At 44.4% G+C, this 232,706-nt stretch overlaps 4 protein-coding genes and 2 pseudogenes across 5 annotated transcripts; 4 read left to right on the top strand and 2 right to left on the bottom strand.

Annotated features, from left to right (window-relative positions):
- Positions 1–28,260: 28,260 nt before the first annotated feature.
- On the top strand, positions 28,261–34,786 carry CCR4 (C-C motif chemokine receptor 4). The gene is made up of 2 exons (XM_008009384.3): positions 28,261–28,373; positions 30,087–34,786. The coding sequence occupies exon 2, from the start codon at positions 30,138–30,140 to the stop codon at positions 31,218–31,220; it is 1,083 nt and encodes a 360-aa protein (XP_008007575.1). The 5' UTR covers positions 28,261–28,373; positions 30,087–30,137; the 3' UTR covers positions 31,221–34,786.
- A 39,853-nt stretch (positions 34,787–74,639) lies between these two features.
- On the bottom strand, positions 74,640–186,567 carry GLB1 (galactosidase beta 1). 2 transcript variants are annotated; one of them, XM_008009389.3, is made up of 16 exons: positions 186,417–186,567; positions 160,983–161,152; positions 157,315–157,465; positions 156,727–156,787; positions 153,933–154,027; positions 146,594–146,774; positions 141,660–141,718; positions 139,487–139,608; positions 139,362–139,402; positions 133,742–133,854; positions 102,816–102,890; positions 100,124–100,213; positions 96,959–97,072; positions 95,231–95,362; positions 92,586–92,840; positions 74,640–75,257 (listed from the first exon to the last, which is right to left on the bottom strand). In XM_008009389.3, the coding sequence occupies exons 1-16, from the start codon at positions 186,489–186,491 to the stop codon at positions 74,943–74,945; spliced, it is 2,049 nt and encodes a 682-aa protein (XP_008007580.3). In that variant the 5' UTR covers positions 186,492–186,567; the 3' UTR covers positions 74,640–74,942. The 2 variants fall into 2 exon arrangements, with proteins under 2 accessions (XP_008007580.3, XP_072879783.1); XM_073023682.1 differs by lacking the exon at positions 186,417–186,567 and adding an exon at positions 186,125–186,292.
- On the top strand, positions 120,219–123,541 carry LOC140713506 (protein SEC13 homolog pseudogene; annotated as a pseudogene).
- On the top strand, positions 165,645–166,085 carry LOC119625798 (small ubiquitin-related modifier 2 pseudogene; annotated as a pseudogene).
- TMPPE (transmembrane protein with metallophosphoesterase domain) lies at positions 182,125–183,691 on the bottom strand. The gene has a single exon (XM_073023683.1). It carries the CDS (start codon positions 183,590–183,592, stop codon positions 182,231–182,233), a length of 1,362 nt encoding a protein of 453 aa, XP_072879784.1. The 5' UTR covers positions 183,593–183,691; the 3' UTR covers positions 182,125–182,230.
- A 16,510-nt stretch (positions 186,568–203,077) lies between the features above and the next one.
- Positions 203,078–231,489, top strand: CRTAP (cartilage associated protein). Its single transcript, XM_008009390.3, has 7 exons — positions 203,078–203,684; positions 209,479–209,628; positions 212,553–212,724; positions 218,295–218,423; positions 220,850–220,995; positions 222,481–222,564; positions 230,707–231,489. Exons 1-7 carry the CDS (start codon positions 203,214–203,216, stop codon positions 230,758–230,760), a joined length of 1,206 nt encoding a protein of 401 aa, XP_008007581.2. The 5' UTR covers positions 203,078–203,213; the 3' UTR covers positions 230,761–231,489.
- The last annotated feature ends 1,217 nt before the right edge of the window (positions 231,490–232,706 follow it).

Genomic DNA, 232,706 nt, shown 5'->3' on the forward strand with positions numbered 1-232,706 from the left:
TAAAAGAAATGTTTAGGCTGGGTGCAGTGGCTCACGCCTATAATCCCAGCACTTTGGGAGGCCAAGGCTGGCGGATCACTTGAGGTCAGGAATTCAAGACCAGCCTTACCAACATGGAGAAACCCCGTCTCTCCTAACAATATAAAATTAGCTGGGCATGATGGCGCATGCCTGTAATCCCAGCTACTTGGGAGGCTGAGGCTTGAACCGGGGAGGCGGATGTTGCAGTGAGCCAAGATCGCGCCACTGCACTCCAGCCTGGGCAACAAGAGCGAAACTCCGTCAAAAAAAAAAAAAAAAGTGTTTAATAAAATTTATTTATTGAAGCCTCATTTTGTCTGTTCATTGAGATATTGTTTCCCAGAGCTCTTTTCTGGACTACTCTCACTGAGGAGTCTCCTCAGTAGTTCTGCCTTTGATGCTATTGTCCTTTTCATATAAATCTATGGGCTTAATTTTCTCGTTATTTGATATGATTTCATAGTGTCCTCTCAACAACCAACATTTCTTGCATTCAGGGTGAAAGGTGAATATTAGATGGTGTTGGAGGTAAACTATGTTGATAGACATAAGCAAAGCCAAATGGTCCATTTGGAGACTGAACTTGTGGCTGACCTCTAGCAGTTTCACATACAAGCTGGGGTCATGTTCCTACTTGCAAAATGATTTGTGGTATATTGGCTCATTCCTTCTAAATCTTCATATTTAGGAAGAGTGGTAATTTAGTTTGGGCATTATCTAGGACATTCTGATAATTAGATTTTCCAGTAATGGAAGATGGGGAAAAAAGTTCACTAGAGTCCATTTTGCTAAGTCTCTTTCTGACAATTTAAAACAAATACTGTCTTATCAGTTAACTTACCATTTCCAGTGTATCTTTATTTTTCTCTCAACAAGACTCTTTTTTTTTTTTTTTAACATTTTTATACCTTAAAGAAAGGATGAGATACAGTCTTGCTATGTTGCCCAGGCTGGTCTCAAACTCTTGACCTCAAGCAATTTTCCTACCTCAGCCTCCCAAAGTGCTGAGATTATAAGTGTGACCCACTGCACCCAGCCTTTTTTCTTTTCTCTTTTCTTTCTTTCTTTCTTTTTTTTTTTTTTTTTTTTTTTTTTTTTTTTTTTTTTTTTTTTTGAGACGGGGTCTCATTCGGTTGCCCAGGCTGGAGTGCAGTGGCACAATCATGGCTCGACTGCAGCCTTGGCCTCCTGAGCTCAAGCAAGCCTCCCACCTCAGCCTCCCAAGTAGCTGGGACTACAGGCATGTGCCACTATGCCCGAATATTTTCTTTTTTAAATTTTTGTATATGTGCTACCAAGGTAAGCACTCTTTTTAAAATTTTTCTAGATACAGGGTCTTGCTATGTTTGCCCAGGCTGGTCTTGAATTCCTGGCCTCAAGTAATCCTCCTGCCTTAGCCTCCCAAAGTGCTGAAATCACAAGTACGAGCCATCATGTCCAGCAGTTTTGTTTTTTGAAAGCAGGGTTATGGCTTATATTTATTCTTGATTCTCTATACTTAGCCTAGTGACAGAAATGAAGGCTCTCCTGGAAGAAGTGAGGAGGTTGGGAAAGGAACTCTTTTGTAGGGAGGAAGAAGACATATGGAGTGGAGTTTGGGGCTGGGTTTGGAACCTAATACTTTCTGCAATATTAACAAATGTGACTATGACCTTTTTAGTCAAAAGTCATATAGACACATAGTTTGGCTGGGTAGTCACATGCTTTGCCTGTTGAGTTTTGTGATGTGAATGTATTTTCTGCTGAACCAACCCTTTGGGGCCTGCTAAAACAGGTGGCTCAAAAACAACTTTGTTTTCTTGGGTGGAGTAATTTCCTGGTGTTTTTCTCAAAAGATGTCAACTTTTATTTTAGTGATGAAGGCTAATCTTGACAACTTTTATGGTCAAGCATTCTCAGTATGATTTAAAATGGGTTTCAGGCAAGGTGTGGTGGCTCATGCATATAATCTCAGCACTTTGGGAGGCTGAGGTGGGAGCATCGCTTGAGGCCAGGATTTTGAGACCAGCATGGGTAACATGGCAAGACCCCATCTCTTCAAATAAATGAAAAAATTAGCTGGGTGTGGTGGAACAAGCCTCTAGTTCTAGCTACTCAGGGAGCTGAGATGGGAAGATTGCCTGTGCCAGGAAGTCAAGGATACAGTGAGCTGTGATAGTGCCACTGTAGTCCAGCTGGGTGACAGTGAGATCCTGCTTATAAAAAATTTAAAAACAATTTTTTTTTTTTTTTTTTTAGATGGAATCTGGCTCTGTCACCCAGTCTGCAGTGCAGTGGATCAATCTCGGATCACTGCAACCTCCGCCTCCCAGGTTCAAACAGTTCTCCTGTGTCAGCTGCCCACGTAACCGGGACTACAGGCACGCACCACCGCACCCACCTATTTTTGTATTTTTAGTAGAGAAGGGTTTCACCATACTGACCAGGCTGGTCTCAAACTCCTGACCTCATGATCCACCTGTCTTGGCCTCCCAAAGTGCTGGGATTATAGGTGTGAGCCACCATGCCTGGCCAAAACAATTTTTAAATTTAAAAAATGAGGCCGGGGCCGGGCGCGGTGGCTCAAGCCTGTAATCCCAGCACTTTGGGAGGCCGAGACGGGTGGATCACGAGGTCAGGAGATCGAGACCATCCTGGCTAACCCGGTGAAACCCCGTCTCTACTAAAAAATACAAAAAACTAGCCGGGCGAGGTGGCGGGCGCCTGTAGTCCCAGCTACTCGGGAGGCTGAGGCAGGAGAATGGCGTAAACCCGGGAGGCGGAGCTTGCAGTGAGCTGAGATCCGGCCACTGCACTCCAGCCTGGGCGACAGAGCGAGACTCCGTCTCAAAAAAAAAAAAAAAAAAAAAAAAAAAAAAAAAAAAAAAAATGAGGCCGGGCGCGGTGGCTCACGCCTGTAATCCCAGCACTTTGGGAGGCCGTGGCGGATGGATCACCGGAGGTCAGGAGATTGAGACCAGCCTGACCAACATGGAGAAACCCCGTCTCTACTAAAAATACAAAAATTAGCCAGGCGTGGTGGCACATGCCTGTAATCCCAGCTACTCAGGAGGCTGAGGTAGGAGAATCGCTTGAACCTGGAAGGCGGAGGTTGTAGTGAGCCTAGATCGTGCCACTGGACTCCAGCCTGAGTGACAGAGTGAGACTCCGTCTCAAAAAAAAAAAAAAAAAACGCTAAAGACAGTATTTTCTCTGGACTGAATTAACTGGCACTAATCTGAAAATTACAACTTTTTACGCTATGTCCTAGCTACAGGGAGATCCTATTGTACAGGGAGATTTCAACTGCAGCATGGACCACGTTCTGCCAGATGAGGCACTGGTTATCTGTGTGAGGCTGGCACTGGGATGAGTGCTTAGTGAGAATGGGGTAGGGTGGGGTAGAGACTGAAACACGGCCTCCAATCGGGACTCAGCAATCTCCTTTTGAGGTTTGGCAACTCGGTTTAGGAATGTGCCCACAACTTTAAGGTTTGTGATGGGAATGAGAAGAGAAGGGATGAAGGACCCACCCAGAACACACTGTTCCATGTCCCTCATGCAAAGAAGGGCTGGGCAGGTGCCAGCATGTCAAGGTTCCCAGCCAATTCTGGCAGATTCTCTGAGAAACAAGCTCTGTCGTGATTCCAGCACCACCCATTATTGCTACATCTTCCACACAACATGTTTCCTGAAAAGATCTCCCTCCAGGACATTGTTCCAAAAGCAAGGCCAAGACGCAGGCAGAAGTCCACTTCTGAGGAATGAGAATGTGTGCTGGAGACAGAGCAATACCCCGGTGTGTGCCTTTTGTGAGTGGGGCAATTTGCCCAGTTGAGAAACAGGCCAATTAACCACCCTTGGTATTTGAAGAGCCACTCCTTACTCATCTGGGTTCTTTTCTGCTTTAAGTATTTTTATTCTTGATCGTGCCAGACAGGCGTGTGTGTTTGCACCTAAAAGGTCATTTTTATATTTGTCAGTTCTCCAGGAAACTTCTGCCACTACCAAATTCAGCATGCTGTCAAACTGAACCCATCTCCTCTCTTCCCGCCACTGACTTCCCTTAGAAACCTCCTCATTCCTTCCAGGGAGGGCTTCCTTCACTGTTTCACTCTCAGACTAGAGGCTTTGGCAATGCCCCTGTACTTATTCATGAGTTTATTCGATATTCAAATACATATTCAAATACTTATTGAACATTTCTTTTTTTTTTTTTTTTTTGAGACAGAATGTCACGTTGTCACCCAGGCTGGAGTGCAGTGGTGCCATCTTGGTTCACTGCAACCTCTGCCTCCAGGTTCAAGCAATTCTTCTGCCTCAGCCTCCCAAGTAGCTAGAACAACAGGCATGTGCCACCACGCCCGGCTAATTTTTGTAATTTTTTTTTTTTTTTTTTGAGACGGAGTCTCGCTCTGTCGCCCAGGCTAGAGTGCAGTGGCCGGATCTCAGCTCACTGCAAGCTCCGCCTCCCGGGTTTACGCCATTCTCCTGCCTCAGCCTCCTGAGTAGCTGGGACTACGGGCACCCGCCACTTCGCCCGGCTAGTTTTTTGTATTTTTTAGAAGAGACGAGGTTTCACCGTGTTAGCCAGGATGGTCTTGATCTCCTGACCTCGTGATTCGCCCGTCTCGGCCTCCCAAAGTGCTGGGATTACAGGCTTGAGCACCGTGCGCGGCCAATTTTTGTATTTTTAGTAGAGATGGGGTTTCACCATATTGGCCAGGTTGGTCTCGAACTCCTGACCTCATGATCTGCCTGCCTCAGCCTCCCAAAGTGCTGGGATTACAGGCATGAGCCACTGCACCCAGCAAACGTTTCTTTTTCTTTCTCTCTCTCTTTTTTTTTTTTTATTGAAATGGAGTTTCACTCTGTTGCCCAGGCTGGAGTGCAATGATGGGATCTCGGCTCACCACAGCCTCTACCTCCCCAGTTCAAGCGATTCTCCTTCCTCAGCCTCTCGAGTAGCTGGGATTACAGGCGTGTGCCACCATGCCTGGCTAATTTTGTATTTTTAGTCAAGACGGGGTTCCTCCATGTTGGTTAGGCTGGTCTCCAACTCCCGACCTCAGGTGACTTGCCCACCTTGGCCTCCCAAAGTGCTGGGATTACAGGCGTAGGCCACTGTGCCTGGCCTCTTTCTCATTTTTATTAGCAGTTATCACTAGCTTGAATTATCTTACTTATTATCTTTTTTTTTTTTTTTTTTTTTTTGAGACAGAGTCTCACTCTGTGCAGGCCGAAGTGCAGTGGTGCAATCTCAGCTCACTGTAACCTCTGCTTCCTGGGTTCAAGTGATTCTCCTGCCTCAGCCTCCCGAGTAGCTTGGACTACAGACACTTGCTGCCACGCCTGGCTAATTTTGTATTTTTAGTAGAGACAGGGTTTCACCATGTACCAGGCTGGTCTTGAACTCCTGACCTCAAGTGATCCACGCACCTCGGCCGCCCAAAGTGCTGGGGTTACAGGTGGGAGCCACCTCACCTGGCTTATCGTTTTTTTACCTCTTCCTCATTGAGCTCATTCACTGCTATACTCACATTGCCTAATACAGTGTCCAGTATGGAATGAACGCTCAACACATATTTGAAGAATAAATGAACAAATCTATGGAAGATATTTGTAATTTAGTAAGCAATACAAATTTAATGAATTCTGCTTTTATTTATTTTATTTTTAAATTTCATTTATGTATGTATGCATTTATTTATTTATTTATTTATTTATTTATTTATTTTTTGAGACAGAGTTTTGTTCTTGTTGCCCAGGCTGGAGTGCAATGGTGTAGTCTTGGCTCACTGCAACCTGCACCTCCCGGGTTCAAGCAATTCTCCTGCCTCAGTCTGCCAAGTAGTTGGGATTACAGGCATGTGCCACCATGCCGGGCTAATTTTGTATTTTTAGTAGAGACAGGGTTTCTCCATGTTGGTCAGGCTGGTCTTGAACTCCCGACCTCAGGTGATCTGCCCGCCTTGGCCTCCCAAAGTGCTGGGATTACCATGCCCGGTCTATTTATTTTTTTTGAGATGGAGTCTCGTTCTGTTGTCCAGGCTGGAGTGCAGTGGTGTGATCTCAGCTTGCTGCAACCTCTGCCTCCTGGATTCAAGCGATTCTCCTGTCTCAGCCTCCTGAGTAGCTGAGATTACAGGTGCCCACCACCATGCCTAGCTAATTTTTGAATTTTTTTAGTAGCAATGGGGTTTTGCCGTGTTGGCCAGGCTGGTCTCGAACTCCTGACCTCAGGAGATCTGCCCTTCTTGGCCTCCCAAAATGCTGGGATTATAGATGTGAGCCACCGTGCCCATTCTTTTTTTCTTTTTTTTTTAGAGACAGGGTCTTACTGCTCACTGTGTTGCCCAGGCTGGAGTGCAGTGGCTCTTCACAGGCATCATCATTACGCAGCACGTCTCAAACTCCCAGGCTCCAGACTGCCTCCTGCTTCAGCCTCCTGAGTAGCTGAGACTAGGTGTGTAGTCTCACACACCCCGCTACACCCCACTGTATTATGATTTTTGTTTCATCTTTCATCACGTCACCTTGTCTGCTCTGGAACAAACACATTTTTTGAATGCCTTTATGTGCCAGGCATTATTCAAAGTGCTAAGGATACTACAGTGAACACCACCAATAAAACTCTGTCCTCATGGAGCTCACATACTGTATTCCCTGTTTCCAGTCTCTCACCAGATCATTTGATTTGTCTTCCTCAAACGACCCCATCATTGGCTCTTTCCTCTTTTTTTTTTTTTTTTTTTTTTTTTTGAGACGGAGTCTCGCTCTGTCGCCCAGGCTGGAGTGCAGTGGCCGGATCTCAGCTCACTGCACGCTCTGCCTCCCGGGTTCACGCCATTCTCCTGCCTCGGCCTCCCGAGTAGCTGGGACTACAGGCGTTCCCCACCTCGCCCGGCTAGTTTTTTGTGTTTTTTTGGTAGATACGGGGTTTCACCGCATTAGTCAGGATGGTCTCGATCTCCTGACCTCGTGATTCGCCCGTCTCGGCCTCCCAAAGTGCTGGGATTACAGGCTTGAGCCACCGTGCCCGGCCTTTTTTTTTTTTTCTTTTAAGATGGAGTCTTGCTGTGTCACCAGGCTGGAGTGCAGCGGTGTAATCTCGGCTCACTGCAACCTCTGCCTCCCAGGGTCAAGCGATTCTCCTACCTCAGCCTTCCAAGTAGCTGGGATTACAGGCGCCCGCCACCATGCCTGGCTAATTTTCTTGTATTTTTAGTAGAGATGGGGTTTCACCATGTTGGCCAAGCTGGTCTCGAACTCCTGACCTCGTGATCCACGTTCCTCAGCCTCCCAAAGTGTTGGGATTACAGGCGTGAGCCACCACGTCTGGCCTTAAAAGTGTTTCTATCAGGAAGTGTTCCCAGAAAAACTCTTTAAGGAAGTAGTGACATAAGAAAAGGAGAGGCCAGACACCGTGACTTACACCTGTAATCCCAGCATGTTGGGAGGCTGAGGCTGGGTTAATATGAACCCAGGAGTTCAATACTAGCTTGGGCAACATACTGAGACCCCATCTCTACAAAAAATTTTTTAAAAATTAGCTGGTCATGGTGGCACATGCCTGTAGTCCCAGCATTTGAGAGACTAAGTGGGGAGGATCACTGGAGCCCAGGGGGGAGGCTGCAGTGACCAGTGATTGCACCACTACACTCCAACCTGGGTGACAAAGCTAGACCCTGTCTCAAAAAAAAAAAAAAAAAAAAAGAAGAAAGAAAAGTTACTTTCATATAAATTTCTCATTTTTCCCTTAACATCCACCTTTCAAGATAAATTACCACAGCTAAGCAAAGGCAGAGAAAATCTAGGCCTAAGACTCCAATTCTCCAGACCCAGGGTTGGGGTTGCAAAGGAAAAATGGCTCTGGATTGGGAGAGACTCTGGAATAAGTGGGATGAGCTTATTACATGGGGGAGGTGTGGGTGAGGAGGAACCCAGTTCACTTGGGCCCAGATTCCTGCAAAGACAAACGGGTTCTAAAAGAAGGGAAGGGGCCCTGGAGCTCATTTCGGTGGTTTTGTTTTATGGGGCGGGATAATAACGGGGTCGGGATGAGTGAAGTGTTGGAAGACTGGTTCTATTATTATTATTATTTACTATATATATAATATATAGTAAATATATATAATATATACTATATATTATACTATATATTATTACTATATAATATAATGATATATTTTATAATGTATTGTTATATTCTAGGGTACATGTGCACAACGTGCAGGTTTGTTACATATGTATACATATGCCATGTTGGTGTGCTGCACCCATTAACTCATCATTTACATTAGGTATATCTCCTAATGCTATCCCTCCCCCAGTCCCCCACAGGCCCCGGTGTGTGATGTTCCCCACCCTGTGTCCAAGTGATCTCATTGTTCAATTCCCACCTATGAGTGAGAACATGCAGTGTTTGGTTTTCTGTTCTTGTGATAGTTTGCTGAGAATGATGGCTTCCAGCTTCATCCATGTCCCTACAAAGGACATGAATTCATCCTTTTTTATGACTGCATAGTATTCCATGATGTATATGTGCCACATTTTCTTAATCCAGTCTATCATTGATGGACATTTGGGTTGTTCCAAGTCTTTGCTATTGGGAATAGTGCCACAGTAAACATATGTGTGCATGTGTCTTTATAGCAGCATGATTTATAATCCTTTGGATATATGCCCAGTAATGGGATAGCTGGGTCAAATGGTATTTCTAAGTTCTAGATCCTTGAGGAATTGCCACACTGGGAAGACTGGTTCTATTGCAGGTGCAGGAGGCCAAGGTGAGGGTTGAAAAGCCAGAGACAGGTCCAGAGGGGAGAGTGGGAATAAGTGGGAAGATTGCCAACTAAGAAAATCTGAGTGAGGGCTGGGCGTGCTGACTCATGCCTGTAATCCTAGCACTTTGGGAGGCCAAGGCGAGCGGATCACCTGAGGTCAGGAGTTCGAGACCAGCCTGGCCAACATGGTGAAACCCCGTCTCTACTAAAAATGCAAAAATTAACTGGGCATGGTGGTGCGCACCTGTAGTCCCAGTTACTGTACTCGAGGGCTGAGGCGGAAGAATTGCTTGAACCCAAGAGGTGGAGATTGCAGTGAGCCAAGATTGTGCCACTGCAGCAGTCCATCCTGGGCAACAGAGTGAGACTTTGTCTCACAAAAAAAAAGAAAAGAAAAGGAAAATCTGAGTGAGGATGTTAGTGGGGATCTGGAAGGCTTAGAGACACAGGTGGAGTTGGAAGTGGGAGAACAGAGCGATTCTGCCTCTAGTTCAGTATCTTGCCCAAGGTCAGAGAGGAGTCCGAGAACAGGAGGGTCTGGTTCCAGCCTGTGCTGTGATCTTTCTGTATTTTGGTCCGGGTCCATCAACGGGGAGTTTTTGTCTTTTCTTGCCCAGCTTTTGTCATCCATCCCGCAGGAAAAGACCCCTGTGGGTCATGGCCCAGAAATCCCAGCCTTCAGAGGACTCTAATTCAGATCCTGCTGCCTCCTCCCGAAGTCTGGATTTGTCTTAATTTTTGGCTCACATTTCTCATCTTCCAAGCAAACCAAGAACCTTTGTGCAAATCACCAAACCCTTCCCCGTCTTGCTCCACAGAACTGTGGTGGAGTCCAGACAATTCACTGTGTGGGGAATGTCCTAAAAATGGCCTCAGGCTGGGAATCAAGTGTTGCTGTCAATCTGCTGCAAAGCAAATGATATCAGTGAGAAGGGAAGGAGAAGCTCAGTTCAGCAATGATTTCAAAATCATCACTTACTAGCAGGGTGATCTTGGGCAGGTCACCTCTCAATCTCAATTCCCTCACCTATAAAAATGGAGATTATTAGCTGTTGTACAGGGTCATGGCGAGAAGTAAGTAAAATAATGGATGGAAAGGGCCTCACTGAGTATCTGGCTCAGTGTAAACCCTTGGTGAATGGGAGCCAGCGTGATGATGGCGGCTGCCTGTGTTAGGAAAGGCATTGTCTAGTGCAAGGTGTTGGTAAAGGCATAACACACCAGTGTAGGTCCGAAATTCGCTTCACATAGGAAGAATCTTTTAAGATGGTGTTTCTTCTTTTGTTTTGTTTTTGTTTTTTTTTTTTTGAGACGGAGTGTTGCTCTGTTGCCAGGCTGCAGGGAAGTGGCACAATCTCAGCTCACTGCAACCTCTGTCTCCTGGGTTCAAGCGATTCCCCTGCCTCAGGCTCCCTGGTAGCTGGGACTACAGGCATGCACCACCACGCCTGGCTAATTTTTTGTATTTTTAGTAGAGATGGAGTTTCACCATGTTGGCCAGGATGGTCTCGATCTCCTGACCTCATGATCCACCCACCTTGGCCTCTCAAGTGCTGGGATTACAGGCATGAGCCACTGCACCCTGCCTTTTTGGAGACAGGGTCCCACTCTGTGATTCAGGCAGGTCACCCAGGCTGGAGTATAGTGGTACGATCGTAGCTCACTGCAGCCTAAAACTCTTGGGCTCAAGTGATCCTCCTGCCTCAGCCTCCGGAGTAGCCGGGAATACAGGCACCCACCACCACACCTGGCTAATTTTTAATTTTTTTGTAGAGTTGGAGTCTCACTATGTTGACCAGGCTGACCTCAATCTTCTGGGCTCAAAGGATCCTCCTGCCTTGGGTTTCCTAAGTGCTGGGATTACAGGCATGAGCCACTGCACCCAGCTAGGATGGTGTTGGATTGATAGACTGGGGATCTGTTTCTCCACTGACACCGGGTGGCTGCATCACAACTGATGAGGGTCATTCACCGGTCACTTTTGTGGTGAAAATAATCAGACTCCTAGAGTCCTAGAGTTGGGAACATCTGGTCACCAAAGAAGATACACAGATAGCAAATACCTGTATGAAAATATGTTCAACACTGGCCGAGCGCAGTGGCTCATGCCTGTAATCCCAGCACTTTGGGAGGCCGAGGCGGGCAGACCACCTGAGGTCGGGAGTTTGAGACCAGCCTGACCAACATAGAGAAACCCTGTTTCTACTAAAAATACAAAATTAGCTGGGCATGGTGGTGCATGCCTGTAATCCCAGCTACTCAGGAGGCTGAGGCAAGAGAATAGCTTGAAACCTGGAGGTGGAGGTTGCAGTGAGCCAAGATGGCGCCATTGCACTCCAGTGTGGGCAACAAGACTGAAACTCTGTCTCAAAAAAAAAAAAAAAAAAAGATGCCAGATGTGGTGGCTCATGCCTGTAATCCCAGCACTTTGGTAGGCTGAGGTGAGAGGATCACTTGAGCCCAGGAGGTCGAGGCTGTAGTGAGCTGTGATCGTGCCACTGCACTCCAGACTGGGGGGACAGTGAGACCCTCAGTAAAGAAAATAAAAAATAAAAAAGATGGACTTTATTAAACTGTATACAATATTTTTTTGGATAAATGCTTTAATATTTATTTTTACTTTTTTTTGAGATGGAGTCTTGTTCTGTCACCCAGGCTGGAGTGCAGTGGCGTGATATTGGCCCATTGCAACCTCTACCTCCCAGGTTCAAGTGATTCTCTTACCTCAGCCTCCTGAGTAGCTGGGATTACAGGCACATGCCACCACACCCAGGTAATTCTTGTATTTTTAGTAGAGATAGGATTTCACTATGTTGGCCAGGTTGGTCTCGAACTCCTGATCTCGAGTGGTCCACCCATCTCGGGCCTCCCAAAGTGCTGGGATTACAGGCATGAGCCACCAAGCCTGGCCAAATGCTTTAATTTAATAGTAATTCCAGTTGGTAGAACATTTAAATTTTTTCAGCTTAAAAATATGACAGAATTGCTATACCAAGGCTGTTGCTGTTCTTAGTATTCTGGATGACAAAATGGGAAGTTATTTTGGGCTACAGCACTTCTGCATACAGTGTGGTCCCTCAGTATCCGGTAGGGGATTAGTTCCAGGACCCCCCGTTGTTACCAAAATTCGAGGAGGCTCAGGTTCCTTATATAAAATGGTTAGTGTGGGCATATAACCTATGCACATCCTCCAAAATACATAAATCATCTCTAGATTACTTATTTTACCGAATACAATGCAAGTGCTATTTTAATAGTTGTTACACAGAGTTGTTTTTATTTGTATTATTTTTATTGTTGTATTGTTATTTATTATTTATTTGTTTTTATTTCAATAACTTTTGGGGTACAATTGGTTTTTGGTTACATGGATGAATTCTACAGTGGTGAATTTTGAGATTTTAGGGCACCCATCACCCAAACAGTATACATGGTACCCAATATGTAGTATTTTATCCCTCACCCGCCTCCCAGCCTCCCCAACCCGAGTCCTCAAACTCCATGATATCACTCTATGTCTTTGCATCCTCATAGCCTAGCTCTTACTTATAAGTTAAAATATATGGTATTTAGTTTTTCATTCTTGAGTTGCTTCACTTAGAATAATGGCCTCTAGCTCCATCCAAGTTGGCTCAAAAGACATTATTTTATTCCTTTCTGTGGCTGAGTAGTATTCCATGGTGTATACATACCACATTTTCTTTATCCACTCTTTAGTCGATGGATACCTAGGTTGGTTATCTTTGCATTTGCAAATTGTGCTGCTATAAATGTGTGTGTGCACGTGTCTTTTTCATAGAATGACTTTTTTTTCCTTTGGGTAGATCCCCAGTAGTGGAATTGCTGGATCAAATGGTAGATCCTACTTTTAGTTTTTTAAAGGAATCTCCATACTATTTTCCTCTGAGGTTGTACTAATTTACATTCTTACTAGCAGTGTAAATGTGTTCCTTCTTCACCACCTCCATGCCAACATCTATTGTTTTTTGGCTTTTAATTATGGTCATTCTTGTAGGAGTAAGGTGGTATCTCATTACGGTTTTAATTTGCATTTTCCTAATGATTAGTGATGTTGGGCATTTTTTCATGTTTGTTGGCTGTATGTCTTCTTTTAAGAAATGTCTATTCATGGCCTTTGCCCACTTTTTGATGGGATTATTTGGTTTTTTTCTTGCTAATTTGTTTGAGTTCCTTGTAGATTCTGGATACCAGTCCTTTGTCAGATACATAGTTTGCAAATATTTTCTCCCACTCTGTGGGTTGTCTGTTTACTCTGCTAATTATTTCTTTTGTTGTGTAGAAGCTCTTTAGTTTAATTAGGTCCTGATATGGTTTGGCTATGTTCCCACCCAAATCTCATCTTGAATTCCCACATGTTGTGGGAGGGACCCAGTGGGAGATAATTGAATCACAGGGGCAAGTCTTTCCCATGCTGTTCTCAGGATAGTGAATAAGTCTCATGAGATCTGATGTTTTTTTTTTTTTTTTTTTTTTTTTTTTTTTTTTTTTTTTACAGAATCTTACTCTGTTGCCAGACTGGGGTGCAGTGGCATGATCTCGGCTCACTGCAACCTCCACCTCCTGGTTTCAAGTGATTCTTCTGCCTCAAGTAGCTGGGACTACAGGCACGCACCAACCCCCCCAGCTAATTTTTGTATTTTTAGTAGAGATGGGGTTTCACCATGTTGGCTAGTATGGTCTTGATCTCTTGACCTCATGATCCACTCGCCTTGGCCTCCCAAAGTGCTAGGATTACAGGTGTGAGCCACCGCACATGGTGAGATCTGATAGTTTTAAAAAGAGGAGTTCCCCTGCACAGCTCTCTCTCTCTTATCCCGGCTACCCATCCATGTAAGACATGACTTGCTCCTCCTTGCCTTCTGTCATGATTGTGAGGCTTCCCCAGCCATGTGGAACTATAAGTCCAATTAAGCCTCTTCTTTTTTTTTTTTTTTTTAGACAGAGTCTCACTCTGTCACCCAGGCTGGAGTGCAGTGGCATGATCTTGGCTCACTGCAAACTCCGCCTCCCGGGTTCACGCTATTCTCCTGCCTCAGCCTGCCGAGTAGCCGGGACTACAGGTGCCATCCACCATGTCTGGCTAATTTTTTTTTTTTTTTGTATTTTTAGTAGAGACGGGGTTTCACTGTGTTAACCAGGATGGTCTCGATCTCCTGACCTTGTGATCCACCTGCCTCGGCCTCCCAAAGTGCTGGGATTACAGGTGTGAGCCACCGTGCCCAGTTACCTCTTTCTTTTGTAAATTGCCCAGTCTCAGGTATGTCTTTATAAGTAGCGTGATAATTGGTACCAGTAGAGTGGGGTGTTGCTGAATAGATACCCAAAAATGTGGAAATGACTTTGGACCTGGGTAACAGGCAGAGGTTGGAAAAGTTTGGAGGACTCAGAAGACAGGAAAATGTGGGAACATTTGGAACTCCCTAGAGACTTGCTGAACGACTTTGACCAAAATGCTTATAATGATATGGACAATGAAATCCAGGCTGAGGTGGTCTCAGATGGAGATGAGGAAGTTTTGGGAACTGGAGCAAAGGTGACTCTTGTTATGTTTTAGCAAAGAGACTGGCAGTGTTTTGCCTCTGCCCTAGAGATTTGTGGAACTGTATTTTTTTTTATTTTTTTATTTTTTGGAGACGGAATCTGGCTCTGTTGCCCAGGCTGGAGTACAGTGGCGGGATCTCAGCTCACTGCAAGCTCCACCTCCCGGGTTCACGCCATTCTCCTGCCTCAGCTTCTGGAATAGCTGGGACTACAGGCGCCTGCCACCACGCCCAGCTAATTTTTTGTATTTTTAGTAGAGATGGGGTTTCACTGTGTTAGCCAGGATGGTCTTGATCTCCTGACCTCGTGATCTGCCCACCTCGGCCTCCCAAAGTGCTGGGATTACAGGCGTGAGCCACCGCACCCAACCAAGATTCGTGGAACTTTAAACTTGAGATAGATGATTGAGGGTACTGGCAGAAGAAATTTCTAAGCAGCAAGGCATTCAAGAAGTGACTTGGGTGCTGTTAAGGCATTCAGTTTTATAAGGGAAACAGAGCATAAAAGTTCAGAAAATTTGCAGCCTGACAATGTGATAGAAAAGAAAGCCCCATATTCTGGGAAGAAACTCAAGGCTGCAGAAATTTGCATAAGTAACGAGGAGCCAAATGTTAATCCCCAAGACAATGGAGAAAATGTCTCCAGGGCATGTCAGAGGTCTTCATGGCAGTCCCTCCCATCACAAGCCCAGAGGCCTAGGAGGAAAGGATGGTTTTGTGGGCTGGGCCTAAGGTCCCTGTGCTGTGCACAGCCTTGGTGCCCTGTGTCCCAGACATTCCAGCTGTGGCTGAAAGGGGCCAATGTAGATCTTGGGCCATGGCTTTAGAGGGTGCAAGCCCCACCCTTGGCAGCTTCCAAGTGGTGTTGAGTGCACAAAAGTCAAGAATTGGGGTTTGGGAACCTCTGCCTAGATTTCAGAAAATGTATGTCAATGCCTGGATGTCCAGGCAGAAGTTTGCTGCAGGGGTGGGCCTCTCATGGAGAACCTCTGCTAGGGCAGTGCGGAAGGGAAATTTGGGGTCAGAGCCCCCACACAGAATCCCTACTGGGGCACCACCTAGTGGAGCTGTGAAAAGAGGGCCACCAGATGCCAGGGTCCTCCAGACTCCAGAATGGTAGATTCACTGACAGCTTGCACTGTGCGCCTAGAAAAGCCACAGACACTCAACGCCAGCCCATGAAAGCAGCTGGGAGGTAGGCTGTATCCCACAGAGTCACAGGGGCAGAGCTGCCCAAGACCATGGGAGTCCACATCTTGCATCACCATGACCTGGATGTGAGACATGGTGACAAGGGAGATCATTTTGGAGATTTAAGATTTGACCGCCCCACTGGATTTTGGACTTGCATGGGAATCGTAGCCCCCTTGTTTTGCCCAATTTCTCACATTTGGAATGGCTGTATTTACCCAATGCCTGTACCCTGACTGTATCTAGGAAGTAACTAACCTGCTTTTGATTTTACAAGCTCATAGGTGGAAGGGACTTGCCTTGTCTCAGATGAGACTTTGGACTGTGGATTTTTGAGTTAATGCTGAAATGAGTTAAGACTTGGGGGACTATTGGGAAGGCATGATTGGTTTTGAAATGTGAGGACATGAGATTTGGGAGGGGTCAGGGGCAGGATGATATGGTTTGGCTGTGTTCGCACCCAAATCTCATCTTGAATTATCATGTGTTGTGGGAAGGACCTGGTGGGACATAATTGAATCATGCGGGCAAGTCTTTCCTGTGCTGTTCTCATGATAGTGAATAAGTCTCATGAGATCTGATGGTTTTAAAAAGAGGAGTTCCCATGCACAAGGTCTCTCTCTTTGCCTACTGCCATTCATGTAAGACGTGACTTGTTCCTCCTTGCTTTCCACCATGATTGTTAGACTTCCCCAGCCATGTGGAACTGTAAGTCCAATTAAACCTCTTTCTTTTGTAAATTGCTCTATCTCAGGTATGTCTTTATCAGCAGCATGAAAACAGATTAATATAGGTCCCATTTATTTATTTTTGGTTTTGTTGAATTTGCTTTTGGGGTGTTAGTCATGAATTCTTTGCCTTGGCCAATGTCCAGAAAAGTTTTCCAGTGTTATATTCTAGAATTTTTATGGTTTCAGATCTTAGATTTAAGTCTTTTTTTTTTTTTTTTTTTTTTTTTTTTAGACAGAGTCTTGCTCTGTCGCCCTGGCTGGAGTGCAGTGGCCGGATCTCAGCTCACTGCAAGCTCCACCTCCTGGGTTTACGCCATTCTCCTGCCTCAGCCTTCCGAATAGCTGGGACTACAGGCACCCGCCACCTCGCCTGGCTAGTTTTTTGTATTTTTTTAGTAGAGACGGGGTTTCACCATGTTAGCCAGGATGGTCTCGATCTCCTAACCTTGTGATCCGCCCGCCTCGGCCTCCCAGAGTGCTGGGATTACAGGCTTGAGCCACCGCGCCCGGCCAGATTTAAGTCTTTATACATCTTGAGTTGATTTTTGTATAAGGTGAGAGATGGAGATCCAGTTTCACTCTTTTATATGTGGCTTGTCAGTTTTCCCAACACCATCATTTATTTATTTATTTATATTTATATTTTTATTTATTTATTTTTTTGAGAAGGAGTCTTTCTCTGTCACCCAGGCTAGAGTGCAGTGGCATGATCTTGGTTCACTGCAACCTCTGCCTCCTGGGTTCAAGCAATTCTCCTGCCTCAGCCTCCCAAGTAGCTGGGATTACAGGTGCCCACCACCATACCTGGCTAATATTTGTATTTTTAGTACAGATGGGGTTTCACCACGTTGGCTAGGCTGGTCTCAAACTCCTGACCTTGTGATCTGCCCTCCTCGGCCTGTAATCAAAGTGCTGGGATTACAGGCATGAGCCACCACGCTTGGCCTTTCAGCACCGTTTATTGAATAGGGTATCCTTTCTCCAATTTATGTTTTTGTATGGTTTGTTGAAGATCAGTTGGCTGTAAGTATTTGGTTTTATTTCTGGGTTTTCTATTCTGTTCCATTGATCTAAGTGCCTATTTTTATACTAGTACTATGCTGTTTTGGTAACTGTAGCCTTGTAGTATAATTTGAAGTCCGGTAATGTGATGCCTCCACATTTGTTCTTTTTGCTTAGGATTGCTTTGGCTATGCAGGCTCTTCCTTGGTTTCATGTGAACTTTAGGATGTTTTTCTAGTTCTTTGAGAAATGATAATGGTATTTTGTTAGGAATATCATAAAATCTGTAGTTTGCTTTGGGCAGTATGGTCATTTTCACAATATTACCTTCCCATCCATGAGCATGGTATATGTTTCCATCTTTTTTGTGTTATCTATGATTTCTTTCAGCAGTGTTTTGTGGTTTTCCTTGTAGATATCTTTCACCTCCCTTGGTTAAGTACATTCCTAGATTTTTTTTTTTTTTTTGCAGTTGTTATAAAGGGGATTGAATTCTTGATTTGATTCTCAGTTTGGTCATCACTGGTGTACAGCAGTGCTACTGATTTGTGTACACTGATTGTGTAAACTGAGACTTTATTGAATTTATTAGATCTAGGAGCCTTTTGGATAAGTCTTTAGGGATTTCTAGGTATACAGTCCTATCATCATCAAGCAATCCTCCCACCTCAGCCTCCCAAAAACAATCCTCATATTTCAGCCTCCCAAAGTGTTGGGATTATAAGTGTGAGCTACTGCACCTAGTCTATTTTTAATTTTTTTTTTTTTTTAATTTTTTTTTTTTTTGAGATGGAGTCTCACTCTGTTGCCCAGGCTGGAGTGCAGTGGCTGGATCTCAGCTCACTGCAAGCTCTGCCTCCCGGGTTGACACCATTCTCCTGCCTCAGCCTCCTGAGTAGCTGGGACTACAGGCGCCCGCCATCTCGCCTCACTAGTTTTTTGTATTTTTTAGTAGAGACGGGGTTTCACCGTGTTAGCCAGGATGGTCTTGATCTCCTGACCTCGTGATCCGCCCGTCTTGGCCTCCCAAAGTGCTGGGATTACAGGCTTGAGCCACCGTGCCCAGCGCCTATTTTTAATTTTTAAATTTTTTCCTCAAATATTTTCCATTCTTTCTTGGTTGAATTTGAGGATGCAGAACCTGCAGCTATGATGTCCTGACTGTACTGAAATATGATGGTTGCCTCAAGAAAGAGTTATTGGGGCCTGGTGCAGTGGCTCATGCCTGTAATCTCACCACTTTGGGAGGACAAAGAGTGGGAGGATTGCTTGAGGCCAAGAGTGTCAGACCAGCCTGGGCAACTTAGTGAGACCCTAACTTTACAAAAAGTAAAATAAATTAGCTGTGCATGGTGGCACATGCCTGTAATCCCAGCTACTTGGGAGTCAAAGGTGGGAGAATTGCTTGAGCCTGGGAGGTCAAGGCTGCAATAAGCCATGAAAGAAAGCACCAGTACATTCCAGCCTAGGTGACAGAGCAAGACTCTGAAAAAAAAAGAAAGAAAGAAAAGAAAAAAAAAAGAAAAAAGAAAGAAGGAAGGAAGGAAGGAATGAAGGAAGGAAGAAAGGGAGAAAGAAACAGTTATTGGATAAGCTGGGTGTGGTGGCTCATGCCTGTAATCCCAGCACTTTGGGAGGCCAAGGCAGGTGGATCACAAGGTCAAGAGTTTGAGACCAGCCTGACCAACATAATGAAACCCCGTCACTACTAAAAATACAAAAATTAGCTGGGTGTAGTGATGTGCGTCTGTAATCCCAGCTACTTGGAAGGCTGGAGTAGGAGAATCGCTTGAACTCGGGAGGCGGAGGTTGCAGTGAGCTGAGATCACACCACTGCATTCCAGTCTGGGCGACAGGGCGAGACTCCGTTTCAAAAAAAAAAAAAAAAGAAAAGAAAGAAAAAGTTCTTGGATAATTTAAGTTGTGAGCTGAAGTAGCATTTATTTTGTGGAATTCTTTTATATAGCTAAAAATATTTTCTGAAATGAAATGCTGTCTGTGAGTTTTAAAGGCAAAACTGTAAATTTATCATGAAATCGATTTTCTGAATAATGGCCAATATAAATTGGAAAATGCTGCTGTACCTGCTGCCATCTGGTGGCAGCTTTCATTTCCTTAAAATAGCAATTTTCAAAGTGTGGTCTCTGGATCCTGTGGGGAATGCGGGGAAAGAGGTCCCTGAGATCCTTTCCTGAGTATCCATGATATCAAAACTGTATTCCTGATAATACTATAACTTTATCTTTTTCACTCTGTTGATATTTGCTCTGATGGTGGGCAAAACCATTGCGGATCTTTGGACAAATTAAGGCATAACCACCAAACTGAACTGAAAAATATACTTTCTTCATTGCTGTGCTCTCCCAGAACCAGTTTCACTTAATAATGTCCTTGCAGGGCCAGGCGCGGTGGCTCACACCTATAATACCAGCACTTTGGGAGGCCGAGGCAGGAGCATCACTTGAGACCAGGAGTTCAAGACCAGTCTGGTCAACCTAGCAAGACCCCATCTCTATAAAAAATAAATTTAAAAAATTAGCTGGGTGTGGTGGCACGCTCCCATAGTCCTTAGCTATTTGGGAGGTTGAGGCAGGAGGATCGTTTGAGCCCAGGAGTTCAAGGTTACAGTGAGCTATGATTGTGCCACTGCACTTCAGCCTGGGTGACACAGCAAGACTTTGTCTGTAATAATAATAATGATAATAGGTTGGGCGCAGTGGCTCACACCTGTAATCCCAGCACTTTGGGAGGCCGAGGTGAGTGGATCACAAGGTCAGGAGATCGAGACCGTCCTGGCTAACACGGTGAAACACCGTCTCTACCAAAAAATATAAAACATTAGCCAGGCATGGTGGCGGGTGCCTGTAGTCCCAGCTACTCAGGAGGCTGAGGCAGGAGAATGGCATGAACTTAGGAGGCAGAGCTTGCAGTGAGCTGAGATCATGCCACTGCACTCCAGGGACAGAGCAAGACTCCATCTCAAAAAAAAAAAAAAAAAAAAAAAAAAAAAATGATAATAATCTCTTTGATAAAGTAGGAAAAAGTAATTTTGTTATCTCTACCCTTGAATTCACATGGAACGCCATTTTTCTTGAAAGAATGACAAACCGTGTATGATTTTTTTTTTTTTTAATATAGGGTCTGGCTCTGTCACCCAGGCTGGAGCACAGTGGTGGGATCTTGGCTTACTGCAACCTCTGCCTCCAGGGCTCAAGTGATCCTCCTTCTTCAGTCTCCTGAGTAGCTGGGACTACAGGTATGCACCACGATGCCTGGCTAATTTTTGTATTTTTTGTAGAGATGGAGTTTTCCCATGTTGTCCAGGCTGGCCTTGAACTCCTGGGCTCAAGCAATCCACCTGCCTTGGCCTCTCAAAGTGCTGGGATTACAGGCATGAGCCACTGTACCAGGCCCCTTTATGATTCCTTTTTTTTTTTTTTTTTTTTTTTGAGACGGAGTCTCGCTCTGTCGCCCAGGCTGGAGTGCAGTGGCCAGATCTTGGCTCACTGCAAGCTTCGCCTTCCGGGTTTACGCCATTCTCCTGCCTCAGCCTCCCGAGTAGCTGGGACTACAGGCGCCCGCCACCTCGCCTGGTTAGTTTTTTGTATTTTTTTTAGTAGAGACGGGGTTTCACCATGTTAGCCAGGCTGGTCTCGATCTCCTGACCTTGTGATCCGCCCGTCTCGGCCTCCCAAAGTGCTAGGATTACAGGCTTGAGCCACCGCGCCCGGCCTTATGATTCTTTAAACAAGGTATTTGGTAGATATTTTATTGAAAATAAATAAAATAAGCTTGTCATTTCAAGTGAAACAACTGATAATGTTTGTCACCAATGATAAAATTTGAATTTTCAAGCAAAAATTATAATCTAAGAAAATTTGTATTTGTTACCATGAATATGACAACTTGCCAGGAAGAATTTTCTGATGAGATCAGTGTGACATTACTGAATCCCATATGGTAGGCAGAATAATGGCCCCCAAGGATATCCATGTTCTAATCCTCAGAACCAGTGAATGTGTTTCTCTACATTCCAAAGGAACCTGGGCTAGATGTAATAACAAGCGTCCTTGTAAAAAAAAAGGCATGAGTTAAGAGAGGAGAGAAGATGCTACACTGCTGGCTTTAAAGATGGAGGAAGAGGCCATGAACCAAGGAATGTAGGTGGCCACTGGAAGCTGGAAAAGACAAGGAAATAGATTCTTCCCTAGAACCTCTAGAAGGAACCAGCTCTACTAACACCCAGAGAAACTGATTTCTGATTTTTGCCTGCCAGACTGTAAGGTGGTAAATTCACGTTTTTTAAGCCGCTGAATTTCATAGTGGTAGTTTGTTACAATAGTAACAAAAAACTCTTACACTGAGATTTTGATATTGCTTAATGAAATGTGAACAGTTTCACATTTTTCTTAAATCTCACAATTCAACTTGACTGAACCTTAACCAAATTGATCCCACTTCTCAATTATATGCAAGAAGGATCATTTACCAGCACTCAGTAATTAATTACATATCTCTTTTCCTTTTTAAGTAAGCCAGGGGACTCAAAGAAATACATCTTGGAATTTTTAACCACGTGTTCATGTTTCATACAGGAAATAAGCCTGGATCCTAAAACGATGATAGATGACGGGTTTTATAATTGAGATATACTGTTGTGCCATGGATGTATTTTATTACATGAACTGATTACATCTGCTGTTGTGTGTTATAATTATTGTTCACATAAGTGATTTTGGTTCTCAAAGATATGTGTATACTTAGGCACACACATAGAAACACACTGTGGTTTGATAAGATGTTCCCGTTATCATTTTCGTGATATTTTGTTATATAAAATTATAAATATTTTCAGAGAAAGAAAAAGTTATTTTGTTTAAGTACCATTAATATTACATGAAAAAAATTATATATATATATTTTGAGATGGAGTCTTGCTCTGTTGCCTAGGCTGGAGTGCAATGGCACAATCTCGGTTCACTGCAACCTCTGCCTCCTGGGTTCAAGTGATTCTCCTGCCTTAGCCTCCCAAGTAGCTGGGATTACAGTCATGTGCCACCATGACTGGCTAATTTTTTAATTTTTAGTAGAGATGAGGTTTTACCATGTTGGCCAGGCTAGTCTCCGGCCCCTGATCTCAGGTGATCCACCCACCTTGGCCTCCCAAAGTACGGGGATTACAGGCATGAGCCACTGCGCCTGGCCTTTGAAAATATTTTGAATCAAAATAAATTAAGTTTCAACCAGGCACATGGCTCATTACTGTAATTCCAGAACTTTGGAAGGCCGAGGCGGGAAGATTACTTGAGCCCAGGAAGTTTGAGTGTGCAGTGAGTACAGTGCACTGTACTCCAGCCTGGGTGACAGAGATACTGTCTCTCTAAAAAAGCTTTTTAAAAACTAAATTTCGCATTAAGTATCACTTATCTTGGAATGTTCTTTGGAATGTCCAAATGTCCAAATGCAGTGAGAGAACCACAGTGACGATGTTCAGCCATTCATATTTCATTTCCCTCTCCACATTGACATCTGGCACTTAGGAAGGCTTAGTACTTCCCAGCCCTTAACCCTGTGGTGCTAATATTTAAGCAGGGTCAGTGGCTGAGTGTTGATGTGGGAGTGTCCAAGAAATGACAGGGGCTAAAGGAGACTGAGGGAGAGGGATGAGGGGAGGAAAAGGATCTCTACTCCCAAGGGATGGGAGAGACAGTATTTGACAGTATTTGACACCCAAGGACTCTGAGGAAGGAGTAACCCTAAGGGGCTGGCCCTGGGTTTCTTCTACTATTTCTGAACAGGTTCACTTTTCTTTGTTGAAAGCCTGGGTTTTGCAGTTCATGGCCCCACTATTTGGCTCAACATGTTGCTATTATTTTCTTTTTCTTTCTTTTTTTTTTCTTTTTTGAGACAGGGTCTCACTCTGTCACATAGGCTGGAGTGCAGTGGCACGATCTTGGCTCACTGCAACCTCCGCCTCCTGAATCCAAGCGATTCTTATACCTCAGCCTCCTGAGTAGCTAGGACTACAGGCATGCCACCACGCCCAGCTAATTTTTTGTATTTTTAGTAGAGATGGGATTTCACCATGTTGGCCAGGCTGGTCTCATACTCCTGATCTCAAATGATCCGGCCGCCTCAGCCTCCCAAAGTGCTGGGATTACAGGCGTCTATTTCTATGGCCCAATTTAGCTACCCACCACAACACTGATGAGTGATATTTTATTTTTATTCACTTATAAGTGTTTTCTGTTTTCCATTGTATCTTCTTTGAAATTCGGGTCACATGAACGTGAAAATGTCTAATTTCCAAATGTGTAGGAATTTTTAGTTATCTTTAAAAAAATTGACTAGTAATTTAGTCATTTGCAGCCTTCTATTTCCTTACCAAAGGTTTGTCTGTTTATTCAGACCTCCTTTGTAATATAGTTGTTGTTGGTTTTTAAATGCTGTCTTGACCCAGTTTTAAGGTGCTGGCTAGAGGCCAGTCAGTTTCCCTTTTTGAACAGCTAAGTTTACACCCCAATCACTTCCCTTATCAGGCCCTCATACTCAGGGGCCACTGTGCATTAGCTCTAATTGCCCTGAGGCCAGGTACCAGTCACTAGGGACAGCCCCATTGCTCTGAACACACAAAATTATTCAAAATAGCCAATGGACAGAAAGCCCTTGAAATCCAAGTAACCTCACATGCTTGCCATACATGAACTGCCCGTACAGCTCTGGCTCATTGTTACCTTGTCCTTGTTACTCCTGGTGTGGCCCTGCCTGGCAGCCTTCTCTCATTTTGAGCTGTAAATAACAGGTTTGAAGGCTTAATCACCATAGCTCTGCAGCTGAGTCCTGTGGCGCTCCTTTTGAAGGCACAATTTCAGATATGCTGGTCCCTGTGGGTTGGTATCGTGCCCAGAGCCTGGGCAATGTACCTTGATGTCTTTGACCCTGAAATAAGGCTTGGTGCACCAGGGGGCGCTGTAGTCTCATGTTCCAGCTTTCCTTCGTGTTGGAAGCATGCGCTGTACTGTGTACCACCATGGTTTGGGGTAGGCTTTGCAGTCTTTTTTGTTGGCCTGCTCCTCTCTGCTTAGGTTTCAGAAATTAAGCCTAATGGAACATGTGTCCATGAAAATGTCAGGAGTGTGAGTGTTGCCCTGAGAGTGTCGCTGACTGGCTGGGTTGCCTTGAGCATACCACCTCCCCTCTCTGTGTTCCTACTTCTCCATCTATGAAATGAAATGGGCATTAATTAAAAAATGATTCTGGCTGGGCGCGGTGGCTCAAGGCTGTAACCTCAGCACTTTGGGAGGCCAATGCAGTTGGATCACCTGAGGTCAGGATTTTGAGACCAGGCTGACCAAAATGGTGAAACCCCATCTCTACTAAAAATACAAAAAAATTAGCCGGGTGTGGTGACGGGCGCCTGTAATCCCAGCTACTCGGGAGGCTGAGGCAGGAGAATCCCTTGAACTGGGGAGGCAGACATTGCAGGGAGCCGAGATTGCACCACTGCACTCCAGCCTGGGCAATAAGAGCGAAACTCCGTCTCGGGGGGGGGCGGGGGGCGGGGAAAGATTCTTTTTTGGGGGCTGAGGTCCTTTTTTTTTGGATGTTTAATTTTGAAACCCTTACTGAAGGGACACCTACTTAGTATTTCTCCAGGACAGTAATGTTGTTACTTGCCAACCTGAAGACTGACTATCGCCGGGGCATAACCTCTGCAACTTGGAAACCTGAAACCTGCTTTTTACCTGAACCCTGACTTGGAAATTGAATGTGGCCCAAAAAGTCTAAATCCAAATATTTCCTGGGATCCCAGCAATGGCCAAGGGCACGCTCTGGGCTCAGCTATTTCTAGAGAGGAAGCTATTCCTGTGTATCATATTTATCCTACTAATTTCTTGTTTTTTCTTTTTTTTTTTTTTTGAGACGGAATCTAGCTCTGTCTCCCAGGCTGGAGTGCAGTGGCGAGATCTCGGCTCGCTGCAAGCTCCGCCTCCCCATGGGTTCACGCCATTCTCCTGCCTCAGCCTCCCACGTAGCTGGGACTACGGGCACCCACCACTATGCCCGGCTAATTTTTCATATTTTTAGTAGAGACGGGGTTTCACCTGTGTTGGCCAGGATGATCTCGATCTCCTAACCTCATGATCTGCCCACCTTGGTCTCCCAAAGTGTTGGGATTACAGGCGTGAGCCACAACACCTGGCCTATCCTACTAATTTCTAATCACTGCTAGTGCATTGTTGAACACGTGTATGTACCAGGCACTATGCTAAGTGCTTTACAAACATCAGCTCATTTAATTCCCTCACAATCCTCAAGTATTATCATCCCTTTTTACAGATAAGAAAATTTAGGTTTACACAGCTAGTGACTGGTGGTACTGAAATCCAAACTCAGACTCAAAGCAAGTCCTCTCAACCAATGAGGCCACTGGAGCTCACACTCTGCCTCACTCATGGGACCAGGATGTGTGTCACATGGCCAGGTTCAGTCAAGGGAGGACTAACTGGCTCTCCAGGGATCATCTATAGACCCACATGAATCAATGCTCATTTATGATGATTTGGACCTCTAGATAGCATATGTTCTAGAACCTTAACATTGCCCCCACCCAGGCAGAGCTCATGGAGATGCAGGCGGTGTGCTCAGATGAACTTGCCCAGGCCCCTGCCTAGGCACGTGCTTTCCTGTCCTTCACACTTTGCCCCTGGCCAGCTCTCTAACTTGTATCTCAAAGTCTGTAATTTAATGGCAGAATATTCTTCAGGCCCCATGTTTCTGGAAATACGTTCATTTTATAAATTACTGTATATAATGGGCATAGATTAGCTGGTCAAATACACGTGGGACACTTTTATTGCAAATTCTCCTTCCAGAGGCTCAACATGATATCAGCGTTGGAAGGCCCCCAGGGAGCACTGCAGGATGGAACTGTGTTTAACTTGAACCCAAGCCCAGCGTTCCCCAGACCTACCTGAGCACCTGTCCCCATTTCTCTTTTGCAGGCTATCTATGAATCTGGTTCCACAGTTCATACTCTGGGGAACACTGCTTTAGTTCAGGGTTCCTCAACCTCAGCACCACTGATCTTCTTGGTCAGATCACTCTTTGCTGTGGAGGGCTGTCCTGTGCATTGTAGGACTTTAGCAGTGTTCCTGGACTCTACTCATTAGAAGCCAATAGCAGGCCAGCCGTGGTGGCTCATGCCTGTAATCCCAGCACTTTGGGAGGCTAAGGCAGGCAGATCACCTGAGGTCAGGAATTCAAGACCATCCTGGCCAACATGGTGAAACCCCATCTCTACTGAAATACAAAAAATTAGCTGGATGTGGTGGCGTGCACCTGTAGTCCTGGCTATTCGGGAGGGTGAGGCAGGGGAATTGCTTGAACCTGGGAGGTGCAGGTTGCAGTGAGCTGAGATCACGCTACTGTATTCAAGCCTGGTGACAGAGCAAGACTCCGTCTCAAAAAAAAAAAAAAGAAAAAAAAAAAAAAACAGCCAGTAGTAACTCCCTCCCACCCCAAGCTAAAATGTCTCCAGATATTGCAGACATTGCTATATGCCTCATGGGGGCACAGAGCCTGAGTTGAGTGCCTCTACTCTCTACTCTAACTCGTGCATTCTCAGTAGAGGCGATATTGCCCCCGAGGTAAAACTTAGCTCTTGGAGGGAGAAAAATTTCTTACTCATTTTATGTATAAAGCACAGATACATATACACTGTATAAATAGATATACAGTATGTCTGTAGCATTAAAATTTTATGAGGGAATGTTAGGGAAAAAAGTCTCAAAAGACTCCTTGGGGGAAGTGATAATGAAAAAAAAAGGGGTTCCCTAACACCATTCTAGCTCAGTGTTTTAGTTCCTATTTATGCCAATTCCTCAGAAAGAATGATATTTATGGCTCTTTTAAGTTGAACCAAAGAGCTAAGCAACTGTTGAAACACAGGGAAAGCATCTGGAAGTTGCCAAAAGCTGAGGCTATGAGAGACTTAGGGCTCATGTCAGCTCCTTGGCTATGACTGCTACCCACATCCAAAGTGAAGATCAAGACCTCAGCCAAGACCACGGCCAGCGAAGCTCCGCAATCTCCAAGCAGAAGGCGCTTGGGTGAGGGTCTTCCTGTTGCAAAAGGACTTAAAGCTATTTTGCCAGGTCACTTCACACCGGTTTGAGGCCGTGTCAACTACTGAATCAAACAATGTGGTTGGCTAATGCCCTCCAAGTCACTCACAGACACATACATTTGGACAAGTTTTTCTCTTCTCTCTTCTTGAATATCCTTTTTCTTGACTATCTCTGGCCTTCCTTCTCACTCTGACCTCTCAGATCCCAGTTGTCAGGAGAACATGGCACATCTTGATTGCTGGTCCCTGCATATCCATGATGAGAAACTAACAAACAGTTTGCTGATCCAAAATGTAGAGATCGTTGCTACAGCATATGGCCAGTTAAATGGAATTTTTTTTTTTTAAACTAAAAAGCCAAAAAGCAGTGGCTGATGCCTGTAATCCCAGTGCTTTAGGAAGCTGAGGTGGGAGGATTACTTGAGGCCAGGAGTTCAAGATCAGCCTGGGCAATGTAGCAAGACCCCTATCTCCACAAAAAATAAAATTAGTCAGCCACGGTGGCTTGCACCTCTAGTCTCAGCTACTTGGGAGACTGAGGCAGGAGGATCACTTGAGCCTAGGAGTTCGAGGTTACAGTGAGCTGTGATTGCACCACTGAACACTGGTCTGGGTGACCCTATTTCTTTAAAAACATCTCTTTTTTAAAAGCCAACAAATACATTTTTAAAAACTAAAGATTTTCTTTTTTAAAAAGAAACTGACTTCATTTTTTTCCTTGATCTTTTCTTAGCACATCTTCTTGGCCTTCAGTCTTGGGAAATGACTAAGAATCATTTTCTGCTTCCCACTTCTATCAAAAAACCCCACTTGAACTCAGTACAATTGGGTGAGGGAGAGAACTCGTGCTCACAGGAAGCCACGTACCCTTGAAAGGCACCGGTCCTTCTTAGCATCGTGCTTCCTGAGCAAGCCTGGCATTGCCTCACAGACCCTCACAGACCTTCCTCAGAGCCGCTTTCAGAAAAGCAAGGTAAGTGGGGATGGGGACATTCTCAGGGTCTTGGGTCGCACACTGCTTTCTGGACCTGGCTCAGACACTCAGGCCCCTCACGAGTCTAGGGTTTATACTTGGCACCTACCTTGCAGCCCACACACCTTCTACCTGTCCCCACACCCTCCGAGCCCTCATCTGATGGGCATCCATTTATGCGGGACTCTCCTCCTGCACACATCTGGCCTGAGTCCACATGCCCAAAATAAATAGATCATTTTCATTAAAAATATACACTTGTCTGCTTCTTGCTTCTAGCAAGACTCCCAGGCAAGAAATACCACACACACAAGACCTACAGAATAATTCCAGACCCTTACCAGCTCTGTCTCCTGGTTTTTTGTTCTCCTGATAATTTCCTAACTCCTCAGCCTTGTTTATGCCTTTCATTTTCACTGGTAAAATGGTGGAGAAAGACTAGAATTGTTAGTCATTCAACAAACTTTTTTGGAGACTCTGAGATGCAACAGGTGTTCAGTGTCTATTTGCATGAGTAAACCAAAATCTTTTTCTTTCTTTTTTTCTTTTTCTTTTTCTTCTCTTTTCTTTTCTTTCCTTTTTTTTTTTTGTTTTTTGTTTTTTTTGAGACAGGGTTTCACTCTGCTGCCCAGGTTGAAGTACAGTGGTGCCATCATAGCCCACTGCAGCCTTGAACTCCTGGGCTCAAGGGATCCTCCCACCTCAGCCTCCTGAGTAGCTGGTACTATCAACACATACCATCACACCCAGCTAACTTTTAAAACAATTTTTTGTAGAGACAGGGTCTCCCTATGTTGCTCATGCTGGTGTGGAGCTCCTTGGCTCAAGCGATCCTCCCTCCTCGGCCTCCCAAAGTGCTGGGATTATAGGCATGGGTCACCGCACACCTGGTTTCAGAAGCTCTTTCTTGAGAAACACAGTTTGGGCATTGGGTGTGTGGTGGTGAGGGTGTGGGGAGAGATCGAATGTGAATTTACTGACGAATGTGAAAAGGATTTTAACAAGGAATGTGAGGGTCCCACAAAAGCCTCAAGAAGGAGCAAGGGAGTGGCCTTGAGTCGGAAAGTCCTTCAGCCCTGAGTCCCTCTGATAGGCATATCAGCATATGATAAATTTTAAGAAGATTTCAACCTCTTTATCTACCAGTTTAGATAGGAGTGAAGGTGGTTGGGGAGATAGAGGTTTTACTTCTGCCTGCAATGTGTGTTTTCTAGATCCATCAGGCAAATTCCCATTCTAATAGGATTCTGTGCATAAAAATGATTTTTATATGCAGTTTGACGATGATCATGATCATGATCATGCATATAAAATACACCCAATTGAGAATTGTTCAACTGATTTTGTCATCCCTGAAAGTGATTTCAGTAACCCCAGACTATGAAATATCTTTTTAAAATACATCCTTGAAGAACACCTGCTTGAAAAGGAGGTTTTACGATCCTCACTTACAAATGAGAGAACTGAAGCTCCTAGCAGAGAGGTAAGAAAATTAGTGAGTGCCCAAACTGGAATCTGAAACAAACCTGTCTGCCTCCAAAGCCCAAAATTATTTCATCTGGCTGCAGGGCCCTGTGAGTAATCGAGCCCTTCATCTTGGGAAAGGCATATACAGACCTGGAGCAAAACAGTACGCAGTTATGCTCTGCATTTAGCAACACTTTGGTTTATTTTTGTTCTCACAAAAATCTCCTTTGCTCTTCCCCTCATTAGCTTCTTCTGGTTGGGCCCAGACCTGCCTTGAGGAACCTGTAGAGTTAAAAAATGAACCCCACGGATATAGCAGACACCACCCTTGATGAAAGCATATACAGCAATTACTATCTGTATGAAAGTATCCCCAAGCCTTGCACCAAAGAAGGCATCAAGGCATTTGGGGAGCTCTTCCTGCCCCCGCTGTACTCCTTGGTTTTTGTATTTGGTCTGCTTGGAAATTCTGTGGTGGTTCTGGTCCTGTTCAAATACAAGCGGCTTAGGTCCATGACTGATGTGTACCTGCTCAACCTTGCCATCTCGGATCTGCTCTTCGTGTTTTCCCTCCCGTTTTGGGGCTACTATGCAGCAGACCAGTGGGTTTTTGGGCTAGGTCTGTGCAAGATGATTTCCTGGATTTACTTGGTGGGCTTTTATAGCGGCATATTCTTCGTCATGCTTATGAGCATTGATAGATACCTGGCAATTGTGCATGCGGTGTTTTCCTTGAGGGCAAGGACCTTGACTTATGGGGTCATCACCAGTTTAGCTACATGGTCAGTGGCTGTGTTCGCCTCCCTTCCTGGCTTTCTGTTCAGCACTTGTTATACTGAGCGCAACCATACTTACTGCAAAACCAAGTACTCGCTCAACTCCACGACCTGGAAGGTTATCAGCTCCCTGGAAATCAACATTCTCGGATTGGTGATCCCCTTTGGGATCATGCTGTTTTGCTACTCCATGATCATCAGAACCTTGCAGCATTGTAAAAACGAGAAGAAGAACAAGGCGGTGAAGATGATCTTTGCCGTGGTGGTCCTCTTCCTTGGGTTCTGGACACCTTACAACATAGTGCTCTTCCTAGAGACCCTGGTGGATCTAGAAGTCCTTCAGGACTGCACTTTTGAAAGATACTTGGACTATGCCATCCAGGCCACAGAAACTCTGGCTTTTGTTCACTGCTGCCTTAATCCCATCATCTACTTTTTTCTGGGGGAGAAATTTCGCAAGTACATCCTACAGCTCTTCAAAACCTGCAGGGGCCTTTTTGTGCTCTGCCAATACTGTGGATTCCTCCAAATATATTCTGCTGACACCCCCAGCTCATCTTATACGCAGTCCACCATGGATCATGATCTCCATGATGCTCTGTAGAAAAATGAAAAGCTGAAATGCAGAATCAATGAACTTTCCACATTCAGAACTTACTTAAAATTGTATTTTAGTAAGAGATTCCTGAGCCAGTGTCAGGAGGAAGGCCTACACCCATAGTGGAAAGATGGCTTCTCACCCTGCAGGCAACTTTTTCTCTCCCACTAGACAAGTCCAGCCTGGCAAGGGTTCACCTGGGCTGAGGCATCCTTCCTCACACCAGGCTTGCCTGCAGGCGTGAGTCAGTCTGATGAGAACTCTGAGCAGTGTTTGAATGAAGTTGTAGGTAATATTGCAAGGCAAAGACTTTCCCTTCCAGCCTGAACTGATGGGTTTCTCCAGAGGGAATTGCAGAGCATTGGCTGATGGAGTAAATCCCCACCTTTTGCTGTGGCCAATGGGCCCTCTAATTAATTTCTTGCTTTTGTGGAACAATATAGAAAACTGTTTTTCTAATAATATATCTCAGGCATAGTATATTCCATTGAGCCAGATGTATGAAGAAACAATTAGCGAAGTGATGAAACCAGATCTCAATTCTTTATTGTAAAGGATTATCTGTTAATTGAAGCCAGACTTTTTATACTGATATAGGGTGAGGATATGAAGACATTAGAATGGTCTGATTTCCAAACATGAACTACAGGGCATTTAAAATCCAAACATATTTTTGAAAATTCAAACACAGTTTCTCACTTGTTTGTGGACATGTTTTGTTCTAAATATAACAGAAGAATATTAAAAAGTTTTAAATAGGCTGGGCACAGTGGCCTGTAATCCCAGCACTTTGGGAGGCCGAGGCGGGTGGATCACCTGAGGTCAGGAGTTTGAGACCAGCCTGGCCAACGTGGAGAAAATCCTGTCTCTACTAAAAGATACAAAATTAGCCAGGCATGGTGGCACATGCCTGTAATCCCAGCTACTCGGGAGGCTGAGGCAGGAGAATCGCTTGAACCCGGGAGGTGGAGGTTGCGGTGAGCCAAGATCACGCCATTGCACTCCAGCCTGGGCAACAAGAGTGAAACACCGTCTAAAAAAAAAAAAAAAAATTAAATAATACATAGGCCAGGAATACATTTATTTGAGGTCATTTACTTGTTTATATTTTATCTTATTTTATTTTATTTTTGAGATGGAGTCTCACTCTGTCACCCAAGCTGGAATGCAGTGGTACTAGGTTCACTGCAACCTCTGCCTCCCGGGTTCAAGCGATTCTCTTGCCTCAGCTTCTCAAGCAACTGGGATTACAGGCAAGCACCACACAACCACCACGCCAGGCTAATTTTTTGTATTTTTAGTAGAGACAGGGTTTCACCATATTGGCCAGGCTGGTCTTGAACTCCTGACCTCAGGTGATCTGCCTGCCTTAGCCTCCCAAAGTGCTGGGCTTACAGGCATGAGCCACCTCGCCCAGCCAAGTTCTTTTACTTGTTTATAAACAATGCCTTCGTAATTAAAATTAAGGATTAATAAAGCGTGACAATACCTCCTTAATCATTTTGAAGCGCCTGCTATCAATTGAAATAAAAATAATCAACTAAAAGTTATTATTGACATTGTACAAATATGGTTGTTAAAAAATTATGAAATTTGAAAAGTATCATCCTCTCTTAAAATATTGGCCCTAGTTTTTTATTTTTGTTTTTGAGACAGAGTTTTGCTCTTACTGCCCAGGCTGGAGTGCAATGGCATGATCTCAGCTCACCGCAACCTCCGCCTCCTGGCTTCAACCAGTTCTCCTGCTTCAGCCTCCCAAGTAGCTGGGATTACAGGCGCCCACCACCACTCCCAGCTAATTTTTTTTGTATTTTTAGTAGAGAGAGAGTTTCACCATGTTGGCCAGGCTGATCTTGAACTCCTGAGCTCAGACGATCCACCTACCTCGGCCTCCCAAAGTGCTGGGATTACAGGTGTGAGCCACTGGGCCCAGCCATTGGCCCTAGTTTTTAACTTTTGGGTGACTCAAAAGTTTGGTTAGTCATTTCTTTTTTTTTTTTTTTTTTTTTTTTTTGAGATGGAGTCTTGCTTTGTCGCCCAGGCTGGAGTGCAGTGGTGCGATCTCAGCTCACTGCAAGCTCTGCCTCCCGGGTTCACTCCATTCTCCTGCCTCAGCCTCCCGAGTAGCTGGGACTACAGGCACCCGCCACCACGCCCGGCTAGTTTTTTGTATTTTTTAGTAGAGACGGGGTTTCACTGTGTTAGCCAGGATGGTCTCGGTCTCCTGACCTGGTGATCCGCCCGCCTCGGCCTCCCAAAGTGCTGGGATTACAGGCGTGACCGCGCCCGGACTGGTTAGTCATTTCTTTTTTTTTTTTTTTAATTTTTAATTTTTAATTTTTTGAGACGGAGTCTTGCTCTGTCGCCCAGGCTGGAGTGCAGTGGCCAGATCTCAGCTCACTGCAAGCTCCACCTCCCGGATTTGTGCCATTCTCCTGCCTCAGCCTCGCGAGTAGCTGGGACTACAGGCGCCCGCCACCTCGCCCGGCTAGTTTTTTGTATTTTTAGTAGAGACGGGGTTTCACCATGTTAGCCAGGATGGTCTCGATCTCCTGACCTCGTGATCCGCCCGCCTCGGCCTCCCAAAGTGCTGGGATTACAGGCGTGAGCCACCGCGCCCGGCCGGTTAGTCATTTCTTACAAGTCATTTAAATCATTTAATTAATCCTTTCATACTCTTAAGATAAATTGCTATCTCTGTCCTTACAGCCTTAAGCAAATACTCCAACAAAATCTGGGAGACCTCCAATTCCTCCCAAAACAAAAACTTATCTTGCAAGCTATTAATTGAGTTAACCAGTTACAAATGCTTCTGTTATGTTTATACATTCTTGCACGCTTTACATTTATAAAGAATGCATTTCCAGAAAATTTATTTTCAGTAATGTGATTTTAAAGAGGGAAAGTTGATGCTGTCTTCATAGAAAATAAAATAAAATAAACTCGTTTAAAGCCCCAAGGAGCATTTTTTTCCTGATCGTGTTTGTGTTAAATCTCCTGACGTGGATGAGAATCAGAGCTGCTGATGAGCCATTGCTTCACCACATGCTGTAGATGTGAACTCACCCAAGGGGAGGAATCAAAGCGTTCACTGTTGCCATCTCCACTTCAGGCTGTGTGTTGCTGTCTTGCTGTAGGGGACTTGGAGACGAGAGCGAATAAGTTAGGGGGTGCGCGTGGCGGCTCATGCCTGCAATCCCAGCACTTTGGGAGGCCGAGGTGGGCCGATAACTTAAAGTCAGGAGTTTGAGACCTGCCTGGCCAACATAGTGAAACCCCATCTCTACTAAAAGCACAAAAAGTAGCCAGTGTGCTTGCAATCCCAGATACTTTGGAGGCTGAGGCATGACAATCACTTGAACCTGGGAGGCAGAGGTTGCAGTGAGCAGAGATCACGCCACTGCACTTCAGCCTGGGTGCAGAGTGAGTGAGACTCTGTCTCAAAAAAAAAAAAAAAAGATGTTAGGGATGGGCCAGTTCCTAGGCAGTGTTTCCTTAGACAGCCTCTGTGAGGTGGGCTGTGATCTGCCAAATCCTAGCTCTGCATTCCTGTGTTAGTCTGAGCATGTTACTTTTCTCTGTTAGCCTCAGTTTTCTCTTCTGTAAAACATACTTCAGAGGGATTAAAAAAAAAAAAAAAAGATGATGAATGCAAAGCACCTATGTTCCTAGGTCATAGACAAAGGAAAGTTTTGGATATGCGCAATCAGAGGCTGCCTCTCTTTTCCTAGTAGAGCTGTTAATTTTATTCATTTAATCATAGCAAGACATAAACTTTAGGGCACCAAAATACAAAAGCTGGTCAAAGGGGCTTTACTGCCCCTTCATTTCCATCACAGGCTGTACCAAGTCTGTGAGGTGCGATCCAAGTGGCTTCCATATCTCTGCCTGAGAATGGGTCTTTCATTTTCTCAAAGTCAGTCAGAGCTCCTCTTATTCCAAAGTTGGAGAGAATATTTCCCTCAGGACAGGAATGTAGAACCTCTGGTGACATCCAAACATAACCCTCTTAGAACACCCAAAATAAAGTTTTTCTTCCCATTAAGCAAAAGAATCATAGAAAGAAGGCCAGCATGATTTCTAGTGTGGGTTTTTTTTTTTGTTTGTTTGTTTTTTTTTTGAGATGGAGTCTCGCTCTGTTGCTCAGGCTGGAATGTCGGGGTACGATCTTGGCTCACTGCAACCTCTGCCTTTCAGGTTCAAGTGATTCTCCTGCCTTAGCCTCCCGAGTTGTTGGGATTACAGGCATGTACCACCACGCCTGGCTCATTTTTGTATTTTCAGTAGAGACAGGCTTTCACCGTGTTGGCCAGGCTGGTCTGGAACTACTGACCTCAGGTGATCCGCCTGCCTCGGCCTCCCAAAGTACTGGGATTATAGGTGTGAGACACCGCACCCGACCAGCCAGCATGATTTCTAAACAAAGATGGGTTTAACTATAAATTTTCAGACATTAGATTCATGTCTTTCTTGTTGCAACACACCTAGCCTAGGTGTAATTTGCTCAGGAACAATAGAAGTGGGTTTGCTTTTGGGGTGATGTAAATGTTTTGGATCTAGATAGAAGGGTGGGTTGTACAATGTTGTGAATATACTAAATGCTACTGAATTGTGCATTTAAAAATGGTTCATTTTATATTATGTGACTTTTACCTCAACAACAGTAACAATAAGAGTGACAGGAACTAGTCCAGCCAATATCTGTGTCCCATAGTAGGCTCTCAAATTCTATTGAATAAGTAAATTAATTTCATCTGCTTCTCATGAGAAGGAATAATACAGGGTGAAGCCAAAGGGTCTTTAGACCTTTAGGGAGATTATTTGCAAGAAACTCTTATAACAATTTGGAACGATTTCTGTTGAAATAGTTGCCTATTTTGTGCCAAGCAGAATGCTAGTTTATGGAACTAATAAAGGAATAAAGAAGTAAGTTCTGCCACTCATGGAATTAACAATCTGATAAAGGAAACACAAACGCAGGATTAACTATACTGCAAGCAAGACAAGTGTGATCATCGAGCCACAAGAAAGATACTTTGGGACTCTAGAGAAAGGAGAAGTTGATTACATTTCAAATCTCATAATATGATTAACTTTTGAAGTAGACCTTGTAGGAGAGGCATGATTTTGATGAAGGGTAGGAAGAAAGGTCTCCCCAAGCTGATGAAATAGCATCTGAGAAGGCAGAGTGGTGTTAAGAGGGCACTGTGTGGTCAGGGGGTAGTTGTAGGGTTTTCTTGTAGTTAAAGTGCATGGGAGTGGGGCAGTGGAGCAAAGTAGGGAAAGGTGAGACCAAAGGAAAGTACAGAGCCAAGAGGCAGCAGCCTTGAGTCATGAACTGAGTCAGCTGCCGTCCTGCTCTGCGCTTGAGACTGTCAGGGTGTTAAGGGGTGCTGTCCACACACCCACCAGTTCAGGACTGAAGCACTCACTCTACTAGTCATCGGGAATGTTGGCCCTGATAGCTCTCAGCTCGTCTCCCTTCAGGACTCATCCTCCCTGGGGGCAGCTCATATTCAGTGACTGGATAATGAGGAGATGCAAGCACTTGCCCCTTGCCTAGATTTGGGATAACTCTCAAGGGCCATTGCTACTCCAGAGCTCCAATAAGATTAGCTGAGGCCTCTGTTGCAACTGTGTTGCAGTTCCACTTTTTCCACTTTCCAAACTGCTTTCTTCCTTTCTTCCTTTTTTTTTTTTTTTGAGATGGAGTTTTGCTCTTGTTGCCCAGGCTGGAGTGCAGTGGTGTGATCTTGGCTCACTGCAACCGCTGCCTCCTGGGTTCAAGTGATTCTCCTGTATCAGCCTCTTGAGTAGCTGGGATTACAGGTGCCCGCCCCTAAGCCTGGCTAATTTTTTTGGTATTTTTTAGTAGAGATGGAGTTTCACCATGTTGGCCAGGCTGGTCTCAAACTTCTGACCTCAGGTGGCCCGCCCGCCATGGCCTCCCAAAGTGCTGGGATTACAGGTGTGGGCCACCACGTCCAGCCCCAGTCTGCTTTGTTTACGCCCTTACAGGTGTGGTTTCCAAGAGGACTCCCTACTAAATCTCCTGCATGCTAATCTCAGAGCCTCAGAGCATGCTTCCAGAATCCCAGCCTAAAACAAGGACTTTCTGATCACACTGGGGACAAGTGAGCACCTAACATAAATGGAAACTGACCTAGGAGTGGGAAAATGAGGAGACATAATCTTTGCATCAGGGATGTGTTTCATTCATTGTCTTCTAACCATCAACCTCACTTAACTGTTGGCTCCTGTTTTCCTTTGGCCCCAAAATTTGCCTGTCTCAAGCCTTCAGGCATCTTTTTCCTACACACCTTTTTTTTTTTTTTTTTTTTTTTTGAGACGGAGTCTCGCTCTGTCGCCCAGGCTGGAGTGCAGTGGCCGGATCTCAGCTCACTGCAAGCCCCGCCTCCCGGGTTCACGCCATTCTCCTGCCTCAGCCTCCCGAGTAGTTGGGACTACAGGCGTCCGCCACCTCGCCCGGCTAGTTTTTTGTATTTTTTTAATAGAGACGGGGTTTCACCGCATTAGCCAGGATGGTCTCGATCTCCTGACTTCGTGATCCGCCCGTCTCGGCCTCCCAAAGTGCTGGGATTACAGGCGTGAGCCACCGCGCCCGGCCTTTCCTACACATCTTATTCCTGTTCTCGTTACAGCCCATCTCTACCCTCGGTCATGCCACAACCATCTGTCATGCTGTATCCTGTACCCTATATCCGGTCAGAGACTGTCCACTCCATCTCCAGCCTTTCTTGACTCAAATGAACTAGACCTAAACTCCACCTATTTTTTGTGGTCATAATACTTTACCCCTTGAAAGCTTACAATAGCTGTAAATTCCCCTTTCAGAAAATCAGAAATCCAAGTGCTTTTATATATTGACACTCATTTTACCCTCTTCTTAAAGTAGATAAGGTTGATTTTATTACTCCAAGAAATTGAGGTTCAGGAGAAACAATATTTTAATCATGAATTAGACTCACTCCACCAAAAATACCCACCACCTAACTGACTAGTAAAATGGCTAGCACAAAGCTCAATTATTTTTTACTGAATGAGTGGATTTCCTTATCTCTTAATCAAGTACTCTACACTGGCAATTCAAGTTTCTGTTTAACTACACAAAGTTCGCTAGTCCTATCTCCAAAATCCCCATTGTATTTCTAATAAGACTTTATGTGACCAAGTTCAAAGATTGACTGAATTGTTCCAGAAATACTGATGGGCTTTAGGTCAAAAATTACTTTGTTAAGACTTTTCATATTGAATGTAACTGCAAAAGTCTGCATTTTCACCTTTTCTGAGAAACTGTGAACCAGCAGTAAGAAGAATGAATTTTAAAACCCCCAAACTGCATTTGCACCAGACTTGGAGACAGAGATCCTTTTCAGACTCCAAAATACCTGGATGGTCTGCCCAAAGCAGCTGAGATCAGGCGAAACCTGTGTGGGAAAGGGTGAAGTGCAGGGCGGTGAAAGATGCAGCAGGCACAGACGTCAGCAACACACCAAAGGCATTTCCTGAGCAGAGCGTGCACGGTGCGCTGTAGGAAGAGAGGTGATCAGCACTTGGGTCAGAAGTCCTCCTGGCCCCAGTTTGGTTCAGAGAAGCAGAGGAGGCAGGTTGGCCAAATTTCAAATTTGCAGGAGGCAGACAGTCCGTCTCTGTGGCAGCAGAACAGAAGAGAGCCATCGGGTTGTGAGGCCAGCTAGCCTGGAAAACTGCTGCCATTCATTTCCTCCTAGGCAGAAACACAAACATAAGCACATTAAACCATGCAAAGACAAATACTAAGAAAAATGACACCATTGACTGTAATCTGGAGAGGAATACTAGAGAAATATAGGAAAATACAGAAAAGATTTCATTATCTTGATAAAATATGTCTATCTCAGCTGAGAAGGCGTCATAGGCCACTCCAGAGGCATTCCAGCTAGCTAAAAATAGGAAGGAATGCCTGTGATCACCACTTCTATATAACACTGCCCTGGAAGTACCAGCTCCACAAGATAAGGGGAATAAGGTAGAGGTATAGAAATTGTCAGTGGCTCATGCCTCTAATCCCAGTAAATTGTCAGTGGCTCATGCCTCTAATCCCAGTACTTTGGGAGGCCTAGGCAGGCGGATCACTGGAGGTCAGGGGTTTGAGACCAGCTTGGCCAACATGGTGAAACCCTGTCTACTAAAAATACAAAAATTAGCTGGGCGTGGTGATGCATGCAGCTAGTCCCAGCTACTCAGGAGCCGAGGTAGGAGAATCACTTAAACCCGGGAGGCGGAGGTTGCAGTGCGCTGAGACTACATCTCAAAAAAAAAAAAAAAAAAAAAAAAAAAAAAGCGAGTCTGAGAAGCTGTCACGGCCAAGAGGAGCCTAAGGAGACAACTACACGTCATTAGTTCTGGATCAGAAAGAGGATATTAGCTAAACATTAAAGAAGCATGAATAAAGAATGAACATTAGTTAATAATAATGTATCAATATTGGTTCAGCAAGTGTAACAAATGTAGCATTCTAATGTATGGTGTTAACAATAGGGGAAATGTGATGTGCAGTAAATGGGAACTTTCTGTGCCATCTTCACCAGTTTTCTGGAAATCTAAAACTGTTCTAAAATACAAAGTTTATTTAAAAAATTGGAAAGGGGAAGGGAAAATATCTCTCGCTCCAATGATACTGTTGAATAACTGGAACACCCAAGAGAATTACTTGAAAAACTATTATTAACAATAAGATAATTATGTAAGTTAATGAGGGAAGATGTTAATACATCAAACTCAATTACTTTTATATTTACAAATAACAATCAGAAGATGTGGGATAACAGACCCACGTTATGAAAGAGAATAGAAATAAATAATAATTAAAATATATATTATCTATACATAGTATGAAATAGATAGAAAATATATGGGAACAACTTACACTAAAACACTATTATAGCACTAGGCCAGAACAGGCCTTATACAAGCAGGCTCAATGGTATAAAAAACGCAAATTATTTTCAGTTAAATTATTAAATACAGTGTTATTCTTCAAGAAATATTAATAGCCTTTTTAAAATTACATACACCAATTTAAAAGTTTACATAAGAATGAACAACAACAAAAAATAGCCCGGACCACTCTGAAAAAGAAGAGCAATGAGGATATGCATATTATAAATTTATATATATGTTAAATTAATTAGCTAATTAAAATATACAGCAATGTTGCAGAAAGTCAAGTGAAACAGAATGGGAAATCTAGTTTAGTACGAGATCGAAATACACGTGAGAATTTAGTGCATATTAAAGATGGCAACTTAAATCAAAGGAGGACTACAATAAACTATTTATTCAGAAGTGGGCCAAATGTATTGGCATCTGGAAAAAAAATTAAGCTTGATTCATATGTCACACTATACATGGCTTAATTCCAAACAGAAAAAATATTTAAATGTAAAAATTGGAAAAACAAAAGTTTTAAAAGAAAACATGGGACAATTTCTTCACAATTTGTGCAGCAGGCAAAGCCTTTCTAAAAATAACTCAAAATTCAGAAGCCATAAGGGAAATTCAGAAGCTATAAAGGAAAAGATTAATAAATTCAACTCTGTGAATTAAAAATATGCATGACAAAAACATCCCCAAAGAAAAACTCAAAAGACAAATGACAAACAGGGTCATTTGATTGCAGTTAAATGCAATTGAACTTTTTTCAAATTAGCAAGTGGCACATGGATATTTGTTACATTATTCTTGGTACTTTTCTATATGGTTGAAATGCTTAATAATAAGTAAATTAACATATACTCATACAATGAAATATGGTGCCATTAAAAAGAATAACTTTCAGCTATATACCTATACAATTCACAAATGTCCATAATATCTTAAGTGCATTTTGAAAACCTGGAAGTATAAACCCCAAACAGCCATTTTATAGAGGAAAAAATTATGCTTTGTATGTTCTAGGCTTCTTTATTTCTTTAAGCAAACATACATTACTTTCATAATCTGCCAAAGCAGTAGCAATATTTCCATTTTAGGAAAAAAAAGGAGAACTTTATGATGATGGAGAACTGACTAAAATAAACCACACAGAGATATTCTAGAATATAGGGCTCCCAGGTGACTTGAGCATGTGGATGTCATCCTGATATAACACCTGCCCACAGAGATATGCAGTGCTTTGAAGAAGATGCTGACATCAGTCCTGAGGATGGATAGCTGAGTTTGTGGTATGAGATAGGTACCAGATAGCATGCTGAAGCCTGCAGAATGTTTGAATTCTTTTGATCATACTTGATATAAACAGATGATCATTGGGAGGGCAGCAGGCAGGAAAAAGATCTGCGTCGAGACTAGACTGTACAACCACCATGGTTACCTTGGTTAGGGAGATTCCTCCTAATTGTTTTGATGTCACTAGAAAAATGTCAGACGCAAATAAAGTGAACGATGGTTCACATGGAGCATTGTGTGATCTAGTTGGGCTCCTCTTCATGGAATGACCAGGGAAGAATTTGAGGGAGTTCGTGCAGTGGACAGAGGATAAATATATGAGGGAATGAATTTGAGTTGTAAATACAAGAATTGTTTCTAATCTGAGTCCTTAAGAACTTCTTGAGGGTTACAGATCTGTTCATTCTATTACTAGAAAGACTTCCAATTAAGGTGCAGTAAAAAGTTCACAGTTTGGGGATCTTCCTGTTTTCTAAAACTAATTGAAATGTGATAGACAATATACAACAACAGAAGCCTGACTGATGTCTGGGTACAAATGCCACTTTGAAAAACTGTTAGACAACTCTGTGTAAAGTTGAATATATACCTATTTTATGATCCAATAATTCTATACCTAGGTATTGATCCAAGAGAAATGAAAACTTTGGTCCATAAAATGACTCATTCAAGAGTGTTGGTAACATCATACTTGATATGATTTTGCTGTGTCCCCACCCAAATCTCATCTTGAATTGTAGCTCCCACAATCCCCACATGTCATGGGAGGGACCCAGTGGGAGGTAATTTGAATCATGAGGTTAGGTTTTTCCCAGGCAGTTCTTGTGATAGTGAATAAGTCTTATGAGATCTGATGGTCTTATAAAGGGCAGTTCCCCATACACACTGTCTTGCCTGCTGTCATGTAAGATGTGCCTTTGCTCCTTTTTCACCTTCCACCATGATTGTGAGGCCTCTCCAGCCATGTGGAACTCTGAGTCTGTGAAACCTCTTTCCTGTATAAATTACCCAGTCTCAGATATATCCTTATTAGCAGCATGAGAACAGACTAATACAGTAAATTGGCACCAGGTAGTAGAGCACTGCTGTAAAAACACCTGAAAATGTGGAAGGGACTTTGGAACTGGGTAACAGGCAGAGGTTAGACCAGTTTGGAGGGCTCAGAAGAAGACAGAAAGATGTGGGAAAGTTTGGAACTTCCTGGAGACTTGTTGAATGGCTTAGACCAAAATGCTGATAGTGATATGGGCGATAAAGCCCAGATTTAGGTGGTCTCAGATGGAAATGAGGAAGTTCTTGGGGACTGGAGCAAAGCTGACTCTTGTTATACTTTAGCAAAGAGACTGGTGGCATTTTGCTCCTGGCCTAGAGATCTATGGAATATTGAACTTGAGAGAGATGATTTAGGGTATCTGGTGGAAGAAATTTCTGAGTGGTAAAGTGTTCAAGAGGAAGCAGAGAATAAAAATTTGGAAAATTTGCAGACTGATGATGTAATAGAAAAGAAAAAAAAATTTCTGGGAAGAAATCCAAGCCTACTGCAGAAATTTGCTAAGTAACAGGAAGCTGAATGTTATTCACTAAGATAATGTGGAAAATATCTTCAGGGTATATCAGAGTCCTTTGTGTCAGCCCTGGTCATTACAGGCCTGGAGGCCTAGGAGGGAAAAATGGTTTCCTGGGCCAGGTCCAGGGCCCCCCTGCAGTGACAGCTTAGGGACTTGGTGCCCTGCATCCCAGCCACTCCAACCATGGCTAAAAGTGGCCAAGGTATAGCTCAGGCTGTGGCTTCAGAGAGTGCAAGCCCCAATCCTTGGCAGGTTCCATGTTGTGTTGAGACTGCAGGTGCACAGAAGTCAAGAATTGAGGTTTGGGAACCTTGCCTAGATTTCAGAGGATGTATGGAAACTCTGGGATGTCCAGGCAGAAGTTTGCTGCAGTGGTGGGGCCCTCATGGAGAATCTCTGCAGTGCAGAAGGGAATGTGGGGTTGAAGTCCCCACACAAAGTCCCCATTGGTGTATTGCCTAATGGAGCTGTGAGAAGAGGGCCACCGTCCTCCAGACCCTAGAATGGTAGATCCACCAACAGCTTGCACTGTGTATGTGAAAAAGCTGCAGACTCTCAATGCCAGTCTGTTAAACCAGCTGGGAGGGGGCTATACCCTGCCAAACCACAGGGGCAGAGCTTCCCAAGACTGTAGGAGCCCACCTCTGGCATCACCATGACCTGGATGTGAGACATGGAGTTAAAGGAGATCACTTTGGAACTTTAAGGTTTAATGACTGCTCTGTTGGGTTTTGGACTTGCATGGAGCCTGTAGCCCCTTTGTTTTGGCCAATTTCTCCCATTTGGAACAGCTGTATTTACCCAATGCCTATACCCCCATTGTATCTAGGAAGTAACTAACTTGCTTTTGATTTTACAGGCTCATAGGTAAGAAGGGAGTTGCCTTGCTTCAGATGAGACTTTGGACTTGGACTTTTGCATTAATGCTGGAATGAGTTAAGACTTTAGGGGACTGTTGAAAAGGCATGATTGGCTTTGAAATGGAAGAACATGAGATTTGGGAGGGGCTGGGGCAGAATGATATGGTTTGGCTGTGTTCCCACCCAAATCTCATCTTGAATTGTAGCTCCCATAATCTCCATGTGTCTTGGGAGGGACCTGGTGGGAGGTAATTGAATCATGGTGGTGGGTTTTCCCATGCTGTTCTCATGATAGTGAATAAGTCTTGCAAGATCTCATGGTTTTATAAAGGACAGTTCCCCTGCATATGCTCTGTTGCCTGCTGCCATGTAAGATGTGCCTTTGCTCTTCCTTGCCTTCTGCCATGATGGCCTCCCCAGCCATGTGGAACTGTGAGTCCATTAGACTTCTCTCCTTTATAAATTACCCAGTCTCTGGTATGTCCTTATTAGCAGCATGAGAATGAACTAATACAATACTTAATGGTGCAAGATGGACTGCTTTCTCCCTAGGATCAGTAACAAGACTAGGATGTCTGCTCTTCCATTTCTATTCCTATTGTATCGGAAGTTCTCATCAGGAAAAAATCACCAAGAAAAAGAAATAAAAGGGATCTAGATTGGAAAGGAAGAAGTAAAATTATCTCTTTTTGTAGATGATGTGATCTTATATGTAGAAAATTCTAAGAAATCCACTATAAAACTATTAGTGAGTTTTATAAATGAGTTCAGCAGGTTGCGGGATACAAGATCAATATACAAAAAACAATTGTATCTACTTTGGGAGGCCAAGGCAGGCAGATCACCTGAGATCAGGAGTTAGAGACCAGCCTGGCCAACGTGGCGAAACCTCATCTCTACTAAAAATACAAAAATTATCCAGGCATGGTGGTGCACGCCTATAATCCCAGCTACTTGGGAGGCTGAGGCAGGAGAATTGCTTGAACCCAGGAGGTGGAGGTTCAAGTTGGCATGTGAATTATATATCTTCCCCTACCCACAAACTGCTTAAAAGGTAACTTTTAAGTTACCTTTTGTTTGGGGCTCAGTCCTTTGGATGTTAATCCAACTGGGCCGGTGCACCTAAATAATTAATAAATATCCTCTGAACCCCATCAGTCTCTCTGATTCCTTAAAATCCTGTTATATTTCTGGGAACTCACCCATGATTGGAGACAACAGATTTACTGTCTCCTTTGTCTGTGGGACTAGAGTCCCAGGGTCGGTGAAGACCTGGCATCCAAGGTGTGCCATGGGGGAGCTTCACCTGGATGGAAACAAGCTCTCCCTGTGTCCTAGCACCCTGCCTGGTAGTGCAATGGAACCAGGGATGGGGCTGCAGGACAATACCAGCACTTTGGGAACCACGGTAAGGAGCAAGGGCCCAAGGCAGAGAAGCCCGTCCCATAAGGACAAAGGGGAGCTTTATCACCTCCTGGGGAATGACCACTAATCCAACACCCCCAGCCGCGGCAGGAGTGGCTTTCCAATTTGGATGAACCTCGTGTCCCCACTAACAAAGTGAAAGTGGCTACCAAGGTGTACATTAACCGAGACCAGGAGGCAAAGAAGGAGGCTGATTGGAAGCTTAAGAAAGGCTAATTTAGGCCGGGCGTGGTGGCTCACGCCTGTAATCCCAGCACTTTGGGAGGCCGAGGCGGGCGGATCACGAGGTCAGAAGATCGAGACCATCCTGGCTAACACAGTGAAACCCTGTCTTTACTAAAAATACAAAAAATTAGCCAGGTGTGGTGGCGGGCGTCTGTAGTCCCAGCTACTCGGGAGGCTGAGGCAGGAGAATGGCCTGAACCCAGGAGGCAGAGCTTGCAGTGAGCCGAGATCACGTCACTGCACTCCAGCCTGGGCGACAGAGCAAGACTGCGTCTCAAAAAAGAAAAAAAAAAAGAAAGGCTAACTTACTAGCAGCAGCCCTTACGGGAAGAGAAGCTGGCTTTGCAAGGAGGCATGGACATGGGCGTGAACGCAGTCATGGAAAAGGCTAGTCTGGACAGGAGTTTAAAAGCTGGCCGAGTCTAGAGAGAGATTAATGTGCATGGTGCAAAAGGAAAGGACATTGGAAGAATAAATGTCAAAAGAATAAGGAGAATGGTCAAGGCCATGGTATGAAAAAAACACTGGCCAAGGGCTACTGCACCCAGGAGAAACCCAAGACCCCCTGCACCTGCTGTGGAAGGCAGGGTATAAAGTGTCAAGAAAAAAAGCTCAAATCTGCTCTAAAAATGTCCAACATTTAAGCTTTTATATAAGCCAAGAGAAAAGATGGCTTAGTAATGAACAAAAGCAGGCTGTTTGTGCACTTCCTACTCCAACCACCTGGCGTCAAATAAGAGAGTTCCTAAGGTCAGCAAGGTTCTGCTGGATTTAGATCCCAAATTTCTTGCTCATGGCTAAGCCATTACACAAAGCCACAAAGAAGAGGAAAGAAGGAGCCCCTCCTGTAGGAGGCCAACCAGGAGAAGGCTTTTAAAGAAATCAAAGAAGCCTTGACTCAGGCCCCAGCTTTAGGACTGTCAGATCTAACTAACTAAGCTTTTCTTCTTGTATGTCCACAAATGAAAGGGAGGCCAAAGAGGTTCTAACTCAGGCCATAAAGTCATGGCATTGCCCAGTGACATACTTATCCAGGCAATTAGATTCTATGGCACCTGGATGGCCTCCTGGTTTTAAAGCACTAGTTGACACTGCCCTACTGGCACAGGAAGCTAATAAACTGACTTTAAAAACTGTGAATAGCCTAAACCCGGCTACTTAGTTCCTCATTGAGTCAGTCTCAGGAGGCCCCCTTCATTGCTGTGTGGATGTGGTAAAGTGTTCTCAAGCCATTTGACAGATTGGCCCCTTAGGGACCCGAACATTGACTATTTTACTGATGGAAGCAGTTTCATGCTAAAGGGAGTCCGTCGAACTGGGTATGCATTGGTAACTTTGCACTCAGTATAGCGGTGCAGTCTTTGCCTACAGAAACTTCTGCTTAGAAAGCAGAGCTAATAGCTCTGACAAGAACTCTCTGGCTAGCAAAAGGCCAAAAAAACAAATATTTACACAGATTCCAAATATGCTTCTGCCACTTTGTATGTTCATGAGGTTACTTTTTTTTGTTTTGTTTTTTTGAGACCGAGTCTTGCTCTGTCACCCAGGCTGGAGTGCAGTGGCCAGATCTCAGTTCACTGCAAGCTCCGCCTCCCGGGTTCACGCCATTCTCCTGCCTCAGCCTCCTGAGTAGCTGGGACTACAGGCACCCGCCACTTCGCCCGGCTGGTTTTTTGTATTTTTTAGTAGAGATGGGGTTTCACCGTGTTAGCCAGGATGGTCTCGATCTCCTGACCTTGTGATCTGCCCGTCTCGGCCTCCCAAAGTGCTGGGATTACAGGCTTGAGCCATCGCGCCTGGCCCATGAGGTTACTTATAAAGAAAAAAAGACTTTTAACTGCTGGAAGTAAAGAAATAAAGTAACAAGGAAGAAATTCTACAGCTCTTAAATGTTGCATGGGCCCCAAAAGAGGTGGCAGTGATGCACTGCAAGGGGCACCAAAAAAAGCAAGAACACTAAAGGCTAAAGAAAATAGAAGGGCGGACGAAGAGGCAAAGTAGGCTGCAATGACAACTCCACCTTCTAAAGAAGCCTTAGCTATGCCTCTCCTCCTGGAGATTCCCCTCCTGGAGATCCCAAGCTACACTCCAAATGAAAAGGCTTGGCTTGCCCAGGAAAAGAAGAACTACACTGAAGGAGGATGGTAAAAATTCTCCAATGGGAGGCTAGCCATACCTGAAATAGTGGTCCCCAGATTTGTAAAAGAGTTCCACCAAGGAACTCACATGGGAAAAACAGCACTAAAGACATTATTAAAGGCATCATTTCTATGTGCCACAACTCACTGCTATTACTTGAGCCATTTGTAAACAAACCGTGTTTAACTTGCACTCAGAACAGTCCACCAAAAGGGCCTACTTGGCTCCCGGGAGTTCAGGAAACAGGAGCCATGCACTGTGAAAAACTGCTTATGGACTTCACCAAATTGCCCTGAGAGGGAGGCTCTCAGTACATGTTGGTGTTCATTTGCACCTTTTCAGGATAGGTTGAGGCCTTCCCCACTTCGACAGAGAAGGCACTAGAGGTGGACCAAGGTGTTAAGAGACATTATTCCCAGATTTGGACTGCCTCTAACTCTAAAATCAGACAATGAACCAACATTTGTGGCTGAAACAGTTCAGGACTTAGCTCGACTATTAAAAATAAAGTAGAAATTACATATAGCCTACAGGCTGCAGATCTCAGGTAAACTGGAGTGCATGAACCGAACACTCAAACAGATGCTGAAGAAATTTTGTCAAGAAAACTCATGGTGGGATCAAGGTCTTGCCCATGGTCCTCCTCCGAGTCAGGTGCATGCCCACCTAACAAACTGGGTATTCGCCCTATAAGATTTTGTTCAGCGGCCACCCCCCATTATAAGTCAGCTTAAAGGTAATCTCTGTAAACTAGAAAAACTAACTTTAAAAAGGCAAACGCAGGCTTTAAGTATGGCCACGCAAAAGTGCATGGCTAAGGTGTGGAAAAGAACGCCTGTAAGTCTAACAGACCCATACACCCTTTCAAACTTAGGGACTTTGTTTAGGTTGAAAAACAGAATCCAACCACTCTAGGACCCATATAGGACAGGTCCCACATTGTGATCATGTCTACTCCCACTGCTGTTAAAGTTGCAGGTGTCACACCTTGGATTCACCATAGCTGGCTGAAACCAGCGGCAGCAGTGACTCCTGACGATGACCAGTGGATTAGCCAACAAGACCCAAATCGCCCCACCCGAATAGTCCTATGGTGAAACCTAACCACCAGTAAGAAGGACAACTGCCCTGCTCTGGCCACACCGGAGGCTGGTCAGTCTATGCACGACTGAAGCTTGAGGATCCTGCAAGCTCTGCTCTAGTCACATCCAGGAAGCTGACTAGTCTATGCACAGCCAAAGCTAAAAGAACCCTCTCCAGATGTATAGTTTATAAGCCTAGCTATAATTCTGTCAATACTGATTGTTCTGTTGTTATGTGATTACTGCAAATGCTGCAAATGTCTATGCCCGGAAGAAGGTTTGCTGTGCCCATGTGTAGTGTAAGCATGTTTCTATTACATACACTAATGTTGTTACCATTTCTGCCTATACTAAAAGGGGAGAAATCTCTAGAAGGATGCCCACACTGTGTACACACTACCTGGGTAAGGAGGAATACCATAGTTAAAACTCTGCTGTACCATACCTACTATGAATGTACAGGAACCAAGTTAAGAACCTGCACATACAACCAGACCACCTACTCAGTCTGTGACCCAGGAAGTAATCAGCTATGTGTATGTTATGACTCTAAGCTCTCACCCTGTGAATTCTGGTTTGAGTTACATATTAAATCAGAGGGAGAAAAAGAAAGAAAGCTTATAGCTCAAACCAAAGAAGTCCCTCCCTCCTATAGAGAGCCTATTTCCTTATACTCTGATGCCTACCATGTCACGTATGTTCATAATCATAAAAAACCAGAAACAGTCTGCAATGGTTTGACGCAAGAGAGGCTTAGCAGCAACAGTCCTAAACATCTGTGTGGAGAACCACAAATCAGATGCCCAGACTGTAAAGTGGTCTACGCTAACACAGCTCCAACATTTATATTCAGGAAGGACTGCTCTACTAAGTAGTAGGTCAACCAAACCAGATTGTAAGACAAGGACATGCAATCCTTTAAATTTTACTATCTTAAAGCCAGAGCTACCTTTTGGTCTACAGGACAGACAGCACTATTACGAGTTGATAAAGGAGCAGGCCTTGCAGTTCCACTACTAATTGTCAAAAAGACTAGAAGGACTCAAATGCATCCAACCCCACAATTCTGGGTCTATAAGTCATTCTATAAGCATTTTAATCAGCCAGTGCCCGAGCTTCCTCCATCAACCAAAAACTTATTTGCTCAGCTAGCTGAAAACATAGCTGGCAGCTTAGGAATTTCCTCATGCTATGTATATGGAAGAACTAATATGGGCAACCAGTGGCCATGGGAGGCAAAGGAATTAATGCCACAAGATAACTTCACTTCGCCTAACCCTGCCAGTAAATCAACAGCCTCAGCCCGTGTTTGGTTGTTAAAAGCCTCCATAATTGGAAAGTACTGTATCTCCTGATGGGGAAAGGCTTTCACAGAGGCAGTAGGAGAAACAACCTGCCTAAGGTACAGCATTATGATGAGACTAAAAACAAAACTCTATGGAGACACACCCAGAATGACTCCTACTTACCAGATCCAAACCTTTCTCTTGGTTCTCTACTCTAAGCCACTCTTGGCATCAGCTAGAGGCTCCAAAGGCTTGAAAGGCACCCTCTGGCCTATATTGGATCTGTGGAGCACGGGCATATCGGCAACTGCTGGCTAAATGGCCAGGAGCATATGTGTTAAAAACAATCAAGCCATCCTTCTTTCTAATTTCTCTAAAGCAAGTGGAACTCTTAAGATATCCAGTTTATGATAAAAATACAATAAAAACTAGAAGAAGCATAATCACAAAAATAGACACAAATATCAAAAAGAATATGGACATAGGAAACTAGAAAGATAATGAATGGCCTCCTGAAAGAATCATTAAATACCATGGGCCAGCTACCTGGGTGCAAGACAGGTCATGGGGGTACCATACCCCCATTTATATGTTCAACTGCATCATAAGGTTGCAAGCAGTCCTTGAAATCATAACCAATGAAACATCAAAGGCACTAGATTTATTGGCAATCTAAGCAACACAAATGAGGAATGCTATATACAAAATAGGCTGGCTTTAGACTACCTGTTAGCCTCGAAAGGAGGAGTATGTGGAAAATTTAATTTAACCAACTGTTGCCTAGAAATCAATGATAATGGCTGAGTTGTCATGGAAATCACAATTAGAATGCTCAAGTTAGCCCATGTTCCAGTTCAGACTTGGTCCGGGTGGTCCCCAGATTCCTTGTTTGAAGGATGGTTCTCAGCCTTTGGAGGATTCAAAACCATCATTAGTGGGTTCTTGCTTATTCTGGGCATCTGCCTCATCCTCCCTTGCCTTTTACCCCTGTTTATTGGTAGTATTCAGTCAACTATGGAGGCGACAGTAGTCTGACACACTACCGCGCAGTTGATGACATTAACCAGATATCAGCCGCTGCCGTTAGAAGAAGCAGCTCAGCTCCACGAGGAGGTGGCAAATAGTGGTGCTTTCTGTTAACACCTCTGTTATAAAAAAGCACCACAGGGAGGAATGGAACAGGAATTAAGAGAAATTAAAGAGTGTGTAAGCAGAAACTCAGTTGTATGTGAGAAAACCCAACTCCACCTGCGAAAGAGAAAGCGCTGGAGTCCTTATTTAAAAACTGCCTGTTTTTCTGTGGCTAGTGAGCCTTATCTCTCCTCCCTTCCCAGGCATTGTGAAGACCCTGTTTCCCTAGTTGTGCAGCTGCAAGGTCACTAGACAGATAAACTCAAGTCGCAAAACATGTTTTTCCTTGAAACGTAAGAAATGATGTAATGCATGTCTCAACTGAATAACCGTCTTTGTTTCTCGCTTCTGTAGTATGCTTCCCCCTGCACAGATCTCCCTCCACCCAAGAAATGCTTAAAAGGTAACTTAACTCTTTGTTCGGGGCTCAGTCCTTTGGATGTTAATCCGACTGGGCCGGTGCACATAAATAATTAATAAATATCCTCCTGAACCCCATCGGTCTCTCTGATTCCTTTTTTTTTTTTTTTTTTTTTTTTTTTTTGAGACGGAGTCTTGCTCTGTTGCCCGGGCTGGAGTGCAATGGCCGGATCTCAGCTCACTGCAACCTCTGCCTCCCGGGTTTACGCCATTCTCCTGCCTCAGCCTCCTAAGTGACTGGGACTACAGGCGCCCGCCACCACGCCCGGCTAATTTTTTGTATTTTTTAGTAGAGACAGGGTTTCACCGTGTTAGCCAGGTTGGTCTCGATCTCCTGACCTCGTGATCCGCCCGTCTCGGCCTCCCAAAGTGCTGGGATTACAGGCTTGAGCCACCGCGCCCGGCCCATTCTCTGATTCCTTAAAATCCCACTACAATGGAGTGCAAGGGAACACTTTGGATGATGGAAATTCTCTATCTTTTGGATGTGGGTGACCTGTGTGTGTGTATATATATATATTTGGTTGGTGCAAACATAATTGCATTTTTTTTTGAGATGGAGTCTCACTTTGTTGCCCAGGCTGGTGTACAGTGGAGCGATCTTGGCTCACTGCAACCTCCACCTCTTGGGTTCAAGTGACTCTCAGTAGCTAGGATTACAGGTGCATGCTACCATGTCCAGTTAATTTTTGTATTTTTTAGTGGAGATGGGGTTTTGCCACGTTCGAGACCAGGCTGGTCTCGAACTCCCAACCTCAAGTGATCTGCCCGCCTCAGCCTCCCAAAGTGCTGGGATTACAGGCATGAGCCACCACACCTGTCCTAACTGCGGTTTTGGCCATTACTTTCAATGACCAAAACCACAATTATGTTTGCACCAACCTAATATAAATTTATCAAAACTCATTGTACCATACACTTAAAGGTCTATATGTTTTATGGCATGTAAATTATACACCAATAAAAAATAAACACTATTTCAAACAAACAAACAAACAAACAAATAGGATTAAGCATCTTTGAGGTTAAGAACTAGGGAATAGAAGCAAAGTGTTGAGCAAAGCTGAGATTGTAAGTCCTCTGGGGCTTGGCACCCGAAGCAGATAGCAGCTGCCAGGAGCTCAGATCCTGTAGGGTAACTCCGCTTCATCTAATATGGAGAGGGGGGCTGCAGTCAGAGGTTAGGGCAAGGCAGAGCTATTCCTCATCTGCAAGGAGACAAAGAAACTGCTGGTTGGCAGCTGTAGGCTTGTTAGGCTGGAGGATAAACACAAACTCATGACTAAGATTCGAAGCAACCCCTGAGCTCACTGCTCAGCAACTAGAACTGTGGTATGCCCAGACCCTTACAGGATGCGAGATTCAAACCACCAACAGAAGACCTGATTTTGGATTGCAACTCTAGGCTGCTAACTGGAAGGAGTCTTAGACTGGGTTCCTGAGAAGCAGAACCTGAGGCAGGGATTCTAATGCAAGTAATTTATGGGGGGCGCTTCCTGGAGAGGGGGAGGGAGGGAAAGAAATAAGACCAGGAAAGGGAAGAAGCTAAGTAAGAATGTGCTCTGTATTAGGGTTCTCCAGAGAATCAGAATATAGGATATATATCTACATCCATATCTATATCTATATCATCGATCTATCTGTATCTAGAGCCATATCTATATCTGTGTCTATATTATCTATATCTATAAATTTATAAATATCATAAAAAATGTGCTCACATGATTATGGAATCTGAAATGTCCCAATGCCTGCAGTTGCCAAGCTGGAGATCCAGGAGAACTGAGGATGTGGTTCCAGCCTCAGTCCAAAGGCCTAAGAACCAGGAGAGCCTATGATGTAAGTCCAAAACCTGGCCATCTTGAGACCCAGGAAGACTTGATGTTTCCACTAAGAGTCTGAAGGCAGGAAAAGACTGATGTCCCAGCTCAAGTCAGTCAGGCAAGAGGAGTCCCCTCTTACTCATGAAAGGATCTATTCAGACCCTCAATTAATTGGATGAGACCCACCCACATTAGGGTGGGCGATCTGCTTCACTCAATTTACTGATTCAAATGTTAGTGCCATCCAGATACACCGACACAGACACACCCAGAATGCTGTTTGACCAAGTGTCTGGGCACCCAGTAACCTAGTCAAGTTGGCACATAAAATTAACCGTCACAAGTTCCTTGCTGGAGTCTAGCCTCAGCCTGATCTCATGGAGGTTCTGGAGCATGAATTACATGACACAATGAATTCCACTTTGAGGCAGTGTGTCACCTCTTTATTTTTATTTTTAAGACAGAGTCTCACTCTGTCACTCAGGCTGGAGTGCAGTGGCATCATCATGGCTCACTGCAGCCTCAACCTCCCAAGCTCTAGTGATCCTCCCACCTCAGCCTCCTGAGTAGCTGGGACTACAGCCATATACCACCATGCCCAACTAATTTTTAAATTTTAATTTGCAGAGAGAGGGTCTCACTATGTTGCCCAGGCTGGTTTTAAACTCCTGGGCTCAAATGATCCTCCCACCTTGACCTCCCAAAGTGCTGGGATTACAGGGGCATGAGATACCGCCTCTGGCTGGGTCTGGCCTTTTTTATCCATGTGTCAGTGAGGCATCTTCCCATTAAACAAAGAGTAGTTCTCTGGGGGAAGGGAGCAACCAACCCTCACAGCAGGTAGGGGAGTCACGTACAAGCAGCTATAGGTTTTTTGGTAGGACATCAACAATACCCAGTACAGGGGCAACTTCAAAATTCCTATACAAAGATGGATTAGTAGAAAAGGAGAGAAAGAGGGAAAGAGAGAGAGAGACTGTGAGAGAAAGAGCAACAAATATTTACAAACAAATAGAAAATCTCCCACTTAAAATGAGTGTGCACACCACAGTTCCATAGCCTAAGAAAGAAATATAATTCTAAAACAATGAACGAGATCAACAATCCAAACAGCAGCTCTCTTGAGATGAAATCACCATAACCGGATAGTGTGGAAAACACTTTTAAATAAATACGCCGATCTATCTGGGGGAGAATAAAGTAACACCCACTAAGAAAGAACAAAAGATTGTAAAACATTTGCTGACACCAGGGAGGTGGCTCCTGACCAAGGGTGTTAGGAGAGAGAAACATGGTTGTCAACGGTAAACTTCCTTCTAGAACTGAACTTCATTTTTATTTTCAGACCTCATTTCCCCCCAGAAGGCAGGGGCTTCATCTCAGCCAATTCAGCATTTCACTCATCCCCCCTTTCCTCAGTAACATCTGGTGTTGCAATTTTGCGAGTGTGACTCTGGTCTTTGTGATTTGCTGATGTCAGCTCCTGCCTGTAACTGCATCCTGTCTGGGTCTCAACCATCCATCCATGAAGTCACCTGCTAAGTTGATCCATTCCCACATACTGGACCATGTCTCACTCAGATCCCGTGGCACTCCTTTTGGGACATGGGAAATGCTCCATTCTCTCTTGCTCTTCTCCGTGGCCTCAGAAGACTTACTGGAGCTATCTAGGGCTTTTTCTGCTTCCTGCTGCTCAGGTTGGTGTGGGAAACCATCCTACTCTCTCCCCTCCATGGCTGGTTCATGGGAACTCTTGCAGGCTGCCTTGGTCCACATGCAGATACAACCTGCACTGTGTTGCATCTGCCCTTGCACTGTGATGGGGAACTCAGGGATCTTGCTTCCGCCCCAAGCTTGACATTGGGAACGTGGCCCAAAAGTCCTATTTTCTCACATCCCAAAATCTGAGTGGGGATTTTATTGTGCTTCCTTATCCCAAGGGCTTGGCCATGGGAGGCAGCAGTGCCCGGACTCTTTTCTGGGAGGCTCCCAAGCCTTCTGCTTTGTTTCTGACTCCTCTCTCCCTCCCGCCTTAGCCCGTGGAAGCCTCATGCTTCTTAGGGCCCCTTCCTCAGAAGCTGGACCTGGAGAAGAAAGGCGAGGATGTGTCATTTCAGAAATACAGATGGGACAGCTTTAATTTTAAAATTATTTGAAATTCGGAGGTGGGGTTGGACAAAGAAGAGAAGAGTGAAGACAAAAGGATGATCAAGAAAATGGATGGTGGTAGAATATCTTTTACAAACTGGGATATTTGACAGTCAATACTATTGAGTTTGTGCTGTGACAGTGTAGACGGCACCTCCTCCTCCATCTCTTTAACGCTTCTGTAAAGTTTTTACACATTAAAGGGGCCTGATGTGGATAAGCTTTTTGTGAAATTCAAGGGACTCTGTTCCACATTTGAGTCAAGATACTGCAAAATAATGTGTAGGATGGTGAGATCATTCATGAACTGAATGGATTTAGTGGAAGCAGAGGCAGAATGTCTAGACCGAGGAAACCATGAGAAAGTGAGTGCTCCAGGGGTTCACAGAAATTGTGGGAAAGTTTTTAAGACAAACCTTATCTAGATTTTTTTTTTTTTTTTTTTTTTTTGAGACGGAGTCTTGCTCTGTGGCCCAGGCTGGAGTGCAGTGGCATGATCTCAGCTCACTGCAACCCCCATCTCAGTTTGGTTCAGGTGATTCTCTTGCCTCAGCTTCCCGAGTAGCTGGGATTACAGGTGCCCACCACCACACCTGGCTAATTTCTTTTTTTTTTTTTTTTTTGTATTTTTAGTAGAGACAAGATTTCTTTCTTTCTTTCTTTTTTTTTTTTTTTTTTTTTTCCTGAGACGGAGTTTCTCTCTTGTAGCCCAGGCTGGAGGGCAATGGCGTGATCTCGGCTCACCACAACCTCCGCCTCCTGGGTTCAAGCAATTCTCCTGCCTCAGCCTCCCGAGTAGCTGGGATTATAGGCATGCGCCACCATGCCTGGCTAATTTTGTATTTTTAGTAGAGACGGGGTTTCTCCACGTTGGTCAGACTGGTCTTGAACTCCCAACCTCAGGTGATCCACCCGCCTTGGTCTCCCAAAGTGCTGGGATTACAGGCGTGAGCCACCATAGCCAGCCTAGAGATGGGATTTCGATGTGTTGGTCAGGCTGGTCTCGAACTCCTGACTTCAAGTGATCTGCCTGCCTCGGCCTTTCAAAGTGCTGGGATCACAGGAGTGAATCACCGTACCTGGCTCTGCCTAGGTTTCTGTATGCTGCTGACTGGCTGTATGATTTGAGCCTCTGTTTCCCTTCTCTGGAACTCTGCCTTCATGATATAGATTGAGAAGTTGAGTTCCCTTATAGTTCTGTCCTTCTGAAACCCAATAAAGTCACATTCATTGTTTTAGAGGGTGGATCCAGACTTTCCTAATAAAGAAAGATTTCTTTAGCTCTTAGGCTAAAACACTTAGAGGTGAGGAAACACTTTTCATCCCTGAATTTATCAACTTATGAGTCTGAAAATAAAAAACTGTTGACTTTGTTGATGTTCTCTATTGAATATATATTTTTCTATTTCATTATTTTCTGCTTTTACGTGTATTACATGTATTTCTTTCTTTCACATTAAAAAATTCTTCTTTTTTTTTTTTTGGTAAGAAATGATAGATTTTTATTGTCAAAACGGCATGCTTGGCCGGGAGTGGTGGCTCACACCTGTAATCCCAGCACTTTGGGAGGTCAAGATGGGAGGATTTCTTGAGAATAGGACTTTGAGAACAGCCTGGGCAACATAGTGAGACATTGTCTCTACAAAAAATAAAAAATTAGCTGGGCATGGTGGCATGTGCCTGTTGTCCCAGCTACTTAGGAGGCTGAAGTGGGAGGATGGCTGGAGCTCGGGGGTCAAGTTTGCAGTGAGTTGTGATGGTGCCACTGCACTCCAGCCTGGGTGATGTAGTGAGACTCTGTCTCAAAAAAAAAAAAAAAAAGAAAAGAAAAAAGAAAAGGAAAAAAAAGAAAAGGAAGCTTTTAAGAGATTAATTTTTTTCTCTGAAAGAATTTAATTAAAAATTGTAATTGACACATAATAATTGTACATATTTATGGGTACAACGTGATGTTTCAATACATGCATACTTTGTGTAATGATCAAATCAGTATAATTAGCATATCCATCACCTCAACATTTGTCTTTTTTTTAGTGAAAACACTCAAAATCCTTTCTTCTAGCTATTTTGAAATATTCAATACATTATTGTTAACTATAGTCATCCTATTGTGCAATAAGGACATCAGCACTTATTCCTCATAATATAACTTTGAACCCGTTGATCAGCCTCTTTCCATTCCCGGCTTACTTACATTTTTTAAAAATACAAGATCTTGCTATGTTGTTCAGGCTGGTCTGGAATTCCTGGCCTCAAGTGATCCTTGCACCTTGGCTTCCTAAGTAGCTGGAATTACAGGCATGAGACACCACACTTGGCCCTCCTTACTTCTTGAAGATGTTTTGCTCATTAAATTTCAGACTTTCTTCTCTAATAAAAACATTTAAGGCTATAACTTTTCCTCTAAATATAGCGTTAGCTGTATCTCACAAGTTTTGATATGTAATGCTTTCTATATTCTTCAGCTCAAACTGTATCCTAAAATCCTTAATTTAAAACCATCAGCCTTGGGAGGCTGAGGTCAGTGGATCACAAGGTCAGGAGTTTGAGACCAGCCTGGCCAGCATGGTGAACCCTTGTCTCTACTAAAAATACAAAATTTAGCCAGGCATGGTGGTGCACGCCTATAATCCCAGCTACTTGGGAGGCTGAGGTAGGAGAATTGCTTGAACCCGGGAGGTGGAGGTTGTAGTGAGCCAAGATCATGCCACTGCACTCCAGACTGGGCAACAGAGTGAGATTCCCTCTCAAAACAAACAAACAAACAAAAACAACAACAAGAAAACAACCAACCACCCAAACAAACAAAAAACAAAAAAAATCAGGGTCAGGTGCAGTGGCTCACGCCCCTAATCCCAGCACTTTGGGAGGCTGAGGCAAGTGGATCACTTGAGGTCAGGAGTTCGAGACCAGCCTGGGCAACATGGTGAAATCCCATCTCTACTGAAAATACAAAAATTAGGTGGGAATGGTGGTGCACACCTGTAATCCTAGCTACCTGGGAGGCTGAGGAAGGAGAATTATATGAACCCAGAAGGCAGAGGTTGCAGTGAGCCGAGATCACGCCACTGCACTCCAGCCTGGGCAAAAGAGTGAGACACCATCTCAAAAACAAACAAACAAACAATCAAACAAAAAACAACAACAACAAAAAAATCTTCTAGGCCAGGCATGGTGGCTCACGACTGTAATCCAACACTTTGGGAGGCGGAGGTGGGTGGATCATGAGGTCAGGAGGACACCAGCCTAGCCAACATAGTGAAACCCCATCTCTACTAAAAATTCAAAAATTAGTTGAGTGTAGTGGCATACACCTGTAGTCCCAGCTACTCGGGAGGCTGAGGCAGAATCCCCTGAACCCAGGAGGTGGAGGTTGCAGTGAGCCAAGACCACACCACTGCACTCCAACCTGGGTGACAGAGTGAGACTCCATTTCAAAAAAAAAGAAAAAGAAGAAAAGAAAAGATCTTCTGTATCTCTTTTTACATTAGATATTTTGCCTGATACTGACCAGGCACGGTGACTCCCATCTGTAATCCCAGCACTTTGGGAGGCCAATGTGGGTGGATCAGTTGAGACCAGGAGTTCAAGACCAGCCTGGCCAACATGAGGAAACCCTGTTTCTACTAAAAATACAAAAATTAGCCAGGCATCATGGCACATGCCTGTAATCCCCGGTACTCAGGAAGCTGAGGCAGAGAATCATTTGAACCTGGGGGGCAGAGGCTGCAGTGAGCTGAGATTATGCCACTGCACTCCAGCCTGGGAGACAGAGTGAGACTTCATCTCAAAAAAAAAAAAAAAAAAAAAAAAGGATATTTTGCCTGATACTAACAAAGTTACATCAGTTTGTTTTTTGATTTGATTTTGCATGGTATACTTGTTTCCATCTTTTTACTTTCAACCTCTTGGTATTCATATGTTTTCAACTTTGATTTCTAGTAGACAACACATAGTTTATTAAGGACACAATCTGACAATCTTGGTCTTTTCACAGTTGCATATACTCTATTTTATATTAATGCAACTTCTGATAGTTCTGTATAAATCTTATTTCCTTCGGGTGTGGTGGCTCATGCCTGTAATCCCAGCACTTTGGGAGGTCGAGGCAGGTGGATTAACTGAGGTCAGGAGTTTGAGACCAGCCTGACTAACATGGAGAAACCCCGTCTCTACTAAAAATACAAAATTAGCCAGGCATGGTGGTGCATGCCTGTAATGACAGCTCCTCGGGCAGCTGAGGCAGGAGAATCGCTTGAACCTGGGAGGTGGAGGTTGCAGTGAGCTGAGAGGGCACCATTGCACTCCAGCCTGGGCAACAAGAGTGAAACTCAGTCTCAAAACAAAAAAAATCTTGTTTCATAGATTATATTTGTACCACTTGTTACAGGTTTCTTTTTCTCTCATTCCTTACCTTTTTGGGGGAATATATTTAATTTTCAAAGTTTAAAATTAACCAATTACCTTTGCCCTTATTACAGACATTTAAAAAAAGAAAAAAAAAAAAAAAACCCAAAGACAAACAACAAAAGTAGAAGTTTTAACTCTACTTCTATTGTTCCTGTCTTATAATTCTTGTTTTTACAAGTTGTAATTTACACAATTACAATGGTATATTGTAATTCAATCTTATGAGGTCCACTAACCATTATTATTGCATGTCATGAATTTAATATTTATTTACATTTATACACAGGTTTACCACTCTATTTGCTTTTCAGTCTTTTTTACATCCTAGAACTTTCTAGAATCATCTTCCTTCTGACTGAGGTACATACTTTAGTATACCCTTCAGTGAGAGTCTCTGTTTATGTTTATCATAAAACGTCTTCATTTTGCTAACATTCTTGAGGGAGAATTTCATTGGATATAGAATTCTAGGTCCTCATTTGTTTCCTTTCAGTATATCGAATATATCATTGTATTATCTTTGGTCTTCTGCTTTTACTTTTGAGAAATCTTCTTTGAGTCTACTGCCACTCCCTTGAAGTGGCAGTAGACTATCCTCTGCTGCTTTTAAGATGCTTCTATTTGTTGCTGGTGCTCTTCAATTTTACTTTGACATGTCTAGGTGTGAACTGCAGTTTAAATGTTTGGTATTTGTTGGGTTTCTTGAATCTAGGGACTGGTGTCTTAAACACTGATTCTAGAAAATCCTCATCTATTATTTCTTCAAATACTACCTCTACTTCATCTTATCTTCTACTTCTGGAATTTGGATTAAACACATGTTTAATCATTTCACTTTATCCTCCGTGTCTCTAAACGTTTCTCTCATGTTTTCCTTTTTGTTTGCTTTCTATGCTACATTCTGCATCATTTCTTCTGATCTACATTCCACTTACTGATTCTCTCTTCTACTGTGTCTAACCAGTTCCCAAACCCATATGTTGTGTTTTAAAATTTGGTTATTTTATTTTGCAGTTCCAAAAGTGCTATTTTGTTCTTTTGCAAATCTATGATGCTTCCTTGTAGTTTTCTCTTCCTGTAGATATTTTCAAAGTTGTTTTATTTAAGTATTGTAGGCATGTTTATTTTAAAATATGTCTCATAATTTCAGTGTCTGAGGCCTATGTGGATTTGTTTCTGTGGTCCTTATGTTACTTTGTTCCATTGTGCCTTTGATTATATTTGGCTGGGGCTACTCTTTGACCTTGAAAATAATAATAATAATAATAATAATAATAATGATAATAATAATTCTTATTGTTTTCGAGATAGGGTCTCACTCTGTTGCCCAGGCTGGAATGCAGTGGTGCAATCATGGCTCACTACAACCTTGATCCCCTGAGTTCAAGTAATCCTCCCACCTCAGCCCCCTGAATAGCTGGGACAATAGATGCACCACCACTAAGTCCAGCTAATTTTTAAATTTTTTTTTGTAGAGACAGGGTCTCCCTATGTTGCCCAGGCTGGTCTTGAACTCCATGGCTGAAGTAATCTTCCCACCTCAGCCTCCCGAAGTGCTGGGATTACAGGCCTGAGTTGCCACTCCTAGCCTGACCTTGAATATTATTTGAGAGGATTTCCCAAGTTTAGGATAAATATACCCTTATTCCAAGATGATTTTGAGTTTGCTTCTGTCAGACACGTAGCAGCAATATTAGTTCTGTATAATGCTCTAATTAATCACCTTAAGTTTATTGGACTAATCCTGTGACACAAATTTAGAACATAAATCCACACTAAGGCTAGCCTGTGCTTAGAACCAATCAGAGATGGGTTGTTAGTTATTCCTGCCTTGCTCAGCATCAAGGTACTTGTCCCTACACCCCCTGAGAATTCAGAGGGGTTCCTCTGAGGGGAATTCAAGGGCGTAGCTCAGGGGAGAATTCAAGGGGTTTTCTTTCCATCTGTTATACTCCTACCCTGACAAGTGCATCCCCCAGCTAGAGCCACTCAGTTTAATGTGGGTCAGTTTCCTATTAGACTTCTCAACTTTGGTAAACTCTTCCAAACAGAGTTTTTAGTTTCATACTTACTTTACTTTGGATAATAAAATGCAAACATGGCTGGGTGTGGTGGGTCATGCCTATAATACCAGCACTTCGTGAGGCTGAGGCAGGAGGATCACCTGAACCCAGAAATTTGAGACCAGCCTGGGCAACATAGCGAGACCAAGTTTCTATTAAAAAATTTAAAAATTAGCCTGGTGTTGCCAGGTGCGGTGGCTCAGGCCTGTAATCTCAGCACTTTGGGAGGGGAGGCCCAGGCAGGTGGATCATGAGGTCAGAAGTTCGAGACCATCCTGGCTAACATGGTGAAACCTTGTCTCTACTAAAAATACAAAAATTAGCTGAGCGTGGTGGCACGTGCCTGTAGTCCCAGATACTCAGGAGGCTGACGCAGGAGAATCACTTGAACCCAGGAGGCAGAGGTTGTGGTGAGCCGAGATCGCGCTACTGCACTCCAGCCTGGGTGACAGAGTGAGATTCCATCTCAAAAAAAAAAAAAAAAAAAAAAAAAATTTGCCTGGTGTAGTGGCCTGCATCTGTGGTCCCAGCTATTTGGGAGGCTGAGGCAGGAGAACTGCTGGAGCCCAGGAGGTTGAGGCTGCAGTGAGCTGTGTTCATGCCACTGCACTCCAGCTTGGGTAACAGGGTGAAACTCTGTCTCAAAAAAAAAAAAAAGCAAAAATGTCTCTGAATGATTTCTTGATCTCTTTTTTACTATTCCATCAGCTTTTTAATGCCATACAATGGAGGATTTGTCAGTTTTTTTGTGGTTATATAGATTTTCTTCACATATTTTGTTTTATGCATCTGCATGTTTAGAAGTGATGTATCTTTATATTTTTAATTTTTTTTTTTTTTGAGATGGAGTCTCCCTCTGTTGCCTAGGCTGGAGTGTAGTGGTGCAATCTCAACTCAGTGCAACCTCTGCCTCCCGGGTTCAAGTGATTCTTCTGCCTCTGCCTCCCAAGTAGCTGGGATTACAGGTGTCTGTCACCACTCCCGGCTAATTTTTTGGATTTTAAGTACAGACAGGGTGTCACCATGTGGGTCAGGCTGGTCTCAAACTTCTGACCTCAAGTGATCTGCCTGCTTTGGCCTCCCAAAGGGCTAGGATTAAGGTGTGAGCCACCATGCCCGGCCTATATTTTTAATTTTATGATGTATTTTTATATATATTTTATTTTATGCATATGCGTGTTTAGTATTGATGTGTCTTCTTGATAATTGGAATTATATCACTTTTGTGATAACTCTCTCTATGTATATTTTTTGAGATGGAGTCTCACTCTGTTACCCAGATTTCAGTTCAGTGGCATGATCTCAGCTCACTGCAACCTCCATCTCCCGAGTTCAAGCGATTGTTATACCTCAGCCTCCCGAGTAGCTGGGACTACAGGCATGCACCATCATGTCTGGCTAATTTTTATATTTTTTATTAGAGACAGGGCTTCCCCATGTTGGCCAGGCTGGTCTTGAACTCCTGACCTCAGGTGATCCAGCTGCCTTTTCCTCCCGAAGTGCTAGGATTACAGGTGTGAGCCACCGTTCCTGGACAACTCTCTATTTTTAATGATGCTTTAAAAATTAAAATGTGTTTGTTTTTCTGTTATCACTTGCAAGTGGAGCTTTAAGTCAGTGTGTGATTTTCCATGTTCCCTTTTGCCTGCTTTGGCAATTATGGAAGCAGTGCTTGAGGCGGTAGCTGCTCTGTCAGCTGTTCCTATTCATTGTTCAGGTCTTAGTTTGGAGACCCATAGCAGACGCTGCTGATGCCTGTCCAGATTTCCTTTATGGAGTGGGTCCCAGAATCAAAACACTGGGCAAAAGAGAGCCCAACTGATTGGCAAAGGACATGTAGCAAGGATAAGAAATAAATCTTTTTGTTTTAAGCTACTAAGGTTTGAGTGCTGCTTGTTATGTAACGTAACTTAACCTATATTGACTAATACAAAAATATTGGGCAAATACTTCAAAAATATTTTCCTTCTTACACAATCATACAAGACCCTTCACATTGAGCTCCCTGATGTTATTACAGCCCCATGTGTTCTCAACACTGCCCATCCCCATCACCTATGTTGCTGTGAATGGTCTTGCTCTCTCTTAGTTCTGGCCATCTGCATAGACTGTTTCTCTTTTTTTTTGAGATGGAGTCTTGCTGTGTCTCCCAGGCTGGAGTGCAGTGGCATGATCTCAGCTCACTGTAACCTCTGCCTCCCGGGTTCAAGTGACACTCCTGTGCCAACCTCCCAAGTAGCTGGGATTACAGGTGTGCACCACCACATCCAGCTAATTTTTGTATTTTTCGTAGAGGTGGGGTTTCACCATGTTGGTCAGGCTGGTCACGAACTCCTGACCTCAGATGATCTGCTCGCCTCGGCCTCCCAAACTGCTGGGATTACGGCCATGAACTGCTGCTGTAATAGACTGTTTCTTTAACCTGGAATTCTCTTCCCTTGCTGGTCACCTGACCAACTATTGCTCATCACTCAAGTCAGCTTGGAGGCCAATCCGATAGCAGATGCTGATCATGCTCACCCAACTGCCCTTTATGGACTGGTGTACTCAGTCCCCAGCTACTGTGAGCGTTGGCTGCTAACAGCTCACAGATGCCCTCTTCTCTTTTTTTATGGCCAACTCCCTACTACCTTCCCACAGTACAACTAGTCCTCCCCTCCCATCAGTGGCAGCCTGCAGCCAGTGGCTGGCTGACATGGATGGAAGGTTAAAAGACTGGCCCCCTTGACTCAGGGTGCATCCAACTTTGTGGTGAAATTAATATGTGTGAGTTTCTCTGGAACTAGCAGCCTGATCTGACCTAGCCTAGATACATGAGGGAGCCAAGCCAACATCAGTGGAGCCTGTTCCAGACCAGAAGAACCACACAGCACAGTCATGAACTAAACAGTTGGTTTAAGCTGAAAGTAGTCTCCTTGCTTACCTTTATTCTCTTGCCCTGCACCCTTCCCTCACTCCCTTTCTCCTTAGAGCATCCCTTCCATAAACCACGTGCACAAAAAGCCCTGTCTTTGGCTCTGCAGTAAGCCAGAATGCCTGGCTGCCCAGGCCTGGATTGTGAACCCCTCTTGTGCTGCTCTACCATTCTGTACTGTCTCTCACTATGGTGCCCATGAGACTGCACTGACTGTCTATTTACTTATCTCTCCTACTAACTAAACCTTTTGAAGGCATGGGTCATGTTTTTATTATTATTGCTATTGGTAGTATCTCAATACTCTTTAAAAAAGAGACTGAGCGATAGAGTGATTAAGTGGTTATCATTTTAATCTCAATGCTTAGCATGTATTAGGTACACCCTAATAGTTGAATGAATTAATGAATGAATCAAAGTTGTCCTGGATTTAACAAAGAGATGCAGGCTACAGGCATTTTTGTAGAGAATATTGGAGCTTAATAACATTTCCATAAAGAATGGATCTTAGAGGCTGGGCATGGTGGCTCACGCCTGTAATCCCAGGACTTTGTGAGGCTGAGGCAGGCAAATCATTTGAGGTCAGGAGTTCAAGACCACCTGACTGACATGGTGAAACCCCATCTTACTAAAAAATACAACACAATTAGGTGGGTGTGGTGGAGCATGCCTGTAGTCCCAGCTACTTGAGAGGCTGAGGCAGGAGAATCACTTGAACCCAGGAGGTGGAGGTTGCAGTGAGCCAAGATCACCTCATTGCACTACAGCCTGGGTGACAGAGCAAGACTCCAACTCCAAAAAAAAAAAAAAAAAAAAAAAAAAAGAATGGATCTTAGAGACTTTTAAGGTGCAAAGACCAAGGACTTAAGTGATAGGCTCACTGAAATGAAGAAGGGGAAATTTCAGTGTATAAGAACATGGAGTGGGTGGGGACGGGCGTGGTGGTTCACGCCTGTAATCCCAGCACTTTGGGAGACCAAGGTGGGCGGATCACGAGGTCAGGAGATGGAGACCATCCTGGCTAACACGGTGAAACCCCGTCTCTACTAAAAATACAAAAAATTAGCTGGGCGCGGTGGCAGGCGTCTGTAGTCCCAGCTCCTCGGGAGACTGAGGCAGGAGAATGGCATGAACTGGGAGGCGGAGCTTGCAGTGAGCCAAGATCTCGCCACTGCACTCCAGCTTGGGCGACAGAGTGAGACTCCGTCTCAAAAAAAAAAAAAAAAAGAACATGGGAGCAGCAAATGGCAAAATTGGGTCACTAAGAGAAAGAAACAGTTGGGACCAATGTATTGTTGAAGTGTCCTGCTCAGTGAGGAGGAACTGAAAGTTCAGTTCACATCTGCTGTATGGTATTCACATTCTACATATGTTGTTACTATTCAGATAACATGGGCACTGAGGTTTTATATCAGAGTGAAGAGTTGGCTGCTCTCAAGAGCATTGCTCTATCTGAATTCTTGAGATGGGTGGCTCCTTCCTAGCTATTAAGAGGCAAAATTCTGGTGCCCAGAGTGGAAAGAAAACCAGACAGTTATCTCAGTCTCTTTCCTCTATCCTCCACTTCTGTCTCCTGAGCAATCAGAATTCCATCTTTTACCAGGTTGGCTTCTGCAGAGTTTGCAATGAACTGAGATGAATCTGCAGTGACTTCAGGACAGGACTCTGTAATACGTATTTCAATAATACCTTCCTGTTATCAGCCTATCAGGCAATCACAGAAGCTTTTAATAGAAAGCTAGATAAAACTAGTCCTCCACCTAACAACTGTCTCCAATCTAGCTCTTTTTTCTCGTAGATATTTAGTACTGCAAAAATCCCATCTAGTGGAAGGCTTTGGCATGGTAAGGTTTGGTTCCAGGTAATCACAATTTTGGAGTACAAAACCATGAAAGACTTATCAAGATCACTGGGGTAGGGGTGGGGTGCTGGCAGCAGCACAGTGACCTCTGGTCCACTACAAATAAACTCTTTGGTGAGTTTCTTGAATATTTTACCATATTTGTTCTTTGGACTTTGCAAGTGGTTTGTTGATATCTGCTGATCATGGCAGACAATGGACAGATGAACCCAGTTGCCCACCAGGGAAGCTGTGATGTTCTTAGCATCAGAAGGCCTCAGGTTGATGTCAGTCTGTGGTGCTTCTCTGCCCTCTCTTGTGTCTCCTCAGCCCCTGTTTCACGTCAAGGAAGAGCTCCCCTTCAGAGAAAAACTGAGAGTTATCATTTGCCTGCTCAACTATGAATAAAGTTCTGTGTACGTTCTCTCTGCTCACTTCTTTCAGAGGCACTTCCAGCTCACGAAACTCTTCAGCTAAGTTGTTGGGGAATTTGCTGAGTGTCAAAACATGAATTAAACCAGAAGAGATATGATAGTGGGTTTTGTCTGAGAGGGATGCCCAGCCTTGTGAACAAGCCATCTTCCAGTGTGGAGGATTGCTTGCTCCCTGACCTGTGTCCACTGGGGACCCACATATCCTGGGCATTCTGCTCACCAAAGACACATACAAGACTCATGGGTCAATCACCAAAACCTGGGGCCACAGCTTAGACCTGATCTGTCAGGGCTACTAAACCCACCTACTAAAATAGTTAAATGCTGACAACAAGGCTGAAATATTGTTCTTCTGTGTTGTGAGTTTTCTCAAATACAGAACAAAACTTTCTCCTTGCAGCTTAATCAAGGCAATCTGCATAGTGAGAAGAGAGTGGGATTTGGAGGCAAGAGACTTGGGTCCAAGTTTCAGGCCCCTGATTTTGTGTAAATCACAATTCTTCCGACTACTTGATTTTCCTAAACTGTAAATTGAGCTGCATGTCACCTACCCTATTTCTTCAAAAGGTTCTTATAGAGATTGATTGAGATACTGTATGCCAAATAACATATTGAAGCCACTTTATGAATGTTATTATTCTTATTAAGCACCATCAAAGTTGAAGACATGAACCTAGAAACTTCAGAGGACAAAAGATGTGTGAAGATAACCAATTTTTCAGGATACTACAATCTGGTTGGAGATAGCTCTGATCCCTGCATCTCTCCTGCCTCATCTCTGTTCATTCCAACCCCAGCCAGATTGAGGTGCATGTCACAAATTTCTGGAATTCTCCATTGTCTTTCCAGACCCTGGATCTTTGCAGATGCTGCTTCCCTCTGAGAAGCACTTTCTGCTGTACTCACGCCTATCTTTTCTCCTTCTTCTCTTATTCTTCACCTGGCTCAACTCTAGAAAGGCTGCCGTGACCAGTCTCTGCTCCACATCAAGTCTAAGACTGGATTCAGCATGCTGACAGCCCTCCGATCTCATCCCTGTCGTCTACCCCTCACAATACTGCATCGTTCATTAATAGATCTGTGTGCTCCCTGAGGGGCAAGAAATGTGTCCTACACAGGTGGCATGGGGTGTAGAGTAAGTATTGAATGAATGTCTATTGGGTAAACGAAAAAACAAAAACAAAACAAAACCCACCTACTAAAATAGTTAAATGCTGAGGGGCTTATCCATCACACTAGAAGGGATACGACCTGAAACCCTGGGGACTCCTCACTGGGCACTTCTTGGGACACTTTCTGATTTCAAAGGTCCCAGAAAAGAGCGCAGATGGTCCACAACAGCCAAAGCACTCTGGTAAAAAGATCCTATTGCGGCCGGGTGCGGTGGCTCACACCTGTAATCCCAGCAGTTTGAAAGGCCGAGGCGGGTGGATCACGAGGTCAGGAAATCGAAAACATCCTGGCTAACACGGTGAAACCCTGTCTTTACTAAAAAATACAAAAAAATTAGCCAGGCGTGCTGGCGGGCACCTGTAGTCCCAGCTACTCAGGAGGCTGAGGCAGGAGAATGGCATGAACCTGGGAGGCGCGGCTTGCAGTGAGCCAAGATCGTGCCACTGCACTCCAGCCTGGGCGACAGAGTGAGACTGTCTCAAAAAAAAAAAAAAAAAAGATCCTATTGCTTAGTCAAAAATGAAAGAAAGTTGAAGTACATTGGACAGACTGTACCTCTTGATCAGAAATCAAATCAAAAGATTTCACCCAAAGATAAGAAACAAAGAAACCACACTGAGCTTTGTGTGCAGTGCCCAGCATCTCATACCTCCATAGACTCTGACTGTTCGGGAGTTCACACAGTGGATTTCCTGCTGGTGTCAGTTCCCCTCAGTTAATATCTGGTGAGACCACCAGGGACCTGGCAATGTGCAAAAGAGACAAAGGGATCCAATTCACTAAACACAGGCTAAAAGAACCACTTAGCCAATGGCCTCCTTTTCCTTACCAGTGGGGCCTTGGACCTCAACTCATGCTTTCTGGGCTTTCAGACCTTTAGTGGAGTGGACAGAAATACACAAATTGGAGTGTGCTACAACACAGCACTGGGTACACGTGTGATGATGTCTTAAAAATGGCCACAAATTCTTTGTCATTTCTCCCATCAAAGAATGGGGGTCTGTGTTTCCTCCCCTTGAATCTGGGATATGACTGTTTTGACCAGTAGAGTACAGCGGACTGATGCTATGTGACTTCTGCATCTAGGCCTTAAAGGGCCATGCAGCTTCCACCTGCTTCTGTTGCAGTGTTCACTCTCTGGAAACTCCCTTCTGGAACATGCCATCAGAACCCAGCTACTGTGTTATAAGAAGTCTGAGTCACATGGAAAGATCACTTGTAGATGCTCTGTTGACTATCCTAAGTGACTTTAAACTTCAAGTCATCCCGGCCCAAACACCAGGCAAGTGAGTGAAGGAATTGCCAGATGGTTCTGGTACCCAGCAGAAGCCCCAACGTCACAGAAAAGACAAGCCGTCCTTGCTGGGCTATCCAAATTCCTGATCCATAGAATCATGGGCATAACAAAAGAGTTGCTTCTATGCCATTTAAGCAGACTTACTGGTTTATTATGCAGCAACAGACAACAGCACACACTGCAGCACACAATGATGAGAAATGTCCTGTGGGCAAGGAATTCAATATGCTGGCACTGGAAAGTTGCTTACGTTTGGAGAACAAGCCAACAGAATCTTTAGGAAGTGGAGCACTGAAGAAGTCCACACTGGGGACTTTAAGTCCAAACCCTGGATCTCGAGTCTTTTCCGTAGGCTCACGCTGCCCTCCAGCAGTCTCTGGTTAATGCTGGAGAGGCTTGGTGAATGATGCCCCTTCACCTTTTCTACAGCACCTCTTCCTCCCTTTCGGGTCTGGTCTGTGTCATGTTTTATAATAGACTGTCTCCTTCACCTTTGTGTCCTCAGCTAAGCACCGTGGCTGGTCAGGGGAGAACCAAACTGTCAAACTGAACACAAAGGGATGCAGGGAAAGGATGGAGCATCCTCGGTGTCATTTCTTCCCTCTTGTCCCCCAGGTTCCCAGATGATCAGTTACCTGCTTCTGTGGCAGAAGATGATAGGAAAGACTCAAACTAGCATTTAGTCAGCAGCTACTACATGGCAAATGCTATACAAGGTACTTTTATGGTGACCTCATTTAATTTTAAAACCCCACAAGGTGGGCACCACATTTAGGAGAATAAGAAATTTAGACTTACACGATTCCCTTGCCCGAGACCATGCTGATGGAAAGTGATGGAGCAGAAATGTGACCCTGGGTTTCTCGCCCCAAAGCCTGTCCTGTTGTATCTTAGGAGACAGTGCTGCTGGTTTGGGAGTTTGGAGGAATTAAGCTGGTAGGAGGCCTGCTCACATGTGGGAAAGCCCCTTGCAGTGCAAGTAGAGCAACTGTCTGGTGAGGAATCAGTTCAGAATCTTCACCAGGCGTTTGCAGACAACCAGAAAGCTGTTGGGCATCCACTTCTAACAAAGGTCAGGGCCAGTGGGCTGAAGGGCAAGGGACACCTGGGGAAGTATTGCTCCGTCAGACCAAGAGAAGGGGCTAGGCCAAAACCCAGAAACCACCTGGCCGCACTGTCTGGACATCAGGGCAACTTTCCTTGCAGCCCATGTGCTGACGGTCCACACTGACTGTGTGTGCTACCACAGACCAGTCAGGATCCCTCAGACTGACTCAAACGGTGATTTCAGAAAATGACTTCTTTTTCATAAAGGAGAGAAATAAAGACCACATGAGATCATTTCCTATTTGTGTCATTTGACAGAAGACATATTTCTTGTTGGGGAAACAATGAAAAAAAACCCCACCTCGGATTAGCACTAAACAATTTCATTCTGAATAAACTGGATTTACTGAGAAACAAAGATAAACAGACTGACAATGACAGATAAAGAAAGTAGGTAGCCTAAGGTGGAGAAGGGAAGAGAGAGAGGACAGGAGAGATAAGTCTGCAAATTCTAAGTGTAATTCTTCTTTTGTTTGAGACAGGTCTGGCCCTGCCACCCAGGTTGGAACGCAGTGGTGTGATTTCAGCTCACTGCAACCTCTGCCTCCCGGGCTCAAGCGATCCTCCTACCTCAGCCTCTCGAGTAGCTAGGACTACAGGCATGCACCACCACATCCAGCTAAATTTTGTTTTGTTTGTTTGTTTTGAGACGGAGTGTCACTCTTGTCACCCAGGCTGGAGTGCAGTGGCGCAATCTTGGCTCCCTGCAGCCTCTGCCTCCCGCTTTCAGGCGATTCCCCAGCCTCGGCCTCCTGAGTAACTGGGATTACAGGTGCCTGCCACCATGCCCGGCTAAGTTTTGTAGTTTTTAGTAGAGATGGGGTTTCACCATGTTGGCCAGGCTGGTCTCGAACTCCTGACCTCAGGTGATCCACTTGCCTCAGCCCAAAGTGCTTGGATTGCAGGTGTGAGTCACTGCGCCTGGCCTAATTTTAGTATTTTTAGTGGAGATGAGGTCTTGCCATATTGCCCATCCTAGTCTCGAATTCCTGGGCTCAAGCAATCCACCCACTCGGCCTCCCAAAGTGCTGGGGTTACAGGTCTAAGGGTAATTCTGTCTCTTCTTCATTATTCACTGTCTTCAAAAAAGATACTCTGAAATTGTTTAATCGTTCCTTAAACAGTTCAATATAAATTACTGTATGACTAAACAATCCCACTCATGGGTATCTATCCAAGGGAAATGAAAACGGATGACTACACAAAGAACTGTATATGGATGTTCATATCAGCAGTCTTCATAATAGTCAAAACTGGAAACCATTCAAATGCCCATCAGCTAGCAAATGGATAAACAAAATATGGCACATTCACACAATGGCATGCGACTCAGCAACACACAGGAACACATTCCTGAACACGCTACAACATGGAACAAACCTCATGGTATGCTAAATGAGAGAGATCAGACACAAATGACTGTATATTGTGAGGCCGGGCACGGTGGCTGAAAGATAAATTTCATATAAAAGGTTTAGATAGTAGGTAATAAAGGTACTCCCCTTATTATTTTCCAAAGGAAGCATCCATAGAGAGAGTTACATTTTCAATCAATTCGTGGACAGATCTGAAATAAGGTCATTCAGAGAAATCAGGAATGGCTGAAGGTACATCTTATTTTAGGAAGAACACTGTAGCAGGCAAAATGTGTGCCCATGAGAGGTAGCATAGAGTTGGAAGGGTTGAGTAGAGTCCAGAGTCCAGGTGGCACTATCTATGTATTAAGATTCTGTTTTCCGGCCGGGCGCAGTGGCTCATGCCTGTAATCCCAGCAATTTGGGAGGCCCAGGTGGGCAGATAACCTGAGGTCAGGAGTTTGAGACCAGCCTGGCCAATACGGCAAAACCCCGTCTCTGCTAAAAATACAAACATTAGCTGGGCATGGTGATGCACGCCTGTAATCCCAGCTACTCTGGAGGCTGACGCAGGAGAATTGCTTGAACCTGGGAGACAAAGGTTGCAGTGAGCTGAGATCACATCACTGCACTCCAGCCTCGGCAACAGAGTGAGACTCTGTTTCCAAAAAAAAAAAAAAAAAAAGATTCTATTTTCCAAAAACTTCCTGGGTAAGGGGTGGCAGAGTGCTGTAGGTGGGAAAACCCATCCAAATTCCCTCACACTGATAAGACAAAACACTCTGGCTTTGGAGGGAGGTGAGCCAGGTTTGAAATCAACTCTGCCTCTTGCCAAAGTTTTAAATATTTTCAATGGTAAAATGGATTTATTGCTACTTGACCTGACAGTGTAGTTCTGAAGACTGAATGAGAGACATACAAGGCAAGTGTATACGTTGATGAGGCGACCACACTCCACTGCTCATGCCTTCTGGAGATTCTCTGCTTGTCTCTGGAGCAGGGGAACTGCAATTCACCAATGTACATATGCACGCACTCCTTTAAAGGAGTCATTTCACATTTCTTTCCGAAGTTTATCACTGTTTGGCCATGGTTCTTGAGTATCATTTTGTGTTTTTGGTAACTGTGCAGTGGAGGAGTAATGAAATGATGGTAATGGTCCATGTAGAACCTCCTTCGCCCTGTGATCTGCCCGAACATCAAATGGTGCAGAACATCAAGAAAAAGGTACTACAGAAAAACGTCCTCAATGTCCTCAACTAAGTTCCAGTGTTTGTTTCAGCTCATCTATGCCACCTGCAGCTCAACCAGCGTTTAAAGACTCACTGTTCAATCTCAGATATTTATTATTGGTGCCTATGAGAGAGGGACAAATATACCACCAAGAAAACATTACAGATTGACATAAAAAAACTTTCCTTTCTCCCTCCTTAAAAACAAAACAAAACAAAACAAAAAAAACCCTACAGGGCTGGGTGCAGAGGTTCATAACTGTAATCCCAGAACTTTGGGAGGTCAAGGCAGGAGGATCACTTGACGCCAGGAATTCAAGGCTGCAATGAGCTACGATCATGCCACTGCACTTCAGCCTGGGCAACAGAGCAAGACCCAGCCTCAAAAAAAAAAAAAAAAAAAATTACATATTCTTGGTATATAATTAAAAATACAGATAAGAAAAAGCAAGCAATCTCTCAAATACTTACCATCCAGATATAATTATATGAACATTTTAAAGTTGTTCCTAACCTTTCTTGTGCAACACAAGCATGTATTAATATTCTGTGTAGGCAATATATGCCCAGACACTAGAGCCAGACTACCTGGGCTCAAACCCTGTCTTGCCACGTACATCTGTGAGATCTGGTAAACTGGCAGGATGACAGTATATTCCTCAGTGTTCTTGTGAGGGGCAAGTGAGTTAAACACACCCTCAGAACTGTGCATGGCATAGAACAAGTCCTTGACAAATGGGAGCTACTGTTCCATGTCAGGACAGGAATATCAGAAACACCACGTCCTTTCCTATCTGTGCACATACACAGCACACACACGTGCATGCCTAACTACTGATATGTGTATAGGCCTGTACTGTGTGAATATGCGAAGTTCTTATGTTGAAACACACAAAATGGGATCCAATGTAAGGTAATCTGTTTTTTCATGTACCAGGACATTTGCATATAAATATAGATCTCTCACCATTTTAGTGGCTAAAATACTGTGCTTCTATATAGATACACCATACTACGTACACTGTGCAACTATTAATCACTTAGATTGTTTGCATAATTGTTTTGAGCTGTATTTGTCGGTTATCTAATCCAAAAGCAAGCCAAATAACGATCAGAAAAGCAGCAGTCCGCAGATCAAACACAGACTATTTTCCATCCTTTTGAACTTCAAGTTAGTGAAGTGGTTTATTCAGCCCACTCAAGTCTAGTTATGATTTAAGTCAGACCATATAATTTAATACCTGCACATTAAAAACAGTGACATTATCATTTGAGTACAGATTTTATTTAACAAAAAGGCAACATGATTCTTCCAAAATACAAATCACTACCACCTTTAAAGCTCCCATTCCAACCCTGCAGATATGTATGCACGTTACTGTGCTGTTAGCCCCTCACACGTTCCAGGTGGTCCCTGAAGTGGGGCTTTGGCACTGCAGGGATGCAGGGAAACCTCAGGTGAAAATCCACATCCGAAATTCCTTTTCCAATTCCACACTCCAATCAGTGCAATGTGGCATGACAGGGAGGATCTGGGAGGCACGTTCAGGGTAGAATCCCTCCAAGTCACAGGCTTTCATCATCATACACGCTCCAGCCATGAATCTTTGTTTTTTGGGGGGGCGGGGCCATGAGTCTTTGCTCAACAGGTTTGGAGAGATGATCGTAGATCTGAGATGAGCCAATAACTGGCCTGTCCACGAACTCCACAGCACACAGTTCTGGACCATCACTGCTGCAGGGTGCCCGCTCCAGTTCCAGCACAGTGACGGTGTTTGGGGCTGAGGTCATCAGGATGTGCTGGGGCACAAACAAGGTCAACTGAGGGCCCCGGGCTGGCCAATAGCGGCCAAGGTTAAAACCATTAATCCAGACCTGGCCCTGGAGAGAGAGAGAGAAGACAAAACCATCAACCCCAGATGCAGCGAAAGCCCTGAGGAAGGTAGGGGCCCTGATGTAGGGCAGGTCAGCAGCAATGGAGGAAAGAAATGCCCCCAGAAAGGCGGGGCTGACAGCCAGGCCCACGCCAGCCTCGGTTTCAGCTTCCTGCTGAGATAACTGGCCAAGGTGGGAACAAGGTGGATGGGGGACAACAAAAACTTGCCCCAAAGACCCACCCCTGCTTCAGGAAAATACAGGTTTGGTCCCTCTGACAGACTTCAGTGGCCACAGATGTCAGTACCAGAGAACAGTGTGGAAGTTTCTGAATTTCATCCCGGTTCCAGGGTGCTGCCTGTCCCCACAGACCAGCCTCTCCCTGACTTTTCTGTACACAGAAGACAACTGCTGAACTGCTTCCTTAAATAGATCTTTTCCTTCTTCATTCTCTTTTCCTAGAGGCAGGTCTTGACCTCACTATCTGCTGCACACCCAGTGAACACAGGGCACATAGGACTCCAGGGCCCGCATCCTGAGGTCAGACAGGTACCAGGAGTGGTCCCCAAAACAACCCCTCAAGAGGGATACAGGGTTTGGGTGAGGGAGAGGAAGAGGCTCATCCAGTTGGGTATCTACATTACTGCCATGTTTTAATGACTCTTACAGGCACCCTCAGAGTTAGGGTGTGGATTCCATGTTTGGTTCAGGAGCAGAGGTGATGCTATAGGCTGCATAACCAATTTCTGTGAGTAGGGGCAGCTGCTTCCCATAACAAAACTGAAAGTGGAGGATAAACTCCTAAAAAACAGGGACCCTGTTTAGCTTTGTCTACACAGCCTCTCTGTATGTGCTAAAATTTGCTCAAAGGGGCTGAGTGCAGTCATTCATGCCTGTAATCCCAGCACTTTGGGAAGCCAAGGCGGGCAGATCACCTGAGGTCAGGAGTTTGAGACCAGCCTGGCCAACATGCTAAAAACCCGTCTCTACTAAAAATAACAAAAATTAGCCGGGTGTGGTGGCACATGCCTGTAAACCCAGTTACTCAGGAGGCTGGGGCAAGAGAATCACTTGAACCCGGGGAGGCAGACGTTGCAGCGGGCTGAGATTGCGCCACTGCACTCTAGCCTGGGTGGTGACAGAGCAAGACTGCGACTCAAGAAAAAAAAAAAAATTGCTCAAAGCTAAAGGCAAGGATCAACAGTTGGCTAAATAGATGGAATATTCTATTACAAAGAAAGAAAGTAAAGAAGGGGAGATCACATATATGCAAAAGAAAGAGAAAATCTGGGAGAGGAAAAGAAAACATAAAGGGAGAAGGAAGAGGAAAGAGGAATGGAAGAAGGGAGGGAGGCAGGAAAGAAACTGCAACCCGCAATGGCCCAGATATCCTAGGAGACAGCCTGGAGGAGGCCCAGCCATGGCTGACACCTGCTGAGCCCTAATCCTCATCACGTTCTGCAACACTACTGCTGCTGCTCACCCCAGGGATCCTCAGTCTTCTTATGTTTGGGTATTTTTCAGCCTCCAAGTATCCCCTTTATTTTAGATCCTTCTGAATTTCCTACCTGGGTTCATATCTGTGTCCTGCCACTTACTAGCTGTCTGACCTTGGACAGGTCTCAACTGAATTTTTCATACCAGTCATTGGGGACAATGATGATGAAGGAACAGTGCGTGGCCTGTAAGTGGTAGCACTCCTTACATGATTAAAGTGAAAAGATATTGGTGTTCACATGCCTACAAAAGAAGGGGGTCCGTGATTAAAAACCACCTGTCTGTTGGATTAAGTCATTTAGAAAGAGGACGACAGTTTCACAGTTCTCAGAACTATTTCACTCTTGTTTTTACGCTGGGATATGTTATCTCATTCCATCCTAAAAGGTATATACAATGACAGCTTTACCAGGTTTTTATCAGCTTAAAATCTGCCGGTGCCTTGTTTTTGCAGTATTAGAGAACAGTAGCACTTTACTTTTGCGGTCAAGGGGGAAGACAGAGAAGTGGGAGGTCTTCGTGAGCAGCACCCGAGGAATGGCACGCATGACTACAGGCTTCATGCTATGCTCAGGACACAGGCCAAGTCAACTCCTGACCAAATAGCAGGTGATCAGAGTGGAGGTTTGGTCCTTTCTCAAACCTCAAGTTCCATTTCATAAGCATCCAAGAGATGGGCCCTCATACGCTGGGTGGACTGTGCTCCTGGTAGGTAAGCTGGGAATTGTTTTCCCTGGATCCCCTTCCCTGGATGGTTCTGGGTAAGTGTTGGTCAGAAGGGGCCCTTGCTTGAGATCGGGAAGGTGGAGGGAAGCAGCAACCATTGCTCTGGGTGCAGTGGTGCAGTCCTGGCTCACTGCAGCCTCCACCTCCCAAGTTCAAGAACTTCTTGTTCCTCCACCTCCTGAGTAGCTGGGAATACAGGCATGCACCACCATGCCCAGCTAATTTTTGTATTTTTGGTAGAGATGGGTTTTTGCCATGTTGCCCAGGCTGGTCTCCGACTCTTGGCCTCAAGAGATCTGCCCACCTCGGCCTCCCAAAGTATTGGGATTACAGGCATGAGCCACCAAGCCTGGCTTTTTTCTTCTTCTTCTCTTTTTTTTTTTTTTTTTTTTTTTTTTTTGAGACGGAGTCTTGCTCTGTAGCCCGGACTGGAGTGCAGTGGCCGGATCTCAGCTCACTGCAAGCTCCGCCTCCCGGGTTCCCGCCATTCTCCTGCCTCAGCCTCCCGAGTAGCTGGGACTACAGGCGCCCGCCACCTCGCCCGGCTATTTTTTTTTTTTGTATTTTTAGTAGAGACGGGGTTTCACCGTGTTGGCCAGGATGGTCTCGATCTCCTGACCTCGTGATCCGCCCGTCTCGGCCTCCCAAAGTGCTGGGATTACAGGCTTGAGCCACCGCGCCCGGCCCTCTTTTTTTTCCTTTTTGAGGCAAGGTCTCACTCCAGACACCCAGGTTAGAATGCAGTGGCACCATCAAGGCTCACTAGTGTCAACCTCCCACCTTAACCTCCCACATAGCTGGGACTATGGGCATGCCCCACCGTGCCTGGCTCATTTTTGTATTTTTTTTAGAGATGGCGTTTCGCCATGTTGCCCAGGCTAGTCTCAAACTCCTGGTCTCAAGTGATCCTCCCACCTCAGCCTCCCAAAGTGCTGGGAAATCCCTGGTGGTCTAGTGGCTAGGATTCGGCGCTTTCCAAAGTGCTGGGATTACAGGCGTGAGCCACCACGCCTGGCCATGCACATGTTTCTTACAGGAGGGGAATGCTAGGAATGGAATTGCTGGGTCATGGGATATGCCTGTGTCCAATTTTAGTGATACTGTAAAGAGTAGCTATTTTTTAAAAAGGTGTGAAGGAGGAATTGAATTTTCACATGTGGTTAAAAATGAACATTCTTTTTTTTGAGACAAAGTCTGGCTCTGTCGCCCAGGCTGGAGTGCGGTGGCGCCATCTCGGCTCACTGCAACCTCCGCCTCCCGGGTTCACACCATTCTCCTGCCTCAGCCTCCTGAGTAGCTGGGACTACAGGCGCCCGCCACCACGCCCGGCTAATTGTTTGTATTTTTAGTAGAGACAGGGTTTCACCGTGTTCGCCAGGATGGTCTCGATCTCCTGACTTTGTGATCCTCCCGCCTCGGCCTCCCAAAGTGCTGGGATTACAGGCGTGAGCCACTGTGCCCAGCAAAAATGAACATTCTTATAAAGAATATTATACAAGGCCAGGCGTGGTGGCTCATGTCTGTAATCCCAGTACTTTGGGAAGCCAAGGTGGGCAAAACACTTGGGGTCAGGAGTTTGAGACCAGCCTGGCCAACATGGTGAAACCCTGTCTCTACTAAAAGTACAAAAATTAGCCAGGCATGGTGGCGGGTGCCTGTAATCCTAGCTACTCAGGAGGCTGAGGCAGGGGAATTGCTTGAACCTGGAAGGTGGAGGTTGCAGTGAGCTGAGATCGCACCACTGCACTCCAGTCTGGTGATAGAGCAAGACTCAGTTTGAAAAAAACAAAACAAAACAAAACAAAACAAAAACAATGTTACACAAGAAGCTACTGCACTGGACTACAGCGCTAAGGTATGGTGAGATCCTAGTGACTTCATCATTAGACCATGATCTCTCCATTTCTCTCCATCCTCACAGCCTGACTTCCAGAGCAAGTCATAAATCAATGTTGTCTTAGACTGCTGCCGCTTCCTCATAGTCTCCTGACTCTATTAACTCTAGAATCTAGGCTCTGCATAGCTGCCAAAGTGAAAATAGGATGCTTTTCACACATTTCTGTTTCTAACCTCCTTCCTGTGGTCCACAGCTCATACCTTCATCCTTTCCTCCTTGTCTCTGCCGCACTCCCCCTTGCTCACTCCACTCTCCACTACTTTTCTTTCTTTCCTTTCTTCTCTCTCTCTCTCTCTCCGGCTACGTTGGAGTCCAGTCGCTATTACAGGCACAATTCTAGCATAATACGGCCTCCTGCCTCAGCTTCCCAAGAAGCTGGGTCTTCAGATGTGCGCCACCACACACAGCTCCCCAATGACTTTAAGTTAGTCTCACTTAGGCATCAGCTCGTCACCATGCGCGAACACTATTCACCTTGACCTGAAGCCTTCTCATCACTCAGGCAGGGCCACGATCCTCCTCCTTAATGCTGGGTTTTCCATTCCAAGTCACTCACTATCCTTTCATTTTTTCTTTTTCTTCTAGTTATTATCATGATTTGAAATTCGTATCTTCTGTCTGATGACTAGTTTAGGAGCTATTTCCAGCTATAACACAGGCTTTAGGAAAGGAAAGGCTTTGTCCATTTTGTTTGAGGCGAGATTCTCCGCATGCAAGAGAGTGATACTCAATACACACTTAGTAGCACTCATGGCTGCTGATACTTGTTGATAATTCTGCCAAGAAAAGATTCACTGAAGAGGTGACGTGAAGCCCTTCTGAAAGAATTCTTCACGTTCCTCTGCTCCCGGTTTAAGAGTTTTAAAGAATATTGTTCACTCAAAGAAAAACATTTGCCTTCCCTCCTTGATTAGAACCAATGAAAAACACATTAATATAATTTAACTTTAAAAATTCTATTTAAAAAATATATACATTGATCTTTATTTCTCTTTAAAAAGTTATGCTTTTGCAATTATTTTTGGTGGGGAGGTATGCACGTGTTGCTGAATATGATCTAAAAGTTGATACACTCTTAATGAAGTTAGCCCCGTGGGGACCAAGCATTTGTACAGCGAACACCAGTGGTTTCCGGGGCTGCCTAAGGCAGTCTCAGTTAAAACAGTTCCATGACAAAGTGACTTTCTCTGACCATGGCTTGACCCTGGCAGACTCCCCACCCTTTGCTGTAATCACCAAGGCAATAATAACAGTTTCATAAATGTGAGGTTCCTGGAAATGCCTGACCTACTTTTTGGTTGATCAGACAGATTCATGTGTTTGTCTGTCTGTTTTAAACTATCTGGGCCGGGCGCGGTGGCTCAAGCCTGTAATCCCAGCACTTTGGGAGGCCGAGACGGGTGGATCACAAGGTCAGGAGATCGAGACCATCCTGGCTAGCATGGTGAAACCCCGTCTCTACTAAAAAAATACAAAAAACTAGCCGGGCGCCGTGGCGGGCGCCTGTAGTCCCAGCTACTCGGGAGTCTTGAGGCAGGAGAATGGCGTGAACCCGGGAGGCGGAGCTTGCAGTGAGCTGAGATCCGGCCACAGCACTCCAACCTGGGCGACAGAGCGAGACTCCGTCTCAAAAAAAAAAAAAAAAAAAAAAAAAAAAAAACTATCTGGATAAATGGAATTTAAAACAAAAGTTTTGTTTCCTTCCTTCCCCTCCCTCCCTCCCTCCCTCCCTCCCTTCTGAGACAGGGTCTCACTCTATCATTCAGACTGGACTGCAGCCACACTATCATAGCTCACTGCAGCCTCGAATTCTTGGACTCAAGCGATCCTCCTGTGTCAGCCTCCCGAGTCGCTGGGACTACAGGTGTGAAACTATTTGTCGGGGGGAGGCCAGCACGTGTTGTTGTCAGCCATCATGGCCAGCTAACTTAAAAACCATTTTTAAAAATAGACATAGAATCTCACTATGTTGCCCAGGCTTGTCTCCAACTCCTGGCCTCAAGTGATCCTCCTGCTTTCACCTCCCAAAGTGCTGGGATTACAGGTGTGAGCCTCTGTGCCTGGTCTCACTATTGTTTTAAGTTGTAGTTTAAAAATTTCCAAAAATTTTTGGGAGCTCCTTTAAAAGCAACAATAAGCTTAGGGTGGATGCTGCCTTTGTCACTCTCTGAAAGAAAACATGTACACACTTGCAGGACTTAAAATGGAAAAGACAAAGGTCCAGTTAGTTCCCAAAGTTAAAGGCTCTCACACACACAGCTCAGGGATCACTGTGATGCTCACCTGGGAGAAAGAGAAGAAAAAGAGGAGAATTGAAAAGAAAAAAGGTAAAAGCCTCTCACAGGGCTTGCTTAGAAATAAGATGTTAAATAGATCTCACTGAAATACACAGGAGAAGATTAACTCTCCCCTTCCTTCAGAACCCCAAAGGGCTCTGCAGCTTCCTCCTCAGTCTGAGAGTAATAAAGTTAAATAACTTTATGGTTTCCCTATATTTTGGGACAGATCCAAATAGAACTGAAGCCATCAAATGCATACAATAATAGCATAAAACATAGATCACTTCTCATCAAATCCCAAATAAAAATTCTTTTTCCTTCTCAACTCCCAACAGTTCCACCATTGCTAGACCTTTTTAATATAATGCTCACCTAACAACAGTCGTCAAACCACCTCACATATCTGGAACCAAGCTAGGAACTGATAAGCAAAAACTACTGCCTTATGTCATACTTTTTATAAAGTTCACAACCTAAAAATTGTAGGAGACCTTCTTTCACTTCTAGCCTATTTACTCATTTACAAAAGTTCTAAGAAGTTTTGTTACTAAATTAATATAATATTTGTTGAGAGAAGTCTGATGGTCTAGTTTCAAAGTTCACGGGGCTTGTGACTGGAAACAGTGAATTAGAGGGAAATAGTGGGTCTTGTAGGATGTAAGCGTAATTACAAATTAGATAAAAAAGAAGTTTAACAAGCATATCAAATTTAGGATGAAAGTAGGGTCCAATAGTGTTAAGACCTGTGGCATATTGAAAAGATGGCCCCAATTCGTAGTGGTTCCGTCTATCAAGAAGTAGAATCTGTCTGGGTACGGTGGCTCCCTCCTGTAATCCCAGCACTTTGGGAGGCCAAGGTGGGTGGATCACCTGAGGTCACAAGTTCCAGACTAGCCTGGCCTACATGGTGAAACCCCAACTCTACTAAAAATATAAAAATCAGCCAGGTGTGGTGGCATACACCTGTAATCCCAGCTACTCAGGAGGCTGAGGCAGGAGGATCGCTTGAACCCAGGAGGTAGAGGTTGCAATGAGCTGAGATTGTGTCACTGCACTCCAGCTTGGGTGACACAGTGAGACGCCATTTCAAAAAAAACAAAAAAAAAGGAGTAGAATATGTTTCTCCATTCCTGGATCTGGCTGGTCTAGTGACATATTTTAGCCAAACAACATGGAAGAAGTGACATGTGAATCCTGACTTGGGCCTTAAGATGCCTTGAGCATTTGCATTCTTTCTTTGAACACTGCTCAATCGCCATGTGAACAAGCCCAGGCTAGCTTGCTGGATGATCAAAGAGACACGGTCTCATCTTCTCTGTTGCCTCAGCTGACAGATGGCTAACACCCAGGTGGTCATGCCCAGCTGAGACCAGCAAAACCACCACTTGGTCTGCCAATACTTAAAATAGTGAACTAAATAAACTGCTGCTATTTTAATCCACTAAGTTTTGGGTGACTCGTTATGCAGCAGAAGCTAACTGATACACATCTCCATGGTCAGAAGGTGCCTAAGCATGCTACTTTTCAGGAAAGTGAGTGACGTTTAAAAACTCAATATAAAAATAGTAGAGCCATCCACTACTTAGTTCTGTTTTCACTGATCAATAACCAAATCCCATCGGGGCTTCCTCAGCCATATCTGTGCCTTTCTCAGGACGGCTGAGAACAGTTGGCTGAGAAGACACCTGTGAGCACTCAGTACAGTGGCCAGCACAGCAGATGTGGCTGGTACTATTATTATTTCCTGAATCTGGACTGCCCTCCCTCCCTACTGCCACACTCAAGTCCGGCTCTCTTCCTTCTCCCTGGACCACTTCTCCAGCAGAAGAGCAGCTTTCAGGGGTAACAGGGAGAGAGTTCTGTTTTATACCTATCAGGCTGGAGGTGCCTATGAGACCCCCAAAGGTGGGCTCCAGAGTCTTGTAAGAGGGGAGCTGGAAAAGGAAACGTGAGCATGTCCAGCACCATCTGTGAGGACGACATCCCCCAAAAGTGTAAGAAGAGAGCCCAGGACCAAGTCCTGAGGACTGCAACATAGAAGCTGAGAGAGAAGCCTGAGAAGGAACAAAGAGAGGGAGGAAAACCAGGAGAAGTTTGGGCACGCAAGTCAGGAGAAGCGATCCTCCCACCTCTCACCGGGTAGCTGGGACTGCAGGTGCCACCATGCCCCTATAACTATCCTAGAGTTATCTGGGGTGCCATCCTAAATCACCTCATTAGCATAAACCCAGGTGTGACTGAAAGGGGCTAATTACAAATAACAAAAGACACTCCTACCACTCAGAAAATGCCAAGGGTTTTAGGACCCTGGAACCAGGGACGAAGACCAAATATATTTCTTATTATACTATTCCCTTGAAAAATGTCAGTCCCTCTGCACAAAATGTCCTTCCCACTAGGTAGACCAGACCTTTCCCAGCAATCTTAGGCACTTACAATTTCCTCCTCTCTAAGGCCCAACTGCATGGTTTCCATATCTCTTACAGACTCTTATAACTCTCTTGGGCTCTGCCTATACCTCTATCTCTCCAAATGGATTGAGACCAAGTGACTACCATGGATAAGGTTTTAAAAGATTTACATACTCTTTTGTGGCATCATCGTGTCTCACTGCAGCCTAGACTTTCTCGGCTCAACCAATCCTCCCATCTCCCACCAGGTAGCTGGGACTACAGGTGCATGCCACCAGGCCCAGCTAATTAAAAATAAATTTTTGTAGAGATGAGGTCTCATTAAGTTGCCCAGGCTGGTCTCAAACCCCCGAGCTCAAGTGATCCTACCACCTTGGTCTCCCAAAGGGCTAGGATTACAGGTGTGAGCCATCACGTCAGCCAGGAAATTTCAAAAGCAAGATGTAACAAATAGTTAAAAAAAGGAATTTCTTTCAGCTGTTTATTGTACATTGTTTTATTTCATAATTATTTTACATCTTGAAGGTGGGATAATTTATCTTTAAAATACAGAATTACTTTTGATCAGTATTCTATTTTGATTCTTGGCTCTTCAAAGCATAATTTTGGTTGAGGAAAAATGGGACACTATCCCACTCACTACCATGCTCTGTCATGCACCTAAACCTACCACAAAATGTTAAAGGCTGGAAGGCTGCATAGGATATTGACATGAGACTTATCTGCACCCATCTGAAAGAGAGGTAAATAGCAGAAGCACTGCTGTGCTGGCAGGACATGACATTTCAGGTTTGGCATATAGCAGGGGTCCCCAAACCCCAGGCCACAGACTGGCCATGGCCTGTTAGGAACTAGGCCACACAGTGAGAGGTGAGCTAGCATTACTGCCTGAGCACCACCTCCTGTCAGATTGACAGCAGCATTAGATTCTCATAGGAGCAGGAACCCTATTGTGAACTGTGCACGTGAGAGATGTAGGCTGTGCCCTCTTTATGAGAATCTAACTAATGCTTGATGATCTGAGGTGGAACAGTTTCATCCCAAAACCATTCCCGTCCCCCCTTCCCCCCCACAGCCCACGGAAAAAGTGGCTTCCACGAAACTAGTCCCTGATAACAACAAGGTTGGGGACCACTAGCATACAGGACACATCGCGGAAAGCACTGGAGGAGAACGCTTCCTATCTAAGGGACTTTCTTGTCAGATAAGAACTCAGTGAGGTCAAAGCGTTGCCCTGTGTCTCCTGGACAGAGCAGAACATGCCTGACCCCTTTCTACTGAAGTCCCAGTTGATATTCATTCACATTTGGCATTAACCAGAAAGCCACATCTGACTCAAGTAAAGTCAGTGTAAACAAAAGTGATTTTTTAATCTCAGGAATCGCCCTTATCAGTGACTTTGCCCTCTAAATCAAGGTAGTTTCTTTACAGTGAAATGAACAGGAAAAGCATAGAGTCCTGTGCCAGGGGCTTTGACAAGGGCCTCTCCTGATGAAGGATGTGGGGGTTAGTGCACAGCCTTAGAAACAGCTGGGGCTTCAGGGATCATTTTGTCCACCCCCCACCACAACGGCCAGCTCCCTGCATTCAAACGATGTGCTAATGTGTTCATCCTTTCAAATGTCAGAGCTTAGCACTCAGTGTGGGAGTGCGATCTGCCTGTTCTGAGGTGGTTGATTATTTAGAAGCCCCAGAGCTGGCCTGGGACTGTCCTGGGCACCAGGGACCTCTGTACACCGAAAGCAGAAACCACATCGGTCCTGTGTTAGGTAGGACGTGTGCGTACCCTTGGACCTTCACACCCATTCACTCCAAAGTCCACAAACTTCTTGGATGGGCCTTTGTGTGTGTGTGTGTGACTTTATTGACCTAGAATTCATATACCATACAATTGAGCAGTCTTTAGTATACTACAGAGCTGCACAACCATTACCACGGTCAATTTTAGAACATTTCATCACTCCATTAAGAAGCCCTGTACCCTTTAACATTCTCTTCCCATCCGACCAACACTCTCTTTTCCCTGCTCTAGGCAGTCACAGATCTTCCTGTCTACATGAATTTGCCTGTTCTGGACATTTCATGTAAATGGAATCATGCAACATACAGTCCTTTGTGACTGGTGTCTTTCATTAGCCCAATGTTTTCAAAATTCTTCCATGCTGTAACATGTATCAATACTTCATTTCTTTTTATTGCCGAATCATATTGCATTGTATGGATGTAGTACATTTTGTTTATTGATTCCTCAGTTGATGCACATTTGGGCTGTTTCCGCCTTATGGAAATTATGGATAATGGTGCAATGAATACTTGTGTACAAGTTTTTGAGTGGACATATGGATTAGATGGGCTTTCGGGGGTCTGAACCCTTTGACACATTCACAAATACTGTGTGGAGATGTACTTTCAAGCCTGGAGATGCAGAGCATTCATCAGACTGATCAAATAAGTAAAGAGCCCCAGCCTCGATAATGAGTACGAGTTTCTCACTGGTTCTCAATACCACCTGCTTTTTCACATGGGGCTCAGGTACCTGTGCCACTGAGCACTTCTGTACCTCCTACAAGTTACTTAGCTCTCTAAGCCTCCAGCTACTCATCTGCAAACTGGAGATAATGATCCATCTACCACAGGAGCCTCTTTTGATGGCTATGGAGATAGTGTCTATAAAGTGTTGAGCAGAACTCCTGGGTCAGTAACTCTTGCATGTGACACCTTTATGATTTGATCAAGATGAACCTCCCTCTGACCTCCAACATGTCCTACACTTTTCCATTTGTCTCTACTGCATTAGGAGGGGAGAAAAAGAGGGATCGAGGGATCGAGGGAACAAGAACATGCTTGCTAGCTAAAGGGGGAAGATCCAGGGAGGTCTTTGTTTTTAGGTCCTAGAGCTCCTAGTTACCACTTTTTGGCTGAAAAATGGGACTTGGCAGAAAGATGGAAAGGCTGACAAAATGCAGGTAGGGGAAATATGAGAACAGGGTCTTAGCCTGGAGGAAGACAGTGGGGAGGGGATTCAGAACTCAGACTTCCTCCTAGATACCACTGGGCAGGAAATGAGGGTGGAGGCAGAGAGATAAGTCTGACAGGAAGCTGAGGGAACAAAGGAGTTACACCTGATAGCAGTCAAGGAGGATGAGGTCTTCGGTGGAGAGGGTTGGGGAGAGAGTCAGGTGGCTTTAGGAGGGTGGTGAAGGTTGAAAAGGCCAGTGGGGCAAAGGAGCAGAGAGAGACCAAGGACTGCTGAGCAAATATGAGGGCTTCTGGAGGCTGGCAACAATGAGGGGATGGTAGCCACGATGAATGCATTAAGAAGCCCCTCAGCTGTGCTCAGTGACTGGTGAACCAGCAGAGATGCCAGCAGTGGATCTACATGGAGGAGGAATGAAGGAGGCAGAGTAGAAAGGCAAAGGGGCAAGGGGGGAGGCGGACTGATGGCTCTCAAAAAAAGATCACGGTGGCCGGGCGCAGTGGCTTATGCCTGTAATCCCAGCACTATGGGAGGCTGAGGTGGGTGGATCACCTGACATTGGGAGTTTGAGACCGGCCTGACCAACATGGAGAAACCCCGTCACTGCTAAAAACACAAAATTAGCTGGGCGTGGTGGCGCATGCCTGTAATCCCAGCTACTCGGGAGGCTAGGCAGGAGAATAGCTTGAACCTGGGAGACGGAGGTTGCAGTGAGCCGCGATTGCGCCATTGTACTCCAGTCTGGGCAACAAGAACGAAACTCAGTCTTAACAACAACAACAAAAAAGATTGTGGTAAGGCCTAGGCTTGGTAGAGGAAGAACTGCGGCCTTAATGGTGGAATGTTTCAGGTCATTAATAAGATTTAAGGCTGGGTGCAGTGGTTCACGCCTGTAATCCCAGCACTCTGGGAGGCTGAGTTGGGTGGATCACAAGGTCAGGAGTTCAAGACCAGCCTGGCCAACACGGTGAAACCCCTTCTCTACTAAAAACACAAAAATCAGCCAGGTGTGGTGGCGGGTGCCTGTAATCCCAGCTACTCGAGAGGTTGAGGCAGGAGGATCACTTGAACCCGGGAGGCGGAGGTTGCAGTGAACTGAGATCGTGCCATTGCACTCCAGCCTGGGTGACAAGAGCAAGACTCCGTCTCAAAAAAAAAAAAAAAAGATTTAAGAGTGAGGTTGGTAGGCATGAGAGTTTGGTGCATAGAAACAAGCAGCCAGAGAGAGGATATTAAAGCCTAAAATTCCAAAGGTATGTTCACCAAGATATATGCCTGTGCTGGGCCATAAAATAAGTCTAAATACATTTAAGAAGACTGTGCAGCCATCATTCAAGTTAGTTTCAGAACATGTCCATCAGCTCCAAGAGAAACCTTATGCCCACTTAACAGTCACTTTCCATTCCCACCCTCAGCCCTAGGCAACCAGTAACCTACTGTCTGTATGGATTTGCTTTTTCTGAACATTTCATAGAAATGGAGTCATACAATATGTAGCCTTTTACTTTTGGCTTCTTTTACTTAGCATAATAGTTTTCCGATTCATCTGGGTTGTGGCATGTTATCAGTACTCCATTCCTTTTTACTGAGGAATCGTATGGATATACATGCTTTCTCCACTTGTCAGGTGATAGACATCTGAATTAATTCTAATTTATAGTTATTATAATACTGCTGTAAACACTTGCATGTAAGTTTTTATGTGAACATGTTTTCCTTTCTCTTGTGTATATATCTAGGAGTGGAATTGCTAGGTTCCATGGTAATCAACGTTTAGCCCTTGAAGAAATTGCCAAACTATGCTCTCAAATGTACCATATTATCTTTCTACCAGCAATGTGGGAAGATTCCCTTTCCCCCACATGTCCTTTCCTACATTGCCTATTGCCTCTCTTACTATTATAGCCATCCTGGTGAGTGTGAAGTAGTATTTCATTTTGGTTTTGACTTGCATTTCCCAGATGATTAATAATGTTGAGCATTAATCAGCCACTAATTTTAGTTGATAATAGACATTTTACCAAAGAAGGTATACAAATGCAAATGTACTTAGCCATCTTATACCTTCTTTGGTAAAATGTCTATTCAAGTCCTTTGCTCATTTTGTGACTAGGCTGTTTGTCTATTATTGAATTGTAAGAATTCTTTATATATTCTAGATACAAGTCCTTTGTTAGATATATGATTTGAAAATTATTTTCTCCCAGTTTGTGGCCTGGATTCTCATTTTCCTAATAACGCTTTTTGAAGAACAAACATTTTTAATTCTGACAAAGTCCAATTTATCAATTTTTGTTCTTTAAGGAAGGATAATGCCTCAGGTGCCAATTCTAAGAGGTCTTTGCCTAACCCAAGATCATGGAGATTTCTCTCCCTAGAGAGAAATGTTAGAAGTTTTAATAGAGGAATTCAGTTACAAATTAATAATTACAAGATATTTTTACAAACCCAAAATCTGTGGAAATTAAACAGCATACTCTTTTTGTTTGTTTGTTTTTGAGACAGAGTCTCGTTTTGTCACCTAGGCTGGAGTGCAGTGGCATGATCTTGGCTCACTGCAGCCTCTGCCTTCCAGGTTCAAGAGATTCTCCCACCTCAGTCTCCCAAGTAGCTGAGATTACAGGCACTCACCACCATGCCTGGCTAATTTTTGTATTTTTAGTAGAGATGGGGTTCTGCCACGTTGGCCAGACTGGTCTTGAACTCCTGGCCTCAGGTGATCCACCCACCTCAGCCTCCCAAAGTGCTGGGATTTACAGGCGTGAGCCACGATGCATAGTAAAACATACTTTTTAATAATCTATGGGTCAAAGAAGAAATCACAAGAGAAACTAGAAAATATTTCTAACGGCTGGCTGTGGTGGCTCACGCTTGTAATCCTAGCACTTTTCGAGGCCAAGGTGGGCGGATCACTTGAGTGAGGTGGGCGGATCACTTGAGTGAGGTGGGCGGATCACTTGAGGTCAGGAGTTCGAGATCAGCCTGGTGAACATGATGAAACCCTGTCTCTACTAAAAATATATTTAAAAAAGTGGCCAGGCGTGGTGGCGCATGACTGTAGAATCGCTTGAGCTGGGAGGTGCAGGTTGCAGTGAGCAGAGATCACACCACTGCACTCCAGCCTGGGTGACAGCATCCATTTCAAAAAAAAAAAAAAAAAAAGAAAATATTTCAAACAGAATAATAAAAATACATTTCAATAAATTTTAAACAAGCAATACATAAATAAATAAAAGGTCTTTTTATTAAACACACACCATGTATATCTTTTGCCCTCTCCTCCTCCAGCTATTAACATAATTTTCTCCTCTTCTTCAGAGTTAAATTTCTCAGAAAGAATGTTTATATTCAAGTACTCATGTTCCTATTCCTTACCCTGCTCTTCCCTATAGAATGCAATCTGGAGATGCTTCACTCCACTGGAACAAGGCTTATTGATTCCCAAGGGCCTCCTTGCTTCTAAATCCACCGAATTGCTTCTGTCTTTATCTTATTTGTACTCCTGGCAGCATAAATGTTGGTTTTCTACTTGTTTGGTCTCTCCTCTCCACTCTTCATCATGTTTTTGTCCCTCAAAGATCAGCCTTAGGTCCTCTTTTCTTCCCTCTGCATCCTCTCTCCTTAAGGGACCTCATCCAGCCCATGTTTTTAACAATCATCTATACAACAATGATCTTCTACATACATTCCCAGCCCAGATCCCTGCTCTGAATTCCCAGTCTGTAGATCCAACAACCCTTCCCTCATACTGCCTTTCACAGCCATTCTCCAAGGCCTCTGCTATGGTCTGAATGTTTGTGTCCACCCAAAACTCATCTGTTAAAATTCTAGCCCCCATGGTGATGGGTTAGGAGGCGGGGCCCCCTTTGGGAGGTGATTAGGTCATGAAGGTGGAGCCCTCATGAATGAAATTAATGTCCTTACGAAAGAGACCCAAGAAAGCTCCTTTGCCCCTTCAGCCATGTAAGGACATAGAGGGTGCCGTCTATCAGGAAGTAGACTCTCACCAGACAGCACATCTACTGGTGCCCTGACGTTGGAGACTTCCTAGCCTCCAGAACTGTGAGAAAGAAATGTCTGTTGTTTATAAGCCACCCAGCTTATGGTATTTTGTTATAGCAGCCCAAATGGACTAAGGCAGCTTTTCAAACACAATTTGTCTAAATTCAAACTCATGACCCCCGTCTCTAAGCCCAAGTCCCCTTCTGAACCTGCTTCTTTCAGCAAATGGTACCATTCTGCCTAGCTGCAAGCTTGAGACCTGAGTCATCCAAGACATATCCCTCTTCCCAAACCCTCATGTCCAGTCCATCGTTACAATTTATTGATCCAACTTCAGACATCTCTCAAATAGTTGATGTCATCTCCATCTTAGATACCACCATCCCAGTTTCTCAATGAGACTATGGTCCAGCCTCCTAGATGGTTTCCTTGAATCCGTAAGTGTCCTTACCCAAACCATTCTGCACAATGGGGTCAGAGGAGCTTGTCAGATCACAGCCTTATGATGTCAGTCTCCTGCTTCAATGGCTCTCAACACAAAGACAAAGCTTTAACGTGGCCTATAAGACCTGTCCCAATCTAGTCTCTACCTACTTTCCACACTTGATATTTCCCCCTCCAACCCCATGGCCTTTGCACATGCTGTTCTCTCTCCCAGGAACATGCTTTATTCCCTTCTTGCCATGTTAATTCTTACTCATCCTTCATATCCTGACAAGCATCACTATCTTAGGGAAGGCTTCCCTGACCTCCTTGACAAGGCCAAATGCCCCAATAATTATCAACTCCATAGCCCTTCTTCGCATCCATCACAGCTAAGGTTTTACTGTTTAATATAGGTCTGCCTCCCCCACTAGACTGAAAGTTCCATGAGGGAAAGGACCATGTCTGGTTTTATTCACGACTGTATCCTTAGTGCCTGGCACACACCTTGGGCACACAGTGGCCACAGAATGAGAAGTGTGTTGAATGAGGGATGGTAAGACGATCTAGGATGAAAATAGGATGTAAGGGAGAGGAGAAGGCGGTGAAGGAAGATATGCCAGTGTCTTCAAACAACAAGGGGCAGTGACTGGGAAGTGAAATGGATGAGGAAGGGAGGAGGAGCAGACAGACCGTGGCAGGAGCCTCAGGGGTGGGGGGCTGGATGCAGGCGGGGGTATTCTGGGAGCACTGGGCTTGGCATAAATGAAAAACAGACAGACTCTCCCGGAGGGATCCACCCCTTTGTCCAGACTGGATTTTCCTCAAGATAAAGAGAAAGCACCCCTATAATCAGTATCAAAGGGCGTCATGATTCTTCTTGGAGGAGGCAGGATGGTGTCATTCACTACAGGAAACCAATAACAAGGGGGCAGATGGCGCCACCTCTGAACACTGAATCCCCGAAGATCCGCCACAATCCGCCTCCTGAAGAATGTCCAAAACGCCACACTCAAAACCGTCACAGGGTATCTTGCTAACGGCTCTTTGTGATTCTTTCTCAGACACTAACAACCAAAAGTCTGAGGCCTGAATTCAAACCCTTCCCATGAAGACACGTACCTTGGTCCATCCAGGAAACTGGATAAAGGTGTCCTGGGGCAAGTCTGGGATCCCACTGGGAATGGAGAAGTTCCCCACATAAAAGGCCGGGAGTGTGTAGTTGGATGAGCTGTGGGCCCAGGCTTCATCATGGCGGCCACTGTCATGGTGTTCCCAGCCCCCGAGGTGGCTGCGCACAGCATCCTCAGTGTCCAGTGGGAAGATCGTCCAGCCGGTGAGGATATTGGAATCGAGGGTCAGGTTAGAAATCAAACCCTGCAAAGCAGCAACAGAGCACAGTGAGCTGGGGAGGGAAGGAAAAAGGCTGTACGTCTCTCTGCATTCCATGGAAATGGGAAAAGCAAACCGGGATACTAAACATCAACAGGAAATGAACCTCAAAATATTTGTACATCAAAGTAACACAGATCTAACTGGAGGTTGAATTACAAATCCTTGGGAAGAGATATATTCCCCAAACTATAACTTTCTCCTCTGCAGGTCATGATGTCTCCACAGAAGGCCCAGAGTTTCTGCTTCTACAGAAAGGGCATTGAGCTGCTAGAGTGATTGATCCCAACTTCCCAAATTTTCAGAGTTTAGCTGAGAGTCACTGCTAGAATAGACAAAGATGGGCACCAAAAAAGATGGGCCAGGTGCAGTGGCTCATGCCGGTAATCCCAGCACTTTGAGAGGTCAAGGCAGGCAGATCACTTGAGGTCAGGAATTCAAGACCAACCTGGTCAACATGGCGAAACCCCATCTTTACTAAAAATACAAAAGTTAGCTGGGTGTGGTGGCAGGTGCCTGTAATCCCAGCTACTCAGGAGGCTGAGGCATGAGAATCACTTGAACCTGGGAGGTAGAGGTTGCAGTAGCTGAGATCATGCCACTGCACTCCAGTCTGGGTGTCAGAGTGACACTCCGTCTCAAAACAAAAAGGGATCCAGTCTCCACAAGACATACAGAAATTGGCCTATGCACCTATAGTCCCAACTACTTGGGAGGCGGAGGAGGGAGGATTGCTTGAGTCCAGGAGACAGAGGTTGCAGTAAGCCGAGATTGTGCCACTGCACTCCAGGCTGGGTGACAGTGAGATCCTGTCTCAAGATGGAATCTGGGGACAAAAGGAATGAGTGAGTGGGGGATACAAAGGAACAGTCACCCCACTGCGGATGCAGCACGCACGATGGATGCAGCCAGGAGAAATATTGGCCTTCAGCACCTCAGCTGTCATCACAGGGAGGACCACACCCGAGTCACTCACCTGTTATGAGGGCCAAGTGAGATAACATACATGAGAATACTGTGACACCTTAGGAAGATAGGAAGGGTAATGATGATGATGGCAAATCTCAGACCTGAATTCAGAAGCTGCTCTATTTGTTCCACACAGGCCAGGGCTGGGCTGTCAAGGCTCAGCTAACTTCCCCTTCCCCGGCTTGTATGTAGGGAACTTCCCCATTCCCAGTGGAATCCCAGATACCAAGTCTCGATTGCTCATTTAGTAATTTGATAAATATTAACCAGGTGGCTGTGTGTCAGGCTCTTTGACAGGTACTGGGGACCCAGAGACTACACTACAGAGTCGAGTCACTCTCATGGGTCAGTGTGGCCTCTGAGAGCCAGGCAGGAGGCCACGAAGTCCACCCTGAGCACAGGAACTATGAGAGAGACATTTACACTGGAGGCAAAGGTGGCCTGCACACAGCTATTCCCTGAGTTCCCTAAGATGTAATTGCCTGATCCCAAGAGGGTCAGGAAATAGCCTAGACACTTGTCCTGTCCTAGCCTGGGTGGCGCCATTGTTTCCTTGATGAGGTGTTCTCTCCTCTTGTGGAGGGTGAGCTCCCTGAGAGGAGCCTGTCTCTTGACACCTTTGCATTCCCCAAAGCACCTGGTGGGGCATCTCGCGGAGTGGAGCTTAACAAATGCTTGCTGAATAATGCTCTAAAAATATGTGTTAGAAAAACTTATTTGGGCTATACATCTGGACACAGGAGTAATCAACAGAGGTGACAGCCAGTGCCCCAAGGGAAGAGGCTTCCTACAAGTGAAGAGTTTGCCACGGACTAACCATCCAAACCCATAAAACAGGGCAGAACAGAGGCTCAGCTAGCTTTGCTGGCAAAGGAGTGCCTTCAGTGAGCTGGGCGGTCTTTTTAAGCAGAGGAAGAGCATGGTGGAGGGGCTTCCTCTTTCTGTTTCTTTCTATAGGATGACCAAACTCAAATACAGGGGAAAGGTTCTGTTTGCAAAGCTCCACTTTCTCATCACCTACAGAGGAAAACAGCTCTTCAAAATAGCTCAACTACTACTTCTTTTTTTTTTTTTTTGAGACAAGGTCTCACTTTGTCACCCAGACTAGAGTGCAGTGGCATGATCATAGGTCATTTTAATCTCCAGCTTCTGGGCTCAAGCAATCCTCCTGCCTCAGCCTCCTGAGTAGCTGAGACCACAGGTGCACGTCACTACACTTGGCTAAGTTTTTTTTCGTAGAGGTCTCACTATTTCACCCAGGCTGGTCTTGAACTCCTGGCCTCAAGTGATCCTCCTGCCCTGGCTTTCCAAAGTGCTGAGATTACAGGTGTGAGCCACTGTACTGAGTTTCAACTTCTAAGCTGTCACCCCTTGAACCTTAGTCTTGACAGTGTGGTTTGTCCTACCTTAAAATCGTTGATATATGCGCCATAGTTCACACGTCCCATATTCTCTACCAGAAGGTCCAGAGTGGCTCCAGCTTTCCCTGTTATGTTCAGAGTGATCACCCTGTTTCGCTCAAGGACTCCCTGGGGGATCTGTGGGGTTCAAGACCAAATGACAATTGAATTGAGGGTAAGAAGGTCAGCAAGGAGAGGCAGCATGCTCAGTTAATTTAGCACTCATTTTCTTGCCTTGAAGTATCACCAGACTTGGAAAGAAATGGTTTGATAACATCTTAGCCCAAATTACTGGCCAGGTCGGGAAGTTCCCCCAATCACTGCTTCCTGTTTAGGAAAATTGCCAGACACAGCTGAGAGCATGGAACGGTCTAAGCTGGTTTTCTTTGCCCTGGAATGTTTTACTGCCATCTACTTTTAGTGGAAACAAGAGGGAGACAAATTCCAGGGGAGGATTCTTATTAGAGGAGCTGCTTCGTGTTCTGACAGCACAAAAGTCACTTACAAAAAATTGCTTCTGAATAACATGGAGAGATAAGACAAAATCAGATAAACGAGATAAAATCAGAGAGTTAGGTGGAGTATTCTCACCTCAAAATACTTAACATGATGCATTAACCACGAAAATTATATAATAGAATGAGGAAAAACAACAGGTATTTTATCAGCAACATATTCCTAACTTTTTTAAAGGTTCAACTTTTTAAATTGACCGTACAATGATCGTAATTCACTAAGACAACACTCAAGTTAGAAGCGAAGAAACAGTCACCATCAAAAGAGTAGAATGTCTTAGTAATCTGCTCCCACTGAAAAGAAAGTTGTTGATTATAAGAGAATGGGAAATATTTTAAAATCTTCTGAACGAATTTTCTTGGTGAGGAAACTCTTTTCCTGTGTTCCTTCCTGTGACCCTTTCAGTGAGAGGACTGGAAGTCCTGAACTGCATCTGCTTTTGTTATGAAACACGGTTCTTTGTGCATTTCAGTAATAATTGTCACGAGCAGTCCTTCAGAATATAATTTCTCATGTAGGATAAAGGCACGAAGTTCAACAAACTTTGTACAGTGGCAGGTACAAAACTGAATTGGAAATGGACCCCACCCTTAAGGAGCAAAGAAGGCACAGGCAACATCAGTCAGAGAAGGGCGACCTTGGTTGGGGGGACCCAGAAGGCTTCTGAGAGGGTGGGGTGTCAAGCACAGCCCTCTGGGTTAAGATGGTGGGTAGGGTGGATTCCAGCAAATGGCACATGCATGAGGCCTCACAGCAAGCAAGAGGCACAGCTAAGGGTCACCAAGAAGAAGGGTGGAGCCCAGTGTGGCGGCTCATTCCTGTAATCCTCGCAATTTGGGAGGCTGAGGCAGGAGGATCACTTGAGCTCAGGAGTTCAAGACCAGCCTGGGCAACATAGTGGGATCCTGTCTCTACAAAAATATCAAAACATTAGCCAGGCATGGTGGTGCACCCCTGTAGTCTCAGCTACTTGGGAGGCCGAGGTAGGAGGATCACTTGGGCCTGGGAGGTTGAGGCTGCAGTGAGCTGTGATCACACCACTATACTCCAGGCTGGGCAACAGCAAAAACCTGTCTTAAAAAAAAAAAAAAAAAAGGTGATGGGTGGAGCCTGAGGTTGAAGAGGTGAGTAAAGACCCCAAATACTGTGTTAACAAGTGCAGGCTGCTCATCCCCACCCTCACCGGGACAAAACACACAGTTCAGAGACGATTCTTACCCCATCCACAGCAACATAGGCTCGATCGTGGACTCCATTGAAGGGTGAAGAGAGAGGTGTTGAGTTGCTGCAATCTTGAGGAAGTGTGGTCCGGTATAGCACAAACCCATAATACTGGTTAGAAAAGGATTTAAGAAAAATACATCACTATTGCCATTCGTTTAGAGAACTTGGTTACCCTAGTCCTGTATGAAAGCGATGTTTTGGAAACCATAAGGAATGAAAATCTTCCCCCACCTCCAGAAAAACATACATTTGAAAAAGGAAACTAGCTTACATTTTTAGCTCATCAAAGATCTATCATAATAGTAAACTGCAAGGAACCGTGAACAGTGTCTTATCAAGCATCCCTTTCCCATAAGAGGAACCTGGACCCTGAATGGATTAAGTCACTTGCCCAGGGTCATACATGGGATTGTATCATACATAGCAAAAGTTATGGATGTTAGCTCTAAAAACAAAACTAAGTAAAACCAACAGCAACAACAACAACAAAAAAAAAAACAAACAGCAAAGCCAAGAGATGAAGTTCTGCTCAGCAAAACTGTCTCCAGGTTCTTGGGCTAAATCTGCTTGAACATACAAAACCAAAGGCAATAAGCTGGGTGCCGTGGCATTCACCTGTAGTCTCAGCTACTTGAGGGACTGAACTGGGAGGATCTCTTGAGCCCAGGAGTTCGAGGCTAGTCTGGGTAACATAGCAAGACCCCATCTCTAATAATAACAACAACAACAAAGTCCATCAGAACCGTTTTAAGTGGAGGAACAGGGGAAAGAAATAGTTAAGAGACTAGATTGTAACCGACCACTAAATCAGAAAATATCTTTAGATGCTGATATCCATGGTCCAAAAGAAAAGCCTTAAACAATCAGCCTCAGCAGGAACGGAATTATTCACAGATTATAGTTACTGACATAATAATCCACAGAATTACAGTTATTGACTTTGTTTATTTACTTCCTGCTGTGGACATTATTAGCGAGGCTGAGCTGGGACAAAATCCTGAGTTATGGAAGAGAATGCAAATAGAGATCCAGCATGGAACAGAGAAAAAGTTCCCTACTTCTAGGGCCCAGAAAGAAAGAAAGTAAACTTCAGGCAAGTGGAAAGGTGACTGGGAGGAGCTGAGGAAAGCATTAATCCACCTTCCTGTGTTGTAGGAATGAGCTGAGCACAAGAAATGCTAAGACCACACAAACCTAGCACAAGAACACCTCCCGCCCAGACTCCACACCTCCATCTCCTTTTTGTTTATTTATTTACTTATTTTGAAAACTAGCTAAAGTGGTAAGTTTCCTCAAGGGCTCAGGAAAGCTTTGTCAAGGGCTTCCAGAAGGAGGGGTAGAAGCTGTGATGCTCTCCAGGCAGGTGTGGCTGAGGCTCAGGGGGTCCCTGCAGAGACAGTAGGCTGAGCCCCACTCCCTGAAGTCTGTGCCCTTTGGGGTTTTTTGCTGGAAATAGATATTCTGTGGACTTGCCCCAGATCTGAAATAGCCAGGGCCCAGGAAGCCCCACCCAATCTGAGACCACTGCCTTGGCCAAAGATCAGAAAGCAGAAGGGGTCTGAGAAAGAACAATGGCTGCACGTGTTCATATATAACCTGAAACTCCCTCCCCAGGCTCCACGTGCCCTTGGATCATTGTCTGAAGTGCTCAACAGCCCTACGAAGTGCAGGTAAGTTCCATTTATAGATGTGGGTGCTAGGACTGCAGCGTACCCTATACAATGTTCATAAAACAGTGAATGTGTGTGTGTGGGGGGGACTTAATTATTCATTTTATTACAAAATAGAATTGTTGGAATAAAATCACAGGTGTAAAAATAGCAACTGATGGCAAACTTCACTAAACTAAGATTAGATATGCTGTTATTATTTTGCCTTACTGTTCAGACTCCTTCCAGAAGGTGATCGCCACAGAAAATCAGAAAGGAGGATGTAGATAACCTTCTATTTCAAAACATGGGGCTGAGATCCTAAGTGATGAAGCTTAACATTGCAGTGAAGGGACAAGCTGGTTTCACGGGCATCCTGCTATTATTCCCTAAGAAGGACACATCACCTTCGTTGTGTTCATGCCCAAAATGTTTTACTGAATCTAATTAGCAAGGCAAAGTCTGCAAACACCTTGACCTTTTCAAAAATGTCCACGTCATGAGAGAGAGACTTAGGAACAGTTTCAGACAGAAGACGACTAAGGAGAATATAACTAATGGCAATGTGTGATTACGGATTGGAAACTGGATTGAGAAAAGATTAAGCTGTAAAGGACATTATTGCAATGACCAGGGACACTTGACTATAGAATTTATATTAGATTATAGGATTGCATCAATATTAAATTTCTTATGTGTGATCATTGTATTGTGGTCCTGCAGGATAATGTTCTTTTTCTTAAAACACGTATGCTGTAGTATTTAAATGTGGAGTGACATGGTGCTGACAATTCAAATGGTTAGAAAAAGAAAAGCAGTTGACTACATACGCAAGGAGAGAAAAAGGCAAGTAAAGCACTGTTAACAATTGGTGAATCTAGGTAAAAAGTGTATGGGTGTTTATTGCACTATTCTTGCAACTTTTATTGGATTTAAAATTTTCCAAAACAAAATGCTGGGAAAAATTAAAAAAAAAAAAAAAAAGACAAGGCAGTGTCTGGAGATCAAACACACACATATACAAACACTAAAAAAAAAAAAAAAAAAGATGTGCTCTGTTCTCTTTAAAAGCAGGAAAAAGAATCTCAAAGAACCCAGTCTACCAAAAAACACAGTCCTTATGCTATTGAGCTAAGAACAGACAAATAATTAAACTGTCTGTTTTGAGTATTAAAACAGTGATCTTCCACTGATGCCTAGTAATAAAGATTAATTAGATTGGTCAGTGAACTCAATTTATAACTTGTACAGAATTATGGTGAAGCAGGTTAGGCTACCTCCTGCATGAGTGAGAAGTGGGGCAAAAAACATAGGCATGATCAGCCCACCGTGCAGCCCTTCAAGCTAAAGAGAGCCTGGAAATTCATGGTTCATTTACCTGGGATCTGATGCATTTGCTTACCATTTTGGGCCCTGAACTCAGAATGGGCACTGCAAGGCAGTGCAGAAAGCACATTTTTGCAAATTTTCTCGCCAGAAAACTGGCGAGCCATTACCTTTGAAGGCCTACCTGTTTCACCTGGATAAATGTCAAGGGATAAAGGCTTTTGATGGGCCCAGAGGGGCACAGAATGTCCAGAGCTGCTCCCACTGTCTTTAACTGAAAAGAAACAAAAGTAGCATTGAGACACTGCACCCCTCACTGGTCATCAGGGTAGAGAGCAGCGCCATTTCCTAATTAGCAAAGATATCAGTGGGTTTGACCAAACCCCTAAATAAACCTAAATCATTCAGATTACACTCAATATTGCTTCCCAGTCTCCTTCAGTCCTCTCCATCTACTCCCTAACTCCTGAAGAAAACTATGATGATGGTAGTCTTAAAAAAGGTTTCAAACATACCTATTCAGAAATTCAACCTGCTCAGAGACCTATAAAAGGCTCTTAAAATGAATGAAAACCAAGGCTCAGATGCGGCCTCCTTATAAACCCTCTCTGAACACCCCTAAGTGAAATAACTAAGAAGTAAAAGTAGTAACCAGAGGCCAATTACATTCAACTAAGATTAGATACACTATTATTATATCACCTTAATAATTAATACTTCCTAGTTACTTTACCCTCCTCTGAACTTGTGTGTGGCATATTTTCCATGCCTGTATCATTTTTCAGTTGTTCATCTTTGTCTTCCTCACCATACTGTCAGCTCCTTAAGGATAAGATATGTTCCATACTCAGTCCCAATGCCTAGAACATAGTAGACGCCTGGCAACTATTTATTATATTCAATCCAAAGGACTGGTTATTTTGGAACCCAGGATACTTATTCCGATGCGATAACAACAATGATAATAACAGCTACCAGTCATTGCCTGTCTACACACTCCAGACGAGATACAGCGTTTACAAGCACTAGCTCACTGACTACTCACAACTACCCTGTGGGGCAGGCGCTACTGTCCTCCCTGTGTTGTGGAGACTCACAGAAGTCCACTTGAGAAGTCTCACAGAAGAGCCAGGATTTGTAGTTAGATTTGGCTCCAAATCCCAGGATTTTCCATGACATAATACTGGTTAGGATTTTTTTTTCCTTTTTTTGAGAGAGTCTCACTCTGTCACCCAGGCTGGCAGGCTGGAGTGCAGTGGCGTAATCTTGGCTCAATGCAACCTCCTCCTCCCAGGTTCAAGCGATTCTCCTGCCTCAGCCTCCTGAGCAGGCACGTGCCACCATGCCTGGCTAATTTTTGTATTTTTAGTAGAGATGGGGTTTCACCATGTTGGCCAGGTTGGTCTTGAACTCCTGACTTCAGGTGATCCTCCCGCCTCGGCCTCCCAAAGTGCTGGGATTACAGGTGTGAGCCACCACGCCCAGCCCATTTAGGAATTTTATAAACACTTCCCACGGTTACCTTGCTGATGTGCAGCATTAAGGAAAAAAATCTGATTTATAATTTCATCAAGCTAGCTACTCATATGGGTGTTTTCCCGCCTGGACACTAAGCAATTCAACTCACGGTAAAAACCTGTTTTCCATATAACTGTGTTCTACATAAAGTTAATTCAGTTGTATGCTGATTTGCTATCTTCAATTGTATATATTTATTTAAAAATAAAAAGTCATTTCTGCTCACACGATTTTCTTTCACGGTAAACAGAATGTACTTTTGGTACTAAGCTAGCTTTGTTTTAGCAATGTTGTTGTTTTGAACATTTGGAGCTATTTTCTGTTGCATAAAAATAGATTTGTCACGGCTCTGAAACAAACAAACCAAAGTTTTCCTTAAGTAGCTATAGCAATGAACAGGTAGAAGGTGCTCCCTTTACAAGAGTGACTGAAGTCTGATTAAACTAAAGAAAGATCCCTATCAGAGAGAAAGACCACATTCTTTGTAGAATGTAGCACATGCATCTGACACTAGGTGGAAAATGTTACAAGAACTCAACCAACCAACCATGTCAAAGGGCTTCTTGGATGGAAAAATTACATAATCATGTTTGGCATTTTGCTTGAAGATAAAAACTTACGATACTATTTTAGGATATCGAGATTCTTAAGAAATAGGTAATGGTTCTTTTTTTTTTTTTTTCTTGTGAGTTAATACATGTAGGAGTTAGGGATTATAAAAGGGGAAAACCTGAAGACACAGATGGTCAAAACAAATTGACTTCGGCTATGTCTCTCCTCTGACTATTAAATAAAACCTTTCTTCTTTTTCGCTTTTCCTAGAATACACTGCCCTTAACTCCTATTTATGATTGATTTCTAGCTTTTTCTCCAGTGTCCACATTTAACATATAAACCACAGAACATAAAAATTAGGACACAACTTTGAGCTGGAGGGAAGTGTATAATTTAGGGCAGAGATCTATCAAAATGCCTGTGATTTTGCGGAACTCCTAAAAAAAGTAAATGACGACAAAGAGCCTTGACAGCCAGAACAATGAGGTGGCATGTTATTTCCACAAAGGCGCTTGACACTGTTTATACCACTGATAAAGGAACCAAGATGACCCAAATGATCCAAGAATGCCTACTACTCCCACCTGTGTCCCATCTGCTCATCCTGTCAATAAGCATAAGTATGTTCTCACCGCTCTCTCCCCCTTTTCCCAGAAACATCATTTACCCCATTAGGCTTGCAGAAAACAAATTCTCAGAAAAATAACGAACCAATTCCTCCAGCACAGCACTTTCACTCACTGCTACTAAATTCCACTTTCTCACTCCCATCTCTCACTTTCAAAGTTTCTATTTTTTCTTACCTTTTCCAGAGAGACCTTTCCATATGCAAACTTTGGTGTAGATGGAGGGATAGGACCTTCTGGTACTTTTTCAAACTATAAACCAGAGTAGAAAAAGAGAGAAAAGAAAAAAAGCTGTTAAACCTTCAGAAACATATTCAAAAATTTATTTTTTGAAAGGAAGGTCAAAGACTCAACAGTGCCAGTGCTTTTTTTGAAAATCAAAGGAACTAGAGACTTCTTCCAAAGCAGGATCTGGTAAATTTTTTACCTCAAAGTGTGTGTCTGTGTTTTAAGCTTCAGGAATATCCAAATAATTATAAACCGAAAGACCTCAAGACAAAAGAGCAAAAACAAGTAGAGAGAATGAGGGTAAACAGCAGAAGGCTAGGGAGTGGGAGGAAAAAAGGAAACAGGTACATGACAAACAGACTCTGAAGGGAGATAGCCTATCATAGGAAAAATATTAATCTTATTGCTAAAGTGCTGTATCAATGTTAAATTTACTGTGGTTATGAGAGAGAATACTTCTCCATATTATTATGAAACATATAATAAAGTATTTAAAGGTAAAGGCCACGATGTATGAAATCCTCCAATGATTTAGAAAACACACACATACACACACACACACACACACACACAGAGAGAAAGAGAGAGAAGAAACAAGCCTACGCACAAGTGATGAAGCAAGTAAAATGTTGATGCAGATGAGTCCGGGTGGAGAATATACAAATGCTTTTTTTTTTTTTTTTTGAGCCGGAGTTTCGCTCTTGTTGCCCAGGCTGGAGTGCAATGGTGCGATCTTGGCTTGCTGCAACCTCTGCCTCCCGGGTTCAAGCGATTCTCCTGCTTCAGCCTCCCGAGTAGCTGGGACTACAAGCATGCACCACCACACCTGGCTAATTTTGTATTTTTAGTAGAGACGGCGTTTCTCCATGTTGGTCAGGCTGGTCTCGAACTCCTGATCTCAGCTGATCTGCCAACCTTGGCCTCCCAAAGTGCTGGGATTATAGGTATGAGCCAGCGCACCTGACCACAAATGCTCTTTTTTTAAACTACTTTTACTCTTGTAACTTTTCTGAAAGTCTGAAACTATTTTTAAAAATAAATCCTTATTAAATGTTAAATATTATATATGGACATATACACATGCACACACATATATGTGCATGTATGTATATAATTATGGAGTAAGAGGATCTGGGAGAAAGTCTCATGTCTTAGAAATGTCTGTGGCCATCTGCCTTTTCAAGTAGAGTGTACTGTGAACTCTCAGGATCCTTCTATTTCTTTCTTTCCTTCTTTTTTTTTTTGTTTTCCCTTTCTAAAAGACACAATGCTGGCAGCATCGCCTCTTTATGGCCCGGAGCAGCTGCTGCCATCATGCTGGCTGTGGCGGAAGGAGGTCGTGGGCAGTGGCGGTGGGAGCAGCTGCAGGGCCAGTAGGGGCAGCGGGGAGGACCCTTGTGCCCCATATCCCCAAGGCAGCTGACTGTGCAGTCCCGAGCCTCACAGGGCCAGGCAGGATCTACTCCCAGGCCTGGAGCCTCTGTCGCTACTGACCCTGGCCCCGCGTCGCTGCTCTTGCCTGCTGCTGCTGTGGAAAGGGTGCAGCAGGGGGGAAGTGGACAGTCCCTGAAGCCCGCCACGATGGGATTGGGCCAAGTCACCTGCTGGTGGGGTAGCAGCGTGGTTGGGCACGGAGGGGCGGACAGAGAAGGTCCCTGAGGTAGAACTGTGCCCGGGGCAGTGCCACGATCCACGGGGCCAAGCAGGAGCTGGGCGTGGCTACAGCTACCAAGCTGCAGGGGCAGACGGAGGCATCTCTGCCCTCTTGGTGCCCGGGAAGGCCCCCGTCCCCCGAAAGGCTAAGAGGTGTCTGCTCCCACTGCCTAGCCTCTCTCTTCTCCCAGTGCCACTCTGATCTCGAAGCAAGGATGGGGCTGAGTGGCCCACGTGCTGTCGCATGCTGGCTGGGAGTGCAAATGCTCAGGGTAGCACTGATACGCCACCTCCTGCCACCTCAGCCCCCTCTGGACTTTGGGCACCAATAAGCACAGGAGGGAGGCCGAGGGGGTGCTGAGGGCAGCTCAGTACTGGCCTGTAGGTGCCCCTTGGCACAAACAGCCTGGGTGCCATGAATGGTGGCAGGAGGTAGGCAGGCTCCTGGGTGGAAGTGGGTGGGTGATGAAGCCCCACCTTCAAGCGGGGGAGGGCTCGAAGCCTGGGGTTCAAGCCACTAGTCTCACAGACCAGAGGGGTAACTGGTGGTGCTTTTCCCTGGACCCGCCAATGGCCGTCCATGGTCCAAGCCGCACTTCCTCCCCACTGAGGCCTGTAACATCCACAAGCTCAGCAAGACTAGAAAATGGAGACACAATGGGAGACAATCAGCTACAGAGAAAAGCTATTCTCTCTGCTGAGAGGATGGAGAGAGGATGGGACAATCTACCCACAGAGAGGCACTACCCTCTTTGCTGAGAGCTGAACACTCGTTGGGACACCCTGGCTATAGAGAGGAGCTACCCACTGTGGGTCTCCTCTGAGCTGTTCTATCACTCAGTAAAGCTACTCTTCATCTTGCTCACCCTCCACTTATCTGTGTACCTCATTCTTCCTGGATGTAGGACAAGAACTCAAGATCCGCTGAATGGCGAAGCTAAAAGAGCTGTTTAACACAAATAGGGCTGAAACATGCACCTTGCTCACCACGTTGTGGGGGAAGAGGAGAGAAGAGCTGTGCAGACCTGGGAGTTCCCAGAGCTGGGGCTGTGACTCCCTCTTTGGGGCCCTGTGGTTCCTGGCATCTCCAAGCTTCCGGGCACTACTGCATACCCTGATGCCAGCCAGAGAAGCTGTCTGCAGTGCGCCTGGTCCAGCTGCAGCCTTGCAGAGGGCAGGCGCCTGTGCGGGTACCTGGAGCTGCTCACCCTGCAGCAGCAGCCAGTGTGTCTGACCGTGCACAGTGGCTCAACCACATGCTTGCTCACACACCCCTTGCAGTTCTATGCCTGACTTGTCCTTGGCAGGTATGGGATCCAGGCAGGAAGCATGAGCCAAGTGCAGCCTGTCGGGCCAAGCGAGCAGAACGAGCCCAGTGGGACCAAGCAAAACTCAGGCAAAGGCGCCACAGGCCACAGAGGTTTCCAGCCAGAAAAGCGACACCCCAAAGATCCTGTAACAATAATAAAAACTAATAATTTTTAAAAGGAGGAGGATAAGGCCTGGCACGGTGGCTCACGCCTGTAATTCCAGCACTTTGGGAGGTGCAGGCAGGCAGATCGCTTGAGGTCAGGAGTTCGAGACCAGCCTGGCCAACATAGTGAAACCCCATCTCTACTAAAAATACAAAATTAGCCAGGCATGGTGGCACACACCTGTAGTCTCAGCTACTTGGGAGGCTGAAACATGAGAATTGCTTGAACCTGGGAGGCAGAGGTTGCAGTGAGCTGAGATTGCACCACTGCACTCCAGTCTGGATGACAGAGTGAGACTCTATCTCAAAAAAAAAAAAATAATAAAAAAATAAAATAGGAGGACAAAAGACTATTATGGTGAAAAGCAAGAGTCCCCTGCCTCACTTTTTTCTTAGTTCTGTCTTTCAGAGGAAGCCATTTAAAAATTATCATTTTTTATTATTTTATTTTGAGATAGGCTGTTGCCCAGGCTGGAGTACAGTGGCACAATCATGGCTCACTGCAGACTCAACCTCCTGAGTTCCAGCGATCCTCCTGTCTCAGCCTCCTGAGTAGCTGGGATTATAGGCATGCACCACCATGACCTGCTAATTTTTATTTTTATTTTTGTAGAAATGGGGTCTCATTATGTTGCCTAGGCTGGTCTCGAACCCATGAACTCAAGCGATCCTCCCATCTTGGCCTCCCAAAGTGCTGGGATTACAGGTGTGAGCCACCACGCCCAGCACATTTTAAAATTATTTAATTGTTCCTATTTTTGCTTCTTCTGGTCTCTAAGTAATATATGTGTACTGCTTTTTCTTATCATTGATTTCTTTAACACATGAGAGTACAGCTCAGTAGATAAAGTTTACCTTCCTTTCTTGCTATTATGGTTGTATCAACATTTTCAGCTTCTCTCCTAGTTACCTTTAAAATAATATCCTTATATCTTTATTTCTTAGTTCCATCAATTAGCATATTACCCTATGTCGCCTCTTTTTGTTTTGTTTTGTTTTGTTTTTTTGAGATGGAGTCTTGCTCTCTCACCCAGGTTGAAGTACAGTGGCGTGATCTCCACCGCCTACAACCTCCACCTCCTGGGTTCAAGTGATTCTTATGCCTCAGCCTCTTGAATAGCTGGGATTACAGGCTCACGTCACCATGCCTGGCTAATTATTGTATTTCAGTAGAGACAGGGTTTCACCATGTTGGCCAGGCTGGTCTCGAACTCCTGGCCTCAAGTGATCTGCCCACCTCAGCTTCCCAAAGTGCTGGGATTATAGGCATGAGCCACAACACCCAGTCCTGTCACCTCTTTATTCTCAATGTCCTAAAATTTCCCCGAAATACATCTGACTATGCACCTTCTTTGCATTCATTATGTTCGACAACTCAGAGATCCCTTTCAATTTTGAAAAAATTCTGTATTATTTCTTTGACATTTTTTCTCCAATTTTTTCTTTCTTATCAGTAACAAGTTGGACATCCTAGATTGTTCCTCATTATCTCGTATCTTTTCTGATTTCCATCTCTGTATTCTGGTTCTAGTTTCTAGGAGATTCTTCTTAATATCCAAGAACTCTTGTTCTTTAGTAGCTTCTTTTTCAAAGTATCCCATTCTTACCTTATGGATGTAATATACCTCTGAAAGATATTAACTTGATGGATTTTGTTTTTTGTACTTAAGATCTCTCCTGTTCCCTGAATTCTTTGTTGCCTCTACAGTCACTTTTCTGTTTATTTCATCTTGATCTTTCTCTTTCCTGTTGCAGGTTTTATGGTTGTCCTCAGTGTCTGGCCATGCTTGGTTGTTCATTCCTATTTAATGGTAATGCAAATAAATGCCCCAGCATCTGCGTAACTGTCCTCTCTCTAACAGTGCTTCCTGCTCTGTGTACAGGAGCAAGGCTTGTCCTCTGGGTTTTTAAAAATTTTTTTATTTTTTTTTGAGACCGAGTTTTGGTCTTGTCGCCCAGGCTGGAGTGCAGTGACACGATCTCAGCTCACTGCAACCTCTGTCTCCGGGTTCAAGTGATTCTGCTGCCTCAGCTTCCTGAGTAGCTGGGAATACAGGTGCCCACCACCATGTCCAGCTAATTTTTTTTGTAATTTTACTAGAGACAGGGTTTCACCATGTTGGCCAGGCTGGTCTCGAACTCCTGACTTAAGGTGACCTGCCTGCCTCAGCCTCCCAAAGTGCTGGGATTACAGGCGTGAACCACCACGCCCAGGTCTGGGGGTTTTGTTTTAGGGTGCTTTGACAGAATCAGATGTAATGGGGAGGGTCTTTAATCTGGGGCTTACTTTTTTTAATGTTTTAAGGAAAATCCCCTGTGATTTTCTGACTGGTAGAAAGATGCCTCCCTGATGGACGGTCTGTGTTTGAGACTGAGAGGAAAGAGCGGAGGACCTAACAGAAAATATGTAAGGTTTAATTAACCTTCTCACTATCAGCTCCATTTCATTCCTATCTTTTGCCACTCATGTATTTCCAGGACCTGGTCTCCGTGGTTCTTTGAGACCAGTCTACTCCCTGCTCTCTGTTCCTGTAACTCTATTCCACACTCACTAGGGACTGAGATTTCCTTATCCTACATCCTTAGCCACCACAGATCTTTTGAAATCTGTTATGCATGAACAACTCCCCTTTTACTGTCTCCATTTTTAAAAAGATGCCCATGTTTTGAAAGAAGTAACATTTTGGAAGGGAGAAGAGATAAGGAGGTGGTCAGTTGGCCATCTTGCTCTGGAAAGTGCTTTGTACCCACAAGATGAATCTATTATCTCTATGAAACTTTAAAAACATAATATTAAAAGAAATAAATGTGGGATCAAAGAGTTACTATTTATCTTGGAAAGTGAAAAATGTTGTAAGATCTCTTTTCCCACTTTCCCTGAAGTCTAGACCACACTCCTCCGCTAGCCGTTTACCCATCCCTTCTTACTCCCCATTCTGGCCAAAAAAAGCAGAAAACACAAATTCACAAAGAGAGACCTGAGAACAGTATGATCGGTTTCCTGAGGTTCCCTACTTACCCGCACATATTAGTGACCATGTCATTTATCTCTTAAAGTTCAAGGCGGATTCCAATTTAACTAGGACTGCAATCTTTTCTACCACACTGGAAGAAAAAGTCATTGTATGGACATACTTGTTCAACCTACACTCAGCTCACTCTGATGCAGTGCTTAGGTGCCTGTACTGTCATCTCATGTACTACTTCCAAAGGCTCTCATACCTAGTTATTATATTTCCTCTTTAGAGAGAAGACTGAGAAACTAGCTCGAGACTATGAAGAGAACAAGGGAGGGAGTTGGTACTGTGGCTCCAAGTCTAGCGCTGTTCCCACTGCTCCGCCCTGCCTCCTTATTGTTGTAACAATAGCATAGAAAGTATTAGGCCCAGCGCGGTGGCTCATGCCTGTAATCCCAGCACTTTGGGAGGCTGAGGTGGGTGGATCACCTGAGGTCAGGAGTTTGAGACTAGCCTGGCCAACATGGCAGAACCCCATCTCTACTAAAAATACAAACAAATTAGCCAAGCACAGTGGCGCGCTCCTGTAGTCCCAGCTATTCAGGAGGCTGATGCAGGTGAATGGCTTGAACTCAGGAGGCGGAGGTTGCAGTGAGCTGAGATCGTGCTACTGCACTCCAGCCTGGGCGACAGAGCAAGACTTCGTCTCAAAAGAAAAAAAAAAAGAAAGTTTTTTTCACCCACAATTCCAAAAACAAAACAAAACAACCCCCAAAGCCACCACAAAACCTTCTCTTCCAGTTTCCCTCCTAGACCCTCCCTTTATGCATACATATAACATAAACTTAAGAGATAATTTTGTAATTTGCTACTGCCACTTACTAAAAGTACTTTTGACATGGTTAAATATTGAAAACAATTTTACTTATTGCATATTATAGTGTTTTGTGTGGATATGACAGAATTTACATAATCCTTCCTATGTTAGGGGTTGAATTATTTCCAATTTTGATATCATAAATATCAAAATTCATAAGTTGCAACAAACAACTTCATGTCTATAGCATTATCCTTCTTTTAAATTTTTATTTTTTAAAAGTAACGCCCCGAGTGTGGGGTGACTAGGTCAAAGGATATGAGTATTTTATATGACTCTTAAAATAGTATATGCCGACATTTTCACCAAGTATCCATACTTGTTTATGTCATTTACCCATTTTTTTTTTTTTTTTTTTTTTGATACGTTGTTTTGCTCTTGCTGCCCAGGCTGGAGTGCAATGGCACAATCTTGGCTCAGTGCAACCTCCGCCTCCTGGGTTCAAGTGATTCTCCTGCCTCAGCCTCCCGAGTAGCTGGGATTACAGGGATGCGCCACCACGCCTGGCTAATTTTTTGTATTTTTAGTAGGAACGAGGTTTCTCCATGTTGGTCAGGCTGGTCTCAAACTCCTGACCTCAGGTGATCCGCCCACCTCGGCCTAAGTGCTGGGATTACAGGCGTGAGCCACTGCGCCTGGCCGTCATTTACCCAATTTTCTATGTAGATCTTGATATTCTGATCAGTGGTATTAGCTCATTATAATATAGATATTAAGCTTTTATCTGTCTATCCCATTTATTACAATTTTCTAACTTTTCATTTTAATATTGATTTTTCATGGATACTAGTTTGATTATCATATAGCAAAATCCTCATCTTTACCTTAGCTAATTAATGTTTCAGAAAAGAAATGAACAAATATACCAAAATGTTATACTTCTAAACCATTATTTTTCCATAATAATTTGTGCTTTAATAATACTATTCAGAGCAATTGCAAATGCTGCTTCTCATACTTAACTGGACAAATTCAATACAGAAAGCTGCTCTTTCCCCTGTGGAATCCACTAGATTCAATGGTGACCAGCTTTTCCTTCACCAGGACCACTAATGTTTTCATACATTCATTCAACAAACTCTTATTAAGAAAATACTGTGTGTCAGGTCCTATGCTTGGTACTAGACTTATAAACAGCTCCTATTCCAGAGAGTGAGAAATGTGTATAAAACAGTTATATTAACATACCATGAAAAGTAGTATTTTCAGTAGCGAAGACATGGAATCAACCTAAATGACCATCAGTGGTAGACTGGATAAAGAAAATGTGGTTTATATACACCATGGAATACTGTGCAGCCATAAAAAAAGAACAAGATCATGTCCTTTGCAGCAACACGGATGGACCTGGAGGCCATTACCCTAAGCAAACTAATGCAGGAACAGAAAACCAAATACTGCATGTTCTCACTTATAAGTGGGAGCTAAATGATAAGAACATATGGACACAAAAAGGGGAACAGAATCAGGTCCTGTTAGAGGGTGGCATGTGGGAGGAGGGAGAGGATCAAAGAATGACCTATCAGGTACTCTGCTTATTACCTGCGTGACAAAATAATCTGTATACCAAACCCCTGTGACACACAGTTTACCTACACAACAACCTTGCATGTGTACCCATGAACCTAAAAGAAAGAAAAAAGTTTTTAAAAGATTTCTACAATATAAGTGATAGAAAGCAAAATGTGACTAACTCAGCTGACAAGTGGATCAAAGAAGACTCTGCAGATAAGGTAAGTGAGGTGTGTCTTCATTTCCAGGTGAATAAAGGCAGAGGGTGCAGAGACCAGGAAGTATAAACAGCACTGTGTCATTCATGGAATTGTATATAGCTCCATCTTAAGGCCAGGGAGTCACATCTAAGAACGGAGAATGGAAAGATGAGGCTGGAAAAATATAGGGGCCAAGTCATGGAAGGTATCCCGACCACATTAGTGTTTTAGATACTACACTTGATCTTAGCCAAAAGACTGATAAGTGATCACATCAGTGTTTCAGAGAAATCACTCTGGAAGATGGACTAGAAAAGCCAACTCTACAGGAAATGAAGAGACCAGTACTACAAGAGAGCAGGTGGCACTTTAAAAGACTATTTAACAGTTGCTAAGTAATATTCCTTTTCTCCTCTGTAACCATTAGACATAAAACATTGGTTTTCACCAGCACTACATGTCAGGCCTCTGAGCCCAAGCCAAGCCATCGCATCCCCTGTGACTTGCACGTAACTGAAGAATCACAAAAGAAGTGAAAATGCCCTGCCCCGCCTTAACTGATGACATTCCACCACAAAAGAAGTGAAAACTTTGTGAAAGTTCTTTTCCTGGCACATCCTGGCTCAAAAAGCTCCCCTACTGAGCACCTTGTGACCCCCACTTCTGCCCATCAGAGAACAACCCCCCTTTGACTGTAATTTTCCTTTACCTACCCAAATCCTATAAAACGCCCCACCCTTATCTCCCTTCACTGACTCTCTTTTTGGACTCGGCCCGCCTGCACCCAGGTGATTAAAAAGCTTCATTGCTCACACAAAGCCTGTTTGGTGGTCTCTTCACATGGGCATGCATGTCATTTTGGTGCTGTGACTCGGATCAGGGGACCTCCCTTGGGAGATCAATCCCTTGTCCTCCTGCTCTTTGCTCCATGAGAAAGATCCACCTACGACCTCTGGTCCTCAGACCAACCAGCCCAAGGAACATCTCACCAATTTTAAATCAGGTAAGTGGCCTCTCTTTTTACTCTCTTCTCCAACCTCTCTCACCTCTTTCTCTTTTCAATCTTGGTGCCACCCTTCAATCTCTCCCTTCTCTTAATTTCAATTCCTTTCATTTTCTGGTAGAGACAAAGGAGACACGTTTTATCCATGGACCCAAAACGCTAGCACTGGTCACGGACTGGGGAAGGCAGCCTTTCCTTGGTGTGACCTCATTGTGTCCCATTGCAGGGACGCCTCTCTGATTACTCACCCACGTGTCAGCAGTGTCTGACCATGCTGCGGGGATGCCTGCCTTGGTCCTTCACCCTTAGCGGCAAGTCCCGCTTTTCTGGGGGAGGGGCAAGCACCCCGACCCCTTCTCTCCCTGTCTCTATTCTCTGCTTTTCTGGGGGAGGGACAAGTACCCTGACCCCTTCTCTCCCTGTCTTTACCCCTTCTCTGCTTTTCTGGGCGAGGGGCAAGCACCCCAACCCCTTCTCTCCCTGTTTCTACCCCTTCTCTGCTTTTCTGGGGGATGGGCAAGAACCCTGACCTCTTATTTTTGTGCCCAGAACTCTTATTTTTGCACCCCAACTTATTTTTGCACCCCAATCCTTTATTTCCGCACCCCGACCCCTTTCCCGCTTTTCTGGAGGGCAAGAACCCCCAAACTCCTTCTCTCCCTGTCTCTACTCTCTCTTTTCTCTGGGCTTGCCTCCTTCACTATAGGCAACCTTCCACCCTCCATTCCTCCTTCTTCTCCCTTAGCCTGTGTTCTCAAGAACTTAAAACCTCTTCAACTCACACCAGACCTAAAACCTAAATGCCTTCTTTTCTTCTACAATGCCGCTTGACCCCAATACAAACTCGACAGTAGTTCCAAATAGCCAGAAAACGGCACTTTCGATTTTTCCATCCTACAAGATCTAAATAATTCTTGTTGTAAAATGGGCAAATGGTCTGAGGTGCCTGACATCCAGGCATTCTTTTACACATCGGTCCCTCCCTAGTCTCTGTTCCCAATGCAACTTGTCCCAAGTCTTCCTTCTTTCCCTCCCGCCTGTCCCCTCAGTCCCAACCCCAAGCGCTGCTGAGTCTTTCCAGTCTTCCTTTTCTACAGACACGTCTGACCTCTCCCCTCTTCGCCAGGCCGAGCTAGGTCCCAATTTTTCCTCAGCCTCCGCTCCCCCACCCTATAATCCTTTTATCACCTCCCCTCCTCACACCCGGTCTGGCTCATAGTTTCATTCCGCGACTAGCCCTCCCCAACCTGCCCAGCATTTCCTCTTAAAAAAGTTGCTAGAGCTAAAGGCATAGTCAAGGTTAATGTTCCTTTTCCTTTATCTGACCTCTCCCAAATCAGTTAGCGTTTAGGCTCTTTTTCATCAAATATGAAAAACCCAGCTCAGTTCATGGCTCGTTTGGCAGCAACCCTGAGACGCTTTTCAGCCCTAGACCCTGAAAGGTCAGAAGGCCATCTTATTCTTAATATGCATTTTATTTTATTACCTAATCTGCTCCCGACATTAAATAAAGCTCCAAAAATTAAATTCTGGCCCTCAAACCCCACAAGAGGACTTAATGAACGTTGCCTTCAAGGTGTACAATAATAGAGTAAAGGCAGCCAAGTAGCAACTTATTTCTGAGTTGCAATTCCTTGCCTCCACTGTGAGACAAACCCCAGCCACATCTCCAGCACACAACTCCAAACACCTAAACCGCAGCTGCCAGGGGTTCCTCCAGAACCTCCTCCCCCAGGAGTTTGCTACAAGTGCCGGAAATCTGGCCACTGGGCCAAGGAATGCCCGCAGCCCGGGATTCCTCCTAAGTCGTGTCCCATCTGTGCGGGACCCCACTGGAAATCGGACTGTCCAACTCGCCCAGCAGCCACTCCCAGAGCCCCTGGAGCTCTGGCCCAAGGCTCTCTGACTCCTTCCCACACCTTCTTGGCTTAGTGGCTGAAGATTGACGCTGTCCCATTACCTCGGAAGCCTCCTGGACCATCACAGACTCTAGATAACTCTTACAGTGGAGGGTAAGTCTGTCCCCTTCTTAATCACTATGGAGGCTACCCACTCCACATTATCTTCTTTTCAAAGGCCTGTTTCCCTTGCCTCCATAACTGTTGTGGGTATTGACGGCCAGGCTTCTAAACCTCTTAAAACTCCCCAACTCTGGTGCCAACTTGGACAACATTCTTTTATACACTCCTTTTTAGTTATCCACACCTGCCCACCTCCCTTATTAGGTCAAGACATTTTAACTAAATTATCTTCTTCCCTGACTATTCCTGGGCTACAGCCATGCCTCATTTCTGCGTTTTTCGCCAGTTCAAAGCCTCGTTCGCATCCTCCCCTTGTATCCCCCCACCTTAACCCACAAGTATAAGATACCTCTACTCCCTCCTTGGTGACTGATCATGCACCACTTACCATCTCATTAAAACCTAATTACCCTTACCCCACTCAATGCCAATATCCCATCCCACAGCATGCTTTAAAAGGATTAAAGCCTGTTATCACTCGCCTGCTACAGCATGGCCTTTTAAAGCCTGTAAACTCTCCTTACAATTCCCCCATTTTACCTGTCCTAAAACCAGACAAGGCTTACAGGTTAGTTCAAGATCTGAGCCTTATTAATCAAATTGTTTTGCCTATCCACCCTGTGGTGCCCAACCCGTATACTCTTTTGTCCTCAATACCTCCCTCCACAACCCATTATTCTGTTCTGGATCTCAAACATACTTTCTTTACTATTCCTTTACACCCTTCATCCCAGCCTCTCTTCGCTTTCACTTGGACTGACCCTGACACCCAACAGGCTCAGCAAATTACCTGGGCTCTACTGCCGCAAGGCTTCACAGACAGCCCCATTACTTCAGTCAAGCCCACATTTCTTCCTCATCTGTTACCTATCTCGGCATAATTCTCATAAATACACACTTACTCTCCCTGCTGATCGTGTCCGACTAATCTCCCAAACCCCAATCCCTTCTACAAAACAACTCCTTTCCTTCCTAGGCATGGTTAGTGCAGCCAGAATTCTTACACAAGAGCCGTAGCCTTTCTGTCCAAACAACTTGACCTTACTGTTTTAGCCCAGCCCTCAATTCTGCATACAGCAGCTGCCACTGCTTTAATACTGTTAGAGACCCTAAAAATCACAAACTATGCTCAACTCTCTACAGTTCTCATAACTTCCAAAATCTATTTTCTTCCCCCAACCATCGCTCAGGACAATGCTTATGCTGATAAGTTAACTAAAAAAGCAGCTAGTGTTTCAACTTCTATCAGTTTTTCTTCTTCACATTGGCCACTCCCACCTACTCCCCCACTGAAACTTCTACCTATCAATCTCTTCCCACACAAGGCAAATGGTTCTTAGACCAAGGGAAATATCTCCTTCCAGCCTCACAGGCCCATTCTATTCTGTCGTCATTTCATAACCTCTTTCATGTAGGTTACAAGCCGCTAGCCCACCTCTTAGAACCTCTCATTTTCTTTCCATCATGGAAATCTATCCTCAAGGAGATCACTTCTCAGTGTTCCATCTGCTATTCTACTGCCCCTCAGAGATTGTTCAGGCCCCCTCCCTTTCCTACACATCAAGCTGGAGGTTTTGCCCCCGCCCAGGACAAATAGACTTTACTCACATGCTTACAGTCAGGAAACTAAAATACTTCTTGGTCTAGGTAGACACTTTCACTGGATAAGTAGAGGACTTTCCCACAGGGTCTGAGAAGACCACCGCGGTCATTCCTTCCCTTCTGTCAGACATAATTCCTCAGTTTGGCCTTCCTACCTCTATACAGTCTGATAATGGACCAGCCTTTATTAGTTAAATCACCCAAGCAGTTTCTCAGGCTCTTGGTATTCAGTGAAACCTTTTTTTTTTTTTTTTTTTTTTGAGACGGAGTCTCGCTCTGTCGCCTGGGCTGGAGTGCAGTGGCCGGATCTCAGCTCACTGCAAGCTCCGCCTCCCGGGTTTACGCCATTCTCCTGCCTCAGCCTCCCGAATAGCTGGGACTACAGGCGCCCGCCACCTCGCCCGGCTAGTTTTTTGTATTTTTTAGTAGAGACGGGGTTTCACTGTGTTAGCCAGGATGGTCTCGATCTCCTGACCTCGTGATCCGCTCGTCTCGGCCTCCCAAAGTGCTGGGATTACAGGCTTGAGCCACCGCGCCCGGCCTCAGTGGAACCTTTATATCCTTTACCGTCCTCAATCTTCAGGAAGGGTAAAATGGACTAATGGTCTTTTAAAAACACACCTCACCAAGCTCAGTCACCAACTTAGAAAGGACTAGACAATACTTTTACCACTTTCCTTTCTCAAAATTCAGGCCTGTCCTCGGAATGCTACAGATTACAGCCCATTTGAGCTCCTATGCGGACACCCCTTTTTATTAAGCCCTAGTCTCATTCCAGACACCAGAACAACTTGAACTGCACCTCAAAAACTTAGAGCCTAAAAACTCACCAACCAAGCAAGTAATTATGCTGAACCCCCTTAGGCTCTCTCTAATTAGATGTCCTAGGACCTCCCAATTCTTAGTCCTTTAATACCTATTTTTTCTTATTCTTTTATTCGTACCTTGTATCTTCCGCTTAGTTTCTCAATTCATCCAAAACCATATCCAGGCCATCACCAATCATTCTATGAGACAGATGCTCCTTCTAACATCCTCACAACATCGTCTCTTACCACAAGATCTCCCTTCAGTTTAATCTCTCCCACTCCAGGTTCCCACGCTGCCCCTAATCTCCCTTCAGTTTAATCTCTCCCACTCCAGGTTCCCACGCTGCCCCTAATCTCCCTTCAGTTTAATCTCTCCCACTCCAGGTTCCCACGCGGCCCCTAATCTCCCTTCAGTTTAATCTCTCCCACTCCAGGTTCCCACGCTGCCCCTAATCTCCCTTCAGTTTAATCTCTCCCACTCCAGGTTCCCACGCGGCCCCTAATCTCCCTTCAGTTTAATCTCTCCCACTCCAGGTTCCCACGCGGCCCCTAATCTCCCTTCAGTTTAATCTCTCCCACTCCAGGTTCCCACGCGGCCCCTAATCTCCCTTCAGTTTAATCTCTCCCACTCCAGGTTCCCACGCGGCCCCTAATCTCCCTTCAGTTTAATCTCTCCCACTCCAGGTTCCCACGCGGCCCCTAATCTCCCTTCAGTTTAATCTCTCCCACTCCAGGTCCCCACGCGGCCCCTAATCTCCCTTCAGTTTAATCTCTCCCACTCCAGGTTCCCACGCTGCCCCTAATCTCCCTTCAGTTTAATCTCTCCCACTCTAGGTTCCCACGCCGCCCCTAATCTCGCTTGAAGCAGCCCTGAGAAACATTGCCCATTCTCTCTCCATACCACCCCCCAAAAATTTTCGCCGCCCCAACACTTCAACACTATTTTGTTTTATTTTTCTTATTAATATAAGGCAGGAATGTCAGACCTCTGAGCCCAAGCCAAGCCATCGCATCCCCTGTGACTTGCACATAACTGAAGAATCACAAAAGAAGTGAAAATGCCCTGCCCCGCCTTAACTGATGACATTCCACCACCAAAGAAGTGAAAATGGCTGGTCTTTGCCTTAAGTGATGACATTACCTTGTGAAAGTTCTTTTCCTGGCACATCCTGCTCAAAAAGCTCCCCCACTGAGCACCCTGTGACCCCCACTCCTGCCCACCAGAGAACCCCCCTTTGACTGTAATTTTCCTTTACCTACCCAAATCCTATAAAACGGCCCCACCCTTATCTCCCTTCGCTGACTCTCTTTTTGGACTCAGCCCGCCTGCACTCAGGTGATTAAAAAACTTTATTGCTCACACAAAGCCTGTTTGGTGGTCTCTTCACACGGATGCACGTCACTATACATCAGCAAGAGACAGCTGTGTCCGCGTATCAAGGCAATGGCATTCCAGTCATGAACAGAGCAGGATGATCAATCAGCCAGTGTAGACAAATCCTGGATCAAATTTCAAACTTCATTAAGCTTTTGAAGTACAGAAAAATCACTGTGGCTCTTCTCCCATCCCCTCTTCACCACTCAGCCCAGTTACTACCTTTGGGAATCCCAGAATCCACTCCAATTATCAAGATCCTCAACTACCACTTGATTAATTTTTACAGTGACCCATTTCCAAAAACTCAGTGGAACTCTTACTTTGATAGAATCCCTATAAAGAACAGAAACAAAACTCTTAAAATGGGTCTTCAGTTGATTTGACAGCATACAAAAATAAACTCACCACTGCCCCTCTCAGGAATCAGTAGGGAAGAGGAGGTCGCTGCCCTATATTTTTATGGTTCATCCTCGAGGTCAAAGTGTTAACCATGTTTGGTTGAGTTTTACCCACACCAAAGCAAATGCCTTTTAAAATGCAAATGTCATGAGCTTTGCCATGCCTTGAAGATTCTTATGAAGAGAGCCGCCTGGGGGCCTTCACCACTGAGCATAGGCTCATGCAACCTGCTGGGAGATTATCCCCAGGAGTCCATGTCAGTGAAATATATTGCCCATCACCACCTAATGTGCTCTTGAAATGGATTAAAGAGGAGACATATTCCACTTTTTGAGTCTTTGATGAAGGAAGGAGGCAGGTAGAGCTATACATAGGGGATATTTACCATCCAATTCCCTTACTTGATGCAAGCAAATATTTTGAAGATCCTTTAACAAATCAGCTAATGGAATATCTACAAAGTCTCATAAGAAAGAGCCCACTGGCTGGGTGTGGTGGCTCACACCTGTAATCCCAGCACTTTGGGAGGCCGAGGCGGGTGGATCACTTGAGGTCAGGAGTTTGAGACCAGTCTGGCCAACATGGTGAAACTCCGTCTCTACTAAAAATACAAAAATTAGCCATGTGCATTGGTGTATGTTTCTAATCCCATCTACTTGGGAGGCTGTGGCAAGAGAATCACTTGAACCAGGGAGATGGAAGTTGTCTGGGTGACAGAGCAAGACTCTGTCTCAAAAACAAACAAAAAAACAAAAACAAAACAAAAAAATACATATATCTCTACTAAATCTTATGGTTAATTTCTCTTTCAAACCAGAAATGTCAAAAAGAGGGAAAATATGACATGTTAAGCTGCAATCTATCATAAGCTGTTAAGTTACATTCATTTCTTTTTTTGTTTTGTTTTTGAGACAGAGTTTTGCTCGTCACCCAGGCTGCAGTGCAACGGCATGATCTCGGCTCACTGCAACCTCCACCTCCTGGGTTCAAGCGATTCTCCTGCCTCAGCCTCCAGAGTACCTGGGACTACAGGAGTGCGCCATGTCCGGCTAATTTTTTTATTTTTAGTAGAGACGGAGTTTCACCATGTTGGCCAGGCTGGTCTCGAACTCCTGACCTCAGGTGATCCACCCACCGCAGCCTCCCAAAGTGCTGGGATTACACGCATGAGCCACTGAGCCTGGCAATTTCTAAAGACTCTGTCTCCTTTGTGGGTTCTCTTACTCTGCCCAGTGGTTAAAGCTTTGGATTCCCTGGGTTTGTCTTTTGCTCGGCCCATCGTCCTCCTCAGTCAGTTCCCCATGTGCAGTCTCAACCTCTCCCTGGACTTCGGTTTCCATTTGCACTGATGGCCCCAGAATCTGCGCCAGCCTTTCAGACTTCTCCCTGGAGTGTCTTACTATTAAGTGTTGGTGCTTATGGAGAAATCTCTCTACCTGGATGTTCCCAGAAACACTGAGCTGAACAAGCCCAAAATTGAACTTGCTTCCCCTTTCCCTGCCAGGGCCTCCTCTGCAATCCTCTATCTCAGGTGCCAATCCCAGTACCCACCTAGTTATCTAACTAAGGTTGTAATCTGGACAAATCAACAATTCCTCATTCTTTCTCACATCTGTGTTCAGTCAATCACCAAAATCCTATCAATTTTACCCCCTGAACACTTTTCTCTCCTAATTTAAATGTTTTAATTTTCTTGTGGAGACAGAGTGTCACTATGTTGCCCAAGCTGGTCTTGATTTCCTGGCCTCAGGCGAACCTCCCACTTTGGCCTCCCAAAGTGCTGGGATTACAGGCAAGAGCCACTGTGCCCAGCCCTAAATGTTTTTCAAATTGATTGCTTCCTCTCCACTCCCTGATGACTCTGCCATCGTCTCATTCCTAGGCTACCGTGGCAGCTGCATCCAGAAGTGCCCCAAGGGAGGAATCCCACCAGCATGTTCACACTGTCATATGTTTCTGTAAAACTTGTAAAAGTAATATAATTTGACCATAACAAGCTAACATCCTTGTCTCTTTCTGCTCCAGCTTCCCTGTGTCAAATGTCCTCTTCCTTTGGGAGGTTTTACAGTTGCTATAGGCATTTTGGCGACCCAACTAAAAAGCAGTTAAAGTAGGGATTTACTTTACATGGGTACAGTAGGATATACTGATATGATTCCTGGTTACTTCCATGAGTAGGTAAGTTATGATTAATGGATCATCCCTCCACTCAATGTGCTGACTCACTTAGCATCGTAGTGCAATATAATCATGCCTGAAGGCACCCAGTCCCGGAACTACATGGGTTGCGGAGAAGCAAGGTTTGAACTGTATGGGGCCAGAACCTGTCTGTGAAAATTTCTTCCAAAAATTACAGCTCATATATGAATGAACTGGAGAGACAGTTCCCCAATTTTGATTACAACCTTAAACATTTATATAATATTATCAGTAATAAAATGTGAAGCTTTTTTGTTTTTCTAAACTATCAATACTAAATAAATTTCAATCAGTCAGGCTAAAAAGAAAGATTTCTATTCTCTCCAGAGGAAAAGATTACAAAACCACTGTTGCCATCTGAAGAGGCAAACACTGTTGCTTAAAAAAAGGTGATAAGAGGCCAGGAGGGGTGGCTCACGCCTGTAATTCCAACACTTTAGGAGGCCAGGCAGGTGGATCACTTGAGGTCAGGAGATCGAGACCAGCCTGGTCAACATGGTGAAACCCCATCTCTACTAAAAATACAAAATTAGCTAGGTATGGTGGCACCTGTAATCCCAGTTACTCAGGAGGCTGAGGCAGGAGATTCGCTTGAACCTGGGAGGCAGAGGTTGCAGTGAGCCAAGATTGTGCCACTGCACTCCAGCCTGGGTGACAGAGTGAGACTGTCTCAAAAAAAAAAAGGTGGTAAGGAATGGGGAGGCACCACCAGGAGCTGCCATGTCCCTAGAGCAGCCACGCTGCAATCATGGTGTCAGTAATTAACACTGTGGATACCTCCCATAAGGACATGATTCATGATGCCCAGATGGACTACTATGGCACCCGCCTGAGCAAAACTCCGTCAAAATCTTCAAAGTGCACAATGGAGGACAGATCCTCATTGCCAACCTCAGAAGTCATGAGAGTCCTTGTGGCATATGGCCTGGGCTCACCCCACATATGGCAATATCCTGGCATTGTGCTCCTACGATTGGAAAGTCATTATCTGGAAAGAGGAAAATGGCACCTGGGAGAAGACCCACGACCCCTCAGGATATGACTCCTCAGTGAACTCTGTGCTGGGCCCCCCATGACTACTGCCTAATCCTGGCCTGTGGGAGTTCAGATGGGGCCATCTTCCTGCTGACTTATACAGGGGAAGGCCAATGGGAAGTGAAGAATATCAACAATGCTCACACCATTGGCTGCAATGCTGTCAGCTGGGCCCCTGCTGTTATACCTGGAAGCCTCACAGACCAGCTCTACAGGCAGAAACCCAATTATGTAAAGAAGTTTGCATCAGGTAGCGGTGACAATCTCTTCAAGGATGGCCAGTGGAAGGAGAGGCAGAAGCTGGAAGCACACAGTGACTGGGTTTGAGATGTGGCCTGGGCCCCCTCCATCAGCCTGTCCACCAGCACCGTGGCCAGCTGCTCCCGGGATGGTCGTGTGTTCATTTGGACCTGTGATGATGCCTTGGGAAATATATGGCCTCCCATATTGCTGCACAAGTTCAATGATGTCATGTGGCATGTGGGCAGGTCCATCACAGCCAACATTTGGCCATCTCTGGTGGAGACAATAAGGTGACCCTGTGGAAGCAGTCGGTTGACGGGCAGTGGGTGTGTATCAGTGATGTCAACAAGGGCCAGGGCTCTGTGTCAGCTGCAGTCATAGAGGGCCAGCAGAACGAGCAGTGACAAGACAGGCGGAGCCTCCCACCTGCCAGCTCCAGGACTGCCCCATCCTGGACCAACTGACTGAGCAACTGTGAAGAGCTCCCAACTCCAACAAGATTCTTTTCCTAGGGGTAGTTACAAATGCAACCACAGATTGATTACCTAATCTGTCTAAACATGATCAGAGATGGTTTGTAATCTACTGTCCAGCTGAAAGCATTCATATTATGAGGCAGAAACTACAAATGATGTTCAAATCTATTATTTTAAAATATTTTAAGCCATTTTTATGTAACTTTGGGTTCAGGCATTATTTGGGAGGTTTTGTTTCCAAAGTCACTAAATAAAGACATATTGCTTATTAAAAAAAACAAAAGGTAAGGAATGAAGAATGGTAGAGGTTTCAAGCAGTTAATAAAATCAAATGATGTTTTTTTTTTTTTTTTTTTTTGAGACGGAGTCTCGCTCTGTCTCCCAGGCTGGAGTGCAGTGGCCGGATCTCAGCTCACTGCAAGCTCCGCCTCCCGGGTTTACGCCATTCTCCTGCCTCAGCCTCCCGAGTAGCTGGGACTACAGGCGCCCGCCACCTCGCCTGGCTAATTTTTTGTATTTTTAGTAGAGACGGGGTTTCACCGTGTTCGCCAGGATGGTCTCGATCTCCTGACCTCGTGATCCGCCCGTCTCGGCCTCCCAAAGTGCTGGGATTACAGGCTTGAGCCACCGCGCCCGGCTCAAATGATGTTTTTTAAAAAAAGTTGTAGGCTGGGCACAATGGCCCATGCCTGTAATGCCAGCACTCTGGGAGGCCAAGGCAGGAGGATTGTTTGAGGTCAGGAGTTCGAGAGTAGCCCAGGCAACATAGGGAGACTCCGTTGCTACAAAAAAATTTTTAAAAAGTCAGGTGTGGTGGTGCACACCTGTAGCCCTAGCTGCTCAGGAGGCTGAGGCAGGAGGACCGCTTGAGTCCAGGGGTTTGAAGCTGCAGTGAGCTATGATTGCACCACCGCACTCCAGCCTGGGCAACAGAACAAGACACTGTCTCAAGAAAAAAAAAAAAAAGTGGTATTTGTGGATTATTTTAATCATTTAATCTTTTTGTTATGGACTGAACATTTGTGTCCTCTCACAACTCATATGTTGAAATTCTAACTCTTAAGGTGATCGTATTATGTGGTAGGGACTTTGAGATGGGATTAGTACCTTAAATGAGATCCCAGAGAGCTCTTTGGCCCCCTTTTCATAACTAAGGATCCATTTAGAAGTCAGTGCTCTGCGGTGTGGAAGAGGGCCCTCACCAGAACCTAACCATGCTGGCATTTTCACCCTCCAGAACCATGAGAAATAAGTACCACCCAGTCTGTGGTACTTTGTTATTGCAGCTCAAACTGACGAAGACACTTGGAATTTGTAATGATTTCTTGATTCATTCTAACTACACATTCCTTTTTGTTGCCTCATCCAATAGCCATTTTGAAATGCATAGCCGATGACATCATTTTCTTCTTTAAACCAATTCAAAGGCACCATTACCTATAATTCAAGCTCCTTAATTTGGTGTATTCAATAGCATTTATTTTCTTGGTGAAGTAGGAGACAGTGTCTCCTGCACATTAGGATAAAGTGTAAGGGTGATGGTTTATACTAGACAGTGAGAAGAAGAAATGACAAAGGGCATAAAGAGAACTAGAGATCATGAAAGATCCAAATCAGACTGGAAGTAAGATCCCTTCCCGGCCAGTCAATATTAAAGTTTAAAATTCTTCTGCCTGGCTCTGGTTCCAGAGTGGGACAGTCAGAATGGTCCCAGCAGTGGTTCATAGAGCAGGGCCTCTTAAACAGCCACATACAGACGGATTGAGGGTGATAGTGTAAGACTATCCGCCAGCGATCAGAAGAGCAAGGGAAGGTCAAGAAAAGTGTGTGGAGTTTCAGGGATAGGGGATGGCAGGAAGAAGTAGCTAGAAGTATGAGAGAATAAAAATGTGCTGTTATGATGAGGCCAAATGTAAAGTGATAGTTCATGCAAGAAAGCATATGTAAATAAGTGTTGTAAAACTTGATTTGATTTTTTCCACATTAGGAAAGTTCACTATTTCAGAAAGAAAATAATTCTAAAAATAAGCCTACCAACAACTTCACTTCTAGGTATGTCCCTAGAGGAATGGCAAGCAGAGACTTATTCATAATGATTCTTGTATTCTGATGTTCAGGGCAGCATTATTCAAATAGCCAAAAGATGGAAACAACCAAAACGGTCATCACCAGATGAACAAAATGAATGATTAAAAATACATCTATGCATACAGTGGAATATGAAGCCACAAAAAGGAATGAAATTCTGACACATTACAACACGAACCTTGAAAACATCGTGCTAAGTGAATTAAGCCAGACACAAAAGGACCAATATTTTATGACGCCACTTATACGAAATATCTAGAATAGGCAAATTCAGAGACAGAAAATAGACTAGGAGCTACTAGAAGCCGAGAAGAGGGTTACTGGGGAGCTATTGCTTCATGGTTACAGAGTTTCTGTCTGGAAGGAAGAAAAAGTTTTGAAAATAGATAACGGTGTTGGCTGCATAACATTGTGAATATAACTAATGGCACTGAATTTACATTTAAATATGGTTAAAATGGCAAATTTTGTTTTAAATATATTTTACCAAAATTTAATTTTTTTTTTTTTTTTGAGACAGAGTCTTGCTCTGTTGCCCAGGCTAGAGTGCAGTGGTGTGATCTCAGGTCACTGCAACCTCTGACTCCCAGGTTCAAGCGCTTCTCCTGCCTCAGTCTCCCGAGTAGCTGGGATTACGGGCGTGCACCACCATGCCAGGCTAATTTTTGTATTTTTAGTGGAGACGGGATTTCACCATGTTGGTCAGGCTGGTCTTGAACTCCCGACCTTAGGTGATCTGCCTGCCTCAGCCTCCCAAAGTGCTGGGATTAAGGCATGAGCCACCACGCCTGGCCTAAAAAATTAATAATATACCAAAAAACAATGAATGGTGTACTTCGAATGGGAGAAATGTATGTGAATTATACCTCAACAAATCTGTTGACAAAACAAATAAACCTGAAGTGGATTGTGAAATGAAGCAATAGTCTATAAAAGAAATAAGTCCACAGGCGTTATAATCAAATCAAGTAAATCAGTAGTCCTGGCTGATAGAAGACACTCAAAGTAAACATGGAACAGTAACTCTTATCTAGAAAAAACTACAGTGCTCATGTCACACTCTCTGTAACAAGATACCCTTTGGGTCTGGACACCACATAAAAACTAGTAGAATGGCCGAGTATTACTTCCTCCTTGATTTTCTCGGGAGCAATTGAGCAATAGTGATTACTGCAGCTACTAAAGGGAACTGTCCACAGAGGCTTTGAGCATAAGTGGGCATGACTTTCCAGAGGAATATTTAACTCTAGTTTGAAATTTTACAATGACATAAGTGAAGAAAAACAGTAATAAAAATAACTGCTATGTATTCTTCTCTGAGAAGACGTGCTAACCATATTGCACAGATGTGGAAGGAGGGTACCCTGCCCACTGAGTGCTGGAGTCAACACTCAAGTTTTGTTCTGTCCCTCTCCAAAGCTTCTCCAATCTGTGACTCTACCTCTCACACAATACTGGGTGACTCCTCAAAAAAAAAAAAGACAGACTGGTTTTTACATATCTGCCATATCTGCCAAAGATATGGCAGAAATTACGTATCTGCCATCTCTTTAAAACTTGCTTAAAGGTGATTTCAGTCTATCTGGAGAAACTCTGGAGTAAGAGGGATGCTTAAAGAAAAAAATTCTAATTGATCTCTTCTGGGAGCCCCTCCAACATAGGACCATGGTAGACTTACTGCTCACCTCTCTAGCATTTAACACAGCATCTGCAAGACTGGTGCTGAATGTTTGTATAATGATTAAGTGGATGATCCACAGATCTCAGAAAAAAAATTTGTGAAAGGTTTTCCCTGTGCTCTGAAGGTTAACACCTTTGTGGATAGCAAATTCTGGAGAATCTCTTAGGGAGTAAATAAATCTCTGAAACTAGGTTTTTGTTGACAAATCTTCCTGTGGAAAACATCTGGAACAATTGTACAAGATGTTTTAAAATATCTGTTTGAAGGCATCAGAAAGCTACCAAAGCAGAAAGGAATTAAGTGGTTACAATTCCAAAAAAATGGAAAATGCCATGATGCAAGTCTGATATTTGTTACTAGTTTTCCCATCAAGGTATTTGCCAATTCACAAAGGCCAACTGAGAGGCTAGAAGCCGAACACAACCTCTGGGAGTCTTCTAGGGCTGAGAAGATAAAAATGGGACTTCAGAGATCAGAATGGAGAAGGAACCCTGGTAAAGACTTCAAGCTCTCAGTCGAGACCCCTAAGAAAGTGAACCAGAAGCAGACCAACCCTCAAGAAGACAGAAGTCCACTTTCAAATTAGCTTAACTCCTGATTGCATGAAGATGGTCTCTCTCTACTCTAACTGCCTGGTAGAAGGAAAAGTAAATCTCTTTTGGAAGAAAAAACATATATAACCCAAATTATCTCTTTCTTTTTTGTTTTATTGACTTCTGGATGAGAAAAAACCCAACATATAGGAGACAACACTATCTGATCAAAAACAAGTAGGAAAAAAAGCCAGGGCCGGGCGTGGTGGCTCACGCCTCTAAGCCCAGCACTTTGGGAGGCCGAAGTGGGCAGATCATGAGGTCAGGAGTTTGAGACCAGCCTGACCAACATGGTGAAACCCTATCTCTACTAAAAATATACAAAAATTAGCCAGGCATGGTGGTGCATGCCTGTAATCCCAGCTACTCAGGAGGCTGAGGCAGGAGAATCACTTAAACTCGGGAGGCAGAGGTTGCAGTGAGCCGAGATTGTGCCACTGCACTCCAGCCTGGGCGACAGAGCAAGACTCTGTCTCAAAAAAAAAAAAAACCAAAAAAAAAAAAAAACCATTGAAACAGACCCATAAGACTTCATGGTATTGTATTGTAATAATCTGAAAATAGCTTAAAATAATGCCGATAAACATACAACAAGATGAGGAATTTCAGCAGAGAACTGGAAACAATCTTTAAAATCTAATGGAAACTCTAGAACTGAAAAATGCAATCACTGAAATTGAGTCTGTAATATGGGTTTCACTCAGTTGAAAAGAGGATTAATAAACTAGAAGATAGGTCAGAATAAAATCTAAACTAAAATATATTGGGGGGAAAGGACAGAAACAATGGAAGCACTTAAGAGGTACACAGAATACAGGAAAAAACGTCCAACACACATATCACTGGTGTTCTGAAAGGCAAGGTGGGAGAATGAAGTAAACATAACATTGGATAAGATAATAGCCAAGAATGTTCTAAAATCCACAAAAGAAGTAATGCCATAGATTTAGGAAGTTCAAACACCCTCAAACAAGATGTATATAAAGAAAACTATGCATAGGCATACCATAGGAAAGTTCCTAAAAATCAAAGATGAAAAGGAAATCTTAAAAGCACTGGAGAAAAAAAGACCTATACCTATCAAAAGAAAACCAGTGACAGGTGATTTTTCAAAAGAAATGATGGAGGTCATACATACAGATACGGAATGGCATCTTGAAAATGCTGATTTTTAAAACTGTATAAACTGATAGAAATAAAAAATAGCCCTAGGAGTAGCTTAGACATAACATCTATCTAAGCCATTCCTAGATCCTTTATCCTAGGAAACTGTAATATAATAAATATTTGTTATGTTGAGTTACTAGGTTTAGGGGTTCTTTGTTACATGGCAATACATAAGGAGAAAACAAATCTCCTTCAAAAATTCATATTCACAATCGGCCCTCAGATATATTTGTAGCTAAAATTCACACTGCTTCTGTAGTACAAAAAATCCCTCAATTTAAGATTTTAATTTAAGGTGTAATGTTCCTTGGTATCTGCCAGAAGCAAATGCTAATTCGGTCTGGAAGAACCCACGTTCACCCCAAATCTCAAATAATTCCTAACGATAAAAGTTCCGGCTGGGCGCGGTGGCTCACGCCTGTAATCCCAGCACTTTGGGAGGCCGAGATGTGCAGATCACGAGGTCAGGAGATCGAGACCATCCTGGCTAACATGGTAAAACCCCGTCTCTACTAAAAATACAAGAAATTAGCCGGGTGCAGTGGTGGGCACCTGTAGTCCCAGGTACACGGGAGGCTGAGGCAGGAGAATGGCGTGAACTCAGAGGACAGAGCTTGGAGTGAGCCGAGGTTGTGCCACTGCACTCCAGCCTGGGCGACAGAGCAAGACTCTGTCTCAAAAAAAAAAAAAAAAAAAAAAAAGATAAAAGTTCCACGAGTGAGCCCAGGAGTTCAATACCAGCTTAGGCAACATAGTGAGACCCTCGCTCTACAATAAATAAATAAATAAATAAATAAATAAATAAATAAATAAGCAAGCTAGGCATGGTGGCACATGCCTGTAGTTCCAGATCCTCAGGAGGCTGTCGCAGGAGAATCACTTGAGCCAGGGAGGTTGAGGTTGCAGTGAGCCCTGATTGCACCACTGCACTCCAGCCTGGGCGACAGAGTGAAACGCTGTCTCTAAGAAGAAGAAGAAGAAGAACAACAACTACAAAAAGTTCCAAGAAATTAAGCTCAGTCAAAATCACAATACACACACAGAAACAAGGCATCATAAGCAAAAGCTCACAGAAACAACAAAAAGCAGAATGAGACACAGAAAGACTCTGCATACTGAAATGATCAAATAGAGATATATAACAGAACAATCTCTAGTATGTTTAAAGAAATAAAAGAACATGTATACATAAGGAAAAAGCAAGAGAATTTAAAGGTGGCTGAGTAAAATTCGAACTGCCAATGTGAACTTACAGAATGAAAAATATAATTTCATAACTCAATGGAAAGGTTTTAATCTCAGAATTTATAGTTGCTAAAAAGAAAACAACAATTGAAGAACATATTTGAAGATAATCAGAATGCCGTACAGAGAAAAAGAGATTACAAGCCGTGGAGGCTAGAATCAGAAGGTCTAACAAATTATCTAATAGAAACAAATATTTGAAGACACAATGGCGTAAACTTTTTAGGACTAGTGAAAAAAGATACCAAGCCACAAGTTCCAAAACTACCAAGTGAGATAAACAAAAAGAAAGTCACACTTAGATTCATCACAGAGAAACTATACAGCATCAAATATAAAGAGAAAATCTCAGAAGCTGTCCAAGAGGAAAGACAGATTATCTTCAGAAGAGTGACAGAGTACAGCAAACTGACTTCTCACCAGCAACAATAGAGGCCCGAAGTCAGTATGCTGAGAGAAAACTGTCAGTCTAGAAAAACTACATTTTGAGGCTGGGCATGGTGGCTCACACCTGTAATCCCAGCACTTTGGGAGGCTGAGGCATGTGGATCATCTGAGGTCAGAAGTTCAAGACCAGCCTGGCCAACATGGTGAAACCCCATTTTTACTAAAAATATAAAAATTAGCCAGATGTGATGATGTACACCTGTAATTCCAGTTACTTGGGAGGCTGAGGCATGAGAATCACTTGAAGCTGGGAGGCAGAGGAGGGCAGTGCGCCAAGATCTCACTACTGCACTTAGTCTGGGCGACAGAGTGAGACCCTGCCTTACAAAAAAAAAAAAAAAGAAGAAGAAGAAGAAGAAAAGAAAAACTGCATTTTGAAAATGAGGGTGAAAAACAATTTTCAGACAAAGAAGAATTAATATAATTTGCTCACTAAGTGAAATTCTAAACAATATACTTCAGGCAGAAGAAGGGTGACCTCAGATGGAAAGACTGAGCTGTAAGAAGGAACAAAAGATAAAGAAAGTGTGGTCCTGGGACAAAGGTACCAGACTTTTGTCTCAAACTGTGCATTCATATATCCACTGCTCACTCTACATCTCCACTAGGACATATACTAGACAAGTCTAACTTTGCACAGCCAAAACTGAACTCCTGATCTTCCCCCACATAAACGGTAACTCCGTCCTTCGAGTTGCCATTTAAAACACTTTAGAGTCACCTGTCTCTCCTTTCTTTCACACTCCCCATCTGAAAATTATATTAGCACTGGTTTCATAATATATTCTGAAACTGCCTAGTTCCTACTACCTTCACAAGCCACAATCATCTCTCACTGAGATGGCTGCAAAAGCCTTCTAACTGGTCTTCCTACTCTCCCCTTGCCCCACCTCCCAGGGTCTAGTCTCAAAACCGCAGCTGCATTCTGCTTTAATGGAATGCTTTAACAATGGTTCCCTCAACTCCTCAATGGATTCCCATTTCATTCAGAGTAAAAGCCAAAGTCTCATGATGGCTTGTAATGCCCCACGTGATCAGTTCCCCATCTATCTCCTTGACCTCATTTCCTACTTCTTACCTCTTCATTTACTGGGTTCCAGCCACAGTGGCCTCCTTACTAGTCTTTAAAAATGCCATATACCTTCCCAAGTTCTCACTGGTCGAATTCTGCCTGGAACGCTCCTGTCCTGGTAGAGATATCCCACATGGCCCTCTCACCACCTTAAAGTTTTTGTTCGAGCTCCACCTTCTCAGGAAAGCCTACATACACCAAGCAGCTAAAACTGCACCTGGAGCATGGAGGGTACTTGATAAATACTTGTTAAATCATTTGCAAATAAATGGACTATGTGGGTCAAGTGAAATACTATCTGAAGCCATTATAGTAATGCCCCATGGGTTTCATTTTTTAAGGAGGGAACTAAAATACATGAACACTAAACCCAGAGAATTAAAATACATGACAATAATAACATACAAATCAAGAGGGGTGTAATTGGAGTTACAGTAAGTTAAAAAGGGATGCAATAGGGAGAAAGTAAAGACATTGATTAATTTTAAACTATTATAAGACAGCCAGACACAGGAGTGTATATTGTAGGAACTTGCTGCCTAAAAACAAGCAAAACAAACCTCTGGCGATAGAGGTGAGGCCAGCCGTGAGCTAGGGATGGTTATGTGTGTTAATGACTAGAGAGGGGCATGAGAGGGGCTCCTGGGGAAATGTGTGTTGGTTACAGGGCTGTGCTCCCTTTGTCTAAATTCACTGAGCTGTGTACTTACGAGTTGTTTTTTTCTGGGGGTATATATGTCACACTTAAATGGCAACCACTAAAAAAAATTAGAATGCAGTGAATGACTTCCAAAGTAGAAGAGGGGGGAAAGAAAGAAGAGGAAAACAAACCAAACAAACAAAACAAAAAACCTCAATCTAAAAGAAAGCAGTAAAGGGAAAGAAAAAGCCAAAAAGGTAAACAAACAGAAATTATAAAATAATTGAAATTAATCTATGTGTATCAAGTACAATGAATGAGAATGCGTAAATATACCAGTCAAAAGACAAGAAATTTCAAACTGATATTTTAAAAATTCAATTATATCTTATTTATAAGAGACACATGTAAAGAGAACAAAGGATATAAAAAGGTTGAAATTAAAGCATTGGGAAAGATATTTCAGAAAAAAACCAAGCAAAAGTATGCAGGTAAATGGTGTTAATGAATAACAGACAAACAAACAAACAAACAAAAAGGTTCCAGACAAAAAGCCTTATTAGAAATAGGGGGTTATATAATCCCTTTACTATTAAGTACTGAAGGATTTAATTCTCAATTAGCCCACCTAATAACATAACCTCAGAACTGGCAGAGCTACAAGGGGAAATACATGAGGACAGCTCTCAATAAACAGTAGACTGATCTGACAAAAAACTAGGAAGCAGATCAAAGATATCAATGGCACCATTAATAAACTTAATCTGATGAACGTGTATGTAGAATATAGTCAACAACTGTAAAATACACTTTCTTTTTATGCACATGTTGACCATTAATATTGGTGTATGTCAGGCTCTAGGACTAGGCTCAATGGCTTTCAAGGGATTGGTATCACACAGATTATATTCTCTAACCAGAATGCAAAGAGGCTAGAAATAAAAAAAAAAACCAAAAAGTACTTATTTCTAGTAATTTAAAAAATACGCTTCTGCACATATCAAGGGTAAAGAGAAATCAAAATAGACATGTTTAGAAGCAAACAGTAAGAAATAGATTGCACATCAAAACTTATGAGATAAAGCCACAGTAGTACTTGAAGGAAATTTATAACCTTAAATATTTATATTAGAAAAGAAGTAAGGCTGCATTAAAAAGCTAAGCTTCAAATAAAGGAAGAAAATAATAAAGATAGGAACCAAAAGCTTCAAAACAGAAAAAACATATGAGAGAGCTTGGGAGACATTACTATAAATTCTGTAGAGGTTAAACCCATAGTAAAGGAATAGCATAAGCAACATTTTAACAATACATCTGAAAATTTAGATGAAATGGACAAATTATAAGTGTGGTAAGTCTAGATTATATTGTTTATCTTTAAAAAATTTGTAATATTCATTTTAACACATGCTTAAAATTAAGACGACATCATACTCAAACAAAAAAAAAACCCATACCATTTATAGGCAGAAAACCTTTGTTTTTTAACTTCAAAACTCAGGTGACTGAGCAGAAAAACTGTGGGTTTTTTCTTTTAACCCACAGCAGAGACAGGAAACCCCACCTAGGTGCATTAGGTGCCTCAAAATGTTACAATGCTAGCAGGACTAAGCAGTTCAGGTGCAGTCCAGAAGGAAACAGCAATCACTTGCTCCAAATAGAAAAATGAAGCTTCACTGACAGCTGACATCTGCACCATGCTTCACAGTGTCTGAAGATTTGTTTTCCTATGTACATCAGCTATTTAAGTAGACACACATTTTCTTACATGTAAGATAAATAATAGTTAACGGCTACTACTTATTAGACATATATGTGTCAGGAACTGTCCTGGATGGCTTACATACGTTCTTTTCAATCTTTACAACACAACCAGATGCTGTAATCCCAGTTTTACAAATTAATAATCAGCAGACTGATTTGCTCATAGACTCATTCTTAATCACGTGGGTACAAGACACAAACCCAAGTCTAGCTGATGCCTCCCTTCATCCATCCTTTTAAACAGGAGGGCTCTGGGCAGGAAGTTGTCCACAGAGCCACAGTGAGTTCAAGAGAGGCTCTGTCCAAGATCAGCCCACCACAGCTCATACAAAGCACCCACCTTCTGGATAACGTTTCGCAGAGCAAAATACTTCTCAGTGAGGTCCCCGGCCTCACTCAGTGGGGCATCATAGTCGTAGCTGGTGGGCTGGGCTGCATAGGGTGAGTTGGCCCCTAGAAGACAAAAATGTGCCACTAGTTATTACTGATGGCCCAGCTCTGGGACAAGTTCTTTGGGATCCATGAGCTCAGCGCTGTGGAGAGAGAAAACTAGAAGACACGTTAAAACCAGTTGTTGGGAGACACAGATGTGGCCCTCAAGATGCAAGGTTTAGAGGAAGGAGTTTCTTTCTAAAGGCAGCGCTTACCAGGCACCTTCGTGTTTACCAAGCACGCTTTCCATCCACTCTCTACAGAAGCCCACAGCTGTGATTCTCACAGGTATCACCCCCACTGGACAAGCAGGGAATCTGAAGCTCCCCACAAAAATCTGCTAACACCTCACAACCAGTAATGGCAGGGCTTATGATGTGACCCCCATCTCCAACTGTTCATCCTGTCAACTCTGAACTTTTTCATGTCCTCAAGCTGTGGCTGAGCAAAGCTCAGTGGTGAAGACACAGATGACTAGGCCATGGATCAGCAGAAAACCGAGGGCTTATTAAACCAAACACAGAGGGAGACGACGGCAGACCCACATCAGCCACAGAGGTTCAAACGTAATCCGAGGGCCTCTGTTGCATCGAAGACTGTCGATGGGGCTGTGGTGCACCTCCTGGATCCCCCTTTAGAACCAGGGCACTTGCTCATTCTCCCAGCAGCTAGGGCTGTTGTCTGCTGACATTTCTCAGATGTGTCCGTCTCTGGGTGCTGGCCTCTGCTAAGCTACCTCACCCAAGGTTACAACCCTTAGGGATAGCCCACACCCAACAACTGACCAATGTGCCTCAAACAGTCATCCCAGCTGCAGAGCTCCCTCTAAGATTGGTTGAGGCCACTTGTGAAGCTGCACCATAGCCCCACTTCTCCCTCTTTATCTTACAGGCATTGTTCCAGAGAGCACGCTCAGTAAGCTTTCTGCCAGGTAATCTTGGAGTCTGTTTCCCTGGGAACTTGACCTACAACAAAGGCCAAAGGATAGTGCCAATACTGAGTATACAAAAGGACTAGAAAAACGAATACTCCTGCAATTACTGTGCAAGGGGCGGGATCTAGACCAGAGGATCCCAACCTTGTCAGGGATGATGTTCACAGGTATGAGGTTGTCTGCAATATTGGGCGGTACTTCCAAAACTTACCGTGCTTAAGTGTCACACGGAGAGCCTGTTAAAACAGATTCCTAAGCCCCATCCTAGAGATTCTGATTCAGCAGGTCCGGAGTGGGGCCTGAAACTGCATTTCTAACAGGCGTCCGGGTGATGCTGATATTACCATCCATAGACCAGCAAGGCTTTGTGCCTTCCTCTTCTACTTCAGACAGCATATTGCAATGCACGTGTGTGAGAGTGAAGTTATTTTAGGAAGAGTCTTTTGTCCAACCTAATTTGTACATCAATGAGGCACAAAACATGATAGTTTACCTAGGATTAGTAATAAATTCCTTGGATGCAGCTCACCAATGATGGAGCCACCTTGGGTGACCTACTGATGGTGGAGGTGACAGATGAGCAAGGCTGAGGATCAGATCAAGCAGGTCAGCTCCAAAGACCTTTTCATTAGTTCTCTGCACAGAATCTAAACTTTGAATGATCTGGACTACTCAACCAACTGAATTCATCTAGTCATACCATTTCTCCCATTTCTTATTAATCAGAGACAACTCACAGTCAACAGGTCTGCCTGCCTTAAGGGATGCATAGGTTAAAACACATCCCTTCCTGTGAGACACAAGGAAAAAAAAAAAACCCACATCCGTTGCTGCAAGGAACTCACCTTCTTTGTGGCCCTCGTCTGCTTCTAATGTGGTAGTCACCCATGCTGCGCTGTGTATCTTACTTGTATGTCTCTCTCCACACTACACTGCTTGCATCTGAGGGGCAGAGACTGCCTCACTTGCCCTTGAGTCCTCAGCCAGAGCCCGGCATGGAGGGGGTTGCCAGGTTGAGTTGGGAAAGTATGACCTCCAGAAGCACACTTTACAGGCCGAGGGAGCCCAGGCTGGGAAGCTATCCAGTGGGTTTAAGGATGGACTGGAAGGCTAAGTCTTTGTTCTAGTTCTACTGGCAGAATCTTACTTTGGATGTTTTTAGACCACCATAGGGCAGCATCGCAGAAAAATGGTGCAGATTCAAGCCTCCTCTGGCCACCTAAGAAGGTGTGAGGTGTGAAGGCGAAAGAAATGGTGAGACTTTGCATTCACCAACATTCCACATTGTGTGAGAAGTACAGGAGCGCTTGGACCCTGTAGGCAGCCATCACACAGCTCTGGACACACACAGGCATGGAGGAAGGAGACACACACTGCACAGGCACGTGCATGTTCCTGTGGGTGGGATGGGCAGTGAGCTCCCCACTCGCCATAGTTTCCTCTCCCTGCTGTCCTCTGGGAAGCCGGCCTGAAGAACAGCTGCGAAGTACAGACTGGCCTTCTCTCACTTCCTCAAAGAGACAGGGCAAAAAGGCAGCTTCAGAGAGGCTTGGCAGAACACAGCGGGGCGGGTGTGGGGGCTGGTTCAGGGGCTTCAGGGTGCAAAGGGTGATCCAAAGGGCAGTGACTCTGGCTCACCACTACCTGAATTCCAGTCCAAGCTCCACCCCTTGCCAGCTGAACAGAAAATGTGTGGACTTTTTTTTTGCATTCAGTTATTCTTATCTGTAAAGTGGTGTTGATAATCTCTAATTAAGATGAGGCTAATATGCAGGCTAAGACAACAGAGGAAGAAAGGAATTCTATGGATTATGGCAGAAGAAGGGGCAGGGAAGAGGATTAAGGACAACGTGCATGTTCTGACAGTTTCTATAATGTCCAATATTTTTCTAAGATGAATGTGTTATTTTAAGTATAACGGTAAGATTTTTAAAAATTTGTGTCATGAACCATAAAGCTCCAAAAACGATGTCTTTTTTCCTGGATTGGATGATTGGTCTTGATCCTATCAATGGCAGCTAGGGGGAATCACCATGTACTGAACGAAAAAGGTACCCACCAGGTCTCAACTGTTCTCATAAGATGAACACACAGGGATGATCTAAAATATCAATGACCAACGTTGGCACACTATTATCTTTTCTTTTTTTAAAATTTAATTTTAAGTTCTGGGATGTATGTGCAGGACGTGTAGGTTTGTTACCTAGGTAAACGTGTGCCATGGTGGTTTGCCACACCTATCAACTGGTCACCTAGGGTTTTTTTTTTTTTTTTTTTTTGAGATAAAGTCTCGCCCTGTCACCCAGGCTGGAGTGCAATGGCATGATCTTGGTTCACTGTAACCTCCGCCACCCAGGTTCAAGTGATTCTCCTGCCTCAGCCTCCCAAGTAGCTGGGATTACAGGTGAGCACCACCACAACTGGGTAATTTTTTGTATCTTTAGTAGAGATGGGGTTTCACCGTGTTGGCCAGGCTGGTCTCAAACTCCTGACCTTGTGATCCACCCACCTCGGCCTCCCAAAGTGCTGGGATTACAGGTGTGAGCCACCGCACCCAGCCTGGTCACCTAGGTATTAAGCCCTGCATACATTAGCTATTTATCCTGATGCTCTCCTTCCCCTCACTCACCCCAGACAGGCCTCGGGCACGCTATTATCTTATATGCAGTGACATTTGAGTTTTGCCATATCTTCATTTCTTGGCTCTAATAATAGTATTAAAATTGATAATGCTTGTAAGCAATGTCTTCTCCTAGCCCATCTCAGCCTGCAAAAAAGACAGCAGTTCAAAGGAGAAACTTCATTAAGAGCTGACAGTATCCAATTTCAGATCCTGAGAGATTTAGGCCCAAACTAAGCCTTCAAAACTCAACAGCTGGGCATCCTCCATGATTCAGAGAGAAAAATGCAAATACAGAGACAGGTAGGGAATGAAGCTTAGAGAAAAGCCAGTACAGCATCATTTGTCTTTGCAAAAAGACAAAAAAAAAATCAAAGACATTGCAGAAAAATTTTGTCATAATTTTTCCTATACAAAAAAAATATAGAAATGTAAACTGGTGTGGCCATTTTGGGAAACACTATGGCAGTTCCTGAAACTCTAAACACAGAGTTACCATATGACGCAGCCATTCCACTTCTTGGTATACACCCAAAGGAACTGAAACAGGAATTCAAACAAATCCTTCTACATTAACGTTCAAAGCAACACTATAATCAAAATGTGGAAATAACCCAAATGTCCATCAACCAATGAATGGATAAATAAAATACTGTACATCCACACAAGGGAATACTATTCAGCAATAAAAAGGAATGAAGCACTGATACATGCAACAACATGGACGAACGTTGACCACATTGGGCTAAATGAAATAAGTCAGACAGGTATATATACATGGTTCATTTATACGAAATGCTCAGAATCAGCAAACCCACAGGGACAGAAAGTATATTATTTCCAGGGACTGGGAGGAGGGAGAGTATGGAATGAATGCTAATGGGTATGGAGTTTCTTTTTGGGGTGATAAAATGTTCCTGAATCAGATAATGGTAATGGTTACACTACTTTGTGAATACAGTAAATACTACTGCATCATATACTTAAAAACTGTAAATTTTATGGTTTGTAAATTATACCTCAACAAAATAAGACGTTAAAAGAAAAAGACCACAGTAGAATATTTGAACAAATAAGCTACAGTTACAGACTGTGACTGAAGCCTGCCCAACTAGCCTGGTTTGAAACAGTAAGGCTTCTAAATGCTCACATTTATTTCCCTTAAAAATTATTTTGTTCAGGCGTGGTGGCTTACGTCTGTAATCCCAGCACTCTGGGAGGCCGAGGTGGGTGAATCATGAGGTCAGGAGATCGAGACCACCCTTTCTAACACGGTGAAACCCCATCTCTACTAAAAATACAAAAACAAAAATTAGCCGGGCATGGTGGTGGGTGCCTGTAGTCCCAGCTACTAGAGAGGCTGAGGTGGAAGAATGGCGTGAACCCAGGAGGCAGAGCTTGCAGTGAGCCGAGATTGTGCCACTGCACTCCAGCCTGGGCGACAGAGTGAGACTCTGTCTAAAAAAAAAAAAAAAAAAAAAAATAGAAAAAAAAATGTAAGAAACATTATTTTTAAAAATTATATTGGTAATCCTTACATGTTAGAAAATTTAGGGCCAGGCACGGTGGCTCACATCTGTAATCCTAGCATTTTGGGAGGCCAAACTGGGAGGATCACTTGAGGTCAGGAGTTCAAGACCAGTCTGGCCAACATGGTGAAACCCCGTCTCTACTAAAATGCAAAAAATTAGTCAGGCATGATGGTGCGTGCCTGTAATCCCAACTACTCGGAGGCTGAGGCAGGAGGATCCCTTGAACCTGGGAGGTGGAGGCTGCAGTGAGTTGAGGTTGTGTCACTGCACTCCAGCCTGGGCGACAGAGTGAGACTGTGTCCGAAACAAAAAAAAAAAAAAGAAAATTTAGGAGAGGATAAACAAAAAAAAGAAAAGAAAATTGTCTGTGGGCACACCCCTCCCCAAATTAATCAACTGAAACATTCTAGCATAAGTTTCTACAGTGTTAAAGTGCTCTTACCATTCCAATAGGCAAAATTGGTCCCACCTATAAACATGTACCTACAAGGAAACAAAAGAACACAGTACTTTACTGTGAGCCCACGGCTACTGAGGGCACCCGCCCCTCAGGCAATGAACACTCACAAGTTCACACTCGCCCCACGGGCAAGTATATCATACAGGGAGGAAGCCACCACTTCAGTCTTGATTGTGGAGTGAGGTTGGCCCCAGTGGTCTAGCCAGCCAGTATAGAATTCAGAATTGATCTAAAACAAAAAAAGAATGTGGCCCTTAGGATAGACTTATGACCTTCCAATGCCAGGGCTTCCCTGCAATGACCCATCTATGACAGGTGGAAATGGGGTTGACATGCATTGCTTAACCCAGAGTTGGGGTACCAATGAGCACTTCCAATACTAGCAATACCTATGTTCAGTCCTCAGGTTCCAGCCTAAAGTGAGATCTCATCTTACACAAGGTAAGTATTCCTGAAAAGTGGTGCCTACATTAAAATTTAGATAGCTGATCCCGTTTAAACACAGTAGGAAAGTCTTGTTGGGCAAAGAAACTGTATAGCAAAATAGATTTATAGAATAACAGCTCCAGGCCGGGCGCGGTGGCTCACACCTGTAATCCCAGCACTTTGGGAGGCCGAGGTGCGCGGATCACGAGGTCGAGAGATTGAGACCCTCCTGGCCAACATGGTGAAACCCCGTCTCTACTAAAAACAGGAAAATTATCTGGGTGTGGTGGTGGGCCCCTGTAGTCCCAGCTATCAGGAGGCTGAGGCAGCGGAATCGCTTAAATTCGGGAGGTGAAGGATGCAATGAGCCGAGATTGCACCACTGCACTCCAGCCTGGCGACAGAGTGAGACTCCGTCTCCGAAAAAAGAAAAGAAAAAAAAGAATAACAGCTCCAAGTTCACCCTTTGTATGGATCCAGATTTTCAGATCTCAGGTTGATGTATAACGAGGTAGACTTGTCCCAGTATTCTGCAAAGCAGGCCTCAAACACTTCATGTTTTTCTCGGGCATTGCCCTGCCAAGCCTTGGTCTAGAGAACAAAAAAGAAATCTGGACCTTCTCGTGGGCACTTCCTGTTTTAGGTTCCAGGAAATAAGCTCCACCCAAAGTCTATGCAGAGAATGGACTCAGAAAAGGTTGTTTTATAAATCAGGCTTGTACACAGGTGGGGCAGTCTGACCTGGTACAGAGAAGGCACAGGATATTAACCCCTTAAACTGGGCTGAGTGACAACAAGAACAGCAACTTCAGCCAAAGACTGGAAGAACGGAGACAGAGGATTGATAGACTGTTTACAACCACCTGCATCTTGCCACCATCCCCTCCTCCTAGCAGCCTACACTGTGTGCCATGAAGCCCTGCAATTCGGCATGGTCAGCAAACCTACATCCTCAAAGCCGCCTGGCTGTTTATTAAAAATAAGAATCTCAGGGCCAGGCACAGTGACTCACACCTGTAATCCCAACCCTTTGGGAGGCCAAAGTGGGATCACTTGAGGTCAGAAGTTTGAGACAAGCCTGGCCAACATGGTAAAACTTCGTCTCTACTAAAAATACAAAAAAATTAGCTGGGCGTGGTGGTACACACCTGTAATCCCAGATACTTGGGGGGCTGAGGCACAAGAATCACTGAACCAGGAGGCAGAGGTTGCAGAGAGCCCAGATGGCACCACTGCGCTCCAGCCTGGGCAACAGAGCAAGACTCTGTCTCAAAAAAAAAGGAAATGAGAATCTCAGGCCCCAGCCCAGACCAAGCAGATCAAAATTTGCTGTGTTTATGAATCATGTGAGGATTAATAAGATCCCCAAGTGATTTGTAAATACTTTAAAAGTGGACAAGCTCACAAAGAGTCACTTAACACACATTTGAACTCAGATCCTGGCCTAGCCACTCACTGGCTATATGACCCTGGCAAGTGACATAGGTTCCCTGAGCCTCAAATGGAGACAATAAGACCACATAGGTTCCCTGAGCCTCAATAAAAATGGAGACAATAAGACCACTTATGAGAGTTGCCCTGAGGACCAGAGGAGACCAGGATGCAGAAGCACAGAACCTGATGTGTAACAAGCCATTCATGTTGGTCCCCAGTCTGCTCCACCCCAGTGCAGGAGCTCAATTTCAAACAGAAACATTGTTTCTGCTGTCATTCACATGCCCAGAATGGCTTTGACTCCACAATCCCATTAGCTGCTGACCCCAGAGCCAAAAACATCAAGTGCCTGCTGCCCAGTTTCAGCAGCACGTAACCTTTCTCTCAACGGTCTCTCCACACCTCACCCTCGATTCTTACCAAGGGTCCTTTGGGCTCACACTTCCTCTGGATTTGGAAAGCATCTGTGATGTTGCTGCCTGCAAATTTTAAGAGGGAGAAGCCAGGTCAGTCACAGAAATGACAAGAAGTTAAATAACAAGAGCCCTTCATGGGACTCCGGCCTGAAGCCCTGCTACGGTCAGAATGTTGGTATCCCCCTAAAATTCTCATGTTGGAACTTAACACCCAATATGATAGTATTAAGAGGTGAGGCCACTGGAAGTGATTGCCATAAGGGCTCCACCTTCATGAATGGGATTAGTGCCCCTATACAAAGAGGCTCCAGCCTGGCATGGTAGCTCATGTCTATAATAATCCCAGCACTTTGGGAGGCCAAGACAGGTGCATCACCTGAGGTTAGGAGTTCGAGACCAGCCTGGCCAACATAGTGAAACCCTATCTCTACTAAAAATACAAAAATTAGCTGGGCGTGGTGGCACACACTTGTAATCCCAGCTACTCAGGAGGCTGAGGCAGGAGAATTGCTTGAACCTGGGAGGTGGAGGTTGCAGTGAGCTGAGATCGTGCCATTGCACTCCAGCCTGGGCAACAGAGCGAGACTCCATCTCAAAAATATTTTTTTTAATTAAAAAAATAAAAATAAAAATAAATAAATAAATAAAAAGAGGCTTAACGGAGCTTCCTGGCCACATGAGGGCACAGCAAGAAAGCATGGCACCATCTTTGAAGCAGAGAGCAAGTGCTTGCCAGACACTGAATCTGCTGGCATCTTAATTTTGGACTTCACCACCTCTAGAACTGTGAGCAATAAAGTTCTTTTGTTTATAAATTACCCAGTCTAAGGTGTTTTGTTATAGCAGCCCAAACTGACTAAGGCAGGCCCCTTTCCCTTCCCACACCCCATGGGACTGGAATACTTCCAGGCTAGCTTCAGATTGGACCCATCTGAGGATGTGTGTGAACCCGAGAACATTACTTCCTCTCTGAGGAGGTCCCCGTGGCCTTTCCTGTCTGCACAACAGTTCCCTTCACAGGCCTGTCTTCTTTACCTGTGTTTCCCCAGGGCCTGGATACATATCTTGTGTGCTTATCTCTTCACAAGAACATCTGGTTGACCTGGATGCACCCCACAGGATGAGCCTGGTTTGAAGATACTTACAGCCTCCATAACACCATACACATGATAGTGCCACAAATATTTGCCAGTTAATTAACAAATCAAAAGGATGTGGGTGCTGTAGTTGTGTTTACCCCTGAATATTGGAATATACTCTGGATTCTAATTTGTACATTAGCCATTCTAAACCACTTGCTCTCAAGTTTTCCTCATGAAATATCCCATTAGGGGTGTCTTGTCTTTCCTCTTGTGTCTTCCATTTTCCCTCCCTCCTCTAAAATGAAAAAGAGGCCGGGCCTGGTGGCTCAAGCCTGTAATCCCAGCACTTTGGGAGGCCGAGACAGGCAGATCATGAGGTCAGGAGATCGAGACCATCCTGGCTAACGCAGTGAAACCTCGTCTCTACTAAAAAACACAAAAAACTAGCCGGGCGAGGTGGCGGGCACCTGTAGTCCCAGCTACTCGGGAGGCTGAGGCAGGAGAATGGCGGGAACCCGGGAGGCGGAGCTTGCAGTGAGCTGAGATCCGGCCACTGCCCTCCAGCCTGGGGGACACAGCGAGACTCCGTCTCAAAAAAAAAAAAAAAAAAGAAAAAGAAAAAGAATTTCTCCACAGGAAGGAATGGGCTGCCAAACACTGGGGAAAGAGGAAGCATGAGCAGTGTCCACAACAACCCAAGCAGAGGATGCCCTGGCCCCACACTTCACGACCCAGTTCCCACAACAGGTATCCCAGGGTGGATGTGGCCCCAGCCAAGACCCTCTGATAATCACTTGCTCTGAGATGGGCATTTGGCTTCTCTGTAAGGCCAGCTTTCAGGACAGAATATGCTGATCGACAAAGAGCAGAATCTCATTGGCTGTCTTTTTCACTATTAAGCATTAGGTGGCATTCAGATCTTTAAACACTGTTCTCATGAGACCCACCGGGCAATGCCCCTCTCCCACACAAAGCAATGAAGCTGGCAAAAGTCTCCGACTGGAGGGTCTGTCTGCCCCAGGCACCCTGGCCTTGTGGTTGTCTCTTCTCCAACCCCCAGCAGTGACAGTCATACTGTCACCTCATACGAATTGTGCTTAAAACACATTCATAATCACCTTCAATTTGTTCCTCCCGACAGAAAAATGTCATGCTTTTTCGTCCCTGTGATGAGAAGCCTGGCCAAAGCAGGAGGAAACCGGCACGTCGCTTCCTCTGCAGCACTTCGTATTAGCTCGGTGCAAAAGTAATTGTGGTTTTTGTCATGGTTTTTTTTTTTTTTGAGATGGAGTTTCGCTTTGTCGCCCAGGCTGGAGCACAGTGGCACGATCTCAGGTCACTGCAACCTCCGCCTCCTGGGTTCAAGCAATTCTCCTGCCTCAGCCTCCTGAGTAGCTGGGATTACAGGAGTGTGCCACCACGATTTTTATACCAGTTAATTTTTGTATCTTTAGTAGAGATGGGGTTTCACCATGTTGGCCAGGCTGCTCTCAGACTCCTGACCTCATGATCTGCCCACCTCAGCCTCCCAAAGTGCTGGGATTACAGGTGGAGGCACTGCACTGGGCCCGTTATTTTATTTTATTTTTTTTTTAAGGCAAAAACTGCAATCACTTTTGCACCAGTGTAACCAACCTAACGGATGAGTCCTTTTATCACCAAATGCTCTCGAAACACTCCATTCACTTAAGGTCAGTTCTTTTCTGTTATTCTCTTTTTTGATACGGTAGAAGAACCTCTTTAAAAATGTGACTACAGACCGGGCACCGTGGCTCACGCCTGTAATCCCAACACTTTGGGAGGCCGAGGCAGGCGGATCACGTGAGGTCAGAAGTTTGAGACCACCCTGGCCAACATGGTGAAACCCTGTCTCTACTAAAAATACAAAAATTAGCCAGGCGTGGTGGCAGGTGCCTGTAATCCCAGCTACTTGGCAGACTGAGGTAGGAGAATGCTTGAAACCAGGAGGCAGAGGTTGCAGTGAGCTGGGATCATGTCACTGCACTCCAGCCTGGGAAACAAGAGAGAAACTCCATCTCAAAAAAAAGAAAAAAAAAAAGCAACACCAGGCTAATTTCCTCATTTCAGTCTTCTGTACTTCCCCCTCAAGAGAGGCAAGCATTGGATGTGCAATGTGCATGAAGTGTCTTATACCTCAGAGGGGAAAACATCAGGGTCTTTATGCTACTCAAGGAACTGGTCTTTTTTGTGTGTGTGTGTATCTTTTTTTTTTGAGACGGGGTCTTGCTCTGTTGCCCAGGTTGGGGTACAGTGGCACGATCACAGCTCACTACAGCCTTGAACTCCTGGGCTCAAGTGATCTTCCCGCCTCATCCTCCCAAGTAGCTACGACTACAGGCACTTGCCACCACGCCTAGCCTGTAACTTTTTATTCTGCAGTAATTTCAAACTTACAGAATGTTGTAAGAATAGTACAAAAAAACTCTCCTATTCCCTTCACCTACATTTCCCAATTGTTAGCATTTTACTAGATTTATTCTATCAGTTTCTCTATAAAAACATACATTTTTCTGAGCCATCTGAGAATAAATTGCAGATGTGATGGCCCTTTATCCCTAAATACTTCAGTGTTCATTCCCTCAGAACAAAGGCATTCTTTAAATAAACACAATATACTTACAAAAATCAGGAAATTACACTGATACAATACTCTTATCTAGTCTACGGACTTTATTGAAAGATTGCAATTGTCTCAATAATGTCTTTCATAGCCACACACACACACAAAAGTCCAGTCAGACATTTAGCTGTTGATATGGTTTGGATCTGTGTCCCCACCAAATCTCATGTTGAATTGTAATCCCCAGTGTTGGAGGTAGGGCCTGGTGGCAGGCGACTGGATCATGGGGGCAGAGTTCTTGTGAATGGGTTAGCACCATCCCCTCAGTGCTATTCTCCTGAGAGTGAGTGAATGAGTTACGAGATCTGGTTGTCTAAAAGTGTGTAGCACTTCCCCTCCTATCTCTTCCTCCTGCTCTGGCCATGTAAGATGTACCTGCTTTTTCCCTTTGCCTTCTGCCAAGATTTTAAGTTTCTTAAGGCCTCCCCAGAAGCTGTTGCCACCAGGCTTCCTGTACAGCCTGTAAGTCAACTAAACCTCTTTTCTTTATAAGTTACCCAGTCTCTGGTATTTATTTAGAGCAGTGCAAGAATGGACAAATACAGCTGTCATATCCTTTATGAAAGATGCTCTCCTAAATGAAGACTCTCTTAATATTACTTATGGCCAGAAGCATCGTAACCACATTGCCCGCCCATCTGTGACTTTCACTTGCAGCATCTCCACAGTTTACCCAGCACTGTGTAAGGAATCTGGCACAGCTTTTGTAGCATCTGCCAAACCATCTCCAGCCCTGACAGTTCGGTGTTCTAAGTTATGCAGAAAGGTGACAAAGCGTACGGTAAGCTCCCAGCCAGTGGCTGACCTCAGGTTGGCTACGGCCAAGACATAACCCCGAGTGGGAGGGCAAGGAGGGCAGAAAGAGCAGAGAAGCAGGTCCCAGACACAGCCTAAAAGGTGACTGCCTCAAGGTAGCACTTCTCACAGCTGCAGCCGCCCACCTGCTTCTTCATCTTGGGTGGGCCAGCCCAGCCCCTGAGACTCCATGTTCCAGGCTAGCTCCACCAGTGCTGAAAATGCAGCTACCCTGGAAGCTCTTGGCCTACAGATGACCCTGTTACTGAGGGGTGCAAGTATTCTATTCTACCTGTTCCTTGAAAAAGGAAGTGAAAAATCTCAATCTGCCCATGACACTTAAAACAACAGCTGCCCAGAGCAACTGACTGAGTAAAAAGCTGATTTGAAGCTGCAATTTCTGTTATTACAAACACCAACCTGGTCCAAAGTCCACCGTGGTGTAGAGGCCCTGCAGGGCCCCACATTGCAGGAATGTCTCATGTGCGCCGTCCGTGGTGAACAGAACCACATCATCCCCCAGATGGTGGTGAAAGCGCTTCTGCAGGAAGCGCAGGTAGTCAAAATCACAGGCGAAGTAGCTGCCATATTCATTTTCAACCTGTAAGTGAAAAAAGAGCAGGGAAAAATGAGGAGATCCCAATGTAGCCATCCTAATGCAAGCTTTTGTGTGGGAAAATATCTGAGCATCTGCTAAGATGACAAGGCTTAATGATTGCCAGAAAAACTTCCTTCATTCAGACCTCAAAACTGACTAAAAAAAACCACCAACAATTCACCATAAAACTTTACCTCCTATTAACCCTCTCCCACCACTGAGAAATAAGAAAAACAAAAAAACACCAAACTGGTGTTCAGATAGTAGTGGTATTCTTCCCTAAAATAGAAAGTAGATACTTTAAACATCACATAAATAATACCTTCCCATGGTAGAAATGCTAGAAAAATGAACAGAAAACAGGAAAAGTATCCATTAATTCCATTGCCCAGTGATAATCACTGCAAGCATTTTAGTATACAGCTGTCTAGATGTACACAGACCCACACACTCCCCAAATATACACAAATAATATACAGCAGTGTTTTCTTTCCTCAAAACTATCATCATATTACATGCACCAGTTGTAACTGTGTTTTCCCTTAATATACTATGCAAAATCTCCATGGCAATAAGAAGGGTGAATGCCAGGGACAGACACGGCATGTTTATTCGACCTGCTGTCACACACATACTGGTGTTTAGTTTGTGCTCAATAACATCAGTGGTTCTCAACCAGGAGCTCTTTAGCCCCACAGGGGACATGTGGCTATGTCTGGAAATGTTTGTGATTGTCACACCTCAGGGGACGTGCTCAGGGCATCCAGTGGCTAGAGGCCCAGGGATGCTGCTAGACATTCCACAGTGCACAGGGAAGCCCCGGAGTGAAGAATTATCAGGTGCAACATGGCAACAGTGCTGAGGGCGGGGTCCCTGCTCTGAAGCATGCATTCTCAATGAGGTGGGTAGCATCCCCGAGGGGGTAAAAATGGATGCTTTGGGGATAAAATGTATTAAACATACACACACACACACACACACACACACACACAGCAAATAGACCAATATACAATATCTCAGGTATTAAAATTTCATGGTGAAGAGGAGAAGGCACTTAGAAAAAAAGTTTAAAAGGGATCCTTGGGGGCAATGATGGAAAAAAACCGGTTAAGAAACATTGCCCTCGGGCAATAAAACAAATGAACTTCAGCTCCACCCAATACACCAAAGAATCTTAGGAATATAATGTCAAGTGAAAGAAGCATGACACTGAAAAATATATACAGTACAATCCCCTTTAGAGAAAATTCAAAACAATCAAAACCTAACTATAAAGTCTGAGTACACACATAGGTGGTAAAAGTATAAAGAAAAGCAAAAAACTGATGGCCATAAGAGTCAGCACAGTGGGATGAAATGGTGTATGATCAACAAGGACACCTGGGAAGCTTCTGGGGCACTGGCCACGTGCTATTTCCTGACCTTGGTTGGTGTTTATGTGGGTGTTCACACCATAGTGATTCATTACACTGCACATTTATATATGTATGCTATATTTCATTTATAAAAATTTTAAAAATGCCCAACCATAAAATTTTAACATACACATAATACAAAAATATTTGAGATCCTGGGAATACGTGATCTTTAAACATAAGCACAAGAAACTGTGAGTCCCCAGAAAAGAGGTGCTTAGCCTGAGTGGCTGGGAGAGACTGGTAGGGAAGGTTCCTTGGAGGGACAGCCCGAGGTAGCTCTAGAAGAAAAGGCTCTGAACTTGGGAAGGGAATTGGAAGAGGGTATTCCTACATATTTGATATCACCAACAGCTCAATTTCATCCATGTGCAGAGTTGGAGAGTGGGAGAAGAATGGTGAGTGATGAAAATGAACTAAATGCTGCCGCCATTATCTGCACAGTCCTGCCTCCCAAATGGTTTCATGAATGATCCTTCTCTCAGAGAGGATCCCTCTGGCAATACTTTCAGATTTTGGGTTCAAGAAGTAAAACAGACTGTAGCATGCATGCCCAGGACAGAGACTTCACTGGTCATGAAACCATCCTGGAAGAGGACGTATTTGCTGCTTATGCAGAGTAGAAAACTCCCATTGATGAGTTCCATGAAAGTTCCTTTTGCAATAATTTAGATAAATGCTAAGAAAAGCTTTGTAAATACTGGCAAGGTTCTTTTCCCCTCCTTTATAAGTGCTACTTACATGACTATGTCTCCTTTTTATCATCTGGCTGTCAAGAAATTCAGAGCTAAAGATCTTAAAAGTCAGCTCCAGCAACTAAATGGTCTCACAGCCTCTGCACCTCGTGTTCTCTTCCGCCCACCCCCATACCCCAACCCAACCTTGGTTTTCTTATCATCTTGCTTTTCCAGATCTTATTTATCCATTATCATCATTGTATCATATACCCTAAAATAAACAGGCTTGTAAAAAATGTATACACATAATTTGGTTAGGTTTTGAGAGAGCAAGAAAAGCACAATTGTGAGGCAGCTTAGAGTTCTAGTCACGGGAATGGCTGGCAAAGGCCCAACCATCTACATGCAAATCTGAGCTCTGCCACTTCCTACCCATGGGACTCCACCTGTAAAGTGTACCTAACTTGATGGGTTATCACGAGGATTAACTGAGTCAATACATGACTAGAACTTTGCACAGATCTGGCATCTAGTAAGTGTTCAAAATGCTAGCAGCTAAGACTCTATGCAAGTTCTATGTTACTACCAATTAGGAAAAAAAGAGATGTGTGAAGGCTGGGGGTAGGTGAAACATACAAATGAAAAGGCTTGAAAAACCCATAGAAAAAGTCATGGCTAGGTTCAGAGGAACACTGATGTTTCTAGAGCAGGAGTCAACAAACCTTTTAAATACAACACCAGGCCGGGAGTGGTGGCTCATGCCTGTAATCCTAGTACTTTGGGAGGCTGAGGCAGGTGGATCACTTGAGGTCAGGAGTTCGAAACCAGTCTGGTCAACATGATATCTCTACCAATATCTCTACCAAAAATACAAAAAAACTAGCCAGGTGTGGTGGCAGGCGCCTATAATCTCAGCTATTTGAGATGCTGAGGCACAAGAATTGCTTGAACCTGGGAGGCAGAGGTTGCCATGAGCAGAGATTACGCCACTGAACTTCAGCCTGGGCAACAGAGTGAGACTCCATCTTAAAACAAACAAACAAACAAATAACCACCAAAGAGTACATATTTTAGGCGTTGCAGCTATAGAGGTCTCCATCTCAACTACTCAGCTCTGCCACTATAGTACAAAAGTGGCCACAGACAATATATAAACAAATAGTGTGGCGATTCCAATATACTTTTACTTACAAAAAAATGTAGGTGGTGGCCATAATTTGCAGGTCTTTGTTCTAGAGCAACTGTCTCCATTCTGTAAGCTCCTTAAACACCAGAGACTTTTAAAGATGTTGCTCTTCCAAACAGTCATAAATAGGCTTATTACCTCATGATGAATGCCCTGTTAATTGGATGAAGTAAAGTTGTGGGTGGAAGGTCGTCCACTCCTAATTATTTTCACCTTGGATATTATCAATGGCTTTAGTTTTTTCAGGCAGAAACTGAGATAAACATCCACATATGCAAACCATCATAGGTGGCACTGGCTCAGCTAATCCCCCCAAAAGAGAAACATCTGCATATCTGACTGAATCATGAGGATGAATAAAGGCACAGACCTGGCTTCCTGTATCTGTAACACAACAGTGTTAAGGGCCCTAAATGTTCTCAGACAGGGATTTGAGCCTTCTGGTCTGACTCATTTTTACCCTGGCTGCAAACACGTAGCTCCTCCCTGGCCATCTCAAACTCTGAGCACTGAGAGAGAAAATTAACATTAAGAATTGAGTAAAGCCACCATTTTCTACCCTTCAACATGAATTAAGACAGACACAGAAATCGGCTTTTACAGAAATCTTTATTTTTTTGAGACAGAGTGTCATTTTGTTGCCCAGGCTGGAGTGCATTGAGTGGTGTGACCACGGCTCACTGCAGCCCCAACCTCCCAGGCTCAAGTGATCCTCCTGCCTCTGTGCCCTGAATGGCTGGGAACATAGGCGCATGCCACCATACCCAGCTAATTTTTAAATTTTTTGTAGAGATGGAGTTTCACTATGTTGCCCAGGCTGGTCTTGAACTCCTGGGCTCAAGAGATCCTCCTGCCTCAGCCTTCCAAAGTGCTGGGATTACAGGCATTGAGCCACCATGCTTGGCCCTTTTACAGAAATCTTTACAGATAGAATTATTGTCTACAGGCCTGGGGCAGTGGCTCATGCCTGTAATCCCAGCACTTTGAGAGGCCGAGGTGGGTGGATCACGAGGTCAAGAGATTGAGACCATCCTGACCAACATGGTAAAACCCCATCTCCACTAAAAATACACAAAATTAGCCGGTGTGGTTGCGCACACCTGTAGTCCCAGCTACTCGGGAGGCTGAAGCAGGAGGATCACCTGAACCTGGGAGGTGGAGGTTGCAGTGAGCCAAGATCGTGTCACTGCACTCCAGCCTGGTGACAGAGCAAGACTCTGTCTCAAAAAACAAAAATAATAACAGCAACGAAAAGAAATACTGTCTACAAATCCCCCAGTTCCTTCTTATCAAGTCAATCAGCTTCTATTCCATTCCAGAGCTGTTTGGTGGGTATGTGATGTGCACAAACACATGATGTGCCCTCATGGCTGCCAGGCAGAGGCGTGGGGGACCAGGAGACTAGAGACACAGTGTGTCAGGGATGAAACTGCTCCCACGTGTGCTTCACAAAAGGAGGCACCGGTGACGGTTCTGAAAGTCTTACGGAAACCAATATGTCAATTGGGACGGCTTCCGGACAGAGGGAACACGTATAGGAACTGTGCGTCGGAAGGTAAGTAGGACAACCATGAAAGATGATGAAAGAGTTGTTAACGATATGAAAAAATGCTCATGACAAAGAATGAAGCAAAAAAAGCCACACAGAAAATAGGTCACAGAGAATGAACTTACTCTGTAAGAAAGAAGAAAGAAAAAAGGCATAGAAAATATTCAAGGAAACTCCCAAAAATGTGAAGAGCTTTGCTATGGCTCCTGAGGTCTGAGTAACAATTATGTTTTTTCTGCTTTCTTATGTCTCTCTACACTTGTTTATTTTGTAAACAAGGGGTAAAAATGATTAGGCGGGTTTCAAGCATGTGGAGATGGGAAGGGGAGAGGATGAGGAGGAGGAGGGCAGAGTCAACTGGCAGGACCCAGGGTCAAGTTAAAGTCATCTGAGGTTGCTAGGGATGGACACAAGAAGAAATATCTCCACGACAGTCAACTTCACCTCTGCAGAATTAATACTTGATTATACTTTTCATGGCATTTCCAAAACCAAAGGGGCAGAAAAGCTGTGAGCAGAAATTGAAAGTGATTCAAGGAGAAGCAGAGACTGAAAAAAAGAGGGCATCTAAAGAGGGTTTGCACCTGAGACCAGAAGAAAGGAAGACAACATAGCCATGCAAAGCAAAGATGCACCCAAGTTTCAGACTTGATATCTTCATGTAGGAAAATGTGGTTCCTATTAGCTGAACCAGTACAGACTCAAGACGGTAAAAGATAGGGGCATGTGGGGCGACTCACACATCCCGCCGTGAGCAGCAACCTGGCCTCTCTCAAGAAGACACCTCCTCCCACCGCAAAGCCTCAGAACGGACACCCTGGCCAGTGCAGCCCACTCAGCACCTCTGTCCACCTACACCTGAAAGGCGAGGGAGTGCCCATGCTCCCGCCCTACCACGATCCATCCCCACAAGCTGCCTATAGTTCATAAGAAGGAAGCCTGGCCCATACTCCCCTAGGGAGTGCCACTCTGCATCCCTGGGATGTCCAGGATGCAACCACTTTTACATAACTTTACTCTTTTCCATAAAAGCATCCTTGGTCATGGCCATGAGCAGTGGCTCATGCTTGTAATCCCAGCACTTTGGGAGGCCGAGGTGGGTGGATCACCTGAGGTCAGGAGTTTGAGACCAGCCTGGTCAACATGGTGAAACCCCACCTCTACTAAAAATATAAAAACATAGCCGGGCATCGTGGCGCACGCCTGTAATGCCAGCTACTTGGGAGGCTGACGCAGGAGGGTCACCTGAACCCAGGAGGCAGAGGTTGCAGTGAGCCGAGGTCGTGCCACTGCATTCCAGCCTGGGCAACAGAGCGAGACCCTGTCTCCAAAAAAAAAAAAAAAAATCTTTACTCTTTTCCATAAGAGCATCTTTGGTCATGGCCGGGCACAGTGGCTCATGCCTGTAATCCCAGCACTTTGGGAGGCCAAGGCAGGCAGATCACCTGAGGTCAGGAGTTTGAGACCAGCCTGGCCAATAGGTGAAACCCCGCCTCTACTAAAAATACAAAAATCAGCCAGGCGTGGTGGCATGCGCCTGTAATCCCAGCTACATGGGAGGCTGAGGTGGGAGAATCACCTGAACCCAGGAGGCAGAGGTTGCAGTAAACTGAGATTGCGCCACTGCACTCCAGCCTGGGCGACAGAGTGAGACCCTGTCTCAAAAAAAAAAAAAAGCATCCTTGGTATCCTTGGTCAATGTCCAATGAACATGGTTTTATGTTTCACCTAAGTAATTTTACCAACACCAAAAACTGTTGAAGTTCAATGTACCCCACAGTATACTAGTTCTTGCAGAGCCAAGAACACATGGAAGAAGGAGAATGGGGCAGAAAGCAAGAGAGGAAACATAATAGCCCCAGTTGACCACATCCTTTTCCATTCCAGGTTTATCTGACTGCTGAGGCAGTGCCGATACCAAAGTGTTTCAGTCCATGCTGCATGCCTGCTGCCAGAAAATAATATTGCAGGAGAGACAGAGAGACAAACCCTGGAATCCGCAGAATCAGGATGCTATCCTAATTCTGCCACCTGCTGGCTGGTTGACCTTGGCCAAGTCACTCAACCTTTTCAAACTTCCTCATTGAAAAGAGACAGTGGTTGGAAGAATTGAATAGCATTTACAAAGCACCCAGTAGAAAGCCTGCCACATAGCAGGCATTCAAAAATGGTAATGCCTTCCCAAATGCAATTTAACTAAAAGCACTATCTGCGGCATTACCTGTTAAAGAAACAGATCTATGAGGCTCGTGTCTGCATCACTCCTATCATTTATATAATATAGATGGATGGGAACCCCTCCCCCAATCCATCCATGCTCAACTCCAGGGTTACCTGCACTGTTATAATTGGCCCTCCATTCTGATAGAGGAGAGGCTTCATCTTGGGCAGAAGGACTCCCAACCACTTGTCCACAGCTGCCAGGTAATCTGGAAAACAAGAAAAGTTTAACACAAGCTTGTCCAACCCACAGCCTGCAAGCCACATGCAGCCCAGGATGGCTTTGAATGTGGCCCAACACAAATTTGTAAACTTTTTAAAAACATTCTGAGTTTTTTGGCTGGGCACGGTGGCTCAAGCCTGTAACCCCAGCACTTTGGGAGGCCAGAATTTCTGCACTCAGAAATTCACTGCATGTGGCTTGCAGGCCTTTTTTTTTTTTTTTTTTTTTTTTTGTAGCTCATCAGCTATCATTAGTGTTAGTGTATTTTCTGTGTGGCACAAGACAATTCTTCTTCCAATGTAGACCAGGGAAGCCAAAAGATTGAACACCCCTGGTTTAACACCATCACACATCTTCTAGTACAAAGAGACACCAATGCAGCCAATGCAGCTTTATCACACCAGGGCTGGCAGCAGAGATCACGATATACGGGACTTGACAAGTACCTTCCGAAATAAAAGTCTCATAAAAGTTGTCCTGCATGTAGTTGTCTCCTCAGCTGAGCTCCTCAGGGGACAAGGACCAGTGTGCCTGTATCTGTTTGCTACAGCTGGAAGGTTTGTCCCCTCCGAAACTCACGCTGAAACAGAATCCCCAATGCGGTAGCACTGAGAGGTGGGGCCTTTAAGAGGTGTTGGGTCTTGAGGGCTCAGCCCTCATAAGCAGATCGATCCACTCATGGATTAATAGATTCATAGGTTAGTGGATTCATGGGTCATCATGGGAACGGGACTGGTGGCTTTATAAGAAGAGGCAGAGAGATCTGAGCTAGGACACTCAGCCCCCTCACCATGTGATGCCCTGTGTCCCCTCAGGACTCTGCAGAGTCCCCACCAGCAAGAAGGCCCTCACCAGATACAGCCCTTCCACCTTGAACTTCTCGGCCTCCATAACTGTAGGAAATAAATGCTTTTCTTTATAAATTACTCAGCTTCAGGTATTCTGTTACAAGCAACAGAAAATGGACTACGGCACCATCCTTGCCACAGGATGGACACAAAGCCTGGAGCATAGAACATATCCAAGCAACGTTTGCTGAATGAAGAAAAGAGTCACTGCACAGTGTGTCCTCTTCTCAGTCACAGGAAGACTTTTTTTCTGTATAAAATGAAGTTCTAATAAATTATATAGTTATATTGTCAAATAGGAATAATAAAAGTACATGCCACATAAAGTTGGCACAAGGATTAAAGGAGTTACTACATATGAAAACACCAATAATATGCTAAGTGTGCAAAACATGAAGGTCCTGGAGTAAGACAAAGAAAAAAACCATCATTTACACATTGCTCTGTAAAAGTAGACAAAAATAGAAGGCATTGCAGCTACCAAGCAATCCAATGACACCATCCCAGAAACTGTCATTTTGTTTTTATTTCTTTTTTATTTTTTTTTGAGACAGAGTTTCATTCTTGTTGCCCAGGCTGGAGTGCAATGGCGCAATCTGGGCTCACTGCAACCTCCGCCTCCCAGGTTCAAGCAATTCTCCTGCCTCAGCCTCCCAAGTAGCTGGGATTATAGGCATACACCACCGCATCCGGCTAATTTTGTATTTTTAGTAGAGACAGGGTTTCTTCATGTTGGTCAGGCTGGTCTCGAACTCCCGACCTCAGGTGATCTGCCTGCCTCGGCCTCTCAAAATGTTGGGATTACAGGTTTGAGCCACTGTGCCCGGCCTTATTTCTTTCTTTGAGACAAAGTCCCTCTCTGTTGCCCAGGCTAGAGTGCAGTGGTGCAATCATGGCTCACTGCAGCCTCAACCTCCCAGGCTCAGGCAATCCTCCCACCTCAGCCTGCTGGACTATAGGCACATGCCAGCACACCTGGCTAATTTTTAAATTTTCTTAGAGATAGGGTCTCACTACGTTACCTAGGCTCGTCTCAAACTCCTGGGCTCAAGCAATCCCTCCTCCTTGGCCTCCCAAAGTCCTGGGATTACAGGTGTGAGCCACCATGCCTGGCTTGTCGTTTTGATTAGCTAGGTGCTATCATTGGTTGTGGAATATGCTAAGTAAATAGGAAGAGAAAGCACTGAAGTCAGCTGGTCAACCGCAAACAGGGCTCAATGCCAATTCAAAGAATTACCAGTTTATCAGTAAGATCTGGTTAAGTAGTTCAAAGCCTAATTTCCTAGAGGTTTAGTTTGGTGCTATGCACTGGACGGTGATAAACACTCAGACTTTCAGTAAACTTTCGAAAGTATTTGTGCAGAGGTACCCCAAACTTCAAAATACCGCCCCCTTTCGATAAAAATTGTTGAAGCTTTTTTTGTTTGTTTGTTTTGAGACGTAGTCTCGCTCTGTCGTCCAGGCTATAGTGCATTAGCGCGATCTCGGCTCACTGCAATATCTGCCTCTAGTGTTCTAGCAATCCTCCTGCCTCAGCCTCCCGAGTAGCTGGGATTCCAGGCACCCACAGCCACGCCCGGCTGAGTTTTCGTATTTTTAGTAGAGGCGAGGTTTTGCTATATTGGCTAGGCTGGTCTCAAACTCCTGACCTCAGGTAATCCACCCGCCTCAGCCTCCCAAAGTGCTAGGATTACAGGTGTGAGCCTCCGCACCTAGCCTGAAGCTGTTTTTCTTTTTTTTTTAAATTTAATTTAATTATTATTATACTTTAAGTTCTAGGGTACATGTGCACAATGGCCTGAAGCTTTTATAAATCTTCTCATCTGTAACAACTTACCTGGGTCGGAAGAGCGGAGAAGAATAGACTCTTTCTCTAGCAGCCAAGCAGGTAATCCTCCCTAGGTCAGGAAATATAAGCCATTATAATGTCCATTCTGTGAAGGGAGCTCAGAGGAGACAGAAATTACTATTAGCAGTTATGGAAAAGAAGAAAAGCTTCAAGGGACAAGAGGTATTTGAGTTGGGCTTTTTGGTTTATAACTTGCAGGGAAATTAGACATTGGAATGTAGTACAATTAAGATCACTCTGCATGAATGCAATGTTTTGAGGACCAAAGGCTTTCCATAAAGATTGTTCAATTTAGTTTTACAACTACCTGCGAGGTAGACAGAGAAGACACCATTAACTGCTTCATACAGATGAGCAAGCTGAGTTATATGAGTGACCACCAAGAGGAGAGCCCATGCCCTGACCCCGGCCTGCTTCTCTCTGCCTGGGCACCTTGCCAAGGTAAAACACACCTGTGTTGGGTACAGTCCCAGGCCCCATGCTCTCTGGAACGCAGGTCTGCCTTAATGCCCTTTGCCCCAGAGCTGCTGCCTGCCAACTCACACACCAGGCAGAACCCAGTCTAGCCACACTCACCATTTCCCACTCCGCACAGATGTAGGGCCCGGGCCTCAGGATAACCAGCAGTCCCAGCTCGTGAGCCAGCCGAAGAAAATATTCCACATCATGGTCCTCAGAAAACTGGTACTGTCCTGGCCAGGGCTCATGAAAGTTCCAGGGCACATACCTGCCAAGATACACACAGCCCCTTCCTGGATACTTGGCAGAGTCAAGAAGAAGGAAGAGTGGGGAAGGGGCCTCATTATGACTATTGCTAACACAAGGCTAAGAGGGAGAAGGTGCTTTGGAAGAAAAATTATCCAAGGCTGGGCACGTGGCTCAGGCCTCTAATCCCAGCACTTTGGGAAGCCACGGTGGGCAGAGGCCAGGAGTTTGACACTAGCCTGGGCAACATGGTGAAACCCTACCTCTACAAAAAAAATTAGCCAGGGTGCATGCCTATGGTCCCAGTTACCCTGGAGGCTTGAGGTGGAGGTTTGCTTAAGCTCGGGAGGTTGAAGCTGCAGTGAGCTGTGACTGTGCCACTGCACTCCAGACTGGATGACAGAGATCCTGTGTCAAAATAAAGAAAGCAAAGAAAAGAAAAATTATCCAGAATTTGGATATAAGGCAAAACAGTGACTGCATTTCCTTTCCATGTTATAATGGAGGACTGTCCAATGGGCCCACTGAGGCTTCTTTCATTCTCCAAGGGAAATATTTTGTTTGACTTACTATTTACTATTGATTAAGGGAACAACTTTGAAGTTACAGATTAATTTGTAGATTATTGCCTGGGAGAGAAACAAATGATGATTGTCATACAGAGAAGACAACTCCAAAGGTAACTCTTTCATTCATTGCCCTTTGTGATATTAACCAGTTTTATCTCTAAAGATAACTTTATTTGAACATGCCTTTCTTGACTGGCTGTAAACCTCCCTTCCTCAAATTCTCCTTTGAATTGGCTTTACCATATAGCTAGTTTCCTCGGTAACAAGTTAAATAAATTTTTCAAAACTTTTATTTTAGGTTCAGGGGTACATGTGCAGGTTTGTTATACAGGTAAATTGCATGTCATGGGGGTTTGGTGTACAGATTATTTAGTCACCCAGGTAATATGCCTAGTACACGATAGGGGTATTCACCCTCCTCCCACCCTCCACCCACAAGGCCCCGTTGTCTGTTGTTCCCTTCTTTGTGTCCATATGTACTCGAAGTTTAGCTACCACGTACAAGTGAGAACATGCAGTATTTGGTTTTCCATCCCTGTGTTTGCTCAGGACAATAGCCTCTAGCTGCATCCAGGTTGCTGCAAAGGACATGATCTCATTCTTTTTTGTGATTTTGTAGTATTCCATGGTGTATATGTACCACATTTTCTTTATCCAGTTAAATAAATTTCTGATATATGTCCATTATATATTTGTTTGTAAGTCATGTTTTTAGCTTTTTATAATTATATTTTGCATAAATAATTGAATTGAGGTGCTCTGTGGAAGGGGAAAGAGCTCAAAAATCCAGATCTCCTACATAAATGTCTAAACTGTTTGTAGAACCATAAACCACAGGACACACAGACCTTCGCATTTGGTAGCCTCTTGGGTGGGAGGGGCCTTGTTATGAATTTTTACAGCAGCTCCCCAAGCTAATCAAACTTGGTGGGGACACTCCTTAAAAGCAACAACAACAACAGAAAATTCCAGAACTATATCAGCACTAATTCCTATTACATAACAATTATAGCTGGGCACAGTAGCTCACTTCTGTAATCCCCGCACTCTGGGAGGCCAAAGCAGTAGGATCGCTTGAGGCCCGGAGATGAAGACCACCATGGGAAACATAGTGTAACTTCATCTCTAAAAACAAAACAAAACAAAAAAATTAGCTGGTGTGGTAGCAGTGCCTGTAATCCCAACTACTCAGGAGGCTGAGGTGGGAGGATCACCTGAGCCCACTTTAAGGTTTCAGTGAACTATGACTGAGCCACTGCATTCCAGCCAGGTGACAGAGCAAGACCCCAGCTCTAGAAAACTGTTTTGATAAATAAAAATAAAAATTATATATGCCCACGTAAGGCTTAGGAAAAATAAGAATATTTTGCAGAAAAGTAGTAAGAGACACATTTATTTTTTGAAGAAATAATTTTTAGTAAGTGTAGGAAAAACTCCAATCCCCAGATCCTCTGACAAAAGATGTTGTCAGGAATCACGTGGCAGGAGGTAAAATGACAAAACCTTCTATCAGCTCCTCTGTCTACCCACAGACCGACAGACACAAAGTTAAATAGGAAGCCATCCATTACCATCACAAAGCTCTCTTTGAAGACCCTGGTTTGTGTCATTTTGTGTGTGTGTGATCCCATGATTTCAGGGTTCCCTGGAACAGTCTTGGTCTTCCAGAACTCAGTGTCAGAATTATAAACAGGTGAACTTGGGTTCACTCTGCCAGTGGCCTTAGAACCACAATAATGAGTGGGTTCTCCCTCACTATCTATCTTTGGAATCTGCCTCTGGGTTTTCTCACTCTTTATCTTTGAAAAGTTATCAGCAATCCACATCAGCACTGCAAAAGCCAGAGCGGCCGGCCACACCAACTTTCTTCCCTGTTAGTTACTTTGCAATAGCAGAAGAGATGCGGAGAGGTAACTGCTGGAATAATTCTATACCCTGAAGTTATACAATTACCCCAGCAGAACCACGAAGCCAAACTGGGTTTCAGAAATCTACCTAAGCACAAGGCTTATTCTGTTATTGGGGCTCAGAAAGCAATACCCCAAAGTATGGCACCTTGGCATGCTGAGTCCTTTGAACTAAAGGAGATTGGAAGACCTTAGGAGCACATCTTCTTTCTCTGACCTTCTCCTGCTCTTCTGTCTCCCACCCCTTCCTTCTCCCCTGAAGCAAGTCAAACCAGAATTCCTCCCAGTGTGGGTCATAGAAATTAGAAGCCCTCTCTCCCAAAGCAAGCCATGAAACCTAGAAAGGTCGCCTCTCCCTTCTCCCTTCTAGACCCTCATTGCAGAGGGGTTCTGCTTCATACCCAGAAGGAAGGAATGCCACCCAGAAAGGCCAAGAAGTATCCGTTGAGGCAGGCCTTGTGGGGTTTCCCGCTTCAGTCTACTACCACTAGGTCAGAACCTTTCATAGAATCTAAGTGTAAAAAGTTTTCCTTGGGTCTTCTTTTCTGAAGACTCTCATGTCAGATAAAACTTACAGATCTGTGATGCTTTTCTCCTGTTAGCCTACCTTTGTGTATAACAACAACATACCTGTGCTACAGCTGCCTGCATGCCTTCCCTTCCCTTCAAATACTAGCCAAAGATATGGCCTTGGGCAAATTTCAGCTTCACCAGCTATAAACAGGAACAATAATACCTATCTCAAGGGAATGGAATCATTCGTATAAAGTACCCTGGATCTGGTAAGGGCTCAATCATTGTTACTTCTGTTTGCTTCTCCCATCCTTTGCCTTTTTAAGCTATTTATTTAATGACTTCTGATGATTAAAATTGAAGACTGGAAGAAGTAGTTGATTATTTGAAAAAGGGCCAGTCCAGTTCATGACAAGCCCCTCCCAGAACACCACACTGGACTATTTCCCATTTCTGAGCAATCAAATAACCACCCTGAGAAACACAGTTGTATCCTCTCTCCAGAGTGGGTGTTCAGGCCTAGGTGACAGCCATGTGCCCTCCTACTTACGTCTGGATGGCGTTCAGCCCAGCCATCTTCATCTTCAGCAGCCGGTCCTTCCAGTAGAAGCGGGGGACGCGGGAGTAGTGAATGCTTCCGGAGATGTAGCGAAACGGCTGGCCATCCTTGAGGAAGCGGTCCTGGCTATAGGCAATTTCAAACACCCTCCGGGTGGCATTCTACAGAGCAAGGATGGGGTCACATGAGAACTTTCACCTTCTGCATTTCAGAAGCCGATCCTTTGACAGTGGCAAGTGACCCTCTGCCTATTTAATTTATATAATGTGCTGCTGGAGTTAATGCTTGTTTTCTGAGCTATCATACAAACCATTGCCAAGCCAGGTCCACCAGGGGTACTCAGGTAAGAGAAATTATCAAAGAGGATCCACAGGCAGGATTCCATAAGGTTCAGCTTCTAGAGGCCAGCACTGAGCTGACAATCAGTGGCTGAGATGATATTCCACTGTGCTGTTCATGGGGCTGGAGAATACACACACACACACGCCTTTGTTGCTGTGACCTGCCTGAGCACTGGATGCACCTCAACAGTAATGTCACTGGGATAACCAAGACCCATTAAGAAAATTCTAAGTGTAAAATACAGGACAAAAAGCAATGGGTTAAAACTCCAGAGCCCCGACACCCCATCCTAGGTATTGTGTGAATCCCAGAGTGACGTGGGTAAGTCCGTCTCTAACCCTACCTCTCTTCATCCATAACTATCCAGGGTATTGGAGTAAAAGAACTTTAAGGCAATATTTTTCGAATTGTGGGGGGTGACCTGATTTGTGAATAATAAACTCATTTTTGGTGGCAATAAGCACCTTTTAAAAATGAAAGAATTGTCCAGGCATGATGGCTCACGCCTGTAATCCCAGAACTTTGGGAGGCCAAGGCAGGTGGATCACCTGAGGTCAGGAGTTCAAGACCAGCCTGGCCAACATGGTGAAACCCCATCTCCACCAAAAATGCAAAAATTAGCCAGGCATAGTGGTGCACGTCTGTAATCCCAGCTACTTGGGAGGTTGAGACACGAGAATCACTTGAACCCAGGAAGCAGAGGCTGCAGTGAGCTGAGATCATGCCAGTGCCCTCCAGCCTGGGCGACAGAGCGAGACTCTGTCTCAAAAAAAAATAATAAGATAAATAAAAATAAAAATCAAAGAATAGCAGGCACAGTTGCTTATGCCTGTAATCCTAGCACTTTGGGAGGCCAAGTCTGGAGGATCGCTTGAGCTAAGGAGTTCGAGACCAACCTAGGCAACTCAGCAAGGCCTCATCTCTACAAAAAAAAAAAAAGAAAAAAAAAAAAAAAATCAGGCATGGTGGCACACACCTATGGTCCCAGCTACTTGGGAGGCTGAGGTGGAAGGACTGCTTGAGCCCAGAAGGTTGAGACTGCAGTGAACCATGTTCATGCCACTGCACTGCAGCCTGGGTGACAGAGCAAGACACTTGTCTCAAAAAAAAAAAAAAAAAAAAAAAAAAATGGGCAAGAAAGAAAATAGAGGCTGGGTGTGGTGGCTCATGCCTGTAATCCCAGCACTTTGGGAGGCTGAGGCGGGTGGATCATGAGGTCAAGGGATTGACACCATCCTCACCAACACAGTGAAACCCCATCTCTATCAAAAATAAAAAAATTAGCTGGGCATGGTGGCACACGCCTATAGTCCCAGCTGCTCGGGAGGTTGGGGCAGGAGAATCGCCTAAACCAGGGAGGTGGAGGTTGCAGTGAGCCAAGATCATGCCATTGCACTCCAGCCTGTCAACAGAGCGAGACTCCGTCGAAAGAAAGAAAGAAAGAAAGAAAGAAAGAAAGAAAGAAAGAAAGAAAAGAAATGAAGGAAGGAAGGAAGGAAGGAAGGAAGGAAGGAAGGAAGGAAGGAAGGAAGGAAGGAAGGAAGGAAGGAAGGAAGGAGAGTGTATTACACATAGGAAAGTATTACTTTATAAAACTTTTGTTATATATACATATGTGGAGTTGCACATGTATGCACGTATATTTGGTTTCAATGTAAGATTTATTTCTATCAAGCAAAATTTTAAGAAACACTGTTTTTGGGTCACTTCAGGAGCTAAAATGCTAGGATTTTCACAGGCAAGACCTCAACGGGTGGTAGGGGTTGGGGTTCGACTTTAAGCCGAGTGGAACACTGCCCTCTGGTGGATAAGGCAGCAACAGGCCACAGGTGCCAATAGAACCAGGGTTTTAAGAAGCCATCTAACTAGTGCTCTCCATTATGGGTCAGATTCCTTGTGCATCTTTAGGCTTTTGAAGGTCACAATACTAGCTTTAGTCACAGTAGCATCATAGTCCATGGTGGCTTTGGGGGTTACCCTGGAAGCTGTATTTGGAAGCAGCTGTGGCAGCATGAGTCCTACATCACACATGCCTGAAATCTAACCGGGGAGCTGAAGTTAAACAACTCAGAGAAGAATTCATAGGGGCAAACGGAGAGCTTTACTGTATGTGAATTACATCTCAATAAAGCTAAATAAACACAAACAAATAACTAATTTAGGAATCATTTTTAAAAGGGCAAGTGTCAATTTAACATCACTTTATTCTTCTAGTAAATAAGGCTTTAATTTCTGTTCAAAGGAAAAGTCTCCTAAACTCACAAAAATATAAAAATTATTTCTTACACCAGGTGCCTCAATGGATGCTCTTGGAAACATTCTCATAGTATATACATGGCTAAATGTCAAATAAGGGTTCCCCACAAGCTTCCTAAATTCAAAGGTGGCCCATGAGGTGGGAACACTCATCAGACAGGTAGAAAGGAGGTCAAGCAACTTCTGGCAGAATTGGGAAAAGGGCAGAGCTGTTTGAAATCCACCTAAGTGAAAGAGTTAAGAGGAGCAGAAGATAAGGCTGGAAAAAAATGATGGTGGGAGACAATGGAATCTGGCCTTTGTCCCATACATGGTGAGACACTGTCTCTACCCACCAATGACCTCAAAGTGCAGTCTAAATATCTCCCCACCATTCACTGACAAATATAATATTACCAAGCACCTATTACGTGCTGAGTAATCACAGACAAGAACCACGCAGATGTGGCCACAACCCATATAAAGCTTCCATCTAGCCTGGAAGAAACCCAACGGTTAACACAGTAAGGTCGAGGCGGTACAGTTAGTGTTAGAGCAGAATGCTGCAGCAGAAATAAATGGCAGGGAACTCAGGCATGGTGGGGTGGAGGGGAGGGGCAAGGGCAAGTTTCTCAAAGGAAGAAACACCCCAAACTGTGTTTCTTAATCTTGGCTGCATGGCAAAATCACCTGTGCAAGGTTTTAAAAATAGCAAAGTTCTTTGGGAGGCTGAGGCGGGCAGATCACGAGGTCAGGAGATCGAGACCATCCTAGCTAACATGGTGAAACCCCGTCTCTACTAAAAATACAAAAAAAAAATTTAGCCGGGCATGGTGGAGGGTGCCTGCAGTCCCAGCTACACGGGAGACTGAGGCAGGAGAATGGCGTGAACCCGGGAGGCAGAGCTTGCAGTGAGCCAAGATCACGCCACTGCACTCCAGCCTGGGCAACAGTGCGAGACTCTGTCTCAAAAAAAAAAAAAAAAAAAAGCAAAGTTGACCTCAACCCGAGACATTCAGGTTTTAATCGGTCTTGGGAGGAACCCAGACACTGGAATTTCTTAAAGCTGCCTAGATGATGTAATGTGCAGGCAAAATTGAGAACCACTGGCCTGAGCCAAGGCCTAGGATGAAGTAAAGTCAGCCATGGGGGAAGGTGACACAGATGGAGAAAACAGTGCGTGCGAGGCCTGGGAGAGGGAGGGCAGGACTACAGGCCAGGAGCCACACAGCCTGGATACAGATAAAACATGGCAGCTGCTGAGGCGGAGGAGGAGGCCAGGGCCAGATCCAATGAGCCCTGAAGTCCAGATTCAAGGGCCTGGACTTTATGCTGACAGCCATGGAGAACCACTGAAATGAAAGAAAGATAGGACCAGATATGTGTTTCCAAATGTTTGGGTTTTTCCCGAATGGGCAAAAAAGGCAGAAGAGATGTGGCTGTGGCCCATGGTGGTGACAATGAGGTGGGCAGGAAGCGGAAGGAGGAAATTACAGGACGGTAGCCAGTTAGATGTCAGGCACAGGCGCAAACCTGAAGAGGCTCCTACTGTTCTTGGGGAGAAATTTGAGTGTCAAAATGAGAGAGAGAGAGAGAGAGAGAGAGCGAGCGAGCATGTGAAAGACTTAAGAGATATATCAATAAAAAAAATATGACTATATGTATATTAACATCAATCAGTGCATCGTAATACACAAGGAGAAAAAAATTCATTGGTCACCTTTGGAGATTGCTAGAGTACCAACTCATTACTCTGAAAAGTGATAAATACAGAGAAAGAGCCAAGCAGTTTACTTCCCCTTCACATAAAAGCAGTATTTCAGGGTTACCAAAACATTGACAATGGAAAATTCTCCACTGGATCCCAGTTAATTAAATATAGAAGGGCCCAGACACAACGGCTCATGCCTGTAATCCCAGCAATTTGAGAGGCCGAGGCAGGAGAATTGCTAGAGCCCAGGAGTTCAAGACCAGCCTGGGGAACATGGCAAGACCCTGTCTCTATATAAAAAAAAAAAGCTAACAAAATTAGTGTCTCCTTCATCCACCGCTGCCGCCGCCTCCTTCTTCCACTCCTGGTGCTGCTTATGTACTCATTCCGTGCAGACTTGGTACCTCTTTTGTGAAGTGGCAGCTGAGACTCCGGCGCTTGCCATGGCAGACAAAAAGCCCAAGGAAAGAATCAAGACTGAGAACAATGATCATATTAATTTGAAGGTGGCGGGACAGAAGGGTTCTGCGGTGCAGTTTAGGATTAAGAGGCATACATCACTTAGTAAACTAATGAAAAGCCTATTGTGAATGATAGGGATGGTCAATGAGACAGATCAGATTCCAATTTGACAGGCAACCAATGAAAGAGACACACTGCCTCAGTTGGAAATGGAGGATGAAGATACAACTGATGTGTTCTACCAGCAGACAGGGGGTGTCTACTGAAAAGGGAACCTCCCACTTCACTCCAGAACTCTGTTCTTTACAGACCAAGATTACACTCTCAATTAGAAAACTGCAATTTGGTTCTACCACATCCTGACTACTACAGTATAGTTTTCTCCATTCTTTCATTTCCCCCTTCCCCATTCCTTTATTGTACATAAAGTAACTGGTATATGTACACAAGTGTGTATATATATATATATATATATTTTTTTTTTTTTTTTTTTTTTGAGACGGAGTCTCGCTCTGCCGCCCAGGCTGGAGTGCAGTGGCTGGATCTCAGCTCACTGCAAGCTCCGCCTCCCGGGTTTACGCCATTCTCCTGCCTCAGCCTCCCGAGTAGCTGGGACTACAGGCGCCCACCACCTCGCCCGGCTAGGTTTTTGTATTTTTTAGTAGAGACGGGGTTTCACTGTGTTAGCCAGGATGGTCTTGATCTCCTGACCTCGTGATCCGCCCATCTCGGCCTCCCAAAGTGCTGCGATTACAGGCTTGAGCCACCGCGCCCGGCCTATATATATATATTTTTAACTAAACAGCCAATGGTACGTTTTGACTGATACCAAATGGAGATGGGATGGGGAAAAATACCGATTCTGTTAAAATACCCCCTTTTCTTCATTAGTGGCATGCTCATTCCGCTCTTATCTTTATATTTCAGTAAGTTATTTGGCTGTTTTAACAACAACAAAAAATAAAAATAAAAATTTTGCATACCTTGTTCAATTGTAGAATGTTAATGTTTTTCATTTATCATTGTAAAACCAAGAACAATTTTATAACTTCATTGTACATAGTAGGACAGCTGGTCTTTAAGTAGGGATAAATTAGTCTAAAAAAAAAGGAATCCTAGATAGTTTTTCCTTCAAGTCAAGAAGCTTGTTGTTTAAATTTCTTGTTTAAAACAAACAAACAAACAAACAATTAGCCAGGTGTGGTAGCAGGCACCGGTAGTCTTAGCTACTCAGGAGGCTGAGGCGGGAAGATTGCTCGAGCCTAGGAAGTCAAGGTGATGGTGAGGCTTGATGGTGCCACTGCACTTCAGCCAGGTGACAGAGAGGGACCCTGTCTCAAAATAATAATAAATGCAGAAGGAATAAAAGCATCTGAAAAACACCTCTTTCCCAACACTTAATGAAATGGATTTAAGCTATAATCATCAATAGATGCTAAAACCATTAGAAACACTGATGATGGAAATTGTGTGAAGGACTGGGCATATTTTTTGTGCTCCATCCGCTCAATTTCAGCCTCAATAAAAATGGAATAGCCAGACATAATGTCTGTCATGTTATGATTTAACACGAAGTACAGTCTCACCTAGAAAGTGGTCCTCATTATTGAATCAAAATCACAACCGAACCCAAATCTAACAATACCATAAGGAAGCAATAAACCAAATCCAAAACGTGGGACATTTTAAAAGTCCAATGATTCAGTTGTTCCAACAAATCAATGGTATCAAAAGAAAGAAAGGGAGTATTATTTAGAAATGAAAGAACTTCAGAGGAATAATGGCCTAATGATTGTATTAGATCATTATACGTGATATGGTATGTGTAATAAGGTACGATATGATATTTGTAATATGACATGATACGGTATTCATTAGGTCAGCGTGAACCTGGTTTGGATCCTAATTCTTTTATTTTTATCTTTTTATTTATTATTATAATTTTTAAAGATTTTTTGGATACAGGGTCTTGCTCTGTCACCCAGGCTGGAGTGCAATGACTCAATCACATCTCGTTGCAGTCTTGAACTCCTGGGTTCAAGTGATTCTCCTGCCTCAGCAAACTACGGCATATGTATATGATGGACTACTACTCAGCAATAAAAAAGAACAACTACTGGTATTTGTAATAATGTACATAAATCTCAAAAATGTTGAGAGAAAGAAGCCTTACACAATTGGGTTCATACTGCATGAACCTATTTATATGAAGTCCTGGGAAAGGCAAATCTAATCCATGGTGGGAGAAAAAATCAGAATAGTTAACTCTGGGAGAGTGGAGGCAGGTATTGCCTGGGAAGGGACATGAGGGAACTTTCTGGGGTAATGGTAATGTTCTATAGCTAGATAAGGGTTTTGGATTATGCAGGTGTAGGCATTTGTTAAACCTCATCAAATGGTACATTTAAGATACGTGCATTTCATTGTATGTAAATTTTATCTTGGGGGAAAAAGGGGCTATTAACAAACACTGACTGCTAGTTAATGATATGCCTGCTGAAGTATTTATTTTAGCAAGAGGAGGGCACTGATATCTGCAACTTATTTTGAAATGCATCCAAAAAATAAGATGAATTGATAGATGGAGGGATGGACTGACAGTAATATGTTAACGGTATAATTTTTCAACTCTCTCTGAATATTTTTCCTAGCAAAATGTTGACACAAATAAAAATGCAGACTGATAAAATGAATTATGGTTTATACTGTATGTGTATTGTACATGTATGTTTGTATATATACAAATACACATACATGATCAAACGTATGCAGCTCTGGAGAGTATGCAGCCCTTGCCATTGTGAAATGGTCTCTGATGGATATACGGTGAAGGCAGAGGAGGAGAGTTTTTTGTTTTTGAGACAGGGTCTTTCTTGCTCAGTTGCTCTGGCTGGAATGCAGCAGCATGATCATGGCTCACTGCAGCCTTGACCTCCTGAGCTCAAGTGATCCTCCCACCTCAGTCCCCAAGTAGCTGGGACCACAGGGGCGTGCCACCATGCTCAGCTAATAATTTTCAAATTTTCTGTAGAGACAGGATCTCACTATGTTGCCCAGGCTGGTCTCCAACGGCTAGCCTCAAGCAATCCTCCCACCTCACGATCCCAAAATTGTGGGATTACAGGCATGAGCCACCGTGCCCAGCCTGAAAGGTGTTTTTTGGTTTTTTGGGTTTTTTTTTTTTTTTTTTGAGATGGAGTTTCACTCTTGGGGCCCAGGCTGGAGTGCAATGGTGCAGTCTCGGCTCACTGCAACCTCCGCCTCCCCGGTTCAAGCGATTCTCCTGTCCCAGCCTCCCGCCCCCACGCCTGGCTAATTTTTGTACTTTTTAGTAGAGACGGGGTTTCACCATGTTGGCCAGGCTTGTCTCGGGCTCCTGACCTCAGGTGATCCACCCACCTCGGCCTCCCAAAGTGCTGGGATTACAGACGTGAGCCACCACGCCTGGCCTTGAAAAGGGTTTTAAAAACATGCCTACATTAGCTATAGCTCTGTGAATGGTCTTGTGCAAGCTCAGTATGCTTTGTGCTGATTGTCTCAACTCACACTCAGATCTCAAGTCTTTTTGCCTTCCTGCCCCAACACTGGGGGAACGGGTTCAGCCCAGAAGTCCGGGGGCACTGGGTAGTCCATGCCCCTGGGGGCAACCTTCAGCCAGGGAGGGACAAAGAGGGTGGAGGACTGTATTCTTTTGTCTTTTAGGCGAATAATTCTGGAGACACTTTGTGCACTTTTCAGGAAGTCTCAGAAGAATCATGTCCCGGTTCCCAGAGTGATAACCCCGATATGCATTCTGACCCAGGCTGTCCCTTCTTTCCACCTGTCCCTCGCTCCTATGCTCTTGGATCTCTTCTCAAACCACCTGCACCCAATGTTCTGCTTCTAGAGGGACCCAAAGTATGACAATTGGTACCAGGAGTGGCCTCAAGAGCAGATCATCAGGATGTGAGTCTGCGCCTTGTTGTCTCATGAATGTCAAATAGCAAGAACCCTACAACTGGTGCTAAGGGGTGTGGTAACACCTCAAAGACAAATACCAAGTCCCTCAACGATGCGGGACCGGGAGGAGGCATGGAGAGAAGGGGAGCAGTCGGTATCTGCACTGGCTCCACCCCTGGAGCGGGGCAGAGGTGGGGGTTACTGGTCATTGAAAAGAGTGTGAGGTTAGCTGGCTTTTATTAAGTGATTTGGAAGCTTTGAAGACAGTGACTGTTTGATAGGCTCAGGTGAGCCATCCACTCAGGGCATCCTATGAATGTCAGAGGCTTCTGTGGCAGTGTTTAAATAGAGACTCACATCTCCGGCCAGAAAAGTAAGACCTAACCATGGGGGTCACTGAGAATGGATCTTGAGGGGGAAAATCCCAGGCCAGATATGGGGAAGTTACTGGTAGGGTGTGTTCTCCCATGACCCATATTCTATTGGTAAGAGCCCAGTCTCTATGCTGTTGGGAGGATCCTCGGAGCCTAGACATGACACTGGTTAACAGGAAATGAGGTGAGGATGCCAGGACTGCATCCTGAGAAAGGTATGGAACGGCTCAAAAGGTGGGAATGTAGAAAGGATGACCAGAGACCCCACCTCCTGGCTCTATTCCCCAGGAGAGCCCAGAGAACTCTCCCTTCAGGAAGGAAGGCACTGGTGAGCAGGGCCCTGGCATGCTTGGGAGGCCCATCCTCTGCAGGCAAGAATGACGGGGGATGCTGCCATGGCAAGGGACGCTCTAGTGTCACTGGGGATGATGAGGTTCTGGCATTACCAACGTGGGACCACTTAACCATCAGAAGCAGGAAGGCACAATTACCACAACGACCAGCAAGGTCACAGTGGCAACCAGGGTGTGCTGACCTGCGGACCAGGAATGACCTTACCCAGTGGCTCATAAGCCACACATTTCTGTGGGGTGAGATGGCCAGGCAATCGGCAAGAGTACTGCTTGACATATTTAAAAACTTGTGAGCAAAAGGCTGATGTCAACAACTGCATGGAAAATTGAGATTCCTACATCCAATTCCTAGCTTTGAGCCAGTTCTCCAACATACGGTCAACAAAATTTGACTGAAGGAAAGGTTGGATGGATGCCCTTGAGGAAGGCCCCTATAACACCACCCCAAGTCCACACAGTGAATATTCCTCCAGTCCTTCCCAACAAGATTCAGGGTAACTGTGTCCTAAGAAAAGGGGCACCCCAAGGCCACCCCCTTCTGAGGACTGTTGGATACAGTGTGAACTGACATGGTAGCACCAGGGAACCTGAAATGCCATCACTGTCCCTTATCACTCTTAGGGAGGCCTGGGATAAAGGGAGCCTTGGCCCCAGTCCTTTTCACAGAGAGTCCAACAAATCAGAGGATCCGTCACACGGTTATTTCCCTGGCTCTGAGCTCAAAGTGGGATGGTTTTACATAATGGCCTGCAGAACCCTCATCATGAGTAGGAGCCACCATGGATCAAGGGGAAGCTCTGGAACTGCCCACTCCCCATTCCCACTCAAGATAAATCTGAAGCAAGACCACAATCCTCTGGGAATTGTAGCTATGAGTGCCCCCTCCACAAAGACTTAAAGATCATTTCCATAATGTTCATTCAAATTGCCTGTGAGCCTCTGCCAGAAAAAACAGATCATGGTACATGACAGTGGCCACTTAATTAACTGAGTAGTAGCTCCAACAGCAGCTACCACGTGGGTGTGGGATTACCACTGGGACAGAACAACACAGCCTCTGATATTTGGTTTGCAATTAATGTTCTAATCTTTTCAAATCCTACTGATAAAAAGGATTGAAAACAGTTTGTGAGTGGGCAGGATAGCAGTATATTCTCCCTCTTGCCTGGGGCTGTGTCCACTGCCCTGCTGTATCACACGAGACCTGGACTGTCTGTGCATTCATGGACCGTCATGGTCTGAGACACGACCACCACCATGTTATTTGAACCAGGTGAGCAGGGGACATGTCTCTGAAACAAAAACCTGGAAAAGCCGCAGAGAGGGGATCGAGATGAACAGCTGCAGAAGCAGTATCAGTTAAAAGACAGCTCATCATTGTTGACTGTCACAACCAAAGTAAACAGGGACAGTCCACTTCATGGACCCAAGGTGACCCCTCTCAAAAGTTAGGGACCTAAGAAGATCCCACCTAAAGAGCCAGCTTCCTTTGAGCTTCCTCTGAGCTGTGGCACCACTGACAGAAGGCGATCAAAAAAAATGGGAAGAGGCCAGGTGCGGTGGCTCACGTCTGTAATCCCAGCACTTTGAGAGGCTGAGGCAGGTGGATCACCTGAGGTCGGGAGTTCGAGACCAGCCTGATGAACATGGCAAAACCTCATCTATACTAAAAATACAAAAATTAGCTGGGTGTGGTGGCCCATGCCTATAATCCCAGCTACTTGGAGACTGAGGCAGGAGAATCCCTTGAACCTGGGAGGCGGAGGTTGCAGGGAGCCGAGATCACACCACTGCACTCCAGCCTGGGCAACAAGAGCAAAACTCTGTCTCAAAAAAAAAAAAAAAAGTGGGAATAGGAGGAAGAAAGAAGGAAAGGTGGAGGAAAAAGGAGACAGAGAGAGAGAAAACTGCCTTCAGAGTGTATTCCCCCCAAATGCAAATAACGCAAGATTTGACCTGAGTGCAAATTCTATCCTTCTAAATGAATTGGCGCAGGAATGGAATACTGAAGACACATACTTTTATTTCATACTTGCAGAAGTGTGGAAGCATCAGTATTTAGTGCATGAGGTCACAGAAAATTTATAAAAAGCAATTCTGAATAAACCAAAATTCATAACTTCTTAAGGCCCCCCATTAACGCATCCAATACTGGAGGGAAAAAACCCCAGCAGCACAAACAAAACACCAAATACATACCAGGAACCTAATACTGGCCAATGTAATTTTTAAAAAGTTATTTATTCAGGTTAGATTATTTCAGTCATAAATAAGCATCTCTTTTAAAACAAAAATTAAACACAACACAATATTGACATCATCAGGTAATGTGAACACCCCCCAAGTTCCCTAATCCCTGGGATTAAAAATAATTATATTTGTATTACTTGTGCACATTCCTTGACTAAAGAAATAAAAGAAGCCCAGTGACATCGCAGATTCTGGGTCATGCTGATTATGTGAAGATATCTGTCTTCAGGTCCCTCAGTGTAACTCTGGTAAGCACCTACTCAGCAGATCTTAATCCCCAGCACCCTACACACTCCTACAACTCACCCTCGAGACTCAAGGGCCTGGGGGATTCCTGACACGAGCTGTTCAGCTCCAGGATGGCAGAAACCCAGTCCTCTTAGCCTGCAAGCACCCTGGCGCTGAGGGAACATGGATAGAGGCAAGAGGAGAGGGAACGGGCTGGAAGGCTATTTGCATACCACGGACTTCTCAGACCCCTCAGTTCGTAGAACATAAAGAGAAGCAATGTTTCAGGTGACTATGGGTCAAACTCTGATTATGTCAGAGCTAAGAGCCTTCCAAACACCACATGTCATGGAAGCACCATTCCATCAGATAGGCTGGAGAAGGAAAACAGGTGCAAGCAATGGTGATAATCTATATGGAGATGGAGGAATCTGTGGATAATCTGCTGTAGCTTATGCTTTCAATTTTTATTAACTTTATTTTTTCATGCCTGTCTTGTGCCAAAAACATTTTTGTTCAGCATTCCAAAAGACTGGATAAAGAAGGCAAATCACAGTGGAAGAGGAGGAGAAGTGAGCACAGCTTTGGACTGATTCCCAATCCTCACGGACTCTGGACATGCACAGATTTAAAATATGTGCCCCCTCATCTCAGAGAAAAGGTAAATGTGCAGTCTAAAAAAATAAAAATTAAATTTAAAAATATATAATTTCTTTAAAATTAAAAACATACAGACCTAACTTTCCACACTACATTGACCATATTTGGCCTAAGGATAAAAATACAGCTTAAATTGCATTCAGGGAAAAAACAAAAGCAAACTGCATTCAGTAGACTTCATCTTAATAAGCACATTGACATTACTATTTTGGTTCTGTTATATATGTAGTAAGATAACAAAACTAAGTAACTACATTAGGTTACTAAGAACCAAATTTTTCAGTATAAAAGAGAAACAGGCTGGGTGCAGTGGCTCACGCCTGTAATCCTAGCACTTTGGGAGGCTGAGGTGGGCGGATGGCTTGACCCCAGAAGTTCCAGCCTGGGCAACAAAATGAGATCCCATCTCTATAAAAAATAAATAAGAGTTAGCTGGGTATGGTGGCACACGCCTGTGGTCCCACCTACTTGGGAGGCTGAGGTGGGAGGATTGCTTGAGCCCAGAATAGTTGAGGCTGCAGTGAGTAGTGATGGCGCCACTGCAGTCCAATCAGAGTGACAGAGCAAGACTCTGTTTCAAAAAAAAAAGAGAGAGAGAGAGAGAGAAACAAACATAAAATCAAACAAAATTAAGAACCCCATAATCAAGAGATACAGGAAAATCTCTGTACCTTCCCCTCAATTTTGCTATAAGGCTAAAACTACTCTAAAAAATACAGTTCATTAAAAAACAATAAAATCCATTTGAATTGGAAATACTAGTACACATTTATGATTTGTTTTTTCCTCCCTAAAAAAGTATTCCATTTCCTAGCAATACCCACAGACACAGTTTGGAAATGATATCAGCAGGCAGCAATCTAATCTAAGCAATCTAACCCATATAGTGCCTAAATTGTGGTCTGCAAACATTTCCCACTAAAAGTAACCAGAACTGCTTCTTCAACAAATTAGTTAATCCAAGTCTGTGGCATAAGATGTACAAAACAGCGCTAGAACTATTAAAAAAAAAAAACAAAAAACTACTAGGGTCTCATCAAAACAACAAGATGACAGGGCTCCAACCAGTTCAAGTGCAGTGGTTCACACCTGTAAACCCAGCATTTTGGGAGGCTGATTACAGGTTCACACCAGTAATCCCAGCATTTCGGGAGGCTGAGGACTGCTTGAGGCCAGAAGTTTGAGATCAGCCTGGGCAACACAGAGAGACTCTGTCTCTACCAAAAAAAGAAAAAAAAAAAAAAAAAAAGCCAGATGTGGTGGTGCGTGCCTGTAGTCCTAGCTACTTGGAGGCCAAAGTGAGTGCATTGCTTGAGCACAGGAAATTGAGAGTGCAGTGAGTTATAGTCATACCACTGCACTCCAGACTGAACAACAGAGCAAGACTATGACTCTAAAAAGTAAAAAATGAAAAATGAAAAGGTCCCAACTGGCTAAAGCTGGGCTATTTTGAGTATTAAAAGATGTAACACTTTGATGAACTAAAAAGCATCAGACATATAAAATATCTAAATATCTAAATTCCTAACAATATTTTCACCCACTCAGAAGAAAAGCTTATTGGTCATTCTTGGAGGTTGCTGTGGTATCAGCTCATTGTGCTATAAACTAAGGAATCAAGTGAAAGAATCCAGTATCTGTCTTGCCTTTGTTATAGGCTTTTTCAGAGTAACCACACAATTGATGAGGAGGTTCTTTGTAAAGGATCCATAGCTAGTAAATGCAGGAAAAAAAAGGGTAGAATTTTATGAATCATCATTTTGCAATCTTTAGTGAAATAATGACATTAGGCAACAATCACCAATGACTGCTGAAACATTAAATGGAAAGATAATGAGGAATTTTCTAGTGGCGCGATCAAGCTGACAACACCTGGGCTGACAGGTCAATCTTAGCATCACTGAAGCAATGGTCTTCCTACCCAAAAAGGGAAAAGGTTGAACCTGAATCTATCCAGCCTGTAGCTCTAACCTTTAGAGAGCTTTAGCTCTACGAACTCACAGAAAATATGAACATGTTAAATGACAGCAAAATCCAAAATGCATAAAATTTTAAGACATACGACCCAGATAACTTGAACAAATAAATGGCATAAAATAAGGAAAGGGGGATGTTATAGACTTAAGGAAACTGAAGAAACATACCACAGGCAAAATATAGACCTATTTTTCATTCCTGTTTCAAACAAAATAACTATAAAAAGACAATTCCATAAGAAGAAGAGGAAAAAAAAAACACACAAAAACCCAAAGCTAGCAAAAGACAGTAAAAGATTAGAGCAGAAATAAACAAAAGAGAATAGAAAGATAGTAGGAAAAAAAAAGAGTTGGTTTTTGAAAAAAAAATCAACAAAATTGAGAAATTTAACTAGATTTAAAAATATATATATAAAAATAAATCAGAAATGAAGAGAGGGCATTATAACTGATGCCACAGAAATAAAGGATTGTAAGAGAATAGCATGAACAACTGTATGCCAACAAATTGGATAACCTAGGAGATATGGATAAATTTCTAGACACACCCAGCCCACCAAGACTGAATCATGAAGAAACAGAAAATCTGTACAGACTAATAGCTATTAAAAAGATTGAATCAGTAATCAAAAACCTCAAAGAGGCTGGGCACAGTGTCTCCCGTCTGTAATCCCAGCACTTTGGGAGGTGGAGACGGCCAGATCATTTGAGGTAGGAGTTTGAGACCAGCCTGGCCGACATGGTGAAAACCCGTCTCTACTAAAAATACAAAAATTAGCCAGGCGTGGTGGCGCATGCCTGTGGTCCTAGCCACTTGGGAGGCTGAGGAAGGAGAATCGCTTGAGCCCGGGAGGCGGAGGTTGCAGTGAGCCAAGATCATGCCTCTGCACTCCAGCCTGGGCGACAGAGCAAGACTACGTGTCAGCATGTACGCACGTGCGTGTGCGCACACACACACACACAAACCTCAAAGAAAAACCTAGAACCAAATGGCTTCACTGGAGAATTCTACCAAACATTTAAAGAAGAATTAATACCAATCCTCCTGAAACTCTTACAAAAGTTGAAGAGAAGGAACATTTCCAAATTTATTCTATGAGACCAATATTATCCTAATACTAAAGCCAGACAAATACATTACAAGAAAACTACAGTATGATAATATTCCTAGTGAATATTGATGTAAAAATCCTCAACAAAATACTAGCAAACTGAATTCAACAATGCATTAAAAGGATTATATACTATGATCAAGTGGGATTTATTCCTAAAATGCAAGAATGGTTTAACATATAAAAATCAATCAATGTAATACATCAAATTAACAGAATAAAGGGCAAAAACCACATGATAATCTAAATTGAGGCAGAGAAAGCATGACAAGATTCAACACCCTTTCATGATTTAAAAAAACCCAACAACTCAACAAATGCAAAATAGAAGAAAACTACCTCCACATCATAAAGTCCACATGTGAAAAGCCCACAGCTAACATCATACTCAACAGTGAAAGGCTGCAAGCTTTTCCTCTAAGATCAGGAACAAGACAAGATGTCTGCTTTTGCCACGTCTACTCAAATAGTTTTGGAAGTCCTAGTCAGAGCAACTAGAAATAAAAGGCATTCAAATTAGAAAGGAGATGTAAAATGATCTGTTTGCGGATGACATAATCTTAGATGAAGGAAACCCTAAAGATTACACACACACACACACACACACACAACACTGTTAGAACTAATAAATGAATTCAGCAAAGTTGCAGGATACAACAGCAACACACCAAAATCAGTTGCATCTCTATACACTAAAAATGAACAATCCTAAATGGAATTTTTAAAAATTCCATTTAAAAAAGCATCAAAAAGAATAAAATACTTAGAAATAGGCCTAAGGTGAAAGACGACACTGAAAACTACAAAACACTGTTAAAAGAAATTAAAGATACAAACAAATGGAAAAAACATCCTATGTTCATGGAGTGGAAGATTCATATTGTTAAGATGTTCATACTACCCAAAGTGATTTACAGATTCAACACAATCCCTATAAAAATCCCAATAGCATTTCTTGTAGAAATAGAAAAATTTATCCTAAAATTCATACAGAATCTAAATAGACACCAAATAGACAAAACAGTCTTGAAAAAGAAGAGCAAAGTTGAAAGACTCATACCTCCTGATTTCAAAACAAAGCTATAGTAATCAAAATAACATGGTAACGGCATAAAGACAGACAAATAGAGCAATGAAAGAGAATAGAACACCCAGAAATAAACCCTTGTGTATATGGTCAAATGATTTTCAACAAAGATGCCAAGACCTCTTGATGAGAAAAGGACAATTTCTTCAGAAAACAGTGCTGGGAAATCTGGATATTCACATGCAAGAGAATGAAGTTGGACCCTTATCTTACACTATACACAAAAGTTAATTCAATATGGGTTAAAGACCTAAACATAAGACCCGAAACTATAACACTCCTAGAAGAAAACATGGGGAAAAAAGCTACATGATATTGAATTTGGCAATGATTTTTTGGATATGATGCCAAAAGCACAAACACAAAAGTGAAAATAGAGAAATGGGCCTACATCAGACTTTAAAACTCTGTGCATCAAAGGTCACAATGAGTGAAAAGGCAATGTACAGAACTGAAGAAAATATCTGCAAATTACATATTTGATAAGGGGTTAATATCCAGAATACATAAAGAACTCCTACATCTCCACAACAATAAATTAAATAATCTGATTTAAAGATAGGCAAAGGACTTGAATAGACATTTCTCCAAAGAAGGTATACAAGTGGCCAACAAGCCCATGAAAACATGCTCAACATGGATAAACAAAATGTGGCATAAAAATACAACAGAATATTACTGTGGTCCAGCCTTAAAAAGAATAGAAATCCAGTCACGTGCCACAACCTTAAGGTCATTATACTAACTGAAACAAGCCCGCCACAAAAAGACAAAAACTGCATGATTTCACTTCTATGAGGTATCTAAAGTAGTCAAAGCCATAGAAACAGAAAATAGAACTGTGGTCACCAGGGGTTGGAGGAAAGGGGAAATGGAGCCTTGTTGCTCAATGGGTCTATAGAGTTGCAAGATGAAAAAGTTCTACAGATCAATTAGATCAATTTCACAACAATGTGAATATACTTAACACTGTTGAACTGTTCACTTAAAAATGGTTAAGATCAACAACAACAACAAAAAGAACAAAAAAAAAATGGTTAAGATAGTCAATTTTTTGCCACAATAAAACATATAATTGAGATAATCAGGAAAAACTAAACACTAACTCTTCACACAATTAATTGCATTTGAATCCTATACTCATTTGTGACAGGTACAGCTACTTAATACTCAGACAGTGGAAAGAACACTTCTTTAAAGAGGTCAAAAATCTGGCTACTAGCCCCAAATCTCCTAACTAGCTATTAGATGATATTCAAGAATCACTGTTAATTTCATTGGATATGATAATGACATTATAGGTATGCTTTTTGAAAAAGGATTCATACTGAAGTAATTTTGGGGTAACATTATGTTTTCTATGATTTATCTTAATATACTCCAGCCAAAAAATAAAGAGTACAGGTGGGGCAGGGGTAGCCGAGAAAGGATGGCAGAATGGTCTTGTCATCCTTGTGAAAGCTGGGAGACAGGTACATGTACGAAAAGTTTAAAACAAACCAAACAAAATACGAGGGGAAAAAAAGCATGGATGGGTATTTGGTAGGAATGGAAGCAGGATTAATTTATTGAGATTTTGTAACAGCATCATATACTACAGATGCTATTGCTAATCTTCAAAAAGCATTGCATTTCAATTTGCATCTAACAGATTAAAAATAAAGAAGCAAATGAAATTGAAAGAATGATCAAGCTTCAAGTAATGTTTCTCACCACCTCCCCCAGCCACAAACAAACAAAAAAAAGAAGGTCAATGGTTTAAGAATGTTGAACAGAGGGAATAAAGGTGTCATGGAGTCTTGCCCACCAGGGCCAGAATCTGGACAGTGATGGAGAAATTTCTGCTGGAAAAATGTCCGCCGAGCCAGGGAATACAAACCAGATATGAGAGGGTGTTGATGTTGTTTCTCAGATACATGGGATGGACCTGTTTTCTTTCTGCTAATAGAAAGCAATCAGTCAAGCAAGGACTTCAGAGTGGATGAAGGGTATATAAGACCACACAATGATGGCATTCAAGAGAAAGAAAAGAGGTAAAGATGCAAAATTAAACAACAAAAAAAAGGACTTCATGAAAGCTAATTTCATCAAGCCCAGGTCACTGATAAGAAAGATGCAAAATCAAGAAATCAGTGAAATAACACACGACAGGTGAGTCAAACATTACCAGTGGCACCAAACAGTGGAAGTGAAATGGCACCATGGAGCCCACCTGGTGAAATCCAAAGCGAGAACTGAAAGGGAGGAAGGATGATTCACAAAATGCAGTCGGGTCACAAGAAAAGTGAGTTTGGAAGGAAAGGGAAGAGAGAAAAGAATAAGGAAACCACCAAAATTTCAACTCAAAGATACATTTTAAACTGCATGGGATGGCCCACTGTCAATACTGTGGCTGCCTGGGAACAAAAAGGGTGGTCTCCAGATCTCCCAGAACCGCACAATACACCAGGAGAACGAGGAGGAAAGGAAGAAACCCCCTTTGCCTGCCAGAATGCGCACAAGGGGAGGAAGGCAAACCCCCAGTAGTTGCTTTGACACATCACCGGCCCCAGCAGCAGGCAACTCGTTACCCACTCACATTCCTCAGGACTGGCTGCTTCATGAATCCTCCGGGCACCTGTGCCCAACACAGTTCCTTAGCAAGCTCCACTGGAAAGCTGAAAAATTAACATTGAGTGTTCACTGTGCACACTGTGCCATGTGGAACTCATGTACAAGGCTTGATGGATCCCTCCTGACAAAACAATCTTGAGGTAGATGCGATAATTATCCCCATTTTAGGGTTGATGGAAACCAAGGCTCAGTAAGGGAAAGTCACCCACCCACCGCTGCCCAACGAGTGAGTAGCAGGGTTAGCCTCTCCAGTCAAAGGGAGTTTCTTCAGTCCCCATCGGAGGAAGACTATCCATCACAAGCCTAAATCACCCAGCAGGAAACTGGCCCAGCCCTGTCTTCTCAGTGAGGCCTTTTCTAACGCAGGTGCTTATCTCCATCTCAGGATCAAAGGATCTGTTGCTTCCGGCAAAAGGGCCAGGCCAACATAATCCCTGCCTGGTTTTTCTATGGGTCTAGAAGCCAGCGGGGATGGCCCTATCATTTCGTGGCCAGAGCCCAAGGGCAGCTCTTATAGGGTCAGGCAAGTGGGTTGGAAGCCACCTAGCAGGAAGAACAGTCTCTGCATTCCACAGCCAGGCCCAGGGAGAGGAGTCTGCAGGCCCTGCCAGAGGCACACAGCACTGCCACTCCCATGCAGGCCTCATCTCCCCCACTGACAGAGTGAACGCGGCTGCTCACAGAAAAATCAAACCCAAACATGGGGTTGGAGGTGGAGGGTTCCAGTTTCCTGACTCTTCTTCAAATGTAAGACATCCTACACTGAAACTAGCTGACTCCCTTCCAGGCTCGAGTCCATGCCGGTATGGGTAAGTTGAAATCAGCCTCAAGCAAACCACTTAGAAAGAGCATGGGGTCCTAGGCCCTTGTTCATTCTCTCTGCACTGTGAATTGGTGAACTGCATTTGAATCCCGCGCTCACCTGCAACAGACCACCTGCAACAGATGCAGCTACTTCATCACCACATGGTGGAAAAGCACCGCTTTTACTGGGCGGTAAAAGACCTGGTTTCTAGCCCCAAATCTCCTACACATCTTGTCATAATGCCTGTGCCCTATCTCTCTTTGCCTTGGTTTCCTCATCTCCAAATAGGGAAAAGCAGCCTGTCCCCAATTAGCTTCCCAAAGGGTTGTATAAAATGAGGCAAGGGAGGCAAAGCCTTCCGAATTCCTAAGCAGCCACGTTCCCACCATCACCGACCACGGCGCCCATAGTTCTTCTCCCCCGACCTTGCCCCCAAAGGCCCAGGAGCACAGACAGTTAAATAGCATCCCTCAAGGCCTGGAACAGGAGGAGCTTTGCATTCCAGTAGATTTTGCTGATGCCCTCAATAGAGGTGATCCTGATAGAAGCAGAGGAAAAGAAAATATTCTTCTCTAGCAGCCAGAGGGCCCTTCCATCTTGCCTGTTCTCCCAAATTACCTGGCAACACTGCCCCTTCCCCAGAACGGCTCTGGATCAATGATTCTGGAAACCAATTAAGTCCTAAAGACAGTTTTAAAACACCAAGAGAAAAATGCTCCTGCTCCTCCTCAGTCCCACCTTCTAGAGGTATTCCTTTCTAGCAACCCCAAGGGAAGGTTCATCCCTTGGAGCTCTGCAGGAGAAGGTCCCCACTCCACACCACCTGGAAAATAGAGGGGAGTGCTCATATATGTGACCTTAGTGATCTCACAAGTGCATCAAAAAAAGCAACCGGCCAAGGAAACGGTTAAACCAGCCTCAACATGCCAGGCAGCCCCACCACGAGTCACTGTTTGAATCAGGCTTGTGACCAAGGATGTGTAGGCAAGGCTGGGTGGGCAAGGCTGGAGGGGAAAAGCAGGCAAACCACTCTGAAGCAGGATGGAGGGTCGAGGGCAAGGGCAGGGCAGAGGTGCACAGGGCAGGGCCGGTTCAGGGAGACCGCCGCAGGATGAGCTCTGTGATCTCCGCCCTGCTACCCAACCTCATGGGTATCCCGTAGTAGGCTGTGCCCGGGCTGACATATACGAATGTAGCCTGGGCCACTTGGTAGAGACCAGCAAAGAAGGGATTCAGGAGGTAGGCTGCTACGTTCAAGGGGAAGATCTGCCCAGCATGTGTGTGCCCAGAAAGGATCAGGTTAATATCTGGCCGAGCCTGGAGAGCTCTCTTGGCAGCCAGGGGCTGGTGAGCTAGCAAGATGATTGTGTGGTCTGGGCTGCAGCCCTCCAGGGCCTTGTCAAGATCCATGCCATGGCCAGAGTAGTGCAGGATGTCTGCTTCAATATCGTCCACCCCAGCCAAGCAGATCCAGTCCTCATCCTCACTCCCACCGCCACTGCCACCACCACCCCGTTGGGCCCGTGTGGCGGAAATCTTCACATTCTCATTATGAAGAGGCTGGACATGCAGGGATTCCAGAAGTGCAAACCAGTTGCTGACATCTGACGTGTAGTACTCATGATTGCCTGTGACGAAGTAGGCACCGAGACGTGAATGAAGCTGGCCCAGAGGGGCGACAGCCGTCCGCAGGACCGAGGCTTCCGAGTCGGAGAGGTCACCCACGATCACGGTGACGTCTGGTTCCAGCACATTCACCATCCCCACAAACATCTCCATCTTGGTCCTGCCCACTGTGGGGCCCAAGTGAATGTCTGAGAGGAGCACGATCTTGAGGTTGTTCATTGAGGCGGGCAGCTGATGGATGGGCACCTCCACAGTTTTCACAGCCGGGGGCTGCGCAGCATTCAGAATCCCGGCCACGCTGAGCACAGCAGTCACTCCCACTGCCAGGGCAGGCCTGAGCACCAGCTTCCTTGTCTTGTCAAGGCTGCCCACGACCCTACCACTGCGCCAGGCCAAGAGCTGGTAGGCCTGCTCCATGCCGCTGAGGATGCAGAGGAAGAAGAGCATGATGATGTAAGCACCCAGGCAGGAGTAGGCTGCCAAGGAAAACAGATAGGGCTCCTCGGCCACTAAAAAGAACATGGTGAAGAAACTGGAATGGGCCAGGGCCAGAAATGCCAGAACCACCACCTTCCAAAGCTGAAAACAGGTTGACTCCGCAACTGGGGAGTGGCAGAGGTTGCTAACTGTGCTGCGCCAAATGTAGAGGGAGCCAATGAGCAAGAGCGAGTTGACAAACAGGGCAAGCTGCAAGCGAAGCAGCCAACGCCAGGCCCTGAGCTCAAGGCTGTCTGCCAGATACGAGCGGGAGGCGATCATGGACACGAAGACAGTGATGGCAGCCAGGGTGGCCTTCGTGCCTAGGGACAGCTGCCTGAAGATGGCCATTTTCTCTGCTCCTAGGAGGCTCCCCCACCAGTTCTGTGCTGGTGGACTCTGGAAATGAGTTCCTTAGAAAGGACAGTGGCCAAGGAGAGGTTTCCAAGTCAACTCCGCCTGCAACCAGGAACCAGCATCAGCTTTGTGGGATATTAGAGCATCCTTGTACCCATTCAAAACTCAAAGGCCACTTACATCTGCCCAACCCACCTTGAATCCAAGCCACTCAAATACCAGTGAGTTGCTAGCTATACTTTATGATTCAAAAAGAAACTCACAGCATTGTGACATGATGGGCAGTTTTCATTTTCTTACCACATTTTCTATACGTTTCAAGTTTCTCTACAGTGAGCATGCACTTGTTTTATAAGAATGTTCCAAATCAGCGGTATTCAAAGTGCGGTCTGGAGAGAGCCCTTCAGGGGTCCAATTAGTCAAAACTATTTTTATTATAATTCCAAGCCATTACTGCCTTTTCCATTCTCACTCTGTCCTGAGGGTGGAATTTTCCAGAGGCTATGTGACATGTGATATGGCAACAGATTTCATGCAGAAATAAACATGAAAATTTGACTGTCTTCTATTAAGAGACAATGAAAGAGATTTGCAGAAATGTAAAACAGTGCAACTCTTCACCCTAAAATTTGGGGAGAAATACTATTGTTTTTCAAATATATATAGTTTATTAATGTATAATGATGTATTATTTCTTAACAAATAGTTTAAAATATTCTCTAGGGCTGGGCACAGTGGCTCACGCCTATAATCCCAGCACTTTGGGAGACCGAGGCAGACAGATTACCTGAGGTCAGGAGTTCAAGACCAGCCTGGCCAACATGGTAAAACCCTGTTTCTACTAAGAATTCAAAACTTAGCCAGGCATGGTGGCGGGCACATGTAATCCCAGCTACTCGGGAGGCTGAGGCAGGAGAACCACTTGAACCTGGGAGGTGGAAGTTGCAGTGAGCCAAGATCATGCCACTGCACTCCAGCCTGGGTGAAAGAGTGAGGCTCTGTCTCACAAAAAAAAAAAAAAAAAAAAAAAAAAAGGAAGAAAATATTCTCTTAATTTCTAGGACAGCTAAAATTTAGTTAAAATTTGAGAACCGCTGGGTCACGAGGTCAGGAGATCAAGACCATCCTGGCTAACACAGTGAAACCCTGTCTCTACTAAAAATACAAAAAAAAAAAAACCAAAAAAAAATTAGTTGGGTGTGGTGGCGGGCACCTGTAGTCCCAGCTACTTGGGAGGCTGAGGCAGGAGAATGTCTTGGACGGTAAAGAAATGTAAATAAGGAGATAATGAAAAGCTAGACTGCTAATATCTTTCTTCAGCTGTGGGCACAGGAGCCCAAGAGGGACACCTAGGCACCTGACATGAGAATTCCTGGGGTGATGCCAGCCTCCCTGTGTGGGCCTCAGGTATGGTAGCCACAGGGCATCCACCCTGACCCAATGATGCTGCACTAGACTGATGAGCTTACATCAGACAGACTGACCCTGTCCACCTGCTCCTGGTTCATAAATCCTTCTCTCTCTCTCTACCCCCACTCCCAGATACTGGTTAAAATCTGCCTTTCCCCCAGCCCCTTACCCTGCCACTGTTCTCCTGAACTGTGCCCCAGTTCCACCTTCCCCAGTGGTTCTCACAGCTGGCTAGCTCTGACTCCTAAGGTCCTACGGGCCTTCTGGACAAGAACTCTGTCTACATACTGGGGTAGGGGAACCACAGACGGGGTGAAGAGGGAAAAGTAAATAATCTGTGCTGACTTTTTCCCAAAATGAAAACATTTTCAGCAGCTGTTTTCCAAATACTTAAGATGTTCAATCTTGGTTGTAGATAAATGTACCACTTTTCTCTGCACTAGGCGCGTTATTGAAAGCCCTATTAAAGGGTGTAACTTACAAGTCAACGGTGTCAAATGCCACCAGCTCTTAAAGCGTGCTGCAGGCTCGGCCCACCTACACCCTGAAGGAACCAAAGTTGGTCCGCGGAACGTGCAGAGGAGCAGCTTGCAACTATCCACTCTCCTTTCCGCAGGTCTGATGCAAACCTCCCCAGGCAGCGCTTAGGAACCCCCTAAGCCCCTCGCCTCAGCTCAGACGAAGCGAGTGAAGCTGCCCTTACTCTCCCACCAAACGTGCACGCCCCGCACCTCACCTATTCGCCTCGCCAGACCTCCCCCCATCAATGCTGCGATGCCCCGGCAGCCTGCCTATTCCCCCACGCAACCTGGACCCCCAAACGCCGAAGGAAAAGGGTCCCACAAATACGAAGAAAAACCGGAGCCAAAGGGCAGGCGACGGGGAGTGGTGAGAAGGCAACAAGATGCACGAAGAGGGCGAGCACCCAGAGGGAAAATAACCCAGTGCTCCCACAGCAGGGGCCTCTTCTGACCCCATTTTTCTCCTTCCGGAGCGCTCCGCAGAGCACGAACTGGGAAAGCGAGGGCGCCCCAAACCAGAACCCGAGGCACCCTCTAACCCGCGCAACTTGGAATCCCCTCCCGGAAAGCCAACTAAGGAAATCTTTAGGCGCACCTCGTCTCACCACCTCGTTACAGATAGGGAAGTGGGTCCAAGCGCAGAGGGCAGCCGGAGCGGAACGCACAAGCGACCGAGCTGCCTGGAAGGACGCGCGCCCCGCCCGGCCCGCCCCCGACGGGAAGGCCGGTCCACTGCCTGCGTTCCGCCGGCCGCCTGCCTGCTGGGGGGCACTTCGGGGCTCAGGCTCTCCGCCCTGCGGGACCCCGGGTGGCTGCGGCCCGAGCCCGGTTCCCCGCCAGCCTGTCCCCTAGCAATGCCTCCCCGTACCCGAGTCCCGCAGACTTACCTGCAAGCCGCGCGTAGGGCCCAGAGGCAGCAGAGCCAGCAGCAGAGGGAGGATGCGAACCAGGAACCCCGGCATGACCACCAGTCTCCCGGCTCTGCAGTCGGCGCCCAGGCCTGCCGCTCCGCGTCACTTGACTAAGGACCCGCGGCCTGGCACCGCCCCTCGTCCGCCCAGCAGCCAGCCCTCGCGCCTGCTCAGCCCCGCGCTCCGCCCCGCTGTGGCCGAGCCGGGCGGGTGGGGGCGGCTAGGAGGCTGCGCGCGGCCGCGTGACTCCAGGATAGTACTATCTGGGTTTTGCAGGCGTCTTGCCTGGGAGAGGACCCTTTGTAACGGCAATCGGGAGGCCCTGCTTTCAGCAGCTTGATAACGCGCCTCAGAGATTGGTCTCCTTGTTTTCTGGCTTCCTTGAGAGAGCAGAAGAGGGAAATTGTTAATTACTAAACCTAAACGCCCTAGATCAAGTCCGCGTATCATATACGGGCTCTTTGAATAATTCTAAACTAGGGGTAAGCAAAATGTGGTCGGTCCCTGGAGCCACTGTATCAACTCACCTGGAACTTGTTAGAATGAAAATTCTGCTCACGCCTGTAATCCCAGCACTTGGGAGGTCGAGGCGGGCGGATCGCCTGAGGTCAGAAGTTCCAGACCAGCCTGACCAATATGATGAAACCGCGTCTCTACTAAAAATACAAAAATTAGCCGGGCGTGGTGGCATGCGCCTGTAATCCCATCTACTGGGGAGGTTGAGACAGGAGAATCACTTGAACCCAGGAGGCGGAGGTTGTGGTGAGCCCAGATCGAGCCATTGCGCTCCAGCCTGGGCAACAAGAGTGAAATTCCGTCTCAAAAAAAAAAGTTAAAAAAAAAAAAAAACCTTAGTTTGTGCCTTAGTGTTCCAAAAAGCCTTTTACATTGTATAACAAAGTAGCCAAAAATTCTATTTGTTCACTCCTTTCTCCTTTCCTACCGGACATTTCCTTGAGAGATTAAGAAAGTATCAGTCACTGGCTTTTCTTCCTCAGGTTTTTGTTTTTTGGTTTGGGGGTTGTTTTTTTTGTTTTGATTTTGTTTTTTTGAGACAGGTTCTCACTCTGTCTCCCAGGCTGGAGTGCAGTGGCGCGAACACGGCTTACTGCAGCTTTGGCCTCCTGGGCTCAAGCAATTCTCCCGTCTCAGCCTACCAAGCAGCTGGAACTACAGGCGCGCACCACCACACCCGGCTAATTTTTGTATTTTTTGTAGAGGCAGGGTCTCACCACGTTACCCAGGCAGGTCTTGAATTTCTGGGATCAGACAATCTGCCTGCCTGCACCTCCCAAAATGCTGGAATTACAGACATGAGCCTCCGTGCCTGTCTTCTTTTCGTGCCTGGAGTACCAATTCCGTGTGCTTGCACTGTGAAGTCCTTTCCAAGCTCTCCAATTCTAGTTCAGTATTAAAGAACAAGGGCTCTGGTGGCAGTACACTTGAGTTGGAATTCCATCTCTGCCACTTACGATCTGTGTGACTGTGGGCAAATTAACCTCTCTGAGCTTAGTTTCTTTGTTGGTAAAACAGGGATAATAATATCAAATTCACTGGATAATTGAGGAAATTACTAGCGATGATGACGATAAGAAGCTTGGCATATACAGGATGTTAGTGGGACAGTTGCTGAAATCACAATTACACTTGTAGGCTAGATTAGTACCATGCATCAATGTTCATTTCCTTTTTGGGGGGTGGGAGGACAGAGTCTCACTCTGTCACCCAGGCTGGAGTGCAGTCGCACAATCTCGGCTCACTGCAACCTCCGCCTCCCAGGTTCAAGTGATTCTCCCGCCTCAGCCTCCCAAGTAGCTGGGATTACAGGAACCCACCATTAGGCTCGGCTAATCTTTGTATTTTTAGTAGAGATGGGGTTTCACCACGTTGGCCAGGCTGGTCTCGAACTCCTGACCTCAAGTGATTTTCCCACCTCGGCCTCCCAAAGTGCTGGGATTACAGGCATGAGCCACTGTGCCCGGCCGCATCAATGTTAACTTTCTGATTTTGATAATGTTACACGCTCTAAATATGAAATAATAGTTTTGTATTGGTGTATTGATTTGGGTAATGGTAATGGTAACTTTGGTAATGGTTATATAAAAGAACATCCTTGTTTTTTAGGAAACAAAAGGGCATCATCTTTGCAACTGATTCTCAAACAGTTCACAAAAAAAAAAAAAAAAAACTGTAGAGAGAGAGAAATGGTATTCCAGGCATGAAAAGAACCTGAGAAAGAAAAGCAAATGTGGTAAAATGTTAACATTTGGAAAATCAATGAAGGAGTTCTTTTTACTCTTTTTTTCAACTTTTTGTTTCTAAGCCTGAAATTATTGCAAATGAAGTTTAAAAACAAAACAAAACAAAAATTCTTACCACAAGGCAGATTCAACTTTTTCTACCTTCTTTCCTACTTTGTACACTCAAGGTTATCATATGCAATAGGTATTTTTCACTAAATTGAGGTCGAAAGGGTTTAGAGCAGGAGTTGGCAAACTAAGGACAGAGGATCAAATTTGGCCTGTTGCCTGTTTTTTTCTTTTTTAAAATTATTTTTATTAAGAATCTGCACAATTTGCTGCCAGTTTTTCTATGGCCTGCCAGCTAAAAATAGGTTTTACATTTTTAAATGAATGAAAAAAACCAAAAGAATAATATTTTATGACATTTGAAAATGATGTAAGTTTCCTGTGTCAGTGTCCATAAATAAAGTTTTGTGGGGTTGGTTTTTGTTTTTATGTTTTTCGTTTTTTTGAGACACAGTCTTGCTCTGTCACCCAGGCTGGAGTGCAGTGGTGTGATCATAGCTCACAGCAGCCTTGAACTCCTGGGTTCAAGCAGTCCTCCCATGTCAGCCTCTTGAGTAGCTGAGTAGCTGGGACTACAGGCGAGTGTCACCATGCCTGAATAATGTTTTTTTTCCCCTAAAGATGAGATCTTGCCTTGTTGCCAGAGTTGGTCTTGAACTCCTGGCCTCAAGCAGTCTGCCCGCTTTGGCTCCCAAAGTGCCAAGATTACACATAAATTGTTTTCTTAGAACACAGCCACCTGCAATCCTCTGCATATTGCATATGGCTGCTTTCATGCTACATTGGCAGAATGGCGTCAATGCAACACAGATCTTAGGACCTACAAAACTGAATATATTTATGTTCTAGCCCTTTACATAAATATATTTAAGCTTGCCAAAGGAATATAGATTGTAGTTTGTTTCTGAGATTTTTAGTACTTGACTATGTATTGTAGTTGAAATAGCAATAGTAGTAATAGCCATCATTGTGCTGAATGCTTTACCAGTATGTGTCACTATTGCTCCCAATCCGAGCTACATGCTATTATCCGCATTTCACAGATGAGAAAGCTGAGACCCAGAGGAGTTAAATGACTTGCCAATAGCCACAGAGTTGGGAAGTAGTCGAGTCTCTAAAGTTACATTGCCTGATGTTAGGGCCTGAGTTATTTTCACAAGGCTATGCTTCTGCCCGTAGTGTACTGTTTAGTTCCCGTTTAAATGCACAGAGTGTGCTGGATGCAAAGTCCCTGCATACTAGAGAATATGAAGGGACCATGAGAAGGCTGTCACCTTGTGGGAACTCATCTGTAAATGTGGTACATGCTCTAATATAGACCAGTACTTCTCAAAGTCTGATCCTCAGACCAGTGCTGTGCAATAAGTACAGAAATTCAGCCTAGGCACTTAGAAGCTTGGAGCAATTTAAGAAAGTAAGTCTATCTGTTGAATCTAATAATGAACAAAATTATTATACACCTATTTTTATTTTATTGTTCTAGTTTTTTTTTTTTTTTTTTTTTTTTTTTTTTTTTTTTAGACAGAGTTTCGCTTTTGTTGCCCAAGCGGGAGTGCAATGGCGCAATCTCGGCTCACTGCAACCTCCACCTCTTAGGTTCAAGCAAGTCTCCTGCCTCAGCCTACCGAGTAGCTGGGATTACAGGCGTGCGTCACCACGCCCAGCTAATTTTATATTTTTAGTAGAGATGGGGTTTCTCCATGTTGGTCAGGCTGGTCTCAAACTCCTGATCTCAGGTGATCCACCTGCCTCGGCCTCCCAAAGTGCTGGGATTAGAGGTGTGAGCCACCGCGCCTGGCGTCTAGTAGTTTTTGTTTGCTTCTTTGTTTTTGAGACAGTTTCACTTTGTTGCCCAGACTGGAGCACAGTGACATGATCTTGGCTCACTGCAACCTCCACCTCCCGGGTTCATGCGATTAAACCTCAGCCTCCTGAGTAGCTGGGACTACAGGTGCACACCACCATGCCAGGCTGATTTGTTCGTATTTTAATAGAGATGGGGTTTCACCATGTTGCCCAGGCTGGTCTTGAGCTCCTGAGCTCAGGCCATCCACCCCCCTCAGCCTTCCAAAGTGCTAGGACTACAGGCATGAACCACCTCACCCAGCCTATTTTTCTAATAATTTATTTTTATTGAATTTTTTGGAAAGGATCAATCCTTGATAGACAGGAAAGAGCACTAATAATTTAGAAAACAAAACAAAACAACAACAAAAAAAATAAGGCCGGGCGCGGTGGCTCACACCTGTAATCCCAGCACTTTGGGAGGCCAAGGCAGGTGGATCGCGAGGTCAGGAGATCGAGACCATCTTGACTAACATGGTGAAACCCGTCTCTACTAAAAATACAAAAAATTAGCCAGGCGTGGTGGCGGGTGCCTGTAGTCCCAGCTACTTGGGAGGCTGAGGCAGGAGAATGGCGTGAACCCAGGAGGCGGAGGTTGCAGTGAGCTGAGATGGCACCACTGCACTCTAGCCTGGGCAACAGAGCGTGACTCTATCTCAAAAACAAACAAACAAACAAACAAACAAAACCAAAAAAAAAACCCAGAACTGATCCTTTACCAAAGATAGTTTGAGAAGCACAGAGGCCTCGTCAGTAGCATAAGAACAATGAGAGGGAGAAAAATGTGTGGCCCCAAAACATAGGAAAACTTTGTTTTTCTGTCCTAACAGGGCTCTACACACAAGTTAAGAATCAAACTCAATTTCTTTGATCTATTTTTCCTTATGGAGTTTTCCTACTCAGCAAATTTTCATTTCCAGTGTCAACTCTGACCTGCATTTCAGTAAAAAATGTTATCTAATCTCCCTCCCTCCCTTCCTTTCCTCCCTCTCTCTCTTTTCTTTTCTTTCTCTCTCTTTTTCTTTCTTTCTTTTTCTCTTTCTTTTTCTTTCTTTCTTCCTTTTTTCTCTTTCTCTCTCTCTTCTCTCTCCCTGTCTTTCTTTCTTTTTTCTTTCTTTCTCTCTCTCTCTCCCCCCCCCCTCCTTTCTTTTTTTCTTTCTTGTCTTACTCTGTTGCCCAGCCTGGAGTGCAGTGGCATGATCATGGCTCAGTGCAGCCTTGACCTCCTGGGCTCAGGTGATTCTCCCACCTCAGCCTCCTGAGTAGTTGAGACTACAGGCACAGGCCGCCACGTCTGACAAATTTTTCTTTTTTTTTTTTTTTTTTTGTAGAGATGGGGTTGCCCCACATCATCCAGGCTGGTCTTAAACTCCTGGGCTAAAGCAATCTGCCCACTTCAGCCTCTCAAAGTGTTGAGATTACAGGTGAGAGCCATGGCACCTGGCCTAATTTTATATTTCTAATATTTTTTAAATGCCATTAAAGTGATTATAATTTGGAGTAGGTTTTAAAAGAGTATTAAATTACACACATTAATGGCAAGAAAAATAAACAAGATCTCCATTAGAAAGACATGGCAAATAAATGTGATACGTTGTCCTAGACTGGATCTTAGACCAGGAAAAAAAAAATCAGTAAGAGCATTATTGGGAAAATTAACAAAAGTTGAATATAGACTATGGATGAGAAAATAATATTGTGTCAATGTTAAATTTTCTATTTTTAATAAGTGATATTGTGGCCATGTTCTTTGGAAATACACCCAGAATTATGTAGGAGTAAAGGAGCATTATGTTGCCAGGTGTGGTGTTGCACGCCTGTACTCCCAGCTACTCAGGAGGCTGAGGCAGGAGGATTGCTTGAGTCCAGGAGTTCTGGGCTGTAGTGCGCTATGCTGATCGGGTGTCTACACTAAGTTTGGCATAAATATGGTGACCTCCTGGGAACAGGGGACCACTAGGTTGCCTAAGGAGCGGTGAATTGGCCCAGGTCAGAAACCGAGAAGGTCAAAACTCCCGTGCTGATCAGTAGTGGGACTGAGCCTGTGAATAGCTGCTGTGCTTTAGCCTGGGCAACATAGCAAGACCCCATCTTGAAAAAAGGAGCATAATGTCTACCTCTTATTCTCATATAACCATAATAATATGTTTATACTTTCATACTTATAATTATATATTACACATAATACACATGTACATTACATGAAAATGGTGGGAGACCAAGTGATAGAGCAAATAAAGCAAAATGTTAACAATTGATGAAGTAGGTAAATGGCATACAATACTTCTTATGTCAAAATTAGAAGTTATTTTAAACACTGAAAATAACAAGGTCTCTGGCCTACAAATGTGAGCAATTCTGCTGTACAGCAATTCCTTAGCCTCCTCACATGTCTTTGAGTTTTCTGATGCAAAAAGTCCTGAAACTTAACTTGTCCTGGGGTTAAGTCATGCAACCAATTTGATGGGTGTGGTTATGAAACAATAAAAAAATAAAATTGTGAAATCATCAGCCAACAGTTTCCCCACAGTTCCCAATAAAAGTTGATAGTTGTGATCAGGTACAGGACTATGCCTTATGGTAGTCACGGGTTTTGAGATGGCTTTGTCCCCATGGTTACCCTCTAGGAGTCTGAGATATCTGAAAGCATAAAATGCCTCAAGTGAGGCCTGCCTTAAGAAAAAAAATGATGTTGCTTCAAACATTCTTCTCTCCTGTCTTCTTTCTGTCACCTTCCTATCTGTCATGGACATCTGCTCCCCAGAGTCTCTCAGATGCATCTTTGCAGGGTTTGCTTTTTCTTCCTTTCTTTTTCGAGATGGAGTCTCGTTCTGTTGCCCAGACTGAGTGCAGCGGTGTGATCTCAGCTCACTGCAACCTCTACCTCCCAGGTTCAAGCGATTCCCGTGCCTCAGCCTCCTGAGTAGCTAGGATTACAGGTGCACACCACCACGCCTGGCTAATTTTTGTATTTTTAGTAGAGACGGGGTTTTACCAAGTTGACCAGGCTGGTCTCGAACTCCTGACCTTAGGTGATCCACCCACTTCAGCCTCCCAAAGTGCTGGGATTATAGGCATGAGCCACTGCACCCAGCCTATTTCTTTATTCTGTTTCTTCCCCCCCCCCCCCCCCCCCACATATCTACTCTGCCACCAAAGCCTGTCATTTCTTCTTCACCTGGACCCCTGGAGCTAGCCCACCTCTTTGTTTTTGTAGCCACGCCTGCATTTGTGGCTCCCTCCTTCTCTGAATGATCATAGTAGTTTTCTAGCTAGATTGAAGGTTAAAACTAGATGTGGCCAGAAAAGCTATTTGATTTGACACTGTCCATGTTGATCCACCAGTGTTTTTGATTGTATTTAATTACTGTAGTTGTCAACATTTAATTGGGGAATTTACATAATCTGGATTTCCAGTTTCTCTTCGAAGATCAGAAGGTCTGGCCACACCAGGCCCAAGATCCCATGAGGTAACAGTACTCCGGAGATACGTGTTGGGATGTTCCTTAGGCAGAATATGTCTCTCCAGTTGGCAGCCCTCTCCATCTGATTCACCGTTTTTGTTTTTGTTTTTTTTTGGGGGGGGGGACAGGGTCTCACTCTGCTGCTCAGGCTGAAGGGCAATGATAGCTCACTGCAGCCTTGAACTCCTGGGCACAAGATACACTCCTGAGTAGCTACGACTACAGATATGCACTTTTTAAATTTTTAAAATTTTTGTTTTATTTTTAGAGATAGAGTCTTGCTATGTTGCCCAGGCTGGTCTTGAGCTCTCGGCCTCAAGCAATCCTCTCACCTTAGCCTCCTAAAACACTGAGATTACAGGTCTCACACCTAGCTGTGGTTTGCTTTTTGTTTTGACATGAACTGCAGTAGGCCCCAAGGCAGAATAAATTGAAATTTGCAACTTCTGGGTCAGAGAGTCTCAGTGGTAATTTGGTCGATCCTCCATGATTGCTGTATACGACATACTATATGATGCCCAGATTCTCTAGTCACCTTTCTGCTGAACTCTTAGCTGCCTCTCTACCATAGCTACTGCTGCAGCACATCTGCCACCCAAAGTCAACCATCTGGAGTCTCTGGCTCCTCCAGACACTTCTGGACTCACTGGAATGAGGCACCATGCTTCCCAAGTGGCTGCCAAAGAGGCTAGCTAGGTGGTGCTACACATGAGGGCAGGTAAGTTAACTCCCACATGGAGAAGCCCAGTGCAATGGAAGACCAGAGGTGAGCCAGTAAATAAATTTCCTCTCCCTTCCTCCCTCTGCTGAAGTATTTCAAGGTGTGGTTTCTCTGACCACAGACATTCCACATCGTATAGTGGGTGTACCTGCCAAGAAACTGTCTCCATGTCTTTAAGGCTGGCATGAAGCACTAGTCTGCACAGTAACTCACTACCTGGTACTACTTTTCCTCCTTTCCTGCCTCATTTCCCTTTCTTTTCATTCTCACTGTTGTGCACTGTACCTCCCAAATACAAGATTAGCATTTAGTTCTTGCCACAGGCTCTGTTTCCTAGAGAGTTCAAGATGAGATAATCATTTGCTCAACATGATGAACTATTTGAGCTTTCTCCAACCTATGCACTTCTTGAGCTTTCTCCAGCCTAGGGTTTTGGGGAAGTCTGTTAGATTTTGTTTTCAGGATTATGGGTTTACAGGTCATCCCCAATTCAAACCCCAGATCGAATGCCTTTTTTAAAATGAAGTAATCACTGATTGCAGTAGCTAAAGGAGTTATTTCCTTCCAGAAATTATCGTAGTGTTCTACGTACATCTAACTTTGACATTTATTTATTTTTTTGAGATTGAGTCTTGCTCTGTCGCCCTTGCTGGAGTGCAATGGCATGATCTCAGCTCACTGCAACCTCCGCCTCCTGGGTTCAAACAATTCTCCTGCCTCAGCTTCCCATGTAGCTGGGATTACAGGCACCCGCCACCACGCCCGGCTAATTTTTGTATTTTTAGTAGAGATGGGGTTTCACCATGTTGGCCAGGCTGGTCTTGAACTCCTGACTTCAGGTGATCCACCTGCCTCGGCCTCCCAATATGCTGGGATTACAGGCGTGAGCCACTGTGCTCAGCCTAACTTTTGATATTTATTTTTTTTCTCTATCTGTGTTATGGGTCTTTATGTGTTGTGCTTCAATTCGGGCCGTCACATTTCTTGTGGGAATCACTTCAGGAGTCTCCCATACTGCTTTATGGCTTCCAGGCCCAACACTTTCTTCCCCATAAGCCTTTGCATATGTTGTGCCCTCTGCCAACAATCTTCTTCCTTTTCCATTTTTATCTCCAGTCAACTTCTATTCTATCTTTTCATACCCTTTAAAGGAATTCAAGCACGGCCTCTTGGAGAAGACATTCCAGACTCACCTTCAGACTAGGTTACCCAGCCCTCTTTGCGGCCCCCACAAGTACTCTGTCCACATCTCTATTCCAACTCCATCAGTAGGGTAATTAAAGGTTTAGTTATCTGTCATTTCCTAATTTTGAGTTCTCCGAGGCAAAAGTTGGTATCATTTCTTTAATATAGCATCTGGAATACAATTCACTATAGGTTTATGTAACAAATGAAACAATAAATAAATATTGTATTTCCTCTACTACACAGTCAAGGAAGAATGTCTGTTTCATCTTTGCATTTCAGCACCAAGTGCAGTACCTGGTATAAGGTAGATGCTGAACAGTATATTGAAAGAATGAATAAATTCATGATATAAAAGAGAATTTGTCACTTAAGTCACCTGGGGGAATACTGCCTTCTTTGGTGAGGAGACACCCTTAGACAAAGCTCTAATGAGGCTAAGCAGCCACTCAAGCAGAAGGCAGCATGCTAGATATCTGGTTTCATTTCCTTTTACAAATTCTGTTGAATTGACTAGGCATGGTGGCTTACACCTGTAATCCCAACACTTTGGGAGACTGAGGTGGGTGGATCACCTTAAGTCAGGAGTTCGAGACCAGCCTGGCCAATGTGGTGAAACTCCATCTTTACAAAAAATACAAAAATTAGTCAGGCGTAGTGGTGTGCACCTGTAATCCCAGCTACTCAGGAGGCTGAGGCACGAGAATCGCTTGAACCTGGCAGGTGGAAGTTGCAGTGAGCTGAGATCGCACTACTGCACCCCAGCCTGGGCAACAGAGTGAGACTCCATTAAAAATAAAATTCTATGGAATTACAATGGAAAGCAACTGTTCCCTCCACCTCCACCTGTCCACCGACAGCCTTGCTCCTCAAAGGCAATTCCAGCTGACTTCTGCCGGTCCACACTCCCTTTCTTTATGCTTTATGCTCTCTCCACAGTGGCTCTCTCAGTCTCTTGTAATCTTTATGTCTCCTTCCACCCATCTTCTGTGGGAGCAATGCATTGGCTTGTGATATTGGAGGTAGCCTGGGACCCAACCAGCTCCCTGAGATTCCCCAAACTCCATTGTCAAAGTTGAGTGGTCTGGATGTAGCACAGAGCTGATGGACCTGAGGGGCCTTGGCTAAAGGGGATGGGGAATGACTTATCAATGGTGACCATCCAGGACACGACGATGTTTCAGCAGAGGCCAGAGTGCACATATGACAGTCTTTCCCCATCAATCTCACCAGGTTGACTCAAACTGACTTCAAGGACAAGAGAAGGAGCAATATAAGAAGAAAGAACAGTTATCCTTCTTGAACTTTTGACCAATGCATCTATTAGCTAGTGTTATGTAACAAACTACTCCCCAGACTTAGAGGCCAATAGCAATCTTTTTTTTTAGACATGAGTTTCACTCTTGTTGCCCAGGCTGGAGTGCAATGGCACGATCTCGGCTCACCACAACCTCCGCCTCCTGAGTTCAAGCAATTCTCCTGCCTCAGCCTCCCGAGTAGCTGGGCATGTGCCACCACGCCTGGCTAATTTTGCATTTTTAGTAGAGACAGGGTTTCTCCATGTTGGTCAGGCTGGTCTCGAACTCCTGACCTCAGGTGATCTGCCCACCTCGGCCTCCCAAAGTGCTGGAATTACAGGTGTGAGACACTGCGCCCAGCCAGCAATTGTTTAAATAATTCATGATTCTGTAGGTCAGCTGAGTGATTCTTCTGGTTTTGGCTCTACTGGAGTTCCCATGTCTCTGCAGACAGCTGGTCAATCTCCTGGTGTGGAATGATCCAGGATGGCCTCACGCATACAATTGAGAAGTGGCAGAAACGATGGAAAGACAATTGGGTCACACGTCTCATCCTTCAGCAGGCTAACCTCCGTAAAAGCACATGAAGGAAGGGCTCCCAGTACCATGAAACAGGCATGTCCCAGTGCACATTTGGGACCTTTTCTGCTGTCTCATTGACAAAAGTAAATCACATATCCAAACTCCATCCAAAGAGTGGAGAAACCAACTCTCCTTCTTGGTGGAGAAGCTCCTCTTGGTGGAGATTGCCAAGGGGCATAGAGGTGGAGAAGGCAGGAATTTAAAACTTTTTTTTTTTTTTTTTTGAGCGGTGTCTCACTCTGTTGCCTAGGCTGGAGTGCAGTGGTGTGGGCTTGGCTCACTGCAACCTCCACCTCTCGGGTTCAAGCGATTCTCTTGCCTCAGCCTCCCGAGTATCTGGGACTACAGGCACATATCACCATGCCAGGCTAATTTTTTATATTTTCAATAGAGACGGGGTTTCACTGTGTTAGCCAGGATGGTCTCGATCTCCTGACCTTGTGATCTGCCTGCCTCGGCCTCCCAAAGTGATGGGCTTGGGATTACAGGTGTGAGCCACCTCGCCTGGCCTTTTTTTTTTTTTTTTTTTTTGGAGACAGTCTCATCTGTCTCCCAGGCTGGAGTGCAGTGGCACAATCTCAGCTCACTGCAACCTCTGCCTCCTGGGTTCAAGCAATTCTCCTGCCTTAGCCTTCTAAGTAGCTGGGGTTACAGGTGCCTGCCCAGCTAATTTTTTGCAGAGACGGGGTTTCACAATGTTGGCCAGGCTGGTCTCAAACACCTGACCTCTCAGGTGATCTACCCACGTCGGCCTCCCAAATCTGAAACAATAGCCCTGGGCAAAGGCCCTTTGGCAGGAGTTGGTAAGGCAAAGGCAAGACAGAGCAAGAAGCTGTGGCAGAGCTTAGCACCTTGTTCAATTGAGTGATTGTGTGAGATGATTCCAAATTGTATCTCTTTGCTATTGGGAACGATGGTCACTGGCGATTTCCAGGGTAAGATACTCCAGGATCAGGTACACATTGTGCACTATCTCCTAGCACAGCTCTCTCCACAGGTGCCCTCCCCTTTCAGGTCTCTTTCCAAATGCCACCTCCTTAACCAATCTTCCCCCACCCCATCTCATTCAGCTTCTTAATTTTCTTCATATCACTACTGTAATCTTTTCTTTTTCCGAAAATTGTTTTTTAAAAAACAAAAACATGAAATATAAATATGTAAAATAATCTTTACAAAATATATGTATGGCATAAAAAGTAACGATGCAATGAACATTCTCCCATTTACTCCCCAACCCCTCCCCTGTGTCTGACCCTCTGCCATTTCATGTTCTTCCTCCTATTGGAAAGAAACCACATCCTAAGTTTCCATTTATCATCCTCTTTTCTTTTCTTTCTTAATTTTTCTTTTCTCTTTTCTTTTTCTTTTTTTTTTTTTTTTTGAGACAGTCTTACTCTATCACCCAGGCTGGAGTGCAGTGTCACGATCTTGGCTCACTGCAACCACTGTCTCCTGGGTTCAAGCTATTCTCCTACCTCAGCCTCTCCAGTAGCTGGGATTACAGGTGTGTGCCTCCACACCCGGCTAATTTTTTGTATTTTTAGTAGAGACGGGGTTTCACCACATTGGCCAGGCTGGTCTCGAACTCCTGACCTCAAGTGATCCACCCACCTCGGCCTTCCGAAGTGCTGGGATTACAGGCGTGAGCCACCGTGCCCGGCCTATCATTCTCTTTTCAATATAGTTTTACCCTGTGTGTTTGTATAAGTTAGGACTATATTATTTGTACTCCTAAATAATACACTGTGTACTTTTCCATATTTTAAAACTTTAGGGCCGGGCACGGTGGCTCACACCTATAATCCCAGAACTTTGGGAGGCTGAGGTGGGTGGATCACAAGGTCAGGAGTTCAAGACCAGCCTAGCCAAGCTGGTGAAACCCCTTCTCTACTAAAAACTACAAAAATTAGCTGGGTGCAGTGGCAGGTGCCTGTAATCCCAGCTACTCGGGAGGCTGAGGCAGGAGAATTGCTTGAACCTGGGTGGCAGAGGTTGCAATGAGCCAAGATGGTGCCACTGCAGCCCAGCCTGGGCGACAGAGTGAGACTCTGTCTCAAAAAAAAAAAAAAAAAAAAAAAAAAAAAAAAAAAACTTTAGGCAAATGGAATCATTCTGTATGGTTCCCCCCGCCGCCACATTGAACTGTTATTTGTAGCTCTAATTCTTTCATTTTTCCCTGCTGTAATGTATTCTTCTATATGCATTTACTCTCTCTCTCTCTCTTTTTTTAAATCTACTCTTCTGTTTATGGACAGGTTATTTCTGCTTTCTGCCATTAAGAACAATGTTACCTTACTGTAAACACTTGTTAATTACAAAAGAAAACAAATGAAGTAGGGAAAATAGACATCACCTTAATAAAGTGATCAAAATTAACACAGACAAGGGGCAGGCATTGTGCTATTTAGATTTTACCCTGAGCCAGATGGCACATTGCTTCTATGGCATTCTAGCCAAAGAGCTTACTCTGAATCTAGTCATGAGGAAACATCAGGAAAACCTCAAATGAGGAAGCTTTTATAAAGTTAACTGGCCTGTGTTCTTTAAAAAATAAAAATAAAAAAAGGCCAGGCGCTGTGGCTCATGCCTATAATCCCAGCACTTTAGGAGGCTGAGGCGGTTGGATCACGAGGTCAGGAGTTCGAGACCAGCCTGACCAAAATGATGACACCCATCTCTACTAAAAATACAAAAATTTGTGAGTTATACCTGATATAAATGACGAGTTGATGGGTGCTGACGAGTTGATGGGTGCAGTACACCAACATGGCACAAGTATACATATGTAACAAACCTGCACGTTATGCACATGTACCCTAGAACTTAAAGTATAATAAAAAAGAAATACAAAAATTAGCCTGGCGTGGTGGCACTGACCTGTAATCTCAGCTACTCAGGAGGCTGAGGCAGAAGAATCACTTGAACCCCAGAAGTGGAGGTTGCAGTGAGCTGAGATCGTGCCATTGCACTCCAGCCTCTGTGGCAGTGCGAGACTCCATCTCAAAAAAAAAAAAAAAAAAGAATTTGTTTTTTAGAGTAGTTTAAAATTCATAGCGAAACTGAGCGGAAAGTACAGAGTTCAAATATACTTCATGACCCTACAACATGCACAAACTCCCCCACTGTCAATGTCTTGTACTGGAATGGTACATTTGTTACAATCAATGAACCTACATCAACACATGGTTATCACCCAAAGTCCACAGTTTACATTAGGGCTCACTCTTAGTGTTGTACATATTATGGATTTTAACAAATGTATGGCATGTATCCACCATCATAGTATCATACAGAATAGCTTCACTGCTCCAAGAATCCTCTGTCCTCCACCCGTTCATCCCTCCCTTTATCCTCAGCAACCACTGATCCTTTTACTGTCTCCATAGTTTTGCCTTTTCCAGAATGTCATTTGGCTATGTAGCCTTTTCAGATTGGCTTCTTTCAACCTAGTAACATGCATTTAAGACTTCTCCATGTCTTTTCACGGCTTGATAGCTGATTTCTTTTTGGCTTGGAATAAAATTCCATTGTGTGTATACACCACAGTTTATGTATCCGCTTACCCACTGAAGGACATCTTGGTTGCTTCCAAGTTATACTGAAGGACATCTTGGTTGCTTCCAAGTTATGGTAATTGTGAATAAAGTTGCTACAAACATCCATTTGCAGGTGTGTGCATAAGTTTTAACCCATTTGGGTAAACAACAAGAAGTGCAATTTCTGGACTGTATGAGTAGAGTATGCCTAGTTTTGTAAGAAACTGCCGAACTGTCTTCTAAAGTGTATGTACCATTTTGCATTGCCACCATCAACGAATGAGAGTTCCTGTTGCTCCACATCCTTGTCAGCATGTGATGTTGTCAGTGTTTTGAATTTTGTAGTGGTATTTCATTGCTGTTTAGGCCTATATTTTTCAAAAATGCTAATGGCATGACCAGAAAAGCCAAGGAACCAGTTTATATTAGAGGATATGAAATAGACTGGATGTAACAGCGATCATGGATGGACTGCATCCTAATAGACGAAAGTGATATGCAAGACATAATTGGAACAGCTGACAAAACTGGAAATGGAACATGATTAAAGTCTTCTATCAGTATTAAATTTCCTAAATTTGATTGGTAGTTTCATTCTTAGGACATACATACTGAAAGACTAAGGGGTTGGGCACGGTGGCTCACGCCTGTAATCCCAGCACTTTGGGAGGCCGAGGCGGGTAGATCACCTAAGGTCAGGAGTTCAGGAACAGCCTGGCCAACACGGCAAAACCCCATCTCTAGTAAAAAACAGAAAAATTAGCCAGGCGTGGTGGCACGTGCCTGTGATCCTAGCTACTTGGGAGGCTGAGGCAGGAAGAATTGCTTGAACCCGGAAGGCGAAGGTTGCAGAGAGCTGAGATGGTGCCACTGCACTCCAGCCTGGATGACAGGGCGAGACTCCATCTCAAAAAAAACAAAAACAAAAAACAAACAAACAAAATAAAATGACTAAGGGACAGTGGGCCTGATATATGCAACCTATCTCAAATGAGTCAGAAAAAAATGTAAACATAGAAATGTGGTATAACATTAGCAACTTGTGAATCTTGATGAAGGGTATACAGGAACTTTTTGTACTATTTTTGCAACTTTCTTGTAAATTATTTCAAGATTAAAAAGTTTAAAGATTTTTTTTTAAAGTGCTGCCACTAACATTCCATCCATATTTTTTGATGCACACGCGCAACCTTCTCCAGCATATTCCACAGAATGGTGTCGCAGATTCACAAGATGTGCACATCTTCAACCTGACTAGCTATACAGTTTACAAAGTGCCACTGACGTCCTTATTAATTTTATTTTTGCACTGTCTTTTTCTCTCACTAAAATTTAAGGTTGGGCAGTGCTATTACAAGTGCAGCCCGTGAGCCCGCAGCATTAGCCTCACCAGGGTGCTGGTTAAACGTACAAATCCTCAGACCTCCACCCCAGACTTTCTGAATCAGAAACTCTGGGGGCACAGCCCGGGAATCTTCGTTTTTACAAACCTTCAAGCGACTATAAAGATTGTAGATTATATAGATCGTAGGGCCACGTCGGCCTTGCAGGTGGGTCTCCAAGTGAATGAGCGGCGGAGCCCCAACACACGCATCAGCCTTCGTGAACCAGTGCGCAGCGCGCCGTACACGCGCACCCTCTCGGCGCTGGCAGCTGGCGCCCAGATCCCCCGGCTGGGTGGGGAGGAGCGGCCGGACGGGGCGGGCCGGCAGCTGGCGTCCCCGCCCCGAAAGCATTCGACCCGCCGCGTCGAGCCGTCCTCTTTCCTTTCTTTCTCCCTCCCCTTTTCCCTTCCTTCGTCCCTTCCTTCCTTCCTTCCTTTCGCCGGGCGCGATGGAGTCGGGGCGTCCGGGGGTCGCGGCGCTGCTGGCGCTGCTGTGCGTGGCCTGTGCGCTGCGCGCCGGGCGCGCGCAGTACGAACGCTACAGCTTCCGCAGCTTCCCACGGGACGAGCTGATGCCGCTCGAGTCGGCCTACCGGCACGCGCTGGACAAGTATAGTGGGGAGCACTGGGCTGAGAGCGTGGGCTACCTGGAGATCAGCCTGCGGCTGCACCGCCTGCTGCGCGACAGCGAGGCCTTCTGCCACCGCAACTGCAGCGCCGCGCCGCAGCCCGAGCCCGCCTCCGGCCTCGCCAGCTATCCAGAGCTGCGCCTCTTCGGGGGCCTGCTGCGCCGCGCGCACTGCCTCAAGCGCTGCAAGCAAGGCCTGCCAGCCTTCCGCCAGTCCCAGCCCAGCCGCGAGGTGCTGGCGGACTTCCAGCGCCGCGAGCCCTACAAGTTCCTGCAGTTCGCCTACTTCAAGGCAAGTCCGCCTCGCCCCGTCCCAGGCCCCGGCCCCGCCCCTGACCCAGCCTCCAGGCCCTGGCCCCGCCCCTGCGCCCGGGGCTGCGTTGCATCGCCAGTTCTAGACCTGGCTCCCTCCCACCCAGCCCCGCCAAAAGTCTCCCTCCAGATCCTGCCTCCTTCTTCATCTCAAGTAAAGATGGAAATGCCTTTCTTGAACGGTAGCTCTAAGGCAGAGAATATGTACACAGAACGCAGCACAGCGCCAGGCACCCAACAAAGTGCCTGATAAATGTTCTCTGTTATTTGAGGGCAGACGCCTCTTTTCTGTATATACCATTAAAGCCAGTCGCCTTTTTTCTCAAGTGAACGGTGACTTGCGATAATAAAGCAGAAGTCCTGAGGAGCCGATGAGTACCTTTTATTTTTATTTTTAGTTGAGACGGGGTCTTACTGTCGCCCAGGCTGGAGTGCAGAGGCACGATCATGGCTCACTGCAGCCTTCACCTCCTCAGGCTCAGGTGATCCTCAACCTCAGCCTCCTGAGTAGTTGGGATTATAGGCGCACGCAACCCCACCTGGCTAATTTTTTTGGTATTTTTTGTAGAGAGAGAGTTTCGCCACGTTGCCCAGGCTGGTCTCGAACTCCCGGACTCGAGTGATCCTCCCACCTCGCCTCCCAGAGTTCTGGGATTACAGGCGTGAGCCATGGCGCCTAGCTGACTAGTTCTTTTTAAAGAGAACGAAATTGAGGCCAGGGAAGAGCGGGGACTCCTTGCAAGGACACATCCCTGCTCCAAGGCCAACTCTTGCACCGTGAGTCATCAGGATTGGCCCTCTCCGCTGTTTCTTTCATCTAGAATTTAACACAGTTCACTGCCTCCGTTTAATGGCTGCTTAAGTTCTCTCTGTGATTGCTGACTAAAAATAGCCACAAATTGCAGTTCTGTATCCTATGGGTTCTTACTCTGAGGACCCACAAGTTTTAAGAATGGGTCGAATTCCCTGTCACTAGATAAAGAGGCTCTAGCTTGGTGGGTCTTAACAGAGTTTGGCTAAAAAAGCCCTCTCAAAGCCCAGGTTCTACGTCCTCTGAGAAAGATTTTAAAAGGAATATATTGTGTTTATTTTAATAACTACAAAAATAGATTCATGGCATATTCTAGACTCTTGAGGTAGAAGATTTTTCTTGTTTTAAAACTTTGTTTTCAGTCTCTGGACTGCAAGATTTGTTTTTCATATTTCCACCGAGACAGAGCCACGTGTATTTTGTGTTTATATGAGCAATAAAATAACACAAAACCCCAAAGAGGAGAAAAGCTGGGTTACTTCTATACTTCTATGCTTAGTTACAGTTTTATATAAAATATCAATTTTGTGAATGTTTGTTCTGGCATTAAAAAATAAGCAGTTTTAAAATAGAAGCAGGGAGTGAGATTAATAATAAAATTCCAGACTGTTGAAAATGAGGGCTGGTTCAAACGAAGCGTCATTTTTTAAGCTAAAAATGACTTATCTAATTCTTTTTTTGTATAGCTTTTGGCAAATACGGTCTGAACCAAATTTAGGTCACATAATCAAGAGGAAAACATTTTATTTTTAAACCTAGAGAATACTAGAAGCTCTGATTTCTTTAATATACAGATGAATTTGAACCAGTGATACAGGGAGGAGGGGAAGAACATTTTATCAATGTGACCATAAGGCATGGGTTTTCTCTTTCATGATGGTGGCCCCAAAAAGTTAGGATTGTCATAGCTTCTCTTCAAAACCCTTTACAGGTCTTGTAACAATCACTTAGTTGAAGGTCTGTAAAATATCTATCTGCTTTTTTTTGAGACACAGTTTCACTTTGTCACCCAGACTGGAGTGCAGTGGCACGATCTTGGCTTACTGCAACCTCTGCCTCCAGGGTGCAAGTGATTCTTGTATCTCAGCCTCCTGAGTAGCTGGGATTACAGGCATGTGCCACCACGCCCAGCTAATTTTTGTATTTTTAGGAGAGATGGGGTTTCACCATGTTGGCCAGGCTGGTCTCGAACTCTTAACCTCAAGTGATCCACCAGCCACCCAAAATGTTGAGATAACAGACTGGAATTTGAGCCACTGTGCCTGGCCATCATCTTAACATTTTGAGATCTCTTAGAGGGCAGGAAAAAGCTAAGAATTTTATTGATAAACATGAATGTTACTTAATCATTTCAGTGGAAGATATAACTGAAAAAGTAATTTTTGGTGGAGATATTATATGATTTATTTTTTCTCAATGATGTTTATGGCCTGGCATGATGGCTCATGCCTGTAATCCCAGCACTTTGGGAGGCCAAGGTGGGAGGATCTCTTGAGCCCAAGAGTTCAAGATCAGCCTGGGCAATATAAAGATATCTCATCTCTACAGAAACATTAAAAAATTAGCCGGGTATGGTGGCGTGCCCGCCTAGTTTCAGCTACTCAGGAGGCTGAGGCTGGAGGATCGCTTGAGCCCAGAAGGTCAAGGCTGCAGTGAGCTGAGATCTTACCACTGCACTCCAGCCTGGGTGACAGAACAAGACTCTCGTATCAAAAAAAAAGAAAAAAAAAAGTGATGTTTACATGTTTAAACTCTGTTTATGGATAGAGAGGAAAAGGTGGGTGGCAGGCACGTACATTCCACTTGGCACCTGAAGGCTGGAGATCGATATGGAGGTAGCTAGTGCACTGTGGTAGGACATGGGTAAATGCTACTCTGCTGTTGGAGTTGCAGTTCTCTGTTTCAGTGATTAAGGAGAAATGCCTCAGTTGATAACCGGAATAGCAGTGGTGGGTTCCGACTGCCAGAGGGAGGTGAGGGGGCTTGCATGTGTGCTTTTGTAGAAAAGGGCCGTGCTACTGGTGTGCAGCCTCAGGGGTATCATAGGTTTCTCATCACCAGCCTACTCTAGGTCCATGTCGTTAGCTTTCTTTGGGTTCTCTTCATGACTACCATCTTCCATGAAAAACTCATTTTTTCCATAGGCCAAGTAAAAAGTAGGCCCAGGCACTCCATCAAATCCTTAATGACTGTTGAGCTCTGACCTGGACGGAGAACACCGACTCACAAGCCCTCTTACCCCAGGCCTTGCCTGGCAGTGGCCTCTAATCTCCCTGGAACCACAGGGCCTGCCTCTGTGTCATGGCTGATTTAGGGTGGCTCATGCTGGTGACTGTCTCAGGAATCCAAGGCAGGGTGGTTCCCCACATCTCTACCACCTTCTCCAAAATCTGCCTGGGGTCTGTCAGAGGTTTAGCAGCCAACATGTGTCTCCATGTTCCAGCTGCAGAACCTGAGTTGAAGTAAATAAAATCACACTTTTCTCTTCAGGAAGAGTTTCTGTTTTGTAAAACTCACATCCTAAGTTAGAGGCCTTAAAATCCTACTCTGTGCCCCTCTTTCTTTTCTTTTCTTTTTTTTTTTTTTTTTGAGATGAAGTCTCGCTCTGTCACCCAGGCTGGAGTGCAGTGGCGCGATCTTGGCTCACTGCAACCTCTGCCCTCCCTTGGTTCAAGCGATTGTCCTGCCTTAGCCTCCTGAGTAGCTGGGATTATAAGCACCTGCCATTGCGCCGTAATCCTTTTTTAGTAGAGACAGGGTTTTTTGTCTTTTTAGTAGAGACGGGGTTTCACCATCTTGGCCAGGCTGATCTTGAACTCCTGACCTCGCGATCCACCCACCTCGACCTCCTAAAGTACTGGGATTACAGGCATGAGCCACTGCTCCCGGCCTCTGTGCCCCCTTTCTAAATGCTCTTCTGAGAATTAGCAACTCTAATTTCATTGGCAAATGCTTTAAAAGGCAGCATTCATACCCTCTCCCTTCCTTCTAGCTGAAATCCAGCCTTTTTCCAGCCAGGAGTGTGAAGCTTTCTGTAGGGCTGTTTTAAAGGCAGCCCTGCCACAAACCACTAATTGGCATTCCCAAAACATCAGCATTGACATCTGGGAGTCTGCCCTCATCACCACCCACCGCTTCTCTGATGTGGCCACTGCCATTGTCTCAAAATGACGTGGTTCCAATTCTGGGGCAATTCAGTACAGATATATGCCATCCTATGACTCTTAGAAATCTAGGGTATACCAAAGATTCCTTTATTTTCTCTGTCTAAACCGAATTCCTTAATTTCTGCCTCGGAGCGTCCCTCTGGATTGGCTGAGTCTCTGTGCACATGCACAGGTGCCTGCCCTTCTCCCTACCAGGTTGTGCCAAGAGTCCATCAGCGTGGGGGGCCCTCTGGTTGGTGGTCATGAGTCCCCACGGGGAGGCCTCTGCATCCCTATTTGCCTGCCCTCCTGAGGCCCCCGCATAACATAGCTGTTCTCCCTGAGGACTTCTGCTCTCTTGGACACTGCCGATAAGTGCCAGTCCTGAAGCTCTGGGGCCCACAGGCCTGCTGCTCCCACAGATCCCAAGGGAAACTTTTTTCCTAGTCTGGGAGATTCCCTTTCTCCCTCTTCTTCCTCCAGGCCAGTCAGCTTCTTCCTGCAGCTCCTCCCTAATTTCTTTCTCTCCTCAAACCTGCCAGGTTCTTTCGTGAGGACAGGCTTTTTTCAAATGAATAATTTGCTGGTTCTGACCAGACACCTACCTTCCCTGAGGCAGTGAAACTCAGAATCATTGGCCCCCATTCAATGGAGAGAAGACTGAGGGGAAAAGAGAGGAAAATGTAAATTAATTTTATTATATTTTATGGTCGTAATGTCATTATGTTCAAATCACAGACACTCATCATGTCCTGCCTTGTCCTGAGGACAGTGTGAGGCCCTGGGAATCCAGACAATGAATGACACACAGCTGGGTAGGATCATAGTCTGATGGGGGAGATAGACATACCCGCTGAGACTGCAGGGTGGGGTAAAACGTGGGAAGACAGAACCCAGAACTAACACAACAGGGAGGCTCTTAATTGAGGCCACTAGGAGACAGGGAGAACTTAACAGAATCTATGGTCCATGTAGGTGAGGATTTTTCTTTCTCCTGTTTTGCTTATTGTTATAGACCCACATCCTAGAAATGGTGCTCTTGTAATATGACGTTTATTTGCTGCGTGAATGGATGAATAAGTGAGGAGGTTAGCAGAAGGTCTGTGGGGGATTTGGGAAAACAATGTATTTGTCACGTTTCCAGTGGGAAAGATTTGGTGCCCTCACACTGGGTAATTGGAGGAAAGGTTAAGAAGGTGGTTATTTACAAAGGCGTGTGCAGTACATGGGGAATCCACAGGGATAGTGTTGTGCCCCAGGGCTGGTAGCAGTGGGATAGGACCACCCCTAGGCCAAAAGGGGCAGGGGAGAGAGCAATGATTGAAACCAGGAAGGAGGGAGACTCTATGGAGAGGGTTACCTTGAGAAGAGCTGTGACCTTCAATTAGGGGACTTAGCAGCCCAAGATGACTGTGCAGGGAGGGAACCAGGAAATGAAATAATACGACCTTACTCTCTTCCCTTCCTCAGTGTCCCGTTGGGGCTCCTCATGGGTGAATCTCTTTGGAAGCCAGAGGGCGAGGGAGTCTGTTGTTAGAGTCCACACAGGCCAGCCTCCTGGGGCATGGACAGGCGTAGCCAGCGCGGAGTAGATTGGGAAAGGCAGACCGAGGCCATCTAGACAGTCGCTTTTAGGAAATCAGCACTCATCTCGCAGTGCCTGGACTTGGTCTTGAGGGGCCCTGGAAGTCACGGAAGCTTTAGCTGGAAAAGTTATAGCAACACAAAGTTTCTGAAGGCCTGAGCAGATATTCTTGTTTTACAAAAATTACCACTCAGCATTCATGGAGTAGCTTTTATGTTCTTTGTCCTTTTAGGCAAATAATCTCCCCAAAGCCATCGCAGCTGCTCACACCTTTCTACTGAAGCATCCTGATGACGAAATGATGAAGAGGAACATGGCATATTATAAGAGCCTGCCTGGTGCCGAGGACTACATTAAAGACCTGGAAACCAAGTCGTATGAGGTATATTTGGATTTTTACGTGGCAGTTAGTGGCAACCTGGACTGTTAAAGAAATGTCTCTCCATAAGCAGCTACTGATAGCTAAGGACCTCTAGTGATTTTTGGTGACATTTGCTGAATATTATGACCATAGAAATGATTGACTTTTTTTTTTTTTTTTTTTTTGAGGTGGAGTCTCGCTCTGTCGCCCAGGCGGGAGTGCAGTGGCCGGATCTCAGCTCACTGCAAGCTCCGCCTCCCGGGTTTACGCCATTCTCCTGCCTCAGCCTCCGGAGTAGCTGGGACTACAGGCGCCCGCCACCTCGCCCGGCTAGTTTTTTGTATTTTTTTTTAGTAGAGACGGAGTTTCACCGTGTTAGCCAGGATGGTCTCGATCTCCTGACCTCGTGATCCGCCCGTCTCGGCCTCCCAAAGTGCTGGGATTACAGGCTTGAGCCACCGCGCCCGGCCAGAAATGATTGACTTTTAGCACAAAGTGATCCATTTAACAATGACATTTTGTATTCCGTGATGATTTTAAAAGCCACGTTCCCTTTAAATGCTACATTTTATCATTTAGTTTTAAGAGCGTAAAGACATCTTGGAAATCCTCTAAAAATGACCAGGAACACAAGAAATAGAAACATAAATCTCCAGTTTTGATGAAATGAGAAGGCATATGTTTTTATATACACATGCACACAAACACGCCCCAAATATATTAAAGTGGAAAATAAAGACGAGTTAGGAAGGCTGACGTGACAAGAGTAGAGGATACTTAAATCTGCGCATCTACGAAGAAGAGTTTTGATGAGAATTAGTCATAAGAACAACAATAAGAAAGAAGGATCTTGTCCTTTTGAGCGCTCACTATTGTCAAGGTCTTCTGGAACTCAGGCCCTGGGGGCCTGGGTAGCAAGCAAGGGCAGGGCATTGTTGAAAATGGGGATTTGGCTGGGCACGGTGGCTCACACCTGTAATCTCAGCACTTTGGGAGGCTGAAGTGGGTGGATCATGAGGTCAGGAATTCAAGATCAGCCTGGGCAAGATGGTGAAACCCTGTCTCTACTAAAAATACAAAAAAAATTAGCCGGGCGTGGTGGCAGGTGCCTGTAATCCCAGCTACTCGGGAGGCTGAGGCAAAGAGAATTGCTTGAACCCAGGAGGCGGAGGTTGCAGTGAGCTGAGATCGCACCACTGCACTCCAGCCTGGGCAACAGAGTGAGACTCTCTCTCAAAAAAAAAAAAAAAAAAGAAAAAAAAGAAAAAAATCTGCCCTCTTTATCTGAGGCCTTAAGCTTGGTGAAAATTCTAGGTCCAAGGGGGGCCCTCAGATACCCCCATTCAGGAAGAGCTGAGAAGGAACTTCAAATGGAGGGTCTCATGCTTGTTCAGGGCCTTTCCTGGCCTCTGCAAGTTAGCAGGTTTTGTGTATATCCAGGATCTCTACTTATTTCTTGGAGCCTAAGTTGCTTCCTTGGTCCTATTTATTTCTCTCTTTTTTTTTTTTTTGGAAACGAAATCTCATCCTGTTGCCCAGGCTGGAGTGCAATGGCACGATCTTCGTTTACTGCAGCCTCCACCTCTCATGTTCAAATGATTCTCCTGCCTCAGCCTCCCTTTATTTCTCTTCTAATTGAGTCTAATCAACAATTAGCAGAAAGTCCTTGAAGTTTCGACTATCTGGCACATGGTTGCCCTTCCTAGTAACTAGTGCTGATGTATGGTGGCATTTCTGTTTAACTACTAATTAATTGTTGGAGAAAGTGGGGTGACAGACGCCTGCTGATGTGATTTGTATCTGTGTCTCCACCTAAATCTCATGTTGAATTGTAATCCCCAGGGTTAGAGATGGGACCTGGTGGGAGGTGACTGGATCATGGGAGTGGATCCTTTATGAATGCTTTAGCACCATCCCCTCTGGGCTGTTCTCATGATGGTGAGTGAGTGAGTTATCATGAGACCTGGTTGTTTAAAAGTGTGTAACACCTCCCCCCCCTTCCTTCCTTCCTTCTCTGGCCATGTGAAGTGCTGGCTGCCCGTTTGCCTTGCTGCTATGATTGTAAGTTTCCTGAGGCCTCCCCAGAAGCAGAAGCTGCTATGCTTCCTGTATAGCATGCAGAACCATGAACCAATTAAGCCTCTTTTATTTATAAATTACCCAGTCTCGAGTTTTTTTGGTTTTTTTTGGACAGAGTCTCGCCCTGTCACCCAGGCTGGAGTATAGTGGCACGATCTTAGCTTACTGCCACCTCTTCCTCCTGGGTTCAAGTGATTCTTGTGCCTCAGCCTCCGCAGTAGCTGGGACTACAGGTGTGTGACCACACCTGGTAATTTCTGTATTTTTAGTAGAGATGGGGTTTTGCTATATTGGCCAGGCTGGAGGTATTTCTTTATAGCAGTGTGAGAACAGACTAATATACCTGCTCTCAAACTTATATTTTTATTTTCGTTCCATTTTAAAAACTAGTTTTATTGAGGTACAATTTATTTACAATATATTTATCAGTTTTTAAGTGTATAATGCAGTAAGTTTTGACAAATACATCCAGTCCTGTAACTGCCACCATAATCATGACATAGAATATTTTCATCACCCCTGAACAATTTCCTCTTGTCCTTTTGTAGTCAAGTTTTTGCTGTAACCCCTGACTCCTGGCAGCCGCTGATCTGATCTCTGTCATAGTTTTCCCATTTTCCTTGATTCAGATTATTATCAAGGGCCTGCTACTTTTTGAATTGAACTAAATAAGAAGTGTATCCATCATAAGCAGAGTAGAAAAATCTAGATATAAAGTAACTCACTGATTGACTTCTTTAAGGGTCAGTGTGGCTTCAGAGCTAATGAGAGCAAACTTGGTGGTGGTCTTGGTTCCCTTTGAGAGTTCATGGCCGTCTCCCTTCACACCCAGGAGCGAGCTTCACTAGCTTCTCCGTGCTTTTCAGAGCCTGTTCATCCGAGCAGTGCGAGCGTACAACGGTGAGAACTGGAGAACATCCATCACAGACATGGAGCTGGCCCTTCCCGACTTCTTCAAAGCCTTTTACGAGTGTCTCGCGGCCTGTGAGGGTTCCAGGGAGATCAAGGACTTCAAGGATTTCTACCTTTCCATAGCAGGTTGGTGGTAGGTCAATAGGCTCACTACTCCTATGGAATAGTCTTCCTTAGATGTCTGCTCTTTGCCTGCATGCCTTCTAGATGCCTGGAGTGGCCTCTGAGGAACTTTTGAGCATATTTATTAATGGGTAACTGAGGGTAGTCACCACCTGCATAGATAAACCTTTGACTTGGCAAGGGCTTCTAGTGAAATCACTGAGAGAAGGTTCAAGCACAGGCCTGCCAAGGTAGAATTCTGTGTCTGCCCTACTTACAGATTTCTTACAGGCATTTTGAAAAATAAAAATGGGCCCAGGAGCACTTCAGTGACTCACATTACTGAGATAACTTTGATGATGGCAATTTTCCAACACATACAAAGGTAGAATGAACCTTTAAGTGGCCATCACTAAGGTAGCTTTTTGAAATATTCTTCTCTGGTTATAAAACAATGTGTGCTCATTATAGGAAGTTTGGAAAACACGGAAAGGAAAAATGAGGAAAGGAAGAAAACATAAAACTCTCCACATAGGTAACCCAGATTTCTCTATAGTGCCTAGACATTTCCCAAGTGCCTTTACTGGGCAGCATCACTCCAGAAACTGGAAACTGGCTAAGGGAGCTCTTTCCCAAAGTGGTTTGAGAACACCGATCCTAGAACTGTGCCTCCCTGAAATGACTAGATAAGTAAAATCTGGACTGTACCTTGGATAAAGGCATCGTATCTATGTACTTGTTAAGGAAGTCTGGGAATGGGCTGAGCACTGCGTCTCCTTCTTGAAGAATCATTGTGCACTTTAATGGTTAAAGGACCTTAGAAATCCTGCAGTAGAGAAGCTCTTTTAAAGTTATTGAATCCAGGGTTTTTGGTTTTGTTTTTTCAGTCACTTTTTATTCATTAATCTCTTTCTACAAAGTAGGGTTTTTTTTTTTTTTGTCTTAAGAAAACTTTTTATTATGGCAAATTTCAAACATATACAAAACTCAGAGAGAAGAGTAAATAAACCACCATGTACCCATGACCCAACTTCACGATTGTCAACTCATGGCCACTTGGGCTTCATCTGATTCCCACCTATTTTTCCTCTTTTTTTTTTTTTTTTTGAGACAGTCTTGCTCTGTCGCCCAGGCTCGAGTGTGCTATCTCGGCTCACTGCAAGCCCCGCCTCCCGGGTTCACGCCATTCTCCTCCCTCAGCCTCCTGAGTAGCTGGGACTACAGGCGCCCGCCACCGCGCCCGGCTAATTTTTTGTGTTTTTAGTACAGACGGAATTTCACCGTGTTTGCCAGAATGGTCTCGATCTCCTGACCTTGTGATCCGCCCACCTCAGCCTCCCAAAGTGCTGGGATTACAGGCATGAGCCACTGCACCTGGCCTCCTCTCATGTTATTTTGAAGCTAATTCCAGATGCCATATTATTTCATTTGTAATATTTCAGTATATACCTTTAGAAGGTAAGGACTCTTTGTTTTTTAAACGTAACACCAAGCTATTACCCCTGTAAGAATGTTAACAATCATTATTTGATCTCATCATTAAATACCCAAACAGTATCCCAGTCGTTTCAGAAATGTCATAAATACATGTGTGTGCCTTTAATTTACCATTTGTTTGAGTCAGGATCCAATTAAGGTCCATCCATTGCAATGGGTTATCTTTTGAAAATTTTTATAGTGGTAAAATATACATACTACGAACTTTATTATTTTAGCCATCATTCAATGTACACTCCAGCGGCATTGACTACATTCACGTGATTGTGCAGCCATCAGCACCATCCATCTCTAGAACTTTCTATGTTTCCCCAAATTGAAACTCTGTATGCAATAACTCCCCATTTCCCCTCGCCCCCAGCCACTGGCAACGACCTTTCTACTTTCTGTCTTCATGAATTTGACTGTTCTACATACATTACGTAAGTGGAGTCATACAGTATTTGCCTTTTTGTGACTGGCTTATTTCACTTGGCATACTGTCCCCAAGTTTCATCCATATTGTAGCAAGCTGGTTACCTTTTACATCTTGTTTAATCCATAGGTTCTTCTGCCATATCTTTTCCGCCTTGCTATTGAGAAACCTGCATTTTTGTCCTGTAGAGATTCCCACGGTCTGGGTTTTGCTGACTGTATCCCCATGTTCCTCTGTCTTCTGTATTTCTTGTAAATTGGTAATTGGATGTAGAGGCTTGAACAGGCTCAGTTTGATTTTGTTGTGGGGGTTTTTTTGATGGGAGTCAACTGCTTCATAGCTGATGCTGATATTTCATCAGGAGGCACATAAGGTCTGCGGTCTCCATCTATCTTTGATATAGCTAAGATACATATGTATTATAAATCAAAGAGTATCTGAGACAAGTCTCAATCAATTTAGAAAGTTTATTTTGCCAAGTTAAGGATGTACTTGTGACATAGCCTCAGGAGGTCCTGACAACATGTGCCCAAGGTACTCAGGGCACAGTTTGGTTTTATACATTTTAGGGAAACATGAGACATCAGTCAATATATGTAAGATGTATATTGGTTCAGTCCAGAAAGGCAGAACAACCTGAAGTGGGAGAGGGTTTCCAGGTCATAGGTAGGTAAGAAACAAATGGTTGCATTCTTTTGAATTTCTGATTAGCCTTTCACTGAATATGCAATTTAGAGGAATAGCCATTTATGCTTTAGTCTGGCTTAGTGAAACAACACAGAAAAGGAAACAATCATATGTACATTTGTTCCACATGAGCAGATGGATGACTTTGAGTTCTGCCCGTCCTTTGTCCACAAAACTTCCTTGTGGGCAAATTATAAGAGAGGTTTGTGGCTTTTTTTTTTTTTTTTTAAATCTTTGTAGCTATCTTATTTAGGAATAGGATGGGAAACAGGTTTGTGCTACGTGGTTCCCAGCTTGACTTTTCCCTTTGGCTTAGTGATTTTGGGGTCCTGAGATTTATTTTCCTCTCACAGTATAGATATATAGATATTTAGAGTTTCTTTAGTTTTTATATTTTTGTTTGTTTGTTTTGTTTTTTGAGACGGAGTCTCGCTCTCGCCCAGGCTGGAGTGCAGTGGCTCGATCTTGGCTCACTGCAAGCTCCGCCTCCTGGGTTCATGCCTTTCTCCTGCCTCAGCCTCCCGAGTAGCCGGGAGCACAGGCGCCCGCCACCACGCCCGGCTAATTTTTTGTATTTTTAGTAGCGACGGGATTTCACCGTGTTAGCCAGGATGGTCTCGATCTCCTGACCTCGTGATCTGCCCGCCTCAGCCTCCCAAAGTGCTGGGATTACAGGCGTAAGCCACCGCGTCCGGCCTTTAGTTTTTATTTTTAAATAATTTCAAACTTGTAGAGAAGACAGAAGAATCATACAAAGAACTCTCATGTACACCTTACCTAGATTCACCAATTTGTAACATTGATGGTGCCACATTTACTTTATTGCTCTCTCCATATGTGCTGTGGGTATAATTATTATTGTTATTATTTTATTTATTTATTATTATTTTTTGACATGGAGTTTCCCTCTTGTTGCTAAGACTGGAATGCAGTGACATGATCTTGGTTCACCGCAACCTCCGCCCCCCCAGGTTCAAGCGATTCTCCTGTTTTAGCCTCCTAAGTAACTGGGATTACAGGCGTGCACCAACACGTCCGGCTAATTTTTATGTTTTTAGTAGAGCCGGGTTTCGCCACGTTGGCCAGGCTGGTCTCGAACTCCTGACCTCAAGTGATCCACCCACCTCAGCCTCCCAAAGTGCTAGGATCACAGGCGTGAGCCACCACGTCTGGCCTATTTTATTTTATTTTTGAGACGGAGTCTCGCTCTGTCACCTAGGCTGTGGTGCAATGGCGCAGTCTTGGCTCACTGCAGCCTCCACCTGCCGGGTTGAAGCAATTCTCTTGCTTCAGCCTCCTGAGTAGCTGGGACTACTGGCAGGTGCCACCACACCTGGCTAATTTTTTGTATTTTTAGTAGAGATGGGGTTTTGCTGTGTGGCCAGGCTGGGTTTGAACTCCTGACCTCAAGTGATCCGCCCGCCTTGCCCTCCCAAAGTGCTGGGATTATAGGCTTGTGCCACCACGCCCGGCTGTGTATAATTATTTTTATTTCAGAACTATTTGGAAGTATGTTTATTTTTATTTCAGAACTATTTGGAAGCATGCATTATTACCCTTTACCCCATAATGCTTCAGTTTACTTCCTAAGAACAATAATACTATCTAAATATCCATAGTAATTACTTTCAGGAAACTTAATATACTAGATACAATGCTTGTATTAATCTGTAATTCATATTCCCATTTTGTTAATTGTCACAATAATGTTCTTTTTAGCACTGTTTTTTTTCCTGGTATAGTTTCCAGTTCAGAATCATGTTTCCTGTTTATTTGTCATCTTTCTTTCGAATTCTTTAATCTGAAACAATCCTTTGGCCTTTCTTTGTCTTTTTATGCCAATGATATTTTGTAAGAATATAAGCTAATTACTTTGTAAACATTCCTCAATTTGGGTTTCTATTATGTGTCTTCACAGTTACATTCAGGTTATGTATTTTTGGCTGGACCGGTATATAAATGTCCTCCTCAGGATATCACGTCAAGATATGTATGATGTTTGTTTGTACCCATATTGTTGATGTTAATTTTTTGTTGTTGGTGGTAGTAAGTATGTAAGACTTCTTTGTTGGTGGTGGTAGTAAGTATGGAGGTGTGTTTTCAAAGTCAACCAAAGTGGAATTAATAGTTCACAGAGTAAATGTTTCTGTAAATTAATTTTAGTGTTTTAAGGCATCATTTCCTACTTCCTACCAGCAATGTTTGAAAGTACCTGTTCCTCCACAGTCTTACTTACAAAATGTGTGCAACCCTCCTGGAGTCTTTTGCTTCTAGCTGCATGAAGGGAGAAAAGGGAGGTAGCCAAGGATCATGTGGGAGGTTTTAGGGGTTAAACCTGGAAGTAGCATTCCTTGTTACTCTCAACATGTCATTGGCCATGACTGGTCATATGGCCCCAACCTAATACTGTAATTTATTAATCCTCATCCTATTGAGTGGCATTTAGGTACTTTCAAGTTTGTTTGCTTGTTGTTTTAAACAGTGTTTATGTATGCCTATGTCTAGGCCCATAAAAAAGAAAATTTCCTAGAAGTAGACAGCTGGGTTGGAAAATATGTGTATTTTAACCTTTGATAAATTTTACTAAATTGTTCTCCAAAAAGTTTGTTCCTGTTTTGCTTCCATCAACAGAATATGAGAGTGTAAGTTTCACTGTTCTTTTCTTAATACTACATTATGAATTTTTAAGAATTTTGCAATTTAGTAGTTTAAATTATTTTGGGGGTAATTGTATCTCTTAATTACAAAAGAGGTGTAGCATCTCTCACAATGTTTTTTAGACATTTTAATAATTTCTGTTAATACTGTTTGGCCATTTATATAGTGGATGTTCATCTTATTGATTTGAAACAACTTTGTATATTAAAGATTTTCAGCTCTTTGTGGGTATTGCAAATATTCTTCTTTTACCTTTTTCATTTGGGCAGGAGGCAGAAGTAGCATATTAAGAAAATAGTGGATGCACTGCTCTGAATATTTGTATGTTTTGTTTCAGATCATTATGTAGAAGTTCTGGAATGCAAAATACAGTGTGAAGAGAACCTCACCCCAGTTATAGGAGGCTATCCAGTTGAGAAATTTGTGGCTACCATGTATCATTACTTGCAGTTTGCCTATTATAAGTGTAAGTAATCTTCTGTGTCATCTTGGGTGAGTCCTTCTAAGACTGTAAAATAGAGGTAATAACTCTTAGCTATGGTTGTTGAGAGTTCATGGAGGTCACACGGACAACTCTGGTGCCATGCTTTGTGCAAAAAGGCAGCATGGCTTAGTGATTCAGTGCAGAGCCTGTAACCACACTGCCTGGGTTCGATTTCAGCCTTATCACTTACTAGCTTCTCTGTGCTTTAGTTTTCTCATTGTGAATACAGATTGTAGTACTAACCTCATAGGATTGTCTTGAGGACTAAATGAATTAATAGATGTGAAATGTCTGGGGTATTCCCCCTACACTGGCACATAGCAAACTGTGTGTGTGTTTTTGTTACCATTATTTCCCTTCCTCCTCATCACTGGCTTTACTTTTCAGACTGTTTGAGTTTCTTTTCTTTTCTTTTTTTTTTTTTTTTTGAGACTTGCTCTGTTGTCCAGCCTGGAGTGCAGTGGTGTGATCTTGACTTACTGCAACCTCCACCTCCAAGGTTCAAGTGATTACCCTTCCTCAGTCTCCCAAGTAGCTGGGATTACAGGTGTACACCACCACGCCCAACTAATTTTTTGTATTTTTAGTAGAGATGTGGTTTCAGTGTGTTGGCCAGCCTGGTCTTGAACTCCTGACCTCAAGTAATCCACCCACTTCAGCCTCCCAAAGTGCTGGGATTACAGGTGTGAGCCACTGCACCCATCGTCCTCCCTTGATCTGAAATGGGAGTTTCTCAATCAGAACGTTCTAGTGGACAATGGGAGGCAAACATGGGCAAGAAGGAAGTACAGAGTTAGACTTCAGAGGCTGTGTGTTTTGGCTTTTCCTCCTCTCCCTGTACCTGACTTTGCCAAATGCCACTTGTTCAAGCAGTGTGTCCCTTGGCAGTTCAGTTCCAAGCATAGAAGAATTATTAGGGACAGTGGCAGCAGGAATTCTTCTGCCCTAATGAAGTGCCAGGGTCTAGTGGTGGCAGGTTTCTGGCTAGAATAGATCCCCTGGGTTGCCCCTTCACTCCCTTTGGGAGTGGCTGGTCTCAGGGTGCCGTGGGAAAAGTGAGAGAGGTGATCTTGGCTTTAGCCCTCCTTTCCCACTGTGATAATTGTGTTTTTTATTGGGTTTCCTCATTATCTCACCTCCCATCCTCTTCAGAACACAGGGGAAGCCTGAAGGTCAGAAAAAGAAAAAGAATATGTATTATATAAATATAAAAAGCCATAAGGTCTTCTAGCTCACTGAGCATGGCTTGGTTCTAAATGTATAAAGCTAGAACACTAGGAATTTAGAAGTATTCTGGACACATCCGGGCTCTGGCAGCTCCCTGGCCCTCTGAAATCCTCACATACCCTGAAAATCGCCCTGCATAACGGAAACTGGCAAACACTTATCGACACTGGTAGACTGAGGCCTCTAGCCATGCTTACTGCTTCCCAGGAAATCTGCTTTCGGGGATCAACAGTATGAATGAAATGTACTTCCTGAAATGAGATTCCGGAAAATCTGCCCTGTTTTGAATTTTTCCTAGACCGTCTACCATACTACATTGCTTGAGGGCAGGTGTTGGTATTTATATTTGTAGAGTAAATGCCCCTAAAGGCTGGCTTTAAAGTAGTCATTACAGGAAACAGTCACTGGGTGGCACAATTTATTCACACCCAAGCTTTGGCTACTCTGGCCAACCACAGCTTTAGCAGAGGTACTGTTGTGTAAATTAGAGTGGAATGTGCCAGAATAAATACGAGGGGCTTTGTGTGTCATCACCTCTTCCTCCTTATCCTGTACTCCCAAGACAAATCCCAAGCCCTGCAAAATCCGTCTGCTGAAGGTACTGTCTTAGGTGGGCAACACCAGAGAGAGGTTGGAGGTGGGAGTTCCATCCTCAGGAGGTGGCAAAACGAGGCGACTTTCCAAATCCCCTCCAGCCCAGAGGCTCCACCGTCCTTTGGGTTTCCCAGGTCTGGTTTAGCTGTAGGGGAGCTAACCTAGATCTGGAGACTGTGGCCCCATCCAGATGGGATCCAGATACTCTAGGCCCCAAATGAGAAACCTGTTTACTGAGCACATCCTCCCTATCTCCCTCAGCCCCAGGACAATCCAGCTTTTTCCAGCTGCTTCCAGGCACCTGAGACCAGCTCGGGTCACCAGAGCTGGAGGTGGAACATAGGCATTTCTCCGTAGGTATGTGCCTAACTAGAACTAAGTTTCAAGCCTGGCTTCCAGGCTACTGTGGAGACCCCATCTGTGGCGTGCCCACCCAGGGCTGCCAGTCGGCCCCAGGCTCTCTGAAGGAAGGACTGTGGAGAAGGGGCTTGTTCATGCGACCTTTTTGTTTAGAAGCAGAACCAGTGAGAGGAATTATAGGGCGTGGTTTGCTGATGTCTTCATTTGTCTTTTCTTCCCAACCCCAGTGAATGACCTGAAGAACGCAGCCCCCTGCGCAGTCAGCTACCTGCTCTTTGATCAGAATGACAGGGTCATGCAGCAGAACCTGGTGTATTACCAGTACCACAGGGACACGTGGGGCCTCTCGGATGAGCACTTCCAGCCCAGACCTGTAAGTCTGGTGCACCACACCTTCCCTTTTCTCTTCATTCTCGCCTTCTGGAGACTACCTTGTACCTTAAGAGAAAGGATTATTTTGGAAATAAAGGGGCTGGGCGCAGTGGGTCACGCCTGTAATCCTGGCACTTTGGGAGGCCGAGGCGGGCAGATCATGATGTCAGGAGTTCGAGACCAGCCTGGCCAACACAGTGAAACCCCGTCTCTACTAACACAAAAATTAGCCAGGCGTGGTGGCACGCGGCTGTAGTCCCAGCTACTTGGGAGGGTGAGGCAGAAGAATCACTTGAACCCGGGAGGCAGAGGTTGCAATGAGCCAAGATTGGGCCCCTGCCCTCCAGCCTGGAGATAGAGCGAGACTCTGTCTGAAAAAAAAAAAGGAAATAAAGGAAAAGTCATTTTTTTCTGTAGTTTTGCGCATGTGTGTGTTGTAACATTTTACTGCTTCATTCTGATTTCTGAATCTGTAAAAACTCTACAAATTTCGATCATTGCAGAAATATTTTACTTGGAAAGCAAAATTCTCTCATAATCCTACACCTTCTCACTCTCTCTCTCTTTTTTTTTTTTGAGACAGATTCTTGCTCTGTCGCCTAGGCTGGAGTGCAGTGGCGTGATATCGGCTCACTGCATCCTCTGCCTCTTGAGTTCAAGCGATCCTCCTTCCTTAGCCTCCCGAGTAGCTGGGATTACAGGCATACACCAACACATCAGGCAAATGTTTGTAGTTTTAGTAGAGACGAGGTTTCACCATGTTGGCCAGGCTGGTCTCGAACTCCTGACCTCAGGTGATCTACCCACCTCAGCCTTTCAAAGTGCTAGCCACTGCGCCCAACCTGTGCCATCTCTTTATCCCCTGCTTTAAAGGTATATATTTACTCATATATAGAGTAAATATTTGTGTATTTTTATAAAAACAAGATCATATTTACATAGTCTTATAACTTTTTGCAACTTTCTTTGTCTTTCTAACAATTAGTCGTGAATATTTCTCCATGTCATATCCATGTAACTTCTTAATTATTATCCTTTAACAGCTCCCTGGTAGTCTCTTTTGTGGATGGACCATCATTTAATTCCCTTGATAGGCAAACTCACCACTTAGCATGTGTTGTTAGCAAACCCCATTCATCATATATTACTTTCAAAAGATTTTTCCTAATTGATTTTTGCTCTTTACTTGTATTTTCATTGGGATTTCTATATGCCATCTTGATTTTCATAAATTCGTCTTCCACTGAGGGCTGGCCACTCTTTTTTTAAAAAAAATCGAGATATAATTTATATAGGATAGAATTCACCATTTTAAAGTGTACAGTTCAGTGGTTGTTAGTATATTCAGAGTTGTACAGCCATTACCATTATCTAATTTTAAACATTTTCATCACCTTAGAAAAACCCCATATCCTGTTCCTCCCTCCTCCCAGTTCTAAGATAAAAACGTTGGTCCTACAAACTGTTCTCTGTTGTGTCTGAACAGGAAGCAGTTCAGTTCTTTAACGTGACCACACTCCAGAAGGAGCTGTATGACTTTGCTAAGGAAAATATAATGGACGATGATGAGGTAAGTTTTCATGCTTAGCACATGTCTGGTGGCTAAGAGAAAATATTGCTCACATCTTTGCTAAAAATCACTGGAAGGCCGAGTCCTCCCTGAAGTAAGAAACAGAAGGGACCTTGAGAAGGACAGTTACTGTGGGTGTTTCAGTGACAGCCGGAACGCTGGCATGCGAAAGAGCGGCTTTCTAGGAAACCCAGGCAGGAGTGCCACATTTCCTGATAGTGAAACGGGTGTGGGGCGACACTCCAGGAATTCACAGTGGTCACTCTTCATCTTTGCACTTTATAGAAAAACGGTGAATTTTTAATTGCTCAGCCCTTTGAAGATACATGGATACTCCCACCCCAATTTTTCTATTAGACTATTGCTGTTATTATTTTTTCTAAATTGCATCTTTACTGTAAGCATTTTCTCATTCTCTAGAATTGCTTGAAATTCCTTATTTCACCTTACTCAGCTGACCCCTTTCCTGACCCCAATTCATCTGGTTATGGAGTGGTCGTTTTGTGGTGGGGCAGCCTGGTCACAGAAAAGCCATCATTAGTGGTAGCATTTAGAGGGGTGTGTTTGGAACAAACAGGAAAATGCTTACTGAGAAAGCTGGGGACGTGTCAGCTATTGGAGCTCTGAGAGAGCTGTGAGCTTGCTCTGGTCTGATCCTTCGCGTTGTAGATGAGGAGCATGGGGCCAGCAAGTTTCCTGAGCCTCCAGGTCTGCTCTTCCTATACCCTAGTTTTAGGTGAAGCACCTCTGAATAAGACATCTTCATGGAATTTGTTTTCTGTCTACAAATATATATGGGATGAACTCATCACTGGTATTGAACAACTGAGCCTCAGTTCTTTATCTATAAAATGGGGATAATAATACTGCCCTCCCAGGGTTGGAGAATAAAATACTGTGTTGCATGTGGAAATGCTTTCTAAACTGGAAAGTGATGCGCATGCCTGTGTCTTGGGTTGGGTATCCTTGAAGCAGAGCCTGAGACAGGATCCCAGGATGCCACCGGGACCATTCCCCCATTCCCTAAAAGGAGGAACACCAGCCAGATACCAACAAGATTGGCCACTGTGGTTTGGAAAGTATAGCAGAGGCTGGGTGTACTGGCTCATGCCTGTGGTCCCAGCATTTGGGAGGCCAAAGCAGGTGATTGCTTGAGTCCAGGAGTTCAAGACCAGCCTGGGCAACATGGCAAAACCTTGTCTCTACAAAAAATACAAAAAAATTAGCTGGGTGTGGTGGAGTGCACCTGTAGTCCCAGCTACTTGGGAGGCTGAAGGAGTCTGGGGAGGTTGAGGCTGATACTGCACCATTGCACTCCAGACTCGGCAATTGGAGTAAGACCCTGCCTCAAAAAAAAAAAGGAAAGTGTAGAAAAATATATTTAGAAAAGGTAGGAGGAGTTGAGTTCCCAGTTATCTAGAGGCAAGCTACTATGGATATTTTGGTATATATCTTTCCATTGTTTTTTATTATTAAATAAAAAAATTTTATAGTTTTAAATTTATGTTTTTCTATATATTTACTATAAACTCAGCTATAATTATGTCTCATGACTTTTCACTTGATATTATAATATGAACAGTTGCTCTTGTTATATTTTTCTAAAACAGCTTTATTTAGATATTATTCACATACAATAAAGTTCTCCTTTTTAAAGTATATAATTCAGTGGTACTTACTATATCCACAAAATTGTGTATCCATCACTGTTATTTAACTTTAGAACATTTTTATTGCCCCCAAAAGAAACTCCATCGCTAAGTCACTTCCCATTTCTCCTCTGGGCCAACATTCCCACTCCTGCCTCCACCTCTAGCCCCTGGAATATTCTAATCTACTTTCTGTTTCTGTTGATTCGCCTGTTGTGGACATTCCATATAAATGGAATCATAGGGTATGTGGTCTTTTGTGAGTGGCTTCTTTCACTGAGCATATGTTTTCAAAGTTCAGCCATGTTGAACATGTTACCTGTAAAATTTCCTTTGTACTACCAAGTAATATTCTTCTGTATGGATATATCACATTCTGTTTCTCCTTTCTTTTTTTTTTTTTTTTTTTTTTTTGAGATGGAGTCTGGCTCTGTCGCCCAGGCTGGAGTGCAGTGGCCGGATCTCAGCTCACTGCAAGCTCCACCTCCAGGGTTTACGCCATTCTCCTGCCTCAGCCTCCCGAGTAGCTGGGACTACAGGCGCCCACCACCTTGCCCGGCTAGTTTTTTGTACTTTTTAGTAGAGACAGGGTTTCACCGTGTTAGCCAGGATGGTCTCGATCTCCTGACCTCGTGATCCGCCCGTCTCGGCCTCCCAAAGTGCTGGGATTACAGGCGTGAGCCACCGCGCCCGGCCTCTGTTTCTCCTTTCTTCAGTTGATGGATGTTTGGGTTGGTTCCACTTTTTGGCTATTTTGAATAATGATGCTGTGACTATTTGTGTACAAATTTTTGTTTGAACATAAGCTTTCCAGTTTTTTTTTTTCATACCTAGGAGTATATACGTAGGTATCATGTTAGGCCATTTTTTCATCACTGTAAAGAAATACTTGGCTGGGTGTGGTGGCTCATGCCTGTAATCCTAGCATTTTGGGAGGCCAAGGCAGGAGGATTGCTTGAGCCCAGGACTAGCCTGAGTAACATAGTGAGACTCTGTCTCTACAGAAAATTTAAAAATTAGCTGGGCATGGTGGCACAGGAAGTGTGGCAACGGCATCTGCTCGGCCTCTGGTGACGTCTCAGGAAGCTTATGGTCATGGCAAAGGGGGAGCTGGCATATGTCACATGGCAAGAGCAGTGCCACACTCTTTTAAACAACTAGATCTCGTGTGAACTCAGAGTGAGAACTCACTTATTATCATGAGGAGAGCACCAAGACATTTTTGAGGCATCTGCCCCCTGACCCGAATACCTTCCACCAGGCCCCACTTCCAACACTGGAGATTACATTTCAACTTGAGATTTAGAGGGGACAAATATCCGAACCAAATCAGGTACATACCTAGGAATGGAATTGCTGGGCCATATGGTAACGGTTTAACCTGTTGAGAAACTGCCAGACTGTTTTTCAAAGTGGCTGTACCACTTACATTCTCATCAGCAGTGTATGAGAGTTCCAACTTTGCAATGTCTTCAACAAAACTTAATATTGTCTTTTTTATTAATAGCCATGCCAGTGGATGTAAGTAGTATTTCATTGTGGTTCCAACTTGCACTTCCTTTTTTTTTTTTTTTTTTTTTTTTTTTTGAGACAGAGTTTCACTCTTATTGCCCAGGCTGGAGTGCAATGGTGCGATCTCGGCTCACTGCAACCTCTGCCTCCCAGGTTCAAGCGATTCTCCTGCCTCAGCCACTGTAGCTGGGATTACAGGTGCGCACCACCATGCCCAGCTAATTTTTTGTATTGCTAGTAGAAATGGGGTTTCACTATGTTGGCCAGGCTGGTCTCGAACTCCTGACCTCAGGCGATCCACCCGCCTCAGCCTCCCAAAATGCTGGGATTACAGATGTGAGCCACTGCGCCCAGCTTGATTTGCACCTTCTTAGTGACTATGTTGAGCATCCTTTCATGATTGGCCATTTGTATTTCTTTGAAGAAACGTCTATTCAAATCTTTTGTCCACTTTAAAATTGTTATTTATCTTTTTATTATTGTGTTGTAGAAGTTCTTTAGGTATTCTAGTTATAAGTTCCTTATCAGATATATGAATTGTAGATATTTTCTCACAATCTGTGGGTTGTCTTTTCACTTTCTAAATGATGTCTTGAAGCACAAGTTTTTGAATTTGATGAAATTCAATTTATCTGTTCTTTCTTTTGTTGCTTTTGTTTTGTGTGTTATATCTAAGAAACGATTGCCTAATCCAAGGTCACAAAGATTTACTCCTGATTCTTACTGCTATGATTTTTATAGTTTTATCTCCTGCATTTAAATTTACAATCCATTTGGGTTAATTTTATGTATGATATTAGGAAGAGGTCTAGTTTCATTCTCTTGAATGTGAATAGCCAGTTGTTACGGCACTATTTGTTGAAAAGACTTTTTCACCATTGAATTGTCTTGGTACCCTTGAAATAAATCAATTGACTATAAATGTGAGAGTTATTTCCCAGACTCTCAGTCTATATACTCATCTCAATTTATATCCTTAAGGTTAGTACTACACTGTCTTCATTACTATAGCTTTTTTTTTTTTTTTTTAATTACGTGGACTTTCAACCAAGATTAGATTACTGTAGCATTATACTACATTTTGAAATTTGAAGTGTGAGTCCTCCAACATTGTTCTTCTTTTCCAAGAAGGTTTTGGCTGTTTTGGGTCCTTTGTATTCCCATATAAATTATAGGTTTAGCTTTTCAGTTTTTGCAAAAGGCAGCTCGGATTTTTTTATAGGAATTCCACTGAACCCATAAATCTCTTTGGGTAGTATTGGCATCTTAATGTTGTCTTCTGATCCATAAACATAAGAAGTCTTTCCACTTATTTGGATTTTTAAAAATTTCTTTTACAGTGTTTTCTTATTTTGTTATTCATAAACATTCTATTCTTTTTTAAAAAATTAAAATAAATTCTTTCCAACCCCCAGTATTCAAGCATTTTATTCTTTTTGATGCTATTGTAAATGAAAATTTTTTTAGTTTTCATTTTTGGACATATTCTAAAAGAATGGAAATACAGTAGATTTTGTGTATTGATTTTGCAAACTTGCTGAACTTAGTTTGTATGTGTGCGTGTATTATTTTTCTTGCCTAATTGTTCTAGTTAAAACTTGTAGTACTATGTTGAATAGAAGCAGAGAGAGTGGGCCTGGCACAGGGGCTCATGCCTCTAATCCCAGCACTTTGGGAGGCTGAGGCAGGAGGATCACTTGAACCCAGGAGTTTGAGACCAGCCTGGGCAACATAGCAGATCCCATCTCTACAAAAAATAAAAAAAATTAGGCCAGGTGTGGTGGCTCACACCTGTAATCCCAGCACTTTGGGAGGCTGAGGTGGGCGGATCACCTGAGGTTGGGAGTTTAAGACCAACCTGGCCAATTGGTTGAAACCTTGTCTTTACTAAAAGTACAAAAAAATTAGCTGGGTCTGGTGGCACATGCCTATAATCTCAGCTACTCAGGAGGCTGAGGCACGAGAATCGCTTGTACCCAGGAGGTGGAGGTTGCAGTGAGCTGAGATCACACCACTGCACTCTAGCCTGGGCGGCACAGTGAGACACTGTCTAAAAAAAACCAATTAGCTAAGTATGATGGTGCATGTCTGTAATCCTAGCTACTCATAAGGCTAAAGTGGGAGGATTGCTGGAGCTCAGGAGTGGGAGCGTACAGTGAGCCATGAGCATGCCACTGCACTGCAGACTGGGTGACAGAGCGAGACTTTGTCTCTCTGGGGAAAAAAAAAAGAAGTGGAGAGAGTGAACATCCTTGTCTTATTCCCAATCTTAAAAGGAAAAAGCATACAGTCTTTCAGCATTAAATGTGAAAATATGATACTAGCTGTGGGTTTTTTGTAGGTGCCCCTTATCAGGTTGAGGAAGTTCTATTTCTAATTCGTTGAATGTTTTTTTATCATGAAGTTGTGTTGAATTTTGTCAAATGCTTTTTCTGCATCTATTGAGATGGTCACATGATTTTTGTTTCCCTTGTTAATTAATATTCATTATAAACATGTCTTTTTAGTGACTTAATATTACATGATATAGAATTTTTAGAAATATAGCTTTTTCGTAGGCATTTAGTTTGCTTCTAACTTTTTTGCTTTTACAAATAGCATAGCAGGGACTAAATTGTTTACTTGTTCTCTAATCATTTCCTTAGAAAAAATTCCCTGTGGTGAAATTCCTGGTCTAAGGCTGTGAACACTTTGAAGACTTCTGATGTATAAGAACAACATATATAGAAAGCAAATCGTAGATATTAGAACACGAAGAGATTTTTCACAGGATTCGGTAAAGCTCTCTCATGTCACAGATAAGGAAACAAACTCAGAAAGATAGAGTGCCTTGCTCATAGTCACACAGAGGGTTAGTAAGCATCTAATGAACACACCAAGCTTATTGCAGGCTTTAAAATTCCTAGGATTCTTGGATTTGGCACTTTCAAGATAAAAGGACTTTGTTGAAGGTTCTGGAGTAGTTTGCTTATTAATTGAGGCTTTAGAATTGTGAAAGAACTAATCCATCTCTAAAGAATGAACCATTTTCTTACTATATACCAAATTATGGCAAGTAATACTTTGAAATGAAAATATAACCAAAATCATAAAATTCTTAGTTTAATCCTTCCATTTTCCAAAGGACATACTACTCCTCTAGCTGCTGATATGTGTGGCATTCGTCCTTATTGTCTTTCTGGCATTGAAATGTGTATAAGCACTCCTGAAAGTCTACACACTGGTTCAAAATTTTGCAGAGGTTTATTACAGTTTCAGAAACGTTTTAAAACAGGCTGAAATAGATGCTTCTGGTTTCAAGTTCTGATGGTTGTTTGCTTCAGGAAAGTCCAAAGAAACAGAATATAATTTGTTGGAAGGATTTATTGAGGGGGTGCTCTCGGGTAGGAACAGAATGAGGGTCAGAGGAGGGAGCTCAACAAAGATGTGGTCTCAGCTGGAGTCAAGCTTCGCCTGCTCCCACGGGGGACTCTGGAGCATGAGTGGCACCGCAGAGTTGTTCCTGCCTTTTGTAGTCCCCCTTATCAGTCTGTCATTCATTCTTTGTTGCCAGGAGGGGCTGGTGTGTAACCTCCCTGGCAAGACTGCTGTTGTTGTTTTTGTTGTTGTCGTTTGGCCAAAGGCAATTGCCCAGAGATGGGGCAGCTGCTAGCCATTAGCAAACAGCCCTCGCAGGAGTTGGGGATGGGTGTGCTGGGAAGGAGATCTGAGCGAGGCCCCAACAGTATTCACTACAACAGCCATGCAGGGGATGCAGTTCTTTCATCTGTGCTGCCTCGGGCACTCGTTACTAGTGAGCTAAAAGCAGATAATACCATCAATCCCACAAGTCACAACAGACACACAGCAGGATACAGTAACTCCCTAAGCAGAAGTTATGGCTATACACATAATCCGTCTACTATGCTGTGTTTTCCTTGCGGGGTCTAGAAAGCAACTGAAAAACACTTTTTCCAAGCCATAGTGTTCTACCATTACAATTTGAGTTTCTAATCTCAGGCATGACATAGTAGAAGTATTTGATGATAATACTAAGACTCCCATTTGTGTCTCATGTACTTGATAGGTTTTCCAGTTATTCCCAAATGCTGCAAGATTTTTATAAATTTCTCTGTGTTAAAACATCAAAAGGAGCCAACAGGCTCTTGGCCTGGGATGGTGAGCTCAGCGGAAGGGGTCGAGCTTTAGCAGGGGTGGTGGGGCCGATCTGTGCTGACTCTTATGGAAGGTGCCTCAGCCTTGGTCATTCACTCATTCTCTGCAGAAAAGAGAATGGGTGTCATCAGCTGGTGGTCCAGGAGGGTTATAGGAGAGAAGTCAATGCGGAGAAAGAAATTGGGAAGGGTGCTGGGCTGCTTCAAGTTGAAGTGTAAGGCTGATTGCAGGAGGGGGCAGGTGAGCTCCTGGTACCGACACTGGGCAAGTGGATCCCACTGTCCCTGTGTGTCTCTCCTGTAAGAGGGGTGATTGCTTCAGTCACACCAGCAATATGTATGCATGCACTCAATCATTCATTCTTCAACATATTTATTGAGCACCTTCTGTGTGCTGGGCTCTGGAGAAGAAGAATCAACCCAGGCCCTGGTCCTTGAGAAGTTTGTGTTCTGGTGGTCAAGGCAGAAAGGGAACAGATAGAAAGTGTTCCTGTGGGAGACCTGCACATGAGAGGGGAGGAAGGGGAGTAGGCAGAGATGCACACAGGAGGGGCACTTGGTAGAGCCGTTCACAGGCTGGGCTGTCTGCCTCACACAGCATGTTGGCGGATCTCGCAGAGCACTTGATAGCAAGTTCAAATGGAGTGAAAGCCGAGGTCCCCTCCACAGGGAGAAATCAGGTCCTCTGGGCCCCAGACCAGCAGAGAAAACCTGTTTCAGCCAAAGCAGACAGTGGCAATGGCCTCTCGGGATACTGTTTCTGCTCATCAGCACTTTTAAAAGTCCAATGAGCCCATTTAACAAAGTTGTCCTGTTGTCTCTCACAGGGAGAAGTTGTGGAATACGTGGATGACCTCTTAGAACTGGAGGAGACCAGCTAGCCCACAGCAACCAAAGAGACTTCCTCTTGACGTTCAGGAAACACAGATTCTTCGTCCTTTTTCCAACAGCCCAGGCTGTTGATACCTCAGAGCCTTCCCTTTACTCTCCGAAGTGAAAGGGAAGCCCCCATCTCTCTCACTACATGTCACCAGGGGTGAGCCTGCCTTTCCCGTCTTCACACCTGCCACCTCGTGTTCACACCTATCTTTCTTACCTTCTTTTTGAGATGGAGTCTCGCTCTGTCGCCCAGGCTGGAGTCCTTTGGCACGTTCTCGGCTCACTGCAACCTCTGCCTCCTGGGTTCAAGCGATTCTCCTGCCTCAGCCTCCCGAGTAGCTGGGATTACAGGGATGTGCCACCACGCCTGGCTAATTTTGTATTTTTAGTAGAGATGAGGTTTCGCCATGTTGGCCAGGCTGGTCTTGAACTCTTGACTTCAGGTAATCCACCTGCCTTGGCCTCCCACAGTGCTGGGATTACAGGTGTGAGCCACCGTGCCCAGCCTCTTTCTCACCTTTACACCTGTGTTCTTATCCTCACATCTGTTTTCACACTTTCACCCCTGTCTTTCTCATGTTCACACTTGTCTTCCCCGTGTTCATACCTGCCTTTCTCACCATTTTGGTTTGAAGGACAGTCTTCTCTGGCTTGTTTTTTTGTTTTTTTTCTTTTTTTTCCCCCCCCAGAAAATCAGTATTATTTTTTAAATAAGAAAAACATTCCTAAAAGATGATAATTGTGAAAACCTCCTTTGGCTTGTTTGCTCTTCCAGATTTTAGTCTCCTTTCTCCCCATCCAGGAAAGATGGTGGAAGACGAAGGCTAAATTTCTCCAGCCTCACAGTGGTCTTCACTTGGTCTGACTTGTACCAGTTCTAGCAGCCACTGAAAAACAAGTTGAATAGAGAGTGTAGAGTACAGAAATGTGGCTTTTGCCCCGCTTTGCATCTCCAAAATTACAACGGTTGGCCAATCCCATTTGAGGACAATGCTTAGTTGTAAGTCTCCGAGATGGAAAAAGAAGAAAGTCAGAGCTGTCTAGTTTCATTTAGTCTTTCAGTAAATATTTATTGAGTACCTACTGTGTGCTAGGCATTGACCAGGGAACTACAGATACTTCACCGAATAACGGGAAAGTTCCCTGTGCTCATGGAGCTTACATTCTACAGGGAGAAAGAGATAGCCAATACATAGGAATAAATATATACAAGGTATCATATAGTGATAATTGCTATGGAGAAAAATAAAGCAGGGGAGGGAGTAAGAAATCCTGGAGATGAGGCTGCAGTTTTAAATGGGGCCTCACTGGGAAAGTGACATTAGAGCAGAGACGTTAGGGAAGTGGATCCTGGGCAAGGCATTCGAGGCAGAGGAACAGGATGTGCAGTGCCCCTGCTCTGCATGGTCAGGGAAGAGCAGGGAGACCAAGCAGAGTCATGGGCAGGGGGAGAATGGAAGGAGAGACAGCTGGGGAGGAGGTAAGGTGGTGGAGGGCCTTGACCTGGCTTCTGCTGAGTGAGATGGGAGCCACTGGAGGGTTTGAACAGAGGAGTGCCTTGATTGATTTATATTTTGCAAGGGTCATTCTAGCTGCCATATTGTGAAAAACTTTAGTGGACAAGGGAAGAAGGAAGAGGGAAGACCTGTTAGGAAGCTCCTGCAAGATTCCAGTCTTGGGCCTGGGCCACAGCAACAGCAGTGGCCAAATCTCTAGATTTATTTTGAAAGCAGAGCCAATAGGATTTGCTGAGAGGTTGAATGTGCAGTGTAAGAGAAGGAAGAGTTAATGATGACATTAAGGTTTTCGGCCTGAATAGCAGGAAAGATGGAGTTACCAGTTACTGAAATGGAAGGATGGGCTGGGTAAGTAAGGAGTTTGGTGCAAAGCAGGCTGGCTGTGGTTGGAATGGGAGGTTCTGGCTGCAAATCAAAGTGGAGAGTTTTCT

This window comes from Chlorocebus sabaeus, chromosome 15 (genome assembly GCF_047675955.1).
Source record: "Chlorocebus sabaeus isolate Y175 chromosome 15, mChlSab1.0.hap1, whole genome shotgun sequence".
Lineage (NCBI taxonomy): Eukaryota > Metazoa > Chordata > Mammalia > Primates > Cercopithecidae > Chlorocebus > Chlorocebus sabaeus.

Excerpts from the sequence above, each read along its gene's own strand:
- CCR4 (XM_008009384.3), top strand. The coding sequence starts at position 30,138 with ATGAACCCCACGGATATAGCAGACACCACCCTTGATGAAAGCATATAC.
- TMPPE (XM_073023683.1), bottom strand. The coding sequence starts at position 183,592 with ATGGCCATCTTCAGGCAGCTGTCCCTAGGCACGAAGGCCACCCTGGCT.
- GLB1 (XM_008009389.3), bottom strand. The coding sequence starts at position 186,491 with ATGCCGGGGTTCCTGGTTCGCATCCTCCCTCTGCTGCTGGCTCTGCTG. Across the intron at positions 102,891-133,741 it reads TGCGAAACGTTATCCAGAAG|TTTGAAAAAGTACCAGAAGG; the intron begins GTGGGTGCTTTG and ends TCTGGTTTATAG. Across the intron at positions 95,363-96,958 it reads CCTATGTTGCTGTGGATGGG|ATCCCCCAGGGAGTCCTTGA; the intron begins GTAAGAATCGTC and ends TGAACCCCACAG.
- CRTAP (XM_008009390.3), top strand. The coding sequence starts at position 203,214 with ATGGAGTCGGGGCGTCCGGGGGTCGCGGCGCTGCTGGCGCTGCTGTGC. Across the intron at positions 212,725-218,294 it reads TTTCTACCTTTCCATAGCAG|ATCATTATGTAGAAGTTCTG; the intron begins GTTGGTGGTAGG and ends GTTTTGTTTCAG. Across the intron at positions 220,996-222,480 it reads AGCACTTCCAGCCCAGACCT|GAAGCAGTTCAGTTCTTTAA; the intron begins GTAAGTCTGGTG and ends GTGTCTGAACAG.